At 38.3% G+C, this 224,198-nt stretch overlaps 3 protein-coding genes across 7 annotated transcripts; 2 read left to right on the top strand and 1 right to left on the bottom strand.

Moving 5' to 3' along the window:
• Positions 1 to 9,666: 9,666 nt before the first annotated feature.
• GNAQ (G protein subunit alpha q) lies at positions 9,667 to 146,645 on the bottom strand. The gene is made up of 7 exons (XM_027713756.2): positions 146,188 to 146,645; positions 100,173 to 100,357; positions 58,333 to 58,487; positions 43,535 to 43,663; positions 42,480 to 42,609; positions 25,635 to 25,788; positions 9,667 to 20,259 (listed from the first exon to the last, which is right to left on the bottom strand). The coding sequence occupies exons 1-7, from the start codon at positions 146,321 to 146,323 to the stop codon at positions 20,069 to 20,071; spliced, it is 1,080 nt and encodes a 359-aa protein (XP_027569557.1). The 5' UTR covers positions 146,324 to 146,645; the 3' UTR covers positions 9,667 to 20,068.
• Positions 146,646 to 173,565: 26,920 nt separating this feature from the next.
• Positions 173,566 to 202,250, top strand: CEP78 (centrosomal protein 78). 4 transcript variants are annotated; one of them, XM_039379031.1, is made up of 17 exons: positions 173,566 to 173,694; positions 175,823 to 176,097; positions 176,321 to 176,496; positions 177,070 to 177,142; positions 177,656 to 177,759; positions 178,397 to 178,571; positions 180,136 to 180,249; positions 180,502 to 180,566; positions 184,419 to 184,527; positions 185,115 to 185,132; positions 186,190 to 186,325; positions 187,275 to 187,320; positions 188,470 to 188,613; positions 195,831 to 195,908; positions 198,228 to 198,394; positions 200,077 to 200,230; positions 201,424 to 202,250. In XM_039379031.1, exons 2-17 carry the CDS (start codon positions 175,845 to 175,847, stop codon positions 201,931 to 201,933), a joined length of 2,322 nt encoding a protein of 773 aa, XP_039234965.1. In that variant the 5' UTR covers positions 173,566 to 173,694; positions 175,823 to 175,844; the 3' UTR covers positions 201,934 to 202,250. The 4 variants fall into 4 exon arrangements, with proteins under 4 accessions (XP_039234965.1, XP_039234966.1, XP_039234968.1 ...); XM_039379032.1 differs by having other exon boundaries at positions 173,566 to 173,703; XM_039379033.1 differs by lacking the exon at positions 173,566 to 173,694 and adding an exon at positions 173,834 to 173,901.
• Positions 202,251 to 204,333: 2,083 nt separating this feature from the next.
• On the top strand, positions 204,334 to 223,547 carry PSAT1 (phosphoserine aminotransferase 1). Of its 2 annotated transcripts, none has more exons than XM_039379036.1 (9): positions 204,334 to 204,483; positions 209,241 to 209,301; positions 210,479 to 210,548; positions 211,663 to 211,868; positions 213,299 to 213,471; positions 214,835 to 215,004; positions 218,511 to 218,639; positions 221,128 to 221,265; positions 221,889 to 223,547. In XM_039379036.1, exons 3-9 carry the CDS (start codon positions 210,481 to 210,483, stop codon positions 221,992 to 221,994), a joined length of 990 nt encoding a protein of 329 aa, XP_039234970.1. In that variant the 5' UTR covers positions 204,334 to 204,483; positions 209,241 to 209,301; positions 210,479 to 210,480; the 3' UTR covers positions 221,995 to 223,547. The 2 variants fall into 2 exon arrangements, with proteins under 2 accessions (XP_039234970.1, XP_027569593.2); XM_027713792.2 differs by lacking the exon at positions 204,334 to 204,483 and adding an exon at positions 206,963 to 207,099.
• Positions 223,548 to 224,198: the final 651 nt, after the last annotated feature.

Raw genomic sequence — 224,198 nt, 5'->3', positions numbered from 1 at the left:
GAGGGGAAAATGCAAAACAGTACAAGCACATGTTAATGTTATTTATTGGCAGAAACTTTTGTTAATGAAATACAAGCAACAAACAAGTTTTCAGAAATCATTCTCAGTTAAAGTAAGTATAGCACATCATGATCTCTCTAAACACAATATAAGTAGGAACAGAAAAAGTTACATTTAAAGTGTATATATATATATATATATAAAATTTTTATATTCAAAATCTCTATGTCAAAATTGCCTTACTTCAGGCTGATTTTTTTTTGTAAGTTGACTTCTACTCCTCCATGACGTGGTGCAGGTAGAGAAAAGATTACAGATGATAAAATAAGGGTGAGTAGTTTTGAATACCACAGAAGTAGGAGAATATACTTGTTCCATTAAAAATAAAAGAACCATCAAAAAACAAACCCAAAAAACTAAAACTTACAGTCGGGAGAGAGAGCTGACCATGCAAAACAAAAACAGTGGAAAAATCATTTGGCAAATAAATTCGAAACCTCTATCTTCTATGGAATAATAAAAATCTATTATTCTCTTAAAAACCTGTTACATTATTCTCCTCTGGAATTCAAATTTAATTCTGCAATTAGAGGGCAACACTTCAAGGTTCAATTGTTAATCTGTTTCCATCAAAAATTATATGAAAAAGAAGCAAAACCATCTTGAGTATTTTTTTTTCACTTCACACAATAAACCCCCTAGGTAAAAGCAACTTTCTCATCTTTTGTGAAGTGCCAAGAAACATGCAGAAATTCCAGGTGAATGAGTATAGTATCAAATACTACTTGTAGTAAGAACAAGTCTTTGCCAGGCAACAAATGGATAACACAAGTAAAAAAACACCTTTTTTTTTAGATATATGAATAAATTTTATCTTCAACTGCTACCTATAATGCTATTATTTCGGTAAAGCTTCTCTTTTGGAGGGTCTGAATTTCCATGCTTGGAAAAAAATTGTATGTGATTTGATTGGTGAGGCCACACCTCAAATCCTGTGATCAATTTTGGGCCCCTCACAACAAGAAAGACATTGAAGTTCTGGAGCTTGTCCAGAGCAGGACAATGGAGCTGATGAAGCCTCTGGAGCACAAGTCCTATGAGAAGTGGCTGAGGGAGCTGGGTTGTTTAGCCTGGAGAAAAGGAGGCTTAGAGGAGACCTTATTGCCCTGTACAATGACTTGAAAGAAGGTTGTGACAAGACTTGGTCTCTTCTCCCAAGTACCAAATGACAGGATAAGACAAAATGGCCTTAAGTTGCACCAGGGGAGGTTTAGATTGGCTATTAGGAAAAATTTCTTCCCAGAAAGGGTGGTCAGGGAGCAGGCTGCCCAGGAAAGTGGTTGAGTCACCATCCCTGGAGGTATTTAAAAGGTGTGTAGACACAGCACTTAGGGACTTTGTTTATGGGTGCTAAAGCAAAAAATGAGGCTACACACAAAGAGTTCGATTTTGGGACTTGTCCACTGACACTTTTTGGCATTCCCCTTTTATTCATATTCTCCTGTGAACAGCACTCAGTGTTTTTCTTTTAATCAACCAGAATTCCCAGGATTGTCCCAAACCAATGCCCTGATCTCACACATTTGCACTCGCATCATGTGGTGGCTGTGTTCAGCCATGAGAGAAAAACACATGCTTATCATGCAGGCTGTTTAAAGTGGTCTTCCACTTTGAGAAATAACATTCTCTCTCTCAAAGCACTTAGCCAAGGCCAATCCTCCCTTTTGATTCTGATTAACTAAATGCAGGTGTAAAGTAACTCAGCTTGTTCCCACATTGTTTAGTGGTGGACTTGACAGTATTGGGTTAAAGTTTGGACTTCAGGATCTTAAAGGTCTTTTCCAACCTAAGTGATTCTGTATCATGGAAGAAATGCATTTGGCAAATTCTATTCCCATGTTTTCAGGGATGTAGGTGTGCATGGAGAAAATTTCTCAGAAACAATAAATAAGGACTAATGGGGGATGTTTATGTTCTGAATAAAGAGGTCATCACATTGTAACTAACATAGAAATTAGTACAATAAATCACAAAAATGAAAATATACTGAGGAGGAGTTTTGTTTGTTTGTTTTGGTTAGCTTTTTTCCTAGTAGAATTCTTTGCTTATGAGTCAGTTATTTCCACTGAAAGCATACACACTTACCTAGGCCTGACTTCTTGTCACAGGTAACAACAGCCATTATTTTACTGCTGATGCACATAATTTCAGCTTGATATGTTACTTCTATATATGAGTTACTGTATCTTTTAGTGAATACCTAAAGTGATGGAGAATACATCAGTGAGGTCAAAGCAGTTCAGCTCTGTTCTTCCAGTAGGAAAATTTCCTCAATCAGTATATAACAACCAGCATACATATAAGATATGCATTATATAATTAGATCAATCCTTCAGAACTTTTTTTAATTCCTGTATTAGTAGCAGAATCTCAAGAAAATTTTCTGTGGCAGCATGACAGTTCAGATGACCATTTAATTAGGTAATATCTTCTCTCTGTTATTTGTGTTTCCCCTCATTGTAGATACAAATATGAGGTGTCTCTGTTACAGTAAAATCATATTCATCTGTTTAATCATAGTCAACCAGTTATCTACTCTTACTACTAATCCTTTTTTTTTGAAGTATTGTCAAAACAACATTTTTTTTGCTAAATACAGCCTATCATATTTATTGAAGTAACACCAAAATTGTTTAAATGAACCTATTTTATAAAATATTTCATGTCATTCAATATGTCATTATTTATAACCCCAGAAATCTGAGCACTGACATATCAAATAGATTTCTGAACCAGCCCATTTTTCCTTTCTTTTAGTCAGCTAGTCTCTCTAATTCATTATGTGGACTCATGGGGCTGCTCATTGTGCTTCTTTATGGAGAATCTGGAGGGTTTTATTGCTTCAGAAATAACACTTGGCTCTATGCAATTCCTCAGCCTGCCTTTAATAAATCTCAGTTCTGCTGGGTTTCTATAATTTTCTGGTCTAATCAGCACTACTTCCAATAGTACTGAAACAGCACAAAAAGGTTGTTTCCTGTCATTCACCAATGGCAAACACCAACATTCTCACAAGATATTCTGCTTGAGTCAGGTTAGTTTTACCCTGCAGCTGTGTTGCTGCAACAGTGAAAATGTGGAGATATCAAGTGTAAATCTGACTACACATCAGTTAATTATATTTCAACATTGCTCAATTATCATATTTTTTTATAAATTATTCCCTCTTTGATACGGAACTGATCAGAAGTAAAGAAGTCAACAGATTATCTGAAAGTGCAATGGACAAAAGATAGAATCGTAGAATGAAAGAATGTAACAAGTTGGAAAGGACCCATGAAGATCATCTTGTCCAAATCCTGGCCCTGCACAGGACCATGCCTGAGAGTCACACCATGTGCCTGAGAGTATTATCCAAATGCTCCTTGAACTCTGTCAGGCTTAGTGCTGTGACCACTTCCCTGGGGCACCTGTTCCAGTGCCCAACCACCCTTGGGGTGAAGAACATTTTTCTAACATCCAACCTAAATCTCCACCAACACAACTTCAGGCCATTCCCTTGGGTCCTGTCACTGGTCACCACAGAGAAGAGATCAATGTCTGTCCCTCTTCTTCCCCTCACGAGGAAGTTGTAACTGCAGACTCCTCCAGGCTGAACAGACCAAGTGACCTCAGTCGCTCCTCATACAGCTTCTCCTCAAGGCCCTTCACCATCTTCATTGTACTACTTTGGATGCTCTCTTAGAGCTTAATATCTTTCCCACGTGTTGTGTCCTAAACTGCACACAATATTCAAGGTGATGCCACCCCAGTGCAGAGCAGAGCGGGACAATCCCCTCCCTCGACCGGCTGGCGATGCTTTGCCTGATGTCCCCCAGGACACGGGTGGCCCTCCTGGCTGCCAGGGCACTGCTGACTCATATCCAACTTGCTGTCAACCAGGACCCCCAGGTCCTCTTCTGTGGGGTTGCTCTCCAGCACCTCTTTCGCCTTGGTCCATACATCCAGAGTTTCCCCATCCTACGTGCAAAACCTGAGAGATGTCATTCATTTGATAATACCATACTCTTTCTCAAGAGGATTCAGCTTTTACAAGGAGAGGAAAAGAGAAAAAGTGTAAATTTTATTGAAAGATCACAATAAACCATACAATGCTGTTGTATTTTCACATACAGGTATTGCATTAATACTGTTGGTTCATATTGGACATGAATATTTGAGAAATTTTCTGCACAGTCTTTATCCTCACAAACTTCTCTGACACCCCTAGTCTGTCTGTTCTCTGATTCCAATTACCTCTTTTTCCAGTGTTTTTGAGTAGAGATTATGTCAAGAAGATGTCAGCTATTTGAGGAGGTTCTATTCAGGAAAATTTGTTTACTTGTCTGTGACACCAAAACCTATAGTTTAATTCAACCACTTATAATAAAATAATAAAAGGGGGGGAAAAGAGGGAAAGAAAAGAAAAATAAAAAAAAGTAGGAAAAAAGGACAAGAATGTGTATGTCTAACCTCTACAATTTGGTACAAGTTCACTAGATTTCCTCCTTTCTGTCAAAACCACACATCTTTCCACCCAGTAATAGATCAAATTTCTGAAAGAGTAGACACTGATATTGCAAGATTAATTTCCTCTCATTTATTTCTGCAGATCTACCAGAATGTATCTCAGCCTCTTGGAACAGAAAATTCTTCAACTTCTCAAACTTCTGATTGTCTGATGTGCCCATGTTGCTGAAAACTAACTCAGAAAGCTATGCTTACATGCAATTGGGAAATGTTTTAAATCCCTCCTTTTTGTTAAGCTGGGTGGTAGTTACGTTTGACCCAGCAAACTAATTTTCAGTTAATATCTTGTAAAAAAATCATAAAATAACTACAGGTAGTTCCCTCTTTCTTCTGTTTGCACCTTGTTATTCTTCAAGAGCAGAGGCACACAGAATCATATACTCCTCTCTTCCTCTGATCAGGTTTTCACTGTTGTTGTGACTCCCTAAAGATGAACATAGTCTTCAAATCAGGAGAGTACCTACTAAAAGGACCAAGAAATTGTGCTCTATAGAAACCATTTTGTGTTTGAGTAGAGGAAGGAAGTGGAAGCAAACTTCTAGATGTTTCATAGCCTTGTACTTTATGATGTGCTTTACATGGAAGTAGTTGGTTGAATAAAAAACATGACGAGTACAGGAGTGGGGTAGATGATGCTTTAGAAAAGAACATGAGCAAAAATGTATCAGCATAGGTTCAATGGGGAAGTAACTTCAGTTTTTATATTTTTAAATGTTTGGGGGGTTTTTGATGGCTTAGAGTGGTTTTGGGGCTGATGGAAATAACTTCAAGACAGAATACCTGATAACAATAATATTGCAGTTTCACTCCCAAATTATACAGACAGTTTCTTTACTATTTCTAGCTATTAGCTATTAAGTATTCTAAGAATATGTTCTTAACTACTATGAGTGAGAACGGTGGTAAAAGAGCATAAGAAATCCTGCTGTCATTCACTCAAGAAGTACTAAGAGATGAGAAATCTCTTATTTTTTTCTGGGCTATTACAGAGTGTGGTCATTTTAACCTGTGAAAAATGGACACAGGATTTTTATTTGGCAGTAGTTTATATCCACTTTTCTTAGGAGCAAACAGCCATGTAAGATACAGACATTCAAAGAGAAACAGACTCCAAATGTTATGCATATTGCAAAATTAGGAGATTAAAATAAACTCAATTTTGCACTAACAGCCATGTGTGGCTTTCTCTTTAGGGTGGTTGGTTAGTTTCTATTTGTTTTGTTATTCTATTGTTTTGCTATTTTACACTGTGATAAAGTTTTACTTTAGCTGACTTTTTAATTTTTCTTTCCTACTTTGTGTACTTTGTGCACATCATTGCTCACTGTAGCTGCACTCCTTAAAAGGAATAGACTCAGACAAATTTTCTTACTGGCCCAAACTAGTCTGACAAGTTCAATGACCCCAAATACTGGTGCAGTGAAAAATATCTCAGATTCAACCACCTTCCAAGTACATTTTATGTAACATATCCTTCAACAGAAAGGCTTGGGTTAAAGGATATAAATTTAAAGTAACACTCAGAATGTGAACAATTAATTGTATGAAAATCACAAACCAGTCTAATTCTCAAAAGGCAAAACTGGTTCTTGTAGTAAGAATGCTTTGAAAACAACCACCAGCAGTCCAGGTTTCTTTCTAACAGATGTCTGGGACTTACCATAGCCAAATTTTGCAAATTTAGTTGCGTGGCAGCTAATCTCATCTGGCAGTGTGAAGTTACTCCCTATCCTAACACTGCAAACAAAAAAAGAAATTATGAGAGTGAAATAAAACTTTTGGTATACCTTATCTCATGAGGGAAATAGAAAATACATCACGGATGACCAAATGAGGAAGCAAGTGAATTTTCGTATTATCATTCGTGTAAGTGGAAAGATAAGACAGGGACTTCTCTCTTAAATCCTAAAGGTTTGACCACATAGGAAAATTTTTCCAAGTAGCTCCCTACGTGCATGCTGCTGTTAAGATCTACTGATGCTCTGTTTTGTAAAGGTGTGCTTGAATAAAGGAGCAAATGCACATTAATGACAAATCCACAATCCCGATGGGAAAGAATTCCCATCTTTTTACTTTTAAACTCCCTAATTAGGATTAATGCTACACAAATATTTCAGTATCTACAGGTAAATTAAAACTACCATCTCCTCTTTAAGCAGTCTTCTGTCAGATTTTTTGCATATTTTGTGGTGCTGGTAAAGACACATTAAACAATGGCAGGTTCAAAGAGGGACTTAGAAACATATTGGATTAAATGTTGCTTGGGGAAAAATACACATTTCTGCTGGCAAATACAATGAAGTTTTACACATTTATCCTTTATTGGGTAGTCTAAACTTCACTAAAAATAATGCATTACCTCCCACAAAAGCCCATTTGGATGGACTGTTTTTACTCCCTGAGCTCCACTGATTCTTTAGAAGGTAGGAGACTGATTCTACAGGATCACATCACAAGTATGGTAGAACTGGAACAGGAAGCCTGAGTATAATCACTGTTCTTCAGCTTATCATAAAGCACTCAGTAACATTCAGGCAAATGTTTTTGAAAATTTATCTGGGTGTTTACTTGTGCTGACTGATGGCAGTGTTTAATTAATTAAACTAAAGCTGATAGTAGCACAACAGCAGCACTGTTCCAGTTTTCTGGTGTTTCTCTCAGAGTTTATGGTTTATTAAAATTTCACATCAAACAGAACAAGATCTCTTTGGAATTTTTGGCTGCAGGTTATCTGCGTTTGTTTTAATTTCTACTCAATATTATTCGCCATTATCCCTAGTGACTAGTGGATTAGCAAGTATTTAATCACATTCATTTGACAGCACCTTGCTATGTTCCCTTCAGATATATACCAGATGTGGTATGCTATCTGCTATGCCTGCTTCCTAATTTTTTCATACGTGCCTTTTACCATTTGGGTAAAACCATGTAGGACCTATAACATTGTTAATGTACTTGAAAATATCTGTCTTTTTAGTGCTACATTATCCTTAAGAGTTGTTGGTATTTAAACTTCCTTTTAACAATTTTTTTACTCCCTACCTTTGAATTCTGATGATTTATGACTAGATTTTTTCCCATATGTTGTATTTCCTTTCTCTTCTCTTTGCTACTGGTAAAGATGAACTTACAGCAATACCTGTCTTGTTACTGAATCTTCATTATTGATCTAATAAATGTCTAAAAATTGTGGTCTTTCTTTGCAGAACTCTATGCTTCTTTTTTCCACATCTCACTTAAAATTTTCTCAAGCTTTCATAAATTGGCACTTTCAAAGTACCAAGTACACAGATTAGTTCCAGGAACTCTCCTCTCTTGCCAGTAATGAATACCAGGTACTGGGATTGTTCAATATGAAGAAAAGGAGGCTCAGGGGAAACCTTACCACTCTTCACAACTAATTGAAAGGAGGTTGTAACACTTTGGGGTGAGTCTCTTCTCCAAGGTAACAGGCATTAGGACAAGAGGAAATGACTTCAAGTTGTGCCAAGGAAGGTTAAGAGTGGATATTAGGGAAAATTTCTTCACTGGAACAGACTGCTCAGTGAGGTGGTTGAGTCACCATCCCCAGAGAAATTTAAAAGCTGTGTAGATGTGACACTGATGGATGCAGATTAGTGGTGGACCTGGCAGTTGGACTCGATGGTTGGGTTTGATGATATTAAGGGTCTTTTCCAATCTGAATGATTATGATTCTAAATGGTATGAACTTTCTGAAGAGATACATATATAAGTGCATATGTGCCTAGTTGATAGCTGATGTTTACTGTGTAGTCATGGTCAAGTAAGCATGACTAAAGGACCCAGCTCATTGCAAGGACAGATCCCAGCAGGAAAAACAAAGGACACCCCTGAACTGATTAGAGAAGGCCGGCACCCCAGCCCTTAAAACAATTCTGCCCAACCCTGCTGTTACCTTGCGACACAGTGCAGTACCTGCAGCCGGACAGACGCTGGGGATGTTTCGCTCAAGACAGCAGCTGATGGACACTAACAGCACCATAGATGCAGAAGGTATTTTGCAGAGCAGCAGTGTGTGTGTGTCTGTGTCTGTGTATATGTCTGTGTATGTGTGTCTGTGTGTGTCTGTGTGTGTCTCTGTCTCTCTGTGTGTTCGTGTGTGCGTCTGTATGTGTGTGTATGTGTGTGTGTGTGTGTGTGTGTTTTTGTGCGTCTGTATGTCTGTGTGTCACTGTGCGTGTATGTGTGTGTGTGTGTATCTGTATGTGTGTGTCTGTGTGTCTCTGTGTGGGTATGTGTGTCTCTGTGTGTGTGTCTGTGTGTGTGTGTTGGCACACAGCTGCCCGTGTGGGGGCTTTGCAGTGAGGGGAGACGTCCTGTTCTACTTGAGCAGTTGAAGGGTATTGGAACCAAGAGTAGCAATGCATTTGGGGTTCCCCAACTGGAATGGGCCACTCAACGCCCACGAGAAGAGAATTACTCTTGCCACGCTCTCATACACATCTCAGCCTCTCTCCTGTGCAGTCACGAGTCGAGTGTGAAATGTTGATGACACTGTGAGACGCGGAGCAGGTACCGGGCAGCAGCAGGAGGAGAAAGAGTTTGCCGGAGGGGAAGGAGCAGGGAGAGAAGCGCGGAGGCAGGCGAGGGGCTGCGGAGGTCGCGCGTGGCTGCAGCTGAGGCGGGGCTGGTGAGGCTGCCGCTGGTGTGGCTGCTGCGCAACGAGGGTGGGCTGGCGAGTGTGTGGCGGCAGAGCAGAGCCACTGTAAGGCGGGAGTCGGGTCCGGCGAGGCGTGGGAGGCTGAGCTGGACCGAAAAGCCCGGGTTCGATCCCCACTGTCACCCGGGGACCTCGCCCACCTGCCCGTGTCTCTGGCCAATGCCTCGCCCCCACGGGCAGCTCTGGCTTTCCCCATCAGCCTGTCAGGAGCCCGAGCCGAGAGGCTTTGGGCCCACTTTCTCTTGCCTCCCGTTCCTACAGCATTCCCAAGTTGCTTCTGGTCTCTTAACCACAGGATTTACGATTTTCTCATAAACCTTGTAGCCTGTGAAACCTAATACCCTTCAGACAGTAGAAAGCTATAGCTGTACTTAGCTGTAAGGCATCAAAAAAGTCAGGCTCTTGTAGAAAACACCTTTAAAATAAACTTGTTTAATTGAAATTGCACACACACACACAAAAAGATCAATATACAACTTGTAGTTTTCATTAACATCTATGAAATTACAATTGTTTTACAATATCTTTCTGAAAATTCTTTAAATAGGTAAGCATTTCTGTAAGACTATGGCCTCCTCAGATATCACAAAATGCCTGATATGCTTGCTATGCCAATAGAAATGCGCATGTACCTATAGAAAAATATACTTAAAAGTGTTTGCACCTGTCTCTGATGAAAGATGTAAAATTGTGTGGCCTGGCACTTGCTTTGTGTTAAATTCTTTATGTCACTATCTATATATACCATTTTCTAAGTGTCACAGCTCCTGAATTCATATCTAGGTAGTATATGCACAGATACATTCTCAAATTGTGTTGTCATCAATGACAACCTTGAAGTCTTGGCAAAATGCCTCAGACTTCACCTTTTTTATTGTCAAAGGAATTTTTAGTAAGTGGTGTGATGTATTTCCCGTTGTTGTTTTCCCAGTGTACTTTTGGCCTAAGCATAAGTCAAATAGTTTTCTACAAAGTCTCCTCCTCCATCAACAGTAACTTCAGTGTGTGCTTCACAGTCCAGTGTCCTGCTTGTTCTCACTGTAGACCTCAGCATATGGCTAATGGCCATCCTATCATCACCTATTTCTTTTCTCACCACTTGAGAAATCTTAAATTTGGAAGCAACTTATGCAGTGTAAAAGGTGTTTTAGGAAGGTATCTTCCTAAAGAACATAGCATCTACATATCAAATCCCCCTTGATGTTGCAGGTTTGATGTAATTAAAGGCCCACAGTCAACAGCCAATGGTCATATTCATAAACCTATTGGACACCTGTAGGCTCTAACAATATGACTAAAAACTATTGTCTGGAATGTAAGTGCACAATGTCATCAGTATTCCCGGTTCCTTTGGGAGGGTGTTTTGTTTTTTATTTTTCCAATAAAAATGAGCGGGAGGAGGAAAAAAACCCAGAAAGTGAAAATGGTAGCTCTGTAGCAGAGAAATTCTTTTGCACTAAAGCAACAGCAGACCTGCTCTTGCTTTGATTACAGAAACATCAGACACCAAGACTTTCTGTTAAAATTTCCACTCTTTAGGACCCTTGGTTCACAGGTGACACAGCATTCCACAGTGACAGATGTACACCAAATAGGAATTTCCATGTACCCATAAGCATTTTAAATAATGCTACATTGGCCTAAGTCAACCTGCTCAAGATAGACTGCTGTCAGTGATGGAAACAAACACTCTATTTAAACTAATGCTTCAACATCTGTCACTTACAGAACTTCAACTAGCAAGTTGTGTTTGGAAATTTCAGACGATCAGCTCCAAAAGAAGCCTCTTCTGAGAAGTAGATTTCTTTTTCAGAGATGTCACTGGAGTCGAATTTTTACTCAAAAGACCTTCAGGTAGAAAATTTTCCTTCTCCATCTATTTTCCTTCTCCTAAAATGTGCTGGTCACAGAATTACTGAAAGCAAAGACTAAACCAGGATGAATAGACTGCAGAAAATGAAGTCTGTAGCAGCTAAACTTGTATGCCTTTTCATTAATTTCTGGTGGCAAAGACCTGTCTCTTTGCGTGCTGTGCAATAGAAGACTAAATAAAGGTCACACCTGTGGCTCTCTAAGAGATTAAATCAGGACATTTAGTGATGGAGATTTGGGGAAAGGATTCAATTTTCTGGTTTTGTAGCCTAGGGTAATACAACTATTCTTTGCTATTTCCAGTAGAACAACTGAAGAGTGAAGAAGTAAAAAGACTATCTGCTAAGACACGGAAGCCATAATATTATTTTCTACTGGGAAGACAAACCAAATAACTAAATTATGCATATTTTACAGGTAAACTAGCAAAATTAGTTTCACTTGCATGACTGAGGATGTAAGGTTTGCCTTCCATGCCTTGCAGCATTACACTATTCCCCTCTGTTGCAACTTGGAGGTGTCCATTTTGAGCACTCCGCAATAATATGTATTACTCAACTCTTGAACATCAGAGTAGGGGAGAAAGAACTTTTAACCTGCATTACTTTGTAATGCAAAATGTTTAAAGAAGTCTCAGTTATGCTAACAAAGTATCTCAAACCCAGGTTTGTTTTTTTTTTTTTCCTATTAATCTTGAACAAGTAAACAGACACCCAACAACTCACAAATGGTTTCAGTTTACATAAGCTTTTCTCTGCTTAGGAAATTTGTTGTGCTCATTTACACTCTACACCATCATCTAGGATGAGTCCTATATTTACCTTCTAGCTGTATAATGCTTTGCTCTTCTGGTTTTAAACTGAGGATTACATTTTGCTATCTACAGTGGAGTTGCTTTTGTTTCATATTAGCAGAAATGAAATCAGCATGTATGAATGTGAATATATATCAAAAGAGAACTGTTTAATCCATAACCACAGAAGTCTTCCACTTGCAGCACCATTTCTATAATTTCTTACAAGAGATTCAAACAACTTCTAGACCATATTAAATATCCATTAAGCTGTTTTTACAGATATTATTTATAACATTATTTGAACACTTCCAACATCTTGTAAAAGAAAACTGATGTCTTCTTAGTACCAACACAGCCTGTTGCAATTTAAGACAAATAGCTCCGTCAACTAAATTATAATCATGTTACTGATTAATGTGTTAAAAGTTTGTTATGCAAGGGAAGTATCAGATTTGACCATGTTTATATCTTCTGCCTCAATTACAACCAGGTTGCTTAACTTTGGTAAAGTGAGATAAGTGATGTTCTAAAGCACTTGAAGAAAAACCCTGACAGCGGATATTACATCAGTCAGTTTCTCCAACTAAAATAAATCAGGTTCTCCTAAGACATGCTGAGAAAAGTAGACATCAAGACAGTCACAAAAACATTATTCTGCCTTTCCAAAATCAGCATTTATAATAAATCAAGTATTTTGCAGTATATGGTAACAAATGAACTAATCTCTAGTATACAATAATCACACTTGAGTGCACAATAACTGCCAGTTGTTAAGAGACTCCAGATACTTCATTGTGAGATAAATGGAATTTTATTTCTAGGGAGTGATTCTTCTTTATAATAAATGTATAAAAGTGCAATATCTTAAATATTTACTGCATGCAAGTAATCTTCTCGTTGTTTTTAGCATCATATAAAGTAATCTTATGCAATAATCGCCGCAAGAATACATTGAACTTACAGTCGAATTAAAGCATCTCTTCAGTTGAGTGCCAGCCTAATCGTTGCATTAACCACCTCATATAGGACTGCAGGAAAAAAACCAAACTTTCCGTAACATCCTGGCAAACAGTTCTCTATTGACAATGCGAAATGACATACTGAAATGGCTTAATTAGGCTCACATTTGCCTACTACATCCTTCAGCTGACTTATTCCAACTACAGTGTTACAGTTTTGTTTTCCGAAATGCCTGTCCAAAAGGCTAATTGGATCTGCCCCTGATTACAGGAACCTTCTGAAGCTGTTCTTACTCACAATTTGTCTTTAATGCAGCCAGTATAATCAATTCTGTAATGACTACCAGAACTGAATCTGGTAGGTCAAGCAACCTTCTCTTTATGGCAAGCAGGATAAAAGAAAGATACAGAAAAATAATCAGAACAAAAAGGCAGAAGGAACATTAAACAAGATTAAGCAGAAATTGTGTTCCTCTTCAGCTGTATTACACATCCTCATTTGTTGAATTCTATCAGATCAATTTACATTTAATTCACAAGGATCAGAAAGTATTCCAGAGTGTACATACGTAAAGCAATACTGTAGAAGTATTTTCTTTTGATGGCAGGAAGCAATTAATCAGTGTGATAGACGAGTGTGAATGGAGAAGGAAGGAGTGCATTGGACAAGGACACAGCAAACCCTGAATGTCATGCACAGCAGCACAGCATTTTAAATAAGATAGAAAACTTTCATTTTTTTAAGATCTTACTGGAAATGAACTATTTTTTCTTCCTTTTTTTTTTGCCCTGTAAGATGAATGAAAGCCCAATTCTTGTACTTCTCCATCCTTAACACTAAGGGTGACTTGTTGGCATCAGTCTGACTACAGTTGCATTTACTTCATATACATAGAAACTGGTGTGAAACTTTAAAGCGGAGTAGGAAAGAGTTCTCCTTTTTCTACAGTTTCATTTTCTTCCCAGATAAAAATGCAGTCAAGACCTTTCAAAGTGAAAAGTGCAACCCTTCCGAGCCAGAATAGCTAACAGCCCCCAGAGTGCATAAAATGAAGGTTTTAGACACTACAGGACTAGGTTTAAAAAGGGGAAGAGTGTTATTCCTTTTTTTCTTCATTTCTAAGCCTTTTGGCCACACAATTCTACCTCTTCCACTTAGTCAGCTTAGCACTTATTGGAAATATTAGTCAGCCAAATCAGCTGACACCCCTGAAAATTAGATTAGTAAAGCAGTCAAACAAGAAGAGGGTTTGGTTTTTTTTTTTTTCACTCAACTCATTGGCAAAGCAGGAAGGTTGAAATAAGGGAGAGGAAAAATTCCCAGCAGTTGAAAACTGGGAACAGAGGAGGTCTCAGAGGGTAGCTCTTTTTTGTAGCAACAAGCTATGAGAGTGGGGCAGGTGCCTTGATGTCAGATACTGACACCACATGTGCTACTGAGGAGCTGGCAACTGTGTATTTTGTGGCAGTCTACAAATACTCTTGAACTCCTAGGTGTTTGGAACAGTATCCTACAAGTGCTCAGCAATCTGGTGAGATGATTGTAATAATCTGATGGCAGGTTTTAATCACAACTATGCACAATTTATCACACAGATAGTTTCTACTTTTATTTCACATATCCAACAGTCACCACTGACACTGTATTTTGTTGGCATTATCTTCACTGAGACATAAAGATAAAATAAATCCTTCCCTACTGATTCCTCTCCCTTACATTCTGTAACTGGAAATTAAAATGAGGAATCATTCACTCAAGTCCTTGCTTAGGTAAACTGTTTGCACTCTGGGAATCTTACTTAAACCATTGTGATCATGTAATAGAAAACAAACTAATTTTTGCAACTGGCCTGAACTTCTATTTCTTCAGTAATGAAGACAGGAGATCCACTAATTGTTGACAAAGTATGAGCCAAACTCCTGAGAAGTAGCTCATAGGCATCTTTCCCTTATTCCTGCCACGGCAGAGGTGAACAAGATGACCTAAGGAACACCTTGCTCTTGCAGTACTACTGCAATCATCCAAAATATTTTAAGAAATTCACCTGTCTACACAGTCTGAATTTTCTAGTAGTAAGGTATGGGGTTTATTTCTTCTCACCCCCCATTTCTGAGTTTCCATTGTACACAAGCCAAAAAAACTCCAAACTTTTAATAATACTGTCAAATTACCATCTCCACTGTAACAAACCTCAAAGGTTTTGAATGTCTGGCTGTAATAAAGATATTCTGGAAATTTTAATATTTAGACAATGATGATGGAGCACACATAATTAAAAATTAATTGTGGAGTAACACATCTATCCACCATTTACTATAACAAGAAGCACTTTGGGAGAACAAAAAGCCCAAACAGGATTTCAGAAAAACTAAATTTCAGGAATGAAGATACTATAGTACGAAGGTATTGGCCAAAAATACTGTATTTTTAACCAGCAACATTTTTGAGGGGCAGTAACTGTACAGTATTAGTTTTTCAAAAAAACTATTTCTGTCCCTCAAGCAACACACAATACATGCATTTAAATGACACTTTAAGAACAGCAAATATGATATTTATTTTTAAATACTCAAAGTTTTAAAATGCATCTGACACTCCTCCCTAAAAAAAAAAATTAAAACTGGTCAAATAAGGATTTCCTGCAGCATGGTGAATGAGAAATCCAGCAACAGACTTAATCTTAAACTGTATTTTAAGAGAAAAAACCCCCGAATCAACAGATTTACATTTACCTTGATATGGCTGGCTTTATATTTTTGACAATATTTTCAAAATCTCTCTTTTTTCCCTGCAGCATGGCTACTGTGAAAAAGCTCAAGTGAAACACATGGCAAAATCCCTTTAACCAGCTAAATCTTGACCTCAATGCATTGACTACATAGGAAAGTTTCCTGGTTGATTGACAGAACTCAAAATGTTATGGGTAATCAGAAGTCAAAACAGAGGAGGTATCAGCAGCTCCACTTCTCAAACTAAATGTATTGTTTTGCAAGATCTCTACTAAACTAACAAACTGGACAAAGTCAGATGACTTCAGTTTTGTAAAGCCTGTTAAATTTTAGAATTTATGGTTTATATCAAAAGAGGGACTGGACCACCTTTGCAAAATCTCAATTTCTAAAATATCATGGTTAATCACTTATACTAGGACATTTAAATTTCCTAACTTATGTCGGTCTCTCCAAAACATATTTACTGATCACTTAACTAGAGGTAGGTCATGTGTAGGCCTTGTTAATATGCTGTGAACACTTCATTAGTTCACTAATGTAATAGTCTGCAGGAAAACCATGCACAGAGCTCCAAAAATAGCAGCACATGATAATAAATTATTGTCTAAATTTATTTTTTTTCATGTGGGTTAACATGTCCATGTTTTCTCCTAATATTTTATTCTTTCGTGAAGAATGTTTAACAAGGAAAGGGTCATGGGGTTGAGTAATCTGAAAGTCTTCTGCACCTTACGGGAGTCTAGCAGTATCTTTATATGCAGCCCTTTTCTCCCATATAGAGTTTTTGCAGATCATGCAGTCAATTCTGACTGTTTTCCAGCATTAAAAGTCTCTTCTCCACTTTCAAACTTTAAAAAGGGATTCACAATCATGTGGCAGTATGATTAAAAATTACAGTCCATACACCTTGACAATCAAAAGAGACTGAATTATAAAAAGTAAACTGCCCTTATAGCTGCATCATCCTACATCTGTAAGGACAGTGTCAGTTAATTAGTGAAAAAGGCAAGTTCAAGGTTTCTGTAAAACATGTATTACAGCTTTCTTGTGCTAGTGAACATCTAGAATACACAGGTTCCCAAGATGTTTTCCTTCCCTCCTCCCCCATTTATACCATTCAAAGAAAACACATCATTTTGGCAAAGTTAAAAGGGTTTCTGTCTTGATGTTTTTGCCTTCAGCTTCATGTTAGAGGCACAAACTTCTGGACTTAAGCACTATAAGGCATAGTAGAAACCATCAATTTAAACAACAGCACCACCACCACCACAATGGAATATACTACAACTGGGAACAGCTGTGTCATTTAAAAAGAAAATGTTTTTGTAAACTGTCACACTGCAATGCTGTGTTAGGTGATTCATGTAAAGCTTGCCTTGGCATGCTGAATATCTTTTTTTCCAGAACATGCTCAAATGATCTAAACACTGCCACAGGTTCAACTCACCTAAAAAATACCAGAAAATAGCCCAGTGGCACACACTCTTGAAAACTTTTGCAATCACAATGTAACTAGAAAGCGTGAGTAAACTTTTGTTTGGTTTTTATACAAAACTCCGAACCACATTTCCTGTTCCCCCACCCAATATCCTATAAGAAAAAAAAAAAAATTAAAAATGCCCAAACTTTTGTTAGACACCACTGTCTGGTGTGGCTTTTTGTTTGTTTGGGGTTTTTACCTCCCCCCCCCTTTTTTTTTCTTTTTTTTTTTTCTTTTTTTTTTGCTACAGTTCCATTTATAGCACTGAATCCAGTGTGGGCAATGTATTCCCAGGCTGAAAGAAGGGATATTATCAACAGTGGAACTGTGAAAACAGAAGCTCTGTTGAATTTATAGCAAGATCAAGACCAATTTTCTTAAACTGTACGTAAGAAAGAGTCACTGTTCTGATCCCCTATTCAGAATGTCAGTGTTACTTTTAAATAAAATGCTTTAACTCCTTAAAATTGTTAATTATAGTGACTTTTTGGTTGTTGTTGTTATTCATAAAGTTTCTGCAGTTTCTGAAAGACTAATTGATCTGATGTTTTATATTTTATCATGGTATTTTTAGGGCAACAGCATACACACATTAGTACTTATATACAATGGTTTGAAATATCTATAAACTTACTTTTCCAATAAATCCTACCAGAAAAGTAGAAGTAACCTAATGTGAATCTGATAAATAAAAATTTAATTTATATTTAAAGCTTATGTTCCAATTAGAGATATAATGGCCTAAGTTCTCTAATAAGTTTGTTTTCTACAGCTGTATAAAGCCCTGACAAGATTTAAGCATTGTTTTGAATGTGAATGACCTCTGTCTGGGTGTCTCCAATTTACTCCTTCTCAGGAATGTGGAAATGATTTTATACAGCACAATGCTAGTACCGCTCTGTACTATAGTATTTTGTTTTGTAAATAAAAACAACAAATCCCTAGTCAGAAATAAACTGACAAAATTTACATTCTTCTCTCTTAAAAAAGTAAATAAAATAACATTATTTAAAATGTGAATTAGCTATAAGACATACAATACAATTACATAGATACATATCAATACAGCACATTCAATTTGCCAAAAATTAATGATTACAAAGCCAATATGGATGCTGCCATATATATATATATATATGTATGTACAATGATTATAGCATTCATAATTGCACTATACCTACAACCAGTTTTAAATTACACGGTGTTTTAAGAGGGAGCAAAAAATAGCAACTGTTCTTGTTATTGTTGTTTTGGAATTGAGAGGGTTAAGGATGAAAACCGTCTCATTAGTATTTATTGTTAACTTTGGTAATCAACTAATAAGCCATTCTTTTTTTCCACCTCCCATCTGCTGCTATGTGGCTGCAATTTCTGTGCTAAGTGCACTCTAGTGCTACTTGGCATTGCAGATAATAAATCCAATTACAAGTCTGAACTCCGAGTTTCCTAGAGCTTGCTAGCAATCGTGCACCTGGTCAAAAAACACCTTTCAACCTGCAGAATAAAGGCTTGTCTACGTGTGCTGCATTTTTGTTGTTAAAAAATCGCACGTTTAAATTTAAAGAATGATTTTCTCACTGCTTCATTTACATTTACAAATCTCTTCTAAAGAACGTTGAGAGAGGCTATTTTGCATCAAAGCTTATCAAATGCCTGTGAATTAGTTAACAAGCAACCTTATCAAGAAAGGTTCCTGAATATGATCTCTCATTAATACTTTTGTGTTACACAACTAAAGGTGCCTTGAAATTATTATGGAAAACAACCTCATGTCTTAACTGACAAAGGGAGAGATCTAAACTGTTTTTAAATCAGTAGACCACATGCATGTCATATTCATAGCATATTCACTTACATTGTTGGTTTGGCATTAGAAAATGGAACACCTTCTAAAAAAGGGAACGCATGAGCTAAAACTGCATATGTTAATCATTTGGCAGTTGACTCAATCAGGTCAGTTCCCAACCCCTCTGTTTGGCATTTCAATCAGTATCTTGTTTCAAGAGCACTGGTTTTATAAAAAGCCAGATTTGGCAACATGAATTTTGTACAATAAAAATAATTTTACTACTGTGGAAAAAGAACACTTAAAAAAGCTCTAACTTAAGAAAAACACACCACAAAACTGAGAAAAACAACACTGTTTCAGGCTGTAGCCACTGGGGAAACTGTAGTGTCTCACTTTTCTATTTGGCATCTGTAAATAAAAGGAGAGAGAAAAAAATGGCACATGGCAACTAAAAAGAGATTCTAACATATTCCATGTACATCCAAAACTGTGTCTTAATTATTTCATTATTGTCTTCTGTGCACCTTTCTGAACTGTAAAATTACGGATAAATTTAATATCCTTAGACAACTGTAATTCTACTTTGCAATCCCAATCTTCTAGTCTCAAAGTGAAGACAGAATGAAGACACCCATGCAAAGAATTTAAAAATCACAGTATCAATACTTTTTGATCCTTCAGAGAAAGTACATACTGTAAAATTACAATGATTGATGACTTAAATTGTGATGATACTATTTTCCTGACCAAATCACCCAACAGAAAATATTTCACCCAGGAATGCAACTGGGGAAAAAAAGGCCATTGTACCCTGTAAAACATAAGGGGGGAAGGAAAGGAGGGGGTGAGAAAGGGTTAGGAAAAGAGGAAACCAGCTTGATTTTGCTTCAATAGCAAAAAACTGCTATCCTTTGTAAATGTATGACTGAGAATTTGAAACACATTGAGTCACAAGGTTTTGCCTAAAAAAATGAGGAAATATGCTGTGAATGTACTTCAGCATCTTTTGTTTTTCCTCCATATAGTTTAAATAAAATCATAATATTAACTACAAACTCTGTGGACATTCACAGAGTCCAGGCCGGCAATAAATTAGTATTATGCAAATTGTTTTCACAGATTATAATACAGTCCCTCTTGTGTATCTTCAATCATGGAAAGCTGGTTTTGGAGGACCCCCCAGGCACAGTTAAACCAGGTTGTACTCCTTCAGGTTTAACTGTAGGATTGTGTCCTTGACAGCAGCGAAGACGAAGCGAATATTCTCTGTGTCTGTAGCACATGTGAAGTGAGAGTAGATAATTTTGTCACTATCTGGATTCAGGTCTACGAACATCTTCAGGATGAACTCTCGTGCCGCCTGTGCATCCCGCTGTGGTCCTGTAAGAAAAAAAATTCCATTTTCTTAAAAGTCAATTTCATATTTCAAGTTCTTTAAAAGAAAACAAGAAAGGCTCAGTCTGTGCTCCTCTTGTAAGAGAACATGGGGAATCTTTTACTAATCAATAATATCATATACTGGCTACTTTCTTTGTGGTAGGAACTATTAAAAATAAAGAAGGAAATTTCAGAAGTTCACCAACTCAGAGCTGATCTTTTCTTGCTAACTATCCTCATTCTTCACTAAGAGAAATCAGCTGTTTAAAACAAGTGATCTATAAATGAACAGAATGAAAACAAAAAAAATGAGCTATATTATTAAATCTTTAAAAATGCTAATAGAATTGGTGAATGTTCTAAACCTGCTATACCTAAATTAGACTTCAGTTATTTTAGCCCTGCAAGATTCACTAGTTTTATGCGTATTTTAACAAGAAGCGTAGTGAAGTTATATGCTGGACTGGTCTGACACCATTACCAGCAGAACTTAATTTACTTTAAGGGATAATAAAATACACGTGCTCTCCAGCTGAAGCTGTTGATTGCAAAAGGCTCATGTTCTAACCGATTACTTGTTTTCTACATTATGTATGTTAATGATCCTATCAGATCTAAATTAAGGTTTTAACTCTCAGAAGGACAGAGAGTCAATGTAACCAAACTACATTTTCATCTTAAAAGAACACAGAAGGCAATGACTTCCAGCCTAGAACAGTGAGGATTCATTCATGTTCATAGCCAAAAGAGCAGCGCAGACGCAAGAACACAAGCCACATGCTGCTGAATTCTGTTCCATTATTCCAGTGCTGCTTACAGAAGCCACTGTTCCCCTGCTCTCTTGTTTCTGGAACGTGAGTTTCTACAGAACACACATTTTCTATACTCTTGCCTCCTCCTATTCTCTTCATTAGTCCTGTTGTTACATGGCAATATAAATACCAGCAGCCAGCTGTTATGGGTGGCTCTGTCCTTCAGTAATTACGAAATCTGTACTTTGTGGGTCAGCATATGTCCACATATTTTTCAACAACTGGATAATAGAACTTATTTTTAATACTTCAAGCTTGTAATTGCTAATATTTCCAATGTGGATAATTCTATAAAATTTAGGAAAAGAACGTATGGATGAGAAATCATGTACTTTCCTGAGTGCTGCAAATCCACGTGAAGGGGGTGTAAGATTTTGCAATATACGGGTGTATGTGCCGTGAACAGATGTACATATATACACATACAAACACAGACGACATCATCGCTTCTACAGCTTCAAAAACACAACACTCTCTAGCCTTTCGCTTGGCTGCCCACACTATAAAGAGCAGCAATTTTAAGTCTCACAATAGCACAAATAAATCTCGAGTATTTTTGAAGAAAACTTTTCGACTTTCACAGACAATGATTTCTTCAAAAGAAACCACCTAATTTTTTAAACCGTTTCCTAGAATTTTGTTAAACAGTTTCACAGTAGCTAGACACAGTGCTGTCTCAAAATCCATTGGGTTATTCAAAGCCTACACCCAAATTTGCTTACTTAATCATACCTCTATGATTATATATATATTATATATCTTATATATACATATTATATATTTATATATATTATTTAAACTTAGAAAGTATGTTTATGACCTCAGGACTTTAGAAAAAAAAGTAGAATGAGTTAGTGTTAAAGTCAGACTGCCAAGTGGTTCTGATCTAAATAATATGGACACTTGGAAAAGAATTATCATATGAATTAGTAGGTTTCTTGTCCACTGCTCTAATCAGCAGCTCTTGAAGGCTGTTCTCTTTATGATACATTCAAGATCTACGTAAGAAGTACTACACCAGGATTTTTCTCTTCTTTTCCTCCCAACTATAGCCACTCCTCTCTCCCTTTCTGTGGTGGGGGGAAACAGTTTTCCCCCTGAAGTTATAAAATGGTAAAACCCCAGGGGGTGGTGACCCTTAAAGTTTTGAGGTTTTACCCAATGAGTGCTTCTGCAAAATATAAACATATCACAAGCAGAACGGAAGAGAAGGTAGTTGTTGTAGTTGTTGTGGGAGAAGTGGCCATGTTGTAAAGCCACGAGGAGTGAGGGCAGGAGCCCCCCTGGGGGGCTCTGGCCCCCCAGCCCCCGGCTGGGGCTGCAGGGACTTGGAACAGTGTTAAGCTGGACTATGTATCTGTAGCTATAAGCTGGGGGATGTTTCTCCACTGTGAGCCGCAGCAAGAGATACTGAAAAGCGGTGGCAGAACTGCACTGACCGGAGAAATGGTGGCAGAGAGCCAGAAGAGATAAGACCAAGTGGCAACAGGCAGGCAGTGTGATGGTTTCAGTCTAGGCCTTCCTGGAAACCAGCTTGTAACCAGGAAGGAACTAGGAAGGTGACCAAGGAAGTATTCCATGCTATTCCTTTACGTAACCTAGGGTATAAATAAGGCATTGATAAGATAGTTCACTCTCTTCCTTTCCGGCGAGGTCCGAGAACGGTGGGTCCCTGTTTCGGTCGGGCTTATCTGGAGCCGAGGCCTACAGTGACTGCTGTTATCTGCCACCCGTGAGGGGAGAGCCAAGGGCCGTGTCTAGCCATCCTGCCTGTTCGAAGGGAAGTGGTGAGATTTTTGCTAATTTGCCTTCGGCTGGTTGTTTGACTTGTGCGGTCCTTGCCCCTTTTTGTCCTTCTCCCTTCCCTTCCCCCCTTCCCCCCCCCCCGGTGTGTGGTATTCTCCTTTTGTGTATCTGTCTCATATGTAAAACATATATATATATATATATATATATATTTTTGCTATAGCTTTGGCTGCTTGTTTTTTTTTTCTCTTTTCCCTCTCTGGGAGGCGGGTCCTCGTTGTCGAGTTTCGGGGGACTTGGCGGGAAGCCAGCTCGAAACTTGCACAGGCAGCAACACAGAGAGAACTCCTGGAAGGAGAGAGAGAAAGAGAACAAGAGCCAGCAGCAGAGAGAGAACTGAGTTCTACAGAGGAAGTTTGGGTAAGAACTGAAACTAAAACCCCAAACTCCTTGGAGACCTCCGAGAAAGGAGGATGATGATGGACTCTTACTTGAAAGAGTCTTAAAGTGCTACAGCACTGCAGAAAGGAGCTAAAAAGCTCTGAGAAAGAATGCAGAGGGGGTGACCTTGGCCCCCCCTCGTTGCTGCTGCCAAGCTGGCAGCCTGAGACAGAGTACAGGAGCTCTGGTAGAACTCTTGAGGCAAAGGCCTTCAACTGAAAGCCGCCGGAGATGTTCTGACTCAGGGGTGAATCCCCTGAGGAAGGGACCTTCATGGAGGTCTTACGCCCCATGATATGACTGTGGTGAAGCGAGTTTTGTCCCTGCTATGCAGTCCACGGAAGAGAAGACCCTCGCTTGAAGACGACGGGCTGAGGGGCTTGGATACCCCTCGTGTGTACTGGCAGAGATCCAGATACAGCTGCTGCATGAGAAGAAGAGAACCTGCTGCCTTAGAGACATTGCTGCTCTGAGAGTAGAAAAGGATCTTTTCCCTTCTTCCCTCCTGGACTTTTATTTGCACGGGAGAACAGATCTGATCCATTGTAAATACTTATGTCATGGTAGAGATAATTAAGACTGTATATAATGTATTGTAGTATTTATTTGTACAGTCATTGTAATATATTCTCTTTCCCCCATTTTGAGTCTTCTGTGGTGTCTGGAAACCATCTCACACTGGGTTGAGATGTGGGAGGGGGCTAGGACTAGGAATTGGATTTTTGGGGCTCTCAAACCAAGACACTCTCCCAGCTCTTCATTTCAGTCTTTGAGTCAGTTTTCTAGTAATAGCCATTCAAGGATGTCTTCATGCAATCCACAGACCCATGAGCATGCATCGGGTCCTCCTTCCAATGCACTGTGCTCGATTAGCTAATCGAGCTAACTGATTAGCTCGATTTAATTCATCCAATTTGGTATCCTGGCCAGCAGTTCTCATCCCTATGCTACCTTCTCCTTTGTGCAGAAAAACAGATGAGAGAATTGATCCAGCTGAAAAATACCTAATTCTGATACCTTCCTCAGATCTTCCCACTTCCCACATCCTCAGTGTGCTGGACAGAAGACGAGACCACATGGTGACCTCTGCAAGTCACAGACATCACTCTGTCACTGGAAGTAATCAAATCAAACCATAACCTTGCCTCCGGAGTTAAGTCCTGAAAGATCTGCAGAATTAAGAGACAACGACTCTTGAAGACTTCCAGGTCTTGACTCCAACAACCCTGTACCAGTCCATAATATTTTTTTCCCTTCATTAATGGCAAAGGACAGGGGAAACAGACTTTCTATGAGCTGAGCCACTGAGTTCTGTCTCGGTTTTTTTTCAGGACAAGCATTTGTTAACACCTGAGTGGTGATAACTGCTGAGCAGATTGTAGGGTCTTCTCACCTTCCGGATGCCATCTAGGGAACGTGTCACACAAATTAAATTCCAAAGAACAAGCATATTTCTATTCAACTGCTAGTTTTCTTCTGTATGGTACCATGAAACTAAATTTTCACTGACTCACAAATAATATGGTCCAATCGATCATGAAGGCTGTTGATTGTTCCCTTCCCCTTTAACAGAACAGAAAATGTACATTTTTCCTGTTATTACTTTCCATATTTGTACATGAGAGTTTTAATCTTTTTCTCAGCTTCCCAATCAGCTACTCACTTCCTGGTGGGATGAAATCAATTTTCTTTTTTGAAAAATAGGAACACTTAGTTCTCTAGACCTCTTTTATTACATGAGTTCGATTTTTCTCTGTTACCAAGGCCTCTTTCACTCAAGTTACCTCAAAATGCTTAGTTTTCCTCTCAGAAGAACTTTCTGAAAGCACAGCTTTAGTAAAAACACTTATACAACACACAGTTCTTTTTATGGACAAGCACATTAGCTTCACATAATTAATGTCAAATTAAAATAAACTAAAAGGTACAATGAAAGGGTATAAGGGGTGGCACTTGTTTCTCTGAGTGTTACAGACAGTTTATGACACTTCCCCTTAGGTATTCAATCTTACAAAAAACCAAACCTCAAAACCCCAAAAGTATGAACGACTACGTGTACAACTGAGGAATGCATTTTATTTATTTTTAATGTTTACACTTCAATTTAAACCCTCCCCCAATTTACGAAAAAGGACAGAATGCGTTTCACTATAATTTCCCACTAAAGGTTCTGCCATGCTACCCACAACTAATTACAGAAGAAAATGAAAATCTAGCAGTCTAAAAATCAACAACAGTTCCATCACATTTTACTTTTTTTTTTCTTGAAGGAGTAAAATATATCAAAGGATCTATCTATCTAGCATTTGGACATAGCTACTACAGTTTGCCATTGTTGCAGTGTAAACAGAGCATGAACTCTGATGTCATTATACTTACCATCATACTCTGGAAAATAATCAACTAGATGGGAGTACATAATTTTCTCCTCTAATAGATCTTTTTTATTTAAGAACAGAATAACTGAAGAATTCTGGAACCATGGATATGTGATAATTGTCCTAAAGAGTGCTTTGCTTTCTTCCATTCGATTCTGGAATAAAAAGAAGAGCAGAATTTTGGTGGTCGTGAATTTATTTTTTTAATAATTTCATGCATTTTCACTTTATTTGGTAAAAGGATCCATTTCATTAAATATGCAAGCATTTTCCTTCTGCAAATTCAACTCCTGAAGCATAAGTATTCTTTAAAACACTAGTCATGAACATGAAAGTTGTAATAGGTACATTTGTAAAGTCTGAGTATGCACTGGTGGTTATTGAAAAATGATTAATGGTATGGACAAGTACAGCACCACAAGACATAATAACCAATCCAAGGTTTAATACATTATTTATTTTACATGCCTTTGAATATTTTGAGTGTAGAGTTGAGTAGTTCTTAGAGATCAGCCTTAAAATAACTGCAAGCATATTTGGAACCTGAAAACATTTTGTCAATGCCAAAAGCTTATGACATAAATTTAAAAAAATTCTAATTTGCTAAAATTTGTTTCTAACATCACTGGATTAGCCTTTAATTCTTTAACTGCTCCTGAAACCACTTTTCACTGTAGCTGTAATGTCAGTAAAGCTGACTCTATCTGTAATATTCTTCTGTCATTGTAAAATACGTTACAATTTGATTAGTTCTGAAGAACTTAAGCTGACATGACATGGTTAATACAGAGTCATAACAAATATGGTTCAAAACACAGGAACTAACTTACTTTTTTCATTATTATTATTTAAAGCTGCAGCACCCTGAAAAAGCCTGTTTCACCACTGAATGGGGCTTCAGAGAATGGCAAGGTGAATCCTGCAGATTCTGCTGCTGCTGAGCCATACAACAATCTGTCAGATAACTGACAGTTTTACCATAACTGTATCTTTACTGCCATTAATTTGCATTTTAGAGAGGCAAACATAAACATGAACAGGAACTTAAAAACACAAACAAACTTAAAACAACAAAACAAAACAAAAAACAAACTGCAAACCAATTCCATTTTGTAGTAAAAGTTGGTGATTTGGTCTCATATATTACCCCAGAATCTTTGTGTAATTTATTAAACTTTATTGCATGTTGTTGTGGTGAGTGAAAATAAATAGCTGAATTTATATATTAAGAAACTAATGTGAGGAATAAAACATTTGCTTTCATGCACTCAGATCTCATGACTCATATTGATTTCAATGGTGCCAGGATTTCATTCTGCAAGGAGAAAAACTCAAATGTCAACACAGCTGAACATAAAACCTAAGTCCTTAGACTAATTGTTAATCAGACCATATTTTCTTCTCAAAGTTCTATGCAGACCTCTTCTCTAAACAAGACGTTACAGAAAGGCAATGGGAATTACCTAGTTTTGACTTTTATAACTTGATGAAAAAAAGAAGGCAATGTAAACTTACAAATTACTGATTAGATTATAAATATTTACCTAAACTTCTTAATTCTTGGTATCTTCTAATGTGACACTCAGAAGGTAAAACAGCAGAGTGACTCAATTAGAAGTGTTCTTTCACAGTAAATTTATAAGCTATTTGTAACTTCTCAATAAGAAAAGTGCAAGGAAAAGACAAACTAATTACTGACCTAGACAAAATGTTCCTACTTTACACCTTCCTAATGGACTGCAATATTTTCATCTACAATGTTGTTTTTTTCCCATATACACAACATAGAATTGCAAAGACAAAATAAATACATCTATTTGGATAAACTTACAACCCTTCCTCCAGCAAAGCTCAAGAAAACCGTGTTTTGCAAATACTGTTATTAGCCCCAGAGCACATTTTCATTTTCGATTTGAAAGGGATGCCAAACGAGACGAAGCAGAAAATGTATGCAGACTAAAGCTGCACTGACATCGTGCATAAAACAATTTCTGGCACCCAATCAGCTGAAAAACGAACTCTGTAATTGTTACGTATAACAAAAATACCAATAAACATACACAACCAAGACAAAAATACTTTGTCTTCAGTGTAAGATGAGCATGTCTTATATATTAATTATTAATTCTGTATAATATGAACTGAATTCCACAGCCACTTTTTTCCTATTATCAATTTATAAATGTCTCTCAAGTCCTTTCATGCTTAGTTTGAGGCATTTGACTTAAACGTCTCCTTGACAAGACATGTAGTAAAGATTTCACTCAAACAAGAGATCAGAGAAAAAGCAGGTTTTCATGATTTCAAAAACAGTTCAATTAATTGACAACCTATCTGTGTTAAAAAAAAAAGGATACTACTTAGAAGGAAGTGTAAAAGAGCTGCAGCAGAAAAAATAATGTAACATCCAAGAAAATAATCACAGCCTTGAGAAATTTACAGAAGTGATTGACATGTGTGGTCTAATACAACTGAAGGAAATGCTCAGTTATTTCAGAAAAGATCTATAGTTGAGGATGTCAGTAACTAAAGTAAATAAAACATTACTAGATTATCCTACCCTCATTCACTCCACTGTATTCTTTAGTGTAGTAAAAGTTTCACTTCATACAGAAGCTACTTGCTTCCAGAAGCCAATTGTTCCAACTGTCATCCAGTTAACTATATTTCCAGGAAGAGCCAGGCTAAATCTGAATCTACTCCTGATTCTGGGAGAATAGGCTTTAAAGACTCAGCAGCAGTTACCCTTGCTAATTTTGTATTAAATTATCCACTCTGAAACAAAATTAACTGGAAGTCAGAGAACTGTAGAAATAATAAAAACCTGTATATTACATTGCCAGAGGCCACTGAAGTAGAATTATTTCTTAGAGTATAAGAATCATGCCCTATACAGCTATAACAGATTAGGATACTGGACAAATAAAACTGTTGCCACATGAAGAACTATTTGCTTAGCTGGTGGGGAAAATACAATGCTTATTCTTAAAAATCACTAGCCTATGGAACAGCACAATACTTATTTTTTAGGATCATGTTAAACATTAACCAAAAAGAGAAATGGGAGAGTAACCAGCCTAGGTACACTAACTAAGCTCCATATTTGGGAAGTACGACCAATTCATTGTGCGGTCAGCTGTAACTTCTCAGTCTTTGACCACCAGAGGGACTCCCGAGACATGTGCAAAGAGGAGGAAACACATGTTAATGATTTTGAGGAAATTATTATCATCAGTATTTTTCTTCTGGGAAAACCAATGAACATGTATGTAAAAAATGGTACATAAATAGGAGCTTTTCTATACTCGGTATGCACAAAACGCTTGGAAGTATTCCCCGTGCATCCAGCACCAAATAAAGAATACCGCTTTCTACTACTGAAATTGTATGTTAGAGAATTTACTTTTTTGACCATTTTTCTGTAACAAGACAGTGAAGTGTCTTGCACACCAAATGGTAGTTCAAACAAACAGTAATTATCTCAGTATAGGGATTATTTCAAAGTGTACATCACTACAAAATGGCCCTTACTGCACCTCCATGACATGAACTGCAGGGATTATGACATTGGGAAGGCTGAAGGCACATTTTCTAAGGAGCTGACAAAGGATGACTATCTAAATCAGTTAAGAAATAGGTCACTCTCATTAAGATCCATAATTGACAGGTCTATGAATTTCCGTGATCCTTCTCAAGGAAGAGCCCACACTATGTTCTGCCTTTACAACAGAAGTATGGAAAAAAGAATTAGGCTAACACTGGTTATTTTCTCTGAATGTATGCCACATTGCAATGCTCCACAAAGAAATATGCCTTCACAAAAGATGTATGTAATAAGACTGTAGTATTAGAAATTTAAAAGAAATCGGATTAGTATCAACATTCACTTTTAAGCAGTTCTTCCCAAGAGCCAAGCTTCTAAATTCTCTGCACTAAGATATTTGGACACCATTATCTGGAGAATAATGTTGCCTTTATGTCACCAGAAACTACTCATTATAAAATCAGAAACAGTAACTTACAGTTAAGCTCCAAAATCAGACTCTTCATGTAACAATACTACAATCCAATACACATTCGGGGCCTGGCTACCTGGATGGTTTCCAAATAAAGGCTAGGTCCATTAGAGGTAAAACCACTACAATGAGATGATGACAGTTACTATTTAAAACCTAAGAGAACATAGAGAGAATAATTATGTACTTACACATTAGAAGGGATGCTGCTGCACTGCTCATACAATTAAGCACCATAAAACATCGAATAAGTAACAACCCCTCCTATAATTCGTTTAAATATAACCATCTGACAGTGACTATCACATATCTTGGAAGGCTTGGTTGGCAGAAAGGCATCTCTAAAGTTCACCTAGGTTAGTCTTTCACTTCAGTAGGTCTAATGACACATGGGAGCATGTCAGTCATGGCTTTGTCTTGGGAAGTCTTGAAAGCCTGTACAGATGGATTTCAGTAACTCTCTAATTTCCCTGTCCCCCTGCTAAATTAACATGCAAGGGAAAAATGTTTCCTAACATACAGCCTGAACTTCCCAAGACACAATCTAGTTATATTGTCCACCTCAAAAAGTTCAGCTCCATGGCACTCCTGCAATTCCAAAATACTTGTTGGCAAGTATTAGTGTCTTGCTCACTAGACTAAACAAGCTTAGGTCTCTCACCCTGTCTTCACAGGACATGGGCTCTGGACCTTTCATGCTTTTCCCAACAGATTATGTGACCACGAAATTGCATATATAAACCCTCTGCAAATTATTTCAAAATTGTGCTAAAGACGGTGAACTGACATTTTGATATTTTGTCATTCAGATGTGTACTCTGTAGATGTTTTGCAGGAATTGAAAGATGGCCTACAAATTTTCAAGTAGATTTTATCTGCCTGAGCAGATGAAGTAATACAGGTTCTCGGTTCACCAAAACAGATCAAACATTCTAAGATGGTTTCGTTATTTCATTTCACTATGACTCATGGATTAAGCAAAAAATAAGAAGCAATTTATTTTTTGACTAATCAATCTCTGCTTAACCTTCTGCAGTCTTTACCTCTCTGTTTATTCAATTTGTTTGAGCCATTCAGTTTTTATGGATGCCACTGCTGATAAAACAATTTTTGTTCAAAATTAATTCCTCCAACAATACTGCTTATTATCCTCTAAGGTTTCTCTTAAACTGATTTTCTGTTACTAGGACCTCACTCCTTTGCATGCTCACTATTTTCCTTATCTTAAACATATATGTAACATTATTGCCATGACATTTTTAATCAGTTTAATTACAGAAAGTTTGACATGATGATATGGTTGAACTACTGTTCTGAAAAACACTTGTCATTTACAGGATGCACTTTTCTTATGTAAAAAACAGTTTCATGTTACAGTAATTTTACTGGAAGTTGGGATAGGATTTCAAGGGAGTATAGAAAGAGTTCAGCATTGGGGACCTGACCTTCTGTCAGATGCAATGTGATGGAAGTTGTGCCAAATCAAGCACGACAGTGTGGCTCTTCAAAAAAGGAACAGCAACAGAGGCGAGCAGGCAGTATTTAACAGTTTGTCCAAGTACCTGATTTAATTTTATGAGCCAGCTCTACCTCATCAAGTTGCTTCCAGAAAAATCTTATTTCAATTTCAATAGAAAAGGTTGCAGATAGAAACTTGTGAATAATTACTGTACAGAAATGTGCAGCTGGAGCTGGCTCAAGGCTTTCTCAGTAGTTGACAGCCATTCTCAGCAGTGAAGCCAAGCTTCAACAGCAACCCCTGTCCAACAGCAGCAAGAGTTCACCATTGCCTCCCTGGCTTTGCACAGGGAAAATTAGCAGGAGGATTACTGGCTTACCATCCCCCAAGATCCGCTGGTCTGGGTAACTTCCCTGTTCTGTTTTTGTCTGCAGTCAGTCCTAAACTGCATAAAAACATTGATATTGCCAGCTATTCCTCCATTTTTCTGATATACAGATTCCAGTAAAAAATTCTCCCATATTTCACACAACCTGACACAGTTGTCAGTCTAGTTTAAAAATACCTTATGCAACAGAATAAGAAATACAGCAGACAAACTCCAAAAGTGAGTAGAAATTTGGTAACTATAAACAGATGATATAATCTTGGACAAGATTATTCCAATTTTTTAATACACATCAAGAAAAAACACTGTACTTACTAATGAATCACAGGACTGTCCAATTTTATAACTAGAAGCAAGCTTTTATGAAACAAAAATAAAATGAAATTTCTTTCTACCATGTACCTCTTGTTATATGAAAGATTTTACGTTGAAATGTTTTTCTATGATCATTAAACATTAAAACAAATACAACTAAATGTATAAATCAAGTTTTCTCACATTTTTATTCAAATGAAAACTCTTACTCTTCCTTAATTTTTAATGGATTAAAAAGGAATATACTTCCTATTTTTTTTTTAATACCTACACTTTCAGTTTTCATGTTAAAATGAAGGATTTCTAGTTCGGATTTATGTATTGAAATTCTCCTTGCTATCTGCTGCTCTGGAAAAATATGCGATTACTCCTGCAATTAGAAAAATAACAGAATTGGCATAATTTATAAGCACCTGATTCTAAAATGCCAAATCCTGAAAAATACCTGACAAGTACCAAAATAGCATTTAAGAGCTGTATCAGCTGGTACCCAGTGAAGGGAAAGCAACATTTCCCACATAACAAACAGTGCTTTGACAGAAAAGACTGAGTACAATATTAATCTGAAACAACAGAGATGTAGTAGTGGAGTTTCACCCACTACTGTCTTTAAGATTGTCTAGAGTGGCATCTAGTGGGTGTACTATATCTTACACGCTGAACAAAAAATGTAGCAATTACTTGCTTCTTAAAAAATTGTTAGCAATTTAGATAGTGCCTGTTAACAAAATCAGGATTTCGCGAATTCGGAGGGACTAAGTTTTGTTGAAATGCTGTGAGAGAGAAGGTGGTGAGGAAGTAAATAAGATGCGTTTTTCAGTGAAAAACTTGTACTGCACACATAACTTGTGCATGGTGGTAAAAATGCTTATTTGAGTGAGAGCACATTCGGAGATGATAACTGCAGAAAAGGAGGTACTGACACAAGAGAGCTTCGAAGTTAGTATTTCAGAAGTTGTTTAGTGTCACAGTAATTGACTCTACTATTTTAATTGACAAAATCTTGTGTGAATGCTTTTGTGTGAAAGTCTGTATTAACTAGGAATGTCTCCATTATCCAAGTAAGACTCCAAGCAATTATTTTAGTAGAAGCTGTCTAGCTGCACAGAAAGACCTGCAGTGTATTTATTGGCTAAAAATTTGATACAGTTGCTATGCAAAAGTTAGGAAACAACAGATAAATCAGGAAATGGGAGGTAAGTGAAGAGTCCTCAACTATGTAAAAAAGTAAATACAGTAAATCAAAACTGAAACTGCTTCACATTTTTGCCACCAGTATGAAGTATAATCTTGCAGCTCTACTGCTGTAAACTAAAAAACTGCAATGGTTGTATAAATATTTTTGTAAGTAACTCAAATGCAGTGAGAGGCAACTTCAAACACAAAGCTCAGGAATAATTCCTTTATTTTGTTCACTGGTCTTGAATCTTTCTGCAAACGAGCCTGAAAAAAAAAAGAGCTTCTGGTAGAGGACTGGGAAGACAACTCTGCAGATGCGAACTGTATTTTAAGTTACCTGGGAGAGGAACTCTCACCTCTCCAACAACTTGAATTTGCAACACTGCACTGGCAAATACATGGCAATTTTAAGTACCCAGCAGAGGCAGAGATGAAGGAACTGTCAGCTGAAATATATCAAATGAACATGTTCAACAGCCACCAAAACACAAAAATACTGTCCAATACCAAAATGGTCTATAATGTGGTAAAAAACCCCCACAGTCCACACATTGTTGTTAAGTGTTTCTTAAATTAAAAAATGGCTCTTAAATTATTTTTCATGAAATAACATGAATGTCAGAATAATCAGCTTTTCCTTAAAACCTAAATATATTTGAGAAAAATAAGTGAAAATATTTTAAAATTAAATTGTCACTGAATAAAGCTCTTTTCTCAACAGTTCTGACACTGGTTATTCAGAAAAAAAAAAAGGCAGTCATCCTTGCCAGCAATTGCTGCCAATAGCAACATTTACCAGCAGCATTTCTGGCAGCCTCTATAAGCCAGATGATGGTTATTCAACCCCCCATTTCCATTATGAACCACCCACTTCAACAAAAGAGAGAAGAGAGAGGCTCTGACTCTTCCTTATGCAAATCTTTTCCACATTCAAAAGGTTCTTTATCCACAAGTCAAAAATAAATATGCACTTGTGTGAACAGGTATGAACAGATACAATACATAAAGCAACAAGGTCTGGCACAGCTGTTATTTTCTCTGGTTACCAAATAAGCAATCAATTCTGGAGATTTGATTTCCCATAGGAAAAAATATTAATAATTATGAAGGTCATTTGAGGATTTTCATTCTAACTAGGAGTTCATATTACCCCTCTACCCTATGCTCAATTGTTCTGGATTGCTGGTTGTCAATGAAAAATCAGCCAAGTGAAGTATTACATTTATTCACAATGTAGAAAAAGAGAAGTGCTCTGATCTCAGAATTGTTTTCTTTCAAACTTCATGCTAAGCCATATATGACTATGTGAATAAGGAACACAAAGTGCTGGAAGACAAGTGGGAGCATGCCCAGAGGTGAACAGCAAGATAGTTTTGATGAAAAAATGAAATATGTTGTTTAGATAATTGCCTCCGTAAAGAGTAGAAGTATTCTGAACTCTGTGGCATCATCTCATTTCTTATTTTTGTCCCACATCAAAAAAAAGTGTGACTGGAACATTGTACCAATTTGTCATCCATTAGCAGATATCACAGATGAACATTACTCATTCTGCAGATGTATTTTTGCTCAGATTCAAAATGTAAGCATGTATGCCTGCATCTATGTACCTGTATGCATACAAATGAGTTAGTAAAGACACCTATCCTGGGTTTCATGTAATTATTTTAATGTAATTTTAATGAATTAGACTTTAACTGGAATATTTTTTAACGAACCAAGCAACATTGATCCCTTCTACTTGGGACAACGTAAGAATAACAAAATTTTCCATCAATCAAAATAACAGTGCCATTATTCAGTTACTTGAAGCACAAAAACATTGCAGAAAACAACCCTACAAAGTTCTTTCAGTTTCAATTTGCAGCTGTGGATGAGATACTGAAGCCCTAATTTTCTTAATATCCTGTTTTGCCTTCATACAAGTGTTACTTCTGATAAAATACTTCTGATAAAGTTCTTCAGTGTAAATTAAGTACTGCAATGGTAACTACATTAATGCACATATCCACTGTCAAATAAAGTAGGGTTCCTTAGGGTATTAAAGAAGCTATGGCAAAACCTTATGGCATGACTACAAAGATGGTACCTGAAGAAACAAAGAAACAAAATCTCCTTTCACATGTCAAACTATAGCTTTTCTAGAATCAAAGAAGTTATGTTAGAATGGACCTGTGGAACTGGTGTAACTCCTTGCTCCCAGCAGGAAAATCTTTGTCATGAGATTAGATTACTCATGGCTGTATCCAGTCAGGCTTTGAACATCTCTCTCCAGGACGGATATCCTACCACCCTAAACCAACAATTCTGCTTCACTCACTCCTTTGTAGACACATCATCTTTTTGCCCTCATATTTATGAACACACCAAGTCAAACACAGTTTTACTGTAGGTCACTGTATTTACAAACTATTAGGATGCTAGACTGCCTTGATGATCCCCTGTTGGTAATATTTTGGACATAGCATTTTTAAGAACAACTTACAATGCTCCACACTGCTTCCCCAAGGGACCCTACCAGTCAGATGTCCCTTTTCCCCTTCATCTCTTTTGTTCCACTTGTCTGAGTACCCCCTTGAATTAACTAAAGATTTGTGCAATGGCTATTGGAAATGTTGCACGAGTCCTTTCCAGACCTATGGGTTCTATTCACATCTCAAATCACAAATGTTATGCTTTCCTACTTTTAGTGCCATGCAAACACTTGGTACTGGTAAATGAAGCTGTTATTCTACATTTCAGAAACTTAGAAGACTTGATGGGGATCACAACTGCACATTGCTCCTAAGTAACAACCACTGCTTTAGAAGTCTGTAAACTCAGGATAAAAAGCTGCAAAACTATGGGATGCTGAATACAGAATGAGAGGGCATCAAGTTACAGCAGCAGAATTCTCAACAATGCAAGCAGCAGTCTTTGCACAAACCTGGCTGCTACACCACTGTACATCATACTGCAGCAATGGAGCAGGTTTAGACAAGTTTCTGGGGAACTCCTTCTGTTCAGGATGAAGAGAATGGCGCCACATGCAAAAGTTTTTGTTGGAATATTTCAAAACTGACTCACCAAGAATGGAACAAAAAAGATTCAATCTGGTTATCATACCAGGTTAGCTGATGCAGATCCTTAAAGCAGACAAACCATTTGGTTCTATGTCGTTAAGGAAATGAAAGCCAGTCGACAGATCAACGCAACGAAAAACCAAGAGGATGGGGAAATTATCTTTATGGCATCATTATTTTTAATGTCCATTGAACCATATGGCACTTCTCAAGCTCACAGAAAAAAAGAGATCCTAGAAAACAGTTTAATATGTGTGAAAGGAGGAGAAACAGGAAGTAATGGCAATATGAGACACAGTTTGAAGGCAGAGAATGACAGAATCGTTTAGATTGAAAAAGTCCTTTAAGATTACGTGACTAAGATTTCTTAAGCCAAGGAATCAATTTTTCTATTACTTTAAAAACTCAGAATTTTTAAGCTATTCTTGCCTGCTTCATACACTACAAACCTTTTCAGCAAGAACTACAATCTGGGATCAAACCTATAAGTACATGAATTATAAGGAGGTTTTACTTTCTATAAAATTTTGATGTGAACTGGATCACAGTTCTGATGATTAAAGGCAATGGAAGGAAATACTGTTTTAAGAGAAATTCCGTAACATATTATTATATTAAAACTAACAATTTTGACTGTAGCTAAATCAAATTTAATTTATGAAGACATAGTAAAAGCTTAAAAAAAGGCTTTAAAACATAAGCTGTCTTTTAAAAAGTGCAGAACTCAACAACAATCTCCTCTTACCAAGGAGGCTCATAATTTACCCTCCAATCCTGTTAGAACTTCCCATTTTACAATTTTTTTTTAAACAAAATGTATCGGCTCTGACCAGAACAATCTAAACTGTTGTTTTCCCCCAATATATTCTGTGCAATGGATGTTCAAAATACTCATGCTGATTTACTTCTACAAATTATCTCCTAGCAATGCATACTTCATGCTGTCCAATGCCCCTGTTGCTTTGCAACCTCTCACAATAGGAAAGATAGTATGTGCTTTCTGATAGTTTGGAAAATTTCTAATTTTCACTAGGTCTATTAATCCATTAATTTAGCTGAACTGAGGAAACTGTATCCTGTCTTTTCTGGTTTTGCTCTGAGAACAGTAGTGAAAAAAACCATGCCTACATAATCACCAAAGAGTTATCTGAAATGTTATATACCTTAACACTTTTAGTGTGCTAATGTGGAAGAAAAATATGCTCCAGCTTCAATAAATATTTTGCTATTTTCAAGTACTTAAAAAGCTGCGCAAAGAGTTTCTTTTTTCTGAAACTCTATTTTCCAGGTATATTATTATGTCTCTAGTCCTTCCATAATTACAAGTGGTTAGTGGTTCTCTTACAAAGCTGGAACTCATTTTTGCATTTATTGCACTGAGACCCTGAGATTCTATATGTTGAGAGGACCTACCCATGATACACATGTAAATGCAGCATGTCCTGTAATATCTATTAATATACTTAATCTAGAATGAATCCTTTATTTAAGAAAATAAGTCGATTTTCAACATGGGTAAAGTTCTAAACTGTGCTTTTTAATAAAACCATATTTCTCCAAATCTGCTGTCATAATTCAGAGCTAAAGCATGACCTACAGTATATAATATATCAGAAATCAATGTACCAGACAGATGACTCCCTAATTTATTTCACCTCTAATTCCACTGGAGTTTTCTGAAAAACTGAAAAGATGAAACAACTGATAATTTAATTTATAACATGTTCTCCTTTGTCACATCATATCAGACTGATGTAATATTTATTTAATTTACAGTACTATTAAGGTAATTAGTATATTATGTCCTCTGGCTCAAATTTTGTCCTCATTTTCACCAATGAACCTAGAAAGACCTTCTATTTTATTAAGGGCAGAATGCAGAACAGCTTCATGTATGTTAGAAGAAAGAAGCACTTCATGACTGTACATCAACTGAAATTTCACAGGATATGTTTAAAAATACCATCCTTATCGATTCTTCCCATTTTGTACTTATGCACCAAAATAAAGTTATGTACAATCTAGACACATACTTAAGAGAGATGGCATTGTTTCTGAGTATCACCTTTTAGAGAAATTAGTTAAAATACAGTCGGACAGCCATATGTGCTTTTCTTCAGGACCGAAGCTCTCAACTCTTTAGTTGTAGATCTTTGTCTTGGGAGTACAGTTTCATTAATGTGTCATTTAAAAGTCATCCTACACAAGTCTCTGAATAACAGGCAATCTGAACACTTGTTTTGCTTTTTATGTATGATGTCCCCTTACACAGTAGTTATAATATATTCCTCAGAACTTTTAATTCTTAACTCCTCCAAAGGCATGAAGACAGAAACAGTTCCCAGCTCCACCTCACACATATCCAGTGACTAAAAGCCCTGGAGAGAAACTAACAAATCCTCTCAACTCAGCAGAAGCTCATCTGATTTATAATCCAAATGTATTTCTCTTGAATAAGGTAAACAAGGGAAGAAATAGATTTACAACTAAGCATCCACCAGGTACTACATTTTGAAATAAAAATCTTCAGGGGTCTAAACCGATTTCATAGTGAGAAAGGGTCATATAATCATAGATGCACCAAATGGTAAATAGTAATTGCTACAGATTCGCATTTAGTCATGAAAATGAGTCTAATGAAAAACTGTATTAACTAAAAAGAACACCACAAATTATTAAAAATTACAGTTTTCTTTGTAAAAATGTACTACAAGGGAAGATACTTCAGGCAATAACACGCAGTGAACAAATTAGAAAAAGAAAGTAGGCCATCTTACAAAAATCATAGCTTAATCAGGTCATGAAAGCAATGCAAAGGAAATAGCAGAACACTGTAAATTGTCAAGTTGGATCTTTTAATTTCAGTACAAGGCACACAGATCAAAGAAGGATTAGATTCCATCCTAGAATGAAAATGATGGCACATATATGAAGAAAGTAGGGCATTTACACACACTCCCTCACTTTTGTGCTAAAATTTCAATTCTGCTTCACTATTTAAAGCTAGGTGCAAAAAGTATCTCTTGGCTGGTTACCAAAGTCTCCAAGTTAAATCACTGTCTTCCCTTATGAGGTTGTCACTCTGTAGTGAAGAACAAAAACATTTTTCTGGGATAAATTTCTTAATTCAAGGTGTCAACTAACACCTTTAAAACCTTTTCCCATATTTCTGCTACACTCACATTCAGAAAAACTATGTTTTGCTTTATGCAGAGTAAATAAACCCATTTTTCCATTTATTCTGGCACTGTAATGGTTAGAGATAAAGGGAAGAGAAAAGGAAAGGAAGAAAGCAGTGCCCGGGCATACCAACAAAATCTAGACAGACAGGTTACAGTTTGCTGAAAGTCAAAACTTAAGCTGTCCAGATTGGTGTTTAGCTCTGCACTGTCTGGATCATTCCCAGAGCTAGAGTAACACAGACCTAAGGGTGATGGAAAGTCTACTAGACTATGTATGTATGACTTGAAAACAAAAATTGGTCATGATTAAAGTCATGAATATATTTTAAACTAAAAAGGTTCTGAAGTTTTCCACTATTGCTAATAAGAAACTCAAATAGTTTAGCAGCGAGGTGAAAGAACCATCTGCAAGAAGGTTTTGACCTCCATAAAGTATTTTGAAAGTGAAAAATCTGAAAAATCAAACCAGCTTTATGAGTAAAGTCATCTTTTTCATGATAGTTGAAAAGTAGTTACAGAAAAGCTACCACAATTTCAGGCATCACTTCAGCCATTGAAGAGCCCAAAGCACAATCTTCAGTCAGATGTTCTATTCAGATCATAACACTTGAACCCTTTTAGCTTATGAGAACATAGAGCAAAATGGTATACGCCAAATGATTCAGCCTAGGAAGATAATGTTCTGTCTTCTACAGCAGGGATGCTCTAAGTCATGATCTACACACTGAAGTTATCTGACAAACTAGAGAAAGTGCCAAGCAAGCCACCTAACTAGAACAGAATACAGCTAATAGGGTGTCATGGGTTTAACCTGTGGCTGGGTTTTAGTAGTGGGGGGGCTATAGGGTGGCTTCTGTTAGAAGCTACTAGAAGCTTTCACTGTCCTAGGAAAAGCCAAGGGTAGCCAGTTCCAGGAGGGATTTCCTGCTGCTGGCCAAGGCTGAGCCAATGAGATGCGCTTCTGTGATAACATATTTAAGAACAGAGGAGAGAAGGTTGTGGTGCAGAAGAAATTCCAGTCCGGGAGAACAAGCAGTCACCAAGCTTGGTGCAGCTGGAGGCGGGGGGTGGGATGGAGCGGGGGGCCTCCCCCCTCCCCCAGAAGCAGGGCAAAGACTTAAAGCTGAAGCCCCTGCAGCCCACAAAGAACCACTGGAGTGCAGAAACCCTCCTGCAGCCTATGGAGGAGTCCATGCTGGAGCAGGAAGATACATGAAGGAGGCTGTGACCCCCTGAGGGAGGCCCAAATGGATCGAAGTCCTGCTGGAGACCTGTGGCCCATGGAGAGGGAAGCCCATGAAGCAGTTTTTTCTGGGTAGGACTTGTGGCACCTGTGGGAGACCCACATTGGTACAGCTCAACCCATGAAGGACTGCACCCCCTTGGGGAAGTCGTCCACAGGGCGACAGACTGGAAAGAACTGTTGCCCAAGGGGTGGATGGACTCACGCTAGAGAGGTTCATCGAGGACTGTCTCCTGTGGGAGGGACCTCACGGAAGCAGAGGAAGGAGTCGGAGTTGCAGAGACCCCCCCTGTAGCCCATTGTGAAGACCATAGCAACGTAGGTGTCCCCCTGTAAACTATTGAGGACCTTCAGACTGCAAAGAGCCGATGGTAAAAAGCTGCTGCCTGAAGGATGGACTCAAACAATAACAAACCCCCCTTTCCTCATCCCCCTGCACCACTGGGGGAAGGAGGGAAGACCTGAAAAGAAGGACGGTGGAGAGAAGTTTTAAGACACTGTTTTATTTCTCACTCTTTAGCTCTTATTCTGTCAGTAATAAATTTGTTTTATCCTCACTCTGAGTTTGTTTTGCCTGTTAACACTGCCTTCTTTCAATCCTCATCTCTACTCATGAAATTCCTTTGCTGGTTTTTTCCTCTCTTCCTCTCTCCTCTGTCCAGCTGTACAGGGGAGGAGGGAGGGTAGTGGAGTGGTTTTAATAGGCCCCTGGCATCTGGCCAGGGTCAAACCATGACACAAGGAACCAGAGTCTGGTAAATCTCTCCCTATGAGACAGTTCCTTTGAGAAATTCTTCCTATGAGAAAGACTATATGAAAACACAGATATAAATTGCTACAATCCAAAAGTTTGAAAGCTTATTTTTGGATAGTTACAATAGCACTTGAAAATTATTATAACTAATTTTTCTTTATGTGATTTCTAATATATTTTGCTTTGCCTTTTATAATTAAAATGCTTAATACTTGTGTGTTGACTTAGTGGCTACGAAAGACTAATGCAAACAGAAAAAGACAGAACTAGACATTTCTAGTTTGGCTTGAGATGAGCCAAGTCTGACTGAGTTATCTTTATCTCCATGTATCTAGCTGCCAAAACTACAAGAGAGGAATTACAAGAAATTGCAGATTACATCATCATTTTTCTAAATTCAGCTTTGAATGATAGAATTAATTATATAATTAATTTTTCTTTCAGAAAAAGACTACGAACATAAAAGCTTTCAGAGCTACCAGGCTTTTTTAAAAAATGAATCCTGAAGAAAGTTCAACATACAAACATGAATGTCGAGGGACACTTGTTTTACTTTGTTATGTCAACCGTTCTCTTAGACACTGTAATCAACATGTATGCAGCCATGAAGAAGATATTTTCAAATGTTTTCTTTCTTCCACCTAATTTTTGTAAGTACGTGCTAGAAGACTTGCATAGGACAGTGGCTGTGAGTAAAATTCATAAATGTTTGAAGAGTAACTTAAAATAGCCCTCAGGAAAGACAAAATAATCTGAACATTGAAAAACCTCCTTACTCTGTAAAACTGCCTGCAAAATAATGGATACTAGTGTGCTTTGCACCCCTCAGCTCACCCAGTTGCTTAATTCTCTTATCTTCTGAAATAAAAATACAATATATTTCCTATGCTTTAAGTCAAAGGGACGACATTTACTACCTTAGGGTCTGTTCCAGCAAGGAATCTCTCAATTTCATCTTCATTTACACCACTTATTATTGTGCCTCTGCTCAATAACTGCACAAACATTCAGCTGCACTCCCCTTCAACACAGAATAGACAGAATTCTTTGAATGCTCCATGGAGTGGATCAGCGTTGCCATATTTGAAGATTGATCCCTTCCTTCCCTTTGATCTGTATAGTGCTTCTCACACCAGCGAGTGCAAGTTGTGCATGACTGATGGTAGATGCATTTAGAAAACACCTGAGATTGGACAAGTGAACATATTTTTTCTTTAAAACTGGTGGCTTTTGCTGATGATTGCTTACCTCATTATCTGACTCCACAAGCACTTGATCATATTCACTAAGAGCTACTAGGAACATGATAGACGTGACGTTTTCAAAGCAATGTATCCATTTTCTTCTTTCTGATCGCTGACCTCCTACATCCACCATTCTGTAAAATTAACATCCACATCAACTCCATGAATACCTTAACAGATAAACACACAATCACACACATAATGACAAAATTCAAGAATTTAGTTAAGATCACAGTTTGGTTTGGTTTTCTTAATGATTTTTCCCGTTGATATTTAATAGAATCTCTTGTAAGTAGACAGTTCATCATATTTGCTTTAAGTCTGATTTGTTTTCTGTATTTAAATTATTGTTGGACTCAAACTCCTGAGAATTATGAGATATAAAGGTCTCATGAGCTACGACTTGGCAATTTATGCCCTGTGTATTCAGCAGAAACAGATGTGAACAGAGCAGACTTGGTGGACTGCCTTTTTCCGCCCAAATTACCAGAATCAAAATTCTCAATTTGTTAAAGCTGCCCCATTTTAAGCAAATAGAATACAATATGTACCTACTAAAATTTTTGATAGGCAAAATTAAAACTCATGTTTGCTGCAGTATATTCCCACTTCATCCCATGTCTCAGTGTAAGCACAGGTGTCTAATTTGCAATTATTTTTTAAACAACTGTACTTGCACTAAGGTAGGGTGATTTCTCTCTAAAGGAGAGCAATTTCTCTCTAAAAGTCAACTACACATGTGTTAACTTTTTATTCCATAATTTACATGAATGACAAAGACACATGATTTTATTTTCAGATTACTACTCATACTTTGATGTATATTATTGAAAAGATGAATTACAGATAGACCTAATTGTCTTTGATCCTTCTGACGTGTTTAATGTCAGTTCCTTATTAAATGTAGACAATTACATGAAAATAAATTGATGTAATTCAAATTTTAAAAATACAGAATTATTGCTTTTAACTTTTAACCAATATCCTACACTCGCCATTACTAACATAAAAGGAAACAAAAGAAACAAAGCAAGTACGTGTTAAAACTTTTTTTTCTACCTGAAAATGACGCTTTGTAAGTCGAATGGATATTCAATGATCCCTGTTGTTGGGACTCGAACTCTGAGCACATCCTGTTGAGTCGGCAGATAGGTGGAATCTGCTATGCGGTCCAAGTCATTAAGATAGCTATAGACAGGGAGAAACAACAGGAATGCTAGACAGTGACACCATCATCCCACTGAGGAAAAGAGAAAGGAAAATTTGGGAACGGAAATGGGCTGTGGAGTAGAAAGAAGTACAACAGAAAAAAAAGAACATTATCGGCAGAAAAGAGGGGACAAACCATAAAAAATGTACTCCATCCCCACTTACATAGCTTCAACAGCAGGGTAGTATAACTATTATGGTTTTTTTTTATGCAACTTTTCTTGGCTTTCACATGTAAATTCACCAAAGTTTTCAATCACATAATTCTAGGAAATTTAGAGACATAGTATTATACAACATGTGAGAAATATAAAATTGCATGGTCTTACTAGAATATGTAACATACATTTCTTGATATTCATGCTACAGTGTCTACACATACACCTAGATAAACAAACATGAACCTTCCAAAGAACAATGAGCTGCTACAGACTAGATCATTACCAGTTATAAAATAACAGGAGGATAAGTGGCACTGTTCTGAGACTAAATTAAAAAAGGAAAAACCCACCCACTGTCAAATTAAAAAATTCTCCAGATCCTGTTATCGGAAGGTAGCACCAGCATTTAGCGGGATCTCTGCACCCGAAGTCCTGCATTCACACTGAAACTTCTGATTAAGTTAATGGGCCTGCAGTACATGAAATATACTACAGCTGGCCAGCAAATAACCCAAAATTGCTATAAAATTAATTGTAAAGGTTCAGTAACTACAACACAAAACTCTTATGCTTATTTGTTAATGCTGAGTTTCAACCATAAAGCACCAGTGTACTGAAGTTTTAATTAACTGTCATTAAAGACATCCTGCAAAAAAGGAGTGTAACAATGTGTGTGTGATAGCCTTTTTGGGTCCAGGAGCTGGACATCTCATGAAGTCAGTGCACCAGGCACCTTATGCTCTCCCCATGGCAGACATCTGAAATAAAGACTACCACAGGAAATTAAGTTCTTTGGCATTTGGCTAGTTCACATCAGAAGAATGACCTAGAGTTAGTTGTTGAGAAGATATATTAATCTAGGAATACCCTCATTCATTCTAGGGGATGACAGCAATGGTCTTGTAATTTATTAAATGATTATGAAGTGTCACCAAGCTCTGAATACGTTCTTCTTCTCATAGTAATTTGTGAAGGTGCTTTTTTTAAATAAACCTAGAAAAGAAATAATCAGTCTTATTCCTGATGTTATGAACTACCTCTTAATGAAATAGTGAGAGGACGTTATCCTGAACAATGACAAAAATAAAACAGTTTGATTTCTACCTTACAGTAAAAATACAGATGAATTACTTTGTTAGCTCTGAAAAGGAGCCAAATTGTTACTGGCTCAGTTACCAAATTTTATTATCAAATTTCTCTCACTATGATTTTATTCATGAAATATCAATCCGATAGTAAGCACTGAATGTGAGAAAGATGTATTAAACACTGTACCTTGGTAAATCAGAAGCTACGATTCTGAAAATATTTTCTGAGAACTGACTAGTTTCTGGCAATAAGAAAAAAGTTTGAGAGTCTGAGCCCATGATCTGCCCTCAGCTTTTTTTACACAAAAAGCAGCATGAACAAGCCCATCATCAGTTTGTTGGTGGAAAAGAAAAAAAAAAGTGTAAGCGAATGAGATCCACAACCACCACAGTAAGAAAGTGATGGAGACCCTGAACTAGCTTCTTATTCCCTCCCATCCCCAAAAGAATTAGTTTTGTTTAGTGACTAAATTTTGGAAGGACATAAAGAAGCATTGCTACAGTGGTATTCACAAAAGCAGGAGAATTTTAACTGAATAAACTGGCAGGTGGTGGCCTATTTTCACAACTGTCTCGTTGCATTCCTTTGGCAAGCTTCAGCTGTGGTCTCCAAGTTGAGCCTGGTTACTACACCTCTGCATAGTGGACGTGTTACAAAGGTATCTGGTAATGCACATCTGGGTGGTTTTAGAAAGGTGATAAAGCAAAGGGATATTACTAAATTGTTAAATATCATCTGTGTTTCTAGAAACCATTAAACAAGCAAATGAGGTGTTTTGTTTTGTTTTGTTTTAACACAAATCACTGACATCATTAAGTTTCAAAAGCATTACTTTATCCTTAAAAATACTTACCTTTTCCTCATCCCCATTCAATTATGCTCTAGTTTTGCTCACTCAACAAATAAACTCAGGTGACAACCTTTTCATTGATTTCAGTTAAAGCACCTTACACAGCCTACACAGTCCACAGAGGAGTCCTTATGCATCCTTATGGAATCCTACTTTTTTTTCCTGAATTTCTTCACTTAACAAATCAAAGGATGTTGGGCTCTCTAAGAACTGTCCTGAATTATACATTCAAACCCAGATTCAAGGAAGCAGTGTCAAAACGAGTAAGAGTATCTCATAGAAAAAAAAATTAGAAGCATGCACTAAATCCTATAAAAATAAAATCTTTGTGGCAATTAGAATCTACAGACCAACAAAAGCAATTTGAAAATCATCCTGCATGTTTTTGTTTTCTAATAATGATATTTAGCCCCTGCCACTTTTCCTTCTAACTTAAAACTTAATAAACAACATAAAATTTGTTAATAAACATATTATTGTATCAATTTATTTAAATGAAAATATCCCAAATTACTTCTGAATTACACAAATTATTTCTAAATTACTTCACATATTACTTCTAAATCTTTTATTATTGCTATTTTAATGCTGTGAACATACAGCAAATAGTCAATGAAATTCTTTTTAAGTAGAAAAAATTATTTTAAGTTTTGTTGTGTGGCTTTTCTGTTTTTTGGGGGTTTTTTTTAAGTTTATTTTAACAGAGATACTTCTGCTGAAAAATGACTTGTGCTGGAATTCAGTAATGAAGTTGTGCATTGTTGTTCTGAAGCAAAGGAGTACGTATTTTCTGCTACTGACAGTTCTGCAGACAATTACACTTCCTGTCACCCTATGAGGATATATAACTTCACGTTCTGTTATCAACTTCAAGAGGATTAAACATGTTTCTGAAAATCAGACTGAAAGCTTTGCCTGCAGCAGCAACACAGAGCTCCCTTCAAGACATTCTAAAACCACTAAGAACGTCAAGTCCCTCTTAAAAACTATGTAATTTCTAAAATAAAGTAACTAATTCTAAAAAATCTATTATCTTTGGGTAGGAATATCTATCATAGGGATTGACATCAGGGTCTTTCCATTTTACCCACTGTTTTATGTTATGAAGATTTTTGATATATTGCAGAAGTTAATTTCTCTATTCAGCCAGGTGCAATCTTCCTAAAACATCAGTGGGAGCAACTCAACGCATCTAAGTTCAACACATTATCACAACTTTTGTATTAACTGCAAAATGCTATACTTCTAAATCCATACTACTACACAGCCAAAACCCAAGACATTTTCTCTTCACAAAGCACAAAAATAGATTTTTGCATTGCATTAAAAGGGGTGGGGTGACAGTCTGATTATTCTGAACAACTGGTTTGTTGGGCTGACTCACTATTTCAAAATGCTGAGAGGGAATATCTAAGTGATTACAGGTGACTACATGAAAAGAAAAGACAACTGGAATACTATTAATATTTAAAGACATATTACCACCACACACATTTTTCACATATTCTAACTGTTCCTGTAGCACTGAAAACTTATTATTTGGCTTATCATGGTTTAAAAGTTGCTGTCACAAGAAAGACCTGCATTTTTAAACCTTCCTCATGCCAGAAGAGTTGGATATCTAACTTCTCCCCCCCACATGAAAGCTGGGGCTTAAAGAAATTCTCTGATCACCAGGGGAATGCAGCACTGTATGCATAGCCTTTAAGTACCCTACAACTTATTAAACTAACTATTTATTTTTATATTACTTTATCAAGCAGCAACTTAAAATATCAAAAGTGCTAGCTGATGCCAACTCTTTTCTTCCTTCAACTGTGCTGGCTCCAGCCCCACCCTAGCTGCACCTCTGCCCATCCCCAGCTGCCAGTTCTTTCACTTGTACAACAGCTTGATAACACATTTATCTCAAAATTATTTGGAATACTGAAATTGTTCAAATTAATGTAGTTTATTTGATGGATATGGCCTGGGATGTGGGATGTCCATAAACTCCAGCAGGAAAGCAAGGTGGAGTTACTTCCTCCATTGTCTTACAAGGAACCAGAAGAATACTTATGAAGCCAAGGCTATGTGAAATGTGTCAGGTTTCTGAATGCAGATGAGTGAGCAGTTAAAGAAAATGAAGATTCTGACTGACTCTTTTGTATATCTGCTTATTAATAAGCTGATTCACTGTGGCTTTAAAGCACTTACCTAATGCAGCCCCTGAAGTACTGACAACTATACTGCTCACCTGGGCAAACAAATCCTACGCACACACAAAAAAAATTAAGCACACCAAGAGATATGTGCAGCTTATTTTAGGGTAAGTGCCTAACTCAAAATGAATGAACAAATACTGCAATCAGCCTTTGCCATGCAACTTCAGTGCATACTAGAAATTGCTACACGCTCTTGCAAATAAACCACAAGACTTGACATATCCACAAACTTCCACAAAGAGAGAGTTGCCAACAATTGCCCCAAACCAGATTATCTCAGTTTATTAGCTTCAAAATTTAAAGCCATAATAACAATATGTGTATTGCAAATACGTTGTCAGCCATCCTGAGGGTTAGTCGGTAACCACCAGCGTTACCATGGGGAATTCAGTTGAACTGATAGTAGCAACTATGCAAGACATTTAGTTCTCAGCTACATGGTACTCTGAGCTTATTTTTACCAGCTGCTAAGAAATCTTCCTTTGATGAATCACACTGTAGCTATATTGCCTCTCACCCAAACAGTACCTACTCAGCTAAGCATTATACAAAGGAAAGAAAATAGGAAAATATGTGGTTCTGAGTAAATTTATAATACAGACTAAGTTTCAAAAGTTAATTATATCTGAAATTAGTTTTTGTAAAAATGAATTTTAGTGGCTGCTGAGGTAATTTTCCAGGGGGTTGCTATAGTGACAGGCAGAAGGTGCATTACCAAGGTGATGAGTATATAATGAGCCACTGGCTGTGGCCCTCCTTTGACGTCAGGAGAAACCGCCAGCGTCTAGCAGCATGCTTGTGATCTGCACACTGACCAGAAGCAGAGGAAGCCTTTTGTTTCCCAGTTAGCACTAAGAAAGAATTAATTTTTTATTATTTTTAATGCACTTTGCATCACCTATGACAAGATCCAAGCTTGCAGCCAGTTTCAGGGAAGCTGCTAGTCTATGGAGGTGCTAATGATGCCCTTGAAAGAGAGCACGTTTCAAAGGTACTGTTTCTCCACATTTCAAAATAAACAGCAGGAGCAGAATCATGGGAGTAGATTGACTGGCTCTGTACGTTTCTACATGTCTTTCCCATATAGAAATCAAGCAAGGAAGTGAGACTCCTAATCTTAATAAACAGACTAGAGTTGTTTTAACCAATAAAGCTCTTTAAGAAGTTAAATATGACCCCCATCATCACGAACAGGTAGCTCAATATTCAGACTTAATTAATTTCCTAGGCCTACATCACCTAATGAAGACAGATCATCAAAACTTGAATTTACTTTCAGAGATTGAGGCCTTGGAGTGCCTTCAACATGGGACAGGCATTTCAAAACACTCTCCTCCAGCCACGAGGTACTACTTACCAGCATCTTTGAACTCAGATTTTTGCAAGTAATCAGGTTATAAAGTAGCATTTTTTCAGGAATAATTCCATAAGATGAATTTCTGTAACTTTAAACTATGTTTAGTGTACAGCTGAAATAATCAGGTGCAGGTAGTAAGGCATGGGCAGACAAAAGTAGAAAAGCTACACCCTTCATCCATCTGTAACTCTTGTTTCCCTTTCTGAGGTTAAAAATGAGACTAGTCTACTTACCATTACCACCTAATAAGTCTTCCTAAACTCAGCAGGCAAAACTGATGTAGAAAGATGCTGAGTTAATATTCACTAGCATACTAACAAACCCTGTGCTTAGAAGAAGTCTGCCTGAAAGACCCTGTGAGCACAGGATAAGTCTCTGGGGAGCAGAGTGTCTCTGAAACACACTGCTGAGTAGGAGGGATCTGCCAGGCACCACACCAGAAACACTCCATTAGAAATCTCTAAATAAAACCAAACATGTTGAGATACAGGCAATTATTGTCACAGAAAAAAAGGTCAGTATAAAACCAGTAAAGATTATTAGTTATCACCCAGCCAGCCAACAATGTGACTGCTTCTTAGACTACACGGGAAGAATGAGAGTATGAGAAAGAGGGAAAGGACAAACCTCAAGAAATTCTACAAATTCTGTTGTTTGACCTAAAGTTTGATGGGTGATTTCACTGTAACCAGAGCTACAAAAGCAAGCCTTACCAGCAACATTTCATATGCAAATTCTTTCACTGCATTCAACCACAAGTAAGACAGATTTTGGTATGATAGTAACCATAAACATTTACATATTTTCAACCCTAAAGCTCTGAGGTCTAATTAAAAAAAAAAAAAAGAAGAAAAAAAGAAGTATTTTCTGCAAAATTAGAATAGTTCATGGTTATTACCCTCTACAAAATGTCCTGTTTCATACACATACAGCAGTAGTGCAAGTGAAAATAAAAACCTAACCAAAGCCCATTATTAAGGATAATTAGGCAAGATATTCAATAATATTTGATACATCTCTGCCCTTTGGAGCCTGGCTATTCTGGAATCAGGTGGGGCTACACTCCATACTATTGTTGGGGTTTGGTGTGGTTTTGTGGGGGCGTGGGGAGAGGGTTGGAATTTTTGTTCTGCAAAACTCTGAACTGGCTGATGAGACTACCCCTAAAAAAACAGCACTAGTTTTGACCATGTGTAGAAAAGCAAGCTTTGAAAAACATTTCTTTTTCTGCATTTTTAAAAATGCATACAACTTGCCTGTCTTTCAACTGCACATATACAAAATGCTACAGTTGCTGCAGCAGGAATTTTCCTGCCTCACAATGCTACCAGAATAACTGATAAAAGTGTCCTCTTTGCTACCAGTCAGGAGCACAAGAAAAGGAATCAATTTTCAGTGTACAAACCTAAATGTAAACAAGTACCGGCTGCGTTCTCAGAATTTTTGTAGAGGTTTGCGCTTCTGAGTTGTAAGGGGGGTACTTTTGAATTAGATGATCAATGGAGCATAGAGGCATGAGAAAGAAATCATATTAGGATGTGAAACCAGCTAGAGTATGGTACAATGTAACTTCATGGCACAAGCTAATTGTAAGGTCTATTGTGCTTTTTAGCAAGTCAGCTTGATATCTCCTATTATCAGAGCTGAGTTCTCCCTTGGTTTTGCTACACATTGCAAGATAGATACATCTACCCTTGAAACACAATGGTAGAGGTCATACATACAGGTGAGAAAGATGATGATGGGAGGAAGATTACGTGGGCAGGGGTCGCTCGCCCTTTGCCCCACAAGTAGGGCATGCGCAGACTGTTGCCATGAGGTAATGATTAGGCGGTGTTTGGCTGCCATTCAGGCATCACCTTATCCTGTGTACTGGCTCTACGTGGTGTAATGTGAAGCTGATAAAAATGGGGTGTCGGGACTGCTGAGTTGAGCGATACTCATCCTGCCACCGAGACTGTGTTGCTCCACGGGGACGCCTGCTAAGCACGGGTACCAACCAGCTGCTGCAGATCCTGGTAGCCCTGGCCTGTCTGTGTGGGTAAGCACAGTTTATTGATAGGAAGCAACCGAGAAAGCAAATTTTTTTTTTAATATCCTTTTAGTGTCCCTTTAATTCCCCTTTTATTACTGACATAAATAAGTTGTTCACAGTATTTCCCTTTAATTTCCATTTTTACTAACCAATATCGTGTTAATAGTTATCCGTAATATTGTGTTAAGATCCTTTTTTGGTATCCCTTTAATCCCCTTTTCACTAGTTAATATGTATTAAATCCTGTTTGTAGTATTTGTTTTAATGCCACTCAATAAGGAAATTATTTTGTATCCTTTTTTAGTTTTTGATTCTCTTTGCTAAGTTTATTATTATTATTCTCGCTGTAATAAAAGATATTTTGTGTGTTTGAATATTTCTGGCACTTGTCTTTTTTCCAGACATGTATCCAAATGAACTGTTACATGAGTCTCTACACCACTGGTGAAAACTGGAGGCACATTACCAGTTTCCAGAACCATAAAGTAAACACAGTAAACCTAAGATCTTTGCAGTGAGGTAGGAAGACTTCTGCACAGGGTTCTCTTTATCCTTATTCTACCCAGATCCTATTTAGCTGCCTTACTCAACTTCCTGCATGGCTAAAAGCCAACCTCAGCGAAGGCTAAAAAAGGCAAGCCATCAATGAAAAAAATGCCTGTGCAAACTTTTCTTTTTAGGAAATGTGGTATAAAAATTATACAGCCATTAAAAACATGTTTGGTACTGCATGAGAAAAGGATCCTGAAAGAAATACATACCCTATACAGCTTTACATAACTCCATTTCCCTTTCTGAATTTCCTGAGTTCTGCTGCATAATCTGCAGTTTTTCTATAGGAAACAGTGCTTTGGTATGCAGTAGATTTCATGTCCCATCTTTCTTCAGACCTTCCTTTTATGTTTAAGGACTATATCTAAGGCATAAGATAGGATAAGCATGGTTCTGCTGCTAGTACTTGATCTTTGAATTTCAGACTTTCATTTTTATTGGCTGTTTCTATCTTACTTTACATAAGTAAGGCTGTAAACTGTAAACACATAAAGCAAATCTACCACTCTGCAACAGACATTGCCACCAAGTATAGCTTTAGGACCTTCAGGTACAATTTAACAGGTGATGAACGTAAGAAAGAATTAATGAACAGTATTAAAATGTTTATTAAATAATGATGTGCTCAAGCATCTTATAAATTATGAGTATATGGTTTTCTCATCAAAAACTAGTGAATGCTACACAGAGAGCTCATAGACAGTCGTTCAAAATCTGCTCTATCAGTGTCAGTTGCATAGCAGGTCCCAATTTAGGACAGTATTAGTCCTTCTGAAAGGCTCATACAGACCCATTATACTCTTAAGAATTCCCTACAGCGTTAGGAAATAAAAAAAAGAATGACTGCTAAAGGTAATACCAGCAAATGGAGTAAACTGCCTTACTAAGAACTTAGATTCATGCACTGATCTTTCCTCTTGTGTACCCTAAATGCTACATGCAGTAACTGCACTGAAATACACCTGTGTCAGAAGTGGAACGCAGAAGCAAAATGTTACTTTCAGCTGACAGATATGAAGGTATTAATTGTTCAGCTGAACTTATGAAAATACTTAAAACTCAAATGGAATACTGCCATAGAAAAATTACTAGATGACCAAAGCCCTGCAACGGTTTCACATAAGGTGAAACTGCTTTATGGAGCAGACATCATTAGGTTTCATCTCTTTTTCCTTGTTAACAGTCAGTGATATGCTGAAGATGTCCTCCGAATTCACACCCCTGAGCTCTTATTACATGGTGAAATACTGGAATCTGCATTTCTGTACTACCTGTCCAACTAACTCAACTCAAAGGTATACACACAGCTGTGTAACTGCAGGAACTGAATTGTTAAAGGTGATAGCAAATGCAAAAACAAAAGCCCACGAGAATGCCATAGCATGTATGAGTAATAAAGCAGTGCATTACAGAGTGGCCTATGAGATACTTACTGAAACAGCTAACACAGTGGGGTAGGAACTTGCGGGAAAATTATATTAAATTATCTGAAATGTTAGAAAACGCAGCCATGGAAGGGAAGCTAAACAGATATTCTCAGTGCTTATGTAGCAACTAGAAAGTCCTTGATTCGAGATTCACAATAGCCATATACTTCCATTTCATGGGACCAGAGAAAAATGAAGTTGAAATCTGAGCCAAGCAAGGCTCTGGGACACTTTCAAGTTCTAAATATTTCCTACATTTTGTTCATGAAGGGTAAGCCCTTAGTGTCACCTCAGGGAGAAGTGGTGACAAATCTTTACAAATTCCAATTGCAACCCCAATTCTGTCTCTTTTAATGTCAACACAGAAGACTCTTGTCTCTCCTTTCTTTAGGCTTTGGAAAGCCATGATACAATCAGACTGTTGATTAGTAACCTCTTCACATTTGGGTTAAGGTCTTGACACCCTGTACAGCACATACTGAATGTTCTCATCTCACACAGCTACTGCTTAAGGCAATCCACAGTGTGTTATTATTTTACATCAGTCTCACACTGTGAACAACATCTTAAAGGGAAGGGGTTTAGTGGCAGTTAAGTGGCTAAGTCATCCTGTAATGTACATGGGAAGCAAATAACCTCTATATACCTGAAGTCCTCTTGACTTTACCAAAAAAAGTCTAAAAGTTGATTTTAAGACAACAGGATTGTCCAAGGTGTGGAGCATCCAATGGTCAGGGAAGAGAATGGAATGTATTTTTTGAGCCAATAAGAAGTTCAAATCAACTCCCGTGATGCAGGAAATTTTCTTTCTTAGACACTATCACCACCTCTTGTGGTAAACTACACATCAGATGTATTCTTCCGTAGTACTACCAGGAGGTATAAAAAGATCACAAGTGTAGCTAACAATGACAAAGCATGTCCACAGATGGCAGGAAGTGAAAGTATTATGATATACAGGACATATTAGAAACCCAGAATAGAACTTGGAAACAATAAAATAACAAAACACACAGAGGAAGCCAATGTGTAATAACAGAATCATTTAGGTTGGAAAAGATCTCAAAGATCACTGAGTCCAACCCTTGATCGATCGCAACATTGTGAACTAGATATAGCATTAAGGGCCACGTCCAGTCGCTTCTTGATCACCTCCAGGGATGGTGACTTCATCACCTCCCTGGGCAGTCTGTTTCAATGCTTAACAACCTTTCTGCTGAAGAAATTCTTCTTGATGTCCAAACCGAGCATCTCCTGGTGGAGCTTGAGACTACGTCCTCTCGTTCTGTTGCTCGTTGTCTGTGAGAACAGGCTGACTACCATCTTGCTGCAACTTCCTTTCAGGTAGCTGTAGAGAACAATAAAGTCTCCCTCGAGCCTCCTTTACTCCAGGGTATACAACTCCAGCTCTCGCAGCCATTTCTCATAGGACTTATTCCCTAATTCCTTCACCAGTTTCACTGTCCTTCTCTGGACACACTCCAGCACCTGTATTGGACAGGACACACCTGTCCTGTATTGGAGGACCCAAAACTGAGCACAGGATTTGAGGTGTGGCCTCACCAGTGCCGAGTACAGATGGACAATCCCTTCCCTAGTCCTGCTGGCTACACAATTGCTGATACAATGCCATTGGCCTTCTTGGACACTTGGGCACACTGCTGGCTCATGTTCAGCTGCTCTCTACCAGCACGCCCAGATCCTTTTCCACCAGTCAGCTTTCCAGCCACTTTGCCCCCAGCCTGTAGTGCTGCCTGGGGTTGTTGTAACTCAAGAGCAGGAACCAGCACTTAACCTTGTTGAACACTGATGGGAGAAAAAAGCAATATAGCCAGCAGATCAAAAATACTACTACTACTATTACTACTACTATAAAAACACAGGGGAAAACTACTGAGAAGATGAAAGGCTTGTGCATGGGATGAAGGAAGAACACGTCTGACACTGACACATACGCTTACTAGACATACAGACACATATGCTTACAAGAGATCTGGTGGACAACAAACTGTTTTGGTTTATACATCAAATCAGAAGGAAATGGGCTTATTTCTGTCTTACTGCTTTTGTGAATCCCAGGAGTAACTTCTAAGCAATTTGTTTCTTTGCTTTGTGACAGGGATTTAATCTTAGCAAATTTGTTTGGGTGTTCTACTGGTAAACATACACAGTGTATTTTTGAAACAATGTCTGTTTCTGCTAATTGTTTTTAATGACTTACATACCTGAAAAAACTCTACTTGCAAGCATAAATACACAAGAGGCTTTTCTAAAGACTCATACACATTGATTCACAATACTAAAAGATTTTGCAGAAATCCATAGTATGAACTATAATAAATTCACCAAACCTGCAAAAACTCATGGTAAATTGCTAAACATACTGAGCTTGAAAAATAACCAATCAACTAGTACCTGTATCTTTTGCAAAACAAGGTACTAGGAATTTGCTTTTATAGCTACTTAATAATTATTCCCTACTATTTTTAATGCTACTTAAAAGATCCACTATGGTAACAATTTAATTAGAAGTAGGTCAAAACTATGGTATTCAGCACAATCTGATCTGAGTTAGCATCAGATCATCATTTCCTACTTTGGAAAGTAAGTAATTCTATTTTTAACCTCTAAGGTAAGCACACAAAATACATACATTTACTTCAACTTTAAAACAAGCATCACCAGTTGTGGAAACAAAGTTAGGACCTACAAACACAAGAAATTCAAAATATAAGATAAGCTCTGCTTCAGCTTCTACTTAACTTGCTGCTTGTTTCAGTACAGAAACAATGTGAAAATATATTATCAGCAACTTTTCCCTAAAATTCCCCCCCCCCCCCAGTTATGCATCCTGAAGTTCTTCACTTTATGTAACATTCTACTTGTTTTCTTACCACATAAAACCAAAACACAGCACGGTATTGTGGTGGTTTTGAGTTGGCTCTCTGCCAAGTCTCCTACCCCCACCGCAAGAGTTCCCCCCCCCACCCAAAAACAAGGGAAAAGAAAAAAAACCCAAGAGAACCAAAAAAAGAGAGAGAGAGAGCGCTAGAGCAATACATATAAATATATTTACACCTATTTTACATTTATATACAATTACAAAAACTATATACACATAAAAAAAACCCCAAAACCCAACACCCAAAAACAGAAAAGGGAAGGGAAAAGGGATAAAACAAAAAAAACCAAACCAAAACCAGGTATACACACTCAATAAAGAACTAGCCAAATAAAACCTTAATACTTTCCTTGAGATAGCACGATCGTGCCAAACGCCGCCACCACGCTATCGGACTCCGGATCAGCAGAAAACAACAGGCCCTGTAGGCCGAGCCAGGCCCCAGCTCCCCCACAGAAGCAGGACCGGCTGCGGGGATCTGCTGTCTCCAAACCTCGCCAGAAGGGAAGAGAGGAAGAGGCTTCTCTCTCTGTCTATTTATATGTTTAGATTACATAAAGGAATAGGATGGAATACTTCCTTCCTTCCTGGAAGGCCTAATACTTAAAACCATTACAGGTATCTTTAGGGACAGTGAGAATCCAAATAATACAAGGGAGATGCCACATAAGAGTGCTTTGCACCCCTCTACACCAAAATACACATACACAAATCTTGGATTGGGAAGGTAACCATGACAGAGAACTGCACAGGACAACAGAAACCCTATGCACCAGGCAAGAAGAAAAATATGGTGTGGTGGTAACATTGCAGCAAATCTGAGAAGACCTATGTCATGCATCCATAGGTTTTCAGCTGCCTAAACTGTATCAGCAGGATCCTAGTAAGTTTATCTTGACTAACTCACTTAAAAAGTGCTGTGCTAGATAAGGATCATCAAACTACTGTGCAGACAAATGTCATCCCAGTCTTGTCATGTCGGTAGCCCTGCTTCAGTGAGCTTCATGGGAGGCTCCTGGTGCCTTTGTATTCCTCTGCACTTTCCTCAATAAGAGGCTTCCATTCCCGTACACATGCCAAATGGCGACTGGAATTATATCATCAGAACAATTTTTTTTCATAGCTAATACAAGAACTCATGCAGAATCATAGACACTCATAGACATTTTTCCACAGCTTTAATAACAACCTATGCTGTGTTTTGTAACATTGATCAACATCAAAAGGCCATCACCTATTATCCATTTGACAGCAGAGGAGAAATTTTATCAGAACTATATGCTACATTACTCAAGAGTAACTAAAGTTCATGGAGTGACTCTTCAGGCCAACCTCAAGTTACAATGACAAGTTTCACAATGTAGTTTAATCAGATTCCTGTCCCAGGAAATGAAAGGCATAATATTTCAGACATTATTTAGTCACAAATGCACTTTTATTATTGTTGATCTAGAACACACACAGCTTAACCTCAAGTGCTTTCTTGCAGCCATGTTCTTTAACTTTAGACTTTCTTTCCACAATAGAAAGGTAGTTCAATAATACAAGCTCCCAAGTACTTGCTTAATACTGTTTACCTTACCATCAGGAGTGCAAATGCAATCTGGGAGGGAAAGGGGAAACCTGAGAAAATAGGAGTTCTGGGGCATTACGATTTTATTAATTTTATGGAGCATGCCTTTGACTGCACAGTATTCACTACTATCATACTACATGAAAGTATTTGTGTCCACCTTGAATTTGTCATTGTATGTCAGAGGAGAGTAAGAGCTTGAAGAGGTTTAACAAAACCCCCCAAAAACATTAACTATCCCTAGTTAGAATCTTAGTTTAAGACTTCGAATCATCACAGACTTACTCTGTGAAACAAGTGCAGATATAATCCTAAACTAGAGGTACTCCACTCCTTAATTCAATCTAGTAAGTGTATATTCAGGTATGTTTGTGCTGCATACAAATATGTACATACAAATATGTACACAGGCATACAGTAAAAGAAGCTAAAAAGTAAAAATTACTTTGTTAGAAACAGAAAATTATAAATAGTTGTTTGTAGCCACCATGTACTTACTATTTAGTTGAATCTGATAACTGATATTCCCGTCGTCTATCATAACACTCCTGAATTCCAGGGTCATTCCATAAACTTCTTATTGCATCTACATACGGGTTCTCAAAACTTGACACCTTCTCTACATCGACTTCTCGAACTAATAGTGCATGAACCTAATTCAAAACAAACAAGACAGTAAAATTTACTTCATTTTCTATGTTTGCAGAAAGCTCATATACAGTGAACAAGATTAATAGGAATAATTCTTCGCATTGGTCATATCACCAATATGTACGTGCAATTTGAAAAATGAAGTACCATGAAGATGGTTGTGAAGATGAAAAAAGGAGATAACCATCCTAGAGAGTTGAAGTAGCTCCCAAGCAAATTGTATCTTCTTAGACTTCTTTCTTTTGGGACACCAATAATTGTTACCAAAACATTGAAACAAAGAAAAAAATCAAAATGACAGACAAAACTGAAGGATTCCGTAAGTACCACCAAATTCAAAGTGGTCATTAAGCTCTAATGACTGCTAGTTCAGCTCTAACATTCCACAAGCAAAATTCAGATGGTGTAGGTGACTTTTCAGTCCAATACACTTTTGACTGCAGCAGTCGACATTTTCCATGGCCTTCTGGGAATATAAGCACTTGTAACAGTTTCCACATTATTTGTCAGAAATCTTACAAACACTTAGTCAATTCTTTTTAGCAAACCATATCTCCTTCATCTAAAATCTTTTTCATTCACTTCTCAAGTATTAAAAAAAATATTCCAGAATAAGAAAACTGGAATTTTTGGGAATGGTATTTGATTCTGAAACCATGAAATCTGAGCCTGAGGAGACACCAAAATAGCTATCATGTCTCCTTCCTCATTCCCTTCAGAAAATTGCTGTTAAAATAGTGTTAAAAACTGATTCTGAGCTTCAACAGTGTTATAGTTTTACGCTGGTCTTTCTGAAAATACTCTTTTGCCCATCATCCTTTGTACACTTAGGAAAGTGTATTTTTTTTTTTATCTCTAGGCCTAATCATCTCAGTCTTTTTCTTATTACCTTCATAATTTTTTGAAAGGTCTAATGTTTCTTAGGGTCTAACTGGGCCAGCCAAAGGATCTGATCTTGTATTGCCCTCTTTACGTGAATCAACCATTTGGAGACTTACAACAGTGGATACAATCAATGTATCAACCAACAAAAAAGGTGCATATTTTTATATTCCTTTTGATACAACCTATGTAATTTTCCCAAAACAGCACTCCAACCTACCAGAATGAGGGGGATCAGGCAGAAATGCAGTCTATTTCAAAAGAAACTCTTCTGGGATCTTAAATCCACAGGAGAAAACAATATGCTTGAGACCCAGCAGGCAAGGTTGCATCACAGCAATGATCTCTTGACTAGCTGAATTTAAGGTGCCCATTTAAAGAACTCTGACATGAGAGGAAACATCTTCCGTTTTGTAGACAAATTTCCCAACCCAGCCAGAAAAGGCCTGTGGCTGTTGTGCTTGGCTGTCAGTAAGGAGAGGATCAAGCATAGTGATATCTGTTAAGCCTGGATAGTATAGTTTACACTATACTGCAAAATTGAGAGCAATGGCATGTGACTAGGTCCAAGTAATCCAGGAACTGAATGGAAGTCATCACAAAGACACCATCATGACCATACATTTGTCTCTTTTGTGGAGGGTGAGAGTGAGGAATCTTGATAATGTAGTTTGAAAGCAGAAATGATTATTTATGCCATTTCAAAAACACGAGATTCAAAAATTCACAGATTTGACCTTGGTAACTTGTAATCTCTAAGTGTGGTCCATACAAATACTTTGCCTTACAGGGCTGCACAGTAAGCTATGCTGCTTTAGAGACTGCAGATATTTGAAGCAGATGTAACACTGTGGTGGTGCATCAACCACCCCCCAACCCTCAACTCCACACCTCTGTCTCAGGAATGCTCTTACTGAGCTTATCAGAAACACTGTCCATTCCCAGGAACTTACTTAGTGTTGCCTAACGAACCTGGAACATTATTTGCCTTTTGCCTGAATCACAGCCCAAGTGGAAAAATACTGTTGTTACTTTTGAGGAAAATTCTAGTAATTACTGACCTACATGGAGACTGACAGATGACTGCAGCCAATCATCTCACCCAAAGGAAGGCATGGGAGGTGGGTGCAATTTAAATACACAATTTAGATCTCCATAAATATACTTAAGTTTCATTTATCCTACCATGCTATCCTAAAGTTTCCAATCCACTTTTTACAAACAAAGGGTTTTAATAACAATTAAAAGTTTTTTTTTGATGGCAGGTCGGAGAGTAAAAAGTTATCTTCCTCTCTGATACCTAATTCACTCATAGTGAATAACTGTTAGGTTAGAAAGCTAGCTAAGTTAGAAAATTAAGTATGTAAAAATATGGTTTCCCTTCATCAAACAAGAGATGCCTTACTATGAGATGGAACATATGTGTTGGTTATTTACGGAAAGGAAAGCTATGGGATGGTGTGATTACAGTAGCGCAGTCTAGATACTGTTTAGAAATAAACAGATCTAAAGAGCCCAAAGCTAACACATACTTGTTCTCCCGTGGCAAAGCAGAGCATGAGGCAAGAGCTTTTACCACTATTCACCCCTTTCCTCTCAAAACCCCATACCTACTGTAATGCTTTCATCACCTGAAACAACTTCTTCAGCAAACACTTCTGGCAATCAAACTCTACAGAAAAAGCCAAATTTCCAAACAAAGGAGAAAGTAGGAAAAACATGGGGGAAAAGAGAAATGAAGCATCTATTAGCTATTCCTTCTCTTTCAAAAGGACAAAGAGGCAGATGAAATAAACTGAATCACTTACAGTGATCTTAGGTAACTTCTACTTTTAAAGTCTTTGTTTTTTCTTCCTTTATGAAGAAGGTTAGGTTTTGGATATTTATTCGTTTTGTTCATAGTAATTCTAGGCAGAGCAATTTACAAGAAAACTCTGGTAGAAGAACTGACACCTCAAAATTTAACATGACAAAAATCTTCCTGAATTCATATATCTAAATTGCAAGTACTGACTTAGTTTTTTATTATATAGCACTGTATTTTAACCTAAAGATCTCAAAACACTACACAAGTACCACTAAGTGCAGTTACATAAACCCCCCCCAACACTGTCAACATTTCCAAAAGAGAAAGCGTAATCATATTAGTGGTCAATTAACAGCAATTACTGCTAAGTTATTACTACATTTGAGACTAAGATTTAGCCCTGTAAGAGAAAGTAATTGTTACCTCCAAATGGTAACAATTCTTTCATAATTATTTCTTATGAGGTTACTGACAGAGTACAAAACCTGATGTGTCTACACTAAGCCACAGGCATGTTAAATGTTGTATCATACCATGCCACTCTGAAGCCCATACACGAACACCCACTCACACTTCTTCACACATCCCAGAATCTAAACTATCACTTCAATTTAGAGGAGTGCCTCTGTGATTTCCTGAAGGGAATTTTCCTTCAAGTAACAGGTTTCACAGATTTAGCATAGCTTTCCACACCCAGCTAATTTAGGTCCAGTTCCCAAATGTACAAAGTAAACCCTTACCTTAAAAAAGTTTGAAGGAAAAATAAGAACATCTTTTGTTGTAAGACCCAGGAAGCTTCCCCAATAAAAGTAAAGACACTGCCTTTTTATCTTGCTACTAGTAGTTATTTATTTTTTTTTCCCAGTTGTGTTTCTTCTCTGTTTCAAGGAAGGGTTTTTTTTGTTTTTGTTATAATGTGCTATTTAAATGTACTATAAATGTACTATTTAATTTCAAGAGAATTGTTTTAGAACAATATGCCTTCAGAATGGGAAAGAGGGTAATTATGAAGAATTATATAGTTTTACTACTTCCTTTAATCAAAACACAGCAGAATTATACATTTCAAGCAGATATGATGTTCATTCTGCCTAAACACACAATATACGGAAAGCATGGATTGCTGTGCATTTGTAAAATCTACACTAGTCACACAAGAATACCCAATGAAGCCACATGACTTTCACATCCTGATATTATGAGGGTGAGGAAGGAACTGATTTAAGACTTTAGGAAAAGGATTTGTTGAATTTATTTTTGCAGTAATAGGAAAATGATGGGATAGCCAAAGGTACTTGGAGATATCTGATCCTACACAACCTACTTCAAGAGCACAACACACTTGCTGAAAAAGTTCTAATAACTCAGCACTATTATTAAAAAGGTTCACACTTTCTCTGTTCTTTGGCACTGCAGGACTACATTAATGGTGATTAGATTTGCACAAGACCTCCTTTCCATCAATGGGTTGACATTTCACTACCATGAAGCACTTGTGTTCTTCAGCTATTTGTGTGCATTTAAATTAAGCTGGGTTTTACTAAGTTACTCTAATATTTTCCTGACCTACCACAGTGGTTAACTATAACAACAGCAGTTAGCTGAATAAGCTGAGGAAATAAAAACATTTAATGCCAAATAGGTCTTTCATCTTTCCAGTAATGGGTCAGTCATCTTTTTTTTCCTGTAAAACAGCCTAAATCTTCAGAACGAAACACTAGCCAAATCTCTGAGGGAAAACTTCATCAATCAAAAAGCTTCTCTCTTCTGTTGACTTTGTATGGAGCAAAAATGCCCAGAGAGCGTCCCAAATGAAGTCAGAAGACTGGCATATCATCTTCTCCCAGACAATTCATGACCCCATTAAAAATGGAAGGGTAAAGCAACCAACAAGCACATGTTTTTTAATTGCCTGATTTGTGATATATGCGCAGTGTCAAGGAAGCCCCCACAAACCATGGATACATAAAGATGCTACAAGAAAAGACACATACCTTCTTTTCATTTCCTTTGTTAGTTATTTTATATTTCCCTCTGCTTTGAAGAGTAGGTACCACCAAGGAACTTGAGGGGACAACCACCCCAGAAATATAATACTGCTACAGGCTACTGTTGTCCTGTGACTGAACTGAATTATGAATCAGAAACTGCTATCAAATCTAAAATTTCTCTCAGAAAAAACTCCATACCAGGACTTCAGACATAGCTGACAGTCAGATAAAGAAAAAAAACAGATTCAACAGCAGAAACTAAGACAAAAATCATGTCTGCTGCCAAATGTCTGCCAATGGTGGCTTTTTTGTGAAGCCCCCAAAAGACTGAATTAATTCTAATGGATTGATGGACAATGAAAGCAAAGTACAGTGAAGAACTAATTCCTTGTTTCCTTATACTGTTATTTATTTTTATTGCTAAAAACCATTTCCTACCTAGCTTTGTTTGAGATCAAGTCACAAGATAAAGTAGGAAAAAGAGAACCTTACTGACACAGTTGGAATGGAAAAGATAGTAAAATAAATATAATAGTATCACTTTCCTTAAGCAATGGATCATACTATATGATATGAAAAAGATGAATGAAAGCTAAATTTTCAATCTCGTGCATGAAGCAAGCTCAAATTTTCTATGGCAGTTATTTTTAAACAGCTGGGATCTACCCAGACAGCACATTTAATAAGTTCATTTCCAAAAATTACATGTGCAAACATCCAATAATTTAAGGAAAATCTCAGAACAGAGATCTGAAACAGCTTCTGATCCAAAATGCTTGTTTGATAGCTAAACACTCTCCTGCCCATCCTACCATGCAATTTTCTTGTCTTTATATCATTATACTAAAATGCTGATGTGACTGTAAGTGTTCATAAACACAAGCCTTATATGTTCCTGCCTAAAAATCATACCACAATTTTCACTAAATATCTCTAATTTACAATGTTTTACAGTTTGGTAAAACATACTAAGACATGGAATCATAGAATCACAGAATATCCTGAGTCAGAAGGGACCCAAAAAGATCATGAATTCAACTCCTACCTCTGCACAGGACAGCCCCAAGAATCACACCATGTGCCTAAAAGTGTTGTCCAAATGCTTGTTGAACTCTGGCAGGCTTGGTGCTGTGACCACTTCCCTGAGAAGACTGGTCCAGTACCCAGCCCAATCTTTTTCTAATATCCAACACAACTTTAGGACATTACCTCAAGTCCTGTCACTGGTCACCACAGAGAAGAGATCAGTGCCTGCCCCTCCTCTGCCCCTCATGAGGAAGTTGTAACTGCAATGAGGGCTCCCCTCAGTCTCCTCTTCTCCAGGCTGAACACACCAAGTGACCTCAGCTGCTCCTCATATGGCTTCCCCTCAAGGCCCTTCACCATCTTCACTGTGCTCCTTAGGAGGCTCTCCAATAGCTTTGATCTTGCTTGTATTCTGACACTCAAAACTGCACACAATATTCAAGGTGAGGCTGCATCAGTGCAGAACAGGGCAGGACAATCACCATATTCCAAAATTTCAGCTACAGAAAGACAATACCACAGCAACTTCAGATAATGCTTTCTGGTAGGCTGAATTGAAATGTATAAACTAAGGATGTATATTTTAACAGTTAAACACTGCAGCTGCAGCTGCCAGTCAGTATGTGCTATTTATATATAAGGCAGCCAATCCCTGCTCTTAGAGCAGCATCTTCCTCACCGTGGCTCCACTTGCAACATGAAGATATACACAACTATGCAGGCACAAAGAGAGAAATAAGGGTGCATAATAGCTTCTTTGTTCCTTAACAATGAAAGGGTGAAATCTCATTTGGATGAACTGAAATCCATCAGAATTTTTGATTAATTTACACAGAGCCTTTCTAAATTAACACCTTAGTAATGCCCTCACTGGGCTGCTCAAATGCTTAGAACACTACACAAACCCCCAAATGAAAACAGAACATACATGTTACACTCTAAATGTTACACAACCCTCATGGCTTTTCAACATCTTATAATGATTCTATGACCAAATTTGTTAAGCAGCGAAACATCCACAAGAAGTAAGAAATAGAATAAGCAAACAGTAGCTTTGCAGGCAAACTCTTCCATTAAGATGGGAAATCTATGCCATGTCTCAGGAACTGCTCAAAAAATCTTACATTTCCGAGTTACCTACCATAATTGTAGTATGATGGAGCATTTGTTCACTCTCATGCAGTCCTAATTACCAAAGTATCTCCAGTGTTTTGTCTGTGTCTAGTATATAAGGCAATTTACCAGGCATACAGTACCATTTCAGATATAATGGTATTTCACAGACTTCAGGCTTGATGAAAATTACAGGTATAAGTTTGTTTTTCAAAAATAAACTGAAATTTAAATGTATTCTGATCTCTCAAATTATTTGACTACTTATAATTAGTAACATCACAGTAATTTCTAATCATCTTCTATTCTCTGTGCTCCTGGCATGTGAAGGAAAAACAGCTAATATGAAAAATAGCTGTCATTGGAAGGGATGGGGGAGCATCTCGCACTCTCTCTTCACTACACAAGATCTAAGTTCTACAGGAGATAACGTTATAGTCTCCTCAATTGCAGTGATGAAACAGGTGAAAAAGAGAAACAGAAATTTCACCTTCAGATTTTAGTTACTCATTCTCCCCTTATATTTCTCACTAGATCTTGTTGTTTCATTTTTAGTTATAAAACAGAATATGCAGATTTGTTAAACAAAAATTATAGCCTCTCTTTTCTAAAAGTTTCATACCACTAACTCTCCAGACAGATTCTCAAGACTTTCAGCTACTGTCTTTCTTAAGATGGGAGATCATTTTAAGCATTACAACTGTTAAACATCACAACTTTACTTGTTGTTGACTGCATAGGTTGTTACACTCTTCAAACACTGGCGTGGCTAAAAAAAATGGCATGTTCAGAAAAACTGAACAGCAGATTGCAATCACCTACTACAAAAAATCATAATTAATATTTACTTTTGTGTGCATGGCATGCTACATTTGCAATGAATTATAAGTTAGGCACTTTCACATCTCCTGCTGGTAATAAATGTAGCACCGTAGCTGAAATTTTCACACACTGGTCCTGAAATTGTGTAAGTAGTGAACACTTTCCTGATGAGTGCTGTAAAAATGTGTCATTTTTGGTTTTGAGGATCCTGGAAACAGAAAGAGCTTTATTTTCTGGAAAACACTTCTCCTTTGCAGATGTGGGGAAATTCTACTGCTGACTTTCAGAAACATCTTTAGGAATCAGCCAATTGCCACATCCTTTCCAACTCCTTTAGCAACTCGCCTCCAAAGAACTGGTTTTCTTTTGCTGGGAGACAAGGTATTCTGCCCTGAAATTGCTCAAGATAGCCTGCCTAAACATCTGCTTGTTTACAGTCACTTCTCCTAAAATACTTAAAAAAACCCCCCACATGTACAATTATATTCTAATTGCAAACAACAGCTTCCACTTCAATTACAGGAGTCATTTATATACATTTAACTGCTTGATTAGGATTATTATAGCTTGTTTTCCAAGCTTTGCCTAATTCTGTTTTAAAGGAAACAGAGCAACAAGTAAAATACAATCCACCTAAGTAAAGAGAGAGCACTGGATTGCAAAGTTATTTTGCAAAGTTACTACTGGATTTAAAAACTAAACACTCTCAGAATGTCATGTTTTGACTTGTTTTCCAAATGCTATTTTTACTGACAAAATTTCAAAGGTTTTCAACAGCTGACAAAATTCTGGGATTAACACTTCAGTTCATATAAATCCTTAAGATTCCCAAAGATACAGTGGAAATTATCTACTAAAGTTTTGAAATAGTTCTAAATGAATTGTAGCATTTGAGTTCTAACATTGCTAATAGGAATATAAAACTAAAAAATCTTTTTCTCTTGGACATAGTCATTAGCAACAAATTACATCCTCATGAAGTCTTCACAATTAATAACTGACAAGGCCAAGTAGGTAAAATAATTTTCTAGTAATAAAATCTATTAACAGATTTAATTCAAATCTGCAATGACAGAAACTAACAAAAACATTTCAGATTTGAAACAGTGTAAACAAGAATTGGTGACAAGATCTTCCCTCACAACAGTTTTTGTAGCTAACATGAATTACCCAAATTACTCCCTATCTATAAAAAGATAGTGTATCATGAAATGTTTACAAAAACACATTCAAGCATGGAGCTCTCAGCAATCTGGTCTAGTGAAAGGTGTCTCGGTCCATGGCAGGGAAGATGGAACTACATGATCCTTAAGGTCCCTTCCAACCCAGGCCATTCTATGATTCCATTCATATATAATCAGATTTTCAGAAAAATATCCATGTCCTAAGCTTCTTTGTGTGTGTGTGTCGGGTTTTTTTGTTTTTGTTTTTTTTTTTTTCCCTCTCCTGAGGACCAGTTTTAAGTTGCCATCTTCAAACAATTATTGTGCAGTAATCCTATAAATAGTTAGTTTACACACACATATAAGAAAATATACCATTGTTTCTAGAGCTAGCTAAACCAGAGCAAAAATGAGAACTCCTGGACTGCTTCTCAGTGTTACTCCAACTGAAACGCCATGTAAATGTCACTTGAGGTACCGCATCAAACTTTCATGCAGTAAATACAGAGGTGGGAGGGGGCACAATTATATCTGGTAAACTCAAAGAACTGTCTATATTCAGCTGTTATAAAGTGGAGTAGACTTAAAGCTGTTTTTAACAGCAGTGAGCAGAGAAAAATGCCAAGCCCAGATGCATTTTCCTAAGGGATGCATTTTCCATTTCACCACAGTTCCTCACACCATTAGTTATTAGAAAGGGCTCAGAAAGTGCATTGCCATATCTGACTTGGCCATGTTGATCCTCATGGAGTGAGATGATCATTTTCAGGAACTTGGGGGACAACCTAAGCGTTCCAAAATCTGCCACAGACCTTTTCTGCTCACAGTATCAAAAGCCTTGGTGAGGTCAACAAAGGTTACATAGAGACCTTTGTTCTGTTCCCTACACTTCTCTTGCAGTTGTCTGAGAACAAATACCATGTCTGTGGTACTCCTGTTGGCTCTGAAACCACATTGGCTTTCAGGTAGAATTCCTTCTGCTATAGCGGGTATTAGTCTGTTCAAGATTATTCTTGCCAGGATTTTGCCAGCAATGGAGAGCAGAGTAATACCACGGTAATTTGAACAGTCTGATTTAATTCCTTTCTTCTTATACAATGTGATGATGACTGCATCTCAAAGGTCTGATGGCAGTTCACCTAGTTCCCAACAGTGTAGTAAGAACTCATGAAATTTAGCATGTCATATTGGCCTTTTTAGCCACCAGCGTGCTTGTGTCAAACGTGGGTAGAGACCTTTCCCTAATCTTCGTTCACGAAGCCCAGCCATGATGACAGTTCCTCACCATGCATGTGATTCAATCGCGTGTGCCTGACAAGCTCATAATCAGAAAACAGTTTTCAAAGTATCAGACCACACGGTAACAAACCAAAAGTGCCCCCTCATAATCTTTCCTGAAAAGCATTTTCAACCTGCTTTGCCCAGAGATAAATAATTATTTTTAAAAAAATAATCTATAAACCAGAGGGGATAACTTTCCAAGAAGCTAGGAGAAGTCACTGGCAGTTTTAATGAGTCTTTCTTCTACTTTGTATGACAGCATCACAGGTTTTTAGACCTTTATAACAGGGTTTCACTGTTTTTGAAGAACAGTGTTCAACAGAAGTCTTGCAAATGGCAAATTTTTCCACCAATTTTTTGTATAGTGCTTCAGTTGAATTTATGGAATTCCATTTTCAAGCAAAAGAACTGGCTGTACTTCACAATCCTCTGAGAATACAGTATCTCAGTCAACAGTCAATTGCAGTACAACTCAGTGCATTAAAAAAACTTAAATAGAAGGACGATGCTTCCGTATGTCAATTCTCAGTTAAGAAGTGTACCAATGAACAGAACTCCTGCTGAGCCTCACTCCTGAACAAAACCTGAGTCCCACACAACAGACTTCCTAATAATCAGAGGAATAACAGCTTTGTGGATTCAAATAGCTAGAACTGAAAAGACTATACACCTTTTCACTGACTGGAGGTCATGGCCAGTTAATTGAGACAGTTTAGAAATTCAGCCATCCCACTTACACAGAGAACCTGCAAAAATTGCACTGCATTTAAGATTTAGAGAAGAACCTATGAGATTGTCCGATGACACAGAGAAATAAACAGCAGGTTCTTTTTAAGGGAATGTCTTGATTTTGGCTGGGATAGAGTTAGTTTTCTTCTCAGGAAGTGGTAGTTTTGGATTTAGTATCAGAATAATGTTGATAACACACTGATGTTTTAGTTGCTCCTAAGCAGTGCTTTACCCCAAGTTAAGGACTTCTCAGTTTCCCATGCTCTGCCAGCCAGCAGGTGCTGAGAAGATGCTGAGAAGGGAGGATGTCCAGGACAGGTGATCTGGGCTCACTAAGGGATACTCCATGCCACAGAATGCCATGCTTACCATACAAACTGGGGAGAGTTGGCTGAGCGGATCTATCACTGCTGGGGGATGGGATGGGCATTGTTCAGGAGGTGCTGAGCAACCGGACTAGGTCTCTCTTGTTTCTCTAGGGTTTTAGTCCTCTCTTGCTCTCCTTTTCATTCCTATTACTTTATTTTTGTTATTATTGTTACTATATTTTATTTTGTTTCAATTATTGAACTGTTCTTATGTCGGCCCATGAGGTTTACTATTTTTTTCCCTGATTCTCATCCCCCCCCATGGGTGGCATGATCAAGCAGCTGTGTGGTACCTAGCTGCCAGGTGGAGTTAAACCAGACAAGGAATCGTGTCATCATGTATGTGTTTCAATACAGAAGTGGAAGTATTACATGAAAAATAATCGTCTATACAACTCATACTAATTATAATTGTCAAATGTGATAAGTTAAAAAAAAAAGGGGTACTGAAAAGAAAAGCATTTAGCCTCCATATTTTTAAGCCACACTTTTATTTTTAAAGGAGCAGAGTGCCCTCTGCTGACTAATACATAACTGCAGAGGCAGTTATTTCAAAATGGTATTTTTTGTGTTTCTAGAAATTACAGAAGACTGGGAGGGTCCCTTTCAAAATAATGAATGATTCCAGCAGGAATTTTCCTTTGTAAAAATTGCAACTAACTTAAATGGTTGCATTTGTGTGCTGTCCAACCATGAAGATTGTTTTTCTAAACAATTACATCATTTCTTGGAAGTAAAATCTGAAAATGAGCTTCAGACCTGCTGTAGGCATGCAAAGCTACACAACACCCTATCACCTACTTCTTTTGAGTGTGTTCGTTAATCCCTTGATGTTTAGAGCAATGAACTGGCAAGACTGAAGTAAGGGGGTAAAATGTAGTTTCATATGAAAAGCTGTTGTTTAGAACAGGGTCACATAAGAATGAATTTAGCCTCAGGATGGTAAAGATAGCAACCCAACATTATTTTCTCTAGAGAAACCACAGACATACTGTACCATGGTGATGAGTAACCATTTGAAACATGTCTTGAGGGAGAATTAAAAAAAGTTTTATGCCATTTGTGACCTAAAAAAGTGATAGCTTCTTTATAAATTAGGTACTATCTTCTCATTCCTAGAAACAGACTAAATCTCTACTGGCTCATATCAGATGCCAAGAAGAGTTTATTTAAAGGAGGATGGGAAAACACTGCTGACTCCTCTTTCAAGGCTTCAGGCAAAATACCAGTCTCCTGGAACATGCTGCCAACTTATCAGGAAGGAGGAAGAATAAACAATAAAACACATCTTCCCAATACATAAATTTTAAGATCAAGTTTTCTGCAAATAAGAACTTGAAAAGCTATTTTCTTCGCTGCCTGCTGTGTGCAAAATTGATTCATATGTATTTTTAAATTATTAACTTTGCATACTAACTATTTAGTAATTACAGTGAGACGTCATAGTAGACTTTTTAACAACCATTCGGGAAGGCTTATTTCTCTGCCAAAGCAAAACTGGATTATCCTCCCAAGAGAATTAAGGCATGGTCTTTATAAATGTACCGTCAGTTAACATATGAGAGGAAATAGGTTTTTGGAGCGCTACGTTTGCTTGCTTATAGGATGATTTTAATAATCTAAATAATTTATAAAAGCCTGTGTTTTCAATAAGAGTGTAATCTACCTGAATGTAAACAAAACTGAGAGCTTTTCTGAATTAATTTTGATTAAATGGTATCTGGAAGAAGCTTGTGGGAATGGAATAAAACAGGTAGAAAAGTCACAACACAGTCTATGAGAAAAACTGTCTCCTCATTATTAGTATACCAAGGTTTCTGTACTCCATCACCTAAGCCTGCTCTGCAATACACTCTGCAAGTGTGTATTGCACTACTCTGCAAGTGTATCCAGGACTCAGCAAGCAGATGAAGATCTAGAGACAAAGTCAAGGTCACATACAAACAATCACATCCAGTATCCTGGAGTCAACAGGTTCTACTTAGCCACAAATCTACCCCTGTAATTCTTTCTTTTGTTTGTTGTTTGTTTGCTTCCGATATGCCCAAGGCAACTTCCCAGACAATCTTCCAGACAAAGTGATCAAGTTAATTTAGGGAAGTTGTTGATGTAGAAAAGACAAGCTGTTAAGAGTTATATCCTGCTATTCAGAAAGAATGCTTATTAATAGGCGTTATCTATCCTGTTCACAAGTATTATCAGAGACAGGCAGCTACTTCGGAAATCAGCATGCAACTCTGACATGCACACAAACAAATATTTTGAATTGGAATTACAGTATTAACATGAATGCTGGTTGTAAGACTGAATCAGATGATTAACAAAAGTAATCTGTAATTAGTCTTTAGAATGGAATACATCATTAATTCACCTTAAGAAAAAAAAGATGTTAAAAAAAACTAGCAAGGCACTCTTGCCCTGACCAAGTACCAACTGATGCCATCATTAAGATTTCTGTTTTCTTCAGTGGGCTTTAAACTTTCTCTCAATATGAAAATGACCCTAATTAGTTTTTGGACAGGGTAGATAAGTATTTTAATTCAGACTGCTGACCTAAAATGAATCACAAATTGGATTAAACATGAATAATATTTAGCTTCACTGGATAATTATAGTACTTTGATTTCATGGAATCACCTCCCCTGCAGAACACATCTCAGACCAGGAACATTTCTGAATGTTTGCAAGTGGGTTAGGACATTATTAACCAAATAAAAGAGAGTGCTGCTGGATGGGAGGAATCAGAAGAAGCTTTATGCTGGCTTTGCAGCCACCCAACACTTTCTTTAGAAGTGCTGATCACTAAATCTGCAAAGGCACCACAGCCCCACAGTCACTCTACATTGCAACAATGGTTAGTGACCTGACAGTACCACAGTCAGCACCTGGCAGCCTGTGCATTACTGCTGTCCTTCAGTGCCTCTGCTATCTAACACACAAAGTACCAGCAGACTTGTGCATGATGAAACACTCTTCCTTAATTGTCATGGTCACAAATCCTGCCACCTGAATGCTACCAGAGAAGGGTAAAATTCTAAAAGGCTGGAAAATTGGAGAATACCTGGTAAGGGCATGGCTCTGGCAGCTCCTCTGTATGTTTGTGCATGCTATAATTTGGATGCTAAAACTAATATATATTCAAATAGTTGATTTAAATTACAGATTTAGTTAGAAAGGTCAACACTGAGCAGACAGAGTGAACCCTTAACAATACATGTTAACTAAGTAATTATGGAACATAGCATGGAACGCTCCTTGTAATAAAGTCTGAATTTTATGATCTCAGTACAATTATACATTGGTTCAGACATCAACATAACAATGTTAGAGCACCTCCTATTCTATAACTGTACTCTCAGCTGCAATTTCTGTCATGCCATCAAAGTCGTTTTAACCAAAATCCACCGGCCATGGATTATAACAGACTTACAGCATCTGACTAATTGACTCCACTGGTGTCACACTGGTGCATTATTTTTAACTGTATAATAAAATAATAAAAACCAATTAATGGAAAGCCAGAAAATTCATAGTACAGTTCTAAGAAAATACTAAACTCTTATTTGTGTCATGGGACAAAGGAACCACAAAACGTATGTTTTCCAGAAGATTTCAGTGCTGTTTCCCCTGCATCTTCTTCCTATCAGTAACTTCCTTTTACAGCACACAAGTTGCTATAACTGCTAAACTGCTGCATTTAAACTGTTCAAAATGTTAGAATACAGTAAATAAACCACCACCAATAAAACCCCTTAGGACCCCCTTAGAAAATAAATTCTGCTATAAGATTTTTCCATGTAGTAATCAGTCCTCATGGTTCTGTGATCATAAATAGTCTTTCTTATTATTTTTCAAAATTCAACTTTTCACAGTACAGAAAAGTCTTCTCTAGTTAGGGATCTATGACAGAGAAAGTTACCAGTATATCCAAAGGTCCCAGTAATTAACCACCAAGAGAAGTATTTATCTAAGTGCAAATTGGGATCAGGAATCACATTTACCTGTCATAAAACACTAATCATAGAGCAATAAAATCATTCCATTCTATAAGGGAAAGAAGTAAGCCACTAGTTTGACATCAGTAAGTCTTTTGCACTTTGTAGGTCACACTCTTTTCAAATTAAGCAGCAAAAAGCCAGCAGTGTTTGCAGGATTTCCTCCTGAGGGTCAGCACATGACTCAAGTATAACGGAGGGAAAAAACCATATAAAGAACAAAACAGTTTGGACAAGAACAAGAGGCTTTGCCTGTGCACACTTCTGTGGCTACCGGTCTGCAGAAACTGTCTCAGCCTCCTGTACCACAGTATCACAGGTATTGCACAGTGCTGAGAGCGTCCCAAATATTGCCTCTGCTCTGACAAGCAGGCTAGGTGCACGCGATTTGGAAAACACCTTATTGAGGAAAAAAGTTACCTAGATTTGTTAAAGCCTCTTGAGAAGGAAACAGAAGTTTAATTAGAAATCACACTCTGACCCAATGATGACCAGAGGTTTGACAAACAGTGTCATCAAATTAAGGGAAGTACACGTTTGTGGTTGGCGTCTCAATGCTTTCAGAGATGTCACTGTTCATTCTGCTCCCACATAATTTATTGCCTAATAGCAATCCACGAATTCTGTCTGAAAGTACACATCATACATACCACGCCTCCCTGCAACTCCACTGCTGTAACTGTAAGTAAAGCCTTTGATCAATAAAAATAAATAAAGTGCTCGGTATCAACCTCAAAATATATGAAACCTTCTTCATCTCTACGACTGTCAGGATCAATGGCAATGCCTTTGGTCAAGAAAAAAAATGAGAAGAGGAAGAAAAAAGAGAGCGAATAAACAACAAAACTGCTTGAACTTAGCAATTGTTTAGCAGCCTCATCTTCTATCTACTGAAGTCTAAAGGCAAATAACTCCTGTATTCAGTAGTGAATGATCATTGCAGAAATCACTATCCCTACACAAACCAGATAAATTAGGTGAACTCCATCAGGGTCTTACAAAGATCTGGAAGTTGTGTTGTTCTCCTTGCCTTGTCCTTGTATCACACCATCTACCTATGGAAATCTATCAACCATAAATATTTGATGAATGACAATAAGTGGTTTGAAAGGTTGTGTTGGTTAATTACAAGGCTCGGATGTCAGAATGCCCTGTAATCCTTCTGTGAGGATTACTGTGAACTCACTGGCCTTAATGTACAACAAATCTTACTTCTGTTCATACAAAGTACAGCTCCTGACTGCATTTTTCTGTTGCATGTGCCACACTTAAAACCCCCTCAAAAATAATAATAAAAAATGCCCCAGCCAATCAACCAAAAGTCATGGCAACAAGAAAGAAGATATGGGAAAAGAAATGACATCTTTAAAGACTGTATCCTATCGGCAACGCCAATTCCTACTGTCCTAAGGTCCTAGAATTATAATTATAAAAGGAAGGCTGTATGCACTGAAGCCACGGGAAATATTAAAAAACACTCCTAGAGTATTATTTTATAAGCATATTTAAACTGATGCTGCTACACTGGTCTCCCCACTTCCATACAGAGATTCAGTGGGTGAGGTAATGAATTTATAATTTAATAAAAATACCAGAAAAATACAGTTCTAGCCATATGGTTATAGATATTTTATTATTATTTTCATGGTAAAGGCACCACGATATTGACTTGTTTCATGTTCAACCCTTTCAAGCACCTCATTACAGGTCCAGTTCAGTATTAAATGTTCAAGTGATGTATCAACAGTACTCACACCAACAGTCACAAAAACGTGACTGTTGCACCTTAGACATACTCCCAAACACCCTGAAACAAATGGCATAAGTAGCCCTATTCATCAAGAGGCCTTGTCCAGATTAATGCTGGTCTTTCCTCCCAACATGAGTAAATAAAGATGTTAGAAGAAGCAACAAGCAGAACACGTACTCTGGGAGAAATCAAATTACTCATCGAAATGTCATAGTGGCAGCTTGCCATGAGCTATACATATACAAAGGGCATCAAACAATGCAGGAGACAGTTGCCTCTCCTAAACTGTGTAATTATGAAGGAGATGCTTAACAGTTCTTAGAGAACAGAAGAAACTGTGCATGCCTAGTGATTCTACACTTTCATAATTAAATTGTGAATTGAATTTGCAGAATATTGGGGACCGAATTTGACTGTGGACTGTATTTGGTAATCCCTAAAGCATGTTGTCTGAGTCAGGCTGCAAAAGAAAAGCTGAAACTGGAGAATCTGGTGAGGCTAATAACCACAGATAAACCAGGAAGCAGGTTGATAGAAGAAAAGATAATTTATGAATGAGAAGAAATCTCTTGTCCTTTTCCTGCTTTCATTGCTTTTAGATCTTGTTTCTAAGAAGGCTGAAGCCAACCCTAAAACAAAAGCAACATCACCATTACAATTCCCATCTCAACACTTTGACAACAATACTGCATACACCAAATCTTTACTTTTCATACTAAATGAACAGGTTTACTTAGTTCTAAATAAAAACCACAAAGCTGCTTACCGAAGAAATGATAAATAATCCATTCAGCTGATCCTTAAGACATAAGAATCATCCATTTGGTTACACATTGACATGCTAACACCACACACAGAAATCTGACTATGTGAGAAACCAGTAACTCAGTACAACCTAAAAGTAATTGCAGAAACCTTTTAAACAAAATAACTATAGGAATGTATTTTACAAAAGGTAATTCAGATCTACATCAATTCTAACAAGTCACTGCGTTAGTTATGCCACAGGCAACAAATACAAGCTACAATATTGTGGCCTGTTCTCCAAATTTAGAACAGACTGATCGTTCTTAATTTTCACCACTGGAAGCACTTACTCTGGACACCATTTATCTGAATGAGGCTTGCTAGGTTTTTTAGTATGATCTGTATCATCAGTAAAGCCAGTACTGCACCAGTTACTCTGGAAGAGAAAACAAGGCTTTTGGGAAGTGCTGCACATAGAGTAACAGAACGGACATAAGGAGAAGCAGAAGAGGAAGACTCAACATTGTGAATAAATGCCAGATACAGCATACGTGCTCCACTACTGTAAACTGGTGTGGCTGGAAATAGTTCAAAACTCTTTAGTACAAACGAAAACATGCACTAGCTATGCTAGAACACCGCAAAGAGAAGAAATGGTGTGAAAGAGGACCTGAGACTACTTACGAAGTACGCCACTTCTCAACATGTGCACTACAGTATCTCCAAAAGGTAAAGAGAAAGCAGCTCTGGTGCCTTGAATTAGGACCTTAAAGTAAACTGTATCTATCGACTTATCTGAAATATGCATATTTATAGACTGAAGAGGACAATTAGTAAAAAACGAGAAAAAAGAGTGAAGCAAAACCTGTGACATTAAAAATTGCTTTCCTTGGCATCATGTACAGTGGGTGAAAGGGCTTTCTCCATCTTATAACTAAAATTTATGATTTCACTATTCTGACCTGTATAGAAAAAAAAATCATATCTTTAATTAAATAGATCATCTTGCCTGTATCACAGTTACCCTGAAGATTAATGTCTCAGCTATTATTAATATTGCTCAGCTGGCAAAAAGAAGACTTAGCCATTAAAAATTATCAAGAAAACACACCTAACCGTGTTAATGCAGTGGTAGGCTGCTGGAGGAAGATAGCCTTCTGGCTACTTTGGAAACCTTCTGAAGTCAGAACTATTAAGCAGACTAACTACCAATATGAAAAGCTGTAGGGGGAAAGAATCCAACCAAACAAATCATGAACTCACTCGTGCTTTTCACCACTGAATCCTTACCTGCATTGTTCAAGTTTTTAATACACACCATGCTCCTCTTACTTTTTTTCCTCAGGACAACCTTCCACTAGCCATTATTTTTATCCCATACAAAGCTCTTAAAACTTAACCAGATATATATGAATAATTGTATATGGCCAGCTCTGATGAGGACTCCGAAATTTTAAACTGTTTTATTTGATGGAGGCCTTGTAGATAAGTTGTAAAACTAGCCCTCCTTTGAGAAAAAACCATCACCAACAATAAATACCTCACTTGTTACTGCACTGTAAAACTAAAATTTTTTCACTTTCTGCTGGAGCACAGTTTAAGAGCCAGACATTTAGGCCTCAACTTTCTTTCAAGATGTTAAACTGTTCTGGGTTCTTTCAGAAAGCCTGGAAGCCAGTTAGCTTTTATGGTTCTGAACATATATTTATTGTATTAAGAAGAGAAGATTAAAACCAACCAAACAAGAAAAAGAGATACTTAGATGGGAACAGCCCCTTTCTTTTCCAGACATAAGAAATGGATATTTAAACTGAGCTCATTCTTTGGCAGTATGAGAGCTTTTAAAGAATCACAGGTTTCACTGGATTCCAAAGCTGCATACATTTATGATGCAGTTCTTGAGGAACTGGGTTTGAAAGAATTGCTTTGGGTTTCCTCTTTGATACATTATACAGGTTCTATTATATCACAGTTAAGTGATATAAGCTTGTTGCAGCTATACTCACTGATTAATTTTAATATTAATTTAGGTTATTGCTTATGGAACATATTTTATTTGGTGTTTTTTTAATTATTATTTTTAATTTATTTCCACATTTTTCTGAACAGTGAGAAATACAATACTGGACCCTAATTTTTAATAAATCTATTTTAAGAATAAATTAGAGGTTCCTATATTTTTCTTCCTCTTAAAAAATCTCTTTCAGTGTTACAGTACATTTTAGGTGCTACTCAGTACCAAAACCAAGGTCTTCTGCATATGTAAACACATCAACACTCAGGAGAATAAAGTGAAGTGTAGACAGACTCATTCAGTAAACAGTCCTCAATTCAGATCAGTCTGATTAGGTAGGGGAAAAAAAAGGGAAGCATTATTAGAACAAAGATTTGGCTTATACCTGGACCTCGTGTCCATCAGTGAGTTCTGCTCTAGTTTGAACCCTGAGTGTGGAGCATTTGATATGCTCACAGATGGCATGTGTTAATGGAGACTGTTAATTATTATTTTCTCAATTCCCTGGCCCAGGAATGAGAGACTGGAAAAGACTTCTGGGTGTTTTTTGGTGTCTTGAGAATAAGGTGAGCTACTGCAATTTTCAAGGTGCTAGATTTATTTCTCTAGAGAACCACATTACAATACATGTTCATGAAATTGGAGCAAATTAGGTCATTTAGATTTATTATTCCTGGGACTATATATACTACTGAGTGAAGATTCTCTGCACAGAGAATCCACTAGACAGGAGGAACCACATAGGTGGTTTGCAAAGGTGGCAAACTGCAAAAAGCACCCCAAATTCTTTTTCACTGTGGAAATTATGGGAGGAGTGAGTAACCAGAAATATCTGGTGTACTGAGAGCCCTCGCAGCCATCTTCATTACAGCAATCGTTGCCCACTCAATGACAACAGAGAAGGAAAGATGCAAAAATTACTGTATGGAACATTAATGAGGCAAGCACCAAGAAACTTCTGTGGTGTACATATCCTTAATTTGGTTTTGCTCAAGAGATTTCCACTAGAAATGCTGCCTTTAAAGGGCAATAGATAAAATGTACAGATTTCTTCTAGAAATGTATTTGGGCTACTGATGGAAAATATTTTACAGTATTTTAGTACAAACCAAAATGTATTCAAACTGAAATGTATTCAAAATTTGCCAAATCTCCCAAGTATTCTGGTTTCCAACACCTATACTACAGTAATATCTGAATGAAGATACTTATCACACATCCTTTCTTGAATGCATTATATAAACTCTTTCTAAAGAGAAAGGCTAAAGATCTCCTCTCTATATAAGTAAATCTCAGTTATTGTGCTTGTAACTTTTTATGTGAGAGCCATTGTTATATCAATATTAGAAGATTACATCTTAAGTTATAGTTCAATAGCATTGTTTTGGTTAGAAGTAAAATATACTGATCAAAGACAATTTTTTCCTTTTTTTATTCATATGAGAACCTTAAGAATTTTCATTCTTTCTTACATATGTTATTTATTGAAGAAAACTAGGTAGAGATGTTCATAGCAGTCATTAGGAGCTCTTAAAATATTCTGCAACTGAAACAGTTCCTGCCCCTACATATGCCATATACACCTCTCATGGGACATTATACAATAAAGAAGGAAGGTGATTAAGTGATTTGTGGCTTTCTGTAACCATTCAGTAGTATTTAGATTTGACCATATATGTGTATCTTACTAAAATACAACCGAAAAACGTCCACTGCTGGATGAGTTGAAGTTTCTTTCCAAGCTTGTCTCATTTTTTCAACACTGTTTCTTTCTTTATTAGATAGCCCCATTTTGTGAGTTCTGAATATATTAAAAATATTTTGAAGACAGGATGTGCTAGCCCTATAATAAAACTGCAAAATGGAAGGTCAATTAATTCTGGAATTACTTTCCTAGAAAGTAAGCCTTTGGTGGCAACTGTGATTTCTTTCATCACATTACCAATTACCTGAGACGCTTAAGTCACTCTTGCATGGTTTGGATGGAATAAATAGTACTATACTACACTGTTTATATGCATTACAACATCTGTTATGTTGGAAGCATTGCTAGCACTACATATATTCTAAGAATTAAAGTAAAATTCTAAGTAGAAAAACAGTTTAAAATATTTCTTTTCATTGGGAAATTGCAATTCTATTTAAATTTCTTTTGGGTAATCAAAGAAAAATACTGTCAATTGTGCTGAAGTGCAGTATTTTAGGAAATAAAAATACATTCCTTCCAAAACTAGCTAAAGTATTAGGTTACCTTATTAACAGTTACCTACAATTGTGGAATGTAGACTACAACTGATGTGAATCTGTGTAGATTCACTGAAATCATTACTTTGTCAGGATTTTCCAAGATTTACCAGCCTCTTACTCAAAAGCTTGTATTATATCATCAAATAAGCATCACCTTTTGATGAATATTACCTTCATGTCAGTAAACAGCAGACATGATAAGCATGAATCCAGAATCTCTTCTGTCAAATGGATTTTAAGTGTTCACTGTCATTCTGGAGGTATGAAGTATCTACCATGTATCTGAAGCTACAAGTTAAAGAGATATCATTAAATATAATGTAAATTTTTTCAATTAACAGGATCTACTCTATTATTGATCTACCTAAGTTCTACTAGGTATGAAATAAAGGCCAAATAAGAAACTGGTCTTCAACCCAGTTAATATTTATGACTGACTTCATATCAGGTCAAGAAAAAGTATATAATGCAATAAAATAATTACATTGGGATGAGATGTAAAAATATAGCAACCCCTGAATTTTTTGCTTCCTCTTGGATGGAATACTAAGCAAAACACGAAGAAATTACAAGAAAAGAGTAACATGACTTCAGCAGAATACTGCATTACAGAGACAAAACATTTTAAAGATGGTAAAAAAGATATTTTTTTCCTTTGGGAAAACATGAAATATGCACAGAAGAGTAAAATATATGAAACTAGTTCTTGTTAACACAGTTGTATTAACTTCTTAAAGTGTGAGAAAAGTGTTAAGTATAACTGAAATTCTAAAAAGATAAAAATATACCTGCTTTGTTATCAAATATGATACTTATTTTAAAGCTAGAAAATAAGCACAGTGTGGGTTTTGCTTCTCAGCATGTATCTGTAGCAAGAGAAAGTAAAAAATGTTCACAAAAGAGATCATCACTACTGTTGGATCCATAAATTAAAAGAACAACAGCCAGCAGGCTCAGAAATAGCAAATTAACAGAGATTAAATGTTATATGCAAATAAGGAGAAAATCATATTCCTAGAAAAAAATCTGGGAAATGAACATCCTATGTCTGTATATATTGATTGCAATGTGCTTAGTACAGCTATAACAACCAGTGGTAAATTCAGCCTCCAGCTTATTGGAACTGTAAATGCTGAACATTATTTCAAAACAAAATACTCAAATTGCACAGCAGTTATGTTTTCCAGGTTGCAATATGTATTTCAACTCACTTAAAAGAATGGATGTATGGATGGTATCAGCTTAAGAGAATACCGAATTAAGTTTTTTGCATATTGCAAGGTGTCCCATATAGAATTCTTTTAAACATTATTTGTCTGCAAGCTTGAAGACAAGAGTTTTTTCTATAACCTTGCATATTTAGTCATATGCAGTTTAAAATCACTGCAAGAGGCCATATACAATGCTCTGAAATAATGATATTTAAGCTTCAGTTTTCAGTACCATTAACAGTTGAATTTAAATTAGAATAATTAATTATCTAATCCATTTACAATGTATTTTAAATTATTTCACTAAAGAACAATAAGAAACAGCAGGTACAGGGAGTTTTCTTAATTCTGGTCTTTTCAGTTACATTTTTTCTGTCAAAAGAAGGCAGATGTCCAAAGGCTGAGAACTCCCAGAGCTCCAAATAATTTTCTGTTTTAATGGAAAGTAAAAATGAAATAATTTAAAATTATTGTACAGTCACTAGCACAATAAGGTTTTGCAATAATACAGCTTATCCAATGCATTTGGAAAAACATTAAATACAGGCAGAACAAAACAGGAAGGCATTTCGCTACTTGAGAAGACAAAAACTGCATGTAGATAAAGAAAAATTCATAGAACCAAGTTTTCAAAACAGCTACAACTACTTCATACATAGTAAGCAAAGACAAATATTCTCAGTGGAAAGCTAAAGGAAATAACATCAATTTGGACTTCCGTACATAACTCCCTGCACACTTCTTCTCAGTTTATTCTGTCAGTGGCTTTGTGCTCCTGCATAACTCATCTAATCCCTCTGAAGACTTCTTATGTAGGAGATGCAATTAAAATGAAAAATGTAAACAAACCAAAGCAGTTTTGCTACTCTAGACTACATACATTAAGGAGAAGCTCCATCAAAAACTCCCATTCCAGGAGCAAAACGCTTACCTACTTTCCTGCAAAGCCAGTAAGAAAAGTGTTCCCAATTAACTGGTTTTTTGTTGTGAGCTAGATAATCAGCAAGACTATCAGAAAAAATAAATAATTTTGAGGGATCAGGTTCTATTTCGTCTTCTGAGTCTGCACGTCCTTACATGCATATGAAGCCTAGACTTAAAGGATGAAGGAAGCCTGACATAAGGTTTATGGCTTAAAGAGAAAACAAGGGCTGGATAGGGGTAAGGGAGAAGCATAAAAGAGAGGGGTCGTAAAGAGCTGTTAGAGAATTTTGAGCACAAAGAAGCACCAGTTCTAACTAGCATTATACATAATTAGGTACATTTGAATTCCTCTTTGATTAATCTGTGATTGACAAAGGTCCAGTTCAGTCTGATGGTCCATCCCTCCCATGTCCCCATCCTCACTCCAACCCCCACCCCCTCAGGTGCTCCCTCCAAATTTATTTGCGAATAACACAAAAAAAATTTGCTAGCCTAGACAGGAAGCACGGTAAAACTCAAACTACAAACCCCAATCAAGACAACCAGAAAAGGTTCAGAATGGAACTAAATAAATAATCAAAGAGAGTAATTACATTATAATAAAGGCTGAAACAAACTTTCCACTAACTTCATCAACACAAATTAAAGTTTCCTTTTAATTTTTTTTACCCATTGTAATCTGACAAGTGATTGTTTGGGAGGTGGCGAAGGTTTTAGAAGAAATTATCTAATTATATCAACATTTGTTTTCTTGTAAACATTCAGTGATCTGTTGTAACAACTTAAGAGTTAAAACTTAAGAGTCTTTTGCTCTCTTTTGTTAAAAAAATACTCAGCTAGTTTATGAAACCAGAATACAAAACTCCATGTAAAAAACAGGAAAAGAAAGAACTAAAATTTCCTAGGATTCCCATGGGTTGCCTTCTTGCTACTACTCCGTGAGAAAAACAAACCCGTTTCCACTCCTCCAGTTCCTCCTGTCCAAAAGAGTAAGGACAATCCATTCAGGAATGTATCCCTCCAAGAACTTTCAGGCATAAAACATAAGTGTATTCTGTAAGATTGTGAAGGGAAGACTTTTCCCAAGATAAAGTTTCCATGTAAATTACAACTCCCAGAGTTCTCGGTGGGGTAGGAGTCCTATGGCTGATACTATATTGCCTGATCAGCCCCATGGAATCCCACCCAGGCCCAGCAGGAAGGCTCTGAAGAACAAGCTGCAATCACTTGGGAACTGCAAAAAATGAAAAGTAAACCAAAGGAAAGTATAACTGTGAAGCATTAGGGACCTTGAGGAAAGTGGGCAACTAGGAAGACATCTGGGGCAGAAGGGTAAATGGGGGTTTCTGGGAGTTACCAGGTAAGTCTCAAATTGGTCTTGTGATCCATGAGGGTTGTTAAAGAAAATTTCTTAATAAATTAGGAGAAAGGGGCTTTGCAGCATGCAAAGGCATAGAGCCTTTTAAAAATATGAGGGATAAGATATATTTCCTGAACAACAGAGAACTTGGGAATTCAAATCGCTTCTTCTGTATCTTAAAAATATGCATTTTAAAAGATGTATTAAAAATATGCTCCAGAAATAGAGTGATGATGAAATACGACACAATGGAACTATTGCCCCAAGTAAGGGCAGCAAACACAAAGCTATCTTTATCCCATCAAAATGCTGAAATTAGACAAATGGTCTGAGAAAAAGTAAGTTTGTTAATGGTCTGTAACACAGTAACATTGCATCAAAGTAATCTGATACTACAACACATTATTCCAAACAGACCATCCAACCAGGAAAAAGAAACGTATCTAAATGTTGTCACAAAGCAGCCAACACACCCATTTCCCCAAGTCTATGAAGTTACAGAAAGAAGTATTTTCATCCACTGCAAGTCTTCAAAACCAGAAGTAACCAGAAGTAATAGTACTCAGGCACATGCATAGCACAGTTATAAAAACATAGTCGGCACAATGTCACCATTTTGTAAGTGATGCTACAGAATTAGGTCACCTGCAGTAAAAAATGTGTAAATTTTAAATTGTGCTAGTGATGTTAACTTCTTCAAATGGAAGGAGAAAAAGCATCCATCATGCAATATCTTCACCAATAGTTCTGTTTACTGAGAAAGCAACAAAAAAACCAGCACAGGCTCCCTATTTATGGCTTTTCTTTAAGTATACAAAAGTAAACTGCAGCTCATCCAAAAGGGGGGAGGGTGCGCTTATGTACCAAAGCTGCATAAACAGGACAACGGGACAGGATTCGCTGGCACAAATATTGCTACTTTTGGTTTCCTGCATTACATTTCTTGGCTGAACATGTTCTGCTGTTGAAACTGGAAGTGCTTACTGTTTCTTCACTATTGAATTTAGATTCTCCAGAAGAGATAAAAGGGTTTTTTTTTCCTTCTCTAAACAATGACCATTTAAAGCAGTGTTTTATTTCTAATTATCTTCATAAAATTTGATTCAAATATTCCCCTGTTTTCACATTCATGATGAAAACTGCACAGTTTGGCACTTGGAAATATGCAGACATTTTAGTTATTTTCAGTAAATGAAATTAAGTTAAATTCAAAGTAAGTGAAAAACCAGAGAACACACAACAGAATACCACACCTTTTGTGTTTGCTGCATTGTATTGCAATTTCAGAAACAGGGAAAAAGTGCTATGCAACTTAATGCTTATCACACTTGCTAAATGTCAGTAGCAAATTAGTCTTTCTGTTCAAGTAAACATTTATGCAAACTTCCAGGATGGACAAATAACTACAAAGAAATTTTTTTTACTGCTTATTATTTCTGCTGAAGGCAGACATTAAACTTGCATAGTTAAATATAATAGCACAAAAAAAGCTTATATAGCATATTAGGTATGATCTAAACAATTTCTGAAAACAATACTTAAAGTTTTACAATCTTAAAATAAATTGTCATGTATTTTTTTTCCTGCTGTTTAATTTTCTGAAAAAGCAGTGGAATAATAAAACTCAGTATAAAAGAATCATTAGACAGAAATCCCTGATGGAAGGGCAGAAGGATAAAACTGAATCATGGTTTTGATGGGGAGAAAGGGGCTGGGGGCAGAGAAGAAAACCTAAAGCAATTGATTGATTTTGGTAATTCAGCCTACGAAATGAGACAAAGGAATCTGTTAGAACAACACAGTTTGGAATCATCTAATTCTTGAGGCAGGTGCAGAATTATTTTCTTTACAGAATCCTTCCTTGCTGTGGAAGTGTATCTTCTGGTAGCAATAGAAAAATGAGAGAAATGTCCTGGTTCTGAAACTATGTACAGACTTTGTACAGTTCTTGCTTTAAGCACATCTCTGGAGATGCATGAAGTCTGCTATCAACAAAAAAGAAATATGCAATAGCAACACCTTCACAAGTGGAAAGCAGAACATTAAAAGTCTTTCAGAAGAACTAAGAGACTGTGAATGCTGAAACAAAAAGCAAACAAACACAAAAAACCCCAATCCAAACATAACAGAACCAAAATACCCACCAAAACCCAAGCAAAACAAAAGGGAAAAAAACACAAACAAAAACCCCACTCCAAACTAACCAACTAACCAACCAACCCTCAAAAATAAACCAAAATCAAACCAACCAAAGAAAAAAAATTGAACCAACGTTGAGAATTATATTCCATATCGTGTATTAACTTTATTTTTTATTATCCTTTTGAGAAGACTGACATCTACACCTGACATAAATGGACTCTACGTAACTATTGATGAAGCCAGTGTGATAATTTTTTAGATCTTCTAAAAGAAACATTTTTAATACAAAAGGGTTTTTTTTATCACTGAAGACAAAAAACAAGTTAGAATTACATACTGGATCATATGCTGCTATACATTGCTACCATAAAATTGTTATACTTTCCCCCTCTATTATTCCCTTACATTGTTTTACATATTTTCCATTACTCCAAGTATTTCCTCTTGCCTTCTCACTGTCTTCCGCTGTAGCCTTCAAGACCTTCAAAGATCTTGCAAGGTGCTGCCCAAACGGTTTGTCTTGGTTCCTATAAACAATCCGGCTTCCAAAATTGTGTCCTGGGGACAGGACACAGGGAACAACTTCTAGTGACACAACTGTATGAAGTCGTACTGTACAGTACAAGGCCAAAAACTCCTATGAGACTTCTAATTATACTCTTCATTCTCTTTTTCTCTTTTCAAAACAGAGTAATACGCACTACACTTACTTTCACGAGGCTCTGAACTGAAGTTTAGTGCATGCAGCTACTGAATTGTGCAAAAGTTAAAAAATTTTTAATTTTTCTCCCAAATTTTATGCATTTATTAATATGAACTAATGATTTTTTCTCTTATTTCCTGGACATTTACTAATAAATTCCTAAGCATTACTACAACTCATGCATGCTCCAATATATGAAGTATGGTATGTGTAGCGTATGAATTTTCCTGTGTAGCCCAACATTGTTTTTTACATCAACTGGAATTTGGTTCTAACTTTATTTTTATTGTTGTCTTTCTAATACAGCATACCATGCTGAAAGCTTTCTCTATGCTTTTAACTGATATTATCTAAGACGTTAAGATTTTTTTTATTTAATAGTGAAACAAGTTAATATAAAGCTATTTTAGCACAGATAACTTAGGATTGGCATGGTTTTATCCAGCATGCTCCAAAATTACTTTAAACAAAATTATGTAAAGCAATGTGGGAAAAAAAATATTCTCACAAAAATGTTTATCAGAAGATACACAATCACTGATAGATTTTAAAATCGATTTTTCAAAATAACTTGCAATTTTTTATGAAAGAACATCAGTATCACATTCTCTTTTAAAAATCCATGAGTGTCTGTACTAATAAAGCCAAAACTAAGAGCACTATTAATCAGTGTTAGCAAAACAGGATAATAAACAAACAGTTCTCCAAACCCACTGAGACAAACCTTACCCTAATAGGTGTTATTAGAGCCTAATGACTGCTTGGTATGAGGTATTTTTGTTCTCTGCCTGTTTTTGCCATGACTGATATTGTTGGCAAGCTAAGAAGTAAAAAAATAGACCGCTGCCCTTCAATGAAGTGAAGCCCCTCAGTGCTGTGTCACACCTGATGCTCACACAGCTCACTGCCTTTCTCTCCTCATCAGGGCCTCTTACATCATTATCACAAACACCAGAGCCCAGACTGAAAACACTGCTTCTGATTTTAGGGCTCCCCACTTCTCACTGAAATGAGAAGAACCTGGTGCCTAAAGGCTTTTGTGAATCTAAAACAGAGCACACACAGAGCTCATAGAAAGGCAGAACTAAGCAGGTAACTGATGAAGCATCCTTTTTGATAAAGCATCTGCCTACTGTGTTTACACTGTGTGGAAAGTAGAAGAGATGCAGTTTCATTGACACTAGCAACATATTAGGCAGACACAGCTGCACTGACTTGTTCTGTTGTAAAAGCAAATGCATAAGAGGAACAATGGAACAGCCCCCTGCCCCCAACCCCTGAATGACTGTACCTCACAATTTATATGAATGTCCATGTATCAAGGTGAAAACCTGCTTGCTTTGTAACAACTATCAACCACTTCCCTAATTCCCTCAAGATGCTTGTTTGGTTCAGTTTTCAAGGCTATTTCATTAATAACTTAAGGTCTAAGTGAAGTATTACTGCTTTGCTTGCCTCCTCCTTTTTTATTTACAGAGATAACAAGAGTGACTCATGCATATTAAAACATATTGTCTTCCTGACTTAATGGCCAAAAAGCTAAGTTGCTTGTGCTGTTGTTCATAGCTTCAATACCAACAAAAGGTATTAACAAGCTTACTATCAGCCTCACTATTATTTTTTTTGCTGCTAGTGCTTAAAGGAAGTTATGAAAAGCAGAACCGTTGCTCTTCTTGAGTTCTTAAGGAGGAGCAGAACATAAAACAAAGTCTCACACAGCCATCAAGGGAAACATACACACAAAAGCTTTCAGAAATAAAGGCCCCTCTTCTACCTTGAGCAGGTCTGACAATGCCATCACCTTACAAAGGGGAGTCCCAGAAATTCCAGTCTAGCACCTTTAGGATATATAACAAATAAATAAGAGAATACCACCTTTCCTTCTTCAGCAGATATTCACTGGGAGTTGCAAAGACTTTAAAGCAAAAGTACTGCCCATTGTGGATTTGTGTTTGTTTGGTTGATCTGGGTTTTTTGTGGGGTTTTGTTTTTGTTTTCTTACAATCATTAGCCTTCTTAATTGCTACGCCTGACTTACTGTCATTTGCAAATACCTATCTTTCTGTTTTCATATGATTTAGGAGGTGATAATGGAAGGTCAAAAAGCAAGTGTGTGCATTAAAAAGACCAGAGGTGGTAATGCAGGGAAAAAAACAGGGTGATGACAGAAAACATTAGCATTTATGTACTACAAATGGACTATGCATAATCCTGCAATTTCCAAAATTAGGATTAACTTGTTACAATTTCTCACAAAAACCAGATTTGTTAATCAAAAAAAAGTAAGAAAAAGGGAACTGCTGAAAGCAGAATTAGCAGCTTAGACATCAAAAGCCCTTCCCTGTGTCTAGAAACTGCTAGTACAATTAGCAACCTATTAAAAACCACTTTAAAACCATGTCAGGCATATTTTAGCAAAGAGTAGAGAGTTCAACTATTTGAAAGAACTGATGCCAGAAGAGACAGCACTAGTTTTGTCACACTGAAAGAAATTTACTGCTGCTTATCTTAAACCCCATTTGATGAAGCTAGCATCTGTCTTCCCACTTTTAACATAGCAAATACTAAACCAGAAGTATTTTTGAAGGTAAATGCTTTATAAATTGCCTTAATTACAAGTTTAATTGTAGTTAAATCACTGCTGTTTCATATCCACAATACAGAATTTCACCAAACTAGCAATGATTAACACTTTGGTACAATGATGTTATAAAGGTGGGAAAGTTTTGTTTCATTCACAGGTCAAAAAGGGGAAGAAAAAACAGGCAATCGCCATACTCAGATTCATTTGCCTAAAGTCTTCTATCTTTGACATAAGTAACATTAATGTTAATTTAAATGCTGTGGGATACTATCCAAGATCCATATTTAGGCTCTTAGCTTTAGTGCTTGTGGTAAAACTGACATTTTCAGGGCCATATGAGCCAGTGAAAGTGACAGGGATCAAAGACACATCCCTACAGCCCACTGCAGCTCACGTGTGAGAGAACCTAGCTCAAAGAAACTGTATAGCTCATGGTGAACCAAAGCAGCACTATTCTTCATTTTAAGGTGTAGTTATTAATATCTCAAGCCTAACTATTGGTCTCTAAGAGTACAGGTCTCCACATAGTATGATGTCGTAAGATGCAAGACAGTACAGACTAACACTCAGAATGGCAAAATTCCCTCAAAACAGAAGAATTATTTTAACAGGTGTGAGCCTTTCCCTTATTCTATAACTGGTTGTGCTGAGGAAAAAAAATTCTATGAAGTGCAGAGGAAAATATTTAGTTCAATTACTGATTTTACCTATAAATGACAACAGTGCAGGTACATGTGACATATTGTAACAGTGGAGATTTATCATTGTTTCTTTCTTTAGACTCATCTGCTGGTGTAGGGAGGAATACAAATGTCTGAATTTTGGGAGTGGTAGGGGTATGGTAAAGCACATTTTTACTCAGCCTTTCAAATCCAGTTTCTAAGACAAAATTACTTCACCGTGAAAGCATGCATTACATTTCTGCTCATTGTAAGGATGAGATAGTTCCTCTCTCTTCTTTTCATGTATCATACAGCAGGGGTGTTCTGTATTGTGTGCAGTGCTGCCAACTACAGACCCAAAGTTATGGCGTTGTTTTCCATTTAGTTCCTCAGCCCCTTGGAAATACTTATTTTTAACAAGCACTGTAGTAAAATTCCCTAGAACTCTGCAGGTGGTATAAACCTGTGCCTGCAAAGTAAGTGCTGCAAAACACAACTGTATCAAGAAGTCTGTATTCCACAGCCATCTTAACCACATTTTGTCCAGCTGTATGAAGCTTTGTCAAATACTGATCCATTTGATTCCTTCCACGCCCCTTGTTGCTGGAGAAAACAAGGAGTCTCTGAGAAACGCATCAGCTTCCAGAAAGTCAAGAATTTCAAAAGGAACATGGGAACCAGGCATAAAACACAGCACTGTACAAGTCTCATTTATCATCCTCCTCTTATACTCTTCAGCAGATTACAATTCCACAAAATCTGAGAGGCTGAATACCCGAGGTGAAAGAAAAAACAAGAAACACAAACCTTAACACAAGGAAATAGATCTAACTGCCCAATATAAAATGAAAAAAAAGGTTGGCTAGGGAAAAAATTATTTAATAATACACTGAGAAATAACTATGTCATGTTCAAAGAAAAATGAGACCATGTGAACACTGGAGAAGCATTACCAAACAAAACTCTCTCCAGGGACTAACCCTTACTTTAAGAAGTAAGGTTCTTGACTACTCAGCCTATATCCCTCCCTTCACCCATGTTTCTAACACTCCCTCCACCATGAGCCCCCTAACATATTTATTTAAATTTCCTCTCATTGTAATAGCTTCACATAAGAAATCTAATTTTCATCCCTTTCCCAAGAGGAAAACATCTGTAAAATCTAATTCTTGTGTACTTTGGACCAGTAATGAAGGACAAAATGAAAAATTGCATTAAAATGTTGAAATGTCAGAATTTGATTCCATTTTATGTTTCACTACACCCAGACAGGTTGTTTTCTACTGCATATTCTAGCCAGCAGATGATAAATTGAAAAAGACCTACTGGATCACAGAAATGCATCCCAATGTGATTTTAAAATGTAACTCTGAACAGTACTGACTTCGATGAAGAAAAATTAAAAACACTGCTGTTGTAGTTTTTTTATTTGTCAGAAAGGCAAAGCACCACCGACATGGCTGATTCATATGGTATCATCAGACAGCAGTGCACAGGAAGCTCTACAGGAAGACCACAAAAGCTGCAGAGTATCCAAAAACAGATAGATAGACAGAAACATACCAGTAAGAGCATACGCACCCCACTGGAATCATGAAACAATGGAGCTAGTGAGTGAGCAAGCTATAGCTCCTCCCCATCATTAATATTAGGTCCTCAAAAATCTACTTCTAGAAAATGTACATTTCTTTTCTGAAGCAGATATGAGGAAAAATTAAGTAAATTCTAAAACACAGCAGGTAGTTGCTGTTTAAAACATTTTGCAATGCAGTGAATGAGTAAACTGCTTCAGCCAGGGCACCCAGGGCAAGTCCTAGTTTATCACACAAGAAGGACATGAACTACAAGGCTGTACTGTCACGCCCCTCTCTGATTAGGATGTTTTTATTTATAAATATTGCCCCACAAAAGAAGTTTTTGTTTAAAACAGGGCCTTTCATGATGAATCTAATCATGAGGTCACACAATTTGTTTTCCTGATCAGTAGCACTAGAACTACCCACAGGTGAAACTAAAAGAATTCCAACACTCAGCTTGGGAAAATGCTGACAGGTGTTTAGACGTTTTTAAAAGAACAGGAAGACTCCTTTTGCAAGCAGTAAATGAACTATTCATGACACAGTATCATCACACAAATTCTAGAAGAAATGGTTCTAAAAACTAAGAAGCCTAAAAAAATAGATATACACCCTCTAAATCGCAAAAGGGTCCTCAGAGCCTTCCTGATCATACTTTAAATACCACCTGCACAGTCTGTGTTCTCTCAGAAATGCTTCATTTATCTCAGTGTGCAGGCTTCTTTGCAACCCTCTGAGAGGATGTGTCTATTCATGCATTCCTCAATTTTTCATATATATTCTTCAACACCTTCCTTTATAAGCAAGTTTGAATCAGACAACTCCAACTTTCTTTAACAAAAGTCCATTTTATACTGCATACATAACAGCAGATACATGCCCTAGTCAAACATTCTCCATGTTTTTTTAGTCCAATAAAAATGTCTCAGTCCAAGAGAAGTGGCTCCTTCATGGGCTCATTATCAAAGAGCCACTTAATTTCTTTTACTGCAGAAGACTTTTCAAAAGCTGCTTACGAAGTGGCAAGTGGTTGGAAAAACTCCAGTTTTTTCAAAATCAAGAATAAGTATTGAAGTTAATTTCTTCCCCAAATTCTTAATTCACAGTTAAATTAAAACATCCATAAAATATGTTTGAAAAATGTCATCACATTTCATTTTATCCTGTGCCCTTCTTTCATTTGCAGACTACTGCCTGCAACAGAACCTATAATATCTGGTATGTTTTTACACTGTTTTGAATGGCTTTATTTTCAATCCTTCATCATTACTCTTTCAACTTTTCAAAGGTCAAGGCAGTATTTAAAAGTTAGAGTGACAGAGAAAGTAAAATAAGAAAAGGAGGAAAAAATAACTAAAGAAAACCCATGGAGTTCTAAAGTTGTAAGAAAAAGTAGTTAAAGCTTTAGTACAAAATATTTCAGCTTTCAAGAAGTATTTTTTTAATCCAGACTTTGAATGAAAGGTTTAAAAAATGCACAGGGTCGAAGGAATAATATAAAAATATACATTAAAAGTTTCTCAAAAATATTCTGTCCCAGAAATCAGTTTTACCTGATTCCATGGGATTATGGGTGAGTCAGGGTAAAACCTATTAGTAAACTATATCTACAAATTGGCTTAGAAGATTAACAATTAAACAATAAGCCAAATTTTAACTCTGGCCACTTTAAGAAAAATGGAAAATCATCATCAGAAACAACCTTAACTAGAAAAAAACCTTTTCCACAGTATCATTTGCCCCAGCCAAGTTTCGCAAACTTATATATGAGAGGACTAATGAAAAGGAGAGATATGTGACAGTAAAGACATGTTATGAAGCAAATCTTGGTAGTTACTACCCCTCCAAACCAATATTCAGCTCTCTTAGTCATACTTGAGACAGTTCACAGAAGTGACTTGCTCATAATAAATGATTTTCTTACCTACCCACTATCTTACGTCCGCCATAACATTAAACAATTTGCAGTTAAGATCTGTACACTTTCTTGCCAAGGATGAAGCGCGCAAACAAAACCTTGTGGTTTTTTGTTATAAAGCTGTCAAAAAAAAAATTAAAATGCAACATGACTAATGTCATGCTTAGATTTTCCTTTCCCAGCTTACTCTTCCAGAAGCAAAACACTGGATTCTTGCCTCATTACTCACTTTTATGCAATCACCCAAAGCAAATACAAAGTCTAACAGTGGAGCTACACAGGCCCATATCCTGAAAACAGGCAGGCATATGATCAGACTGAAGTGTGAATATGTAATCACCTCTTCATGTGCAGACTTCAAGCCTACTTTAACCAGGGAGAAAAAAGGAGCAAAATAATCTTTGGAAAATGTAGAGATCAAAGGAATGATGTGAATACCTCTATAGGGCAATACATCCCACAATACAAACCAAATTATACTTGAGAAACAAAACCAACCAACCAAACAAAAAGGGGGAGTGGGGGCAGAAAGGGCAGGGTGGGTTGTGTTTTGATTGTTTTTTTTTAAACAACTGTTTTATCAAATCAAAGCTGAATTTTATTATAAGACAAAACCTACTTGCATCTCAGACGTTACAATTTTTACCATATAGGAAGCACAAACTGAACAAGATATGGACAAAACCTGGAAAAAAATACGGTCCACTGCAGTAAACCTTATGTTGGACAACTTGTGTGTTACTAGAAATTACAATAACTTCTACTCATCCAACATAATATAACCACAACACAATTGGATCTGAATTCTTCAAAGAAGCTTACTGTGGGAAAAAAATATTTCCAGAAAGTTTCAGACGAAAATATGACAAAAATATTTCAATCTGAAATTATTTTAGAAATAAATGCTAGATAACCTTAGCCTATCTTCTCCAGAAATGAATTAAATAATTAGGAAGCTATTAAATACTTTCCTCTAGGAAATACTTACATATGATTATGTTTATATATTTTCTCTATAAAATTATATTGCATAAATACCCATATTTATATAATGGCTGTTAACCATGGAGAAAGTCAGAACCATTTTTACAGTATGCAATCTCATTACCTTAAAATATACGCCACATTCCTATTACATACAATAAAAGTTGCCAAGTATATTTCACATTTTCATGGTCAGAGAACACACATGAACATTTCCTTTCAAACATACGATATGCTGTACAAGCAAAATAATAAGACAACTTTCTGAGTAAAATACTCAGAAAGAAATTAATAAAAAAAATGGTAGAAGCCTGCTTTCCTACATTTATGGTCCTTTATCCAGTGTGTGAGTGATCACAAAATCTACAATAATCTGCCAGCGTTATTACCACCCATTCGTTCTTCATATTAGCAGAAACAGTAAAAGAATGGAACTGTAAAGATAAAACATGGTCATCATGCCTTACATGAGTGTTTTTGTAAATGTCTTACCACTTCTCATTAGCAAAGGGCAGTTAATAATTTAAAATGTCATATTTAAAAATACTAAGAGCTTCGCCTAAACTGAAATATTAAAAAAGGAAGGAAGAAATCTTTTTGCACTGCAAAAAGAGTAGCTAGAACTTAGTTTTCAGATTTATGTTGAACAGCAAGCTGACAGTTTCCTCATTTCATATCAGTGAAACTACCTGCTATTAAAGTGGAGAAAGGAACGGTTCATTTACCCATGTGTTTACTTTAAATAAAAATATTCTCAGCTCTTCATGGGAACATTCAATTCTGCTTGTCTAGCTTACTTTTGAGACATAATCATTTTTCCTACACACTTGGAAAAATAGCTAAAACTCATGCTTCTTTTGGGATGAAACAGTTAAGCAGGACATAACACAGGAAACAACCAACTTACTAATCCATTAGACCAATACAGATAAAAGCAAGAGACCTCTGTTCTAAGGAAGGAGCAAGCAAATGAGAAAGAGAACAGGAATGTAAATTACTACTTGTATGGGGGCTTTTTATTTGCTTTAAAAGTTTATTCAAATATAAAGAAGGAGGAGAAAACCAGAAGAAAATAAGACAAAATAGTAGGCCACAGGTAAGTAGATAAAGATGCGCTGAGGTCAAATGTATATAAGGTGCCAGAAGAGCAGGGAATGAGAAGAGCAAATCACTGACAGGAGACTGATAAAAAGATGAAGAAGACAGCTGAGGACAGGCTGCTATCTAGGTAGGACTGTCAAAGTCCTCATGAAGGACTCTTTACGAAGCACTCAGGAGGAAACTGCTCATGGCTTTATTGGAATCCCTAAAGCTCACTGATTAATGTCCCCAGGGAGGAAACAGAGCTAGCAGTGAGATGGGCTTTCCCTCATATTATGGCCCCTGGTGGAAAAAAAGAAAAAAAGCTATCTTCAGTTCCTTTATCCTATGTGAGGTTAAAGGACCATGATACTTTAAATCTCCTATATGTTCTTCCATGTTATCTGACTGCAGCAACCGATGTCTTGTGAAAATAATGCACACAGAGCTCCCTTTCTTAGAAGAATTTAACTCTTCTGCAAGACTCCTATTCATTAGGTAATTTTACTTTGGTTTTGAATGTCTGGAGAAGAACATCTGAGAGAACTTAAAATACTAACCAAGTACCATTCAGGTTTCTCCATCTGCTTAAAGAGCCACTTGATTATCCATATTCCAAACCAATAAGCATTTCATTTCATCATCCCAAGAACATCATTCTTTCTGTTTTTTACAGAACACCATCCCCCCCAAAACTGAAAAACATACTCTCCCAGTATTTGCATATTGCTGCTCTGGATTGAGTTGTTCACACTCTCTGTGTATCAGATGACGTATCCATAGGAGGCCCTTTCCTCCAACCTATGTTTGTTCAACATCAAATTTCACCAAGAGATCTAGAACACTTAACACCCCTAAGCTGTTTACCTGAGACAAAAACTTATGCAATCTGATTCCATACCCTCTCCTGTTGTTCCACTTCTGTCTGTAATTTTATTAGTTTGCTCCAAAAGATCTGTCTGACACAGAAGAAACAACAAAGTAAATGTGGACTTGGAGATAATGCCAGTAAAATTTTGGACTTTGAAAGCATTTCCCACATCTGTTTATTTTTACTGCAATACATTTTCCAAAGGGAACAGGCATAAATGTAAAACCAATTTCTGCAGAAAACACTCTTAGAAATTTAACAATGTCTAGGTCTACAATAAAACTTGCTTTTATCTTTCCAGTGTCTTTAAAAAAACTTTCCCATAGCCTGTTCTGCTACTGTTATTCACATTAGTTATATTGCATATGAATATTTAAGTTACCTCACATGAAGTTAAGGGAATGGGATTCAAGTAAGGTTTCCTGCCTGTTAATCACCATAGAGTGACACCTTCCTGATACTGTCTGTTGGAACAGAGAGGCAACTTGTCTTTTGGAAGTTACATGAAAAGGGGTAGTACATGACAACAGTGGTAGTTGGTGTTTAGTATAGTGGTAGATGCATTTGTCTAAAAAAATAAACTGCAAAAAGCATAAACCTGTGTTTTATTTTTTAAAAAATGTGCATGTGAATATGTAATGAGTTAGTTTGGTATATGCACAAAATTTTGCAAAGACAGGCAATTTTCAGAATTGCTAGTAAACATTTCTATAAAAACTAGTGTTTTCCTGTTTCATAAAATATTTGTTACTCTAAAATTCAAAAGCCATATGGAAACTTCACAACTTCTAGTTAAAAAATAAGTAATGGAAGCACGGTAAAATTTACTCAAAACAAAACTCAAAAGCCAGTCTATAAGCAAGCACTTCCTATGAAAGACAAATTCCTAAGAGAACAGATCACCCTCACCCATTATCTTAAACCTCAGAAGAGCTAACATTCTGAAGTTTAAACACAAAAAAAGGAATGTCTCTCATTATAATACTCTACCATCAGTTCTGAGATATTAGAACTTCTAAACATTGACAGTTAAATTTCTCAATTGACTTTCACTACTCTGATAATAAATCTTTCAAAACAGTCTAGATTATTATAATATAGGACAATACACTTCAGTCTCTGCCTCTTTAGTTACATTGGTGACTATGAAGCCAAACACAATTCCACAAGAAATAACTTGCTAAACTTACAATTTGTCTCTTGCTACGTTGATTATATTAAAATAATCCAGCCTAAATCCTGTGATGTTGTACAACACACAAAAAACACGGCTGCCTAGAGTTAACTAACTTCTTGATACAAGGGCACTTCAAGTTCCAGAAGCATCCAGAGATTCAAAACACTTCAATTTTATTATTTCATGGTTAGAGGTATAAAAATTGGTACAGTAAGACAAAAGCATTTCTACTATAGTCCCGAAAGTCTATTGAAGAACATAAGGAATTTGATTAATAAAGGGTCATTTTTCTTTAGGCCCAACCACATCAATACCAGCTTGACCTGCAAATTTCTAAACTACTGTGCACAACAGCTACTGTGCTAAAAATATGCTATTACTCAAACTTTGAGATATTCTCTCCAGAGACAGAACTTCCTAATAGGAGATTCAAATTAATAGGAAGTGCCCTTCCTGTGTTTTCTGGACTCTAGGACTAATGGGTTTGTTTTCAACAGCTTTTAAAAAAAGAACAAGCAGATTTACCAGTTGATTGGTGTTCATGCTTTAAAGCGAAGTGACCTTGTATACAAAACCAAAGTGTAGTTGACCACAATTGTCTCTATTCAGGCACAAGGTTGTAGCAAGTTTGGTTTTTCCTGTGTTTCAGAAGGAATTTGTACAGGGTTTGCTTTGAGAGATGGGAAGGAGTTGAACACAAAAATAAGACTCCTACTTTCAGGAAAGCAATTTTTATGTAGAGAAAGTGAACAGTTCTGGCCATGTGTATACAGCTATGCCAAACTACCTGACTCACTCAGCTATATAAAAACACTATATAAACTCAGCACTTCTTAAAAATAAACATACAACATATACTCTGTAATATAATACAAGGGAAAAAAATTCATAATCTACAATGAGGACTTCCAGTGACAATCAGTACCAGTTTTGAAGAAAAAATGTCCTTTAGGATCAACTAACTTTTTCAGCATGCCTTTTGCATTGCATACAGCAGAAACATGAAGCCAACAGGCTAAAATACACATGGAAATGCACTTTTCTTTTTAATACTAATTACATATTTGATTTTCATTTGTGAAGGATGAGGGAAAACCAGACAGCTCCAGTTAAATACAGTTAGATGATGAAGTTCAACAGCCAAGAGTCTTATCACTTAGAAAAGTTTTTCAATCTGTTTCATACGCACAAAAAAACCCACCCACCATTAACAAAGGTTAACAATACGGATTTTGACAGATGGGATCCTCCTGACTTCTCACTGCATAAACCCAGGCTCCGACAAGACTCTGGTTACCGCAACATTTCATCACCAACAAAGTGATGACCATCTGCAATGACTTCAGCAAATGCAAATGAAAAAACATGTCTGTTGGTAATAACCTTGGTATTAACCTCGTAATAACCTTTATCTTTCCTACTTCTAAATTAGTTGTCTTGAAACACATACAGCAGTTCAATTTTAATAATTAAACTTCATATGTACAAACACAAAAAGACTTTAATCTTAACCTAAGTTTATTTCATTCTCTCCCAGTTAATGGAAACTTAGCTCCTTATTGTAAATGTTACTGCTTCTTGCTGGTTTGTCATATTTAAAAAAAAGTATTAGAATAAAAGAACCTTTGAGAAAGTACTACTTTCATCCTGGATTACAAAATAATCATTAAATACTCTTTCACAAGATTGAAAGGTATGTGAGTCCTCCACTTGTGGAAGATCTTAAATTCTCCATTTGACAAAGTTGCTGATAACGGCTCAATAGTAAAAATGAGAACAAGTTCCCAGGAACTGCTATCAAATAGCCCCTGGTTGAGCAGGGAGGTTGGAGATGACCCACTGTGATCCCTTCCAATCTAACCAATGCTGTGATTCTGTGATATTGGGAGATACAGCCATGTAACCTAGTCAAGTATATATTAAGCATTTCACTCTCTATCAGGGAATGCTTAAACTATTTTAGTTATCTTACTATAAAAACATAAATATGAAAAAAAAATGGAAAAAGGCCAGTCAGAGATGAACCTCCCAAACATTTCAAATGTACTTTGTCCTTTCACATTACAGTAACAGGATCAGTCTCAGAAGAATCTGACTGGTTTAAGGTCTCATGTAGAAAATTTAATTTCACGATCTGTTCACACACAGATATTCCCATATATTTTTCTGATAATTTGACTTTTTTCCACTTTTAAGGCTAATGGAAACCCTTAAGCAGTAAAGTTCTGCTACAGATCACAAGAATAGTTAAACTGCGCTCTAACCAGAGCATGACCTGGGAGGAAAAGACAAGAGTAACTAAAGTTTAACTGCAGCCTGTCATTAAACCTCTGTTCTGTGACAAGCCTCCTCAGGCATCTTAAGAGAGGTCTCTCGTTAAAAGCAGCACATTTATTGTTGTAAGAAGGGCAGAGAACTAAATGCAGGACAGGAAGATGTCCTTTTCTTCTGAGCTTTGAGTATCACTTCTGTGATGTGTCATTTTTTTTGAGACCTTCAGTATATTTCCTAAAATAAAAAGAGGAAAACTTCAGCTACAGAAATAAACAAAAATCTCACCTTGTTATTTTCACACTTGTATGGGATTTTGAGGGTATCCATGGCCTTGATCATGGCCTGCATTGCTGTAAAAATATTCTGGTACACCAGTTTTGTAAAGCCCTTTTTGTCTTCATCAGAGTAACCTGATCCATGAATGATTCTCATCTGCTTGATAAATGTGCTTTTGCCACTCTCTCCTGTGCCTGAAAGACAAATAAGAAGGATATGCTTTACCCACTGGACACATACATGACTTTTTTGCACAATGCTGACAGCTTAGTGCAGGGCTGAACAGTGTCAAGGGGTACTTGTAAGGTAACTACAAGGACCAGTTTAGTGTCAAACAGCAGCATCAGTAGCAACTGAAGAACAACTGAATTAAAATTTGCATTTTGATTTAACAGCTAAACTCACAAGTAAAACAAAATTCCAAAATATACATATTATATATGACTGCATATTTAAAAATCTTCCATTCTTAAAGACGTAATTGTTCAAAACCTCTAAACTCATGTAACTACTATCAGACATCCTATCACAAAAATTCAAGGACTAAGGGAAAAAAAATCTTCCTAGGCCAACTTTCAGGACACTACCATAATCTATTGGTATTACAACCGACAGATACATCTGTATTTTGATTTTTTTTTTTTAATTGATTTGTTTGGGTTTTTTTGTTTTCTTTGGTTTGTTGTGGTTTTACTTGTTTTGTTTGGGGGTTGTAGTTGGTGGGGTTTTTTTGTTTTGTTTTTTAAGCAAGTATTGTAACAATCAAAGCCCTGTAAACTTCAATCTCAGAACCGTGTGAAATCACTGTCAAATTAAAATTTGGCTCATATGCATTAACAGGCAGTCATTCCTTTCATTAATTTTTTTTCATGTCTTTGTACTTTGTACTAAAAGTAGTTTATTAATGAAATATGACTATTTGTCAACTTAGAAGTTAAGATCTGCTTATTGGAAACTTCACAAAGGTTACAAAACACATTTTTCCTTTGCTCTAATTCAGCAAGCTCATCTGTGACTACAAGAGCTTATCTATATTATTCATGTGTTTGCTTAAGAGGAGGAGTTGAATTGCACAGCCACATAAACCCTGCGTTCACCCAAGCTACTCAGCCTGCAGAAAACAAAACACATTGCTCAGTGCTGTGTTTTTCACAGACTTTCAGCCGAGCCTTTATTTTAATCATTTCTGTAAAGCTTTCATGCGTCATACCATAATAGTCATATCAGGACAAAGGCAGCCTTATATGCCCCTTAGATTATGTTTCAGGTGCCTTCTCAGAGAAGTGTGCTTCACAGCAGTGCAACTGCAAGGTTAAAGGAACAACCCTTAACTATTTCTGAGATAGCATACACTGTAAAAATCTGAGCCTTTACCATGAGCATAATTTTGAAACCTTCACTCCCAATTCCTGCACACATAAAACAAACTACTAAAGTAAGTTTTCCTTACACGCGCATTCCCAGAAAATCAAGCATGATGTTACACATTACAAAATCATAGAATGGTTTGGGTTAGAATGGACCTTAAAGATCATTTAGTTCCAACTGCCCTGCCATCGGTAGTGACACCTCCCACTAGACCAGGTTGCTCAGAGTTCCATCCAACATGGCCTTGAACACTTCCAGGGATGAGGCAGCCACAATTTCTCTGGGCAACCTGTGCCGGTGTCTCACCATCTTTATATGTAAAGAATTTCTCCCCAATCTCCCTCATCTCCCTAATTTCTCCCTAATCTCATCTAAACCTGTCCTCTTCCAGTTTAAAGCCATTCCTCTTTGTCCTATCCTTACATGCCCTTGTCAAAAGTCCTTCTGCAGCTTTCTCGTAGACCCCCTTGAGGTACTGAAAGGCTGCTAGAAGATCTCTCTGGAGCCTTCTCATCTCCACACTGAATAACCCAATACTGTCCGATTTTACTTTCTCTAGGGAGAAAGTGGTTGCTATTAATTTAATGAAGAAGAACATGCTCTGAGGCTGAAAAGTGAGACCAAGCCTGCTTCCATTCTCAGCCTTCACAGGGTACAGTGCAGTACTGGGTGCCCAGGCCACTTCTTCAGAGAACTGCCCAGCCACCAGGCACAACTCGCCCCACACAACACAAGCAACTCATGTTAACCAGGCAAAAGTCTCTTCAGAATGGGTGGTGTAGTATGGGCCATCCTGGGTCAATGATAATTGCCTGTCTTCCAGTTCATCAGAATCAGAGGTGAAATCTTTACACTTCTGCAATTGATAGACCGCAGTGTCTATCAATTACAAACCTAGACAATACAGAACTATTACACTGTAAAAAAATACTTCAGACCACTCTTAAGACTACCACAGTTATTCTCTTTTTCTGAAATCTATGAAACAGTCATGTCCTTATATGAGAAGTGAAATAAAGTGCTTTACCTTATATTTTTTATCAATTGTGTAATACTGTCCAGCTTTTCTGCAAAATACATCATTTAGTAAAAAAAATCTATTCAACATGAGCCTATAAGGCACAGAACAGTATATCAGATGCCTTTTGGACATGATTAACTCTTCTACCAGAAGTTCTGCTTCAACTAATACATAAGAAAATAATTTCCACCAAACACCTCTGAATCAGTAGAATACCAAGTGACTTCCAGTTTTAGTTCTGACACTTTTTCACATGGGAATTTGTGTTCCTTCAAAATCTTCAAATAAAAATTTATCGTAGAGATAGAAAGAACATGCTTTTATTATCCCCTGAAGCTTACAATTTTTTTAATTCTTTATTAGAGAAGACAGTATTTCAGATTAGTTACACCTTGAAAGTGAGTCTACAACTATCATAAAATGTAGGAAAACAAAATTAAAATCCAAAGAAGAATCTAAAATTTAAGTCTGCATCTCATTCATCTCTGTGGTTCTGTAATTGGATGTCACTGCACTCAGACTGTGTCAGACAAAAAATAGTAACAAATTATACTTTGAGATCTAAGATGCAGATACACACAAATTATATATATACACACACATATATTTTATATACATATGTGTAGCCATACATATGTATATAAAACTATATAATGTATATACATATAAAATACATTTAACTATCCATACATATATGAAAATTGTATCTATCTTTCTTTTTGAAGGCCACCTCAAAATCTCCTCAAGTCTGTCCCTCACCAGGTCAATGCTTAAAACTACTTGTGTCTGCCCACAGACTAACTTTCTAGCTAAACTAGTGGCAACAATGAGAACATTTCTAGTCCCCCTCAGCTGCACAGAGTGTCATATGCACAGGGACAGAGTGTGAAAAGTAACCTGATGAAAAAGGAAATTATGGAAAATTTCCAACAGAGAATGTATGAAAAACAGAGAAGAGAATATGATTACCAGATGATAATAATAAAATTTGTAGGACTGCCCAAGAATTACTAAGAAGTGAAAATATTAATTTTCAGCACAATATACTCATAAAAACCTCACACTGATATTTCTTTTTACATTGTTGTGATCAAGGGCAGAAAGTAAACATTCTATATTGTTGCTCACAAGAAAAGCAAAGAGATTTCAACTATGACTTTTTTTAAGAATGGCATAAAATATTTTCATTAAAAAATGTCCCATTTATGTGGACATTGTTTAATAGTGAGAGAACACCATTTACTAGTATGTCACTAGAGATTTGCTCACATAATTCTCCCCAAACAAAAAAAAATTGAAAAGAAAAGAAGCAATGCTATTTACTAGAGAAATTGGAGAAAATATGGCATCATCAACCACCAGGCTGAGCTAAGCAAAGCTGCAATCATTACAACATCATTCCTTGTGTAGACTGTGGTTTTAAACTGTCACTGTTACAGCGTTGAACCAAATCTAGATTTGATCGGTTTTACATATTTTTCAGCTTTAAAACCCCATGACTGGCATGATAAGAAGATCAAGACATTGACTGACACACCACCAACTTTTGCCTTCTACACAGTCTCAGCCATTCATTACAGAGCAAGTTAAGAAATACATCTTGGCAATACATGCCTAAAATTTTACCTATTCACCATAATAGGTAAAAACCAACACTGGATAACACCCTGAACGAGACTTCTGAGTGGGTCTGTTTCATCTCATGAAAAGGTGAAAAGAAGAAAACTTACAAGTGAATAAGAAAAAAATATACATGTCCTAAATGGATGTGAGTGGCTTACGGTCTCTGCTAACCACTGCTTCCACTACCATCATCCCAGGAATACCTCTACCTGCTACAAGAAGAGAGTAAAGTGAAATGGCAATGCAGCAGATCAGCAGAATGGACCAATGGGGGATAAAACTACACTAAGATCAATTTTCTGCTGGCTTCTGTTGCACATTTAAATCAGTCAAGCCTTGGATCAATTCTTTGAAAACAGTCGAGTAGTATCTTCTCGTGTGACAGAAGACTGGCTGAAGGCCACACACTGTACCTGAATCTCAATTATAATCACAACACCACCACCATGCTCCCTCCTTATCTTTTAAAAACTGTGTTTTTTCAAAAAAACCCCATGATCCTAATATAACTCCTTGTCTGGTACTTTGGAGAAAACTCAAGTGTGACTGAGAAAAAAAAAGAAGATTCAAGCACACAGCATGGTTGGTCATCTGACTTTCAAAACTTCCTTCCAGATAAAAATCAACCTAACTAACGAATGAAAAAAAATTAACCATCTCCTAAAAACAGCAAAGAGATGTCTCAATTACTGATAAATTCCCAATAAATTGTGACATAGGGGATTATCAAAACTTGTAAGAGACTAACATCCTACAACCAGAACATTTTTGACAACGTATTTTTCTTCTTCAAATTGTAATAGCAACAAGTATTACTGCATCATCAAGAATTTTACAACCAGAGATCTAAAGTCTCCCCGGCAATATTATACCCAAAAGCAGAACCAAGAAGGAAGTTGGGTTGCTTAAATACAGAGTAGCTCCTTACACATGTGTTTGCCCACATAGATACACATATCATGTACAGTTTATTGTATTGTTGCTATTCCTCCTGGTGTACATCCCACAAAAATGAAACTATAAAATGTTGAAACACAACATTTTTTGCCCTGTGAAACTTACAGAAAAACTTAAAACATGGTTAATTTTAAATAAGTGAATGAATGATTAATTTTAAATAAGCTACTGGTAGAGTGGTTTCAAAACTTGTGGTGACTGACAAAGAAGAGATAGAGACAAATTATGACAAGTCTAGAAGCCTAGAATGACAAACTTTACTTTCATATGAATGTCCAAAGCATCCCTGTACTTGTTTTTGTATTTCTCTGCATTGTAACTTTAAAAAATCTCAAGTAAGTACCTTCAGTGATCAAATACAAGGCTATTTCTTAACTAAAACAACAAACACACCATTCTCTAAGCAAAATTCACTCTGGCAACTATTTAAAAAAGAAATGCTGCTAAACTAAACCCGACTCTGTCTTTATTCCCACAGCTGACCTACGAAAAGGCAAGGAAAAAACCCCACTATTCTATTGTTTGAAATTTTATATTTAAATTAGATAGAAAAGGACATTCTTAACATGTAAGGGAAGAAAAAGCCATTGAAATCCACTAATCCCTGTTAGTCACTATACACATTTACTACACACTGTTAAATCGACAATGTATACATTTGCAGAAAACTGGCTTTCAGCTTGGGATTTGGAGGCAGAAAAAAGCCCGGAAGTACCTGGAAAGTGAAAATTCATGGGTCAGAGTGGAGTCAACATCCTGCACAGACTGAGCAAAACATGACACTCTCCTGACCATCTTTCTAGTTGTAGTACTACCATAACCACACTGTTTCATCAAACATTTTACTCAGATAAAGCAGTCAGTTTTACACTGCCTCACAGATTTACAGAAAAGTACAAAAAATCAACCTCGTCAGATATTAAGTAGCAGAGTAACTCCTATGAGGAGTAAATGCTAAAACAGTAATACAGAGGTAACACATGAGAGTGTGCATTTCCACTGAAACCAAGCATGGCCTCTATGAAAACATAAAACTGCAGAATTCAGGCATTGGACTGGGCTTGGCTTTGCAGGTGACAAATGAGTTGAAACATTATTACGGAATGCAAGAGATCATCCTGGGAGCCAAAGCAAAGAAGCCAGTCTGTCCTGCCACTTAGAACAGCAGCTTCCAGGCTGACTGTTGAAGGTCACTCTTGGGAGGGACACTGCGCTGGTAACACTGTGCAGCAAAACTCCCTGAGGTGGAGGTGAAACTCCCCAGCTCACCTTGGAGTGAACTATTGTCTTTTTTCCATCAAAAGAAGGTGGCAAGGCCAGTGAAACAAGAGACTCTCACAGCTAAGACCTCTGTCTGTTTAATGTGGTTGAGCACCCATCCAGAGTGTTTTCTAATCCTGACACTTTAGGATTAGATCGTTACCTCTAAAGCCTTGACCATCACCTCTGTCAACAGTTGCCACAACTGAGTTGCCCATCAGCTTCAAGCTGGTACAGCTATTACCCAGTGCACCTTTCTAACTAAAGACTCTAGAGCTCCTTGCAACTTTTTCTCCATTGCTCAAAAAGTATTATCTCCACAACATACTGTATCACTGTATCATACTCTTGAAAGATACTTTAATACCAACCTATACCTCCAACTATTTTATACTACTATAAATTAATAACTGGAACTGACAATTTTCATCTTGGTCATAAAAACATCTATCTATTAACATGACAACTCATCTGGAGACACGAATATAATTTCTGTAAGGAAATATTATAAGCCCTGATAATAAATATGACTACTGTCATATCTTCCTGGTGTAATTATCTAGCTCCTTAATTAATATTAATAGATTAAACCTCACAAAAGTTGCTTGATGTTAGGACACATTTCAACACCATTTCATTTACAGTTATGGAAAAGCCTATAGAACAGGAAAGCATCTTGAGTTTTAAGCAAGGCAACAAAACAAGCCAGAAAGGGAGCTAAGGTGTCCTGAAGTCTGTTCCTACACCAATAGCACAGTGATTTGTATCCATATTAAAAACTGAATGGAAATAACTACAAAAAGCCAAGTTCCCAATGAGAACCCCAGTGATGGCCTTTGAGATTTAACAAAGCCCAGGTTTACATTAAGAATCATTTACAAAAAAAACCCTTGGAGAAGTGTACATACTATTCTGTTTGCTCCAATGATAGAATATCTTTAATTCAAATCACTAATCATCTTCTTAATTGTTTTGTTCACAATCCACATCTGCATATTCCACTTGCTTTCAAAAAAGGAATCAAATCATCATTTTGTCATTCACTAAATTATTTCCTCAGTATCATTTTAGTAATTTATAACCATTTATTTAAGATGACTATCAATATTCTTCACAATATCATTTAATGAATTAGTAATGTAACAACAAAAAAGAGCCATTCAAGATAAGAAAAGATTTCTTCCAAGGAAGCATGGGTAGAATTTTATGAAGTAATTTACAAAGTAGATAATTACCTCAAATAAGTAACATGACACAACTACATTCATTTAGAGGAAGTCATTTCAAGAATAATCTTGAATGTCTTAAATATTTATGAAAAACCAAGCAACGTTTATCCATTACAAAATATTACTAAAGGGGCACCTCTTCCCTACACTATAAAAATTGTATTAACCACCTTTCTTAAAAAAAGGAAAGAACACCTGCCACTATGTAGCCAGCTAGTCTGAACGCTTTCTACAGCAGAGAAATCCTCTTACAAAATTAATCTGGTTGTGTTTGAGCAGATAATAAACTTCGCTTGTCACTAAAGTGCAGCCACAAAACTCGCAGAAATAAAAGTAATACTCGTCCTCATTGTATGAATGACACAATTAAAACATTCCAAGTGACTACTACAATAAAGCCTGAGACACTGAATAACTGATGATTTGGAAGATAGAATTAGAACATAAAATTCAGCTATGTTCCGTAGCTTCTTAAATTAATATTAATTCAAGCTTTTTAATGAAATAGAACCTCCCAAACTCCTTTACAAGAAATACAGTTAATCAAATACAGCTTTGTGCCAGATAATTAAAACCACGCTGTACTGAAAGTCAGCATTCTCCTTTCTCTATCTTCAATTCAGAAAAAAACCCCAAACCTAAACAAAAAAACAAAACCAAAAAAACTCCACAAACCAAAACAACCAAACAAATCAACAACAGCAAACAATATCACCACTCCTAAAGTCCCCACACAACAAAACAAAACCGCCTCCTTATCTTCTATAAACAGATTATTTTCACCATTTTCACCAGAGCTATCTTATTGTTTAGGTGTAATTCAGAGGCAAGAAAGTCAGAGAAGAGATAAACTGGCTGCCTTCACAGAGGACAAGTAATTCCTTGAGATTTCACAGGTTTATAAATGTGTCCAGAGGAGGACAAGATCCCACCCTGTGTGACCTTCTCCTCCCTTCTCTTGAAAAGATCCCTCTGAAAAACCAGGGACCCCCTGAAGAGAAACAACTCCTCACAGTCTGTGCCGAATTTTCAATTTTATATGGTTTGGAGTAACTTCAATAAATTCTGCCTAAAGTGGTCATCTGTGCAGCAAAAATGCCACAAATCAAGTTTCATCCTCAAAAACATTTTCCTGATGCTACTCACAACCCAACAGCAAACTGTTTAAAATCAGTCTGTTGTCTGCTGTTCTTCCATGGAAAACATATAAACAAAACCAGAAGCAAACACCAGCATTACTGCAAATCTGTCTTTAGAAACTTCTGTGTAATTAATTTCAAATGGGGTTTTTATACCCACATATGAGGGCAGACTATAGCATTGGAAAGCAGATTCCAAGTAGATTTCAAGACAGAAGTGTGTCAGAATTGATCACTGTTCCCAGAGGCATGTTGTTCACCCAACTGACAAGCCCGATACAAAAATCTAGGTAAATAAAACAATATCCTCAGTACCTGTGGGAGTTGAGGACCATGAAAAAGAACAGTATCAGAGATGGAAGAAAGCATTACAAGAATCCATAGAAGAGGAAGATGAAGTTTGAACATAATGGACTTTCAGCAAATACAATGGACTATTGCATGAATGTGCGGGTTTTGGTGCTTGTTGTATTTTCCTACTTTGTACTCCTACATTTTTATGAAAAATCCCCTAAAGTTGTTTACTCCTTTTACCCCCATGTTCTGATTGGTTAGCTGCCAGAGTGTAGATGTTCCATACAAGGTTATGCCTCTCCCCTTAATCCCTTATAGAGATGTAACCCCTCCTTGTTCTCCCTATTAAGGCGAGTTCCTTCCTTCTCTTTCCCTATATGTCACGTTCACACCCCCAGTTCCAGAATGTTCCTTTACTCCCCTATATAAAGGGGAAGCCATGTTAATAAAGAGCTTACTGCCTTGCTCATCAACCTACAGACCTAAAACGAACCCTGAGTAAGCGTTCCTTATTTGCCCCCAGGCCTACCAAACTTTTACTTTTTATTATTTTACCTTTTATTTCATTATGTTCTTTGAGATCAATACAACATACAACTGCCTATAAATCAACATGTATGTTTTCTGTAAGCTATTTATTAAAAGAAAATAGTAGTAAACATGCTGACCCCCACCTGATTTTCTGTGAAAACTAACTTAATTACTAATTGGATAAAGACTGTGTTTGGGGTTTAAATCTTTCTTCCTTTCTTTATATTCCACCTATGGTCATTCACAAAAGTTGGACTGAAAACGAAGGGGGCTGCAACAGACCATATAACCCTGCACGTCCTGCAAGTCTCCAGGACCTGAATTTCAGTATAAGACCTTAGTTTCCCTGCACTGTCAGATAAGGCTTGAGCTAGCTGTAAACTTTTATTAAGGAAGATATATAAAATGTAGGAGTACTTACTTAATGGTAGGTCTTTTGAATTTCTTTCACTTAGAGGGATTATGAACAGACAGACATAATTCCTGTTCCTAGCAACTCTATTGTAATAGTTTACTTTTATCATGGGAGGGAATAAGACATCTTTACTACTTTAATACCAATGTCTTCAAAAAAAGTGATCTTCATGTCTAAAATGCAGCAACCGAGTTCGTTGTGTCATCTGTGTGTCCCCCACACCATGGGCTAAGATTCTCCTACCCAAATAAAATTACCATCACTGGAACTGCAAAAGGAGAATCTTTATCTCTTGACATGCTCTATTATCAAACAAAATTATCATGCACAAGAACATATCAACAAAACAATAGTTGTATTTACCACGCATACATAAGGTATAGGTAGAAATTTTGTGACCTATTTTCTAATTTGTGCTTTAAAGAAGGACTGTAGTACTCAGAGTATACCAGATGTGCACTTGTATCCATCTGAAATGCTGATAAAAATCAGTGTGTTGCATAATTTGTTCATTTTTAACAATATGTTAGCAACAACCAAGTACAAAAGTATGAAGACACACTTTCCAAATGTCTGGGTTTTTTTTAATAGTATATACCCTATTCTGTGTTTGTGAGCTCTATTTTGAGAGCCTAATATGAACTTTTGACCTATCACTCATACAAAAAGGCTCTGTCCAGAAGCGGAAAGTATACAGTAGAGCATTTTCTTTTTTAGAATGTGAAAATACTTCAAAGTGCTTTGCTATACCAAAATTAGTACATGTCTTTACTGAAAACAAGTCATATGAATAATAGTGCATTTGTTATGATCAAATATTTATGTCAAGCAGCATCTCTGATATTACTAAATATTATTATCTTACATTAAAGACTAGGAACAACCAAATGCTTTGCAGTGTTTTGGGACATCTTCTCCTCAAAAATGGCTGGGCACTGCTTTCAGGTATGACATTTGCTCAAATTCTGAGCTTTAGTTTAGATATTATGGAGCAGCCCTTTCAGAAGAAAAATCCAAATGAACGAACAAAAAACCCTTTGGTTTTCAACCTTCCTATATATCCTTCATTCACGACAAAGAAAGAAAAAGGACCACCGCCTCCCCAAGATCCTGCTTTACGGTGAACTTGCCACTGGCTGCCGCATGAGAGGAGCCCCGAAGAGAAGATACAAGGGCTCTCTGAAACAACATCTCAGCCTTGGTCATATTGATCAACATAACTGGTCTACTCTGGCCTCCAATCGGGAGGCCTGGAGACACACCATCTATAACGCTGCTGTCTCCTTTGAGAACACACGCAGGATCACTCTTGAGGAGAAAAGGCAACGCAGAAAGAACCGTGTCTTGCAGAATACACCATCCAAGGAATCTTTCTGCTGTGCCTTTTGCAATCGGATATGTCTGTCACGTATTGGCCTCATAAGCCACCAGCGTGCCTGTAGCAAACGTGGATAGAGCCCTCCCAAATCTTCGTTCGCGAAGCCTAGCCATGATTTGAGGTCCTTCTGTGTTAGTTTATGTACTCCTAAGGAAGATGCTCAAGCTGTTCCCTTGGTCTCTTCTGCTTGTGCTTTTTTGCTATTCATGCTTCAGAGCTCTCTATGACCTCTGTACCAATAAACTAACTTGACAGCTGTTTCTGAACACATAATTAGACAAGAGTCAAGTTACCACTGTCATTATCAAACTTGCACTAGAAACACAAAGCAACTATATATCCAACGTTGGTATGCAGATATATACTACAGTTTCCCTGGTCCATTCACAACCAGCAGTAGACCTGAGACAGAAGTTTTCTTTCAAGTCTCAAATATACCCTGAGCACTAAAATGATAAAGTAATTTTTGCTTCAGTCCACCTACATGCAAAAAGCACAAAGTGCAGGGTCTTGCAAGCAGAGCTCTGCGCTGACTGCAGCAAGGAATCTGCCAGAGTAATGAATAATTTTTTTAATAATACACCTTACAACCTGTATTACATATTGTATACCTTCCCTGGTTTCCCAAGGAAACACATCTTGAGAGCATCATAAAGGCAATACTGTCTTAAAGATGTGTAAGCTAAATAAGAAGCCTTACAGTAAATATTTTTCTCCTATATTTAAGCCCGTTCCCTCATGCCACTGTGAAGTGGATATGTTCACACTTCTCCTTTTCCAGGGAGACTGAAGAGATGGTGGCAATTGAAACTCACACCCAACTGGTTTCAGGCCTGCTCATACCCATTCCTTGAATGAGCATCTATTTCACTTCCATGCTACACCAATGCAGTTATTTCATCTGGAGCTGGCCTCAATGTCATTACAGCTGATCACAGCATTAAACTGGAAGGAGAGTGGGGTGGGGAAAGCTTTGTTCCTTTTATAAGGAACAAAGAAGAAACTTCCTAACAGAAAACAGAAGAGTGCAAGGAGCTTCAGCAGATGTAACTGCTGCTGGGAGAACAACAAAGGAGGTGAGCTGTGGGACACAAGGACAAGTCCAATGTAGACACCACTTTCAAATTAGCAGCCATGAGTGGCCCTGGGAAGCGCTTTTGCCTTCCCCCCCCCCCCCACTCCCCGTGGCTGGCCTTCACCTCACAGACATGCAGGGCTGCGAATAGCCTAGGGCTGTTCCTCTTACCAACCTCCTTTCACATATAAGTTTCTCAGAGGCTATTAAGCTAAGATGAGAGAGACTCTGTCCCTAAAAGACGTGTCCCTTACTACAGGCAGTGTTCAGTGTTCCTTCATCTCTTCTCCCCCAAGACACATACAGAGCCCAGTGAAGCTGACAGACCACGATAAGGAGCTCTGTCATGGCAGCAATACAATAAAAACACATGACTCCATTTTTATTTTCATCCCTCAAATACTGTGAGAGGCTCAAGTATTGCATTTGTGTTCCCCCTGTTCCTACATTCATTGTTGCTCACAATTTTACGTGTTTCTCAGCACACATGGGCAGGGGTGTGTGCACCCAGGCAGGCTTCAAGCCTACTGCGTTACAAATCCACCAAGAGGGAAGCACAGTTCCAGATATTGTGGCATATTTCCTGCAGCTCATGGCAGATCATCCTTAACTTGGGAGTGCTTTTTAACTGCTACTTTCCCTGGGGAGAGTCACTAGCTTTTTATTTTTTGCCGTCCTCTTGCATTGTATGTGCCCTCAGCCATTTTAAGGAGCTGTACACTAATTAAGCAGCTCCTCCAAAATGAAGGTAGACCCCCCCGTACACTTTTTCCTCCTGGCAAGGAGAGGGGACCTGGGCTGGTCAGCTTGTTAGCTGAATGGGAGCAACACAATTGCTGTATTATCATATCAGGAAAGACAGTCCACATCTAATTTCAACCACTTCAAATCCAGGAAGAGCTGAATAATATTGATAAAGGAAAGATTGAACAAATTCATGTTTTAGTTATGTTCCTTGCTTAGTTTAATGTAAACACCACCTATGTGCATACTTTCATGTGCATACAGACACATGCACACCGTGATGAAGATTGTAGACATAAATATACCACTGGCACTCTCCAAATTTAAGAAACCAGGTCAAGGGTAATATTACCAAAGAACAATTTTATAATTAAAAAAATTATAATTAGATTCTACACCAAAAAAATCCCTGCTTTTTATTAAGGAAAAAAAGAAAGTAAATTGAATAGCTAGGTTCTGAGAGGACATCCTTGCTAGCTCTATACACTACACCATAGAGGTATTCCATGCTAAGTACATGATAACAGGAATGCAACATTCTTTTCAGTTGCTGCATTTGCTCATGAAAATAACTGAAAAATTGAAAAACTTTAAGCTTGGGGGAAGTGAGGGATGAAAACTGCTAGTGGGTCACTAAGAAAACAGTATGTAAAGATATCAGGGACAAGTGGGCAGATTTTACTGGTCAAAGCATCTGGTCCCATCATTTTGAATTTTGAACAGCATTTTGAACAGCATAGTGTACTGCCACTTAAAGCATCACTTCTGTATGGCTGAACAGAATAACATTTTAATATGCTGCTTCTCCAGCAGAAAAGAAGTCAGGAGGCAGCACTCTGGAGTACCACACTGTTCCACAAACAGCATGCACGGCTCATGCGCCTTCAGGCTGACCAGGCTGAGCTCAGCTTCCATGCTGCTACCCTGCTGAGCTGAGCTACTTTAGTAGCTCAAAGGAAAAGCTTCCAGTCACATCTCAGATGAGCCAAAATGGACAGCTACAGGACTCCTGTGTTCTCTCCATGAGACACTGCCAATCTTCTTTATAACTACCTTTGTTGCTGAAGGTACATAGAATCATAGAATCAGCTGGGTTGGAAAGGACCTCTGAGACCATCAAGTCCAACCCTTAATCCAACAATGCCGTGGTTACTAGACCATGGCACTAAGTGCCACATCCACTCTCATCTTAAAAACCTCCAGGGATGGGGAATTCACCACTTCCCTGGGCAGTCCATTCCAACACCTGATAACCCTCTCTGTAAAGAATTTCTTCCTAATATCTAACATAAACCTCCCCTGACAGGGCTTAAGACTATGCCCTCTTATCTTACTGATAGCTGCCTGGGAGAAGAGACCAACCCCCACCTGGCTACAGCCTCCTTTCAGGGAGTTGTAGAGAGTGATGAGGTCACCCCTGAGCCTCCTCTTCTCCAGGCTGAACAACCCCAGCTCCCTCAGCCTCTCCTCATAGGACTTGTGCTCCAGTCCCTTCACCAGCCTTGCTGCTCTGCTCTGGACCTGCTCCAGCCCCTCAATATCCTTCCTGAACTGAGGGGCCCAGAACTGGACACAGCACTCCAGGTGTGGCCTCACCAGTGCTGAGTACAGGGGAAGAATCACTTCCGTGATCCTGCTGGCCACACTGTTCCTGATCCAGGCCAGGATGCCATTGGCCTTCTTGGTCATCTGGACACACTGCTGGCTCATGTTCAGCTTCTTGTCAATAATTTTATTTATTTATTATATTTATTTAGACCTGATTATATAACCTTGTATATACTGTATTATTACCTCCTCTGAAAGTTTTTAGATTTCTTTTAATTTTTATTTACTTTAAACACACACTGTCAACAAAGAATCCATAGATTAATAAATAACTGCTTTCTATTTATAAATGTAATAAAACCCATAAGATAACACCACTCAGAACCCAGTGTTCTGTGGATAAACAACATGCTTTGCTGTATCTTAGAAAAGTATCCTTTTGCTGGATACTCTTACAATATTAGAAGAAATCTCCAGAAATGCATAAAGTTTGAGTTCCAACTACTGTTTCACTCAAACAACATCAACTGTAGCCAATAGCAGTTACCATCCAGATGTGGCTATGTAACTTAGGAAATGTCACCTCCTTTCTCTCCTGTAGTGTCCTCATAGCTCTGATCTCTTCTGAAATGACATATGGCTTTCTGCTGAATTAAAGTCCACATGCTGTTCACTGGCATTTAAGTAAGTTATTTGCATTATAAATTCTAGTTCATCTGAGAGAAAGTCCTAAATTCACTTAAGACCCTGGATAATTAAGCCTTCTGTGGTACTGGGTTTTTGCTTTATGAACATTGATGTAATTCTGCTTTTCACTAGCTATATTTGCATCTAGTTTCACAGAGATTGCATTGAATATACTTCTAGCCAGTTTCAGTGCTATGGAGCAGGACACTCAAGAACACGGTAACACTGAGAATCTGTTCCTATTCTGATTTAGTACACCAAAATAGAAACAAATTTAACTGTGAGGGCAAAGAACCGTAACACAACTGCAGTTCCCACAGGCACAAGGTGGCAGGGGAAAGGACTAGTTTCTCTTAGCCATTATTTTTCTTTCTACAGGTGACTTTTACTTCCAGGAAGTAAACATTTATTTAACACGTCATTCCTCTGCACAACAGATAAATGAGAAGCGTTCCAGCCCAGATTTTTAGTTTATGTTTTAGGCTATTAAAATGTTATCCGCACAAGTCAATATTCTTTATAATTTTTTTTAATAATTTCAGTTCAGCTAAAAAAGCCCACAAGCAAACAACCAAGTGCACATCCAGCTGTTAGCACAAACCACAGAGTTAACCATCCAAAGCTAAATGAGGGTTTACTTCCAACAGCCACAATAGCACAATGCTGAAAGGTGATTATATTTGGCAGCTCTGTATTTACTTCTACCTTTACACTGCTCTTTTTATACCTTGCAGGAAAAAAAAAAAAAAAGAAACCAAAAACCACAAATGAAAAGACAGCTTATTTAGAGTTAGAGAGGCCTGCAAATGTAAGGAGGTCCCTGTGTGTGAATGTGCAGAGAAAATATCTGTTCTGAAAATCTATCAATTTTTCAATCTTTTTAAAATACTTTTTTTTGGTAAAATGTAGTCTCTAATTCCCTTTTATATAGGGTTGGCCTGCCTGAAACTGTACCATGAAAAACTGTGGGAAATGCAACGGAAGTTATTAAAAACATTTTGAGGGGAGGAAGGGAGAAAAGGAGGGAGGAAGGGAGGCAAGGAGGAAGAAACAGATAATAACTTACAGTGACTAAAAAATAGCCTAGACCTCTTAGATATATAAAAAACCACCACATAATACCACTATTGCCCTAAAGGCCTTCAATCTTGTGTAATTCATTTTATGGAGAGTATAAATGATGAAAATGCTAATGTTTTTCAAACCAAGGAAAGTACTGAGACAAGCATTGTTTCTATACAACCGTCACATTCTGCAGAATTTGCGAAATCACCACCAAGCACAGAAGTGCCACTGCCTGGGACTCTGTGCGCCTTCTCCTGAATCCTCCAGCAGCTGTCCAGCCTTGCTATCCCTGCAGATCTCTGCACTATGCAAGCCAGGAGAGGAGAGCTGCACGTGACAGAAACAACCTCTGCTGGGGAGCACCTTGATGGTGGGAGCTGCCAGCCAGCTCTCCCTGCCACAGGCACGGCATGACACTTGGTGAGGTAGTACGAGGAAAGAGCCTGTCCTCCATCCACTGACTGGAAGCTGACAAGGCAGCTCCCCACAGAGCCCGTGGCGCAGAATTTATTTCTGGAGCATTTTAAGCTCTTTCCTGAGCCTTCAAGTATAAGCAACATGGAGCCATTTTGCTGCTGTCACACTGGTGAGTAAGAGGTGACTGAAAAAGGATTAGAATGATGCTCTCAGTGGCAGCCAACCCTAGTCCATGCTTTGCAACATTTTTGTTTTCAAACCAAAGGAAAGCGGAAAACAATGTGTGTCAGCCAGATAGTTCTGAACTATGTTCCTTTTTTCCTCTGGTCAGTTGTCCGTTTTTGAGATATTTTGCTGACTCCAACTGCCTCATTTTTCACAGAAGAAATTAAAGAAAAAGCCGAGCAGCTCCAATACTTGCCCTACAGACCCAAACACCACTGGAAGCCCTTGAGCATTAGTAACCACTGCATCCTTCATCAGAGGTTGTTGAATCATTCTGCAAGTTTCGAGCTGGCTTCTCGCCAAGTCTTTGAAACTCGACAACAGAGTTTGTTTTTTAAAGAGAGAAGAAAAAAAAAGAAAAACTAAACAGTGAAAGCTATAGCAAAAAAATATATTTTATATATAAAACAGATATATACAGTGAGAATACTATATACCTATAACCCCAGAAACCCACAATAGTTTCCTAAAGGGAAGAGGGGAAGGGAGAAGGGAAAAAAAGGACAAAAAAAGGATGAAAAGGGACAGAAGTAAAACAGGTATGCACAATCTAAAAATTCGGTAACCAGCAAAATAAGGAACTGGCAAAATCTCACCACTTCTCTTGAGAGAAGCAGGATGGCTGAACACGGCCCAGCGCTCTCCCCTCACGTGTGGCAGACAACAGCAGTCACTGCAGGCCTCAGCTCCAGATAAGCAAGACCGAGACAGGGACCCACCGTTCTCAAACCTCGCTGGAAAGGAGGAGAGCGAGTTCTCTTATCTATGCCCTTTTATATGTTGTGTTACGGAAAGGAATGATATGGAATACTTCCTTTGTCACTTTTCTAGTTCCCTCCTGGTTATAAGCTGGTCTCCAGGAAGGCCTAGGGTGAAAACTATCACAATCATGAGTGCACATTCAGTATAATCAACACCTCACACTAATTACCAATTACCTCTTCAAAATGTTTGCTATAAAAAAGCCACATGATCTATAATAACATGTAAGCATTCTGACATTTATGGCCAGAGGACAGATGCTGGTCCTCTCATCCCTGGCACATGGGAACAAGTCCCATAAAAGCCTACTGAAGTATTCTGGGGATGGTTTTCAATTTGTAGCAGTTCTGGAAAAATGTTATGTACCAAACTCCAGGTTTGTTAACTTTGATAAAGCAATTTAGTTGACTAAAATATGCAGCTAAAGACTACTTCCTCACTGTGGCAGACAAACAGTAAAATGGCAGAAATGTGTTAGGACAACAGATCAGTGAATCCCAGATGCCCTGTGTTATTCCCAGATACAAAATTTAAAATGAATATTTCTACTTAGATAAATATGAATTCTTTTTGATTGCAATCTGAGATCAGATTTAAATTCAAGTTTTCTCATGCCATCTTCACAGAGTTCTGTATTTCTAAAGATGAAGAAAAACTATACTTTGAAGGGTTCTGCATAAGTTTTCAGAGGCTAGAACTTTTGTCAGGTATCACACAGCTTCATTTCTATCTGCCAAGTACTATCTTCCCCCAACAAAAAAACTCGGCAAGTCAAAACTTAAGAGAGGATTTCCTACACTTTAATAAGAAACTTCCAAACTGTGAAAATCACGAAAAGAGAAATTTCTGAGTTGTGAGTGCAAAATGGTTTCTGCAATCTAATTTGCAACAGAAGACAAAAGAAAATGCACACTAGTTGCATAAAAATATGGATTTTTACACTATGCAGCTTACGGTCAATAAACTAAATTTTCATACCAGAACCTACAACAAATTAGAAACCTCATTGTAACTAAGAGGACCAAAGGTATGTTCAGGCTATTTGCATGGGAAAAACCCCAAAAAGCAACCCACCACCCCTCCCCAACTTTGCAACTGCTATCTCCTTCTATACTGATACAACTGATGTCAGTAGTAAAGAAAAGACAGTCATACTTCAAAGAAATTAAGTTACTGAATAGGTTGGAAAAAGAAATTACAGAAACTGATAATGACCTCAGGAAAGGTTAATCATAAACCCCTTTTTTGTGATCCTTATTATGGATTTTTTTCTGCCATCCTTACTTTTTAAGTAGTCCCAACAGATTACTGCAAACTATGGCCTTATTAATATGCATATGGATAAAAAACTGAGTAGATCTAAAGAGAGTATACTGCAATGTCCATTTTAATAATTTTAGAGGTATTCTTGAAAAACAAGGAATAGGAGTAAGGAGCATCAAATGCTTTCCAAAATTCTCTGCCCATCACTTAATAGCCCAAGTACCTAAAAAATTTCTGAACATGGGAGAGAAGAGTCTGAGGACAGAGTTACTGTGGTGTGACCAGTTACCACACATCAGCTGCTCCACAGTGTTTTTTGCACAGTGTTTTTGTTATATGCAAATGTCAAGTTTTATCGAACTAATTTGTCACTCCTCTTTTTATTTCAGTAAATCCTGCTGCACTAGATAGCTAATGAGAAGAATAAACATCTTAAAACACTATCCTAAAAAGTGACTTAATGTATGTTATAGCATATTAACAAAGTAAGAAGAATTTATCTAAAGAGTGAACTCTATAATTTTATAGTAACCACTCTAGTTTTTAAACTACACTATCATATGAAAGCAGCAGAATACTCAATTTTCTGTTGAGTCTCTTTATTTACTCTAGTTCAGCTCTGCTGTTACAACCTTATTATTGACCTGTTTTAATTCTTTTTAACTTTTATCTGAGAAACAATTCTTTGGAAGTTATTTCATTATATCACAGAACTAGGTGTACAAGTCATGATCCCATTCCTTCTCAATGCAGAGGTGAAACATACATTTATCTGAGCAAAAACACATTTCAGCGCAGTGTGGTTACACCTGTTGTATGTGATCTACCAGTCCTCTGAACAGTTTGTCACTAATGTGTTTATGTTACTGTTGTTAATTTTTAATACAGAAAACTATTTACTTATTCTAAACAATCAAAAAGAACAGTTACCAATAACATTTTCCTGCATTAATTTTCAAGGCTATTGGTACCTAACCAATAAGTACCAATTTCAAGGCTATTTTTCTAACTTGTTTTTTTTTTCTTCCTATAAATCTCATCTGCATGCTAAATTTTACTGAGATTTAGAAAAAAAAAATAACTCACATACGATTTTTCTACATGAGCTATCCAATTCAAATCAGTTATTAAAATGTTACCTATATTGTTACTTTGCATACTTATGATTTTTTAAAAACAGCAGCCAGTATCAAGAATAATCTCAGTGCAGAGAAGCTGCTCTGTTCAAACTACATCTCCACACAGTGTCATTTGGATTTATTCAAATCTCTGCTTAGAGGCACTTCATGACCACACACACTCCTTTTTTCACCACATGCCCTTCACTAGAAGGTGCATTAGGCTGTCTTTGGTAAAACACAGATGCTGTGACAACAACTTGGGACAAAATAAGTACAGATTTACATTACACTGTAAATCACCCTCCAGTAACACAAATGCTTTTTCTCTCAAACAATAGATGACTGCAGGCAATCTAGTATTTGGTTAACTCTGGAAGGCATGTGAAATTTGGAAAAAAAGCTCTACATTTTTATAGGTCTGCAGCCTAAATTAAGTATCATAAGTTCTTCTCTCCCCTTGCACAGGTATCTTCTGAATTACCAAGACTGAAATGCAACCATTCCTACTTTTGTAGAACAGTATAAAAACTTTATATTGGAAGGCACCTATAGCACTAGGTTTCACACTGCAACTAGTGATAGCTACTACATCATGAACATAACCTCCTAGGACAAAGAGATAGTTCCTTTATGTCAGCTACTGGTGTATGGCTGTTGATTCATATGCAATACTGTACATATGATTTGACTTGTGACTGTAGAATCACAAAATGGACTGTTATTAAACAAAAATACTGTCTTGGTTTTTGCAATGAAGGATTACTAGCATAATACTACATGAATAAATGTGTGGTTTTATGTATTCTACCAGCAATCTTAGTTAGAACCTAATGCATCATATAGTTACACTATTATTTGTTTGCTTGAACTGGTCGCTTTTCTATTAAAATTCATAATACATTTATTAATATTCTGTGAAGCCGTGATAGACAGTCTGTCATTCTCTTTTATTTGTGAAGCTAGACATTAATATTTTGTATTTCCATGTCCTATGAATTCAGCTTGCAGACTATGTAGCTCTAGGTCCAATCCTGCCTTGTGAGTTTTCACGTTTTGCTTTCTCATTTTTATTTTACTTAAGAAACAACTATTTTTCTTACCAAGAAAAATAGAGGATCCATGGTAGTAAACTGAAGTCTAAATAAGGTCAGGAACTTCTTGCTTTCAGTACCACATAAGATCACAAGGCAGTATCTCATTCCTGTAACATTACAAGGTGCTCCCCCATAAACGCAACTGATGGACTAAGATTTATTTTTTCCTATCTAGTGCAGGATAATTTCTGAGTCATACTTCTCCAACACTTTAAACATCCTCTATCAACCACCTGATCAAAAGCTTCCTATCTCTTTATTAAATAAAAATTTTCTCTTCCACTTTTATTGGTGGCCAAAAGTCTTTTGAGGAATGTGTAAAACATAGTTGTACATCAAGTTAAAGGCATCTGGCTCACTTTGAAGCATGGAAAAAGTTCAATACACAGTAATTTGTAGGCATAAGACTGAAACATGGGAAAGCCAGCATCAAACCTGTCATTCTAATGACACCGTTGTGCAGCTACAAAAACTATGAAGGTCAAAATTATTTTAAAGGTTGTACGAATACGTGCACTTGCACATGCAAAGAGAGGCAGAAGGAGAACTATCTTTTGTTTCTTCCTGACAAAAATACAGCCTGAATGATTGTATTTTTCCTTGCTCAATTCTCTATTTTAAAGATCAGAAACATTAATATCTATTTTTCTGATGCTTCTGTTGAAGAACGCTGGTATGAATTGACAGTAGCTATCACCATTAACTGAAAAAAAGCCAAATCAGACAAAAAATACTAGTGATTTGGATGTTAACAAAGACAAATAATAACCAAAGCATTCTTGCTGCCTAACTGGAGAATGAACACCTCTCTAATCACCTAGTTATGCTGCAATATAAACTTACTGTAGGGTCCAAGATGGAGAGCAAAGCAAAGGAAGAGTGAAATACCATTAATGGTTCAGACAATTTAAAATAAAAAGACCATAAAGAGGACAACATATTCCAAATTTTTTCGCATAATGGACTGATACACAGAAAAATAAAGTAGCTCATATTCTTCATGAAAATCAGATTTAATTAGAAGATGTTTCTAAACCTAAATCAACCTATTTTAAAAACAGTATTTGATTATCTCTCAGCACTAACAGGAAAGGAAAATTCCTGAGGTGAAATGTGAGTTCCACCACTTCCATACAAAGCAGCAGCCAACCACTAGGACCAGGTTTTTGTTTCATGCATATAAAATGCTATTTGGAGATAGCTGCAAGCATAAACCTTTTTTTCCAGTTTAACTGTCCTTACCAGCTCTGAAAATCAAAGAATCGCAGAATTGCTTAGGTTGGAAAAGGCCTTTAAGATCATCAAGTCTAACCACTAACCGAACGCTGCCAGGTCCACCACTAAACCATGTTCCTAAGTGCACTCTAGGAATGGAGACTCAACCGCTTCCCTGAGCAGCCCCTTCCAATGCTTGACAACCGTTTCCATGGACCATTTTTTCCCAGCATCCAATCTAAACCTCCCCTGGCACAACTTGTGGCTGTTTCCTTTTGTCTTGTTACTTGTCAACTCCCACTTCACTACACCCTCCCTTTGGGTAGTTATAAGGAGCAGTAAGGTTGCCCGAGTCTCCCTTTGTCCGTGCTAAACAACTAACTTATAGGCGTGGGAAAGCTCCAACCTAAAATCATTTGCCAGAGTGTCCCTGTGTGTAGACATACACTAGTGTTTATTTTGAAAGTGTTCTCCTAAACCTAGTTTAAACTTGCTCAACTCTTTTTATCACTGTGTTCTCCTCCATTGTTATCAAAGTATCTCCAAGTGAGAACATGGATTTCTTTAGAATGAAACCATTAAAAAACGGAAGGACCACAACTAATGCATTCCAACCACAAACTGGCATTTAGTCCCTGGGATCAGACTAGACTTTGTTAAAGCTAAAAACATCCCTTGATCACAGACATGGGTTTCTCAGCATCTATTGTTTTGCCCTACAGGCCCACTGTTATTCACACTACTTGCTAAGCTAGAAATAGCCTTTGTCTGCACTCCCCCACCTACAATCACAAGGATGATAATAATTAACTACTTCCTCCCTTGTGGAGGTGACAGAGTGACTGATTAGCTAGTGGGCGTGCAGCATTCTGAAAATGTGCAGTGCTATGTAGCTATTCCGTTTTACTACAAATACTCTAATGCTCCTACCACCCAGAAAGACAGCAGGGTGAAAACAAGAATCAATCTGGAACATTCTTGGTTCCTCTATAGTGCAACTTTGCTCCAATTCATTAAGCCCCTCTGATCACAGCAAGTTTATTTCATAAAACCTAACAAGGATCTGACATGTCCACTCAAAGTACATGAACTGATTTTAGTCAGGATGCTTGTAGAGAAGCAAGATTCAGGATGGGAACAGTTCCAGGCATGGAGAAAAGCATACAGCAATTGGCAGGACTTTCATATGGACTTTACTGTTATTTCACACTACACAGTGCACAACTGCACATGCCCAGGCTTGTCATGAGTTTGCCTGCTGCCTGCTTCCCCCACTCCTCCCCTTTTAGCCCATGTCCGATTCTGGTTGGTCCCCCTGCTTGTCTCCGCCTTATGTTCTGGCCCTTTCGGCGCCCGAGCTGACAAAAAGTGTGTGTGCGCGCCTGAAAAAAGAACTCTGTTTGCATCCTTCCTCGTGTCCTGTCCCCTCTTTGGACCGCGACAGATGCTGTTCTGTTAAACAGAAGTCTGCCTACGGTAATACAGGTCTGACTATATAGTAAAAGCTCTTATATGCCTTTAAAGTTTCATCAGTATTTCTCAATCATGATCCAAAAAATATCCATGAGCAATTAACTGAATCCTCAATACCATTGCTATACACAACAGAAGCAACAAATACTTTCTATTGTTTTTGTCTATCTCCTACTCATTTATTCTTGCTTAATAGAAACAAGATAATGTAAGGAATTTATTAATCATCACTTTTAAGACTTCTATTTCATTAATCACTATGTTTAATGTTTCCTTTTGGTACTGTATTTAAGCTTTCAGAGTTCCCAGTCTGTCAGGCTTTGCAGTACAGCCAACAGCCCCTCAGAGAGGCTCATCTGACAAGTCAGTCTACCAGAGCAAGCCTGGTGTAAATGCAAGGACATTTTCTCTGCTTCAAAATACAAGTAGAGGAGGAAATAACCCCTGCTACTTTAAACAGCTTACTGTTTAGCAAAGTCATATGGAACATGGAAAAACTTTAATTACCTTCTCTTGTTTGACTAAATCAAACTCCCAAATTCAACCTCTCAAGATAATTCACTGTCAGCCTACACTGCCCTGTATTGCCCCATCCACGTGTTGAAAAGCAGGAAGCATCATCAGATAAAAGAACAAAAGTGGTCATGTTCTCACCCTTGAACAAAAGGTAGTCTCAGCTTCTGATCCTATCAGTTCTATCTATTTACACACGTGCTTACTCACTCACCCTATTCTGTCTGGGCTTCTAAATCAGGTCCAAGGGCAAATAAGGATTGAAGTGCTTGCTGGCAGAGGACACAGTTCTCTCCAGGAGTTCTGCAATCTCTCTGAACAGACTCTTCACCGACCCAGTATGGCATGACGAAGACAAACATATGCAGTCTGCTGTGCAAGCATGCAGAAAGTTGCAGTGTAAGAAACCAGTAACTAAAGAAGCTAGACATATCAGAAATAAATTACTGAATTTCGGTGCCCTTAAAAAGACTTCTAGAGGAGTGACAGGATCTTACATGTACAAGTTTTAAAATATTAGTCAAAATTACTTCCAAATACTGGTATGACTACATAGTTTAGACCAAATATAAGAGCACCTTAAAATATATCTCAGAGTAAGGTTTTTCAGAAAAAAAATGCACTACTGCTACCACAAAAATCATCAGTACCTGACTGTATGTGATAGCAATAATGAAAAGGAACTTCTATAAATAGTCACTTTTTATGGAATTGTAACAAGAAGATGTTCCCAACTATTTAAATGTGAAGTTTAGTTCAAATGTTTAGTGGAGTATTGGTTTAGACATGAAAGTCTTCATACTCCTAGGCAAGAATTTCAAGTCCAATGTAAAGTAAACTCTGCCTCTTTGGTAGCATTGGTACCTCGGTCTCTTTTCTATCTCAGTCGATGTGCTAGAGAGGGGAATAGCATCACCCACGAAAGTAACAACTCCTGCCTTTCTCCTTCCCCTACTTGAAAATTTGGATTTTAGTATGACATTCTTCCAAATAGAAAAGCTATTGTGTGAAGGTAAGATAATGATCCATGAAGGCCTGAGTTGAAGACAAACTCCTTATCATTTAGAAAAAGAATCATGTAGCACAATACAAACTGTAATGATTATTTTAAGTGGATCACAAAAAAATAGCAAAGTTGGCAAGGTGCTGTCATTCCCTGTTAACTTACAGCATTAAAAGCACCACAAAGAAAATGGAGGGGGGAAGAAAAAAACCCAACCAAAACCAACCATAGACCAGTCTGAATCATCATTTTGTCTGAGAAATGATGGTGAGTGTAGATTCATTAACTGATCCAGGAATAAAGCTTTGTGTCATTTCTAGCATCATTCTGAAATGCAACTCATAACACCGTAATTACAAAGAGATTACTGAGAAGAGAAAGCAGTTTAACATACTTATTGTTACAGAGCTACCATAAACTTAAGAAAAAGAGGAAATACTACTAAATGACATTTATGTCATAACACAGAACCACAAAAATAATCTACCTTGCCTGCTGATGGACTTAAAGAGCTGCCTGAAATTGATAACAAGATTACTGTGAAAGCTTTGAACTTCAGAATTTGCATTACTGATTGCTCAGGGAGGTCTTCTGCTTCAAAAAGACTTCAACAGAGAATCATTTTCCCCCTCTCTGTGAAAAGGCAACTGAATCTGAAGGGTGAATGGCAGGAGGGTAAAGTTTTCATTTACAATTGCAAATCTGAGATATTACGAGGTACTTCATCACAGTCAGTCATGGCTAGGCTTCGCGAGTGAAGATTTGGGAAGGGCTCTACCCACATTTCTTACAAGCGTGTTGGTGGCTAAAAAGGCCAATACGAGATAGGCACGTCAGGTTGCAAAAGACACAGCAGAAAGACTCCTTAGGTGGTATATTCTGCAAGGCACAATTCTTTCTGCGTTGTCTTTTCTCCTCAAGGGTGATCCTGCGTGCTTTCTCAAAAGCATCAGCAGCGTTATAGATGGTGTGTCTCCAGACCTCCTGATTGGAGGCCAGAGTAGACCAGTTATGGTGATCAATATGGCCAAGGCTGAGATGTTGTTTCAGAGAGCCCTTGAATCTTCTCTCCGGGGCTCCTCTCTTGCGGCAGCCGGCGGCAAGTTCACCGTAAAGCAAGATCTTAGGGAGGCGGTGGTCCTTCATCCTGGAGACGTGTCCTGCCCAACGCAGCTGCGTTCTCAGTAACATGGTCTCAATACTTGTGATTGCTGCTTGTTCTAGAACAGATGTATTGGTCACTGTGGCAGTTTGAGCCACATTAGAAATCTAAAATCCAAATTTTAGGCTTCCCCCACCCCTTCTCAACAATTTATCCTAACACCAGAGAGAAACTTTCAGGCCAGAGGCTTCTGTAGGGGAAGGGGGAAGTATATACATTTATTTACACAAATAAATACTACACAAACTAAAGGCAACTATATATATATATTACATTACTATCAGTCAGTCCTTTCAAGCCCCTCCTTTAACTTTAGTCAAGGAGCAGCCTTTAAGGCTGATATGTAACACAGTCTTTTGCTGTGGGAGTGTTCTGGGCTCCTGAACACTCCCTCCTCATCAAGTTCCAGCAGTTGTTTGTTGTAGTCTCTCCTCCTCATGAAGTCCAAGAAGATAGCTTCGAGTCCTTGCTCTCCTGCTGCTGGTGATTCCTCCCTCTCGGTGTCTCACCTCGGTTCGTAAGCTGCTGTAGTGTAGCTTAGCTTATCAAGCGTCCACATCCTGGAATCTTCATTCCTCCACATCAGTTCTCAGCTGCCCCCAGTCAGCTTCGGCAGGCAACTCTCGAGCTCTTGGCTCGTCTCCAGTTTCGCCCAGGACTCCTCTCCCGAGCACCAGGCCTACCTCCACAGCCCAGTCTCTTGGCTCAGCTCCAGGCTTGGCTGCAAAGCCTATCTCTCTCCTCTTACCTCAGGTGCTGTGAATTCTTCTTCCACAGCACACACTCCAAATGCTGACTCTAACTCTAGCCAAAGGCTGAGCTGGGGGGTCGCAGGGCTCCCCACTGCCCCCTGGAGGGGAAGAGAGGGAGCCCAGGCACCCCCCAGCCTAGTCCACCTACATGCAGCAGACATCAACAGCAAAACAACCAAGACTGCCCTTGCCAACAGCTTCCGGTGCTGTGATATATGATTTTGAGCAGAAGCGAACAACATGAGTGGTGACTGGCTCTCCAGGGAACACTGCCCTGGCACCCAATCACCTCTGAGCCCCCCCAGCCTCTCAGGGGGGCCAATTTCAAACTATGACAGTCACATAATCTGACCAGTGGATGTTTAGGATTGTACGGAGGCAGCATTGATGGAAGCGTTCTAGGAGACGCAGGTGGTGGCAGTAGATGACCCATGATTCAGATCCATAAAGGAGAGTAGACAGCACAATGGCTCTGTAAACAATGATCTTTGTACTTTTCTTCAAGTGTTCATTTTGCCAAACTCTTTTATGAAGCTTTCCGAAGGCACTGTATGCCTTTGCTAACCTGTTGTCTATCTCTCCGTCAATCTTACCTTCCGAGGAGATGAGGCTACCTAGGTAATTAAACTGCTGGACTGATTTGAGCTCTGATTGGCCAATGGTGATATGGGGATGATGGGGGACTTCCTGAGGTGCTGGTTGATAGAGAACTTCAGTCTTCTTTAAGCTGACTTCCAGCCCCAAAAGCTCAGCAGCATCTGCAAAGTAGGATGTTAAACGCTGCAGAGCTGCTTCTGTGTGGGCAACAAGGGCGGCGTCATCAGCATAAAGCAGCTCCCGGACAAGGTGGTTTAAGGTCTTGGTGTGGGCCTTCAGTCGCCTTAGGTTGAAAAGGCTTCCATCAATACGGTATCGAATGTAGATACCGTCCTCATCACTGAGGTCTGCTGTGGCCCTCTGGAGCATCATGCTGAAAAAGACTGTGAATAGGGCTGGTGCAAGAACGCAGCCTTGTTTCACACCATTGGTAATTAGAAAGGGCTCAGAAAGTGCATTGCCGTATCTGACTTGGCCGTGCTGATTCTCCTGAAGTGAGATGATCATTTTAAGGAACTTGGGGGGACAACCTAAGCATTCCAAAATCTGCCATAGACCTTTTCTGCTCACAATATCGAAAGCCTTGGTGAGGGAATTAAATCAGACTGTTCCAATTACTGTGGTATTACTCTGCTCTCCATTGCTGGCAAAATCCTGGCAAGAATACTCTTGAACAGACTAATACCCGCTATAGCAGAAGGAGTTCTACCTGAAAGCCAATGTGGTTTCAGAGCCAACAGGAGCACCACAGACATGGTATTTGTTCTCAGACAAGTGCAAGAGAAGTGCAGGGAACAGAACAAAGGTCTCTAGGTATCACAGTGAGATACACCAGAAAACAAGCAAGTTCACTATGGTCTGCTGCAGGAAGAGTGAACGCCAAAAGCTCTAAGGTTTTCTCCATTTCTATTCCAAAACATGAAAGGGGGTTTGTTTGGTTTGTTTTATAGAATTAATTTGGTTTTTTGAGGTTGTGTTCTCTTTTTCTTTTCTTTTTTTTTTAAATATACCTTATTCAGAGGGGGGACAGGTAAGACTAAAAGACAAACCTTTGCAGAAAGCAAGGGCATCGGTACATTTAAAGCAAGCTATTAAGAAAGGACAGGTAAAAAGATAATCCAGCATTCAAATGCCTTTTGCCTTCCTTTCATTTATTGGTTTTCACAAAGAAAGGAAAGAAAACAGCATATCCCCAAACAGCTGACTCAACTAATAGCCATTACTGGAATAATCTCAGGAGAGCGTAGGAAACAACTCGCCATCATTTGATTTTACAGGTTAAGATGCAAAGAAATTGTATAGGTTGAGGGCTCTGAAGACTACTTAAAAAACCCAAAACCAACCAAACAAAACCCCAACATTACACAGCATTACAGAAATGGAAAAAACCCAATGAGTCCGTTTTTAGAAATAACACCAAAGAGCCAATCTCAGCTATAGCTCTCTGAGGTCCAGCCCTCCTCAAGGATGTCACTGCCTAGTTTCCACAGAACCACTGAGCAGCATTTTTATATTAAAAGAGAGACCTACTCATGGGCTAAGGTTAGGCCACCCACTGCAGTGCAGCCTGACAAATGTCCTGTGTCTCCCAAACTGAACTGTATGACATGTTTTACCATAAGACCATACCAATATCTTCATTCTTCCCTGTAGTAAAGCCAACAAAGACAGAGCTAAGGCGTGCTTTGCAGCCTCCCTCATGCATCACTCTCCTGGACATCATAGTCATCAGTGGACATCAAGACATCAGATGCTTTAAGGTACTGGAGATGGAACACGTGGTGCATCACATCCGTCAGTTGTATGGTACAGGCTTATCTTCAAACACCAGCTAGGAAGGGGGTTCCTTAAGAATGCTATAAAGCAGTGGGAGTAGACCTATCTGTTGCTTTGAAAGTGGGTGCCTCTCCACATGCAAGCCTGTGGCCCTCCTCCGCACCACCCCCACAAATTCTTTGAGAGAAGCCACCAGGCCCTCTAGCAGGCATCTACATACTCCAGAATAAAGTCCTGTCAGCTTGGGCAGTAAAGTTCTATCGAGAGCTGGCTGCTCTGCCACTCCAGTACCTGGCCTGAGCATGGCAGAACTACAGAATGCAGTATGTGCCCTTCTTCCTTACTCCCAATCTTTTCAACTAACTGGACAGACTGGCTATTTTAAAGTTATTGGTATGTGTTTTAGAAGAAACATGTTTGGTGCACCGTTCCTTGTAGACGATCACAACTCTTTTCCATCTCTTTCTTTCATGAATGTACACAGTGAGGATTAATCCTAATCTTTGCAAATAATCTCCTGACTTTGCAGCACACTTCTGTTAGTACCTAGTATTGAGAGGGCAGGAGAAGAGACTATTTTTTCTTGTTACTTTTTTTATCTAGAAATAATTTGTCTTGTGCAAAAGGAGTTTCTGACACTAGACAGCATCTTTGAGTACAAGCAAAACAACTGAGTTTGTGACCTCATCCAAGTGCCACTTCACAGGATGCTTTGGTACAGATCTGGGCTTACACACATAGCATCATGCACTACACATGGTATTAAGACACTGCCAGAGTGTGTGCATCCAAGTTGGATGGTTTCAATCCTGCTGTGTCTACTCAGTTTTTTGTCAAACCTGTAGAACCACAAATGCCCTACATAACGATGTAGAATGAAGTGACATCACTAGGAACACTGACACTGAATCAGGCCCTCAGCCTACAATCAACTACTTCAAGGCACAGCCTGTCTCAGTTCCGTAGATGTTCAGGGATCAGCTGAAAGACAGCCCTGTGCCAGGCCACAACCCAGGGTAGCAAGCTACCCTGCTGTCTCCCAGACAGACTTAAGCAGCAAAGATGGCTACTCCCAGGGAAGCCTGCTGGAAGACCTCTGAACTGTTTAACAAAGTTTTTAACTGATATCCCCCCCCGGGTACCTGGTCACAGTGGCCTAGGACTGCCTATAAAATGATTCTTTGTACACCCATAAGCACTGATAAGTGAGTTCAGAGTAATGAAACGTGAATTCCATGGGATTTCCCCCACATTGATTACAGGTCAGGGTAAAGTGGTGACTCAGTTGATCTGTATCTGCAATACGATGCTGCAGCACAATCATTGTATTTCACAGGATCACAAACTGGGTGAGGTTGGAAGGGATCTCAAGCAGGCCTACCTATAACAAGCTGCCCAGGACCATGTCCACATATTTTTAATATCCCTTAAGGACAGAGATAGGTTGCCCCCTGGGCAACCTGTGCCAGTGCTCAGTCACCCTTACAGTGAAAAAGTGTTTCCTGATGTTCAGAATGAACCTGCTGTGTTTCAGCTTCTGCCCATTGCCTCTTGCCCTATCACTGGGCACCACCAGAAAGTGCCTGGCTCTGTCCTCTTTGCACCTTCCTTTTGGATATTTATATAAATTGGTAAGATCCCTCCCTGAGTCTTTTCCAGGCTGAACAGTCCCAGCTCTCTCAGCCTTTCCTTTCAGTAGAGTTATTGAAGTCTCTTCATTACCTTAGGCACCTTTTGCTGGAATCCCTCCAGAAACTCCATGCCTCCCTCTCTTGTACTGGGGAATCTAACCTCAAACTCACTGCCCACCAGGCAGAATGAAGAGGGCTAAGTGCTCTAGTAGACAAAGAAACTTTTTTACCATAGTGTTTAGGTTGCATCTATGTCAGTAAAGTCCTGACTGTGCTTCAGTAAACTGTGTCAGAGCACATCTGAAAATCACGTAAAAACTTGCTGATCTCCGTAGTTAAACAAGAAAACACAGTCCAACAGGCAAGCAGCAGTTTCATGGGCCTCAAATCCTGATTTTTGTAAGATTAAGTTTGTCCATGAAAGTCTGATAGTTAGATAATGGTAAGTGGGAGATAGTACCCTGTAAGCATCCCAAACTCTTCCAAACCGCAGTGAAGTCCTGGAACATCCACTTTGTCCTTCATAACAAGGAGCACTCAGCTTTTAAGGACAGATCCGATCCCTCTGCAGAAGATGCAGAACTCCTTACAGCAGGCCTCTAGAGACAGTGTGTCTCAAGGCACAACCTGAAGCTGTTTTCGTAATTCATAGAAAAGCTAAGCAACTGCTGCCAGCACTCTCCAAGCACCAACCCTTACACAAAAGCACTGGCATATAGTCTGTACAGTCATACAGCGCTCCGAAGGTGGATGAGCCATGACCATAGTGCATGCAGTACACTGGAGAAGCCCGCAGGTACCCTGAGGTGTAGGCGCAGACAGCTGGGATAGTTATGCCATTAGAGTGCACTCTATTTGGATGCAACCAAGTTCCTGTGAATAGCTCAAGGGGCTTGCTCAACTGTATTTAATAGCAATAACAACAATAAATGGTACATGTGTCGCTGGTAGACTCCATGAGACTAATTACTCTAAATCTTGTGAATTATAAATACCTAAACACCCCACATTTATCATTCTGACACCCAGTTCCAACAAAATTTCTGTTCCTAACCAGAAGAAAACAGAACAACCTGGAGGTGAACTTGCAGACAGGCAAAGAATACATGACAGTGTTCTGTGCTGGGGATTAGTCACTGGATTTCTGCAGAAGATGGAATTACGGAATTGGTACAACTTTCATTGTTAGAAAAGGAGGAAAAGCATTCTGAAAGGCAGGCTGGCAGAGGTCAGAGTATCCTTGCACTGTTGTAAGTAAAGCAGAGGACATGGAGGGGACTGCCTTTATTTAGCAGAAAAATTGAAATAAGATTAAAATTAAAGGAATAACCAAATTAAATTGAGAGATTGAACTGTTTGTACAAACATTTTAGACACCTAGGTGATAAACCCACAGAGCTGCTGATAAAACAGACGTAGATTTGAAAAAGGAGTTATAACTGAAGAAAACATTTACACAAATCAAAGTTCAATGATTAGCTTTACTTTATACTTCAAAATTGGCTTGTAGCTGGTGATCTTCATATTTTTGGTTTAAATTCTAGTTGAGAAAAATTGACACAAAAGCTGCTGCTGTAGCAGATGACAAAGTCACAGCTAATGTGACTGATGAGCAAGTGGGGTTCCTCAAACACTTCCATGGAAAGGGAAAAGTATCATTTCCCAGGGCCATGTAACTCATCCTAAAGGTCTTCTAAAGTTTAAAAATTTTGATTTCTAAACAAGAAAGGCACCACACAGAAATATCTCTTAAGAAAAATGGCATGTGTCAGAAACACAGTCAAAAGCAACTGCAGGAGCATATGATTACGACTGTACACCATTTGCTATGTGTAAACAAAAGAAGTTCAACACAAGTAGTAGAGGTATGTTATAAGTATGTTGTGTTCATGAGAGCTATTTTAGCAAAAGCTGACAGAATTAGAAGTGTAAATAACTGGATTTAGATTTAAAACAGGAACAACTGAGAGTAATTTCAAAACATTTTATAAAGTAGCCTAGACAGCCACAATTATACAAAACAAAAAAAAAAAAAAGTGAAAAATAGTAAAACTAGCCTGAATAGAAGGGGAGGTTAAAGGAGAAAACTGAAATAGGTAAGACAGAAACTTGGGAAATCTGGTGCATTTTTAATAGAGTCAAATTATGAACAGTGAGGCTCCACATAAGACCTCCCTTCCTTTTTTTTTGTAATGCCAAGACCACTTAAAACCACAGTGGTCCCTCAATGAACTGCTGCGATAGAACACTTCATATTTATTAAAAAAATTAAAAATATATAAAATTTGCAAATATTTCTGTTTCGTTGTTAGGAAAGCACAAACCACATCTGCAATGACAATGAAAGAGCACTCACTGAAGACAAACATTACACAAGATTTACTAAAGTTAAAACACTTTCACTCATGAGGGTCCAGACACACCTTACCAAATGTTTGGAAGGAACATATGTGTTAGGAAGTCATGCTGACTCTTGAAATATCACCCAAAAAATCCCAAAGGGTGGAAAAGAGCTGAGGGGAAGAGATTGCATACCAAGACCTACGCAGTTTTTGCATTCAGATGGTTTGCTGCACAAAGTCAGTGGTTTTGAGGAACTAGGCATCTGCTAAGCAACTGATCATACAACAAACCAACACAGCAGGCACCAAGAAACAGTTGTTTAAACAGTTAAGTACTAAACTACATAAGTAGAAGTCCTCAACAGGCAGCTGTCTTCTAAACAGGACCCCAACAATACTAAGACTGGGGTAAGAAACTTAAAAATATTCACCCACTAGACAGAATAAAACCATAATATTATTACTGACAGTACTTGTAGGTAACACAAAAGCTGTTAACTCGTAAATAATGAAGAAGATATGATGTTGAAAAGTATATTAGAATAACTTATAAAACAGAAACAGGCAATTATTGTGCTCCGAATAAATACTGTTAAATATTAGCTTGTCAAACAATTAATGAACCCGCCTTAAAAAGCAATTATTTAGAAGAGCATTTAAGTTACAGCAGTCAGTCATCTAAACACGAATACTTTAATGTCATGGCTCAGTAGGCTGTTGCATTCCTTGAACACACCTTAACAGTGGTATTTCAACTAGCAGTACTCCTGTACTTGTACTAAAAAGTATACACACTTCAGTGCTCAATTCTCATGATCTGTACTTCAGTAATGACACTGAGTTGGAAAGGAGTCAAAAAACAGCAACAAAGTGATTAAAGGATCAGAAAACTACTCTACAGTTACAGAGTTAGAATTGAACTGCAGAACCACTCACAGACTGAGCCAGAAACAGGATACTGGAGTCTTTTCTTTCTGTTCTGATAAAAAATGTAATGTTCATGAAGATGATGAACTTAAAACGTGAGTAGTACAATTACTTTATCTCTTATGCTTCATCTAATATCAGAAAACAAATTCCACAATAAATAAAACAAACAGGTTATCAGACAGGTTGCTGGCATTTTGTGCAATAACCATGTACTTTGGTTCAAAAAACCCACACTACCTGTTCAAAAATGACACCAAAAAAACCCCAAACCAAACCAAAATAAAACCCAAAAGCAAAAAAACAACCCCACAAAAAGAAACCCTCCAAAACACACAAACAAGCCTGAGAGCTATTGAGCACAGTGATATATACAATTAATATCACTATACCTGAACTACAGTCTAGATTGGTAGGCTGAAATATTGTTTAAAATAAGACAGATATACTCAATCATGAAATAAACATATGTCTTGCTCATGGCTCTGTTTTGACTACTTCCCCAGAGTTCTGACTCTCTGTGCACATTAAAAAAAAAGCTGCACAGAAATGGGAAGGTATTAGAAAACTGTGTACTTCACTATGCAGAAGTAGCTTGGTATCATGTAAACACGACAAAACAAACAGACACAGAACTCCAGCTACAGAGTATTCCAGAAAATAGTGTCATTATTGGAGATAAAACCAACTAAAATAAAAAGCAAAGGCATTACAAAGTAGTCATGACAGTTTTTTCCCCTTTTTTAAGCTGTTCTAACAAAAGAATGTGTCCTAATGGCTTGATAAGTCATATAAAGTCATTTTGCCCATCATGGCTAGGCTTCATGAATGAAGATTTGGGAAAGGCTCTACCCACATTTGTTACAGGCATGCTGGTGGCTAAAAAGGCCAATACAAGATAGACATGTCCAATTGCAAAAGGCACAGCAGAAAGACTCCTTAGGTGGTATATCCTGCAAGACACGATTCTTTCTGCATCCCCCTGTCGGAGTAATTTTGCTAATTACCATATAAAAAATCCCACCATATTTCATCTTTTTTGACAACAAAAGCTTCCTGCTTTACTAGTTTTATATTATTTATTGGAAACTCCACAGACAAAAGATACAATCTAAATATTTAAATACTATGCTTCTCACTTTACTACATGAAACTGTAGACCAAAAAAATCTGTAAATCAAAACATCAGACAAAGCAGTTTCTCAGAATAACCTAATGAAAACTGCACTAATATAACATGGTGGTAAATTTAGCAAAAAAAATACAGGCACAAGAATGTCACTACCCAGACAATGGTTGTGTTATAAATTTCTTCAAGAAAACAACTTAGAGGCATACATATGAGGCACTGTTCAGCCTCAGAGGTTTGCATTTGTCATAGAGAATACAGCCACAATTAAGCTATTAGCAAAATCTGTTCACATTGTTTATCTGATTTTGGTTCAAAGGCTAAAATCTTTAGAGATTGCCGTGAGTCTAGTTCTTAACCCTAACTAGATTTAATAATTAATAGTCGTGTATTATTCTTGTTGTGCAGCCAAACACAGAACAAAACCACAGTGAATCTAAATTCACTATTTTCTTGTCTTACAGGTAAGTGGCAAGAATTAATGGGATTAAGTAAAGAAACCCCAAGAGAACAAAAACTGTTCTAGACAGACAATGTTTCCAGATTCCTATCAACACCAACATTATTAAAAGTCAAGCTTAAAGGACTACAAGACAAGCCATCTTTAGAAGTCAAAATATTACTGATGCTAACTGTGAGGGTAGTGAGACACTGGAACTGGTTGCCCAGAGAAGCTGTGGATGCTTCATCTCTGGAAGCATTCAAGGCCAGGCTGGATGGAGCTTTGAGCAACCTGCTCTCTAGTGAAAGGTGTACCTGTCCATGCTAGCGGGGTGGAATGACATGATCTTTAAGATCCTTTCCCACCCAAACCAGTCTGTGATTCCATGAAACATGCTGCCAGTCAATTTACTGAAAATCAGTAATTACAGTGAATCTTTGTTCAGTTTGTTGATAATACTCAATTTTACATTTAGATGAATGCAAATTTACTCCTAAATTGTCTGTTCTACCTTCCTATGAAATCAGGTGCTAAACCAGGACATTCACTTAAATGAAATCCATCTTTTCATTGATCAGAGTACATATTTATAATCTCCTTTAATTTATTTACCATTTCAATGATGAGATAAAGAGAGACCAAGAGGAAATGGAACACACTACAAAAAATCTCATGCTATTTCCAGGGATGGGGCATCCACAGCTTCTCTGGGCATCCTGTTCCAGTGCCTCATCACCCTCACGGCAAAGAAGTTTTTCCTAATATCTAATCTAAACCTACCCTCCTCCCGTTTAAAGCTGTTCTCCTTTGTCCTGTCACTTACAGACCCTGGCAAAAGGTCTTTCTCCATCTTTCTTATACACTCTTTTTGTAGATTGAAAGGTTGCTGCAAGGTCTCCCCAGCACCTTCTCTTCCCCAGGCTGAACAACCCACACTATCTCAGCCTCTCTTCATAGGAGAGGTGCTTCATCCCTCTGACCATTTTTATGGCCCTCCTCCGAACTCACTCTAAAAGGTCCATATTGTTCTTGTGCTGAGGACTCCAGAGCTACACACAGGACTCTAGGTAGGGTCTCACCAGAGAAGAATCAATTCCCTTGACCTAACAGCCAGACTTCTGATGCAGTACAGGATACCCCAGCTTTCTGGGCTGCAAGTGCACACTGCCCACTCATGTCCAATTTTTCATTCACCAGTACCCCCAAGTCCTTCTGCACAGGGGTACTCTCAATCCATTCATCCCCCACTCTGTACTGATGTCAGGGGTTGCCCCAACCCAGCGGCAATGCACCCAGGACCTTGCACTTGCCCTTGTTGAACCTTGTGAGGTTCCTATGGGCCCACTTTCCTTCCCTCAAGTGTACCAACTGCACCTCTGAGCTTGGTGGCACCTGGAAATCTGTTGAGGGTACAACTCAATCCCACTGCCTATGTCATAATGAAGATATTAAACAGCACGATTCCTTGAGGGACACCACTGATTATTGTTTCCACTTGAACATTAAGCCACTGACCATAACTCTTTGGATGCAGCCACCAAGCCAGTTCTTTATTCATTGAAGAGTCCATCTTGTGACAAGTGAAACGAACTTGTTTTTGTTTTTGTTTTTCTTACTTTAACAGTAAGAATGATGTAGGGGACACCATATCAAAGGCCTTACAGAGGCCTAGAGAGATGACATCTCTAGCTCTCCTTTGTCCACCGATACAGTTACTCCATCATAGAAGGCCATAAGATTAGTTGGGCACAGTTAGTCCTTTGTGAAGCCTGTTGGCTGACTCTATAATCATATCCCTGTCTTTCATATGTTTTAACGGATCTTTAGATCATGGAACAGATACTCTTTAAAGACTAAAGCTAAATTATAGACTGAGTTTTGGCTTGAGTTTTAGCACTGCGAAAGAGGTTTCCCTGTCTTGGGAGACTGAAAAAAGTTTCTCAAGTGTTTGTCATGGGGAATTTACACTAAATCCTTTCACCATGACGTGCGACGCCTGTAACTTCCCAGATGAAACCCCTCCAAAAAATTCACCTAAAAGGAGTTTGGATGGATTAGGAGAATGGTAATGAAATAAATGGACTTGGATCTCTAAGTCTCTCTTTCAATAATGGGCAAGGTCAGCAGTCTTCGAAAGTCAGTCAGACAGCTGCTTGGTGGCCTGCACTTTGAGTTAAGCTACCAATCCTGTCATCGTTAATGATGACCAGGTGCATACATCATAAAAACCTCTAATAAAAAATGTCAGTCTCAGGACAGGACAGACTAAACTGACATGAAGTATTTTCAAAAACAGTGACAAAGCATCATGTTCCATTAACACACAAACAAGAAATTAAAAGAAGCAAATGAGACTTTAACCAGAGCTATGCAAATATTGGTGTAAGAACATGTGTTTTATTCTTTGGGCTTTTTTCCCCAGCAAAACCACACTCTGACTCTGTTTCCAGGCTACTATTATTTCCTTTTTAAAAACAAACAAAAAGAAATACAAGTGAGAAGTACTGTAAGTATCATTATTTTCTCTCCTAAAAGATCAAGTGAGTTAAAGCAAACTTTAGAAAGGAGTATTTTGGGGTTGTTTGCAGTTTTTGTTTGTTTCTATTGTTCCTTTTTGCAAGTCATCTTTGAAAGGTTTTCACTACCAACAGAAATGTTTCATTTCAACACCATCTAGACAGCAGACTCCAAAAAGGCAAACATCAGATGCTGCAAGTACCTGGATGTCTATAGAAGAATCTATGCAAGATACATGAACGATGCCTTTATTTTTCTGCATTTAATTTCCATTGTTTTTACTGTTCTGGTCTATGAGACCAACTGACACAGTGCTTTGTAAACTCAGTATCAGCAAAATATATATTCCATACTTGATCCTCAGTTTTCCAAACATGATCAATTCCCAAAAATCAAAGACTGACAGCATCTTTTCCGACTTCTATGCATTTGAGTCTTTCAGACCTTCTAAGTAAGCAGTTGATGCTACAGAAGCCTTCCATCTGGCTTTCTGGATGACTCTATTCACCCTGAAATGTGGGCTGGAATAGCTTTCGGAATTCTTTTTCAATATTCTCTAATACAAGCAAGATAATTACCATTAACATTGAAGACTTTAAGATTTAAAAACTCCTGTGGTGGGTTTACAGAACAACGAGATAAAAGCAACTTTCTTTAATTCACAGAAATGTTCTCATTCAGTACAAAGATTCCTGACAAAGATTTTCTCGTTCCTTTTGAGTTTGCAGCTGGTGGAGGAATGAACTAGCCAACAACCAAGAAGCAGTATGATAGTGGCCAATGAGCACATAGCTCACATACCATGACAGACACATTAGCAAGACTAAGCAGTAATGTATAGTCTGTGCTGCAAGACCCAATACTATTAAATCTAAAATATTTTCTCCCTAATGAAGAGTTTAAAAATGTACCTAAGACATGGTCTGTAAAACCATGATCAAGAATGGGATTTCGTGCTTGTATCGTAACTAAACTAGTAATTTTTAACTTGATTCCCATTTACTGAAAGAATCTCTAGCAGGTTGAGTTTCTATCACATCCAGATACACCAAGTTCCTACAGAACAAAAACCTGAGCTTCCATCCTGGATCTAACTTGAAAGTGGCTAACCCCATCTGGGAAAACACCCTTCTGATCCACATTTGGCGATACTAAGATTAGAGGTGCATTGTACAGTAAACATCAAAGGAGTTAAGGATCTTACTGCACTCATCTCTTCAGAGAAGAGAAGACCAGGTATGGGTGGGGGAATATAATGTATGTCAAAATTTAACTGCCCTTTCCACAGTTTCCCTTGGGAAAAACAAATCCTCCTTCAACAGATTTTTGACAGCTGGGACTGAGTCGCAAAATACTTCAAGAAGGACTACCATGACATTCTCCTAGATAGAAAACAAAAGACATAGATAATCAGTGAGGACAGGACCTTGGGCAAACATTTTATCCACATATCTGCTCTGAGACAAAAACAGGCCCAGACTCAGGCACTAGCCAAAACTGTATGGTCTCATTCATTCCTAATATATGCATCTTCCATACAAAAAGCAGGTCAATCTAAATTACAAACAGCAGAGCTCACAGATGAAGGTGTCAACACACAGCTCAGCTGTGCTGAAGCAATAGTGACACAGCCTCTATCTTTTCAAATTATTGAATCACAAGGTGTTTTCGCTTTCATAAACTTCCTGATGTTCTGTTCCTTTATTCAAGCAACGCACATATTGCACACCACCTGTTTATCACAGAAAGGTGAGCCAAACCACCAGAGTGCGGCTCACCTAAACCATACAGTTCATACCATCAGTTTTCCAGATGATTCTACCTTAATGGATGGACAAAGAAGGAATCTTCCTGGTGGGTTTTATTTTTGTTTCTGGAATAGCCACACCACTTTCTCAAATGCAAAATGAAACCAACAGCACTTTCCTGTTGGCAACAGCATCTGCTTTGGGTACTGGGATAAAACTCTACAGTACTGTTAAACACTAAGCGTAGTGTGCAAATTAAGTAGTTTGACTATTCCATGCCATTTGTCCTTTGAAAACCTACAAAGGACAAAAATTTGTAGACAAGCACCCTTCAGTTTAGTCTCTGGATCAGCTTTACTTACTGAGGAAACAATGTGCTTTCAGAATATTTAAGATTTAAACTTTAGTTTAGCCTGAAAAAACGTTTGTGCTGTTCCTGGAACTCCTCCAGTAACTTTGAAAAAGTTTAACTTCTCAAATTACGGTATATCTTAGACTTCTGCCATCCAGTGTTAATACATCTAATTTCTTTGCATAGAGTTAGTAATATTCAAAGCCTGCCGCATGCTTCCTTCTTTACAGCTAACACCACGTATAGGGCTTCCTAGTTTCTCCTACATGCTAATTCTTCCCTTGTTTTCTACTGCTTCCCTGCTCTTTGTTCTTGCCCGGTTTGGTAATTACAGTAAATAAAACATGAATGCTGAACAATTTTGATACTTTTTCTCTAACAGCTGTTCATACACAGTAGCATTCAAGCACAAGAAACAGATTTTTCCTGAGTCTTACATCATTCAGCTGGGTAAGGAAAAAATGCTCAGTGTCTATAGCATTCTATTACTGCCACAAAGCTGATCACCATTAATCACATATTTACCTTACTTTATTTCACACCTCCCCAGGATTAATTTTGCAGAGATTGCAAGGAAGTGCTCTTCCCTATGCAATTGCTGTATATATACCACTATATACCAGAAAAAACAATTTGAAGCAACTAAAGGAGCAGAATTATTATTTCCTAACTCGCAGTACACAGTCAAATGCCCATTCTCAAAGCGTTTTTCTGCTCAATATGTATTTTTTCATCCTACACTTATTATTGTATTTGTCAGTGTAACACACAAACTTGGGGTCACTTGGCTCTTTGACATTTAAATAAAATTAAATCAGTCTGAATTCTTTGACTCTTCAGACCCTCAGGTAGTTCCTACTAACTTCAGTGGGTGCAGATTACTTCTCAAGCAGCAAAAAAACAAAAAAAGCAACAAACCCTTTTCAATGGCTGCAAACAAAGTATCCACTTGTGATGCACTAAAAATAAATATATTCCTAATTATTTTCTAAATATATGTTCTTCACATTATCACACAGATATCCAAATGATGATTTGTGCTTTCCTAACAGGGAAAAAAAAAGATATTTTTATATATGGACATATATGTCTATATAAGAATATATCAAGCTGTTTTACATCCAAATTGAAATTATATTTCCTCAGAAACAGCTTCTGCTAAACAAGAGATATTTAATAATCTAGTTACAACACCTAACGATGTAGGTTAACTATTTGTTCATTTAACAGTTGTAAATATATACTGTGTCAATTACCTAAATTACGTGAAAGAGCTCAGTGTGAGAGTAGGGCAGACTGATACAAATACACACTACAGGAAAAATAAGGAAGCTTGCTTGTTTCACCTTACGTTCAAAAGCATCTTTTCACATAAGACTGCTGTTCATGCCAATTCAAATGGCTTATTGTCCACCTATTTCCTTTGCTAACACACAGAATAGAAGGACACTCACATCACGCCAGTCTCTTCACTGACATATCTACTTATCTTCAACATAAGAAACACCTCTCCCTTAAAAAAACATGCTTTGCCTATGACACACACCAACCAAAATGCTGCAAAACAGCACTGTCAAACACACCTCCAGTGCTTCATTTGGCCAGGGTTTGCAGTTACGTAGGCATAGCTAGCACAATACTGGCAGATTATTTTCTTAGATACACAAGGCATTTCCTACTGAGAAAATAGCGTATAATATATATAGTCTACAGGCAAAGGATGTCTCAGATTGATGGTTTATGGCAAAAATCTGTCATGCAGGCTCAAATGCTGCTTTCTGAGACCATGTAAAAGTTCCATGGATGACAAGGAAAAATTATATACATAGAACTACAGCATATAGCTTTTCCTACTTAAAAATAAATATGTACATATATATATATGCCTACAGTACAAGCATGAAGCATACATTCACATATGCTAATACAAAACATTAAAACACCTCTTTTTTTCCCCCCTAATTACAAAAACAATGTGTTTTTACAGCTAACAGCAAACAATGGATGGATATTAACAACTGTAAGCTCTGGAGAACATTCGCAAGGTTTTGCAAAGTGTTCAGCAGTAATGAAATCCAGAAGAGTTTGGAAAATACAAGAGATTAAAACCAAATTCGGTGGAAGACTGAATGTGTTCCAAAGTGCCTTGAAATACTACAGCCAACTTGTGTTAGCCGAACTACTACCATGTAATATGCTTCAGTGCATATTTATTGATTCTGGCTTTCCAGAATCACAACAGCAAAAATATGCTTTATCTTGTTCTAATCTCTTTAAAAAAGCAAGCAATGATGTACAATAAAGTACCTAAAAGTGCTATTTTAATGTTTAATCACATAGAATGTTTATTTTTAAATGAATACCTAAAAATAATCTCAGCACACAGTAAAAGTTTTCTGCAAATGACTTCAGATTTTGAACTCTGTGATTCCATGAGAAGTAAAAAGATATCATTAACAGATAAAAATGGTGTATCGAGCACATTGTGTGCGTCAGACAGTAACAATCAAGAGGAAACTAATTTTCCAAGAAAGCACTATCTCTTTTGCAAGTTAAGGAGGAAAAAAACCTTTTCTCTTGATCCAAAAATGTTAATTTTTTTTAATGTTTGCTACATATATACATTTTTACGTGTGCACATCTAATTTTTAAACAAGTGTAAGAAAACAACCTGGCACAGATACACTTGTTTGTGCCTTAGAACCTTTTGAGTTAATAATATCTTTTACTTTGCACTTGCAACAAGTGTGAAAAACATGTACAGTCACTTAACAAGGCTCAGCTTAAATTGTGCTAGTGCTCTTTTTATGAGCCAAAGAATATCCTTCAGTCCAATATTTAAAAGCCCTTAACCCACTTTTCAGACCCACAATACTTTACACAGTGAAACTGGGAAGTTCGCACTTCTGACAAAAAAAAATGAAAAGGAAAAAAAAGAAAAACCAAAGCAAACGTGTTTGCTTATGTTTACACTAGTGATTTTTCTCCTTAAAAGTAAGGGTGTAAGAGACATAATGGGACAGTAAAGGTCTATTGAATATAAAAAAACCCAAGCGACATTAAGCAGCTTCAGATGGTTTTCACGCTACCAGCCTTAGCATTTTTAATGAATACTTTTTCATTTTAAAATGTTTTTGTCTGTCTTATAATCATATGAATGACCCACACAAACAACACAAACTTAACAACTGAGCAATTTCCTATGCTGGGGAAGCAATGAAAGTGACTCAAAAAAAAAGTGCTAATGTGCAAAAAACCACACTAATTAAAGAAGTTTCCCTAAAATTTGTTTAGAAATTGAATCCTGAATCCCTACTCAATACAAAGACTCCAAGAGTGGTTCACCGCCACACCGTGTTTTACAAGACAATTAAGTGTTAAATCCAACCGTGGACAAGCAGTTTCAGTCTAACATATGACAGAGGCTGACAAAACAGAAGGCAAAAATGTGTGCACAGTAACAATTTCTGTACTAGTTTTATTACCCAAGTATACAGATACACTATTAAGTATGAGCAGCCGGAAGTTCACCCCTCTTACGCTTATGCCTTCACAAGCCTGTTGGAAGTTGGCATTGATGATGAATGCAAAACACAAAAGAGTTTTCCCTAACCCTTTTTATGGGTTGGCTTCTCCTCTATAGTCCCTCAAGTCACCAAGTACCATCTGGTCCAAAGCAATGCCACAACTGTTTAGCAGTGGGAGGACCTCGTGAAGCAGCACAAGCTCTGCATTCCCAACTGCAGAAGTGGATCTCTGAATCTTTTCTCTAGGGAACATATACTAGTCTTATTTAGTAAATTTCATACATCTCTGAAAATCTGGGAGAAGTCTCTAGCACTACTGCAAGAAAAATCAGGAAAACACAGAGACAATTTGGACCTAAGTAACAAATCAAATCTACGAACTGCCTCTCCTGAATCAAGTGTACGTCATTAACCATACTTAAACATCCATAATAATATTAAGCAAGCTACTTTGCAATCTTCTTTGCGAATCCTTAAAGTCACAACATGCACTGACATAAACCAAAATCAGGCCAAAATGAGACAAAATGTTATTACTGCGAGTGCTGCATCGATGTTCACCACACCCCTCCCACACAGTTAAATGATCCCGACGCTCGTCTCCATATCCAGAAGACAAGCTGCAGGAAATAGCATATTCGTATGGAAGCACTAAAACATATTCGGGCTTCAACTTGCCTTACCTCATTGAAAAGGCAGTTTACTCTCCCAGTATAAATCATTACATGATCCAAGACAAATATCTTCACCGTAAACATCCCGCATCCATTTGGAACATCCCCTCTCATCCACACACCAGATAGCAGTGAAAATGTATTTCAAGGCCTGTGAGTCCCAGGCAGAAACCATATTACACGACACAGTACATCACACTGGACATGGGCAGGCGTATTTTAATTCAAAAGGCTTATTTTAACGTACGTCTGTTAAATAAAAGCTATCTCTGCATAATTGCAGCTCTAAAAAAACAACCTCTGTTTTAATTAAGGAGAAATGATAAGGTAGATTGTATTTCCTGACCAGTGGGTGGATTCCAATGGTATTAAAGATCCTGTGATCATCCTGCACACTTCAGGTTCCCTCTCAGCTTGGCATGTACATCTGTGCATTTGCAGATGCACAAATTTTCTTTATACAAGTTGGTGCACACGCCGAGCACCCACTTTACCTCATGAAATAAAAATCACAATAAGAAAATGCAACCGGTGAGCTAACAACCTTCCTGAAGCTCACGGAACAATGCAGATATTACACCCGCCACCATCGATCTGCACAGCGACTCCCCCTGCGAGTCCCTTCCTTAAACTGCTTCGCTGCCATCGCTCTCTCACACACCCCGACATTTGCCCTGAGCCCCGCACCTCGTCACTCACCCGCGATCCGTCCCCTCTCCATTTTGGAACGCCGCTTCCCCTCCCACACCGAGCCCACCCCGCCGCCGAAGCCCGCGGGCGGGCACAAACGCCCCGCTCCCCGCGGCGAGAACTCGGCCTGTGGCTCCCCGCGGTGGGGGCACCGCGGGCATCGCCGCCGGCCCGGCCCGCTGTCGACTGCCTGCGCCCCGCCCCGCCCCGCGCCGGCCGGAGGGCGCCCGGGGCGATGGCGATGCCCAGGCTGCAGCCCCGACGGTACCTGAGGGGTGCGCGCCGGCGACGGCCCGAGGCGAGCGGGCCGAGCCGGGCGGCGGCAGCCCCGCACTCACCCAGCAGCAGCAGCTTCAGCTCCCGGCGGGCGTCCCGCTTGTCCCGGCGCAGCTGCCGCTCGATCTCGTCGTTGATCCGCCGGGCTTCCTTAGCTTCCTCGCTCAGGCAGCACGCCATGATGGACTCCAGAGTCATTCTTCCTAGCTGGTTCAGACACAGCCCCCACCCCCCCTAAACCCGCACGCACACTCGCACACACGCACCCCGCCGCCGCTCCGGCCCCGGGGGGCACAGGCACTCTTCGAGAGCCCGGAGGCCGCCGCAGGGCAGGCGCGCAGGCGGAGCCGCCTCGATGCCACACAGGGGCGAGAAGAAAGGCAGGGCCGCTGGCGGCGCGGATCCCTGCTCCCTGCAGCTGACAACTCCTCCTCTCCTCTAAATCATGCACCAAACAACATGGAAACATCCACCGCGGCGGCAGCAGCAGCGTTACCTAGCCCAGCCGCCCCTCGCCCCGCTGCCCCCCCTTCCCTCGCCGCCGCCCGCAGCCTGCGCGGTCCCCGAGTGTCCCTGGCGGCCGCCGACACCCCCGCCGCCCTCCGATGCGACCACCCCACCTCCCGTAGAAGTGCTAATGCCCGCTAATCCCTCCCCCGCCCCGCACACGCACACATCTCCCCGCCCCCGGAGCGGCAGCCCGGCTCCTGCGGGGTGGGCGAGACCGCCGCTGCCCGGCAGGAAGACGTTCGCCGTGACCGCCCCTTCGCCGCGGCCGCTCGCCCCTCCGGCGGGAGTGGGGGGGGGCCGCTGCCGGGGACCTGCCAGTGCTGGGGCCTGCCGGGGACTGGCAGGGGCCGCGCTTGACCGACTTTTAAAGGGATCGGCTCCGCAGGCGTGGTGCAGGAATATGGCGGCCCGTCTCCCGCTGCCGCTCCCGCTCTCCCTCCGCGCCGCCGAACGCCAGGGAAGAGCAGCCGGGGGAACGGAACCCCCGCCCGCGCTGTGCCGCTCCCCACAGCGGTGGAGGGCAGGGGAGGGGAGGGGAGAGACTGGGCGGATTCTCACACCAAATGGCCGCGAGGAGCTCTGCCTGCTGTAGTTTGTCATGCCAAGCAGAGCCTTCCCTACCGCCGTGTTTGCTTTCGCTTCCTTTGTTTTCAGTCGCGGGCACACATTTTTATTTAGTTCCAATCCTAGGAGAGATGACTCGGGTTGTCAGGCACTGGCGGAGAGGAGGCAAGGAGGAAGGGAAGGGAGAACGCCTTCTCCACCTTTGGCTAGAGTGGGAAAGCGGGAAAGCAGAGCGGGACACACGGCAGACCGCCAGGCATCGGGCAGGTTTAGCGCCCTAATACCCGGCCCTGCAGGGGAAGGCAAAGCCGCGCGTTCAGCAGGGACGCGCTGGCACGCCTCAGGGAAAGGCACCGCCGCGGCCGATGCTCAGCTGCGTGGAGCTCCACTCGCCCCTCGCCTCAGCCCTTGCCTCAGGCCCGGTCCCTGAAAGCTGTCCCCACGTAGCCTCCGGTAGCCGCCGGGGTGATGGCACACAATCGGGCAGAATGCACTGACACGACTTCAGTTTTTGTGAAATTCCCACACCTGCACTTCCTCTGGCCACCTCCATATTAAGCTACTTGTATCTAGGAACGTTGCCAAATCTGCTGGGAAACACGTACTAACCTATATAGTTGGTAGAAGGGCACATCACTCTCCATCCTCTGGTTCCTTTCCAGCACCCGCTGACATCTGTTTTAAAATTTGCATGCACTTTCCTAAAACTTTACCCAAGTACTGATAATATGAATTCAGTAAAGGGATAAGAATTTATCTGTCTTAAAGAGTAAGACTACGAGGGAATAAAAAAAAAAAAATCAAGAAAATAATACATTCAATCAGTTTTTAGATCATGAAAAAGTTCATTACTTTAAAAAATGCATGATTTTCCACATAGATCTATATTGTACTAGTATTTATGTATAATGTATAATATGACTTGGAATATTTTTTTTATTCCAGTCAATTAATACATGACTTTTAGTCAAAACTGTGTAGTTCCGGCTATTAATAATAGATTATATTTCATTCAAAGCATATTTTCTATTTTAAAACCTGTATGTATATAGGTGTATCTCTATATACATCTGTTTTATGTTCTGGTTCCAGATGAATGCATTAATATTAAATGCAATAAAGATTTCTAAAGATTGAATTACAGAGACAATAAAAAGCAACAAAAGGGAGGGAGTGTGCATGGTTCTTCAAGAAAATAATTCTCAAGATAGCAGAGTTTTCTTCTAAATGCCAGGTCCAAAAGACTGAAGGTGAATGTATGGTAAAAATCACAAGAAATACTTGATGGATGTTTTGTACACAGTGTTCAAATCCACAGCAACCATCTTCGGGAATCACATCTTATAAAAAGGGTAGGAACAGGTCAATGAGTTTCCAGCCTTTAGGTAAACTGAATCAAATCCACCTCCAAATTGAGGGCACACCGTTCTATTAAAAGCTGTAACATTCTGCAGTATATGAAGTCTTGACTAAATGTTCTTAATCCTTTTATATTCTCAGTGTAGAAGGCATGAACACAGTGTGTACCTCAAATATAGAGCTGTCATTTAATGTTGCATTTTTAATGAGAAAAGACACCCCATGGATCATAAATTTAATCTGCATGTACCGGTCTCATTGATATAATGTGATTTCAAATTTTTACTGAATAAATATCTTCAGATTTTTAATGGATGAGCCATCTAGTCCTGAATCCAGCATCAGCAGATAGCCATGACATATTATTTCACCCATTTGCTTCATGACTTAGTTGAAGTCAGAAGAACCCCTTTATGGACAATTACATGATAATAAACCTATGAGGAAGTTTCTTTCCAGACCTCAATTCCATAATGGTTGGCTTTTGTTTTGAAATGTGAAACGACCTTTATAAATATTTTATCCTAATAAGAACTGTCAGTAAATGACAGACATCATTATTGCCCATACAGGTAATTATTTTCCATAGATACTATCCACACTGTTACCTAATCCTGGACAGATATTTCCTGATAAGCCTCTTCTGTAGCACTAATAATCTCATATTCCTCTATCCAAGTAGGATCTACTGCATGGTTCATAGCAACCTGCCTGTGAGACGTTTTAATGTTGCTTACTGCCACAGGAAATTAAAAGTGAGACTGACAGAAGGAGAAAAGGTGGTATTAAACACCCTGTGTCTTTTATATTCTTGCTTATAAGACAGCAAAGATTGGGAAAGTACCACTCTGTCTTATCATCTCCATAACGTTCTTTGCACTAATCTATTCCAGTTTTCAATTTCTTCCTTCCATATGCCTGAAGATATTTATTGCCAATCTCCTCTCTCTCTTCTGCCTCAGGTAGGTTTTCCATGATGTTTTGATAGATTCCAAGCAGTATCTGAACTTGGTACTCACATGACAGTAAAACAGAAGATTGTGTATAGCAACATCACAGGATTTTCATAGTTAGTCAGTATCCCTTCTTAAGCAATTGGATATCTTGCAAGTGCTTTTTGGTTGCCATTGTGTGTTAAGATGTTTTCATAATGCTATACACGAGTACTTCTCAGTCTTGTTTGTGAATACAGTAAATTTAGAGGCCATCAGTATGTCTGAGGCTAGTAAATTATCCTTCCAGTATGCCGTCTTATTCAGGTTTTTGTTTGTTGGTTTTGTTTGGGTTTTTTTTTTAGGTGTAAAAAACCCAAACCAAACCAACAACAACAAAACCAACAAAAAACAACCCAACCCAAATAAAATATATTTCTTGTTTCTCTGCTGTTAAATGAGTAACATCCAGTATTTGCAATCCTTCAATTGATATAATCAGTTTGTTGCAGTGTGTGTTGTTTTGACAAAGTGTTACTTATTTCAAAGTAAAAGCTTGTCTGCCAAGGTGCTAAGGTGCAGGCTAAAGACAAGGGAAAGGTTAAAACTCCCTATTTTTTCACCTACCTTATGTAAAATTTTAGAAACTTGCTTCCTTCTACCTCTTTGCATGTTCTTATGGACGAGCTAATTCTGAAAAAGCACAAGTATTTTTCAGTACGCTTTTGTTGTTCAGAGGCCTCTCCAGATATTACTTTCCACTAGAGCCAGAGGAGGAGTGTTGCGTAGGGAAGCGCGTGTGGCGCCCCCGCCGTGCCCCCCACACTCCCCAGAGCGCGGCACAGCGCGCTGCCAGACGCGGGGGTGCGCGCAGCCCGTGGCACAGCGCCCCGCTCCGGGAGCGTCCATCCCCGACACAGCGTTCCCCGCTGGAGCGCGCGGGCGCCGCGCCTGCTCTGGCGGAAAAGGCTGAAAAGACAGCTGACTGAGCTCCTCAACTGTCCACGGAACTGATCCTGGTGTATTGTGTTGGGTTCGTTGCTGTGGGGGGATTTTTGAGTTTGTTTTCCCCATTTGTCTTCCTGAATTTGCTGTTAGTTTAAGGATTTGTATTGGCTTCCCCAAGGGCTCAGCTGACCCTTCAAGACTTCTCAAGGACAATGTCCTGTAGGCATAGTGAGATCCAGACCACTGTTTCTATGGCATTAAGTTGCCAGATCACCTGCATGGGCCAATTGTTCCCATATTGTTCTGCGCAGGTCTGGTGGAACAGATTCATAAATTTCAACCCTCAAACTACTCTCTGCCCCCCCTCAAACCAAAATATGCTTGACCTAACCACATGACACAAATTAGATTAACAGATTGGTAGGGTATGAGCTGATAGCACTGTAATATGACAGCTCACTGAAAAGAGATCCCTAAATGTTTAGTATTGGCCCCTGCTATCTCTCTTGTTACTTTAGTCCTATTGTTTATCTACTGTTTTTATCTTGAAATGGATGCCAGTTATGGATCCAGGCTATCTTATTTGTATTTTTATTATTTGGCAATTATAGAAATTAAAATCTCCTCCCAAAGGTTTCAGCAAAGCCTGTGATTAAATGTTCCACCCAGAATCTAGTGTGTGGGGATACTAGCCTTCCACTTCTGTGACCTAAATTATAAAGTCATACTTTGGCATCATAGGAATACTACTGTTTCTGTCCAGATACCTTTTACCTGTACTTATTATGTTCATCACATTCAACTACATTATTCTTTAAGCTTCTTGAATTTTTTTACAAGGCAACTTTTTTTCTTTATGGGATTTTTTTTTTGTGCAACTCCAAAGTAAGTTATTCATATATATAATCACACTTATTTATTACCCTACAGAGACTTTGTATAATGTCTAGTTTACTTGCAGTCAGTAGGACATCTCATGCTTTTCTGGATTATAAGTGTTAACAGCATTAGATGTTTGTATTATTTATCTAAGACCTCAAACTTTCTTTTTCTGTTCTAACTTTTACTCTTCCCCTACAGTCTGCTCTTGGATATATGCTTCCTAATTCGGATTTCATTCAAGTTTCATAGTATAGTAATTCCATTATTTTCAATGAAATTACACTGATTTTCATCATCAAATGCAGAAATATCAGACCCTGAACTCCCTTTAAGATGTTTAACATACACACCGTAATGGATTACTTCTCCAGTTTGTTTGGTGACTATTTCATCACACATCCTCAGAAACAGTCTAACCATTAGAAAGAATAAACTGGTAGGCCCTCATTTCCACCTTAGTTCTCACTGCATCACAAGACAGGGAGACAAGAGTTACACAGTAAACAGAGGTAGTTCTTTTAGTATTTCTTTGGAAAGTATAATTTATAATTCCTTCCATCATCCAAAGAGTGCATCAGCTGAAGTTATTTTCTTGCAATCCAAAGTACGTCACTCAAGTGACCATGGATAACAAACTCATTGGCCATAATTTTATAATGAAAGACTTATCTAAAATCAAAGCATGCTTCAACACTTCTTACAACCTCACAACAAAGTTTAGCATGTAAAGTGAAAAGTTATTTTTCCAGTGAATATGAACAGAAAATAAATGCCCACTTTCATTGAATAGTGCTTCCTAAAATTGCCTTTTCAATAGGTAATTCAAATACAAATTCACTGCAAGAATTTGGAAGATTTAGTAATGCCTTATATCTTACATTAATAGGAGCATCAATACCTTTGGCACATTACTACCAAATCTCATAATGAAAAACAAAAGGAAATATCTCAGTGATAAGTGACATAGGGATAAAAGTTATGACCTAGTCAATTGTATTTTCAGATGAACAATTAAATTATTTTTATTGATATAGATACTTTTATTAAATGGTAACAAAAGTCCATCAGGAGACTGTTTCCAGTATTTATTGTTTTAAAGTGAATGCAGAGAAGGATCTCAAGACACGAGGTGATCAATGTTTTCCTTTAAGTGGAAGTACAGTAATAAGGGAGGTATCTTTCTTTCTCTGTATGAAAATCTACTAGAAAACTTGTGGTACTAAGAGAAAATAGTCCTCTCTAAGTCTTATATAAAGCCATCACAAATACTTGACAAAAGTAGTATTCCTGCAGAAGTATTTCAAACAATAGAGAAAACTGAATTAGAAGATAGCAAAATAATTGGCTTCTATTTGATACTTCGGCAGGAATTGAGGCTCTCAGTTACATACTGAAGTAAAAATGTGGGTTGTATTGTAAGCCTCAATTTATAACTATGTTACAACTTTAGTTATATAACTTTAATTATAACTATAACCTCAGTATACAACAGGACAGCCAGACAGTATGTTTCCTGAGCCAGTATGGGGTGATTTGTGAACTTGAACTTAGGCAGAAATGGAAAAAATTCTCTTGCCTGACATGCACAGCTAATACTAGCAGTACAGTGACTGCTGTATATTAGTCAATTTCCCCTGCAGTTAACACTGAGTTTAGATAGGGTTCTTCACTATAGTCTTACAGAAGATTCGTGAATCTATAATAATATTTGAGGGAATTATGGAAATTTATCAGTAGGGAAAAGGATAACACGACTGGTTTCATTTGTTTTAAGAGACAGAAAAAAGAGATTTTTCAACACTTACAAAATGCTGCTTTGGACATATATAGAGAGTTGTATAGAGTGCTAAGATGATTTAAATACAAATATGAATAAAAATCAGGTATTACTCTGGTATGGTTATAATAGAGAAGCAGGCTTGTCAGGGTACTGTATTTCTATTAGACTGCTTCCTAATGTGGCTGTATTTTGAATTGTGGGTTTTACCCACAATTTTTAATTTCTAATTACCTTACATAGAACCTAAATAAAAATAACTCTGAAATTTCGTGGGTTTTTTCGTGGTTATGTGTTTAAAGAGATTGCAAGAAGTTACTTTTTTTACTCCAAAATAAAGAATGTTTAATGCATCGACAACTTTGAAGAGACTGGGAATTTTTCAGAAGAATTAGTGTTGAAATTTTAGGTTGGATACTGAGAACAATTGTAGCTGTATTTTGAATTATGCCGCATATTCAAACCTCTTGTATTTATAAGGGAAAACTTTTGCCATTAATACCTTCTTATGCTAAGAAACTAGTCACCATTACGTGAGATTTACCAGAAAAAAAAAAGGCGTTTAGCTCCCCCTACTGTATATTCCACTGCATACAGAAAGATGGAAAACCTGGATTTAAAGATGGAAAACCCGAATTTTGTTCTGATGGGTAAAATGTCAGTCAGGTAAAAGAAAAATTTAACAGTAAAGAAGTTCCATTTTCAGTTTCTGGTAATGTGCTATTAACAGTGGAACCAGAGTGTTTGAGGTGTTTTCTAAGTTTTTAGTAGTCTCAAGTTTTTTAAATAAGTCTTATTTTTTTCCAGGAAAAAAAAGCCTGTCTTTGCACATAGACTGAGCTTTATATATAGTTCTGTGCTTTCATTATTTTAACAGCTGCAAAATACTAATGTGCTGGTTATCTTATTGTTATACCCATTCTCATAAAGAGTCTCTCCTAGACTCTTCACGGGTGACCTTAAGGTGGTGGTGTTGTATCAAAAAAGAAAAAAGGTAATATTCTCTAGTATGTCATATATATTGGTACTCAGGCATAAGTTTCTCTGTGGAGTTCAAAATTCTTCTAATGAAATATTTTTTACCATTCTGATTTCCAAAATGTAGTTCAGCAAACCCCTGTTTTTTGGCCTCATAACACCAAATACTGTTTGTTCTTCACTGAGGGGTGAGGTGAGTAATAGCGAGCTGGTGCAAGGGTCTTGGTTTCAATAAAAAAGGCCCAGCAACGAATGGCTTAATAAGATAACTGTTTCAAAAAGACAGATTAAGACAAGGAATATACATCTTACATCTTACATTCCAGGTGCTGGCACCCCATGTTCATACTGCATTGGTCAGAGCACCAATGGATTTTTCCTTGTCTCAGTGCACAGGGCAGATCCTATCTTGGGGGAAAAACTCACCCTTTCAGTCATTTGAGGTCACATATAACTTCCTTACAAGGAAACAATTCTGTTTAAGGGCAAGGCCACAGAGAAGGTGTCATGGCAGTGCTGAGCAGAAGCTGCCCACAGGCTCTTCCAGCACCAGGGTGGGCTGGGCCGGTCCTGGGGCTGAGGGAGGTGTGCAGCTCAGAGTGGTGCAGCACAGCCTGAAGGCCACGCTGCCCGCGTAACACCTGCCCATGTTAGTTGCAGTGTCTCCCAGCCAGGATGAATGCATTTCACCCCTTGAGCCACATACAGTTTGCCTTTCCCAAATATATATTATAATTTACAGATTATATAACATAAATGCTTCTCAAGTGCAACTTCCAATAGAGCAAACACGGCCCGTTCAGGTTCACCAAATGCTCAAGATTAATATCTTCCACAAGGCTCCAATATAGCATCTTCTTGCACTCTTTTCAAAGTGGTCATGTTGCTCCTTTAGGCATTTGTGGTAGTTCATGATAAAATGAACCAACTAAACCAAACTGGTTGATTTTTGGTCTCACTTTTTGATCTCATTAGAGACATAGTGCTCCAAGATTCATTTGTTTTTAACCTCAGATCATTCACAATTTTTCTCTCCCCTATGTTGTTAGAGAAGGCCAAAGAAGCTGGTGAAGGGTCTAGAGGGTAAGTCATATGAGGAGCAGCTGAGGGATCTGGGATTGTTTAGCCTGGAGAAAAAGAGGCTCGGGGGAGACCTTATCACTCCCTATAACTACATGGAAGGAGGTTATAGCAAAAGATTTATCAAGTCCTAAGTTGAGGCTTCATCATATGTAATACTGGAAACAGCTGACCATAGTGAGAATAGCCAGTTCTGGCAGTGAGCTGAGAGTACTGTTTGTTACTGGAATTCTATGTTATAAAATGTAGACCCTATTTACTACTGTTTGCTTAATCTCTTTTACATTCCCTTTTTGTCTCCATTGTCCCATTTGACTGCTTTGTTCATGTTGCATATTTTCATGCTTTAGTACCAGATCTGCTTTATAAGACATGTGGATAGACAGCATTTAACTGTTTAGAAGAGCATTTCCTTTTTTCTCTGTTTAGTGTCTAGAACATTGAGATTCCAGTCCTAATTGATAGTAGTTGTAAGAGAAATACATATGCAATGCCCTATGTGTTAACATAGGTCTTTCAACAATAGGAGTTCTTTCAGCAGGAATGTTTCCTTCTCTTTGCCATGGCAGAGCCTTCTCTTCACTCATGTAGACCCCCTCAACAGCAGAACTCAGTTCAGAGAAAACATCAGCCATGCTACACTAAATACTACAAGCTAAATTTAGCTACAAGCTAAAAACTACAGATTTAGCAGATTTACATGCATCACTATTAGTAAAAGGTCACCATTAGTTAATAGCTCCCTTGTTACTAAGCAAATATAACTATTTTGATTCAGGACGTTGTTTCCTCAGTCAACGTTTGGGATCTGTTTTGCTTCTGGCTTTTGGATTACCTTTTAGCACCTATCATCCTCACAACCTCTAACAAGCTTTCTCCTTTGCAGGAGCATACCCAGTAGACATGTTCTATTCTCCACAGTAGACATGTAATATTCTCCACGATGACTATTTTACAGGAACACTTCTAGAAACAATCTGAGTCTGTTATTGAAGAATTACAGTAAAGATTAGTTTACATTTACACATAGATTTTGTGGCCACGTGCCACCAGATGAATTTTTATGAGCTTTGATTAGTCATTGTGATATTTAGAGTTAAAATTCAGCAGAATTACAAAGGCATTTGTAATTGAAGTGTGCTGAATTACTTTTTGATTAAAGCCTCAGAGAGATTCATAGAGACAACATTTGAAATCAAGGTTTACCTTTGCTATAAAAACATAGTTTTTCTTATAGACTGTTACCTGTACTAGCATGAACAGTTTAATATTTCAGATTTTAAAAAAACGTTCATAACATGTTGTCTAGCCAAAAAAATGCAGCCTTTAATTGATAAACTACACTAATACAGTCAATGTGGTTTTTTTCTTCCACTAAGAGCAAAGTCTAATCAATATTTGTCTAGCAATCCTGACTATCTAACTCCTAAGGTAGCAATAAACAATAAATAGCAGTACAAAGTTGGTTCTAAATATTAAATGTAAATATGTTTGATGAATTAAATATTTTTTAAAATTGTATTTTACTGCCTGTAATACATCAACAGGCTGCTATTCTTAATCTCACTCAATTTTTTTGTGTATCTTCATAAAAATAAGAACACAGCTACAGAGTGGTAATTGCAAAGCACTTGGCTGTAGACTTCACTTAACACAAACAGATTTACGTACATGAATAGAAGTGAAATTATCTTTTTAGATGTTTTGCTAAGTAAGTACAGGCTGCAAAGCCAAAAGCCAGTGGAAAAGGCCTTGTCTTTCTAACAGTTTATCTCATGTCTAGATATTGGAGAATTGCAATACCTGACTGCTGATCTTAAAGGCAGATGTATTGTAGAAAAAAAAAAGAAGTCTACATATAGAAATGCCAGTGGGAGACTTGAAAAAGCAGACAGTCACGCTCAATCTGAAAATACCTTTTTTTCCTTAGGATAATTCTAAATATAAAGAACCATGGTCAGTAAATTATATCGGACAATTGGAGATGGATTGGCAGTCAATACTATTTACTACACAGAAAGAAAGATTATTTCATAAACCTGCTGTACATATTGTAAATGTTATATGCATGCAAAAAATGTCACTTGCCAACCCACTGCCTTGGGTGTCAGGTAAGGGGTCTCCCAGCTTTGAGGGGTAACCTTCAGAGGCATCCTTGCCCAAGTGGGGATGGCCACTGCACAGCCAGCTGCTGTGAAGGGAGAGCTCAACAGGCCCTGATGGTTGCATATAATTGTAGTGTAGAGTGGCTGATTCACAGTCAGATTTTCTGCTATGTTCATGCAGTTTTGGCTGCTTATCAGCCCAGTCTCCAGCCAAACCATTTTTGGGGGTGTTTGGTGCTGAATTTTCACTGATAACATTACACAATAGGATTAAATCTGGTTAGACCTACTTGCTGAGAATCTGCCCAGACCAAAGTCTGGTTAGCTTAAACAGGAGGAGTGCATTTGTCACACCATATAGATTGGGGTTATTTCACAGGATCATGACTCACTGCATCACAGTGTAGTCTCCTATTGCTGTTGGGGATGAGTGTAACCCCTTTCATAAACACATGGAGCTCCAATTCCTAACAAGTTATTTTTGCTCCCGCTGCTGGAAACAGATTCCAGTATCTGGCTCCCTGAATGGTTGAGGGGCTTCTTTTGCTGTTCCAGCCTAAATGTGTTTGTTCGTGGGCTATTTATTCACCACATAGGGGACATAGGACTTCATCAGGACTCTCTGCTCCAGGTTCCTGTCTAGTACATTCTTTTGAATCCATTTCTAAGGTATTTTATCAGAACTTTTAATTTGTATTTGTTTTCTTTGAACCTAGATTATTTACTTGGATCAATAGAATTAGCTGTCCAGTATTAGCCAAATTTTGTCTAAATCCCCAATTCAGCAGCTTTTTCCTGTTCAAGAAAATGCGTGAACACAGTTGAGCACATTGATTTCATTAGTGCTTGCATTCCCTTTTTCGTAGTACAGGAAGGCATTTTTTTTGTTTTGTAGTAAATCACAGTAGTAGCATCAACATGAATAATAACTTTTATCAATTTGAGTCAAAAAACGAATATCTCTTATTACCAGACATGAGGAAAAAAGAAAGTTGAACAGTTATTATTACCCGCCTGACAAATAAGCATCATTCTCAATGTTATAGCTCTTGTTTTTCAAAAAAATTAAGTGATAATCTGTCAATTACCTTGATTAGTAAAACCTAAAGTTACAAAGAAAATCTAACAGTAAAGAAAGACTGAAATATGATGGAAGACTGTTAAGCAAATATGGCATGCCTTCTCTTGTGTTTCCTCAGGAGTTTTTGAAAGATCTCATGGAACAATTGATCTTAGATCAATGAGCATCCCTGTAATATTCACAATGATGTCATGTTGGAACAGCAAAAGAGGCCTACAGGACAAGAGCCATTTCATTCAAAGCACTTTTCAGGTGCTTTGATTCATTCCTGCCTTACTGCTCATTCCCACTCTTCTCAGGATTGCATCATTGCACACCTCTACATCCGTCTTCACAGCTCTAGCTTTGCTTTCTCTCTCTCTTTTTTATTTTCTTTTTTTTTTTCCTTTTCTAAATGACACCATCACTTGAGAAACATCTAGCTTCTGTTTAGTACTCAGTGCAGGATATTCTCATATTATACTCTTTGGAATATGCGCTGAGTCATTAAAAGGATAAGCTCTTAACTGTAATGGCAATAGTATGTACCTCATTGTCAAAAAACTTTTTTCATAAAAAATCAGGCTGTTACTGCTGTTTACTTTATATATGTTTTGTAAACTGTATTTCTAGGTTTGCTTTGCTCTTCTGACCTTGTCTCAGTTTGAAGAGACTGGAATGTTTGCTAAAGAGGATGAGTTATGAGACAAACCAAACTCCTCTCTCTCAGCAATTGTAAATTCAAAATTAAGGGGCTTTAATCGAGGAAGTGTGAAAAAAAAACACCAGAAGAAATAACAACCCTTTATTAAAAGATATATGTATGTTGGCAAGGACAGTAACAGAACACAAAACCAACTAGACGATAGTCCTGTACCCAAAAGTCCCCTTCAGACGAAAGAGACAGTCTGAATACTTCTCTGTCTTTAGCGCAGTTCCAACCACGGCCGGCAGGGGGCGCTGTTGGGTCGCTGGAGGTGCAGAGCCTGCAGTGCTCGGTGTTGGCCTGCAGGGGGCGCTGTCGGGCTCTGGCGGTCACCGCGCGGGAAGGGGCTCTGGGGGTGTCTCGGATCGCGGGAGAAGCCAAAAAGAAAACAGAGACCCTTCCCCCAATGGAAGAAGGGCAGAAGGAAAGAACAGTCCACCCCCACGAGACTCACTGTTGTTCTCAGATGACGGTGTCTCAAGGCTCCTCCCTTCTCTCCCAGCGAGCACACAACTCTCGGATGAAAAACTCAGTAGGTCCCAGCTGGAGTCACAAGGCAGTGTGTGAGCCGATTGAGGCCGGTGGTCTGGCCTCACCAGGATGAAAGGCCAGAAAGACTAGCTTTTAGGCCTTTTTTCCAAAAAATGTCTGGACACAGACCCTGTCTCCGTCCCAGAGACAGAACTCCGCAGTCTGATCTCTCCCCTCAGAGAAGAGCCAGCCACCCTCTCCCAAAACTCCTCCCCTCTCCCCCCAGCCTCTGATGGGCCATCCCTTAGGAATGCAGTCTGGCCAGCTAGATTCTTTTGTAAGGCTAATTGACCCCCTTCCCCCCACTCACTCCGTTTTCTTACAGTGGAGCAGGGGAAGAAAAATTCCCCTATTGGATTTATAACCTATAACAGACCTGGATAAAAATATAGTGGGCAGTAGCTACTTTCTCAATTAGCATTTTCCTTTCAGAAATAATTACACTTTCATTACTAATTGCTCTGTTCCAGCGGATATCCATTTGCCTCTGATATCCAGATAATAACTTATATGTTTAAGGATTTTTTTTAAAGATATATGGCAGTTGTGGCTTAGGGATGGTATTCTGTATTTTAGTCCTCCCACTAAAAAAACCAAAACACACACCACTTCTCCCCCACCTCCAACTGGACACACAAAAGACAAAGATCACTGCTTGAGATAAGAACAATTTACTGGAAAAAGCAATGAGATAAGAAAATGAGCAGTAACAGCAATAATATTAATTAAATAAAAGTGTACAAAAGGGAGCGTGATTCACATCAAAAAATGCTCACGACAGACCTTGTGACAATAAACAACACTGCATGGGTCTTCCTGCCATATTTTCTCTACCAGATGGGACCCCTTCTCTCTGGAAGAGAGTCCCTTCTTCCCACCCTGTCAATTACAGGAGGTGGTATAAAGAACCTGTGTGTCCTAGCCATGCCCCCTTCTGGCTACTGCAAAAAATTAACCCTGTCTTGGCTGGACCCAGGACAATGGACAATAAAAACAATATTTTTGAATTTGTGTTTAGTTTTCAAGATTGAGAATCATATGTGTCTTACACTATCCCAATAATCATACAGGCACTACAGAGATAAGGGAGTTGGGAATGAAGGAGTGAAGTTGAGGCGGGAAGAAAAGGGAGTGGGTAGGTAAGTGTCTTTGATTCCCATTATCAAACTCTTTTTAACTGGCAGAAAATTAATCTTCCTCAAGTCAAGTCTGTTTTGCTTATGATAGTAATTAGCAAGCTGTCACTGTCTTTTTTGGAACGTTTAGGATGTCCCCCAAGTTCCTTAAAATGATCATCTCACTTCACGAGGATCAGCACGGCCAAGTCAGATATGGCAACACACTTTCTGAGCCCTTCTTAATTAAGAATGGTGTGAAACAAGGCTGCGTTCTCGCTCCTACCCTATTCACAGTCTTCTTTAGCATGATGCTCCAAAGGGCCACAGCAGACCTCGATGATCAGGACGGTATCTACATTCGATATCGTACTGATGGAAGCCTTTTCAACCTAAGGCGACTGAAGGCCCACACCAAGACCTTAAACCACCTTGTCCGGGAGCTGCTTTATGCTGATGACGCCGCCCTTGTTGCCCACACAGAAGCAGCTCTGCAGTGTTTAACATCCTGCTTTGCAGATGCTGCTGAGCTCTTTGGGCTGGAAGTCAGTCTAAAGAAGACAGAGGTCCTCCATCAACCTGCACCTCAGGAAGTCCCCCATCATCCCCACATCACCATTGGCCAATCAGAGCTCAAATCAGTCCAGCAGTTTAATTACCTAGGTAGCCTCATCTCCTCGGATGGCAAGATTGACAGAGAGATAGACAACAGGCTAGCAAAGGCATATAGTGCTTTTGGAAAACTCCACAAAAGAGTATGACGTAATGAACACTTGAAGAAAAGCACCAAGATCATTGTTTACAAAGCCATAGTGCTGTCTACTCTCTTGTATGGTTCCAAATCATGGGTCATCTACCGCCACCACCTGCGTCTCCTAGAACGCTTCCATCCACGCTGCCTCCGTACAATCCTAAACATCCACTGGGCAGATTTTGTGACCAATACATCTGTTCTAGAACAAGCAGCAATCACAAGTATTGAGGCCATGTTGATGAGAACACAGCTGCGTTGGGCAGGACACGTCTCCAGGATGAAGGACCACCGCCTCCCTAAGATCTTGCCCTACGGTGAACTTGCCGCCGGCTGCCGCAAGAGAGGAGCCCCGAAGAGGAGATACAAGGACTCCCTGAAACAACATCTCAGCCTGGGCCATATTGATCAACATAACTGGTCTACTCTGGCCTCCAATCGGGAGGCCTGGAGACACACCATCTATAACGCAGCTGTCTCCTTTGAGAACGTGTGCAGGATCACCCTTGAGGAGAAAAGGCAACGCAGAAAGAACCGTGTCTTGCAGAATATACCATCTAAGGAGTCTTTCTGCTGTGTCTTTTGCAATCGGATGTGTCTGTCACGTATTGGCCTCATAAGCCACCAGAGTGCCTGCAACAAATGCGGATAGAGCCTTCCCAAATCTTCGTTCGCGAAGCCTAGCCATGAATGTCACTGTCTTTATCTCAGCCTATGGGCATTTCTATCTTGTTTTCTTTTTGCTTGTCCCGTGGAAGAGTGGTGAAAGAGCAGCTGGGTTGGATACGTGTCTGGTAGCCAGCCAAAGTCAACACACCAGATACAGCATGTGCCACGTTAGGCCATATGCCACAGCAGAACTTGGGCCTTAATTAGACTTTTCAGGTGGTAATGTAAAATGAGCAGGCACTATATGCAACAACTAAATAATTAAAATAATGGCTAAAAATTCCAGCATCACCATGTCATTATACCTTCAAACTGCATCAGACAGAGTGTCAGCATGGTTTGTATCTCTAACCTTGTGGGTTGGACATCTGAATTTGCAGACTATCAGTTGGTGCTCAATAATGTAAACAAAGTTATCTATTAATAAAGTCACATAGAATAAAATATGTACGTATTTTACATATGTAAAATACAAAAAATACTAAAATGTTTTTCATGTAGTGAATGTATATTCAGTAGTTAACACATGTTGGAGAACACATAGAAACACCATCCCTATAATTACAGAATCACAGAATAGTTTGAGTTGGAAGGCATGGACATGGTTGCTTGCTCCAGGCTGCAAGTGCACATTACCATGTCATGTCCAGCTTTGCATCCACCAGCACCTCCAAATACTTCTCCTCAGGGCTAGTCTCGATCCATTCTCTGCTCAGCCTGTAGTTGTGCTTGGGATTGCACTGAATTGGTTTCCTGTTTGATAGTCTTCTCTGCCAGTATAAAGACTTATTTATGACTTCTCTAGAAAAAATTGAAATTGGGCGTTGGAGCTGAAAGCAGGAGAAAATGGAATGAAATGATGCTGAGGAGAACAGTGGAAAAATGTGTGAGAAAAGAACTATCTACTTCCAGATTGAGACATTACTGGCAGTGAATTCCAGGGGGGGAAAAATTACGTTTTGATCAAAAATATCTGTATAGGCAATTCTTAGGTACCATCAAATAAATACCATCTTAGAACAAGGTCATTTTATTCTATACTCCTACTCCTATACTTCTCTACTCTTAATCTCATATTTCTATACTCCCACTGCTTCATTCCGTGTCCCTTCCTACCTCCACATGCACTGAATGTGATGCTGGATTTTGCCCTTTAACATTTTTCAAACAATGAACCTAAGATTGGCTGGTTGTCAGACTGCTTCTCTTTCTGAGTCAGCCTAGTGTTTCTGTGACTTTATATGTCACTGTTGTGACAGTGTTTGTCCTTGCCTACAATTGTGAAAACCACTATTTTAGGGGGGAAATGGGATGTTTCTTTTGGTGTTTTCTAAATGCTATCAACTATATATACATTTCAGTTAATTGCTAAATTTCCTATAGGACTATCATCTTGAGAAAGTTCAAGCAGCATTGCAGAATCTTTAATGAGTCGAGAATTTTCTTACTGTCAGAGATGAAGTCTCCTTATCTAATTTTTATTCAGTTTATAATAAGGATTATATAGAATAATGCCAGCATTTGCTTCTGAAAGACTTCACTCCTCTGAGACTCTTGAACAATAATATTAAAATGTTACTATAACATTTTTACTTCATCTCAACTGCCTTATCAAGTCAAGTGAATCCAACATGGTTTTTCAGGCTCTTTTAAATAGTTAACACATATTAGATGGATGTCGGCTGACCTCTGGAGGAGCATCAAAGATTCGGGGTAAATAAAAAGAAGGTAAATCTTCCCTGTAGGAGAGGTAATAACCAGAACATTAGTTATTATATGAAGAAAACTGATACTCTAGTAAAGAACTTTTCTGCTGTCATTTTATCTTTTTTTCCTTCTGCAAAACAGTACCACTGAACTCAGACAAATGGCTTTCCACGAAGTGTAGGGAAGGATGAAGACTACTGATGCCTTAAGGTCCATCTGGTTTTTTGATTGTTCTACTTTTTCTAATTTTTATAAGTTTTATGAGTAGTTATACAGTAGATTTAGAAGCAGCAGCATTTCATTCCCTTACCGTTAGCACAGAAACTCTCCAACCCTATTACCCCGTTCCATGCTCCCCATATCAATTCTACCCCCTGAATTCCAGTAGACATGTTTAGTCTCACTCTAAGATAGGCCTGTTCTGTTTGGAGAATGCTTGTACCTTGGCCTAAACTGCAGAGTACAGTCAAACTCTGGGTAACTACGTGCCCCCTGTATCCCGAAGAAGATGCAGATTGATGAAGAGAGGGTCTCAGGGACCCCAGCCCCAGTTCCCAAGGGGTGTGACTGAGGGTGGTCCAGGACAAAAGCCAGAGGGAGGATAAAACCTCGGATTGGACAAGTAGTATTATAAATTGTAACGTGTACAGAGGGACGGGCGCGCGCGTCTTGTAATCTTATGCCTAGGCACAAATTAAAACCCTTTCCTTATCTCACCTTTGAAACTAATTTGCCTCAGAGTTTTTTTCTCCCTGAATTTTCTTTAGGCATCACTACAACAGAAGAGGTATTTCTTGCATTAAACAGTGTTCATGGGGGTTTATTATTTTTGACTGAGGAAGCATAGGAAAATTCAGTACCAAAACCACGATTCTACTCAGAATAAGAAATACTCTATGACACAATTAGATGCTTTTATAATGCTTAACTCAAACTTGCAGCTCAGGAGGCAGCCCTAGGAGTCATCATTGATATCTCTTTGAAATCATCAGCCAAGTATGCATTAGCAGATGAAAATGTAATAGGATGTTGGCAAATCACCAAAAGGGTGCTGAAAACAGATCAGAGGCATCTGCTTGAGTTTAAATATCAATGAGTCTGTGTTTTGTGGGTACTATGTCCAGCTTCGTTTTCCCCATTGCAGGAAGTATGTAGAGGAGTTAGAAAAAGCTCAGAGAATGGATGACTGAAACAGCCACATAGTAGAGCAGCTGCTCTGCAAGAACAAATTAGAAGACAAGTTAATTTATTGAACTTTTAGTTCTCTCTTTTGAAAGAAACTTGTATCTAGAAGTCTAAAATGGTCTCCAGATTACCATGATAGAAAAGCTCAAAAGTATACAAAAAATCCTGAGTCAGAGCAAGCTTCCTTTAATGTCACATGGGCACTTGCTATCAGCAGAACATAAGAATTCAGTATTGTCCTGGTTCTGGCCAGGACAGGGTTAATTTTTGCAGTAAACAGGGGGTATGGCTAGGACCTAGGGGTTATTGTATACCATCTCACCTCATTTTCTGGGGACGAGGGGAAGGGGTCCCTTCCAGGTCAGGTAGTATGGCAGTAGTGGGGTATTGTCAGGAGGTCTCTGTGTGGTGAGCAACTGCATTTGAATTATTCTTCTCTGGTACACTTGTTATTAATATCATTGCTGTTACCATTCATTTTCTTATTTCATTTGCTGCTTCCAGTAAATTGTTCCTGTCTCAACCTGTGACCTTTACCTTTCGTGTCTCTAATTCTTCTCTCTATCCTGCTGAAGGGAGAGGGAAGGGGTGAGTGAGTGGCATGTGGTTTGGAGTGGGAACACTAAACTGGGGAATACCATTTCTAAACCATGACAAATATATATTGAGTAAAATGTCAGAAGTGATTAAACCAGTAATGATGGAAAGCTGAACAGGAGGAATCCAAATATTATTGTAATCATGTGCTAAATATTTGATAAACTAATTCAATTTCATTGATGTAATCCAATCTTACCCTGTATAGCAAAGTACAGGTCTGGCAATGAAAGTCATATCAGAACATTTTCTGCCTGTGCTGCTAGTTGCCTTTGCTTGGTCTTCTTCAAGTCACAGTGCACGGGCATTCAGAGGAGACATCTGGCTGTTCAGCAGCAGTGCCAACTACACTAGCTCCCTGGGTGTCTTGGTTCGTGACAGTGCCTGGGAGATGTTTTTCCCAGAAAATTCTATGTTCTTCAGGCAGTAGTATCCCCTTGAAATACCATCTTATGCATTAATATTACTAATGTGGAATGAGAATAGACAATATTCCTCCTTTCAAATTCTATTTGAAAGTACACATTTTTATATATATGTATTTTATTCTATGTGATTGAGTCTGTTGTAATCCATATATTTAACCAGCAGATAAAAAGCACATCTCTTGATATGAGCCATCGATATCTCTCTCTCTTGAAAGAGCCGTTGACCACTACCCTCTGGATGTGACCATCCAACCACTTTCTTATCCATCTAACAGTCCACTCATCAAATCCATCTCTCTCCAATTTAGTGAGAAGGATGTTGTGGAGGACCGTGACAAAGGCTTTACAGAAGTTCAGGTAAGTGACGTCTGCAGCCCTTCCCTTGTCCACTGATGTAATCACTCTACCATAGAAGGTCACTAGGTTGGTCAGGCAAGACTTGCCTTTGATGAAACTGTGCTGGGCTGTCTCGAATCACTTCCCTGTCCCCCATGTGCCTTTGCATAACTCCTGGGAGGATCTTCCCAGGCGCAGAGGGGAGGCTGACAGGTTGGATGTTCCCAGGATCTTCCTTTCTATGCTTTTAAAGATGGATACAATGTTTCCCTTTTTCTAGTCACCCAGGACTTCACCCAAATGCCATTACTTCCGCACGGATGATGGACAAAGGAGGTCTCAGTGCCCCGAGCTGGAGGACCATGACTGCAAGAATGATCAACTCCCAGTTGAACTTGAAATTGTGCAGGATCTGCTATTCCAGCTGGACCTCTACAAATCTATGGGGCCTGATGGGTTTCATCTCAGAATCCTGAGATGAAAGAGCTGGGTGATGTCATCACAAAACCTCTTACAATGATTTTTGAGCAGTCTTAGGAATCCAGAGAGGTCCCAGGTGACTGGAAGCTGGTGAATGTTGTGCAATTTTCAAGAAGGGCAAGAAGGAGGACCCTGGAAACTACAGGCCTGTCAGTCTCACTTCAGTGCCTGGTAAAATTATGGAGAAGATTATTCCAGGAAGTATTGAAAAACACCTGAAAGACAACACAGTCATTGGTCACAGCCAGCACGGCTTCATAACAGGAAAGTCCTGCTTATCCAACCTGATTTCCTTTTATGTAACTCACCTAGTTGATCAAGGGAAGCCAGTTGATGTAATTTTTTGGATTTCAGTAAAGCTTTCAATACTGTCTCTCACGGGATCCTTCTGGACAAACTCTCCAGCACACAGCTGGATAAACATATCATGAGCAATTGGCTCATGAGTTGAGCACAGAGGGTAATAGTGAACGGGGTGACATCAGACTGGTGACCTGTCACTAGTTGGGTTCCACAGGGCTCTATCTTGGGCCCTGTGCTCTTCAACATCTTCAAAAATGACTTGGACGCAGGACTGGAAGGGATGCTGAGCAAGTTTGCAGATGACAAAACACTCAGAGGAGCTGTTGACTCCCTGGAAGGCAGGGAGGCCCTGCAGAGAGACCTCAACAAATGAGAGGACTGGGCAGTCACCAAGCAGATGAAGTTCAACAAGGGGAAGTGCTGGATTCTGCACCTGGGATGGAGCAACCCTGGACATCTGTATAGACTGGGGAATGAGGTGCTGAAAAGCAGTGCTGTGGAAAGGGACCTGGTGGTCCTGGTTGATGGCAAGTTGAATATGAGTCAGCAGTGCCCTGGCAGCCAGGAGGGCCAACCATGTCCTGGGGGGTATCAGGCAAAGCATCGCCAACCGGTCGAGGGAGGGGATTGTCCCGCTCTGCTCTGCACTGAGGTGGCCTCACCTTGAACATTGTGTGCAGTTTTGGGGCACCACAATATAAGAAAGATATTAAGCTCTTAGAGAATGTCCAAAGGAAGGCAATGAAGATGGTGAAGGACCTTGAGGGGAAGCTGTGTGAGGAGTGGCTGAGGTCACTTGGTGTGTTCAGCCTGGAGAAGAGGAGATTGAGGGGAGACCTCATTGCAGTCACAACTTCCTCGTGAGGGAAAGAGGAGCGGGAGGCGCTGATCTCTAATCTCTGTGGTGACCAGGACCCAAGGGAATGGCCTGAAGTTGTGTCAGGGGAGGTTTAGGATATTAGAAAGAGGTTCTTCACCCAGAGAGTGGTTGGGCACTGGAACAGGCTCACCAGGTATGCGATCACAGCACCAAGCCTGATAAGAGTTCAAGAAGCATTTGGATGGTACTCTCAGTGACATGGTGTGACTCTTGGGGATGTTCCTGTGCAGGGCTAAGAGTTGGACTTGATGATCCTTGTGGGTCCCTTCCAACTCAGCATATTCTGGGATTTTGTGATTCTGTGAGTTTTCAAAATGTCATGGAGAGTGGCTTGGCAACTGCACCAGCCAATTGCCTCAGGACTCTGGGATGCATCCCATTGGGTCCCATTGGCTTACGTACATTCAGGTTCCTCAGGTGCTCACAAACCTGATTTTACTTACAGTGGGAGAAACTTTGCTCCCCCAGTCCCCCACCTACTGTCTATCCACTCAAGAAATGTGGGAAGAGAGGTTGCCATTGAAGACTGAGGCAAAAAAGGTGTTGAGTAATCTCAGCCTTCTCATCCAGTTTTCCAGTGCTGTTTATCAAAGGGGTATACACCTTTTCTGACCTTTCTCTTCTGGTTAACATGCCTGTAGAAGCCCTTCTTGTTATTCTTTGCATCCCTTGACAGCTTCATTTCTTAGCTTTGCTTTTGCCTTCCTCAACCCATCCCTACACAACTGAATTTCATCTCTATGAATTTCCCAGGTCACTTGTCCTTGTTTCCACTGTCTGTGCATCTCTTCTTTCCCTTTAGTTTGACCAGCAATTCCCTACTCAGCCATGCTATCTCTTGTCTTCCTTACCCAACTTCTTGCTCCTGAGGATTGCTAGCTCTCATGCTCTATGAAAGACTTCCCTAAAGATCTGTCAGCTCTGTTCCACTCTCTTGTCCCTGGGGGCAGTCTTCTAGGGTTGGACAGTCACATCCAGAGAGTAGTGGTCAATGGCTTAGAGTCCCAGTCGACATCAGTGACAAGTGGTGTTTCTCAAGAGTCTGTACTGGGACCAGTATTATTTAATATCTTAATTAATGACATAAACAAAGGAGTCAAGTACAACCTCAGCAAATTTGCTGGTGACACCAAGCTGTGTGGTGCAGTTGACACACCTGAAGGATGGGATACCATCCAGAGGACCTGGACAAGCTCAAGAAGTGGGCCCATGGGAACCTCATCAAGTTTAAAAAGATCAAGTGCAAGGTGTTGTGCCTGGGTCTGGGCAACCCCTTGTATCAACACAGGCTGGGGGATGAACAGATCTAGAGCAGATCTGCTGAGAAGGACTTGGGATGCTGATGGATGAAAGGCTGGACATGAACTGGCAATGTGTATTTGCAGCCCAGAAAGCCAATCGTATTCTGGGCTGCATCAAAAGCAGTGTGGCCAGCAGATCTCAAGGGAGTGGATTCTGCCCCTCTACTCCACTCTGGTGAGACCCCACCTGCAGTGCTGCATCCACCCCTAGCGTCCTCAGCACAGGAAGGACATTGACTTGTTGGAGTGAGTCCAGAGGATGCCACCAAGAAGGAGGGACTACCTCTCCTATGGGGAAAAGCTGAGAGAATTCGAACAGTTCAGTCTAGAACAGAGAAGGCTAATTGTGACCTAATTGTGGCCTTCCATTTCCTGAAGAGAGCCCATGAGAGAGCTGGAGAGGAACTATTTACAAGGGCATATAGTGACAGGACAAGGGGGAATGGCTTCAAACTGAAGGAGGGTAGGTTTAGAGTAGAAGAATTTCTACTTTGTATTATATTAGGAAGAACTTTGGTGTGAGGGTGGTGAAGCACTGGAACAGGTTGCCAAGAGAAGTGGGATACCCCATCCCTGGCAGCATTCAAGGCCAGGTTGGATGGCACTCTGAGCAACCTGGTCTAGTGGAAGCTGTCTCTGCTCATGTCAGGGCATTTGGAACTAGACAATCTTTAAGATCCCTTCCAACACAGGCTATTCTATGATTCTGTGATATCTGAAAGTTACTCTACTGAAAACACATTTCCTATTGTTCTTCAGCATTGTTTTTCAAAATTAGTATATATGTCAAAATTACTATATAGTAATTACTACTGTTACTGTAACTTACTCTGGCAGCTGAGGCTGTGCAGCTTGACATAGTGAATCAGAACAGCATGACTAACTCTGTGCAATGACACCTATGAAATGGTTCCCAAGCTAGAAGAAAAATTAGGATCCTGAACAGTTAGATAGAAGTGCATTATTTTCCTGGACATAAAATTTTCCTACTTAATTTCAGCAGGAAAAAATATATTATTTCGCATATGTTATTTTACATATTTAATTTACATTTCTTATATATACAATTGTATAGAATTACATATGCTATATATTTTATCCTATATACATTGGTATATATTGTATATATGACGTCTTATTTAAGATATCATATATACATAAACACACAATGCATAATGTTGTTATTTTTGTTTATACTATTGTTCTATATCTTCCCCACTCAGTAGTTACTCATTTCCTAACTTCGAGGCATTCAATTTTCTGAGTGGTTTTTTCAGTGTTGTTTCTTGTTACAGTTATGACTTTCAGAATTGATCTAGATAGCTTTCAGTACAACTTTTGTGGGAATAATGATTTTTTGCTGCTAGATGGTTGATTTGGTAAACAGCAATTTTGAAAAACAGAAAATAAATAAAGGAAAGTGAGACAGTGAATGAGAAGAAGAGATAAAAAGATAGGAAAAATATTCTGTATATATCTGACAATGAAACAGAAAGAAATAGTAAATTTTTGAGAACAAAAAGCAAGCCAGTGGTAGAGAAATGAGGAAAAAAAGTCCTACTTCCAGTGAACAAATTCTGCTTTGCATTCAGGCTTCATTACATGGACTTGGAGCTCCTAAGTCTATTAAAAGGAATGCTAATCCATGGAATGGAGGGCATAGCTCGCTACTGCAAGGAGAAAAGAACTAAACCTATCGGCTTATGTCCAAGTAAAAAGTATTTTGTACTTACCTCTTGGACAACTTTCCTTTTTCCTTTCAGGTTTTCCAAAGCATATCTCCTTACCACTGCTTCAGTCTTCGGTGCCAGTTCCATGTTTCAAGAGGTTTTGTACAACTGATTATTATCAGAAAAACTCCTATCTTCAGACCAAGTGTCATATTTCATACCTCCTTGGGTTTGTTGCTGTGAAAACAATGACACTTCTCTTTTTAACTTGCTGTGCCTTTGGGTTGCCCTGAGGCAGTCATTGAGATTCTGTAGTTTGTTTTACACATTTTGTGTGTGTTGAATGGTCAGTCCTGTTACAGTATAATGCAAATAATAAATAACACTGGGAACTTGTTTTACGCAATCATGAGCTTCCAATAAAAATATGATAAAGCTGTCTACTGATGACAGAATGCAATAACTATTTCCTCCATGCCTTAAGCAGAAGATTAATGGGCTCTACCAATACATCTTTGCTTGATGAACCTTGCCCCCTAGCAACAAAGGGCCCCCTCAGGCTTCTGGACAAAAGGTACACAAAACTGTCCTACCAGCAGCTCTTAAAACCTGACAAATAGTTGTAGAAATTTAGGGTTTGTCATTTTTGCACTTAGCACTCCACCCCACTGGCATTCTGGAGAACAGAGGAAAATTGTTAGCTATTTAGTCTTGGAATCAGACAGCTATTTAGACTTGGAAGCAGACTTTAAAAGGCTAGAAAGGGAAGTTAAAAAAAAAAAAAAGGACAAAATGTGAAGTTGCTCCTTTAACACATCCTTACTAGGCAGTAAGGGATGATATGGAAGAATATTAATCAAGTAGGATACCTTCTAGAAATCCCCATAAAGCAAAGAGAAAATATCTGCTGCCCACCCACTGGGCACAAGGGTAAAGTGCACAGTCCTTTTTTTATCTCCCTGATGCCTCTCTAATGTTGGCTATGGTGTGAGACTGTCATGTTAAATCAGATGAAAAAAAATTAGTATACATTAAACAAAAATGCAAACAAAATCCAAAGAGCATATGGTCTAGAAAGATACAGGAAGGAAACATCGAGAACAAAAATTGGTTTAACAAATTCAGCAAGGTCTGCACATGACAGATCCTGAGATGCAGGATAAGACATCATTGCAGATACTACATAAAGCCTGTGTCTAGAGCATATACAATGATTCATATATGCAGAGCAGTCTTGACATGCCCTCGGTACCCAACTGTTTTGGCAGATCTGCGTCATGTCCACCAAAATTCAATTAAAAAATAAAAGAAAGAGGAAAACACTTTAGAGAAGTAAATAGAATGCAAAGCAAATTCACTGAATTAAATGCCAAGGAAAAGGACACTCAGCATTATTTTTCAAAGAAAATCAAGTTTGGTAGGGAGCAACTTGGAGCAGTTTCTATGCAATATTATGAACTTCAGTTCTGGAGATGTCTTTTTAATTAAGTAGCCTGAACAGCAAATCTTTAGAAGTAAAGGTTCTTGAGAATATATGAATTTTATTTTGCTTGAGTTTAGTCTGTGGCACTGAGAGGTATGATAAGCACCAGAAATATTGTTTAATACAGTCACAAAAACACCGGTTTTGCCATTTGGCTGACTGTGGAGCCGTGTCTCGTCTTTTACATTCAATTCACAAAATGTCAGAGTGAAATAATTTGCAGGGATGGTGATCTGAGACTTACTGAAATAAGTCTTGTTCCAGTACACTCGATAGCACTTAAGGTGCTTCAGTTGTTTATGATGCCAGTCAAAGACAGCGTGTAACATTGCATCTGCGTAAACAGAGTGTCCTCACAATGTTCTAGGGGCCCATCTAATTTCTCTGGAAAACTCTCTGGAGTTTGTTCAACTTTAGAGTTTAAATCCTGGTGCCTACAAGCAGACTAGAGACATAACTTTTTAAATAACCAAGTCACTCTTAGTCATCAATCTACAGTAATAATTTTTTTTTTTAATTAGCTGGTGTCCCTACACATGAATGAGCTGCAAATTCTAGGATCAGCACTTGGACTCCATTTTGAGCATTTTGAGTTATTTTGCCTTAAATGTTGCACTGCGTAATGCACTGCACTGAATGTTAATGGTTCTCTGATGTGAAGTCTCCTCTATGTAAACTAACCTAGGAAACTAATGAGAAACGTAACTGTGACAGAGGAATTCGTTCACCCTCTCGGACTGCTCGGGCCAGTTGAGTGCGGCTGCTGCTGTACATCAGTACAGCTGTTTCCCTACCGATACAGCTCCTTACTCGCATGCCTCGCTCACAGTAAAGCCAAGCAGCATGTATAAAACATACTGAAGAACAGCCTGTCTGCTTTCTTCCAGCACTGCACTTAAAGCTTTTTTATCTTTTCTTAACACAGGTAGTTCGCGTTCAGCCGTAGAGTTTCCACCCAACTCCCCCGCCGCTGCCGTAGCCGGGTGCGGCCATTTTGCACGCGGGCGGTCGGGTGGAGGAGCAGTGGCCAATGGAGTGTCAGCCTCTCGTGCCACGTGGCGGCGCGCGGCGGCGGTTGGAGCGCGGGGCGAGCGCGCGGCCGCGGTAACGGCGCGGGCGGAGGCCGCAACGGGGCGGTAACAGCGGCGCAGGGGAGGCCGAGCGCGGAGCCCGCGGAGGGCCAGCGGAAGAAGCGGGCAGGGGCCCGGGGGGCGAGCGCGGAGCCCGCGGAGGTGGCTGAAGTCGGTTCCGGGAAGGGGGGACCGTCGGGGCGGGGGGCGGGGGGCGCGGGGTTGCGGGTGCGGGAGCGACTGGGTGTCGCTGCTGCCGGCCGCCTCTCGCGTGCCCCTGGGGGTGGCGGCGGACAGCGCAGCCCCTGGTTGTTGCCGGTTCGGTGATGGACGGTCTGAAGGAGTTCTCAGAAGCCGTGTCGATGTTGAGTGGGTGAAACACTAAAAAGCTCCTCTTTTATGCCAGTTAAACCCACGGTTGTCTATTTGCGTGTGTTAGCTGGATGCTTCATTACATACTTAGACACAGTGGGACAGCAGGTCAAATACAGTGAGCGCAGTCCCAGCAGACCACCAGGCCATGGTTAGCAAGGCAAGTAAGCATAGGGTCAGCGCCCAGTTAAGCTTCCCGCCTGAGTCCTGCAGTTCGGGATGTGGGACATGGCCATGGCTTCTGCAGGCAGTGAACACCTGATGTGCTGTTTGTTTGCTCCTCTGTACTTTCACCCGGCTCATTATTTTAATCGCTCCAAAGTCATAGCCTCCTGGAGACTCTTAGCATGGAATTGGATTTTTCAGTTTTATTTGTGTTTCTTTTTTATTTGTCACCAGCTAGTATCATCTGATGTTTTCCGGCATCTATATTGAAAGATAAGTAAATAATTGTTTTTTCTGTACAGTGTCAGAGCCCGTCAAGATACTCTAAGGTTGTGTTAGATGCACTGACTTCACTGCAGAAGAGTTTAGCTTTCATGGCTGTTTTTCATTTGGAAGGTGTTGTGGATATGATTAGTTTGGCCCTTTTCCTCTCTACCTGCAAGTGGGTTTAGTTCCGAGTTCTAGGGCCCGTGTCTTGTTTCTTTACTTCAGTTAGAGGTGTGGTGTTCAGGTTTTCCAATGAAAGCCACTGTGAAAGAGTATTGCTTAAGCTCGAGATAAAAGGCTCATATTTTGTGTATCGACCAGAAGCCATTGGTGCCTTAAAGCTGATGGCCACTTTCTGAAGCTGAAGTGTTGGACTATAATTTAATAATTTCTGTTCCTGTGGCCACAGTTTAATCATTGAATGCTGGTAAATCATAGCTAAAATAAAATAAATAAAAGGGTGTGGAGGAACTCTCTTATTATAGTAATATTAACTGTATTATATATAACTATTATCTATTATTAGAGTTTGTATCTTACGACAGTTTTAGTCATTCGAATACTAAAAAAATATAATTTTTTTTTCTAATTATCGTCTTAGAAATGGCTGTCCTTACATGCTTGTATCTGTCCAGTAATTCTTGTCCTAATTTGACATACAGAATTTTTCAGAAGATTACTTGAAACTTTCTAGTCTGTAGCAGTAAGAAAAAATGTTTGCAATATGAAAAATGTTTGATATCCTGTATGGAATACTTAATTCTATCTTGATCTTAAACAAATGGATCTTCTATGTATACTGACAAATATTGCTATTGAGACAGTAGAATTACTTAACCCTTAATAGCAGTATTTAGAGATTCTACTTGGAAGTTAGTACTGTTTTGCTGCATGGTCACTAATGTATAACAGAAACTTATGCCTTAAAAGTGCTCTCTGAAATTTACTGGGATACATATATAAGATATTCAATAGCAAAAATATTTAGGAAAACACATTTTTATTTTGTATTCTGAGGGGAATTTAGACTTTTGGCTGAAGTAGCAGAGAAGTTCTGTTTCCCAACTAGTTCTGTATGTTTCCCTTTATGGTGGGCCAGGGAGTATCCAAGGCTTTTGGGAGTCTGCAGACCCTGACACTACAAAATTAAATTTTAAGAGGAAAACAAGATCTTTACAACAGTTAGTGCTTGAAGATCAGGCCTTTTGTGTTCTGGATATACCTGTTTGTGTGGGGAGAATAAAAATGTGGGTTTGTTGGCTTGGGGTTTTTTTTCAGCCCCTTATTAATTCAGCTGTACTTAAGCAAGTAGTGAGCATCACAAGACCTCAGTTTTTTAGTTGCCACATTAAGGACGTGTAAGTGCTATACAATGTATAGGAACATTTCCATGTTTTGGGTATGCATATTGAATTGACACAGCGTTGCAAAATCAGTTATACATTGAAAAAATTTTATATCTTTTTTCCCCTTTTTTATTTTACAGAGAAATTTATCACATAAAAGAAATGATTGAGTCAGTCAAATTAAGAAGGCAGTGCATGCTGGATTTCTACTCGCATTATGAACATCTTTGTGAACTTCAAGGCTCTGTCCCACTGAAAGCTGTGAAGGCTAACCTGACTCAGAATGCTATTGATCTAATTGTAGATCACATCAAAGCTACTGACTGGGCACCACTTCTGAATGCTATCAGGCATAATAAGACTCTGACTTCTATTGGAATAAGAAGTTTACATCAACACGGTCTTGAAGAATCAGGTCCGTAGTGATGGTTATAAAAGTTAAATATTTTGATGTATGCCTGTTGCAATTTGTTGCATAAAACTTCTGCGTGATTGAATACATGGGGGGAGGAATTGTATTGCCTAAGGAATTATTTCTATTTAAGAAAATATGCAAAGAAAAGCAAGGTGTGATTGTGATTGCTTTTAAGCCAGTAGAGACTTGATTTTACTGATATGTAATTTCTGTTGTTTACTAGGTGTTGAAAGATATAAAACTTACTTTAGAAGGAGAACTCCAGCAACTCTGTCAAAAGACTTAACTGGCCAACTATGCAAAGCTGTGAAAGGCTGTCTTAGTATATCAGATGTACTAAAAAATTTAGAACTGCAGGGTTTGCTTCTGAGGGAAAGAGATCTAACACTTTTAACAAAGGTGAGAATATATTAGTATACAAATAGATGGCACATATGCCCAGAATAAAGAATAGTAGCAACTAAATTTTCTAAGTATTTGTCACAGACAGGGATGGTTTTCACCTAAGTTATATGTGTGTTATGCATAATACAAATGATTCTGTTGAGATATTTACTATAACCTAGTTTTTCCAAATGTTTCAAAATCACATTCATCAAGCCTTAGTGGAAAGATCTTAGCAACATCTCTGGTATGTGTTTGAGGCATATAATGTATGCTTTTGACTGAAATTACTGTGCATGTACATGATAGAAGGAAAGTTGTGGGACATCAAGGACATAAAAACTGGTCTTCAAGATGTATTACTGGAACACTTGAACTTGCTAGTGAGTGGCTTCTAGGAAAGGAAGTTCCTCTTGTTCTAAAGAAATGAACCAGCTTTAACTGAACTTAAAGGTTTGTGTGTTTTGACCTTCCTCTGAACCCCTAGAGTTTCTTGTAGGGACCACAGAGTTTGTGCGGTTTAGGTGACTTAGTCTTTTCTCTTTTTTTGCCTTTAAAGCCAGTTGACAGTATTGTTTTATTCTTAAGGGCTTGGCCACAGCTTCATCTCTGGAGAGTGTCTCTTTAGCCCACTGTCCAATTGGAGATGGAGGGTTGGAAAGTAAGTTCAGAATCAAAAATGTGTAAATATACTTTTCTCTTTTTTTTTAGTTTCCAAGTAGGTCAGCAAGTTTTTCACTATTTCCATTCCTGTTTTAAATTTGTCTATAATGATTAAAATAACAATCCTTCCTTTATTCTACATGATTCAACAACTTCTAAAGACTTGAATTTCTTCTCTTGATGCTAGTAAATAGCCATACTACTTTATAATGATGTTTTTATTTGTATTTAAAACAGTATTTATATTTCTTAACTCTTTCCTGAGTTTACGTAAGTAAACTGAAATAAAATATGTTCTAGGTTGTTCAAATACTCTTTTCTAAACATTTGCATTAGAAATGTATAAACCTAGAAGACTTTATTTAAAATATACTTCTTACATAACACTGTTTCTTTGTCAAAGCTTTTGCCTGTTAAAGCTGATTTAGCCTCTTAATAGGGCAGTGAAAAACTGTTTTGATAATCTGGAAGTCGTGTGTGTAGATAACATGCATTCCTTTTTGTTCTTCAGCAATCTGTCAGAGTATAAAGAATGCAGCTACTATCAGATCTGTAAACTTCACGGCATGTAGCCTCACATGGCGAGGGGCTGAACATATAGCAAATGTATTAAAGGTAATTTAATAACTTTCTTAGAACAAAATGTTCACAAGAACTTAATATATTTGATTTTTTTCTTTTACTTTCAAACTCTAAATCCATTAAAGCACTTTGCAAGGAGCATATGTGAGTACTGAAGTGTACAGTCCTTCTGAAAGCTGTGACTTTATATGCCAAAAGTAGCTTGGTTTACTAATGTGGGATTTAAATATTTCAAGTATTCTTAAGCACTGGGTAAAAATAATTGATTTTACAGTTTAGAAGCTACTGATTAACTAACAGTCAGTATGTGACTAGTGCAATATTCTAGTTAATGTTAACAGTGGTTTTTGTGAAAGCACAGAATTTTGTAGTATGTATGCATTTCCTGTTCAATGTGTTGAAAGTGTCTGTCTGCCAAAAGAAGGTAAAAAGATATTTTGTTGCAAAGTTTAATGATTTGTATTGCAGACTGGGTAATCTGAACAAACATGAGTTAACTGTAAGGTTTAAAAATTACTTGCATTTCTTGAACTCCAAAACAGCATAACTGTTTTTCTTTATATCGGCACTCAAGCCATTGAGCGTGAATTACAAAGAACGATAACTTGTGATCTTTTCATCAATAATGGCCTTGGCTTTGCATTTGTTAACAGTTTCTTTGTTTGCAAAGCACCAGGCAATGAGAAGACATGGTGAAGCTTGGGCTGAAAGCCTGCGTTACAGGAGACCTGATCTTGAATATATGACAGGCTTGAGACGGGTTACTTTGAACTGCAACATGCTTGTTGGAGATAGAGGAGCAAGTGCCTTTGCAGACTGTCTAGGAGAGGACCTTTGGCTGAAAGGTATTGCAAAATAGACTCTTAAGATATGGTAGTGGCAGGCAGAAAACTTAAAATTGTCAGTTATAACAATTGCTGCCAGAAGAGTAAGTCGCTATGCATTTGGGGAAGAATACTCTTTTTTTCAAAAGAATTTTCTCTTTCTCTTTTGAATTGCCAAAGTATCCAAATACTTTTGTGTCATCTAGTATTGTTCTTTAGTATTTTGGAGAATTAATTTTTTCTACATTATATCTGTACAAAATTACTAAAGGTGGTGGTGTAAATCATAGCATTCTGTACATGGAATCAAATACCTGTTGAAACTGTTTTATAGTTTGAGGCAGGTTTAAGATAAGATGCATACTGATGGAAGAGGATCAGGTTAGAGAATACTTAAACAAACTGGACAAACAGTTGTCCATAAGTCCTAATGGGATGCATCCACAAGTGCTGAGGGAGCTGGCTGATGTCATTTTAAGGCCACTCTCAATAATCCTTGGAAGAGCACGGTGATTGGGAGGACAGGTGCGTAAGCACTGGAGGATAGGTAATGTCACCCTTATCTTTGAGAAGTCTGGGAAGAAGGACCCAGGAAACTAAAGGCCAGTCAGCCTTACTTGGATCCCTGGGAAGGCAGGGTTGGGATGCCATCTAGAGGGACCTCAGCAGGCTGGAAAGGATGCTGATGGGAACCTCACAGAGTTTAAGGAAAGAAAGTGCAAAGTCCTGTACCTAGGCTGGAATAATCCCATGCACCAGAACATGCTGGGGTCTGTATGGCTGAAAAGCAGCTTTGTAGAAAGGGTCCTGCAGATCCTGGTGGACAACAGGCTGTCCATGAGCCAGCAAAGTGCCTTCATGGCAAAGAAGGCCAATGGTATCCCAGAGTACAATAGGGAAAGACTTGTGAGCAGGTTGAGGGAGGTGATTCTTCCTTTTAACAAAAGTGAGGCCACATGTGGATTCCCTAATACAGGAGAAAACTGGAGCTACTGAAGAGAGTCCAGTGAAGGGCCACTAAGATGATGAAGGGACTAGAGCAACTCTCATTGCAGAACAGACTGAGGAAGCTGGGGGACTGTTTGGCTGGGAGAAAAGATGGCTCAGAGTAGGGTCTTACAAGGCATACAAATATATTGGGAGGGAGGCTGTAGAGGAGTTGGAAACACTCTTTCTGATGGTACTTGGTGACAAGGCAAGAGGAAGTGGGTACAGATTAAAACACAGGAGGTTTCTCCTGAACGTCAGGAAACTTTGTCACTGCGAGGATGTCCGAACACTGGCACAGGTTGCCTGGAGTGGTTGTAGAGTGGTTTATATTACTTCCTTTGCAGTTGTTAGCAGTTATTTAAGTTGATTTAAAATACCAATTTAAATTTTTAGTTTTCTTCTTTTACAGTAATACTCCTGTTTTACACATGGCTGTTATCATGTCCCTGTTTCTTATGCTTCATGTTCTATGAAATGGAGATTTTCAGCAGGTGTGGGTTAATTTTATAAGATATTGACTATTAAATTAAATTATTAACTAAATATCACTAGTGCAATGAATTTTATTTTTGTTTTACCTCCTTAAACATTTCAGCACTTGATTTGCAGCAGTGTGGAATATCCAATGAGGGAGCAAGATCATTATTAGATGCTCTTCAAACTAATACAACATTAGTGGTACTTGACATAAGAAAAAATCCATTAATAGGTATGTATCTGTGTCTGCCTTTGTCTTGTTTGTGTGGTGGTGTTTTTTTTTTTTCTTCTTCAGTAAGTATATGTGGAAAGGTAAACTGCTTTTAAGAAATAAAACCATGCCACAGTAATTCGCTAAACAGTTTTAAAATTAGGGAAACAAGAAGGGTAGGTAATGTATACTGCTTATTCAGTGATCTCTTTGTTCACAGAAAGAGTTGTCTCATACAAAGAATTCTTAGTCATGTATTTCAATTCATTCTAGGTCACATTCTGATGAAAAACATTATTGAAAGAGTTCTTAAGAACGGAAATAGTGCTAATTCAGAGGTATGTTTTACGGATTTTGGAATGAGTTTGGGGTTTTCTTTGCAGCTGCCATTGCATTTGTTTTTTTTTTTTAAAGGACAACTTTGTTCAAAATGAATCTAAAGCAGCTATTCTAGTTGTAAACAGAAGTTTGACTTTTAGGCAGTTTAAAAACCAACAAACCCCACTATGTTGGGAAAAACAAAAACACTATCAGCAACGTGATATTGTATTGGGCTTTTGTATGGTTTCTCATGGAATTTAAGGTGTACCATGTAAAAAAACCAGAATATACATTTAATGAAAAGAAAAATGGAAATGTGTGTGTACATGGGCATTACTGTAGAACGTTAAATAAATATTGCTGCTGGAGGGCTTTTACTACATGTGTTCTTATTAACATGGTAATAATAAATTTTCATTAAAAGTAAAGGAAACTGCAATTTAAAATTCAAAACTTAATTTATTTTGAAACTTACTTCATGTCACTAATTTATATAATTAAGATTTTTTTTTAAGTTACTCAAGACTGTCCTTTCCAATGCAAACCATCTAAGAAAACAGAGTTCAGTTAAAGTGCAGTACGCCCTTTCATCTTTATCTAGCAGTCCACAGAGAGTTCACAGTAATGTGCATAAACTGAATATCTGGAGTATTTATTATTAGATACACTGTTCAAATACAAAGAAACCTGATTCAGCTCCCAAAGGAGACAGGAAAGAAATGAGTGTTCTTTATTTCATGGAACTGCAGCTATCCCAGTTCTTGTTCTGGAACTTATTACTCTTTTCAGTTTGAAAAGACTTAAAAGTCAGGGCTGCGGATCTGTAGGGAGTATCTAATAATCTGAGAATTTGTGTGTAAAATTCCTTGAGGATTAGTACAGTTCCCCACTTCAATCTCTAGAAGACTTCTTTTGAGAAATTGACCTTGGTTGTGAAGCTCTATCTTCTTGGCAGATGCAATCAATACTTGCAAAATGTTGGAGGGATCACATGAAAATTGCATCTCTGTGGAAAGTCAAACCATGAAAAGAAGCAACTTTGGGGAATCTCCCTTATACTAAGAGATAACTCGACTCAAGACATTAGTTTTATAATTTGCCACTTAGTGCAGTATCTAAAGTTTTACTGGCAGTTCTTCATATTTCATTAACAACATGATGAAGAAGTACTGACCAGCAGTCAGTACTTGATAAGCATCTTATTATTCCACCAGTCCCAGCAGTCCTTCCATCCTCTTTTGCGTAAAAACTGGTTGTTTCTCTTTGTTTTTCAATAGCATGTAGGTGATTGCCTTTTAGGTTGGGTTTTCAGGTTTGCAAGAAGAGTTAGTTCCCTGCTGCTAATTTATGCCTTTAAATTTGGTGGGCAGCTAAAACAAAAGAAAGTTGTATTATTTTAGCAGCACTGTGTAGAAGTATAATGAATTGTAATTGTGGATATGACTGAGTGTAATAGGTGGTGAAAGTTTGTGGAGTTTCTGAGAGACTGAATAGGTTAAAGGAAAAAGCCATTGAAAGTGTGTATCAGGGTTGAGTGGCCAGGTTTTGGTTTGGTAGGGGTGGCTTCTGTGAGAAGCTGCTAGAAGCTTCCCCTATGTCTGGTAGAGCCAGTGCCAGTTAGGTTCCTTGATGGACCTGCTGCTGGCCAAGGCCGAACCAATCAGGAATGACAGTAATGCCTCTGTGATAACATATTTAGGAAAGAGAAAAAAAGTTGTGTGGCAGATGAAAATTGCATCCAAAGAAGAGCAGAGTGAGAACACGTGAAGAACTCTGCAGACACCAAGGTCAGTGGAGAAGGAGTGGGAGGAGGTGCTCCAGGCAGCGGAGCTGAGGTTCCCCTGCAGCCCATGGTGCAACCCATGGTGAAGCAGCTGTGCCCCTGCAGCCCATGGATGTGAAGAACAGGGATGTATAGATCCACAAGCAGTCAGTGGAGGAGACCCACACTGGAGCAGGTGGATGCCTGAAGGAGCCTGTGACCCTCTGGGGGGCCTGTATTGGAGCAGGGTCCTGGCAGGGACCTGCTGACCCAGGGGAAGAGGAGCCCATGCTGGAGCAGGTTTTCCTGGTAGGACTTGTGGGTGGCCCTGTCGGGGACCCACACTGGAGCAGACTGTGCCTGAAGGACTGCACCCTGTGGAAAAATGACCCACATTGAAGCAGTTCATGAAGAATTGTTACCTGTGGGATGGACTCAGGCTGGAGAAGTTTATGAAGGACTGTCTCCCATGGGAGGGGCCCTACAGGGAGCAGGAGAAGGACTCCCCTTCCTGAGCGGCAGCAGAAAACAACCTGTGATGAACTGACCATAACCCCCATTCCCCATCTCCCTGTGCCACTGCAGAGGGAGGAGGTAGAACTTAAGAAGGAGGGAGGAGTAGGGGGAAGGTGTTTTTAAGATTTATTTTACTTCTTATTCACCTCCTCTGATTCCATTAGTAATCAATTTAATTAATATCCCCACTTTCAAGTGTTTTGCCTGTGATGGTGGTCGGTGAGTGATCTCTCCCGGTTCTTATCTCAATTCATGAATCCTTCGTTATATTTTCTCTCCTCTGTCCAGTTGAAGAGTGAGAGAGTGGCTTTAGTGGGTACCTGGTGTCCAGCCAGGGTCAACTCACTACAAGGTGTCTATAAAACAAGCTGCTTTCAAAACATAGTCTTAATATTTTGCTGTCTTTGTACTTGGATGCAACAAAAGCAGCAGGCACTTAGACAAGAGACAGGTTACTGGTCTAGATGAACTTTAGGGTTAACCTAGTAAAGCTGCCCTTTTATGTGTCTTGTAAAACAGAATTAAGATGCTCTTAGATGTTTACAATTTCATTTTATTCTTTGTCTGTTTTCAGCTTAAAAAGAACAATTCATTGTCTTGAGGAGCTAGATGCAGCTGTAGACCCTGCAGAACTTACCCAAGGATTATTTGAGTACCAAGTGAAAAAAAAAAGTTTTTCTTGCCAATGATAAATTTGGACTAAATTTGGTTGGTTAGAGCACAGTAATGGCATTTTAATCTTCCTGTGCTTTAGATGGGAATAACTTTGCTGTACAATTCCTCCTACTCTGATATGGTGTTTAAAGCTGAGAAAAACTTTGCGTTAATGTCATCTATATTTCCTTCAACAGCTGCTTAGCAGTAGACCCTGTATTAGGGATGCACATTGAAAAACAATTGCAGTGTAACTTAAGAGTCTCTACCAGGAGTAGTGAAACTTTTTATCAGGGCAAAGGGAAGCTTTAAGAATAGAGCTATTGCTGTAAGGAAATGAAGTTTTAGTACAGCTGTGGTCTTTGATCATCACTGTGTCTTAATTTTACTTTGAGGGCTTTTACTTTGTAAGGATGAATTTTCTTTACAAGGCAGTGAAAATACAACGTTGTATTTTTTGAAATACTGATATTGGTAATGCAAAATTGTGCTAGGGAAGCTTTTATTACTCTGGAGAACTTTGGCCTGAGCCAGCCATTCCTATCAAGCCAGTTTTCTGAGAATGAAATGCAGAAGCCAGAGTTGTCTCTTTATAGGGTTGATGCTGTGGGGTTTATGCTATAAAAGATTATAGGGTTGATGCTGTGGGGCTTTTGCTATAAAAAAAGTGTTTTGCACAGGAGATAGGAAAATATCATATGGGATATTATAGTTTTGTGAACACTTTCTGATAATGTGGCACTCAGACTTGCATCAAATCTATGTTTGAATTTCGGCTTTGTGGGACTTCTGGTTTTTTTCCTAATTTTACAGTTTATTAAGTTTTCTGTAAGTACCAGACAAGTATATATGACAAAACCCTCTCCTATTTTAAATAAGTACCTCTTTAGCTATCAGTTACTAAACTGATTTATCTTTCTTTAAAAAAAAATTCCAGTATAAGTGGCTGACATCTCCATCTTCCAAAGATGCTTTGAAAAATAGACCAAAGAAAAGAACTGTTGTCCTAGGAAGTGGTCGAAAAGGAAAAGCTACTATTCGTATTGGTAATACCATCTTTATTTTCTCTGACTACAGTAAATTTTGTCAACAAAATTAATACTTAAGAGCTTTAATTGTAAAATATACAATGTTAGTGTTTTACAGAACACTTGTCTCCAAAAAAATTCAATTTATTATTAATTCAGTAGTACATCTTCTATCATCACTGGTATCTATAGGAAACTTGCTTTTGTTTTTAATGCTGCTAGATAGTGGCTGGAAAAACGGTAGGACATGCTGACTTAAATATGTGGAAGAATTGCACGTATTTATTCTGAGTGCATCCTGTCCACAAGCTTTCACTTCTGCAAAGCTTGGCTGTAGTAAGTTACCTAGTTCTTCTTCTGTTGTAACCTTTCTGTAGCAAGCTGTCCTCTGCCAGAACAAACAAACATGCATTATTTACTGATGTACAAAATGTTCTAAAATATTTTTTTAAACTTCATGTAAACCTATTATAAATAGTATGTTTAAAATAAGATAGGTATCTTGAATATTTATAAGTTAGTACTGATAGCCGCAATACACTTTTTCAGTAAGCTACTAAAAATTTCAATGTAATACATTTGACTGTCTCTCATCTTTGCTCTAGTTATCTGGAAACAGAGAGGTAAGCATAAATCAAATTGAAGTCTTTGTACAAATAAACTGTGGTGATCAGGGTGGTGGAAGAAGAAAATGCTTGACATATATAGTTGTGGTGGTGTGGGTAGGGGTTTTTTGGTGTGGGGTTTTTTGGTTTTTGTTTGGTTTTTTCCTTCCTCTTTTTGTTTTTTTGGTGTGTTTTGGTTTTTTTTTTAAGAGAGAGAGGGAGTCAGGAGGTGAAATCTATCTTGTTTACTATTTTGAGACGGAATTGAAATTTTGAATCCCCTTACCATAATTACACATGTCCATACCATTACAAAATCAGTTCTTTTATTGATCTCAGAGAAATAATAACCATAATTCTCGCTAGTTTAACTGTATGAAATATTAGGTGAACAAATTAAGTTTTCTGGACTTGTTAGTTTCTGACTTAGCAACCTGAGTTAAGAGTGATCATCCACATTAGGTTTCTTTTCTGAATCTACTTCAATAGTATATGATTTAAACAAAAACAAAAGACTGGACTGGTGAACATGACTTTTTTCATTACTAGTTCTCTTAAGTGAAGAGATTGCCAGTGTTAAGTACAAGCAGTCCACGAATGCCAGCTTTATTTTTAAGCATTTTGCCCACAAATAAACCAATGTTCTTCACACTCAAGCCACTAGAGGGAAGTTTGAAGCACATAGATAGTTTTATTGTCTACCTGGATTGTCTCCCATGTGAGCCAATGGAATTAGGTATCTGAAATTAGTAATGTTCATAAACCTCTTCAGCTTCAAAATTTTACTTCCTTTTTGAATAACAGCTTGTCTTAGCTGCATCAGCCTAATGTAGCAGTTAAGTATACTGGCTTAAAATTGCAAGTTTTTGGACACTTTAGCGTAGTTAGACTGAATGGCAGATTTCCTAGTTATTATTAATAATAGTTATTATAATTAATAACTTATATATTAAGTTATTATATTAATAGTCCCTGTTATTACACAGGAGGTGTTACTTAGGAAGAGTATGCTGTGAATTTGTATGTAAATATTTAGGTATAATGAATTCTCTTCTAATCTTGCTGTTCAATACAGGACTATTGTCTAAAAAATCGGTAAGTCCTGGGAAAAAAATTACATCTGTGAAAGAGAGTTACTCACCAAAACCACTACCACCAGGCACAAAAGGCTTCCTTCCTTGGCGGACTGCAGAACGTGCAAAGAGATGCAGGTGAGGTTTTCATAGTACAAGGGAAAATAATAAAGCATAAAACCAGCATCATAAATATAGTAGAGAACAGTGTTAGTCTTTTTAAAATATTATTTGAAAGTTACACATATAATTTCATATTGCATCCATAATTTTTTCTGTTTATATAAATTTTGGGGATTTTACATAAATTCTGTTCTAGTAAGTATTTAAAATACACAAAAATAAATGATGGCCATAGGAATATTCAGATGTAGCAAAAAAACCCAGCAGAACCAAGCCTACCTTGCCTGCTTGTTCTTTTGTTAATAATAATTTATCAGATGTATCATAGCTGAAGGTGCAAGTTAGTGTTGTAAACTTGTAGTATAGTTGATTTGGCATTTGATGCCTAGGTATTTTTTCCACCTCTTCTTTCTGCTTCATTTCCCCCAATACAAGCCTAATTATTGTGATCATCTAAGTCCAGTGACTTAAAATAAAACTAAAAAAAGTTATGTATGGAAGCTCTCTTTTGAAACAGCTTTTGTTTGGGTTTGTTTGGGTTTCTTTTAAATCTATACCCTAGACTTTGGCCTTGCAAAATGGAGACTATATAACTATTTAAACAAAAAAAATTCCTTAATGCTCTATCATAACTGTAGTTATCAAACTTATTTTTTAAAATCCTGAGCACCAAATTCTCCTCTTGACTTTAGTTGAAAATAATTAACTAAGCAAGATGCCTACTGAAGATATTAATGTTAGCATCCAGTAATGTTGCTCTAAATCACGATTAGGTAGGGGGTGCTAATAGAACAAAGTGAGGATCTAATGAGGGTTAAAGGGATACAGTGCAGTGTCTAATGCTGTTTTTACTCTTGTGCTTCACCTGCCCTAGAATCCTGTATTTGGAAGTGAATGTAGCAATCGTGACATTACAAACTTACTTTCTCAGAAGTGTTTTGTTGGTTTTTTTTCCTAACTGTAGAGGTGGGGCTCTGGATCGTACTGGAGAATTGCCAGTGGAGATTCAGGTACTGTTTCTCTCATAGTGGTTTCTTTAGTAGGTGAATGCCAAAAAAAGATGAAAATGTTCTTTCTCAACAGAATTTGTTGTCTAAAAGTTAAGACTGGAACATACTTTTAAAGATAATCTATCATGGAAGTGCAAAAAAATAGTTTACATCAGCATTTGGTTGAAACTTCTTTGCTACTTAGTTTACTTCCATTTCTGTCTCTGTATCTTTTGGTTTCCTAGTCATATGAGCAAGCTAGGTTGGAGTATGGGCACAATCCCTTCAGAGGCAATAAGGAGGATTAACAGCATTTTTATCTGAAGGCTTTTGCACCATCTTTTCTGTCTTGGACTTGGATTACTTACTTGTGTTTGAACGGGTCTGTGAACTGCTCCAGTAAACATACCAGCAGGAGAATAAAAATCCCCACTTTCTTCTGTCTCCTTTGCATCTCATTTCCATCTTCCCTCCTACCTTGCCCACTGTAGAATAGCTGGAGAAGTGCATTTTTGTATACTAATAAAATTAAACTGGCTCACAGAAGGGTGTGATGGCTGCTCACTTATACCCTGCTCTGGCATAGGCTTCCCATGGACTGCAGTCCTTTGGGAAAACCTGCACTGTCACAGGATTCCCATGCACTGCAGCTCCTCTGATCCATCTGTCTGCTCTGACATGGGTCTTGCCTGGCTGGAGTGAGGGTATTGGCTCCACCACGGAGCACCTCTTCCTCCTCCTAGTCTGCTTTTCCCTCTGTTTTTTCTCACTCTCTTTGTTCCCACCTCTTCTTCCTGTCTGGCATTTTTTGCCCTTTGTTAAACCATCTCACCCCATGCTCAAACAGCTTCACTGCTGGGCCCAGCTCTGCCCTGCAGTGGGTCAGATGGTACCAGGCGTCTGACGTGGGGTAGCCCTGGCTGTGCCTCACGGGGACCCTGCTGCTAAATTCTCACCACATGTACCCAATATATGCACACATAGGATTGATTTTTTTAATATTGTTTTATGCAAATTTATTTCAAAATTATATAGCTGGACAATGTTTATACATTGTCGGGAGCTCTAGGAAACAACTGTATTTAAATTAAGCTTTTGATACAATTTAATCTTTGATTTTTGCTGCACATTGTAATGCTGTAAGTGGGTGTGGTTTTCTGGTGTAATTAGACAGGTGTTCCTGTGAAAGTGACAGTAGAAAGTGCTTCTACATTTGATACTGAAGACACAGAAGATTTAGATGATGTCATCCACTATCCTGATCTGGCAAAATCAATTGATAAGATTAATGTAACAGAGTATCAACAATTAGAGGTAAGAAGCATGTTCTGTGCCTTAGACTCCATAAAGGCAAGTTATATCAATTAAACCATGTTTTATTCAGAAAACTGTTGTTAAGCAAATAAGTAGCCATGGAGCAGGATTTCAGAATAGCTCTTAATTATCCTGCATTATGTCACACAGGGTTTCATTTCAGAAGATGTATGTCAAATATGCACTGGATGTTCGATTTCTTAATATTATAATACAGATAAATACGCTATAAGCATATTGTCAAATCAGTGCCTTAATAAGAAAGAACTTAACTTAGTACACACAACTGCAATATATGTAATTTCTCTGTTCCAGTCTTGAACCATAGTTTGCAAATCTTTCGATCAGTGTTATTGCTTGTTGTATTTTCTTCCAAGTATTTCCTTTATAAAAGTAATTTAATGTTATTTCTGTTGTATTTTCTTCCAAGTATTTCTTTCATAAAAGTATTTTAATGTTATTTCAAAGAGCTAAAATATGGTAATGACTGTTGTGTAAAAATAATTACAAAAATAGCTGAAAGAGTGTTAGAGCTTCATTTTATAATTGAGTTTAGGGTGGCTTAGAGCAAAAGGACTGTACAAATACTGCAATACTACTAGACTTTTTTGGGGATTTTTTTATTTGTTTGTTTGGTTGGTTTGTTTGTTTTTTAAACCTATGTAAACTTTTTCTTTAGACCTACCTTTTTTCTCTCTAGAACTTTTGTTCAGGAAGGTTTCAAGGTTTTCACATGTTGCTGAGACTTAAAGTTGTATAGGGACTTTCTTTGGGGGTGAGTTTGTTACTGTTCATGTGTAATTTATCAACATTGTGCTGTGTTGGTGGCTTCAACACTTATCAAAAGCATTGTGTATGGAATCATAGAATTCCATGTCATGTGAAAATTGCTCGAAAAAGTTCTATGTAGGAAGTACTGTGCTTTCAGGAAACACTTCATGTATTTATTCTTGGTGTTTGGAGAGGGAGGAATATTATCTTCAGGACACAGGGCAGAGGCAGACATAACTTGTGCTTTGGGGAAGGGTTGTCATACTGACTTATGACATCAGTGTTACCTGTACAGCGACTGTAAGGAAGGGATAATTTGTGATTAATTTGGGCTACCTTGGAGGTAAAACTACCAATTTTAGCAGCCTACCCCAAAATTGATTTTAAATTTTCTGTGCTTGTAAAACTCCAGATTTTTCTGACTTTCTGAATTTGAAAACCAAAATACTTTTTTATGCCATGGTTGCATATCAGATGCACTGTTTAAGCAGTCTGCAGCTGTTCCTGTGCCTCACCTATCCTTGTTATTATATTGACACAAAGCAGGTTTCACATTATGGCAGAACCGAACTACCAACTTGTCACCATTGAATGGGGATGTCTATTTCCTCTCTGTGTCTGAGTGCTTTTTCATTTCTTGCTTCAGTCTTTTCCTCTTGTGTCTTTTTTCATGTTTTTCTAAGTTGATTCAACTTGCTGATATGGAGAAAACCCATGTAGTTGAACAAGGAGAAGTGCAAAGTCCTGCACCAGGGAAGAACAACCTCAAGCACCACTATCTGCTGAGGGCAGATCATCTGGAAAACAGTGCTGCAAAAAAAGGCCCTGGGGGCTCTGGTGGACACCAAAGTTGAACGTGAGCCACCAGTGTACCATTGCAACAAAGGAGGTGAATAGCATGCTGGACTGCATTAGGAGGAATGTTATCAGCAGGCTGAGGGAGGCGATCCTTCCCCTGTGCTTGTGAGGCCACAGCTGCAATACTGTGTCCAACTCTGGACTCTCCAGTACAAGAGAAATGTGGGCAGACTGAAGAGAGTCCAACAAAGAGCCACAAGGATGGTTAAGGGACTGGAGCACCTCTCCTGTGAGGAAAGGCTGAGAGAGCTGGGACCGTTCAGCCTGAAGGAGAGAAGGCTTGGGAAGGGATAAATACCCAAAGAAGAGGGTGCAAATAGGATGGAGACCATCTCTTTTCTCTGGTGCCCAGCGACAGGAAGTTACACAATGGGCAGAAGCTGAAACATAGGAGTTTCATTCTGAACATCAGGAAACACTTTCACTGTAAGATTAACTGAGCACTGGCACGGGCTGCACAGGGCAGCGGTGGCGTCTCCCCTTAAAAGATATTAAACAACATCTGAACATCTTGTTGTAAGTGGCCCTGCTTGAGCAGAGGGTTGTACCAGATGACTTCCAGAGATCCCTTCCAGCCTCAACCAGTCTCTGATATTTTTCCAGGATAGCGTTCAGCTATCTTAACGACTCACATTAGTTTATGTGACTCGGGGTGTTTCAGAACCCCAGAGTATGGTAAGTGGCAGAAGTCTGTGACTCATAAGGTGAGAGAGGAAGTGGAGGACTCTTTTATCTGTATTAATTTGGCTTAGGTACTGTCATTAAACAGCTTTTAATGCCCAGCAGCTTCAGGGAGGAACTTACCTAACTGAAAAGTAATCCACTTTACTGAGAGCAGGCCTCTCAGTAAAGTGAGACAACAGCTGTGCTAGAACAATGATGGGAATGCAGAATTGGAATAAACAGTAAGAGATGGGAACTCCTTAAACTCCCACTTTGCCATGAAAGCTCTCCAAACATTTTATGATGTGACTAAATGACCAGACTTTCACTTTAGTATGCAAGTCCATGAGAACTTCTCTGCATCCTTCTGCCCAGAAAGGGGCTTTAAGCATGGCACTTAGTGAAACAAGTAGTACTTAGTTGTATTTTCTGTAAAAAAAAAATGTCTTGGGTAATGAAAGGCTTTATTTCTGCTTAAATGAAAAATAAGAACTGATAGATACTAATTCCTTCCACTAGAGGGAATCGAATGTCAGAGTGGGTTCTGATGAAGAATGTACTTGAGGTAACTCCCATATTTTTAAATTTTAACTAATGATTTAAATGGTGAACTTCACCCTTAGTCTAGTTACCAGTCAGCTCTTTCCACATATTACTACTTTGTGCATTACAAAGAAGTAGAGATTGCATTACAACTTTTTTAAAAATAAGGACAGCAATGTATTCAAGGAGAAAAACATGGCTAATTAGTTCCTAAATTTTTTAAAATATATTTTAATTTTTTAACTTCAGTTTTATACCTCTGTCTAGTGTTGAATAGTCATACTGCATACAGTAATTCTGAGGGCTATATATATTTTTGGTATGCAATTTTATCTTAAAGGCTGTCAGTACTGTCTTTCTGGGCTATACTTCTTGAAGACTTAGTCTTGTAGCTTGGATATACATTTAGCTCTCTCTGATGCATTTTAAAATTTTTTTTCAGCAAAAAGACTAGGGCATTGTGTCAACCAGTGAATTTCTTAAAAGCAAATGAAAGAATAAAGTGTGCATATACTTGTAATTTAATGTTGACAAATATGTTTACACATATTGTAAGGTGTAAGGCATCTTCCTTTAAATGCTAACTTTGATACTGCTTATGAGGAGATGTAGCTGCAGCATTCAGTTTGTTTTTGAAGTCAGTCCATAACAATCCAGAGGGGTCGCAGCTGACTGGAAGCTGGCAAATGTTGTCCCAATTTTCAAGAAGGGCAAGTAGGATGATGGAAACTACAGGCCTGTCCGTCTCACTTCAGTGCCTGGTAAAGTTATGGAGAAGATTATTCTGGGAAATATTGAGAAACACCTGAAGGAGAACACAGTTATTGGTCAGTCATTGGTCACAGCCAGCACAGCTTCATGAGAGGAAAGTCCTGCTTATCCAACCTGATTTCTTCTTATGTAATCCACCTAAGTTGATTAAGGGAAGCCAGTTGATGTAATCTTTTTTTGGATTTCAGCTCCATCTTGGGCCCTGTGCTCTTCAACATCTTCAAAAATGACTTGGACGCAGGACTGGAAGGGATACTGAGCAAGTTTGCAGATGACAAAACACTCAGAGGAGCTGTTGACTCCCTGGAAGGCAGGGAGGCCCTGCAGAGAGACCTCAACAAATGAGAGGACTGGGCAGTCACCAAGCAGATGAAGTTCAACAAGGGGAAGTGCTGGATTCTGCACCTGGGATGGAGCAACCCTGGACATCTGTATAGACTGGGGAATGAGGTGCTGAAAAGCAGTGCTGTGGAAAGGGACCTGGTGGTCCTGGTTGATGGCAAGTTGAATATGAGTCAGCAGTGCCCTGGCAGCCAGGAGGGCCAACCATGTCCTGGGGGGTATCAGGCAAAGCATCGCCAACCGGTCGAGGGAGGGGATTGTCCCGCTCTGCTCTGCACTGAGGTGGCCTCACCTTGAACATTGTGTGCAGTTTTGGGGCACCACAATATAAGAAAGATATTAAGCTCTTAGAGAATGTCCAAAGGAAGGCAATGAAGATGGTGAAGGACCTTGAGGGGAAGCTGTGTGAGGAGTGGCTGAGGTCACTTGGTGTGTTCAGCCTGGAGAAGAGGAGATTGAGGGGAGACCTCATTGCAGTCACAACTTCCTCGTGAGGGAAAGAGGAGCGGGAGGCGCTGATCTCTCCTCTATGGTCATTGGTCCTGAGGGAATGGCCTGAAATGGTGTCAAGGGAGGTTTAGGTCAGATATCAGAAAGAGGTTCTTCACCCAGAGAGTGGTTGGGCACTGGAACAGGCTCCCCACAGAAGTGGTCACAGCACCAAGCCTGACAGAGTTCAAGAAGCATTTGGATGATACTTTCAGGCACACTGTGTGACTCTTGGGGATATTCCTGTGCCGGGCCAGGAGTTGGACTTGATGATCCTTGTGGGTCCCTTCCAATTTGGCATGTTCTGTGATTCTCTGATTCTGTGATCAAATATTGTGTACATTTAAAGTGTGATAAATCAAGTTTAAACAAAACAAGAAAAATCCACATTTCTGTTTAAAAAATTGTTGTAATTTAACTGCTTTCTAAGCCATTGCCCTTTGACATTACAAACCACCAATTTGAGGAAAAAGGTCATTGCTGTCACCTTTAAAATTATCTAAAATCTGTCCACAACAAAAATACTATAAAACTAAAGTTTCTAAAAAACACCTTAAGAAAAGTACAAAGATCAGTGTTTACAGAGGCATTGTGCTGTCTGCTGTCTTATACGGATCTGAATCATGGGTCATCTACCGCCACCACCTGTGTCTCCTAGAACACTTCCATCAACGCTGTCTCCGTACAATCCTAAACATCCACTGGTCAGATTATGTGACCAATACATCTGTTCTAGAGCAAGCAGCAGTCACAAGTATTGAGGCCATGCTGATGAGAACACAGCTGCGATGGGCAGGACACGTCTCCAGGATGAAGGACCACCGCCTGCCTAAGATCTTGCTCTATGGTGAACTTGCCACCGGCTGCCACAAGAGAGGAGCCCCAAAGAGAAGATACAAGGACTCCCTGAAACATCATCTCAGCCTTGGCCATATTGATCACCATAACTGGTCTACTCTGGCCTCCAATTGGGAGCTCTGGAGACACACCATCTATAACGCCGCTGATGCTTTTGAGAAAGCACGCAGGATCACTCTTGAGGAGAAAAGACAACGCAGAAAGAACCATGCCTTGCAGAATATACCACCTAAGGAGTCTTTCTGCTGTGCCTTTTGCAACCGGACGTGCCTATCTCGTATTGGCCTTTTTAGTCACCAACACACTTGTAACAAACGTGGGTAGAGCCCTTCCCAAATCTTCGTTCGTGAAACCTAGCCATGATGATGACAGTTTCTAAAGTAGAGTTCCTTGCCAAAAACCCCCTACATCTCAGAAACTTTAAAATACATACATATACATATGCACACACATTATAAATGGAAATGTAAGCATTCTTCAGGTCTGTGGTAGCTATGACTGGCCTTCAAAGCTAGGGTATGGGATTCCAAGTTACATGTCAAGTTGTGAATGCAGAAAATTATGGTCACTATTTCCTGTCTGTGTGTCTGTAAGAGACATTACTTCACATGTTCTAACGTTGATTGCAGTAAGACTGTGGTACTTTTGGATGGTTCTCCTTAGAGAATTGCCCCCAACTCTATGCCCGCGGGTTAGATACTGACTTCTACAGGTGATGCTCGTGTTCTGATGATAAAGATAAGACTAGCTTTCTAGTTCCAGGGTTAGCTTGGTTGATGCTACTCTAGGGATCATAGGAGTGGGCTTCACTGGGCAGTAGTGACAGACTCATAACCATCACTTAAGAGTGGCTGTCACTGTGAGGCCTATATCTAGATTATTCTAAAACCTGCATCTTTGAATCAGATGCAAAAGTCCCTTGCATCTTTTAAGACCTGTGAGGACCTCTTTGTATTTGGAGAAGGATTAGTTTTACTACACATTCTGTTTCACACCAGTCTTCTCAGATGATTGCCTATATGAAGTACAATAGTATGCTCTTGAATAAACTTTTATAGGAAACAAAGGATTTCAGTACTATTCGGATCTCTGCTTCCCTATAGAACTGGTTGATAAAGTGTGTATAAAAAACTGTGTCTTTTTACGTATAGGTGCTCGTGTATCAAGTGTGTAGAGAAATGAAGAAGTTTTGTATACTGTTATTTCATATAGTCTACCCTCTGAAAAATAGATTAGCTTGATAGTTTTAACAGTTTTCACCTTTCAAACCAGAAGGCTCTGTTAAGGTGTGCAAGAACAAAAATTCTGATTTGTTCTTCCATGTCAGATGCTGTAATCAAAGATGATAATGCTCTGCTGGGATACAAGAAAATGTAGTATTGCTTATCAAATTCTGACTACTGATACTGAAACTGAGATTCACCACTTAAAACTAATAGTTAAAATACACATGTAGGCATCTCATGAATAAGAATAGAATATGTTTATTAGATGTTTGGCTGTGTTCTTGTTAATTCAACACTAAACTTGGGATTGTGAAAATCTTACTTTTCTACTGAAGAAATAAGTGAAATCAGTTGTAAAGAGTACAGTTCTTACAGCTCAGAATTTTGTATTTTATTGCTGTAAGAAGGAATAAAATCCTGGATAAAGAATACAGGCTGATAATCTAGAGACTTGTGCTGCAATTTCATGTTATCTGTTGCAATATTACAAATCTGTTGAGCAGATTTCTTCTTAATTTCTTAATTTTTTCCATCCTAGAGTACTGGTAGACATCTGTCATGTATTTTCGTAGCAGATAAGTTTTTGTTTGGAATGCCATGTGCTAGTTGTTAATTGGACGTGTTGAGTTTTCGTATATTGCATGTTAATCTGACATTTTGAGGTAAATTTCTTGATCGTTTATCTGTGTTTGATAGTTGGAGCTGGAAGAATGCATGTTAAAACTAAAGGAAGAACAAATAGCTAGAGAGAAGGCTGAGGAACGAGTAACAGAGGTGAGATACGTAACTGTTAATGATCTTTAAAGGAGGCACTGATCAAAGTATCCATGTGCTTAATTAGGAGTAATTATCTATGACCACTAATGTGGTGGTTTCCAGAGTTTCAGTTCAAAGTCGCGTGGATCATTTACTAGTCTAAGGGCAATGATGAAATCTCTGTTTATTAATCTCCTGATCCTGTTCCAGAGCCTTGAACTCCAGATCAAGCTACTCTTTCAATGGGTTTTGTTCATTTGCTGTTTTATGATCTGGGGCATCCTGATACTTATTTTTCTTGAGAAAGTGATTAAATCTGTTTGCAGTTTGCACACATGGATGGTTCTTTGTCTCCCAACTCACTTATCATGACTTGTGCTGAGAACCTCTTTGTTGCAATTTGATATGGTTTGAAGCTGGCTCCCTGCCAAGTCTCCAAACCTTACCACAAGAAGTCCCCCCCCCCCAAACCAAGGGAGAAGAGGGAAAAAAAACCCAAGAGAACCGAAACGAGAGAGAGGCAGCTAAAGCAATATATATATAAATATATTTACACTTATATTGCATTTATATACAATTGAAATATATATACAATTTCAAAAGGAAAAGGGAAGGGAAAAAAGGAACAAAAACAAAATAAAATATACACGATCAATAGCCCAAGATCTAGCAACTAAAAGAATTAGCAAAAGACTATCTTACTACTCTCCTTGGGACAACAGAAAGTCACGCTGGAACGACCGCCGGCAACCTCTGTCTCCCAAAGTTGGCAAGGCCTCACCAGGCCTCACTCTCCAACCCGACAAGACTCAACAGCAGGGAAACCCGCACCTCCAAAGCTGCCGGAAGGAAAGAGAGGGCGAAAGCCTTTCCTCCTTTCTTCTTATACCCTGACTTACGTAAAAATCATAGGGAATACTGGGTAAATCTGGGCACTTCCTTGGTTACAAACTGGTCACCAAGGAAGGCCTAGACTAAACTACCACACAATTACTGTTTATTTTGGCTTATTCTGTACCTTTGATTTTTAAGCTTTGATTTTTAAGCTTTGTTTCCACAGGCAATAACCATATTGGATGCTCATCTGCGTGCCAGTTGTTGCGAAGTGCAGCTTAGTTTTACAAAACTGAACAACTTATCACAGTTAAATTGTGAAGTCTTCTTTCTCCTGTCTGCTGTTGCTGACCTAAAAGTATTCTTTTGCATCAATAAGCAGAATTTCTTGTAATAGAGTTGCATGTAAGATAGTGTAAACAAATGGATTTAGTTCTTAGATGTGAGTGGAGGGGACTGAAAGTGATGATACCTGTTGAAATTTGAGCACCAAATGGTACCCCACAGTACAGGGAGCAGATATCCACAAAGGACTGCACTCCGCAAGGTTCATTGTAGAGATCTTGTGCAATCATCCACATCTTCCTGTAATGTGATTTGCACCAGTGGGCTCTTCTGGGTATCTGTTGTTTGAATACTTAAATGCTTTTTAGGCTAAATACCCCCTGCAAGAAATCTTTCTCTGTCATCCTAGACTGGTTGGATGTAGCACCTTGCTTCAAGAGAGCAAATAAACCAACTAGGAGTAATCTTTAAAGTTGTTCATTTTGATGCTCATTTAACATCTGCAGCATACTACAGAATGTATAAATTTTTTGCCCTCATAATAAATGAAAGAAGGAAAGCCTGTGGTAGCATATGATTGCATAGCTGTAATCTTAAATGAGTGTCTGAGTTAATGCTTCCCTCAAACACAAAACCTTGTATATCCTGCAGTTATCATTTAACTTTTAGTCTGTCATCAATTTGATTAATATTCAGTGTGGAGAAAAATTGAATCATCCTTAACTTTCAATTTTCAGATGCACAGTGCAGGGAAGACTTAACAGTAGTATGCATTGCCTCTGATACAGAGGGGTGAATATAAGGAGAACACTGGCCTTCGTTATGTTTTTTTTACTAGTAAAATAAATTCTTTGGTGTTAATGTATCATATAATATACTCACTACTATATTGAAAGCTAATTTTTTTCTGCTTATACTTGCTCTGTAACATTCTGTACATGCTGAAGACAGTCCTGAGCCAGCAGTTTTGAGTGCCTGCAGCAATATCACTATGGTAACATAGAATTACAGCTGTGGATAAACAGATCTGCACAGAGCTCAATATAACAGTGCCTGGAATGTGTCTGGTACAGCAAACTCTGTATCTGTTACATCAGTTACTATGGGTATTTTACTTTGTGATGCTGCTCTTTAGGCTTGCAAAGGTGAGGTTTGATATTTTTGGTTTTTTTAACTTAAAATGAAAAAAATTTCTTTTTTTCCCCCCACTCCACATAGCTGGAAATTGAAAATGCAAGATTAAGGAATCTAAATATCTCCCTATCCGAGGTTCTTCAGGCACAGTCAGTAACCAGCACGATTTTGGAAGATGAAGGTGTTCTAGGCAGCATTGAGAACTCTTTTCAAAAGTTTCATGCTTTTTTAGACCTCCTTAAAGATGCTGGGTAGGTTGTCACTTTACTCAAGTCTTCCTGTTTCTCCTTAGATCTTTTCCCGAAATTATTTTCGCAATGAAGTATGCTGCCTTCTACCCCCCAGATTTATAGAACTGTAATTCCAAAGAGCAAAGGAAAATAAATTAGCCATGTACCTTCTGTTTAGTCTTTTCCTAGTGGGAAGAACGTGATCCAAGCACAGTTCATGTATCTGTCCTTGGAAAAGGCTTTCAAGAAGCCATTCTGAAAGAGCAGAAAGCTTCTATTCTAACATGTTTCCAAGTCTTTATTGAATCACATGTGGCTCTTAGCATTCCCATGAGATGAAAGGCTCAAAATGCAGTTGAATTGGCTTCGGAAAGTGTCCTATTGCCTTGTGCTCTCCATTTTCTAATTGAATCTAGTCTCTATTTAAATTCTGGGTTATTTATTATTATTTGAATTATTTTAGAGAGTATTGATTAAAGTTTGTCTTACCACTGTACCTGCAGTTTCTCATAGGGTGGTTCATCCTTCCCATTTGTCAAAGAATTTCAGCTTAAACCTGATTTGTAAAGCTTATGTAGTCAGGCATGGCAATCCCATCCACAAGAATAAAGGAATGCTATGAATATATATTGTAGTCTACTCTGCATATTCAGAGAAGATCAAAAAAGATATTATTTGCCTCCCACTTCCAAACTGTAATGATGTAACTCAGAACAAGTAACAATGGCCTCAAGTTGTCCCAGGTTTAGACTGGATATTAAGAAAAATTTCTTCACTGAAAGGATGGTCAGACATTGGAACAGACTGTCCAGGGACGTAGTGGAATCACCATCTCTGGAAGTGTTCAGAAAATATCTAGAAACTAAACATCTAAAATTTTTTTTAGTGATGGATCTGGCAGTGTTAGATTAACGGCTGGACTTGATGATATTGGAGGTGTTTTTCAATCTTAATGATTCCATGATTCTATGATTCTAAGTTGCTGTAAAGTTCACCCCAAGGCTGTGTTTTGATTTTGTGACAATCAATTTGCAGAGCTGGCATTACTTCAAGAATTAATTCAAAACTTTTGAGGAAGGGACAAAGGCATTTTCACTACATGAAAAATATTTTATTATACAGTCCCTATGACTATTCGTAGTACTAGGGAGCTGCTCTGGAAGTTATAGAATCCTAATCACAGAGAGTGTTCTCATAAGCTTCCGTATATCATATCCTGTGCTATCAACTGATGGCTGCAACTTCTCGCTTCTTACTGAGGCTTAAAACACACCAACTTGTAAACTGGCAAGTGACACATCACTGTATTTGTGAATCATGTCATGGCATTCATTATGTATTATGCTAGATTGGAGTTGTGCGCCAGTCTTCTGCTTGAATGACAGAGTTTTGATCTTTGTTCTGTCTGACATGGAATCTGCCTGTCAGCATCCTGTTCTGAGTGCAGTGCTAACTAGGAGAAATTAATTTTCAGCCTCATAACACTTGAGTTTTGAACCTGCAGGCTAATTTGTGCAAAGATAAGAAAATACCTCTACTTACTTGGTTTCATCTTGGTTAAGATATTGGGCTTCTCATAAAATAGCGGAAAACTATCTTCAAAGCTTTAAACAGATTCTACTTCTTTTTCTGCTTTTGATTGTTTAGGTCTTTCAAAGGCTAAGAATTGTTTGTGTCATTTTCTACTGAACTTTATTTTACAGACTTGGACAACTTGCTGTATTAGCTGGGATAGACCAGTCAGATTTTGGCCTTTTGGGGCATCCGCAAATGAATTCTACTCTCAGTAAGCCTGCTAACATGGTAAAGGAGAAGTCTTTTGAAGAAGAAAGACAGGAACATAACCAGAACAGCAAAGTAAGTCTATAGACAGAATGCTAGAGACAAGTTTAATTGATACTTTTTAATGTACTTTCAAGCTGTTATCCCCCTCTGATTCATGAAGTTTTACTTCAGCCTTTTACTGCAGCTGCATTTATACAGATGGTAATATTCCAGTGAGTAATGTAAGCTTTTAAAGTGTTTGCCATTTGGAACATAAAACATAGTATTTTGTAATGTATTAAAGTATTGGTGGTAATTATGTTGTTTCTTACTCTGAAATAAGAAGTTCCAATAGTGGTATACATTCATTAAAAATAAAAAATACCATGACTACATTTTTTAGAAACATTTAATAATGATATATAGTGGTTTTAAAAACCTAGTCTCATAGTAGAGACTAGTACGATGTGCCTGCTGAAAATCACAAATTATCTTCTAAGTAATTACAGTGTATATGTCCAGTCCTGATGGATTTCTGTATGGCCATGACATGAATTTGAGGCAATTACAAATTTTCAGTATTTGCAGATAGTTCATAAGGTTTTCATTTCTACTCTGTCAATTAGTAGAAAATCCTATGGATTTTTCAAAGGAGATACTCAACTTCCTGTAATAAAACAAACAAAAAAAAACTAAACCCAAAACAAGCAAACAAAGAAAATCAAACCCAAAAAACCAACAAAAATAGCCCAGGCTTAAGTTTTTAAGGCTATTAAAAATGAAGATACTGGCAGACTATAGCCTTGTCCAAGTTGAATAAAACTGCCATATCTGAGAATCACTCTGCATTCCAATGTGTTCCTTTAACTGTCCTGCATTCCTCAAGAACATCGTGAGCCTCTAAAATATGTTAAAAATTTTGGGCTTAAAAAAAAATGAAAAGTTCTAGAAGTGTGGAAAACAATTTCCAGTTTGAAGACTCTTGTTCTTATCTCCTAGTACTGGTGATTAATTTAGATTCTTGTAGTGGCGAGTTATTGTGGGATAGACTTTTGGGACTATACCTTTGTGAACTGCAAGCAAACATAATGAATTGCAGGTATTTTGGAATGATAGACATGATTAGGCTTTGGCTGCTTCAGTGTAACTGACACATCTTTGTAGTATAGATTTAAAGCTAGATAGGAAACTGTAATGTGTCTACTCTGTGTATATATGGCAGTTGCAATACTGGCTTTTTTCCTCTCTGTTTGCATCAGTATCTTCATTGGAATCTCTCATTTCAGAACAGAATAGGGGACATCCAGCTGTCTCTTCCTGGTATGTTTCAATCCCAGATGGTTATGAATAATGCCTTTTCTGCACTTAGAGAAATACAAGAACTTCAGACTGCTGGACAGCAGTACCAGGTAGGCTCATGGAAGGAAACTGAAGCTCAAAGAATTGACCAAAATAAAGAGGATAAGCCTCGCAGTAGTACACCAATATTCTCTGAGAGGAGAGTCAAACAAAATGAACAAGCAAAAGGTCACTCAGCAAGGCAGTTGCATTCATTTGCTGATTCCAGTGTACATATTAAAAGTGATGACAGCAGAGTATCCAGTGGTATGTCTGTTGAAAAAAGCAAAAATTCTTCCTCTAAGAAATACATCCCTAGAGCAAATGAAACGGCAGCTTCAGCTACTGGAGCGAAAGGAAACCAAAGTACACTACAAGCAGTAAACAGCTCTGGAAGTGGCACTTTAGGATCTGGTTCTGAAATACAAGAAAGTATACAAAGTGTTACCAGCATTTGAAATGGTTCTAAAATGTTTGGACTGTTCTTTACGCTTGGAATATTAATAATAGATTTTGGATGTTTCAGTATAGTTTGTGAATTTTCTGTAAGGTAATGAAGACTTTGTGACTTTTTAAAACATTGCATGTTGTTTCATGTTTGCATTCCTTGTCATGAGATTTTGAACTTTGGAAACACGTGATACACTTAAAATGGTACCTGTCAGTTTGTACTACATACAGAGGACTCCTGGCATATGGATTTCATTACCTACACTGATCTTGGTGTAGAGTGTAAACTGTTTGGAGCCAATAAAGTTAATTTGAGTACAGTTTTTTCCCAGTGTTTTATTTCAGTGTATTCCAAGGTAGGGCAAAAACGGTTTGGGGGGAAACATCAATTCCTGCCTAACAGTGTGTGGGTATGACATTTCCAAAAGTAGTGGAAGTTTCAGATTCAAAAATGAGCCCAGAAACATCTCTGCAAGAAATCTTTAAATATAACCATCTTATTGTATACCAGTCATACCAGTTATTAGTATGATGCAGATTATAGAGTAACACACACTGGAAGGGACCTTTGGAGGATGTCTAGTCCAGCTCAGTTAACTTGCTCTCAGGACCTAGAGAAATGTGAGAAAATTAAACTAAAAGAATATCATTGTTCTAAAACTCCTGGGATTTTCCCCCCAGCTTCTTATTTCAGTCCCTGTGCATAGGCAGCTGATTTGTAGCTTCTGAACTAGAAGATATTTTTCACATACAGGAATTAGGCAGGATGGTTTAGGCTGAACTGGGGGGAAAAATATTGTATAACTTCCTTTTTATTCTGAGATCTGTCATGTGAGTTCTGGAACACAGAAGATCTGTAGAAATTCCTGACTCCTGTTGCTTTATAATTATGAAAAAACTCATGAATCCTCAAATGGAAGTTTTCTACAGAGCAAATAGCACAAGTTTACCTTAACTATTGCAATATTGCACAAGTAATTGCACAATGAAAGTATGTTCTTTGTACAGACTTTGTCACTTCAGAATATTAGAAGGTAATACGTTAATCTGTGTTATTTTTCACATACTTTCCCAACTGTTTTTCTAATTCTTCAGTCATCCTTTGCTTGTGATTTTGGTTTGATTGAACAATTACATGCAATCTGTATATTCAGCATTAAAATGCTATCTGTTCCTTTTTTTAAAATTTAAAAGTCTAAAGCTAATCCCTGAGAAATGCTGGGTAAAATTATAAATTCAAAAGTGTTTGGATTTGTGAGGTTACCAATTAGGAATCTGTTATTTGTCCTTAAAAATACCAAAAAGAACTTAAAACAGTTTATTTATTGAAGGCCTATAAGCAGGTGATATAAAATACCTTTTATGTTAAGTACTTAATTTTATATATTCTCTTTGACAATATGAATTATGTAAAAAATAATAATTTAAAAAAAAGTTGATCAGGCAGTTTGCAATTGAGATTGGCATGTTTTTTTTCCAGTGGATTAATACTTAATCTTTTTTTTTCTGTAAAATCAGAAACATGAAGGATTCTTCATCTCATCACTGGTGCTGTGGTATAGCACTCTTCCTGTAAGAATCTGTAGTGCCTACTTTATATATAGTTCCGTGTTGGATCTGAAGTCAGTAGAGACAATGGATTGAAGTCACCCAGAGGAGAAGTATTTTTTTAAGGCTATCATGAATATTTCAGAAGTTTCAAGGGTTTTGCTTACAATTTAAAAATGCATTTACAAAAAATATTTTATACATATAAGTAATTATTTTGTATGTCTATTTAACAATATTTTAATATAAAGTAAAATATTTTTTTTTATTATGAGTTCTCATATAAACTGTTTCATCCTTTTGCTGTTAGTTAATATTTTACATATTTGTGTTCTTGTCTGACATAAAAGCCTGAAATCAATGGGCCATCTATTTGCTAGAGAACATGTTACTGTTTATTCATACAACTCAATATTTTTTTCTCTCTTCATTTAGGCTTCCGAAGAACTACTTTTCACAGTTCAGAACTGCGATCTCTGGCAAACAAATTAACCTCAAACCCCTGTATTTTAGGTTTCAGCAAAATTTGCTTGTCTCACTAGTTTGCTGGACCAGACATTGCAGCTGCCTCCAGAAACAGTTGCCAGGTTGCTATGTAGTCAGTATTATTTGTCTTTAGTAATGACGTCAGTTTGTCAGGTATAGTACCAGACAGAGAACTTGTAGTACGCTTGCTCTCCTTGAGTGAGCTGATCCTTTTCCAGCAGTAGTCAGTCAATGCTGTCCAGCATAACATGAAGTCACCATGAGCCTAATAAAAGTTGACTGAAAACTCTGAAACATTATTTACACTTTTTCTGTGTTTTTTTTGTGTTTTTTTTAAATCTGTCTTGTTTTTCCAGTTATGCAACATAGTAAATACAGCTCTCTCTGCTTCTGTATTAATTATGCAAATTCATGTTTATCCCCAGGAATTTGTGGCAATGGAAGGGGTCAAATTCTCTGTCAACTTGTAGAAGCCAGAAGCATTCCTGGAAGTCATGGGTTTGAAAGCCTCTACTTCATAATAGGTGACTATGAATATTGATATGATGAATTCATGGGTTTTGATGTAATAAAAACATTAAATCATAATTGCTGATAGCAAAATATTAAAATAGGAGAAATCTCAGTTCAATAGAAACAAAACTCTTATGTGACCTGTAGCGTTTCTCTTCATTCTTTCCAACTGCAAAAGCATAATAATCCCTTCCCCAAAGCAAAATTTCTGGTTTATACATTCTTATCAATTTTCTATACTTCCCATCAGTGCATTATGTGAACTTTTCTAAAGCTCTGCATGGCAAAGCTTCCAGCACTGTTGTCCTCTGATCTCATAGGAGCTGCTATTTTTGACCCTTCTGGTCAGGATGGGACTTTGGTGAGGTGAAAACTACAATACCTGGTATTTACTCCCAGTGCTCTGAGCTGATACCAGCACCAGCTTGCCTAGTTTCTGTTTTTGTGTTCTAGCTCTCTGCCAAAGGATTGAATTACATTTTTAACTCCAAAGTTTTAATTTACGTTGTGGTTTGTAGCACACAGGATTGAAGACTGATCCTACTCAGATGTCAAAACACTTTCTGACTTGAATCATTAACCTACACTACTTCTGACTGCTTCCATTACCCCTTCCTACCTAGGATGCCATTGCCCTAGCAGATTGGACTTTGAAGCTGCCTCTGTGGGCAGACATAAGTAGTTTGGATTTAATACTGGGAAAAGCCCATATGAGGAGCCTGTATCTCTGGAGCCGATTTTATTTCAGACACTAATAAAAATAATTAAATTGTAGTCACATCTATGTTGCTACTTAGCATCTCAGTAGAGGCTTCCATTTAATTAGAACTGATTTTAATAATTAGAAGGAGTGTAGTTGTTTTGGAGGTTGTGGCCTGAGACATACTTTAAAAATACCTTGCTGTTTTGAAGATAATATATTCAGCCTATAATAACGTCTGTGAAGTTTACAATTATCTTTTCAGAACTGAGGAGGTTTCTGGTGTCTGAAAGCAAGTTTGGTAGATTTTTCTTAAGCTTATAGCCATTACTGAAATGAAGGTTATCTTTGCTCTCAAACCAATGTCTCTGTTTTCAGTCTTTTAAACAAAATAACTTATGTAACATGTTAACTAAATACCAGATCAGTTTGTGATCTGTAAATTTTTTTTACTGTTCTAGGTATCACCTGACTTGACAGCAAAAGCAATGAAAAATGATATTTTATATAAATCTCAGTATTTGCAAAGTAACAGGCATTGACACTTTCATTTCTGAAAAAAATGCAGATTTAGTATACAGACGATTAATGTTGATTAGCTTGGTGAACGTGCAAGGGACTAAAGAAGGGCCAGTGTTACAGGTAACACTTGGTAGTCTAAGGTGTTCGGGAGCTGTGCTTTGTACATACGAGAATCGTGAATCTTGTCCAAGATACTTGAAGACTATGGGACTTCGTGATGCCCATCTGTTTTCAGTCATACTTCATGGCTTGTTTTGTCAAAATTGATTTACTGCTACTGCCTGTAACTTCTGAAAACTGTTAGGCGCCATGTCTCTCCCTAAAACAATCAGAAGAAAGTGGGTGAGCTAAAATCTTTCCTTCAGTTACAACAGTTTAACTGTATAGCCTCTATGTTTTCAATGAACCAAGGCATGTGTGGAAAGAATGGTTTAGTATTCAGGAATATTAGCCTAGGCTTTGGCAGACCTCAAGGCAAGTCCATGCTCTGCTATCTGTGAAATGAATTAAGTTTCAGAGCTCTCTTGATTTTGTTCTCTTCCTATGAATTCAGGTGGCAATTTGCCTGCAACAAACTTTTCAAGAAAACAGTGCGCAAGGTGCGGGTACTTTTTGGCTTGGAGAAGGCAGGGATCCTCCTCCTCTGTGAGGAAAGAATTTCACCCAAAATATGAGAACATTTGGATACTGTAAAACTACCTCTTTAAAGATGAATCACAGAATTGGTCAGTATGGAAGGAACCACAGTAGGTCATCTGGTCCAACCTCCCTGCTTGAGCAGAATCATCCTAGAGCACGTGGCACAGGATTGCATTCAGACAGTTCTGAATGTCTCCAGTGAGAGATTCCACAGCCTCTTTGGGCATCACTGTGGATCGCTGTTTGTAATTTCTCACATCTTCATGCAGATTGCTTTTGGAAGAAGTGTCCCAACCCTGCAGCAGCAACCGCGTGGGGAAAAGCACAAGTAAAGTTACAGTAGGACATGCTGTTACAGTAGTTAATTGTGTGTGTGTGGGCGTGCGCCTGCCTGCATGTCTACCCACTGACGGCTGCGTGTGCACTGGCACCTCACCAAGGTTCACTAAACTTTCCCAAATGCCAGGCAGGAAGGTAAAGGCAGATCAACCCCGTCACGGCGATCGCAGCACGAGCTGCCCGCTCCCCGCCCGTGGGCTGCGCTCGGCCCCGCCCGGTCCCGCCCGGTCCCACCGCTTCGCCGCGGCCGCGCTGCCAATGGGCGGTCGGGACAGGGGCGGGCCCCGCCGGGCTCCCGGCGGCGGGGGCTTTATATCGGCCTACCCGCGGGACGGCCGGGGTCGGCACCGACACCATCCCCAGGACGATGGACGGCGGGAGGCAGGTGGCGAACTTCGGGGCCGGGCCGGCGAAGCTGCCGCGCTCCGTGAGTAAGGGCCGGGCTGGGGCACGGCGCGGGTGGGTGTCCTCGTCCTCACGGCTTCCCCGCGGGCACCGGCTGCAAAGCAAGGGCTGGGGAAGCTCGAGTAAATAGTCATTAAAAGAGTTAAGCCGCACAGCGCTGAAACCTCCTTTCTTCTCCCTTCCCCACTCAACGAACTGCCATGGTAAGCTCGCAGTTTTGGAAGCGAGCCCTAGTGTGGTTTTTGGATTGCTCTCTGAGTTGTTTTTTTCCAAACCAGATCATATGGCATCAAGGGCATTTCGTTAGTTTTGGGATGGGAAGTAGGTACTCAGTGCAGAAGGGCAGCTGTGTAGAGTATTCCATGAATCGTCTTTACTTAAGAAATTATAGTGAGTGTAGCGTAGACTCAACCTTCTGGAAAGTTGCATCAGCAGCCGTGGATTATCCAGTGGGATATGGAGAGAGGGTGGTTTTTTCCAAATTGCACGCATCTGACTTTCAACTAAGGGTTATGTACTGTGGAATTATTTTTTTTTCTTGGTTCTTTTCTTAGTTCCCTTCGTAGGGGAAGGGAATATATGTGTTATTTCTTTAAAAATTTTCTTTAGGCAAATGAATTTGCTGCAGAGCAGCTTTCTTGATTTTTTTTTTGTTTGTTTGTTCCCTCTCCCTCCACTCTCCTTTCCCCTCCTTCTTTTTTCTCTCGGAAATGTCCTTTGTAGGTGAGGTTGCCAAGAAAGTTGTTGTTCTGTCTTGAATCCTTAGTTTCCGAAAAGGGCTCTCAATGGGACTGCTGTAGTACCCAGGTTTCTGACAGACTATTGAAAACTGGATTTAGGGTTTGAGTAGGTCATTGCTGAACTCTGTATTATTAATCTGTTTTCTTCTGTTGAAGTGCAGTGTTCTTATGTGGACTACTCTATCATCTCGCTTGTTTCTCTTTGATTGCGATTCACGTGAAGTACTCAGACTCACTGAAGCATGAAGGTGGATGGAGCAATTTGTGGCCATTATAAGACGTGTTGTTGATATCTGCATGGGCAGATTGTCTGATAAATATTACCAGCAGAACTGGATTTTATCAAGCAGTTCTAGTAGTCTGTGCGCTCCCTTTCATTTTTCCCCCCTTTTCTGGCATGGATAAATTTGATTGTGGAACATGGTATTTAAAACTTCATAATCTCTAAAATAAAAAGCAGCACAGTTGTTTTCAGTTGACCTCTTGCTGACCAGCTGTTACAGTTTACAGACCATGCAGATACCTTGTCAGCAAGGTAGATCTCTTGTTCCTGAACCTGTCCAGAGTGTGCAGTTTCTTGTTAGATCCTGGGGTGCATTCATGTAGCATTTGTTTTGCTGACTGTTCTGCTGGGGGTCCCTCTTCTCCCACTTCCTTTAGGAAAGCCAAGAGTGTTCTGGCTCTCATATGAGAACTTACTGAAATCAGAAGCTGCAGATCCAGTGGCCAGAATCTCATTCTACTTTGTTAATATTCAAGAGCTATTGGAGAAGACAGAAGAAAATGTAAGGCTGAAGCAGAAGATTACTTGGCTAGGACTTATAGGAGTGACCTGGTTTTTTTGGTTGTCTCAAAATTTTGCTCAATTTCTTTCTTAACTTTCAATAACATAGAAAAGGCTCATCCTCAAAAAGTGTGGAGCTTCATTCTGTAAAACCAGTCATTGTCCTGTTGGCTCGGTTTAAGATATTCAATTCCCCAAGCTGACCTTTTTCTTTATGTTTTCTTCAATACCTTGTTTGTCCTATTTACACAAGTCAAGTGAAAGATCACAACTGCAGAGGTGGGTATGGGTATTTAGGACGCTTGCTTAGAAAGAGTTTGTATGAAAACATTAGGTGTTTTGTAAAGCTTAAGAGTTTAAGAGTTCCATTTGACTTCTAGAAATCATTCTGAAATCTGGAAATGTAATAACTTAAAACATGGTCTCCACAACAAGCATGTGATTTAAGTTGGCTATCTTATGAAAACCTTTCAGCTGCTAGATAGAATGAAATTATGGTGACTATACTTCTATTAGTCTCACTTGACAAGTGTCAGGTTATTGCAGTGTAGAGTAGCTGGCATAGGCATGATGCATCAGCAACTCCAGATAGTTGAAAAATCCCTTAATTTATTTCTGGATTTTTTTTTCTTTCATTAGGTATTATTAGAAGCACAGAAAGATTTGGTGGACTACAAAGGGCTTGGTATAAGTGTTCTTGGTAAGACTTAAAACATTCTACATTTTTCAGAATTTCAGTGTTTATCAGAATTGTTTAATAAGACTTTTTGATCTTAGTATTTCAACTCCTTTTCTAATACCTTATTCTGGTAGCATGTATGTCCAGAGATCACTGTTTCATGGTCTTATTTCCACCATTCATTAGAGGATACTAAAATGATACATAGCCTGATGTTTAGTGATTCAAAACAAAGGACTAGAGACAAAAGATAACAAATCATATGTCAAACATTAGTACTTTCAGGTCTTTGGAATAGATGTGTGTGTATATATATATATATATATAGGCAGTTTATAAAAAAATGATTTTACGTATCTATGAAAGACTATGTACATATACACACATACTGTATACAGATGTACTGTATACGTGTGTCTGTATATACGTGTATAGATACCATGTATAGTATCTTACATACTGGATGGCAAAATGCTTTACATACATTTGATGTATAGCATCCTTCCCATTAAGAAGGTAGTATTGTCTTGCCATGAAGAGGAGATGTCTTCTGTGCCGTATAGGTAGCTGACTGGCTTTTCAGCCCCAGCTGCACAAAAGATTTATGCAACAAGATGGTCAGCACTTTACTAGTCCTATCAAACTGTTTAAGTTGCTAAAAGTAAAATGTGCAGCTGCACAGTTTGAATTAATGTTTAAATTGTATGCCTACACATGGAAGGCAGCCTATGGATTTAATAAGAGGGATTAGTATTAAGTGTCCTTAATGTTTAATTACCATTACTGTATGAAGAAGCCTTGCTAAAAATAATAGAACAAAACAAACTCCTGTACCTTATTATATACTTGCTACAACATTATTAGCAGAGAAGATTCTTAGAGTGAGGAAAAATTAAACCTTTCTAGGGAGTAATTTTTTTTCCCTGCAAACGTAGTTGCTCTTGGGAGTAGTAGGGTCATGTGTGTCCAAATGGACAGGATTTGCCTGTATCTGGACAAGACTGCAGATATAAGTCTTCTCTGGGTATTTAGAAAGGGTCGGGAAAAAAAAAAGAAGTAGAAGTGGGAACTGGGAATGACAACCTTCAGGCATTTTGGGTCAGTAGTGTAAAAGGTTTAAAGCTCAACAGAATTTTTAAATAAAATTCATGTATTACCATCCTGTTTCATGCTATTTTTATTTTCTGTTCCATCAAAGAAATGAGCCATCGTTCCTCAGATTTCACAAAAATTTTAAATACAACCGAAAATCTCATGCGTGAATTGCTGTAAGTGAATTACTTTCTGCTTATTTTTATTTTATGGTTGTTCTAGTTACATCAATAATGTGGAGACCTTTCCATGAAAGCACCTGTTTGGTTGTTTTTCCATGCATAGGTACTGTGTATGATAGAGTCATAATCTCGGGGAGGACACTGATCTTCTGTTCGTCTGATACTTATATTTTTGAATTTGACAAAGAGCTCCTATTAAGTTAAGATGTTTTTTATATGACTACTGCACACTGACAAGTTGACTACATTTTGAAATGTGGATTTTTGTCACCTCTATAGAATTCATGACGGACATGACCTTAAAGGAATAAATGCAAACAATAGAAATCAGTTCTCTAGTGGTATAGGGGTGATATCTGCATTGCTTGTAAGTCCAGTTTTATTAACATAAGCTCTATGGATGTGTGTTAGAATCGCTGATCAAGAGCTCTTTTCCTATGTGTAGTATGACACATTTTTTTACAGTTTGAATTATATTATATATTATAAATATATAATGGATTAGAATTACTATTCTCATAGTAGTTAATAATGTTGGTGATTTACATCAGTACTTGACCCTCAGTCACAGCCAGAACTGTCAACAGAGGGATTTTAATGAATAATTTGAGCAAGTAATTTTGTGACTGTATGAGCAACACTTGCACATGTAATTTACTGTACCGTTGCACTTTCAAACTGAAGGGTCTCAAAGTGGAATTCTACTGTGAGCACTTCGGTGTGAAGTCCTTAGCCTGACAGAAAAGCCATGAAGATAGCAATAGACAAAATTAAAAGTCAGCTTTAATTCTGATGGAATGTCATTCGAGTTTCTATGTACTATGATAGTATAGCTACTTGGGAATGAATTCGTTTAATGCAGTCCCCAGGGGTGGGGAAGGAAAGCTATTCAGAAAATTTATATCACTGAAATGTATAGCATTATTCTTAAATATGTGTTACTCAAGACCAGTGCTGAGGTAAGTTAATGAGATTGGGTCTAACATCTTGGCAAAGAGTCTTCGAAAATTACAGCGTTCTTCCTCAGTTGCTGTTAAATGCATAGTATTGAGTAATATGCATCCTGTGTCTTCTGGGAATAATAGAAATGGTTATTTCTTTTATGCAGAAATATACCAGACAACTACAAAGTTCTTTTCCTTCAAGGAGGTGGATCTGCTCAGTTCAGTGCAGTCCCACTTAACCTTATCGGTTTAAAGGAGGGAAGACAGGCAGATTATGTGGTTACTGGAGGTTGGTCAGCAAAAGCTGCTAAAGAAGCGGAGAAATATGCTAAAGTGAATATCATTCATCCGAAACTGGGAGCCTATACAAGTAAGTTGATGATTGCATCCATCTGTGTGAATGCTTAGTCTTTAGCCTTGCTCTAAAAATGGATCTAACTTAGCTATTGGGCTGTTAAATGTTAACTAGAGTTGACTGCCCAGCACTCAAAAGATTGTCTGCCACATCTCTCAGCATTCATCACTGGGAGATCTGTTAAATGACTTAACAGTCTCCACCAGAAAAAAGATTGCGAAATGAGGCTGAGCAGATTCCAGAAAATAAGTGGCAAGAAGCAAGTGTCTAAGTAGAGAAGTGGTCTGGGTTGTCTCAGTTTCTTTTAACATTTAACTGAGTTCTTAAGCTATTCACAGGGATATTGTGAGGTATTTCAGTTTCATATGCAATCGGTAATGAGATTGCTCTAAAATTTGGAACCTTGTCTGAGATTTTAACCCTCTTGAGCCAATATATGGGAGACCTGAATTCTTTTGCCTACTTGTAAGGATTCCTAAATACTACTCTTTCCCGGCCCTCTATCACTGAATATACATAAATAATTCTTGGAGCAGGAACACATGAGTTCTAGTTTCTATTACTGCTAGTTTTGCTCACTTTTCTTCCTTCTGGTCCAAATTATAGCATTTGAATGGGGAAGATTGGCAAAAAGAAAGACCAAGAATATCCCCATGTGAGTTAGTATATTAACTGGTGATTAGGGCACTAACTTGGAAAATAAGTTTATATTCTCTGAGGCACAGGAAGGAATGGAACCTACAACTTTCCAGTCTGGGGGAGCACATTCACTATTTGGTAGCTGTAGATAAGGGGAGAGGCAGTAAATAATCTTCCCCTCCCCCAGCTCTGTCTCCCCTCAGGAGGAGGAGAAAAGAAAGGAAGAGCAATTGGAGAAAAGAGAGGAAGAGCAATTATTTGTTCTATGCAAAACCTGTTCTGTGCTGTCAGGACATGCCTGTATATTGCCTGTTGACATAGGAAATCTTTACCATTTTGTAAATCAGTTGCAAAGCTTAAAATGGGAGGAAGGTAGATAACTTTGTGTTTGTTCAGCTTGGGTGAGACTGAAATGCTTCTGGGTTTGCACAGAAACACAGCTTTAGAGAACTTTGACAGTGAGAATTTGGATGCTTCAGTGGTTCCAAAGGCAGCAAGAGGATTCTTGAACCCACTGCCTGAATTCCTCTGAAATGCTGTTTTGGCCCCCTAGGACAGTAGTTTATAGTCTGGAATTGTAAACTTGATGAAAACAGTTTGAGAAATAAGGGGTGAAAATAAAAAGGTTTTGCAAGATTAATGATGGCTCACCAGATACACTGTCTTCCTGATAACAACATAATTAATGCTTTATACTGCAAAACTGCTCTGCATTTGCACTTAGGTTCCATGTTCAAGTAAAATTGCATGCCAAGAAAATTACTTGTCTCCAACTGATCTCTGGGTTTCTTTTTTGTCTGTTTCAGACATTCCTGACCCAAGCACTTGGAATCTTAATCCAGATGCATCTTACATCTATTATTGTGCTAATGAAACTGTCCACGGTGTGGAGTTTGACTTCGTACCTGATGTCAAAGGAGCAGTTTTGGTTTGTGATATGTCATCAAACTTCCTGTCCAGACCCGTGGATGTTTCCAAGGTAAAGTATTGGACACAGTGGCCACAAAAAGCATTTTCAAACTTGAATGCATATAATTAAGCACTTAGAAAGGTCTGGATGGCCAGAGATGCTGAGTGGTGAAATTAAGGATGTTTCATTAATTGAATATCTGATTACGGATAGAAGTGTTGAATTTGAGATTTCCATGTCTATCTGTTTTCCTTATTTTTTCATGAAAACTTACTAAACTATGTTAAAATTTTTCGTGTTAATAGCTGCCCAAGATTATTTGTCTACTTGGAGGTCTTCACTGTGTACTATCGTAGTACACAGAAACTTGAATGACATTCTGACATTGTCATTGTCAGAATTAAAGCTGACTTAATTTTGTCTATTGCTATCTTCATGGCTTTTCTGTCAGGCTAAGGACTTCACACCGAAGTGCTCACAGTAGAATTCCACTTTGAGACCCTTCAGTTTGAAAGTGCAACGGTACAGTAAATTACATGTGCAAGTGTTGCTCATACAGTCACAAAATTACTTGCTCAGATTATTCATTAAAATCCCTCTGTTGACAGTTCTGGCTGTGACTGAGGGTCAAGTACTGATGTAAATAACCAACATATGAGAATAGTAATTCTAATCCATTATATATTTATAATATATACTATAATTCAAACTGTAAAAAATATCATCTGAATCATATTTAGTCTGTAGATAGTATATATATAGGCTATACAGGGTACTGTGAATCAGATTTTTTAATCTTGCCTCTTATATGAGAAATCTGTAACCCCTTTTAAGTTCCCAAAGCTTCCTGTGCTGCATAATTATGGTGTCTGCTTCACAGATAATGCAGAGGCAGAACATAGTACTTGCCTATGTTTGTAAAATGTGTTATGAGTAGAAGTGTTACTGACTAGTGAAGTAGCGTGTTTGACATTTCTTACCTGTGTGTAGCAAAAAGGAGTAATTTTTAGTGCATTTATCATGGCCTCTCCTGATCTTTCTCTTTGAGCAGGTGGATTTTATGATGCCTGCTCTGAAATACCAGATGGGTTGAAAATACTGTGAACTGTGTCTGAATTTATTTTTAGTAAATTTGCTCAGAGTAGTGTGAAATTTGGGCAGGCTTCCTTGAGAATTATTTGTGGTTATTAAATAAACATTTAGCAAATTGTTGTGAAACTTGTGATTATCTTCCTCAGTTGAATAGCTGTTAAGTGCACTTTGAAATCAGAACTTCTTCTAACTCTTCTTTTGACCTACAACTTGCTCATTTTCAACACATTCTCTTGTATGTTCAGCTGAGTAGTATGCCTGTTGTATAACGATACTGGTGTTTTACTCAGTTGTAAGTGAATGCATGTAGCAAGTCTTTCTTTTCTTCTTCCTTTTAAAGTTTGGTGTGATTTTTGCTGGTGCTCAGAAAAATGTTGGCTGTGCTGGAGTTACTGTTGTAATAGTACGTGAGGAGTTGCTGGGATTTGCACTGAAGGAATGCCCTATTGTACTGGATTACAAAACACAGGCAGCGAATAGCTCTTTGTATAACACTCCACCATGCTACAGGTAAGTCACCGTGCTATGTGCTTTCCCTTATTCAGAAGACTGCTGCACTGCCATCTGCTGCTCTTACCTAGAAAAGCTTCCAAAGTTGAGTATTTGCTCTCAAGTCACTGATATGTTGGAGTCTTTCACGTGACTCCTGTGAAAACGTGGGGTGTCCAGCCATGTGACTGTAGTAGCGTTTGGGTTGCATGGTGCAACTCAGCCACAAAGGGCGTGGTCTTTTTCAAACTAAACATTATATATCGTAACTCCACTGTATAAGTTTAAGGATGCAGTTCTGATTTACAAGAACACAGCTCTAGTCAATTCAGTGGTGATACTTCGATCATTGCAAATAGGTAATTTGGCACTTAGACTTTCTTCTTGGACACTAAGGAGGACAGTTTCCTCCTCAGGTTATTCTCAGCATTTGAAACTCCAGATACCTATTGATTTTCTTTAATAACAATATTTACTATTGTCCAGTAAAGTTTTAAATAATATAAAGTATCACAAAACTACATATTCACAAGTGCTGGTTTTGAAATGAAACTGTAGAAGAATTTTTTTAGAAGGCAGTTTGGTTGTTGCTTTGCTTTTTATTCTCTAGTACAATTTTCTGTATTTCTTTGACTGCTGTCTCAGTGTTTGACTTGGTATCCAAAAATAAAATTGATCTAGCTTCCTAATCATTGCTAACAATCAAGATCATGAAATTTTCATGTACCTAATGATTTCATGTATACAAGAAGCAGAACAGACTACACCTTACTTTTTTAAAATCGCTATCTCCTGGCTTCTGATTGATAGCTAGTGAAAAGATGCTTTGCTACTGGAATATTTAGATTTTGAGCCAGTATACCTTCCCATTCTTAATCGGAAGAATTTTTATACCAGAGTCCATTGAAATGATTAAAAGAAAAAAAAATTCAATCCAGGTATCCTTTTTTCCCCTTGCTTTTTAAAAATAACTTTGAAAATAATGATTTCTACTTTTCAAGGTAAGATTTCCTTTTCATTCACATAATCTGATAAGGCAGTGTTTAGTCTCAGCTTTAACGTCTTGTTCATGCATGCCAGAATTTGCAAAGTTAGGCTGCCTAATGATTTCCAACAGATATTAAACGAACTGTATAGGCCTAAAGCTCAGTGATTCTTGTGTGTAAGGCCTATAACTTAATGCCATTGCTTACTTGAATTCAGTAAAATTTGAGGTGATACTGATTTTATCTCTGAATCTGCTGATTGTCACTGCAGAGTGTATTATTGCAATGACATAGGGGCAGTTGTCCTTATCAGAAGAACAGTACATCTTGTGAGCATTTGTTTATTGCAGATTTTACAGTGCAGAATTTGTTTTCCCTAGTCATATGTGTACTGTAGAATGTGTAGTACTGTAATGATGTATTCTTACTGGCAACCTGTCTGCCCTACTGGCTGGGTACATCCAACGTTCTTAGGGCTGCTGTTAAGAATTAACTATACAATGTTTCCAGATTTTTGTCTTCTAAATGTAGCTTTGTAACATAGGCAGTATGTATGTCTTTTTTTTTCCCGGTGATCAATGAAGCCACTATTTCATGATCGATTATTTGCTAAGTCACACATACTGTTTTTGGACACTGTATACTTGAAAATGCCAGCTTTTAAATCCGGCCATTCATGTTTTCCAAGTACGAAGCTATTTCCATTTGAAAAACTGAAGTTCTGCTTAGTTGCAGCACTTGAACGCAGTGTTGTTCCTCTGTTTGAATAGCAAAACAAATGAAATTCTGCAGCTTTATTTTAGCCACTGCAAAGAACTTATGAAAAGAAAGTGCTGCTTTAGGTATAACTCGGTATCTGTCAGTAACCTTAACAGGGTAGTGAGAGGTTAAGGGAGCAGAAAATAAAGTTAAACCAACAGTCTTTCTCATTTCTGATCACTGTCTTGCCAGATTTCACTTCATGCTACAGACCCACACTGGAGTACACTCCAGAATCCAGAATGTAATGGACTGAAATGTTGGCAGGATGCGCATCTGTTTGGCTTGGCTCTAACTGTCTGTTCCAGTTTAAGAAACTGACAAAGCTTCTTAGTTCTCTTTTTCTCTACTCTTTTCCTTTCACTTGCTAATGATTTGCTGGCAAACAGGCATGAAATATTAAATGAATTTGCAAAAGCTGCTTCAGCAGGATGTTATAAATTAAGGTGATGCTGATGGCTTTAAACTCATGGTGCTACAGAGTTGACTCTATGACCCTGATCTGTTTAGCTAAAATTGGCAATGAATTTGCTATAAAAATCTCATTTCCAAGCTCTGGAATGCATTTTGCATTTAAAATTGTTCCCGAAACATTATTTTCACTGACATAAAAGAAGGATAAAAGATTTCATCTGGCCCGGCTTTGTGAATGACTGTAGGACTGACTTCTTGGAGTTAACTTATCCAAGAAGTTTTGCTCAAGGAAGTGAGGACAAGAGGTGATTGTGGCCCTGTATGTTTGGCAGGGGTGTAGGCTATACTTCACTTAAATCCTTTATACTGGGGTACTTGACAGCATGCTGTTATAAATGTGGCAGGATTGTGCTCTCAGAGCTCTAAGGTGCTTATAAAAGGCAATCTGTAACCTTGATTAGTCTGCAGCTTTTCTACAGTGTTCAAAGATTTGGTACTGTCATCCTCTTAGAAATTAAAAGCAGCAAAATTAAAACAGCCTTCTGCTAGATAGGTGTTAGGGAAACTTGTAGGGTAATGTTCTCTGAGCACTCCCTTGGAATCTATAATGAAGGAATTAATAAGAACAGACTTGTTGGAAATAGGCCATAAACACTTGTGAGCACGTTTTTATGTAAATTGTTGTAGTCTTCATTTGCGAAGCCCAGCCATGACGATGATGTAGTCGTGGGAAATGCCTGAACTTGAACAAGCTGAGTTTTGTAGGAAAAGCACAAAGGCAAAAGGCCTCAAGGATTTTTTATGTTGCACTTAGTAACTAGCTTTGAAATACTTGGTCCCAAGCCATGTCATGCCAGTAGGCTTCCAGATCTCTACTTAGAACTTGAATGATAATGAATAATTAAGTGTATTACACCATTATTTGTTTTGCCAAACTTCACAGTTCATGTCGGCAAAAGGTCTTTTTAGACAAAAATGGGATTAAAGTTTTTATTTTTAACATTTGTGAAAATGTGGTTAAATTTCTGGCATTATTAATGCACATGCATTTGAGATTCACCATTGTATTTTTGCTAGAGCAGCTGCACAGGGTGAATGCTATTAACTCCTATGCTAAATCTGGCTCCTTCTAGGACCTGACAGGCAGTTGTGTAGCCAATGAATTGGTAGTCCTTGCAGCATGTTTAGGGATGTCCTTGGGAGTGCTGCATGGCTGCAGGAAACCTGTAGGACATGTCCTTCTGTGCTACGAAAGATTAACTTTGATCCAGCAGATTTGTTGCTGAAACATTTTGCAAACTATCAGACAAGACTTTTTTTCTTTTCTGTTTAAATATCTCACTGAAGAATTTTCTTTTCCTTTTGCAGTATTTATATCATGGGATTGGTACTGGAATGGATAAAGAATAATGGTGGAGCTGCAGCTATGGATAAACTTAGTTTAATCAAATCAAGAATGATTTATGATATTATAGACAAATCTGATGGATTTTATGCGTAAGTTGCTATGCTTTTCCTTTTGGTTTTGATATTTGTTACAGAGTCAAACATATTCATAACTTTCAAGAGTTTGATTGCAGTGTATTTTTCAAGTCACCATTTTTGAGGACTCCCACAGAAATTATTTGTGCAAACCATTTACTTGGTAACTGTCCAAGGCTGACTTTCATTCCGGTAGGAAGTTACTCCAAATTATCCTGTACAGATCAATATTGAAGCATACTGAAAACATATTCTAAATTGAATAAAATGCAGGAGCCTAGGAGAAGAGTATACTAAGCACAGATAGGCAGATTCTGGTTTGTATGCTTACTGAATTTCTTGGGGAAATACAGAACAAAACAGAGAAAGTGGCCTGTAAGAAAGAAATTGTAGAGACGACTTTTGCATTGTATTCTCCCTACCACCTCTTTCAGTAGTCAAAAAATCTGCTTTTTCTCTGTCAAGCAGTGCATCTTTATTTGCTAATCATGCTAAGTACTGAAATGCTTTCTGAAATAAAAGAAGATCAGACCTCAAAATGGAATAAATTTTCTTTATGTGCTTTATGTACTGTTTATTTTCTTCAGTTATTTTGATGGCTTTCCAAAGCAGATTTAACCTTCTGATTTTTACATATTGTTGTAAGGTATTTTTCAGCTCACAGGACCTATGTATAGTTAAAAGCTGAAGTTGTAATAATTTTAATATTCACCAAGCACAACCTAGTAATTGAGTATGAAAATGCAAAATATTTTCCTTCACTTTCAGTATAAAAGCAACAGTTTGGGTACCTAACTAATTTTCAAGTCCAAGTTAGGACAGGGCAAATTAAATTTGGATTTTAGATTAAAGCTGGTTGCAATCTTAATTGGCAGGGATAAGGTTTCATCATAATATATAGTACATTGGGATTGTGATCCTACTCCAACAAAATCTGGAGGGCTTTTCATAAACCTCAGAAAGGAAATAAAGCCTTGAGAAAAACATTTTGTGACAAACAGAAATCTGTTTCTGGCAAGTTGGTCTGTAAGGCAATAAGTGGGAAATTCAATGCAGATGGGATGGTAAATAGTCAGCTGGGAAAGCAGAACAAGCTTCACTGACTGAGCTGTAATGCATCTTCTGGAGCAATACAGTTAAGATTGTGAATTTTTTTATTGTATCTATGTCTAAAAGGAAGACTTAATCTGAAGATACCTTCCCAGCTGTAATGTGCCACCTAATCTGTGGAATGCTTCCCTGGGTAAGCAGTGTGGCAAGCCATTTAGCAAATGGAGCCTTTCTTCCACGAAGTGCTATGTGCCATTAGCAGTTTGCTTTCCATAGTCTGTGCACCGAGTTACATCAGATTGTCTAATAGCAACTGGATATTCTAAAAACTATAGCATGGCTGTAGTAATTCAGGCATGGGAATGTTTTTAAGCATAGGCCTTTTCGAAGAGTGTTTTTGTGGTTGAGCCTGAAGCAGAAAATTTGAATAGGCAGGTATTATGATGGATTTTTTTTTTGTTGTTGTTTTGGAGACATATGGACAAAGGAACAAGGGAGAAACTAAGAAGAATGATACCCTTTCTTTGCCAAATAGAATAATAATAGGTATGAAATATACATGCAGTTTATGAGAACTTATTCCTAATGAATGCCTGCAAGAATTTACATCACAGCCTGAGGAAAGAATAAATCTGAAGGCTGAACCACTGAAGAAAGATATTTAAATCTTCTCCCGTTTCCCCATCCTTTCTTACCTTCACAAAATAATTGAAAAGAAATGTATTTTGAATTTTCCACTTTAAATTAGGTGGAATTTTAAGGTATTAAAGAGCTGTGGTGCATCTTGTATATGTTGTGGCCATGTACACAATGCCACATTTGTTCTAGAGATACCTCTTCTCTCTTTGAAGAGATGATTCTGAGTAATACTGATTTAGAAAGTGGACTGAAACCACTAACAGAAGTCACTGATGTCTGTGGAAATTTTGTAATGCTGTATTTTTATACTTCCTTTACCTTTGTTTAGCTGAGTCTGATTCTGGTATCATGTTTGACTAGCTGAGTAAAAATAAGTGCGTCAGTCTTTGAAAACAAAGAAAAGAAACTCCGTGAGACGTACTCGAAATTCACTGTACCTAAACTCACTTATCCTAAGTAACTGTTTTCTTTCCGTTTTGGTTTTTCTTAGGGTGGTTTTTTTGTGTGGTTTTTTTTTTTTGGTTTTGTTTTGGTTTTTATTTCATCTATATACAAGCCTCTTACACATTTCTCTGGGGCAATTTTGAGTATGTCGGGAAGGGTTAATAAGCCTTCCACTTTACCATTTCCATTAATATACTTGGTTAAAAAAGGAAGATTGCTTTCTTTCACAGAAAGTAATGACCTTTTTGATTATAGAGGATCAACTTTGGTTCTAAACGGATGTGATTATTCACATTCTGAAATTGTATATAGCTGAAAACATAAATTTAGCATAAAATGGGCTAAGTATTACATTCTACAATCTTTCTAGATGTCCAGTGGAGAGAAAGAACCGAAGCAGAATGAATGTTCCTTTCCGTATTGGCAGTGTTAAGGGTGATGAAGCCCTGGAAAAGAAATTTCTTGAGAAGGCTGTGGAACTTAACATGATATCTCTGAAAGGACATCGGTAAGTATTAGTCAGACGAATCTCTTTGCTATGCAGAACAAACTATTACTACAGTAGTGATACAGCAGCAGGCATTGTGCATTGACTTACCAGCCTTTCTCATCATAAGCTCTTTCTCATATTGGTTTGGCATCACTTGAGAGGAGTCTAGAGACTGTAATCAGAGGAAGAGACTACTGGTAGCTCAACTACTGCTTAGGTGTGATGGTGGGCTTCAGAGAGCTTTCTGCTTAATTCTACTTTCTTTGGCAAATCTATCTGTGTGCAAATGCCAAAGAAGGTGTCACTCGATGTTAGATGGTGTCATTGTATGAAGCCTCTCAGGTGGCTTGTCTGGCTAGTGGCAAGAGTTCTTTCCCATGTTCAGTGGTGTTTGTGGGATTAGCTTTTTGATGTCATAGAGCTACAACTTTGGAGCTGTAAATAACTGATAAATACTAAGCTTCTCTAGATTGCAAGCTTACCTTGAAGAATTAACTATTGCTTCTGAGTCACATAAAATATGAGTTTTATCCTTTTAGAGTAGGGATGGGTTTAAATGTCTGTGAATGTTATTAATGTGGGGTTTTTTTAGAATATACAAAACTTTTGGGTTTTTTCCTCTTCTCTTCTTTTCAATTCAGATCTGTGGGAGGAATCCGTGCCTCTTTATATAATGCGGTGACTGTAGAAGATGTTCAGAAGCTTGCAACATTCATGAGAAGCTTCATGCAGATGCATCAGTCATAAATGCCCATGGGTTAGAACCATGCTGCACATCTATGAAATAAAAGCTAAAGAGTTTGAAAGTTGCTGTGGTACTGCACAGCTATAGCACACAAGTTGTATTTTCTTTTAGTTCCTGTAGTTACTTCAGTTAACTGCGTGGGATTGAGGCCCAGTCTTGCAATGACTTGTCAATCTTGTCTTTGCTGAAGGTGAGGATCCCTAGACTGATCACGATTAGTTCCAAAATTTGAAAAACAGTATTCTCAGTGTGTAGTTAAAACATGAGTAGCATTGTAAGGTGCTATGGATCTGAGTCTGTTTCTTGCTTCTAGTCACAAATAACTTCAGCAATGTCTTGTTTTCAATAAACTTCAGAAAGCAAAATTTGTCATAAACTTTCTGTAATGCTTTACAAATACTCTGTGACTGCACAATGAAGCTAATGTGGTCCCTAAGGACATCTAGTTGCCTTATTGGATATATTCCAACAGTATACCACCAGCAGTATTTAGGAGTTAATATTGGTGTTCCTACCTTGAAAACCCTACCTTCAGACTACTCCTCCCGTGCTTGAAGTACTGTCATAACAATTGCAAATAGCTAACTGTGGTTAAAGTCTGTAGGACTGGGCCTCTTTTCCTATTATCATTTATTAGTTTAAAGCTAAGATTCATGAGTCTGATTAAATCAATTTATAAGATTTTTTTACTTCTCAATGCATTTTGTATATTAAAATCCTAGATTATTAATTTTATATTCTTATTTTGTAGTATGCATATTTGCTGCTGCCAAAAACTTGTTCTTAATTTGTTAACTTTGTGCCAAACTGAATTGCTGTATTCCACTCAATGGACTGGTGACTTTCTCTGCGCTGACTTCCTAACCCAAAATGCAGCAGACCTTCTTGTCTGGTGCTTCTTAAATGTCTTCACTCTCCAATTGCTCCAGTACTTTTTCTGCCTTTTCGTTGTTTCAGTTCTGTAGGCTTTTGTATGTGGAACTTTGTCCAGCTGTAGTAAATGCAAGTCTTGACTTCTCTGCCTTTTCCTGACACTATGTCATACTTTTGGTCCTACAGTCTCACTTGATCCTTCTGCCTTATTGCAGACTTTGATACTCTGGGCTAGAGAAGGAACTATGGTTATGCAAAGATCTTCAGAAGATCTTCTGATATAGTACCCTTGAGTTACTTTCCCTTCTCAACTTGTGACTTTACTGCCAATGACCATATATTGACACTAACCTCCTATTTTAACTTGCATAGAAGCTATCTCCTACTATCACAGTGTTTATCATTACTGCAGCTAGTTTTGGACTGTAAACTCTTTGGTACAGAATGGGGATTTTTTTTTTTTTTGGATTTTTATGTAATGTCAGTACAGTAGTAACAATTTAATAATGATAATGATGTATTGTCCCTTTCTTGATGGAACTTCACAGCAAATCAGTGGAATGTGCTGGGTTTTAGTTACATTCCTATCTGATAAGTCATCATTTTAAGACTACTGTTTTGAATTTTTTATAAACTTAGTGTAACTCAAAGTAATTAAAAAAATTATGTGAAGAAAATAAAACTTAATCACGTCATGACATGAAGTACCAGTGTGTGAAACTTTTTACTTTTGTCACTTTCAGAAGGATGAGAAGTCATGAATAACATGTGTTAGAATTTTAAATTCTGGTATCCATCACGGCTAGGCTTTGTGAACAAAGATTTGGGAAGGGCTCTACCCACGTTTGATACAAGCATGTTGGTGACTAAAAAGGCCAATATGAGATAGGCACATCCGGTTGCAAAAGGCACAGCAGAAAGACTCCTTAGGAGATGTATTCTGGAAGGCACGATTCTTTCTGCGTTGTCTTTTCTCCTCGAGAGTGATCCTGCGTGCTTTCTCAAAGGAAGCAGCAGCGTTAAAGATAGTGTGCCTCCAGGCCTCCCGATTGGAGGTCAGAGTAGACCAGTTATGGTGATCAATATGGCCAAGGCTGAGATGTTGTTTCAGGGAGCCCTTGAATCTCCTCTTCGGGGCTCCTCTCTTGCGGCAGCCAGCGGCAAGTTCACCATAAAGCAAGATCTTAGGGAGGCGGTGGTCCTTCATCCTGGAGACGTGTCCTACCCAACGCAGCTGTGTTCTCAGTAACATGGCCTCAATATCTGTGCTGCTTGTTCTAGAACAGACGTATTAGTCACATAATCTGACCAGTGGATGTTTAGGATTGTACGG

This window comes from Pipra filicauda, unplaced genomic scaffold, assembly GCF_003945595.2.
Source record: "Pipra filicauda isolate LSUMZ 115617 unplaced genomic scaffold, ASM394559v2 scaffold153_size1761393_pilon, whole genome shotgun sequence".
In the NCBI taxonomy this organism is placed as follows: domain Eukaryota; kingdom Metazoa; phylum Chordata; class Aves; order Passeriformes; family Pipridae; genus Pipra; species Pipra filicauda.
This window is presented reverse-complemented; position numbering and strand designations above follow the sequence as displayed.

What these genes read in the sequence shown, in the direction of transcription:
- PSAT1 (XM_027713792.2), top strand. Translation starts at nt 207,040, where the DNA reads ATGGACGGCGGGAGGCAGGTGGCGAACTTCGGGGCCGGGCCGGCGAAG. An exon ending in AATCTCATGCGTGAATTGCT is followed by an intron (nt 210,549 to 211,662) that starts GTAAGTGAATTA and finishes TCTTTTATGCAG; the next exon opens with AAATATACCAGACAACTACA. An exon ending in ATATCTCTGAAAGGACATCG is followed by an intron (nt 221,266 to 221,888) that starts GTAAGTATTAGT and finishes TTTTCAATTCAG; the next exon opens with ATCTGTGGGAGGAATCCGTG.
- GNAQ (XM_027713756.2), bottom strand. Translation starts at nt 146,323, where the DNA reads ATGACTCTGGAGTCCATCATGGCGTGCTGCCTGAGCGAGGAAGCTAAG. An exon ending in TTGTGGAGTCAGATAATGAG is followed by an intron (nt 25,789 to 42,479) that starts GTAAGCAATCAT and finishes TTTTTATTCCAG; the next exon opens with AATCGAATGGAAGAAAGCAA. An exon ending in TTATTTTCCAGAGTATGATG is followed by an intron (nt 20,260 to 25,634) that starts GTAAGTATAATG and finishes TTTTTCTTACAG; the next exon opens with GACCACAGCGGGATGCACAG.
- CEP78 (XM_039379031.1), top strand. Translation starts at nt 175,845, where the DNA reads ATGATTGAGTCAGTCAAATTAAGAAGGCAGTGCATGCTGGATTTCTAC. An exon ending in ATATAGCAAATGTATTAAAG is followed by an intron (nt 177,760 to 178,396) that starts GTAATTTAATAA and finishes TTGTTTGCAAAG; the next exon opens with CACCAGGCAATGAGAAGACA. An exon ending in GAACGTGCAAAGAGATGCAG is followed by an intron (nt 186,326 to 187,274) that starts GTGAGGTTTTCA and finishes TCCTAACTGTAG; the next exon opens with AGGTGGGGCTCTGGATCGTA.